This window comes from Girardinichthys multiradiatus, chromosome 1, assembly GCF_021462225.1.
Source record: "Girardinichthys multiradiatus isolate DD_20200921_A chromosome 1, DD_fGirMul_XY1, whole genome shotgun sequence".
Classification (NCBI taxonomy): Eukaryota; Metazoa; Chordata; class Actinopteri; order Cyprinodontiformes; family Goodeidae; genus Girardinichthys; species Girardinichthys multiradiatus.
In genome coordinates, this window is record NC_061794.1 from 30,295,942 (window position 1) to 30,527,974 (window position 232,033).

The following is a 232,033-nucleotide window of genomic DNA, read 5'->3' on the forward strand; positions in this document are numbered from 1 at the left end:
AAATTAGAAGAACTGCTCAGGCGAGGAGGAGAGTGAGAGGAGTTAGAGAGGAAGAGGAGGACTAGGACAAACAGAGCCAGTGACCTGAGGAGGGAGTGTCTGAGAACATAAGGAGTTTGCATCAACAAGGAGGCTGCTGAGAGGACAGAAATGCAAGGTACAACAGTGAAAGCAGCTCAGAGAGGGAAAAAAGAGTCGGTGAACAATGTCGAACATGTTTGTTCGTGTGTGGTGTCTTTTTCCAGCTGTTGCCCTTTGACCCTTGTGTTATCTGTGCAAGTGCCTATTCTTGAAGATGCTTTACCCCCACTACATGTGACCATCAGCCCCCTCAAACCTCAGTGACACAGTCAGGGTTTAATCTCCTGAAGGTAAGATTTTTTTAACTCAAGCAAAGCTTCCCGATCTCTTGACTGGTGCATCCCACGTCTTCCCAGTTAGCCTCTGCTTATGGAGGAGTGTATATTTCTTGTGGGCTGAATAAGCATACATACTTTTAATACAATGCTGATATAACTGCCTCTTCTCATTCGTCTTTGCCAGTTCTGGATCTGATTGTCACCTCTGCAAACGCACAAACTACGCTGGTGATCTCCTTGATTACTATCCCCCAGCAATACCCTTCAGCTGTAAAGAAAGACAGACTAGAATAACTTGAATACTTACACATTACAGCCTCCTACAACTGTGACCTCCGCCCTCATCTTCTTCTAACTTCCCCATTCTCCCTCTCTCCTGCTCATTGGAGTTTCTTCTCCCTGTTCTGCCTCCCTTTCTGTCTTTCATTGCCTCATCTCTTTTTCTCTTGCTGGTGTAAGTAAGCAGCTTAAACACCTACAGGGTGTGACATCGGGGGCCCGCGCGCCTCCAAAGGCAGTCAGTGCAGGCGGGAGGAAGAAAAAGGAGAGCATTTCATCCGTCTATTCTCTGTTCCCTGCTCTGCCTGGCATCAACGGTGCGAGCACGGTTAAGGCAAAGCCAAGGCTGTCCCCTCACATTAGCTGGGGCTGAGCCAGACAAGCCGTCACCCCCTCCACCACCACCAACCCCCTTGCAACACTGTCCTCCAATGCTCATCTTAACACCCCCCTCTTTTTTTCTCTCATTCTCTCTCCCTCATCCTCCTTCCACCTCCTCCCCTCGGCTCAGCTTAGCTCTGCCATGGGCACCGGTCCCCAATCTCCAAGGTGATTATGACAAAAACAAACGACCCCCAAGAGACAGGGCCAGCAGAGATAAGAAAGAAAGAGAGGATGGCAGAGGGAGCGAATGAGGAGGAGGAGGAGGAGGAGAGAAGGATTGGAGATGGATGATGTAACAAAGAATTTTGGCTTTGCGTTACGTTTTGGGTTGAGTGTTTTAGGAACAGCAGTTCTCACCAAAATGTGTTTCTATCCATCGACAGTATCAGCATGGTACAAAGTAAGTAAGTACATTCAAAACTGTACTGTAGGTTTGGTATATCCTTTGTATTTTTTTCTTTTTATGAAAGAACTTCACCATAATTCAGAGTGTACATTTAGGAATTGCTTTAAATTAACCTGGTTGATGATTCCTGCTTCACCTCAATTGAATTTAGTGAGATGACATAGATAGATAGATAGATAGATAGATAGATAGATAGATAGATAGATAGATAGATAGATAGATAGATAGATAGATAGATAGATAGATAGATAGATAGATAGATAGATAGATAGATAGATAGATAGATAGATAGATAGATAGATAGATAGATAGATAGATAGATAGATAGATAGATAGATAGATAGATAGATAGATAGATAGATAGATAGATAGATAGATAGATAGATAGATAGATAGATAGATAGATAGATAGATAGATAGATAGATAGATAGATAGATAGATAGATAGATAGATAGATAGATAGATAGATAGATAGATAGATAGATAGATAGATAGATAGATAGATAGATAGATAGATAGATAGGGTCACAGATATGTTGTGTAGAATGGGGATTGTTACTTTACGAGGTCAGCATGGTCAAATCAAGCAATTGGACAAAGCTGAAGAAGGCCATTAAAGAGACGCACGGTCCTGATGGAGGAGACACTGAAAGGGGGGATGCTGCTGTTAACCCCTTCCCCTGCTTCCCATCTAAAATGAGAGGAAGCAGCGCAAAAGGAAACATGGTGGAGGAGAAGAGAGGAGAGGTCACATTATTGTAGCAAAGCAACCCTGGTTTCAGTGTGGGTTGAGGCAAGCAACAATATTTATATATAATATTGAGAGGTTAGACAGCTTAGAAGGACCTTTCAAGATGGATGTGGAAAGAGAGGTGCACTTCCTGCACTGAAGAGGGGGAGGGAAGGTAGGAGAAGATGGGGAGGGTGGGGGTTAGCGGTGGAAAGAAATAGCCCAAACCTCTTGTCTTCATGCACTCCCCCTTCTTTTTTTTTCCTTTTTCTCTCCTTCTCTGATACTATGTTAGTTTGCCTATCTGGATCACTTCCTCCCTCTTTCTCCCTCCGCTCTGTGCATCATTAAAACAAGCAGAGTAGTGTTCAGAGCGTGGGGCTGAACTGAGACGGTGACCTCCACAATAAGAAGATGTTCTTGCTTCGGGGAAGAGAAGGTCGTTTTGTACTCCTCCTCCTCCTCTCTCTCTGTTTCTCTATCTGTCTCTGTCTCTCAGTTTATTTTTCTCCTCCTGCTACTTCCAGTGGAGTAAATGAGATTTGGAGGAGATAGAAGAGTGGAGGAAGGGATCAAGAGGGTAGACATACAGAGAGAGAGATGGCAAGATGCAGATGGAGAGAGGGCAGCTTAATGTAGAATTCATAAAACAGAGAAGAAGAATATGATAAACAGCAAAAAAGATCTGAATTCCCCTGAAGTAAAGCGAAACGGAGGGTTGGACTGAGGCAGACAGGAGGTAAAACTACCAAAATAACTCTACCTATTTTACTTTGTTTGCCCTGAACTGTCTTAAAGACACATTTCTTTTGTATCCACATGCACCAATGGATGCAAAGAGGTCAGCAAGGAGTAATTATTATCAAAGAACACCTCCACAGCCAAGTCCAGAGGCACCTTTTTATCATATATAAATATATGAAATACATGTGAAGGCCTGCAGCTTTGGGTAGGACACAAAGTCCTATGGGTGACACAAGGACAGGCAGCGGTGTGAACCTCTCTAGTTGCACCCCCACCCCCCAACCCACTGCCTTCCACCTTCCCTTTCTGCACATTGTCTTCACACAGGAACAGAATGTGTGGGCAGCAAGCACAAACATATTCTCTGTATCCTCCAGATGATTATACAGCCTTTAAATCCAATAACCTCCATTCATTCTGCCTTACCCAGAGTCATTCTTCACTGCAGCTTCATTCATTTACACTTTCTTGGTAAAATCATGTTATTTTCCTTCTTTCCGTCCTTTCCTCACACTCTTGAGACCCGCCTTCCTTTCCTCTCTCCTACTTCGAGCGAACTTTCAGGACCCTTTATTCGGTCTTCTTTTCCTCGAGGGAGGGCTCTTTATGAAAAACCTTGTCGTTCCTCAATACTGATTTGAGTATCACTGAGCTGCACCTTCACACATGTTGATGTCTCTCACCTTGTGCCAACTACTCCTTTGTGAAGCCTTCCTCCATCCTCTGCCTGCACCTGGTAGAGATAGTGTTCATCCAGCCGGAGGCTCCTTCGTCTATACAAGCAGGCCTGGGATGGCACAAGCAGCACACAGCTTTTCTCATTGCTAAATTGATAGCAGAGGGATGTGGATGGGGCTTTGAAAACACCCTGTTTTATGTTTCATGACACTTGTACATTTCTCATTTAATTCAGTGTTTAAAAAAGCTCTGTTTATGTGCAGCAGGACAAAGTTTTTTAAAAGTTTGCTACAGATCCTCCCACTATTGTGAAGTTTTCACTAAAACAGCTATTTTTCTTACTTTTTGTTTTCATTATACTTCTTTCAGCCTTGTTTCTATATTTAAAATTCAAAATTAAGCAAACACAGCGAATACAAGAGAAAATGACTAATTTTGAAAGAGAACAATTTAGTCTGACACCATCAACCCTACTCCCTCAAAGCAAACAAGATTCAACACCAGCTGCAACTGAAGTTTTAGTGAAAATTAAAACTAACTGTCCCAAAGTTTTGATATGCTGATGGTTTTCTGAAATGAGCATATGGTTGAATGTTTACATATTAGCTCCAAAAACACCCACTCAAATTATTCACTCAGCGAAATTTCCAAAATGTCTGTTAACTTACCAAGAGCCTTTTAACTTCCTGTCAGTGAACATGACTGACTGCAGCTGGTGGCTCTTCGGTGCCAACATACAAGAAGATTGTTTGACAGCGCTCACTGGATTGACCAATGCAATATGAAGTGAAAACATATTTTTGAGCCATTCCTTAACTACTTAGAATTTCAAGATTAGTAGTTAACCAAGTGCATGATAACCTAACAGCCGCTTTTTTTTTTTGGAAAAGAAATGAATTTGATTGTCAGAAAAAAATCAAGAGCCACTACTGCACATGACTAAAATGGATACATTTTTTTATAGCAGCCCATTAACAATACACATAGTTTGCTAACCTATGTTTAACAGCACTCAGCTTGAATAGTAATTCTGTCTATAAGATGTATTTATTTGATTAGATATCTATATTATTATTATTATATATGTCTGGATATAAATTGGACCTGTTTGTCTTGGAAAGTACCTTGAAGTGACATTTGATGTGAATTGGTGCCACAACTGAAATCAACTGAATTGCTGCGTACCCCACATGGATTGTGACAGAATTTAAAGAGGATATCATATGGCTTTCTTCCTGTCCCTCTTCGGTAAAGGTCTGATGTGTAGAGTGTACGACTAATAATTGTCCTGTCAACGGACTCCCCTACCTGAGCTGTAGATCTCTACAGCTCCTCCATAGCACCAGGGGCCTCTTGACTGCTTCTCTGAATAATGATCCCTTTGCCCAGACAGTCAGTTTAGGTGGACAGCCAAGTCTTGGTGAGTGTGCAGTTGTGCCATACTTAGTCCATTTTCAGATGATGGATTGTGGTCAGAGAGATGTTCAAAGCTTATGACACTAAGTTACCAGGGGCCGCCTATAGCTTCTTATCTGATTAATGCTCTCGGCATTATTGTACTATGATAATAACCATTTTTAGGCCCTAGTTTTTGTTAAGTGGTGTTACACCTTTTTGTGAGCTCGTCCTTAGACAATTCTTAATAAACATTTCTCTTAAAAAGGGTAAATGGATAGAACTTAAGGACAGAATAAAATACTTCTTGTGTCATACTCACCACTAAAAATACTTTACACTGGGTACACATTCACCCACACGCACTCACAATCACACACACATTTATACACTGAATGCAGAAGTGTGTAACTTGACGTTAAGTGCCTTACCCAAGGGCACATCATATGTGGCAGGGGAGGAAGCCAGAATCAAACCCACACCTTTCTAATTGCAAGACAACTACTCACTACCCACTGAGCCCCAAAATAGATACAGGATTATGCATTTCAAAAAGCAACAGAGAAACGTCTCTGGGATTACAAATGTAAATCATGTATTTGTTTCTGCCCCAGAAAAAGTGATGGTAAAATTCCAACTACAATTATACAGTATAGGTTCACAACATACCTGTTGCTTGTCCTGAGCTTAAACACCACACACACGCAGGACAAAAGCACTTTAATTCAAAAATCCTTTTTTTTCCTCACATTGGCACTCTGTGTGGATTTCCACAATGAGTGTTCCTGGGGGAAAATACATGTGTAAGTGGCCTAATGTTGCCTAAACCCATCCTTGAGCTGGCAGAGTGGGAGAGCGTGGCAGAGTCAGGGGGGAGTGGCGTGGAGGAGGAGGCACCAGGGTCGTGCTTTTTTCGTGTCAGGCGGATTGGAAAGCCCTGTTGGCACAAGGGACCACAGCTTTGAGTAAAGCAGCTTGTTTCAGAAAGGGATTGTGTTTGCAGACCCTGCTTGGAAGTGTACTTGTGTGTGTATGTGTGAGCGAGCCACGTTGGGGCATTGCAGCCCTGCAGCCGTAATCCACATGGCCTGACACTCTCTGTTATCTGCCCCTCGGCTGCCAACAACCAGGCCTAATAGAGGCAGAGCTCAACGCCCCTGCTGTGTCAAGCTACACATCACTGTCTCCCAACATACACACACATTACACACACAGACTCACATACACACCAGACACACACATAGTACATGTTTTACAGTGCCAGCCGCTTTCTTCCCCATAAATGTTTCCCACTTCCTCAAATCTCCAACGATTCCTGGTTACAGCCCATATATTCTTATTTCCCAAGAAACAAGCCTCTATGCAGTTCCTCATTACTGAACACATTAACACACAAAGTTCACCATATGCATTGACTCTGAAACACAAACCAGCTCCTACAACTAACACTGTTATAACTCAGCTTAAGCTATCAGACGTAAACTAAAGGTCTGTATAGTGTGAAACAACTACTAACTATGAGCTGTGATGAATTACTCTAAATGTGATCTTAACTCTGTGTGCTAAATTTGCCAATTTAAAAACTAACAACTTTTATATAGCCTATTTTAAATGATGTTTACTAATTTATATTGTAAATATAAGTATTTGAAGTCTCAGTAATTTCTCAATAAATATTTAGACTTGAAATGTGTCCAAATTTGTATTTTTATGCTAAGATTTCACTATTATTAAGGACTTAATTTTCTAGTCAGTTTTTTGTGTTTACATTTAAGATGTTATTTTATGTATTTGGGACGCTTTGTTAGAACAACATAGTATGGTCAAGCCTGTCTAGTGGGTGGTGGTGGGGGGATGGGGGTGCTGCAGCAATGGCCACATGAAAACCAATACATGAACATACTGTATGCGAGGAGAATGTCTGGGATTTCCTGTAAAACTTTAACACAAGCCACTGAAAAATGGCACAAAGAAAAAAAAAAAACACTTCTGAAATACAAATGGGACTTTACATGTCTTTCCTGATTTGGCTTCTCTGACGATCTTGTGATCCATCACATTTATGCCAAGACATATTAGAAATGCCTGACGTTTAAATTGAGATCTCCTGGATTTAAACCCTGGGTATAGTTAAATAGATAAACTGATAGACTTTATTCTCTACAAGGAACAAGCTACTGTATTATGGAACTGATGCATCAGTATTAATAATGTTAGAGTATATTTCTATACTTCTGCCATATTTACTTTGGATATATTTATAGTACATTTTAGTAAGCTTGAAATTAACCATGGCTCTCTATACTCTGGTTCAACTACCACTGTTATTACTTGGGGTAATTTGGTATGATTTATTTGCAAGATAAATCATACCAAATTACCCCAAGTAATAACAGTGGTAGTTGAACCACTGTTTGGTATGATTTATTTGCAAGATGGCTGCACGGTGGCACAGTTGGTAGCACTGTTGCCTTGCAGCAAGAAGGTCAGGGGTCTTTCTGCATCGAGTTTGCATGTTCTCCCCGTGCATGCGTGGGTTCTCACCGGGTACTCCGGCTTCCTCCCACAGTCCAAAGACATGCCTGTTAGGTTAATTGGTCACTCTAAATTGCCCTTAGGTGTATGAATGATTGTGTGCATGGTTGCTTGTGTGTTGCCCTGCGATGGACTGGCGACCTGTCCAGGGTGTACCCCGCCTCTCGCCCATAGTCTGCTGGAGATAGGCACCAGCTTCCCCGCGACCCACTATGGAATAAGTGGTAGAAAATGACTGACTGACTGATTTTCTGTCATCTAGAGCTAATATGTTACAACAGCCAAAAAGATTCATGTTCAGGCACATTGATACTCGCTTGATCAAAAACTTCTCAAAACAGAAGGGCAGAGGGATGTTTTTAAGAATTTCCAGTATGAACTAAAGTAGACAACAATGAACCAGGAACAAGTACTGGTGGCCACCAGTGCTTGTTTCTGGTTCACTTGTAGCCACCACTGCTTGTTCCTGGTTCAATGTTGTCCAGTTTAGTTCATACTGGGACACGGACTGGTGACTACTAATGGTAAGTTCCATTTACCTCTTAAGCTGGTTGTGGTTGGGTTGGGGAATAATATCGAGCCAAACTTAATTGTTACCCAGTTTCAGTTTCATCAGCCAGTAGAATTTGCTAATTGACCAGTGACCAGGCTTAGTGCTTTTAGTAAAAGAAGCTAACTAACATGTACATTTATGCTTTGAAACATTGGCAATATGTTCACTTTGGGAGACTGAGTACAATTGTATGTGAAAGACTTCACAGAAGATAGTCAGATGGGCTATTTTAAGATCCTGCTGGGATATTAGTCATTTAATCCTGGAAATGTTCTGCAGAGGAGCTATGTAGATATTGAATAGGAGGGGCCACAAGTCGCAACCTTGGGCAATCCCACATTTGAAGTTCCTAGTCTGTTTTCTCTTCTAACGATCTTCAGTTGTTATTTCAGTAAATGCTTAGATCGATCATTTCATCCTTGTGTTTAGATTACTCTCTTGGATTCCTCTGTTAGATATGTTAGTTTGTATGTCCTTGTAGATCTGGTTCCTCCCTGTTTATGGTCTTTGCTACTTATTTCTGTTCATTTAAATGTTTTGTTGGTCCCCTGTATTATCTGCTCACCTGTGTTAATTAGCCTCCCTCCTTCAGTTGGCATACTCTCTCTCTCTCTCAACAGCTTGTCCTGATTCCCCCCAAATAACTCTGTCCATTCTCCACCCTTCCTCAGCATTTATACTCCCTGGTTTTAATTGTTCTCCACTGGTTCCTCCTGGCTACTACCCACTCTTTGTCACTGTTGTCTACCTTCTCCTTGTCTAATACCCTGCCTGTGTTTCATCACCTCAGCTGTAAGTTTGCCAGATTCTATTATTAAATATTTAATTGATGATGCATATCCCGAAGTCTTGCCTGCAGTTTCGTCCAGCAAAACTCAACATTATATGACGTCTTTCAAGAAAGACTCAAAACAGTCAAGTATTGTACCAGAAGGTGTGACCCAGTTCTTCAATTGCTTCAGTAATATACTATGGCCAACAGTGTCAAAGGCTGCAAAGAGGTCCAATAATACCAGCTCTGTGGTTATTCCACAGTCTGCATTTATGCAGATGTCATTGAACACCTTGACAACATTAGTCTCAGTGCTGTGGTAAACACGGGAACCTGACTGGAAAACGTCAAAGTGGCTGGTCATTTTTAGAAAGGTATTTAACTGTTGAAACACAGCTTTTTCAATAATCTTACTGATGAATAGAAGATTTGGGGAAAATGCCGGAAAAAAAGGAATGAATTTTTTATTTGAATCAAATCAGATGGTATGAGGGGCAAAAACTTTCTCAAAGAAAGCTGTGTATAAAATATCAAGACAAAAGGAGGATAAGTTTAATTGATGTATAAGTTATTCTAAGCTTTTGTTGTTCAGTTTGTAGTTATTTCATACAAATTTGTTTTGTTTGGGCACAACATTGCTACCAGACTTGATTTTCGTGTATAGACTGCCTTTCAGTTTTGTTTTTCAGTAAAGAAGTGAATTAAGTAAATGTCCTGGTGGAGTGGAGTTCAAATGCTACAGACACAGGAGGGTTTGGTAACTTGTCAACCGTGGCAATCAAGGCAGGAGCGTTACTTATGTTTGTGTTGATCATTTAAGAAAAGAAGGATTCCCTTGCATTCTTCGGTTGTAAGTTATATCTGTGAAATATCTCTTTATAGATATCAGAGTTAGTCCAGTAAGTACAGTCTTTCGCCACTTCTGTTGAGCTTTTTTGGTAAGGTCTATTTAGTGGTGCTGGAGAAGAGAGTCCAGTCAGTTATCGAACCTCAGATTCTCTTCAAGATGAGGGTTGGACTTCGCCAGGGCTGCCCATTGTCACTGATCTTCTATATAACTTTATTGACAGAATATCTTGGTGCAGTCAGAGGGCAGAAGGGGTCAGTTTTAGTGATCTTGGCATTCTTTCTCTGCTATCTACAGATGATGTGGTCCTGTTAGCATCATTGTGCGGTGATCTCAGGCTCTCACTGGAGTGGTTCGCAGCTGAGTGTGAAGTGCCTGGGATGAAGATTAGCACCTCCAAATCTGAGGCCATGATCCTCAGTCAGAAAAGAGTTGACTGCCCTCTCCCGGTACGCGATGAGGTGCTGCCTCAAGTGGAGAAGTTTAGGTATCTTGAGGGCTTGTTAACGAGTGATAAACAAAGAGAGCATGAGATTGACCGAAGGATTGGTGCGGCTTCCACAGTACTGCGTACTCTGTACCGGTCCATTGTGGTGAAGAGAGAGCTGAGCTGTAAGGCAAAGCTCTTTGTTTACTGGTCTGTCAACATTCCTATCCTCACCTATGATCACAAACTTTGGATAACGACCAAAAGCTTAAGATCGTGGACACAGGTGGTTGAAACGAGTTTTCTCTACAGGGTAGCTGGGCTCTTCCTAAGAGATAGTGTGAGAAGTTCAGCTATCCTGGATAGCTGAACTTCTCACACTATCACATTATTTCACACTATCATAGTAGAACTGCTGCTCTTCCACATCGAGGGGAGCCAGTTGAGATTGTTTTGGCATTTGATAAGGATAGCCCCTAGACGCCTCCCTCAGGAAGTGTTTCGGGCATGTCCAACTGTGGGGAGACCTCGACAGGCACCCAGACCCAGGACATGTTGAGACTATGTCTCTCGGCTTACCTCAGAATGTCTTGGGGCTCTTACATTAGAGCTGGAAGAGGTGGCTGTGGAAAGAGATATCTGGACTTCCTTCATTCAGGCTGCTGCCCCCTCAAACCTGACCCGGCAGCAAACGGAAGATAATGGCTGAATGAACCAGATTTCTTCACGGAAATCTCTTCTTACCAGGGACAACTTTTACCTTAATGGGAGCAATGCAACTGAAATGTTTAGAATGGAAGTCATCTATTAGCTCATTTACTGAGTTATGGGACAAAGTGGAGGTGGAAGAGTAAAGTTGTTTAAAAGTTTCATTTGAACTTTCCTATAAAATGTGTTTTCTTATAATATCTCTTTGGCTAATTCAGCCAATGATGCTTTCAAAGATAACAGAAAAGTGGTCAGAAAGGTCCACATCAATTACAAAGACCTTGGAAATATGAGATTTTCATCAATGATGCTCAGCTGACATATCTGCAGCAACTGCGTGGTGCTATCATCTCAATATGGATCAAAATCTTTGAGAAATCTTTCTGTCACCTTGTTGAGTCTATTACACAAAGAAGTAAGGCAGTTCTGGACAGGCTTTACTGAATAGTAGCAAGGTGTACCTAATAAAGTGATTTGAGATTTTACATGAGAAAGGAATGTCGGAATCAAGTAAAAGAGTTGTGATTGAAATGATCTGTTTACTTTCGAGTATGTGATCATTTATATCCATGCTGATCCAAACCTTGTGAGAAGACCCTCATATTGAAAAATAACAACCGGAAGTGCAAATAATCACGTCTGTGTCGAACATCCAAACCTAAAAACATGCTTTGATGAAACTCCTTCCTTTGTTAAAAGGAAAAGGTCAGCCCAACATGGAATTACCCCAAAATTTCTGGCTAGGATAAAAAAAAATGCCCTGTGTGTTGCAAATCACATGGCCCTGAGGGGTGTTTTCCAGCCACTGTCATTATAAGAGTTAGGCTTTTTCTGTTGAAAGTTTTTTCCAGTTAAGGCCACTAGAGGGTGCAAGTTACAGTAAAGAAATAGTCATTAAGGAGTCCTATGGCAACAGATGCAGAAATTGGAAAATACTCTCAAGACTCGGTTATTATTATTATTGCTGTTGTTGTTATTATTTTTATTGTTGTTGTTGTTGTGTGATATGAGTGCTTCTTATCTGAGATGAAACGATATTTCCAAGGCTACGGACGGTGTGTGGGTTTACGTTGTCTCATTTCCTGACTATGAGAAAGTGTGTGTGTGTGTGTGTGTGTGTGTGTGTTGGGGTGGGGGGGGGGGTGGGGATGAGATCGAGAGAGACAGAGGGAGAGAGGAAGGGAGAGATAGACATGCACAGAGGGGGAGGGAGAGGAGGGGGAGGCTCCTGATACCAAGACACGGAAAAGCAGGGGAGGAAAAGAGAGAACGAACAAGGGGCTGGTGGAGGAAGAGGAGAGGGGAGTTGGAGAAATCGGGAAATAACACTTAACAAAAAGCGCACAGAGAAGAGGAGGGACGGCACCCGGCGCGTTGGACATCCCCAGTTTCTTTCCTCGGGCTGTCACTGCAGATTGGACTCCGAGGGACCGACACGGTGGCCACCCCAGACCCCATGGGGTAACAGGTATGTCTGACTTCCTACCTATAACCACCACCTGAAGCCACGCTGCCCACCTATCGGGGCATTATCAGGGTTGCATCCAGAAGCCGTGTTTTTTTTTTTCCCCCTGTCATGTCAACAATTAGTTTTCTGCCTCACGGAGCGGTCGCGTCTAGAGCTGATATAGTTGCTGCTGACGCTGCGCACAGGTTGGAGACATGACACAATACAATTCTTGGCTACTGTGGCTACTCTTACTGAAGGCCTGTCTGTTTTTATTCCACAATGCCATTAGCATCATGTTGATCAGGAGCTTGAGTGAATATTCCGACATGTAACGCAGACGAGCGATCGAGCAGGCGGGTGTGTAAAGTACGCCTACCTGTTCCATACGTGACAGCCAGCTGCCTCACTGCGCGTGTTGATATTTTGGAGACGCTGTGATGCTTTTTGCTGGATGTTTCAAATTACTGATCGCAGTCTACTTTATTCCACATGTGTAATCAACTGATTTTAAATGACAAATAACTGTTTAAATCTATTTTTAATTTAAGTTTACAAACGAATTTGCAAATATGCTTAAATGTGAGCTACATACCCGCTATAATCTCTTTAAGACATGTTAGTTATTGTCGCAGCAGCTGTATGTGTTTGACAGAACAAGAAGGTGATCTTTACAAACTTTTGATTTCCAGTAATACTGAGAGAGGGGTAGTGGGGGGGGGGCTTGTGCACCCATGATCGTGATCGTGCCACGGAACAAAACGGGTGATGCTCTTTAGAGACGTCTGGAGGGGATTCAGAATGAAAGCGCTTTGCGTCTGAAAGACAGAGGGGGGTTGAACCCAGCTCCCTTTTACCGCAATTAACCTCCAAAAGGGGAATTTCTCCAGCTGGACTTTTTAATTTTATTTTGCTGCGTCAACGCCAAGCCCCTTAGACTTATCAGAATATACAGATTTGAAGGGAGGGTTTTGCTTTGCAGATATAGTGCTGTCGTGCGATTTATTTTTTGCATCTTTAATATTATTCATTTGGAGAAGTGTTTGAGGAGGTGATCATCATCTGATCCTATGAGAGTCGTGTCAAATGTTTCTCCTGCCTGTGTCTGTCCTCTCTAACCGGTCAGTCCGTCTTCCTCCATTTTCTACCATGTGACAGCGGGGAAACAACCCCACTTCGTTTGAAAAGCTGTGCATGTGGACGTCAGAGTCCGCCTGGCTGTCAGGCATTAATCTAACCACAGCTAGGTGAATGCTCACCATAATGCATAGAGCTGACAGATTAAGTGTAGCTGGTGTGCCAAGTTTTGAGCGGAGCTTACAGTTACAATTAACAAAGTTTGGTTGTTACCAATATCTATTTATCTTTAAAACTAACAGCCAGACATTTGTATAAAGTCATTTGAAATCACTTTATATATAGTTTGTCCATTATATAACAACACGTCGTGGTCAATTTTTGTATTTTTTCACTCTTTTGTTGAAAATATGTTTTTTACTGTCATAAATCTCCCTTTCTAAGAGCGAGCTTCCACACAAGCATGCCTCTGGTTGATATCACAAAAGGCATAAGGCAACTGATCATAGCCATTATCAATTTGTATTTGTATTTTTTAATTATTACAAGTAAATAATGTTTATCTGTATTCGGTTGTATGTAGCAAAACATCTGAGCTGCATGAGAGAAGGCATGGATCAGGAATATTTACAACAAAACACATGGAAAGCAGTTTGTGTAGAGGACCGGGGCGGAATAAAATGGCCCAATTTCATTAACGAAGATCTTCATCAATCATTTTCAACCAAGTTGTGATTAACAGAGATGCATCAATCAATTGGACAAAGATCACAATTTGTAAATTTTTCCATGACCGGCTCTAATTGATGACAGGCAGGTTAAATACTGGAAAATCAGAAATTTTATTTTATTTTTCTTATTGATTAAATGCACCAAATAAAGATGATCTTGTAACTCCTTTATTTTCTATTTACTTCATAATATTATACCTATGAAAGATGTAGTAGTTCTGTTATTGGCAGACCACGTTTCATGTTGGAAATCAGTATTAGCCTAGAAAAGCCTGATTGGTGGATCTTTAGTTTTAATATATTACAGTCTAGCTCATAAGTTCTATTAAAATCATTCCCAAGATGTTTCCTGTAGAACAGCTGTATCACCCATTGCCTGTGTTAAAAATGATCACCAGCCATTCAACTTGTGCTGAGCCCAAGCTTACTAGTTAGGCCAACATGCATGTACAACCTTTACAATCATCATCATCCCATTCAACACCAGACAGCTAAAACAGCGCGAGTTCAGACAGCTTGCAGTGCCAATGTACTCACAAATCATGTAAATGTTTATTGTGGTGCAAACAGAGTACATCATGTACACACTTTATGAGTTGCAATTATACATGAAAACCAATCAGCTAGAAAAATTGAAACAGAAACATTTACAGATTTATAACAGTTTAATGTCTGGAAATTATCATTGTCCTTGTAATGTTTTAGTTTAGCTTCATTCAGTGGTTTTGGGGTCTTTGGAGTCAAGCTGTGGCTTAAGCATGTAAGGCGGAACCCCCTTGATACTGAAATGCAATTTGAATATATCAGAATATATACAGAAATCATTAAACAGGTGCTTGTTCACCAACATTTTTTATAAGGTCAGCTGATGAGTTTGTGTCTTGTGCCTCTTGTGATGTCATCAAGTCAAATGTGATACTTGTCATATCTAACACACAACTGGGCTTACTGGTTTGAACCTGATCAAAACAAACATAAAACTAAATTAAAAACCCATTGTACACACTGATAATCCACTGATTGGTATAATGCTGACAACATACTCTTTCTTTGATAAGGAGTCTTACAACCCGTTTACCAACTTTGTTCCTCTGTTTCCAGTTTACTCTTATAAAGGTTGCTTTCTCTGATTGGCCCTTTTTCTCTTGTTAAACGTTGCTAATGGTTGTGAGCCTGCATACCTAGTGATAATAAATCCTTCATAGATGTGGGTAGCTGTCTGTTGCAAAAAGATAGCTGCTGTGTTTAGAGTGAGCAATCAAAAAGAGGCACTGTGTGAGAAATAAAGGAAAAGCTTGAGTCTCACTCCAGAAGAATGAGAATTGGAAGTGTGGTGACATTTAAAAAAAAAAAATCCAAACTCGTTCATTTATACTTTTATTAAATTTAACATGAACCGATTTATTCTTAGATTTTGAACATAAACTACATACTTGAGCTTACAACATTGGGAAGTTTTTCCTTCCTTGTGCTGTAAATAGATTTCCAGTTATTCTGAAGCGTCTGTACAGTTCCACTAAGCTGTTTTTTCTTCCGCTGTTTAACGTGCACTCTTTTGGCAGCCGTAACTAGTGTACAGCTGTGAGATCTAGGCCTTTTCCTTTTGTTGGACAGTTGCTTACTAGATCTCTGGGATTAGGAGACCATCAAGCCATTTTTCCAAATTGTCTTAGCCTTCTGTGGATTTGTCTGGCTGTTTTGTCCTTTCAACTACTGAGTTAAGGGTTGGCACTTGATATGATAAACCCTGCAAAGTCCTTTATTCTGTTATTCAATTACCATTGGCTTGTTTCCCTGTGCATTCCCCTGTGTGAGTGTGTATGTACATGCGTATTGTCATGAGCAGGATAAAGCTCAATGATCTGCTTTTAATGCTTGGAATCCAAATAGCATTAGAACAACTAAACTCTCATGGCACGCTGTCACTTTAAAGACCTGACATCTTTCGGATTGCTTTGTTTCCTTGCCCCCCCCCCCCCCCCCCCCCCATACTGCTGCTCCTTGGAGGTTGCTCTCCCAGGTGGGGTCATGTAGTGCTGTCTTTTTAGAGGAGAACAGTGGTGCATGTGTGTGCATCTGTGTCTGCACCTCCATCTGTGTGTTCCACAGAGAAAAATGCAACACAGACCAAGACAACAGCTTCAAGGATGAGTGGAGGAGGAGTGTAGGCGAGATCGGCCAAAAGATGGGAAAAAAATATATTAGCTGCACGTGTGCTCGTGGGATTGCAGAACAGGAATGGAAGCGCTCTGCTCTTGTCTTTTCCATCATGAATGGAGTAAGGTTGAAAGTTGATTAAGCAATATTAGCTGGTTAAAATCGCTTTGTTCTCTTTTTGCATTGCTGAAGCCAAAGTTGCATGCGGTGCTTGTTGAAGGCAATAATAATAGGTAATAGTTACGCTGGACTTTATCTGCACACACAGTGTCAAGTTTGTGGGCAACAAAGGTGGCGTAGTGACGCTGAAGAAAAGACACAGGAATTTAGACGGAGCGGCTTGGTTTGAGTGCTAGACAAGTTTGAAGCTCGACACCTGCCTCTCACTGTGTGAGTGTGAGAGCTTGCTGTTGTGTAGGTGGCGCTTAGTGATCGCAAGCAAGTTGTAAACTGAACTGTGTGGTTGCAGGTTAGTCGGCTTTAGCCTTCAGCCACGCAAACCCGGGGGTTGCAGCGCCCTCACTGCACGCTTGTGTTTCAATCCATAAAGCAAATTCAGTGCCTTGCAAAAGCATTCACACCACTTCAGCATTATAACATTATGTCAGCCACAAACTTGAATGAATTTCATTGGGATTTTAAGTGATAGACGAACGCAAACTATCACATATTTGTGATGTGGAAAGAATATTATTCAGTTTTTAGCATTTTTTACAACTTAAAATCTAAAACGTGTGTCAAGCATTTGCATTCACTTTCCTTTATGCTGATACACCAATATAATATCCAGTTCTACCAATTAGTAAATAAGCTCCACCTTTGTTTATTTTAATCTCACTTCAAACACCAGGCCTTTTTTAATAAACAGAAGAAGAAAATCATTGTTGAAAGAAAGTCATAAAAAAGCAACTCACCATTTGTCACAAGCCATTTTAGGAAAACAAAGAAAAAGAAGGTTAAAAGAAGGTGCACTTTTCAGATGATACCAAAATGTAACTTTTTGTTATGAAAAAACTACTGCACATCACTTTGAATACATCTCCCTTATGGTGAAACACATTGTGGGCAGCATCATGCTGTGGGAAGGCTTGCCTTCAGCAGGGACAGGGAAGCTGGTCAGAGTTGGTGAGATGGATGTAGTAAACACAGAGCAATGCTGGAAGAAAACATGTTAAAGGACAGAGGCAAGAAACATAAAGCCAGAGCTTCAATGGAAAGTCCTAGATTAAAGCATATTCAGTCTCAGAATGGGCCAGTCAAAGTCCATACCAATAAACACCTTGCAACTGTAACTGCAGTAAAATATGATTCCTCACCGTATTGACTCAGTGGTTCTGAACACAAATGCAAGACAGTTTTTTTTTTTTTTATTTGTCCCAAAAGATGAAAACTCAGTATTATTTTCCTTCTTTGTGACAGTACTGCATCATGCAATTGTGTTGGTTCATCACACAGAGAATTCCAAGAAAATAAATTAAAGTTTGCATGAAGAATTGTATGAGTGTGAGGTGTATTAACTTTTTCAAGTCACTATACCTTATCCTCAAAATAAAAAAGGACAAAAGCTCTACAAACACCCTTTTGTTCCAATAAACAACCTGTATTCACCTGTGTGTCTGTCGGCTCTCTCATCTGGATCGCCCCTCAGGGCTCACTTGTTAATGAGAACACCTGTTTGGCTAACATCTGCAAATTGAACCATTTACCTTCATCTTAAGACATGCTGGTGCTTTCTAACAACGCCGTCGCTCCGTTGCGTTGCAGGTATTTGTTTCGCGACACATGTTAAGCCCCAGGTCTGAACCTTCTCTACCCCCCACACATCCAATAACTTCCAAGGTTTAACTGCCGCTGTAGCTCATTGTGCAGCTCTGAATACAGGTGTTTCTAATCGCCATGGGGTTACATGGGTGCTGTGGGGGATGTGTGTGTGTGTGTATTCACCTATCTGACATGCTCATCCCCCCCCCAGACCGCATCTATAGATACACTCTCATATGTATGAATAATTTATAGGTTTGTGTGTATTTGTGTGTTTTTATGCCTGCACTCATCTATACAAAATAATGCAAGTGACAATAATAATCCTCCTTTCTTCTTTTCCTTTACATTAAAAAGTAATTTACAGCTTCACTTTGTTTTTCAAATTCAGGAATCTAACATGTAATTTTGCTGCTGAAAAAAATGAAAGCTAAAAGGAATAGTTGAAAAATAATGTTTTTTTTAAACAATAGTTGCTCTTCTTCTCCTTTTTGAGTTGTTGATATTGTAAAACAACTTTTGGATTGCACATTCCTCAGAAAATAGATGTGGGATTTAACTTTTCCGCATATTTTCTGCATAGTGTGTATTCTTCCTTTTACTTTTGGAATGTGGAGTAGGGAGCTTTTTCTCCTAATGCCACTCCATCTTTATATCTTCATGCAAAGCTAAGTGACACCATGAGTCATCAGAAATACTTTACTTTTTTTTTTCAACAAAACTGCAACTTTGCAAGTGATCACAGGGGTTCATTTGCACATATTTTGTTATAATGTGACATATGGGGGCTGGTCATTTTAACCTTGCGCCATTTATTATTTTTTTTAGTTTGGTCCTATCATATCTGAATTTTTAGGGACGCTTTATAGTGAACTTGCTTCAATTCATGCCCGTGACATTTTGACATCTAATTTAAAGTATTTTTCTATTATCTATTAGTCTAAGGAAATGGAGTTAGTAAATACAATTTCCCATAAGGAGGTCATTCAGTTATTTTAGCTGGATCAGAAGTCAGAAGCTCTCATATGTTAAGGCCCAAGCAGCGATCAGAACCACAGTTGTCAATGATCCAGATAAGTCTGAAATAATAAACACATGGACATATGGGAATTGGGGTGAAGTATCCCAGAGTCTTAACATATATTTTCTCAGTTAGATTTTTTTGTTCATATTTAACCATGTTATTATACTTCCTGTGATTTTGTAAGGTCCAGTTTTGAATAATATGTATTTTCTAGGGCTCAAAACATTCAAGAGGTTGTTTTTCTTTAACAGAAAGAAAATGACCAAATATTTCTGTACTCAACAAAAAAGTAGGTGCACTAGAATCAGAATCAGAATCAGAAAAGCTTTATTGCCAAGTACGTTTTTGGACATACAAGGAATTTGTTTTGGCGTAGTCGGTGCAATACAGTACAAATTAAACAGTATAAACATATCTACAATATAATATAAATATATGTGCACAGTTTTAAGTGAGTGAGAGTAAATATAGAGCAGTATAAGATGCAAGAGCAATACAACAGTGCAGGTGATCATTGTGCAAGTAAAGCAGGAGTCCAAGCTGAGCGTTAATGTAACTCATAGAGTTACAAGTTACAAGTGTCCTGTCAGCAAAAAAAGGGGGGTGTGGGGGAAAGGGACAGTGTCAGGGTGGTTTCCGGGCTTTGTTAACCAGGCTGGTGGCAGATGGGAAAAAACTGTTCTTGTGGCGTGAGGTTTTGGTCCGGATGGACCGCAGCCTCCTGCCAGAGGGGAGAGTCTCAAAGAGTCTGTGACCGGGGTGGGAGGGATCAGCCAGAATCTTCCCTGCCCGCTTCAGGGTCCTGGAGGTGTACAGTTCCTGGAGCGACAGTAGACTGCAGCCAATCACCTTCTCAGCAGACCGAATGACACGCTGCAGCCTGCCCTTATCCTTGGCTGTAGCAGCGGCGTACCAGATGGTGATGGAGGAGGTGAGGATGGACTCAATGATGGCTGTGTAGAAGTGCACCATCATAGTCTTTGGCAGGTTGAATTTCTTCAGCTGCCGCAGGAAGAACATCCTCTGCTGGGCTTTCTTGATGAGGGAGCTGATGTTTGGCTCCCACTTGAGATCCTGGGAGATGATGGTTCCCAGGAAGCGGAAAGATTCCACAGTGTCAATTGTGGAGTCACAGAGGGTGATGGGGGCAGGTGGGACTGGGTTCTGCCTGAAGTCCACAACCATCTCCACTGTCTTTAGAGCGTTGAGCTCAAGGTTGTTCTGGCTGCACCAGTCCAACAGATGGTCCACCTCCCATCTGTACGCAGACTCGTCACCATCAGAGATGAGTCCGATCAGGGTGGTGTCGTCCGCAAACTTCAGAAGCTTGACAGACTGGTGACTGGAGGTGCAGCTGTTGGTGTACAGGGAGAAGAGCAGAGGAGAGAGAACACAGCCTTGGGGGGAACCGGTGCTGATGGTCAGGGAGTCAGAGACGTGCTTCCCCAGCCTCACGCGCTGCTTCCTGTCAGACAGGAAGTCAGTGATCCACCTGCAGGTGGAGTCGGGCACACTCAGCTGGGAGAGCTTCTCCTGTAGCAGAACTGGGACGATGGTGTTGAAGGCAGAGCTGAAATCCACAAACAGGATCCTGGCGTAGGTTCCTGTGGAGTCCAGGTGCCGGAGGATGAAGTGAAGGGCTAGGTTGACTGCATCATCTACAGACCTGTTGGCTCTGTAGGCAAACTGCAGGGGGTCAAGGAGGGGGTCGGTGATGTCTTTTAGGTGTGAGAGCACAAGGCGCTCAAAGGACTTCATCACCACAGAGGTCAGGGCGACGGGTCTGAAGTCATTAAGCCCTGTGGTCCTTGGCTTCTTGGGAACAGGGACGATGGTGGAGAACTTGAAGCAGGCTGGCACATGACATGTCTCCAGTGAGGTGTTAAAAATGTCTGTGAAGACTGGAGACAGCTGATCAGCGCAGTGCTTCAGGCTGGCTGGTGAGACAGAATCCGGACCAGCAGCTTTCCGGGGGTTCTGTCTCCTGAAGAGTTTGTTGACGTCCCTCTCCTGGATGGAAAGAGCCGTCCTCGGCGTGGGTAGGGGGCTGGTGGGGGGGAACTTCAGGGTGGGGGTTGGAGGTGCCAAGACCCCTCTTGAGGTTGGAGAGGTGGGGGTGGTGGATTGTGGCTGCAGCTGTTGGGGGGCGTCGTGGGAGATGGTTGCAGGACTGTCCCTTTGTCTTTCAAAGCGGCAGTAGAACTCGTTCAGGTCGTTGGCGAGGCGTCGGTCGTTGATGGAGTGGGGGGCTTTCGGCTTGTAGTTGGTGATTTGCTTGAGCCCTTTCCAGACAGACGCAGAGTCGTTGGCTGAGAACTGGTTTTGGAGCTTCTCAGAGTACAGTCGTTTGGCCTCTTTCACTGCCTTGCCAAACTTGTACTTTGCCTCTCTGTATATGTCTTTGTCCCCACTCTTGAAGGCCTTTTCCTTATCCAGTCTTAACCTTCTAAGTTTAGCTGTGAACCAGGGTTTGTCGTTGTTGTAACTCACCCTGGTGCATGATGGTACACAGCTGTCCTCACAGAAGCTGATGTAGGAAGGAGCCGTCCTCGGCGTGGGTAGGGGGCTGGTGGGGGGGAACTTCAGGGTGGGGGTTGGAGGTGCCAAGACCCCTCTTGAGGTTGGAGAGGTGGGGGTGGTGGATTGTGGCTGCAGCTGTTGGGGGGCGTCGTGGGAGATGGTTGCAGGACTGTCCCTTTGTCTTTCAAAGCGGCAGTAGAACTCGTTCAGGTCGTTGGCGAGGCGTCGGTCGTTGATGGAGTGGGGGGCTTTCGGCTTGTAGTTGGTGATTTGCTTGAGCCCTTTCCAGACAGACGCAGAGTCGTTGGCTGAGAACTGGTTTTGGAGCTTCTCAGAGTACAGTCGTTTGGCCTCTTTCACTGCCTTGCCAAACTTGTACTTTGCCTCTCTGTATATGTCTTTGTCCCCACTCTTGAAGGCCTTTTCCTTATCCAGTCTTAACCTTCTAAGTTTAGCTGTGAACCAGGGTTTGTCGTTGTTGTAACTCACCCTGGTGCATGATGGTACACAGCTGTCCTCACAGAAGCTGATGTAGGAAGTCACAGCCTCTGTGTACTCGTCCAGACTGTTGGTAGTAGTCCTGAACACATCCCAGTCTGTACAGCCTAAACACGCCTGGAGATTCTCCACAGCCTCACTGCTCCACTTCCTTGTCGTCCTCACAACAGGTTTGCAGAGCTTTAGTTTCTGCCTGTATGCAGGAATCAGGTGGACCATGATGTGGTCGGATTGGCCCAGTGCAGCACGTGGGACGGCGTGATAAGCGTCTCTGATGGTGGTGTAACAGTGATCCAGAATGTTGTCCTCTCTGGTCGGACATTTTATAAACTGTCTGTATTTGGGGAGTTCGTGGGTGAGATTACCTTTGTTAAAGTCGCCAACGACGATAACTAAGGAGTCCGGGTTGGTCCGCTCCACACTCAGTATCTGGTCGGCGAGCATGCGCTGTGCGACCTGCATGTTAGCTTGCGGCGGGATGTAAACACCGACCAGGATGAACGAAGCGAACTCACGGGGGGAATAGAAAGGCTTACAGTTTAAGATGAAGGCTTCCAGGTCTGGAGAACAGTGCTGCTGAATCACTGTCACGTCGTTGCACCAACCACTGTTGAGGTAAAAACAGATTCCTCCACCTTTCGCTTTGCCGGAGAGTTCCGTGTCTCTGTCCGCTCTGTAGAGCTGGAATCCTGCCAGCTGCAGCGCAGAGTCCGGTATTAATCCACACAGCCACGTCTCCGTAAAGCACAAAACTGCCGATGAATAAAAGTCCCTGTTTTTCCCCAACAACAGTTGTAGTTCCTCCATTTTGTTGGGAAGTGAGCGCACGTTAGAGAGAAATATTCCAGGTAACGGTGTTCGTAGTCCACGCTGGCGAAGACGTACCAGCACCCCAGCCCGTTTCCCTCTCTTCCGGCGTTTCACCGCGTGAACAAAGGTGAGCGGAACCTTTGACCAGAATGTCCAAAAATTCCAGAGCACTAATAAGAGAAACTGATAGGTTTGATAATTAAAGTCTCCAAAAGTCCAGGAGAAAACTTTGAGGTCCTTGCTGTCACCATACAGACCCATTCAAAAGTTCAGTTATTTTATTTACTCAATTTACTCAGTGCAGGATGATGTGTTCAAGCCTTTATTTCTCTTAATCATGATGATTTGCCTCTCACAGCTAATGAAAACACAACATTTAAGATCAAAATATTACATCAAATCAACAAAATAAAACATTTTTCATCCAGAAATGTGGGGTTAATGTAAACTATTTTTAAAACCTGCTCAAAGGTTGTTATTTTCAAAAGATAAATTTATATTTCAGTTCATTGAATATGACTAAATACTCCTCCGGATTTAATCATCATACATGTTTACTGAAAAAACTCACCAGCCTTCTGAAAAGTGGAGGATCTATTTATATGTGTAAGCAAAAAGGAGAAGGAAGTCTACCAAACATCAGCCCTTAGTTACTGTTTCCTCCTTTGGTGAAAAAAACCCCCAAAATATCATAAAGATCTGATGTGCAAACTATGATCCACACTATCTGACAGATAAACCACTAATATCATTGTTCTCCAGTACTGAGTTGATATGGGAGTGTTTACTGCTGTTCTAAAGATTTGACTTCTTGTACAGTTTAATTCTCTCATTTTCTTTCTCCTGTATATTTATCTCATTTCCACCTAATTTTAAAACACTTCCATGCCCTTAAACTGCTCCAAACGTCTCTCTATTTGGAGATGTGCTAGTTAATAGTCTTTTAATGCGGCGTAATTACCTGACAGGAAAGAGAAGCAAACCAGTAGGAAGGAACTTTCTGTAAAAACTTTATCAGTAATATGACGAGACTCCTTATGTTTCTACTTTGCACAAATGTCACCTGCCTTTAAGGCAAATTTAAAAGAGCTGCTAAGAAGTTGAACGTTTGGGCTTCTTGGTTGTAGTGTGTGGTTTGCACTGAATACCAGGTTGTTAGTTGTTATTTTCCCCGTGAACGAGTTTGTCTTTCATGCACACAGTGGGAGCATTTGAACGTCTTTGAACAAATACATCTTTAGATAGAGTCAACTGGCCTCGGGCTCTAGCTGTTGAGAGATTTCCATATCAAAGCTCAGGTGAGAGAACGAGACTGGGGCAGCAGAGGGAGGTGGATGAAGTGGGCAGCGGGGCGGGGGGTTGATGAAACAGACATCTACTCCAAAAAGATCTCCAACCCTTGTTATTCTGTCGCTCTTTTGTGCAGCACAGTTTAGTCTGTGTGTCGGCACTGTCTGTCTCAATCTAAACTCCCAGCTTTAAAAAAACACACACAGCGAAGGGAACACAATCTCAAACCTTTACCTGAATCAAATACGCCACAAATATCGCCTCTCGTCAGACCGCAGAGACTCCCAGTGGAACAGAGGAGGGCTTTCTCTCTTTAACAGTGCGTAACATCTGACCTGCCAGCCTCTGCCAATGTTTGGATCCCTGTTTAATATTGATACCGAAGCATAAAACCATCATTTTCCCCGGAACTAATTTCTCTTTAGCCATAAGTATCAGAGCTGACCCCATGGAAATAATGGTGGCACACTAATTAATGGATAGAGTTTTTAAAGATGCGTGTGCGATTGTGTGAGTGTGTGTGTGTGTGTGCGCCGAACATTTTTCCGCTTTGTAGAGTTTTGTAATCCAGCCGTGGACTCCGGCTAGAGTGCTAAAGTGCTGCTAACAAGGCCTGTTTAACATTCTCTCCCCTGCTCAACATACAATTATTCCACTTCGCTGCCATTAACATGTACAGTAGGACTGGGCTTTTAATTGGCCTGATATGACTAATGCCAGATCAACTTGGATTTGCTAATTAGTTTTTATGCTTTAAAAGTGCCATCAGGACATGAAATATTCATTGATGTGAGGTGGAGTGAGGACTGTGGGTGGTATTAGTGGGATATTAGTGGTACGGGCAGGCTGCTCAAGCGTGCCGGGAGAAGAGACTGAACTTACGTTGGCCTGTTGTGGTCGGTTATTCATACTTTGGGAGAGGTGTTAGTTTTTCGTCATAATTTGAGACACCCACATGCACAGAGAGACACACATTCATGCCACTCACTCACACACCACCTCCTTTCTCGGCACCACAAGGCCACCTTTTCTTTTCCAGCCCCCACCCCGTCTTTCTGTCTCTCCTCGTTTCCATTGTTTCATCTTTTATTTTTTGCCTTCTCCATTCACTTCCTTTTTCTCTCCTTACCTTTTGCTTTACCCTAACCTCTACATCCGATCTTCTGTTCACCTTCACTTGCTTTTCTTTTTATAATTTTTCTCCAGGCCTCCTCATCTTCTACCTCTGCTTGTTACATCTCCTCCGCCTCCTTTTCTTTTTTCCCTCCTACTCCTTAATCTTCCACCTCTTCTTCTTCACCACCCCCTCCTCCGCTCTAAGTGGGCCAGGTGCCTCCTGTGGCCTCCCCTACTCCATTTCTCATTTTACCCTTCCTCTACTCCTTTTTTTTTTCTAATTTTTACCTTCTCACTGCTCCCTTTCTCATTTTTATCCTTCCCCTTGACCCTAAGGCTCATATTTATACATCCTGTTAATCCAGCAGCTAACAACTGATGCAGTCATTCCCTTTCCCCCCAAAAAAGGAAGAAAATACATGTGGCTGATGCATTCCGAACTTCGAGGAAGTTTCCACGATGTTTCATTACAAGAAATTAAAATGAAAAAGTTTCCTTTTTTCAGGGATTAATTTTAGTAAAGTGAAATTCATATATTAGATTTATTACACACAATGATATATTTTAAGCCTTTATTTCTATTAATTTTGATTATTATGGCTTAATCATAAGGCAAGACAAGGCAAGGCAAGTTTATTTAAATAGCACATTTCAGTAGCAAGGCAATTCAAAGTGCTGTACGTGAAAAAAAGAAAAAGAAACCTAAAAGTACATTGCAGTGGCATAAAGGTTATTAAATAATTGAAGAGAATAAAAATGAATAATTAAAAAGATGATAATAAAAATAAACAAAATAAGAAAATTATGAAAAAAAGGTTTGATAAAATGAAAGGAAAGTTGGACTGAAAACATATTGTTCAGATCTAAAAATTTTAATATTATATAAGACCAATATAAAAGGAGTGGGATATATGGGCCTACTGAAAAGTATTTCCATATACTGTATAGTATAGAAGCAAATTACTTGGTTGGGGGTCCTTTTGCATGTGTTGCTGCTTCAATGCAGCATGACATGGCAGAAATCAGCTTTTCACTGCTAAGGTATTAATGAAGTCCATGTTGCTTTAATGTGACCTTCAGCTTGTCTCCATTGTTGTGTCTGTCTGTGATCTTCCTCTTGGCAAGACCCCAATACCTTTCTGTTTGGCAGCTTCCTATGATTCTTAAATGGGCTTTGCTTCACAACTCTCTTAAGTATGTAGTTATCTCTCTTGCTTCTGCATCTATTTCAAACACATTTTCCTTCCACTCAACTTTCCATTAATATAAATGGATACAGTACTCTGTGAACATCCAGCTTCTTTAGCAAGGCTCTTTTGTGCCTTACCCTCCTTGTAGAGGGTGTCAACGATTGTTGCTGGCTAACTGTCAAGTCAGCAGGCTTACCTATTATTTAGCAGACCATAACATGAGCATTTGTTTTTACTGGTCCTATGAGATATTTTGGGTTTTCATCGGCTTGAATTACTGAAATAAAATAACTTTTCAGTGATATTCTAGAATGTGTTACTGGTTGTTTGAAGAGCTTTTTTTTGTCAGTTTAGTTCCTTTTATGAAAACAGGAGATCCAAACGGGAACAGAAGTGACTAGGTTCGCATCTCCTTTTCGATGGTCAGGGGCAAATTTCCTCAAAGGTCCTCTGACACTTCTCTCCAACACTGTATGTGTACATACATACACATGCACATGCATTCATTCACACATGCATATGAATGGAAGTATCTATGTCACTGTCTTCTTGTTCTTCTCCTCCTTCATAAATGTGCACAGGGAGCAGAGAGCATGCTTTTCACCTCTTTTCCTGTCTTCTTTCTGTTTTTCTGCCACACTACTCTTCCTCTTTTCTCTCATTGTCAGCCTTTGTCTCTGTATGCCTCTTTCCTGTGCCCTCTACTTTTTATTTTCTCTTTTCACCTCCCGGTCCATCCTGTCTGTATCACAGGGTTGTGTTGATGTGCTCACCGGTTGGTAGAAGATGATTGGTGGTTTGGGCAGGGCAGCTGATACTGCCTCACATTGTGGGAACCGAAAATTGGGTTTGCATTGGGAATTGTCCTTAGCAATGGGAAGGAACAACTCTCCTCCTGTTAGTGTTACATTTTCTGTAAGTGCATTGGTGTTTTTTGTGACTGGCAGGGGGGTGGGCAAAGCAGTAATAGCTCAAAAAGCCTGCGAGCCATTGCAGTTGCTAATGCTAGTCAACAGGTGACAGTCAAACGTCAAAGCACATACAAATAAATGCTGTCAGAGTTATAGGCAGATAGACAGATATGGAAAAGAGGTGGATGGGCACTGAGGTGAAAAAAAGAATATCTTAATGGAAACCTGATGATCCAGGTGAGGCCTTTGTCTGATCAAAACTCGCTCTTTGTCAGTCACAGTCAACAAAGTGGCCTGGAGCCATCCGGCCAAGGCAGACAATGTCCTTAGTTTGTTTCAAGCAATTTCTTTTTACCACAAGATACTTTGCTATGTAATTTTTAAGCTGTTTTGTCATATACAGCATCTTTTAAAAGTATTTAAAACTCATGTTTTGTCATGCAGGAACCACAAACTTCTAAGATATTTTGTTGGAACTGTATGTTAAAGTGCAGAATTGAAAAGTGGAAGTAAAATTATAGATGGCTTAGTGGACAAAAAGTGTGGACTTGTATTTAGCTCCCCTGAGTCAAAACGTTGTACCCTATGTTTTAATTATTTTACAATTGTAAGTCTTTGAGGTATGTCTGCACATCTAGAGACAGAACATCTAGATACTAACATCTAGAGTTAAATGTTTTTGCTCATTCCTCTTTGCAAAGTGAGATTGCATGGAGAGTGTCTGTGAACAGTAATTTTCAAGTCTTGCCACAGATTCGAAATAGGATTTAGCTCTGTACTTTGACAAAGGTATTCTAACAAATGAAAATGTTTTGACCTAAAATGTTTCGTTTTAATCCTGCTGTATGTTTACAGTCCGTGTCCTGCTGGAAGGTGAACCTCTTCCTCTAACAGGTTTTCTTCCAGGATTGCATTTGTTTTAGCTGCATTTTTCTCTAACCAGCTTCCCTGTACCTGCTAAGGGAAGACATCCTCAGAGCATGATGCTGCCACCACCATGTTTCATCATTTTGATAGTGACATAGCATTTTGCATGTTGGTCTAAGTTCAGTTTTGAGCCCACATAGCCAGAGCAGCTTCTTCCACATATTTGCAGTCTGCCCAACATGGCTTGTGGCAAACAGCAGACAGCACTTCTTATAGCTATCTTCCAACAGTGGTTTTCATCATCTGGATTTGTGGACTGCACGGTTAACAGTTGTCCTGTCGACACATTGTCTCACCTGAGCTCTGGATCAGTGCAGCTCCTCCAGAATTACCATGGGCCTCTAGGCTGCTTGTCTGAATATTGTTTTCTTTAACCAACCAGTCCGCTCGAGTGTAAAAACATTTTTTGGTAGGTTTGGAGTTGTGCTTTACTCTTTCTGCTTTTGGACATTTGTAGGCAAATGATTGCACCGGATTTTTTTTAGGGGTATCAGATTAAAGGGAGGTGAACACAAATGCACTGCACACCTATTTGATTTTATGTGTTAAAAAAACATAAATCATGTGTCATGTTACTTGAATTCATAATTAAAATAAAATAATAAATATCATAATAAAACATATAGTAGTTTGTGTTTACAATAAGACAAAATGTGTGAAAGTCCAAGGGGGATGAATATTTTTGCAAGGGGCTTTAGCTTCGGAATATGTTAAGATTGCAGGAATGGTCCCATGCGAAAGAGCCAATCAGAACACAGCGCAGAATCAACAGAGACAAAGACCTTTAATGATTTTCCATCTTTGCTGATTGCTGTTAGATTTCAATCAGCATATTAAGGGTTGTAGATGGTTTGTTGAAACTGTTGAAGAGCTCATACAAAGGCCAGACCTTCAGTATTGACATTACGCATTGATGAGCACCTGGAGTGAAACACTGTGCAGCTTTTTGAACTTCATCATGCCTCCATGTCCTATTCTCCAGAACTCCATTGAACTAGTATTTCCATCTCTTCTTTTGCGGCGCTTGCTTCTCTTTTCTTCCACGTTCATCACAATCGTTTTAATCTCTCCTGTCTTCTTTCTCCTTCAACCTTCACTGTCTCTTTTCTGAGTCCAAAATGCGAGCCTCTCTATATTTAGATACTCTTCTTCTCTCCCCATGATTCCTTTCCCTTTATCTTACCTTTTTTTTTTTTTTGCTGTCATTGAAGAACAGATTCGCAGAAGCGCTCCAAGATTTATCAGTGTTGCATTGTAGCTGCTTTTTGATCAACTTGATGACTGACAACACAGCCTCAGGCTATTATATACAAGTGTGCTTTTATAAATGCTTTTCTATCTATATGTAAATCTCTGCTGCTCAGTTGTTGTTGCTTTATAGATGGTGAAAACAGGTACAAGTGAATGTTGTTTATTTATTAGGATAAACCAGTAGAATAAAGTTCGTCTCATGCTTTATGGATTCTCGAGTGTGTATGGATTAGATTAGCTGGGAGTAAAGCCTCTCTTAATATTTGCTCCAGGGAGGGGAGGAGTGGGGGGTGGCTGGTGGACACAGGGCGTGCCTGTTGAACTTGCGAGTGCACACTTAAACCGCTGCTTCTTTGCTCCCCTCTGTGCATGAGTTCATTGTAATCTGCTGCTCAGTGTGGATTTGAACGAGCTGCCTCTGTTTGCTGTCTGACAGAGTGACAGTCACACCAAGTTACCTCTGCACACACACACACACATACAAAGACACCCTACACACCCGCCTCGGCACCAGAGAGCGACTGGCCGCCAGCAGTGAGTCACCTTCGTTCAGTCATTCAGTAGCCACACATTTTAACAAACAACAGTTAGCTCTCAGTCATCAGACGCTTTAGACATTTATTCCCAGAGGAATGATATTTTTGTACCATAAGATCTTTTTATTTATTTATTTACACACTCGGTCACCTTTTTATTCTCTTTCTCTAACCTTTCTCTGTACTGTTTAGTCTTTCTGTGTGTGTTTCTTTGTCTGAGACCTTTGGAGCTAGTGACTGTTTTAACAGCTTGGGAACAGGCTGCTTGTGTTCTTTGTGGTACAGTCATGTACAGTCGTGTCTGGCTGAGTCGTGACAGGTTGCTTTTTTGCTGTGACAGGTTTTGTGATGAGACCTACGAGAGGCTCTGAACGTCCACACGCAATTGCTGACACACAAGACACGCAAGCACAGAGGCTCTGAGTGGCTCACTGGTAGAGGGGAGAAAAAATGGGGAAGAAGCTAAAGTTATGTGCCTGTTCACAGTCTTGTTATTGTTACATTTTAACGACAAAGCCACTTTTTGTGCTTTTAGAAAACACAGCTGAGATTTGTCAGATGACAAACAGAAACAGGAAAGAACATCTGTGAGGGAAAAAAAAAAACCTTTACCTGTTCACATTAATGATGCAGGTGGTATCCATTTGTAGGTTAGGGGATATAAAGCATGCATGTTTTTTTGTTTTTTTCTAAAAAAAAATACTTCATAGTTTTGTTTTCTTCCTAACTATTCTTTTCCTTATCACAATGTTCTCACCAATCATTGTGAATTTTTAGCATTTCAACTACAAAAAATATGCACCAAGAGGGAACACTAAGGGCAATGTAAGTCTAGACAGGCCAAATATATTATAGATATGCACATTGGCATGCATGGCACTTGAAATATAACATCCTACTACGTTTTGCATCCAAGCAGTCCTTTACAATAATGTGCACATTGATATTGCATTGGTTATTGCAACACTGTAAATTGTAAAGCTATAATTTTGCTTATTTCCGGAGATACATTACGGGTTCACAAGATATCAGTTTACAATTGTCATCTCAATATCACTACCAGTTTGTGCAATATCTTATTCTTATCTTATTTCAATGCCACATTCAATGTGTCATTTACACTGTGGATGCCGATAATATATTTCACCAATTGACTGAAGTAAGATTTAAAGTGACACAGAATTTAGTTACACAGACCCTAAGTTCCTGAATGTTATTTCGAACCAGTGTTGCATTTTTCCACCGAAAAAGTGCATTTTGTTGATAACACCTGCGTCGTCCTCAAAACTAGTGGAAATGCATTTGTTCTCAACAAAACACCAAAGTTTGAAGGGACCTGAACAGAACTGGATCAAGGACAAGAGTTCTTTTTATGGAAACACGTCTATTGTGATGGAAAAGAAAGTTGAAAATTGAGGAAAATTTGGGTTATTCCCTAACGATTTCATCAAAGTAATATTTAACAATAATATGTCATGTTTTCCTAATATTGTGGAGCCCAAAAAATGTTCAGTCCTCATGTGTATATTATTTTAATTGCATAAGAAATACTACAAAATACCCAGATATGCCATTATTCATTTAAGTTTGGACATTAACTTCCTTATCTTCCTGATAAAAAAGTAATAAAGTAAAATAAATATTTGACTTATTTACAATCAAGAACAAAACACAATACAGAGTTCACTGAAGTTATGAACTCATCTTTCTATGTCACAGCTTTATGCCTTAAAACTCCCCTTCCCGTAACTTCTTTGAAGTACCAGAGGCTAGGCCGTCAGTCAATTACTCTATTACAGTGATCCAAATGGGGGTTTTACAGATAAAGACCGCATGAGGTGATGTAGTTGCTATCACACGAGACTATCCACTTCAACGGCATCAGCCTCCTCTTATCAGAAATGCTAAAATGCAGACATTTCTTTTTGACATTTGTATGTGGGAGAAGTAGTCTGAAAGGTCTTAGGGGTATTAGAGATGCAAGGATGGTAATTTTGTGACAGATTTGTGGACATGTCACATTTTAAATAGCTTCTTACATCTCTATGCTTCCTCTAAGTTAGGTTTTAAACACCTCGCTGAGGCTAAAAATAATTAACTTAAAGTCTCCTTCACTCAGTAACAGCCTGCACACCAAAGAGTGTTAGGCACAATGTGGTAGTGCTTTGGAATGGTGTATTCACAAATCAGAAAAAAATATCAGATATTTTCATTTTGATCACTGATCAAGATGAAAATGATCAGATTCTGCTGACCAGCCATTTTTTTCTATGCATTTCTACAAATTATACTTACACTTGAGTATTAAGTGTAAGTATAATTAGCGATGCACTGTCTTTTTTTTCTGGAGCAGGCAAGGAGAAATTATGACGGAGCTACTAATAATCCATATATAGATACGCAAAAATGCATTGAATGGAAAGCCAATGGGTTATTTTAAAACTGAAGTAGGGAATAGAAAAACCCCACCAACGGTCATCCTCCATGAGGACTCCAGCCCTGTCTCTGCATTGGTGGTAACTCATGTAAACACTCAGTGTTAACGGCAACATGCATCAAACAAAAGGCCCACTGAGAGGCTACCTGCTCCCATCCTCACATCCTCCTTCCTTCTTCCTTTCTTTCCTCCTTTATTTCCTGCTTCAGCTCATTTGTTCTCATCCTCTCACCTACAGCCCGCTCTGGTTGTTTTATCGTCATTCCCATCTCTCTTTCGCTCCCTTTTACCCCCTCCTTTCATTTTGGGTTCTCCGACAGTGGTAATGAGATGTTTCATTATTTGTGTTTCACAGCTTTTAATAGAGAGAGAATTTAGGCTAAGCCCTGGGTCGTCAGGCAGGGAGTTACCACGGGAGACGTAGCAGGGGGCCTAGAGAGAAAGATAGCCCAGAAACCACACATTTATATGCACACGCGCACACTTCCATGAGGACCAAGGAGGAAAATACAGAATAAATGATATCTAAACGATAGCAAGATGCAATTTCTGTACTCTTTTTAAAAACTGTCTCTGGTAGTTTGCGGGTGTCTGCAAGAAATTAAAGGTGAAGGGAATATCAGGCCTGAACGACACCAACAGCAATGTCACACCTCCTTTCTGGTCTCTCTGGGATGATCCCTGTCCATCCTGGATTTCCATGAGAACACTATAGGTTTAACACCTGTGTGGCTGAAGGTGAGAAGACACGGCGTTACAGAAATGACACATTGGTGTCATAAGCTGGGGTGGACCTGTTTTTAGAGACAGAGCTTTCCGCAAGTCCAGTGAGCGTGTGCATGGTGAAAATCTAACCGTGCTGACACCCTCAGGTGTAAATGAGGAGGAGTGTGGGTATTGTTTCGGGGACAGGTGCAAGGTAAGACCCTAGAAGGGCGGAGCAGGGGATGAAGGGAATAGTGTTAAGTCTCTCAAAGCTTCTTAGATCCTCTTTGGTCCCTCTCCACATGACATGGCTATCCTTCTTTGAGTCAATCTCTTCTTCCAGCTTGCCTCCTTGGATGCTGTCCAATGAAACAGAGAGAGGACAGAGAAAAAGGGAGAGTGTTGTAGAGGTAGAGTTTCAAAATGTGGGAATGTTCAGAGATGTTCAGGAGGGTGGACAGATGGAGGGTGTGTGATAAAAGAAGCAAGAGAGACTGACAACACAAAAACGTGCAGGGAGGTATAAAATAAGTCAGAGACAGACGTGAACAATAGTTTATTTTCAACAGAAAAGAAGACGACAAAGCATCTAAAAAAACAAGCCATTTACATCTAATAGCTTTTTGGGTTGTTTTGCTCTAATTGCAGCTTGTATGCCTGTCTATGTCTGTCATGTGCATGTGCTTGAGTGTGTGTTATTTTTGTCCACGCCTGCCTTGTTGATGGACTGCCACCCTGGCTTGTCCCGGAAGGCTGCCAGCTCTGTCGGATTGGGGATTAACCCCAGGATAATGGCCTTGATGCCCAGTTGAGTGGAAGCAAAGCTGTTTAAAAAATATTGGCTTCCTGAGTCACTCTCTCCTCTCTTTCTGTTTCACTCTGTCTCTGCTGCATCTGATTGTGCTCTTGTGTTTTTCACTTTTTTTTATCTCTCTGAGGTTTTATTCTCTTCTCACTTGTGACTCCTCAGCTTGCCTCTTTTCTTTGAATTATCTTCCTGTGTTCATAGCAGCCATTCAAGGTCCATCACTGTGCATGAATTCAGCGAACATCAGTCTATTATCCATCACTTATTCAACTTTGGATTGAAAAAAATTGGAGAAAATGTTGAAGTCTAATAGAACTGTCTCATTATTGTTGAAGTAGAGTGAGGATTCGATTTTAATTTGGAAAGTGATGGTCGCCCTCAGCCAAACTCTCTTTTTTGTTCATCTCAGTATTTGTTTTCCTACTTGCTGCAATACAAACTCTAATTCATGACTTCAAAATATGCTGAAAATGGAAAATGTTGATTTTTTATCCCACCTTTAAGGTTTTGTAGCTGTAGCATGAAGCTGATGATATTTGACAACATAAACTCTAAGCTGTTCTATCTTACCCTGATCTCCCATTGTCCTCATTCTCATTAAACCAGACATTATGGCACTGTCCATGCTCATTTCACAAACATTTACAAAGATTTCACCAACATAAATAATTCCATTATAAACAAGGATTATGGAGAATTAAATCAAGTAATAATGGATTAGTACCTGAAAATGAGTGACTCAATGTAGGGCAATCCTATGTCCTAAGGAACTTTAGCGTTTAAGCGAAGTAAAATCAAGTAAAAACCCTGATAGACAATACATCAACTGTCCTTTCAAAATAAAGCTTTGTGATATTTTCAAAATAAGAACCTCAACATTCCTTAGTTACTATTGGTATTTAATGGGATATAGTGTCATTTTAGTACAGTTGTTACACTTAACACACAATCTTACAGTTAGCCCAATGCAATTGGTGAAACACCAGGTGGATATCTTTGCCCTCTACCCGAAATCCTGATGCACACTGGGACTACCTCAGCCACAGAACCATTGGCTCTGATCCGAGAAGCATGCACTAAGAGGCAGGCCCCGTCAAAAGTTCCCCAGGAATTTTCTAGTTAGTTTATTGCTCTTGGAAATGTACTAATTTGTAACACTTTGAGGATAATTGCTAATAAAAATACTCAAATTTTATATAATGTAGTTTTGCTATAAAAATGTCCCTAAGGTGGGTACAAATTGAAGCATGGTCAGTACGTAATACCCTTGAAAGAAGGCTCTTTTCCATAGCCAAAACAAATGTGACACGAAATGGTCCAAATTGCAAAGGGGCAAAATGATCAGCACCTTATGGGACTGCTTGGAAACGATTTGACCTGTTTACTACTTTGTAAACTGCAAACAAATGGCTTTTTTTTTAGGAACAACATTAGACAGAATTCAGTAGAATATCATAAATCGGTGTCTGTTATTTGAAATATATTTAATAACTTTAGATTTGACAGAATAAGGGTCAAAATTTAAACACAAGTGACTCTAAAAAATATTCTCTTTCAGAAAAGATAGTACAGCAAAAGGTATGCAGAAATGCTGGAAAGTACTGACCTTCCTATTGAAGCTCTGGAACATAGAAATTAAAGCTTGTATCTATTGATGAATAAAGACTCAATCAACACACTGTAGAATCAGTGTGGTTTAAATGATTTTTCTTTGCTAGATTTATTTAATACCTCGTGTAAAAGATGCTTGAATGCTGTGACATTAACAAACAGCAAAATGTGAGATTCCTCACTGCTCTCAAAGCCTTCCTATCAAACAAAGTACTGCTTCGTATTTGATCCAGAAGGACCTTGCGCTCCATCTCCCCTCAGTCCTGCACGGTCAAGGAGGCAGAGAAGTGGCTCGGAGGGACAGGCTGCATTAAAAGGAAACACAGGAAGGATGGAGCCCCATTCTCTCGCTCCATCACACGTCTCATCTCTTTAGCAGTCTTTCTGTCCGGGGCCTAAAGTGACTTTGCTGTGATGTGACCAGGACAAACACCGTGTGATGCCATGACGGCTCTGTTAAGCGTGCGAATGTAGATGTTTTTAGTTCTAGCTTGTGTTTGCTTGCTTGTAGGTGGGGACTAAATGTGTCAGTTATAGGGAATGGGATCTTGATTGTGTGTATTTGGTAACGGAGGGGTTATGGAGGACAGTCACTTTTGATTTGGTCACAGATGTGTGACAGGATCTGGGAACTCTGGTGGCATTCTTTACTGAAACAATCATTTTTTTTTTTACTACAAATAGGGAACACGGACTGTCAGCTCACCTCCTGATGACTTCCTCCTTACTTTTTTTGTTAACGCTAAGATTTCATAGAGGGATGAAAAGCTTTTTTGTGCTGTGTGACATGCTGAAAGAAGGCTTTAGTTTCTGTAACCTTGGTGAGACTGCTAATGCTTTAGACACAAATATCTCTGCCTCTCTCTCCCTCTCCATAGTTGATCGTTTCACAAATTCATTTTACCTTACTTTTCCATCTTGTGTCAAGTGTGCATGTTCACAAAAAAGTGTGCCTTGAATCAAGGCTGTACTAGTGAAAGGAACAGGCTTTGGTCATGTAGCTCAAATCTTTGAAAAGAAGAAAATACGGGAATGTTTTTTATGTATCATATATAATAGGGGTGGCTTGGGATTGGTCCCTCTGCAAAAGGGGTTTCTGACTGGAGGGAATTGGATATGCTGAAATTAAATGAGCCAATTAGGGATGCAAAGAGTTTAGAGGTCAAAGCATGCCCCATTAAAGCTCCTCTTCTCAACCTAACTTCTAATTCAGCATGTCTCTTAGTCTGCTGAAGCAATAAATTTGATTAGATCTCTTTGGCTTTCTCTCTCATGTCCCTGTTGTGTTGCCCTCTGCCGATCACTGCTTTTTTAAAATTTGAGGAACCATTGGACATGGGTACACACATTTACATAAACGTAAAGTTGGACCAGTGATTAAAGTATTCTTGTACTCCTTGAGAAAACAATATTACCATTTATTATAATGTATAACATTTAAATTAGAGGTCTTAAACTCCAGTGCTCCCGTTACGTTTAGATTCATCCCTGGTCCAGCACATCTGAATTAAATCGCTGAATGAGTTCCTCAGCATGCAGTCAGATTCCAGGAACCATTTTATTCAGGTGTGCTGAAGCAGGTACACATGTTAACGTTGCAGGACACCAGGCCATGATAACTGGAGTTTGACACTGGTTTAAAATGATGTACATGCCCTGGCCACTTTATTGGGTACTCATAGCAAGTGCTGGATTGGACACCCCTTTTACCATTACAACTTCCTTAACCCTCCATGGCATTGTGTCAATAGGGTATCTGAAACATTCCTCAGAGATTTTGGTCCTCATTTACAGGTCCTTCTCAAAATATTAGCATATTGTGATAAAGTTCATTATTTTCCATAATGTCATGATGAAAATTTAACATTCATATATTTTAGATTCATTGCACACTAACTGAAATATTTCAGGTCTTTTATTGTCTTAATACGGATGATTTTGGCATACAGCTCATGAAAACCCAAAATTCCTATCTCACAAAATTAGCATATCATTAAAAGGGTCTCTAAACGAGCTATGAACCTAATCATCTGAATCAACGAGTTAACTCTAAACACCTGCAAAAGATTCCTGAGGCCTTTAAAACTCCCAGCCTGGTTCCTCACTCAAAACCCCAATCATGGGTAAGACTGCCGACCTGACTGCTGTCCAGAAGGCCACTATTGACACCCTCAAGCAAGAGGGTAAGACACAGAAAGAAATTTCTGAATGAATAGGCTGTTCCCAGAGTGCTGTATCAAGGCACCTCAGTGGGAAGTCTGTGGGAAGGAAAAAGTGTGGCAGAAAACGCTGCACAACGAGAAGAGGTGACCGGACCCTGAGGAAGATTGTGGAGAAGGGCCGATTCCAGACCTTGGGGGACCCGCGGAAGCAGTGGACTGAGTCTGGAGTAGAAACATCCAGAGCCACCGTGCACAGGCGTGTGCAGGAAATGGGCTACAGGTGCCGCATTCCCCAGGTCAAGCCACTTTTGAACCAGAAACAGCGGCAGAAGCGCCTGACCTGGGCTACAGAGAAGCAGCACTGGACTGTTGCTCAATGGTCCAAAGTACTTTTTCAGATGAAAGCAAATTCTGCATGTCATTCGGAAATCAAGGTGCCAGAGTCTGGAGGAAGACTGGGGAGAAGGAAATGCCAGAAGTCCAGTGTCAAGTACCCACAGTCAGTGATGGTCTGGGGTGCCGTGTCAGCTGCTGGGGTTGGTCCACTGTGTTTTATCAAGGGCAGGGTCAATGCAGCTAGCTATCAGGAGATTTTGGAGCACTTCATGCTTCCATCTGCTAAAAAGCTTTATGGAGATGAAGATTTCATTTTTCAGCACGACCTGGCACCTGCTCACAGTGCCAAAACCACTGGTAAATGGTTTACTGACCATGGTATCACTGTGCACAATTGGCCTGCCAACTCTCCTGACCTGAACCCCATAGAGAATCTGTGGGATATTGTGAAGAGAACGTTGAGAGACTCAAGACCCAACACTCTGGATGAGCTAAAGGCCGCTATCGAAGCATCCTGGGCCTCCATAAGACCTCAGCAGTGCCACAGGCTGATTGCCTCCATGCCACGCCGCATTGAAGCAGTCATTTCTGCAAAAGGATTCCCGACCAAGTATTGAGTGCATAACTGTACATGATTATTTGAAGGTTGACGTTTTTTGTATTAAAAACACTTTTCTTTTATTGGTCGGATGAAATATGCTAATTTTGTGAGATAGGAATTTTGGGTTTTCATGAGCTGTATGCCAAAATCATCCGTATTAAGACAATAAAAGACCTGAAATATTTCAGTTAGTGTGCGATGAATCTAAAATATATGAATGCTAAATTTTCATCATGACATTATGGAAAATAATGAACTTTATCACAATATGCTAATATTTTGAGAAGGACCTGTATATAACAGCGTCACTCAGCTGCTGCAGATTAGCTCTGTTGCATTGTGACCTGGTAACTGTGGATGTTTTGGAGTAAAGCTAATTCGTTGTGTTCACAAAACCACTTTGAGATATTTTGGGCTTTCTGACTTAGTGCATTTTCCTGCTCGAAACAAAGGACGGGTACACTATAGTCACAAAGGCATGGACATGCGATTATGCCCAGGTAGGCTGCATGATCTTCCATATGTACTAAGGATCCCTTACTATCTGAGTGTTGCTGCTAAAATCAAGAATCAAGATCTTTCCAACCGTTATTGCCCATGTTTGGTGAGTCTGTGTAAACTGTTTCCTTAGTTTTCTCTTCTCAGCTGACAGGGTTAGTAGCTGCTGTGGTTCTCTGCTGCCCATCTGCTTCAAGATTTGATGTGTTGCCCATTGATAGATATTAGGTATGCCTTGGCTGATACTAGTGGTTATTTAAGCTACTGTTGGCTTTTTGTCATCTTAAACCGGTCTATCAATGATCAACTGGCCACCTTGGGCTGAATGTTTAAGATTCTAAACTTACTCTGAGTGCCCCCAAATGGTTAAATAATCATTTACTAAATTAATTAAATGACAGTGCCAATGCCAGCTACATTAGCCACCTCTTGTACTTTGCATGTAGTAACTAAATCGTATTCACTGCAGACTATGCATTTGTACAATGAATTATGACATTATAAAATGTTTTTATTGGGTCACATTACATATGCAAAGTGATGTAAATAGACAATGGTGAACAGTTATACAAAGGCATAATTTAAATTACTGTATCATCTTCTGTGATCGTGCAAGACCAGATATCAACTCAAACTAACAGATCCCAAAAAAGAAAAAAGTAGCTTTTTAGAAAAATAGCTATGTTATAATCAATTTTATATGAAGGGAACTACAGGGGTTGGACAATGAAACTGAAACACCTGTCATTTTAGTGTGGGAGGTTTCATGGCTAAATTGGACCAGCCTGGTAGCCAGTCTTCATTGATAGCACATTGCACCAGTAAGAGCAGAGTGGGAAGGTTCAATTAGCAGGGTAAGAGCACAGTTTTGCTCAAAATATTGAAATGCATACAACATTATGGGTGACATACCAGAGTTCAAAAGAGGACAAATTGTTGGTGCACGTCTTGCTGGCGCCTTTGTGACCAAGACAGCAAGTCTTTGTGATGTATCAAGAGCCACGGTATCCAGGGTAATGTCAGCATACCACCAAGAAGGAGGAACCACATCCAACAGGATGAACTGTGGACGCAAGAGGAAGCTGTCTGAAAGGGATGTTCGGGTGCTAACCCGGATTGTATCCAAAAAACATAAAAAAACGGCGGCCCAAATCACGGCAGAATTAAATGTGCACCTCAACTCTCCTGTTTCCACCAGAACATTTCGTCGGGAGCTCCACAGGGTCAATATACACGGCCGGGCTGCTATAGCCAAACCTTTGGTCACTCATGCCAATGCCAAACGTCGGTTTCAATGGTGCAAGGAGCGCAAATCTTGGGCTGTGGACAATGTGAAACATGTATTGTTCTCTGATGAGTCCACCTTTTCTGTTTTAACCACATCCGAGAGAGTTACGGTGTGGAGAAGCCCCAAAGAATTGTACCACCCAGACTGTTGCATGCCCAGAGTGAAGCATGGGGGTGGATCAGTGATGGTTTGGGCTGCCATATCATGGCATTCCCTTGGCCCAATACTTGTGCTAGATGGGCGCGTCACTGCCAAGGACTACCGAACTATTCTTGAGGACCATGGGCATCCAATGGTTCAAACATTGTATCCTGTAGCCAGTGCCGTGTATCAGGATGACAATGCACCAATACACACAGCAAGACTGGTGAAAGATTGGTTTGATGAACATGAAAGTGAAGTTGAACATCTCCCATGGCCTGCACAGTCACCAGATCTAAAAATTATTGAGCCACTTTGGGGTGTTTTGGAGGAGCGAGTCAGGAAACGTTTTCCTCCACCAGTATCACCAGGTGTTTCAGTTTCATTGTCCAACCCCGGTAGAGGCATACTGTAGACATGTCTTTTACATATACGTATGTCTTATCTGAAATCTTGTGGAAGGTGTTTCATTAATAGAAACTCAAAAGAGAAATTAAGTTTGAGAGTGACACAGTTTTTAACCAAAATTATGTTTTTATCAATAATAAAAAGCAATCTAAAAGTAATTCAAAACAGTTAATGGGCTAGTTAGAATTTTAATTCTCTTTCACCAAGGCTTAGAAATGTGGTACAAAGATTTTATCTATTTTTGGATAGTTATTGTTACTTTTAAATAAATGAATTCAGCAAAGTCAGTCTCTTAAAGAAAAGCATTTTGACAAACAGTACAAACTTAACTAACTAAACTCTAACTAAATTCTTTAAAACTAATCTTTTGGTGCTTTGGGACCTCAGATTAATTTCAGTTGACTTAAATGGCAGTGTTTATATGGAGAGAAAGATTTCATAGATTAATCTCTTACTTGATATTTCTTTTTCTAAAATGATTGAAAGGATGCTTCAGTTCCTTTACAGAGCATCATCAGTTAGCTATGATTAGCATATGGTGTCTTTATGTAAGAGTTTGTCATTATTGATTATAAGACTTTTTAGAGTAACACAGTGGATGGACCTAAAATGGACCAGTCTAATGATTAGTTTTGATGGATAAACATCCGCTGACCAGTCTACATTGCATACTGACCTTTCCATACACCATCCAGACTGATCAGAAAAAAACAAGGAATAGGAAAAAGGAGGAGTATGTCTCTGTGAATCAGTGACTTCTTTTGAATGAGTGATTTTCTTTTGTGTTTAATGTAGCTCACTATACAGCATCTTCTCTATACAACAGATTTTTCAGGTGAATGCACGAGTGGCCCTGAGAGAGGACGAGCACAACTGCGGTCTTGTCTCCAAAGGTGAGAGGTGAAGACTTTCAATACCTCTGTCAGAACAATACAGAAAGGAAAAATATCTCAAGGTTAGCTTTTTTTTTCAAAGAAATATGTGAGCTCTAGGATAAGAAAAACATTTGTGTCAAAACCTGGCTTTTTACTCTCTCAGGGACGCTGTTTTTCTGCACTCACATCCAACTTTCCTTTTTCTTTCAGTCTTTTTTCCTATAACTTGAATCACCAATTAAAATGAAAGGTTTCATGCATTGATAGAGAATGCTTCAGCTGCTGTCACAATTGCTCGGTCGGCATGTCCACTGCTGTTCATAGGAGGTGTGTTTGTCCAAGTGGACGTGGGAGACACTGTGGATTTATTTGATCTTACAAGCCATCAGGTTGAGCAGAGCTTTGCTAAACATGACCTGAAGTGTGCCGGCCCCCGAGCAAACGCTGCTGTCACCTTGGCCAGCCCAAGCTGTCATCTCTCGGAGTGGCCCATGAGAGCTGACAGCTGTGGCGTTCCCAAAACAAATCACTGCTGCGTTTGGTAACACTCTGCGTCCGCGCGATTTAGCCCTTGCCGAGACAAGCACGGGAGCGGCAACTGCTAATGCTCTGGCTAATGCACTGCCGGGGTGTGTGTGTGTGTGTGTGTGTGTTTGCATAGGTTTGCCTTTGCTGGGACTTACGTACTCTTCTACCACCTTCTGAATGGGTTGACATGGTGATGTTCATATCTTTCTTTGTCCCCTTCTGCAGTCTTCTATCAGTGACTTTTCCTTGCATCCTTTCTTCATTCTTGCTTCTCTGACCATTCAGCATCTTTGCATATTAGGGCCCAAATCATTAAGGGTCCATTTTCTCATTTTCAGAAAAAGGTGAAATTCAAGAGTGTATTTCAGTCTGGGCTGGACAGCTGGTTGTGTGTTAAAACGAGATAAAAAAAAACAAAAAAACAACTGAGGCCATTTTTATTGATCAGATTAATTGTAACAGTCTGTACAAAACGAGGTCTTTCTTTTTTTCAGAAATGTTTTGTGAGTATGCTTCACTTTTTAACTGGCATTTCTAATGAGTATACACTCAGTTTCACTCTCTCCCATGCACACACACACAAACCTGTCAGAAGCACTTCATAAACAGAGATATTTGATTATTAGATCTCCGGCTTTTTTTAGACATCAAGCTAAAGTGGTGGAGATGTGGTTTCTATTGATGTCTTTGTTTTCAAGTCACAGTCATTGCTCATGTATGCTCATCTTTAGAGACCGCCTCAGTTAAATTCTCTTTCTCTTCCTATTTTGCATGAAAATAAACCATTTAGTCTTTGCTGAAAACTATAAACCACATGAATGGATTGAAAATATGAATTTAACACTAAAACTCTAAACACCTAAAATAGAAATCAGGTATGGGCAATAAAGGTGGTGAGTCTGTCCAACAGGTCGAATATATTCCTAGCATGCCAAATATTCATGCATTCCAGCTGAAATATAATGCAGACAGTCATTGGCAGTTGCAATATTCCAAACATTGATATTGCAATGATTATTGCAATTCAATGTATTGTGAAGCTGTAATATCTACATTTTAATATCTGCTGATATTTTCTGAATCACAATTGTTATACTTTAACACTTGGTGTTGTTTTCCCCATGAAAAGAATAAAACATGAAAGAATGACCATTCCATGCCAGCATTCACCTTCTTGTCAGCTGCAGAAGTCCTTAATCTGAATACAGAATGCTGAAACAAGGGGTGTTGGTGGGCGGCCTCATGACCAAAGTTAGTATTATACTATATGTTTGAGTAAAATCTGTCAAAATATTACTTAATTATAGGGCAAATACTGATATTTTTTTGATTTGGGCCCATTTCTAGAAGAAATACATCATTATAGGAATCTTGTTTCCTTCTCTGTAGATGCACTAAGACTTAAAGGCTAAAATTCAATGACTTCCATGCTATGCATTTCTGCTGATGTCCATATTCATAAAACTTGCAATACTCAGTCCTGTAGAATCAGTGGTAAAGATAATATTTTCAGGCGCATTGCTTCCTTAGCTTATTGTTTGCATGTCTTCTTTTATTTGCTTGCAGATGTTTTGAGGAAAGGCTTTTGTTCAGCTACACAGATGAACAACAGGAAGGAGGACATGGAGATTTCATCTCACTACCGTCAGCTCCTTAGAGAGCTAAATGAGCAAAGGCAGCATGGCATCCTCTGTGACGCCTGTGTCATTGTGGACGGAAAGATCTTCAAGGCCCATAAGAACGTCCTTCTGGGTTCCTCGCGCTACTTCAAAACTCTTTACTGCCAGGTGAGGAACAACACTTGCTAAGACAATTCAGGAGACAGTACATAAATATTTTGGCCCCCTTTTTCATTATAGTGAAAACATAAAGGGTCTTTTGGTCATCCTGCAGGTTAAAAAAGGAGCCGAGCCTCCCCATCAGACTACTGTTACTCACCTCGACATTGTGACAGCGACTGGCTTCAAAGCCATCCTGGATTTCATGTACTCAGCGCACCTTGCCCTTACCAGTAAGAACGTCATCGAGGTCATGTCGGCTGCCAGCTACTTGCAGATGACAGACATCGTCCAGGCCTGCCACAGCTTCATCAAGGCTGCTCTGGACATCAGCATCCGCTCAGAGATGGCTGATGAGCTGGCTGACTTTGAAATCGGAGCTGTTGCTGCAGGTTTAGGAGGAGGTGGAGGAGTTGCGGGGAGTGGAGGAGGGGTCGGTTTAGGTGGAGGCGGGGGTGTTCCAGGAGCAAGTTTGGGAGGAGGAGGTGGGATAGTGGGCATAGCTTCTGAAGCCTTGGCCTCCATCATTTCTGGTCGGAGCACCTCTCCCTGGCTGGCACGCCGTACTAGTCCAGCCAACTCCTCCGGGGATTCAGCCATTGCCAGTTGCCATGAGGGAGGCAGCACGTATGGGAAGGAAGACCAAGAGCCACCTAAGAGCCATGAGAGCCAGGAGGAAGCCTGTCATGACTCTCAGCCCGCCTGGCCTCATGACTATAGGCCGGTCAACGTCAAAGAAGAACAGGTCTCCCCTGCCTCCTCTTCTCATCCAAGGGACACTCCCAAGGGATCAACCCAAAGCCAGGTAGAACAAGGGGCAGGGGGAGCTAGTGGTGGAGGCGCTGAAGGACCCTGGCAGCCACTATCAGGGTCAGGGCGGAGGAAGAACCGGAAGAACAAGGACACAGTCAGGCATATTACACAGCAGGCTGAGAGAACCTGGGATCGGCAGAGGGACAGAGACAGAGACAGTAGGCCTGGATCTCCACTTCCCCCCATGCTGGCTGTCAGTTGGAACTACCATGGACAGGACATCCCAGGTAAGACTGACTGGTCCTCCAACAGTGTTCAGAGTGCACCAGCTTTAATGTTGGAATTGAAAAAAATTAGAAAGTTCCAGGTTGGAAATTCAACCTAAAAGCCCCTGAAATCAGAGATTCAACATAGAAAGTCTGAGGTTTCTCAATGATGTTTCCCTCAAAATAGAACATTTCTTACAAGGATGTAGTCAAAACTGTAGTAAGGTTTTTGACTGTTTTCTAATCTGAGGTTTCTGTTAATCTCTGGCTTGCCTGATCGATTTTAGCTGAGTCCAGGTTCTCTATATATAAATATACAAAAAATATATACTTTTTGAACCTTTCAGCCATGACTATTCTTTAACCAATTATTTAAATATATAGTTATAGCAGTTTATTGAAAGGAAAGGTCCTTCTTTTATTTTGCTTGAGATAGGAGAGCTTTACTCACTGTAAAGTAGACTTTTACTAATTTAAAGCTAAAACAAAATAGCTGGGAGTTGACATTCTTTAACATTAACAATAGAAAGTAGGATGGTTAGTGCGATTATAATTATAGCATTTCCCAATCTAATGTGCTCCAAAGCAGATGGAGGTTGAAAGATTAAAAGAATAAAATAGAGCAACTGTAACATGTTTACATCTTCTATTAGCTACTGAAGAGATCGATTCACTCCTTCTCTTCGGCAAAATTAAAATGTCCTGTAAAAAAAACTTTCTTCAAAAATAGCAATAGTGTTTGCAATCCAGACGTCCTTACATAGAATTGTGCCTTCACTGACCAGAAAATAAGTTCTGGTGCATAAATTAAATCAGTTTGTACATATTACTTGAGATTTTCTTTAGGTAACCATTTTGCCAAAGTGTGTCAATGCACTCATTTTAATAGCTTGTTAGCCTGGTCAACATTTAGCTAATCCTACTGCTTCTCCAACCTGCCACTGAATCACAGTTCCGTTGGTGTTATATTATTACAAGATCCGACTTTCAGGGCTAACTGAGTGCAGCATCTTTCTATTCTAAGAAAGTGATTTAAGCAATAGGGAAAACAAACCAGGTGTTTTGTGGCTAATCGTGCACTCAGATTAACAGCTAAATGTCTCAACATTGACAGGAAAGGACTTGAAAGGATGAACGAAGGTCAAAAGAAAAGCTTTTTATCTCTGGATGCGGTGTTGATTTGATGACTTTGGGGAGGCGGTGCTACAGTTTTGTTTTGTTTTTTAAATCTTATAGGCTGTAAATTTGTTTTTTTATAGAATGTAATTACTGAATGACTGGTGAGATTACAAGATTAGCCTAGATAATTGGGTGAAACTGTCGTCTCAACACCTGACCGTGGCAAAATCTAATTTATTTTAAAGGCTGTTTAACCAATTGGTCAGTGGCTGGGAGTAATCAAACTGTTCTGCTGACTCCTGTTGAACTGATGTGCACGATCCTTTCTGTGCTGCAGCTGCAGCCTAAAATATTTCAGTAGAAACTCAGAACAAGTCAGCCATCTGCAAAGTTTAGTTGTCGAAATTGACCTCTTTTTTCCCCTCCTCCGGCATTGTGATTAGTGAGCTTATACACTAACGTGTCAGGCCTAAGATGATTATCTCAGATCTTGAAGGTGTAAGGTGATGCCTGGGTAAATGTAGATAGATAATACAATCATCTCTTTACTGCAGTTTATGTAAGCCACACTCCCACTTACACAGACAAGCAAATGTCAACACAAACATGATGGTGAATGCATATTTATTTTGAGATTTCTCCCTTGATCCTAGGCCTTGCAGAACTGTTTAGCGAGTTCTTCTTTTCCAAAACTTATACATGATAAAGTTACCTATGTGTGTTTGTGCGTCTGTGTGCATGTTGTGGGCCCAAGGCGTCAATAGGTAGATTATTAAAAGTAAGAGAGGCTAATCCTGGGCGCATTAAGGGAGTTGGCTGTGAAATGGGCACACACGTCGCGCAGTGAAAGAAAACAGGATAATTGAATTGACCTGGGTCACTGCACGGATTACCAGCGCGTCCTCGTCATCCTGGGCTCCTCCCCCTCTCTCTGGGGTTTAGGGAAGGACCTTCTGGAAAGGGCGAGAAGATGGAAGAGGAAGGCAGAGTGTTAGATTGGAGGGGTAATTAGTTAGAACAAAAATACAGAGGAGCAAAAAGGAAATGGGAATTGAATTGAAATTGGTGCATGCTTTTGAGCTTATGAAGTGTTTGTCTGCTCAACTTCACGTGTCTTCAGTCCTAGATTTTATGACCCGCAGTTAGACCTTATTACTTTGCCCTAGTACAAGTTGTTTTGAGTTTCTGAATAACACACACTTATGCATAATCACACAGAGCCACAGGTAAATGGTTCTATTAAGACTGTTGGCCAGGGCTATGTTTCTGGTAGAAGGTAGAGCTTACGCAGTGTTTAATGAGAGCTGTTTGCCCACCTAAAGGTTAGAGGAAGTATAGAGTTGCTGCTGTTGTGGACTCACTTGGTGTTTGCCAAAAGGTAACCAATCATTCTTGAGCTCTACTGACCAGGATCGACTTGGTAAAGACTCAGACAATCAAGTCTCCTTCTGAGAACTTGGACTTGATATGTAGGAGCAAAACATCTTGTTACAACTCAAGGTTTTATAGATTCACTCTATAGCTTTGAGGCTCTGGTTGGTGTCTGGGAGCATTGGCAAGCAATAGGGGTTTTTAATTTTTGTTTTACAGCTTAAAGTCCGGTAGGTCTATAACTCTAAATACCTAAGGGTCAAAAGTACATGCAGTAGCTCTGCTGGGCTTATGCGAGTTAGAATCCTTAAGTCTTAAGTCTCCTTAAGCCCAGGATTTTGTCACCTCCAGTCAACGATCTGAATTAGATGTACATGGATGTTAAAAGGCCAAGGAATTAGAAAGTGATCAGATTTTGTAGACTAATATATTTGCTTTGCTTTGCAAGACGCAGTTGGCAAGAGGACCAAAAAGATTTGCTCTGAAAGCAGTAGAAAGTAGTCGATGTTGATGAAGACAAATACTAGTTAAAAACATCACTATGACTTAAGTAAAATAATTATAATAAAAATCTATGATAAAAATGTGAAAATGAATTATGATTTTTCATTTTCAATTAGTCATTGGCTGGTATTAAAATCTTAGGTTATGACCATAACCATGGGCAAACATAATATAGTTTCTTGGTAGTAACATTTAGAACACAAAAACGGAAGGAAGTTTGAACTTCATCTAGAAGAATTTAGTTAAAACAAAAGCAGAATTTATTTTAATTCTTTTATTTTGTTACAACATATTAATTAGAATGTCATAATGATGGTATCTACAAAATATAGTTGGATACAAAGACCGAAGGGAAAATATTTTAAAGTTTAGCATTAGTTTTTAAGCAAACAAGCTTCTTGCACAGAATATTATATCTTTCATTCTAACATCATTTGAACAGGCTGAAATTAGCTGTTTGATTAGTCGGGCTATTGCCTCAGGTAGCGAGCTTACAGTCAGCTGCTAAAAAGATATTCTGCTTGTAGCTTTCCAACTGCGGTTTTAAAACATATTTTTGTTTTTATTTAAATGATGAGTGGTGCTGCTCTGATTTCAATACCATAACGGTCAGAGCTTTTCTTGATTAGACGCATTTGTAGTTTGTGTTTGTCTTCAGTGTTAGGATGGAAAAGTGTAGAAGACTTCTTTCACACAGCTGGCCAGCAGTGTGCCGCAATAGGTAGGGGAGGGGTGGGAATGCATTACTCTCCATACAGGCTGAGAAAACTCTGGTCACTCTAGCCAGTATGACAAAAAAATTGTGCGTTTAAAATTGTGCGTATTAAAATCATGGTACACTTGGATTCCTACTATGAGTTAAATAAGAGCAGAAATTCACTTTTAAAAATTGTTTTACCAATTTATTCACCTGCAAGTCACAGGAATGAGACCATTTTCACCCAACTTAAAACATTTCCACACCTGCAAATTTCCAATTTGTTTGTTATTTTGTTACATTGTTTCAGATTTTTAAACAAATTTTAATATCAGGCAAAGATAACCAGACAAAATACAAAATGCACTTTTAAAATTAGGATTTCTAATATCTAGTTTAGTCACTCTTACAAGTAGCAATTCCCATTAAGAGTTTGTTATCACTCAGACTGAGTAACTTATGTGTTCGGGTAGAAAGTTTGGCAAACTCTTCTTTGCAGAATTGGTTTAGTACATTTTTATATATTTAGGTCATACTGGAGGTTGTTGATAATAAATGGCCTATTTAAGGTCATACCACATCTAAGCCTCTACAAATACCCTACTTTCTTGTGCCATTCAGAGATCTGACACATTACCAGTTGCACTCTTGAAATAATTTTCACGTTTTTTATTTACTCTGGTCATCTTTGCCTGATATTAAAATTTGTTTCATGATGCAAAACTGTGACAAAAAAGCAAAAATAAAAGAAATCTGTACTTTTTTACAGAACTGTAAGTATCTGGTGATTATTTACATGGCAAATGAAGTAAGTGTCACAGCAGGATAAGAGTATACTAATAAATAAATCATTATTTTGTTGCCCAGTAAGCAACAACAGCAATTAAAATGACCTGATCTTAAATTAGGCGGCTCAAATACATTCGTAGTATTTCTAAAACGTTTTTAAAGCAACAACCTTGCCAATGTTTGTTTTATAAATAACCCCCCAAGCTAACATTAGAAGATGTATGAAAGGAGGTGGGGTATATTTTTTTCTCTTTGCTTGATCTAAATTTATTCAAAACATTTCTTTTCTTCTGTTTCACTCTGACTCACAGTTTGGCAGATTTTGTGCACCAAAGCACTGGGTTTGTTCTTTGACATTGCAGTGTTTCATGCCCAGATCATTGTCTTAGTTCTGTAGATCATAAACTAAAGTTGGTGCACTCAGAATATTTCTTTGCAACTGACACACAAAGTTGTTAAAGGGAACGTTTTCAAATGATCCATTAAAACACCTACTTTGTCACTCATTGTATGTCAAAAACTGCATCTACTTAACTGCAATGTGGACTACCTCTGCACTTGCCTGCTTTAAATCATGCCAAAATCTTAGACAGGCATCTAATTGGTATGTCAACTAATAATGTCAACTTTATGACTCTATTGTTATATAATTGCCCTGTTTTAATATGAGCTCTGTCGAATCACATTCAGAGTTTTTCAGTTTGAGGAGGAAAAGTTGTTTCATGTTTTCCAATTTGTTAGTTTCTGTGAAGGGCTCATCTTGGGGAGAAAGGGCACCTTCGGTCTGAGATTAGCTTAATTGCTTCATTCTTTATTGATGAAAAGTGCCTACACACTCTCTTTCTCCCTCCTTCTCATTCATCTGTAATCAGTGTCAATGCTCTGCTATTAGAAACGACCATGTGACACACAACACAGGGTTGCCTGGTCGAAGGTTTAACTGGTTTACTCTAATACACCAATAAAATATGCCTGTGTAAAGGCTCGGCGTATTAGCACACAGCCTTTAATACATCTGTATGAAAATGTGGCCATGTTGACACAAACAGCTGCAGGAAGTAGGATTAGTTTTCTTTTAGATCCTCACTAACATCTGCTGTGGTTTTTGGATGTCATTATTGAGGCCTCTAAGCGTCCAGCTACCTTTTCTCTGGCTTGCTAATGCTTGATATTCTTATTTCTTAGGCTCACCTTGTCTTCTGAGACACATGTTTGAAATCTCTCATGTGAGGAAATCATCGCTTCATACAAAATGCTCATGTGTATATTTTTCTCTCCAGTAAATTATTGGAGGTGACATGTTTTGACAAAGAGAGCTTTAAATAGTCTCTGCTCTGACTACTTTTTCTTCCTGATCCTTTAAATAATTACCTTAAATTATTTTTAGTTTGGCCCCTGCTGCTTTAGTTGCTTCTATAAGACCTTAATAAAGGTGTATTTCTGCACATAAAAGGGAAACGTTTTGAAGTTACTGGTGCCTCATTAAAACCTTTTATTTATAATAGATATTTTTGATTATTTATGTATTTTCAGTTTTAATTCAATTTTAGATTTCATTTTTATTTTAGAGTATATATTTGGAGCTAAAGTAATTCATCAGTAATTTATTATTTGAATTAACCATTGCATTATCAATTCATGTACTTTGGGAAATTTATTGATTCCTTTATGGCACCAGCTTCTTAAATTTAAATATGGATAGTTTTGCTCTCACAGGCAACATTGTAATTTAAAATAATTTTGCCATTAATCTACAAAAAACAGGGAAATTCACATTTTCCAGTCAAAGAGCCCTTCATTTATTTACAGTTATGTTCCTGATGAGTTCTACTGCTCATAAATGTACTATACTGCATGGCTACATGCAGCACAACAGGATTTCCAGAGATCTTGATGAAATATCTTCCTTGTCTATAAGACAACCAAAAAATGGTACCAAGCGTTTCATATCATGTTCACTGTGTGAGAAGTACTCTTTGCTTTTTTTTGAGGGTACAGACTTTTAAAAATGGCTGCATAGACAGATCACTCTAATCCTTGAAGCAAGCAGTCAATATTTAGGCTACGTCCTATACAACAAGTATGTCTTTGTCTCATAAAGTTAATTCTCTGTATATATTTTGCCTAAATCTAGCAATGGTTCCCCAACTTTTAACACCTAAATGACAAAAGCTTTTTTCTCACAGTTTTGCAGTCTTGTTAAGTACAGTAGTAATGATACATTAAACACAAGACAATACATGATGATGGTTTCATGAGAACAAGACAAGAACAAATGTGAACAATGTTTCTGGGAAAACTAAAAATCCCAATTCTTCTTTTTTTACAAATAGAAGAAATGTATTATAAAAGTCCAATTTTGTTTTAAGGATTCAAAAGTGAGTGTAAAATATTTAATTTCATGTTTCGTTTGTCTAAAATTGCAGTTTGTCTAATCCTATGATTGTCCTGATGCCAAAGGCATGTATTTTTACAAACAGAAAAAAAATGTATTCAAACTCACACTAAACTGAGTTCAATTAAATGCATGTTTAGTGTAGTAGATTTGCTTCATGTTTGATCAGTCTAAGTATTTCAGATCTTAACCTAGAGATAATTAAATGCAGTCCAAATTTAACAACAGCAAAGCAATTTGTGCGAGATTCTTACATGCGGGATTCCTACATGCTTTTGCAAGCAATATATTGTCGTTTGCAACAGGGCAAGAACTGCTTCCTTTTTACTTATAAAATAAATGTCTCAACCACATATATGGTGGCAAGCTTGAAGCATTTACTTTTTTTCTGGATCACATTATAATAGCTTACACTTTACTAAGCAAAGTCAAGCCAAGAACATCTAAATTCTTGATACAAGTTTCACTTTCACAAAACATTTTTTTAACGTGAGATTTTGTGACATGAGATGTTGTTACCTACCTGCTGTTTATGTCTTTATTTGCAACATCTCAAAGGTTAAGCAATAACAGGGTTTTGGTTTTTCCATTTAATGAGATAAAAAGCAGTTTAGTCATTTTGCACTCCTTACTGTAAGCTTTGCGATGTTTAGGCCACATTCTTCCTATGCTCTTTGACATGTGATCTGGAAATGAAAAAATAAGAAACTTTTCAGGTTATGAGATCAGTACCCTGTGCAATGAAGCAGGTTTAACAAGCCCAGGGCTTTCTGAGTAGACCTGGCTTAAAGACACAGAGTAGGTACAACGAAGCTGCCTATCAACTTAGAAAGCTAACCCAGGGTTTGTGACTTTATGCAAAACTGGCAGAGTTGGATTGCCAGAAGAAACCACAATGAATAAGCAGGAAGAAACGTTACAAAATAGAGCAGCTGAATAAGCAAATTAAGAAGTTTATCAAAATATCCTTGCCACTTTATTAAAGCAGGAACAAATTCAACACTTTATCACTTTATATTGCACATTTACTTAAATCATTGTGCAGCATGTGTTGCCAGTTATCCAGACTTAAGAGAAAATTTCAACCTGAACCTTTGCCCTGTTTTAAAAACTCTTTGCACTGAAAATTCAAAGAGATTTTAAAAAGTGTTAGGTCAATATCATCAGCCAGAATCTATAATGTCCTATTAAACATGCAATTCAGTTTATTTATATAGCACCAATTCACAACACGTGTCATCGCAGGGCAATTACATAAACAGTTAATTCAGTGTAATCATACAGACATATTCCAAGTCAAGTAAATACTTTCCAATTGATCCAAGTTATCTAAGAATGCAATGAAATACAGTTTATTATTCAAATTGGTTTAAAGTTTTTTTTAAATCTAAGGACACCTGGCAAACTGCATTGAATCAGTGAGTTGCAGCATTCACTCCTCCTGGATGAGCATGTAGCAATAGTGGGCAGTCACTTGCAATATGTCTTTGACTTTACAGCAATCCCTCATAATGAGCATGCATGTAGCTACAGTAGAAAGGAAAGTTTCACTTTAACAGGAAGAAACGACGAGCAGAACCATACACAGTTTGAGCGGCCATCTGCCTTGACCGACTGCGGGTTTGAGAAGATAGAGCATGCACAAAAAAGAACACAGAAGCACTGATTCAGGAGTACTTCGTAATGCAAGAAAGGTAAAGCGTTAAAGGCAGTAGTAGCTCCTTTAGTGGCTTCATCTAGGAGACAAAGACAGCTAACAGATAAGCTATGTGCCAGTTTGAGTATGCAAGAGAGCACATACATTTAGTCACAGAAAATGTTTAGCTAAAAACGTATCTATGTCTAGATAAGAAATAGGTTTAAACATTGAAAGACAGGGCCAAGTGCATCATTTGTAGAAGGAGAACATTACGCTTTTGGCAGCAGTAGCTTAGCCAATGCCCCCTCCAGAAAGATGTTACAGCTAATCGTGGAGGCAGGCCAGGTGTAGCTTCTAAGAAGAAAAAAACACAGAGAGAACATTAAAAGTTGAAACAACAGCAAGTAGCGTAAAATTGGAGAGCAGTAGGAGAATGTAGCAAAGTGAGGGTAAGTGGTTATTATGTCCTCCTGCAACAAAGCGTACAGCAGCATAACTACAGAGATAGTTTGGAAATCTTTTAGTTCAGAGATTCTTAATAAGTAAGTATATTCTCTTAAGGTTAGTTTCTAATCTTAAGCTCCTAGGTGAGATAAACGTTATAGTAATCAGTGTCTGTTTTAGTGTATATTATCCAAACAATATCAGTTCTGCTGAAATCTCTATCATCCAGATTTCTCCTATGAACTCAGACCTAACTTGGTAAGGATGAGGATAAAGAAGGCAACACTTTCATATACCACGGACTGCTTCTTTTAGAGCTTTGATTGAAGTCAGCGATTACAGTTCTGATAATCTTAAACTGCTCTGGAAAATCCTGAACTGAACCTTAAATTACAACAGGATGCCACTAATCCCACTAAAAGTACATGTGCAGGAAAACATGTACAATAGCAAAATACCCTCATTCTAAGAAAATTGTGGTATACTCTTAAAGTATGTATCATGTTCTCTGCTGACTTATCATCGCAAGGTTTTAATACCTAAGTGCCAGAAAAAAAATGACCATAGCCCCCAAAATCCTATTTGTTTCATTTGATTCATTTCATTTAAATGTTTTTCCTAATTTTATCAAGTTATGTCAATTCTCCAAACAGTAGGTTGTCTTCTTGGAGAAAGAACAATTTTTTCCTGTAAAACTGAGAAATCATGTGGACAAAAACAAGAGTTAAAAATTAATTTCTCTCTTCCAGCCTCTTTTCTTTGAGCAAACACCAAACTTGATCTGCATCCCGCATAATAACAGCACTTGAAATACCTTTGTTTGTGTTGTTTGCTGGTATTAAGGCATACACGGACACACACACATACATACCAATGACCTTTACCAGCAGCTTGGGGGATTTTGGCAATCCGGTACATGGCCAGTATGATACACATCCGCACATACACAAAGCTTAGAGCGTCTGATTATGTAGACGTGAACAGTTAATCACACGTGGGCTGTTCTTTCCATTTCCCTTTAGCTGTTGCACATTGATTACATCGAGAATCTTTTTTGAAATCCAACATCTTTATCTGACTCTCTTCCTCTCTGCTCTGTGGCCTCAGAATTCCCCTCCCCAACCACTGATATAAACAACATCTCACAAACTCACACCTACCCACAGACGCAGGTTGAAAAAAAAAAAAAAAAACATGAAATAATTCCTGTTCCTGCATGTGAGCTTAGGAGAGCTGCAGTAAAAAGCTGCATGTTCTGACTTGTTCAAGTTCAGATCTTTGTCTTCTTGAGATGCAGAGTCTTCTGGACTTGCCTGGGTCCTGCAGACAGGTTCTTGACATGCTGCCCTCTATTTTCTGCCTAAACTCTCTCTCCTTCACTCCCTGTGCTCCTCTCCCCAAGTCTCTGCTGTCTATAAAGGTGAACACTTGAAATAATGAATCGGATCCCCCTTTCACCCCCTTCCTTTCTGTATTCCAGTTAAGACTCTCCCTATAGTATTTTCTCTTCATTAAACTTGAAATAGGTTTAATATTTAAAACACCGTGAACAGATTTCAACCTCTTCATACCTCTTCACTTTTCTTCTCCTTTTCTCCTTGCTCTTTAATAATCTACTCCCTTATTTCCTCCTTAATGCACTTCTCCTTCATTAAAAGCCAAAATAGATTTAATATTTCAGAGTGTGGACTTAATTTTTAACCCTTGTCTTCGAGGCTTGGTGTCTGACACAGGATGAGTTGGATACAAACATCATGTTAAGGCTTCTTCTCTGTCTTTTTCACTCTGGATTTTTCAGTGTCTCATCTTTCTCACTTTCTCCACCATTCATCTATTATCAGTTCTGTCTCTTACCATCTTTGAACTGCAAGCCTCTCTCTGGCTCTCTTTGGCCCCCCACTCTTTGTTTGCCTTCCCTGCTTGTCCTCTGACTGACTAGATGGTTTCTGACCTTTCCTTCCTCCCTATTGACTTTTGTATCCTTCTAACTCCACCTCCTTCACCTCCTTCCACTTCTTGTCCCCTTCTGCCTGACGTACATTATTCACACCCACCTTTTCCACATTTTGTCACATTACGACCACAAACTTGGGATTGTATGTGATAGATAAAACAAAGTAGCGCACAAAAGTGACATGGAAGAAAAACGCTAAAAATGTTTTCAAAAAATCTTTTAACAGAAAACATCTACACAAATGATCCTAGAGGCTATGTTGTCTGGGGCCTAAATGCCCCTGGTAGGGTCTCCCATGGCAAACAGGTTCTAGGTGATGGGTCAGACAAAGAATGGTTCAAGAACCCCTCATGAAGAACACAATATCGAGGCACGTGACGTTGCCCGGTACGGCGGAGCCGGGGTCCCACCCTGGAGCCAGGCCTGGGGTCGGGACTCGTCGGAGAGCGCCTGGTGGCCGGGTTGCTCCTCGCGGGACCCGGCCGGGCCAAGCCCGAATGAGAGACGCGAGGCCATCCTCCAGTGGGCCCACCACCTGCAGGGGGAACCGTGAGGGACTGGTGCAAAGAGGATTGGGTGGCGGACGAAGGTGGAGACCTCAACGGCCCGATCCCCGGATTCTTAGGCTGGCTCTAGGGACGTGGAATGTCACCTCGCTGGGGGGGAAGGAGTCTGAGCTTGTGCGGGAGGTCGAGAGATATCGACTAGAAATAGTCGGGCTCGCCTCCACGCACAGCGTGGGCTCTGGAACCCATCTCCTTGAGAGGGGTTGGACTCTCTTCTACTCTGGAGTGGCCCACGGGGAGAGGCGGCGGGCTGGTGTGGGTTTGCTTGTTGCCCCCCAGCTCAGCCGTCTCGTGTTGGGGTTTACCCCAGTGGATGAGAGGGTTGTATCCCTGCACCTTCGAGTTGGGGAGAGGTCTCTGACTATCATTTCAGCCTACGGGCCGAGTGGTAGTGCAGAGTACCCTGCCTTCTTGGCGTCCCTGTCGGGGGTGCTGGATAGTGCCCCTCCCGGGGACTCCATTATTCTGCTGGGGGACTTCAACGCCCACGTGGGGAACGACAGTGACACCTGGAGAGGCGTGATCGGGAGGAATGGCCTCCCCGATCTGGATCCGAGTGGTGTTTTGTTATTGGACTTCTGTGCTAGTCACGGATTGTCCATAACGAACACCATGTTCAAACATAAGGGTGTCCATCAGTGCACTTGGCACCAGGACACCCTAGGCAGGAGGTCGATGATCGACTTTGTTGTCGTATCATCAGACCTTCGGCCGCATGTTTTGGACACTCGGGTGAAGAGAGGGGCTGAGCTGTCCACTGATCATCACCTGGTGGTGAGTTGGATCCGCTGGAGGAGGAGAAAGCCGGACAGACTCGGCAGGCCCAAGCGCATAGTGAGGGTCTGCTGGGAACGCCTGGCGGAGCCCTCGGCCAGGGATGTATTCAACTCCCACCTCCGGGAGAGCTTCGACCAGATCCTGGGGGATGTTGGAGACATAGAGTCCGAGTGGACCATGTTCTCTGCATCTATTGTCGATGCTGCTGCCCATAGCTGCGGCTGTAAGGTCTGCGGTGCCTGTCGTGGCGGCAATCCCAGAACCGGGTGGTGGACACCGGCAGTAAGGGATGCTGTTAAGCTGAAGAAGGAGTCCTATCGGCTGTGGTTGGCTTGTGGGACTCCCGAGGCGGCTGACGGGTACCGTGAGGCCAAGCGTGCTGCGGCCCGGGCTGTGGCAGAGGCAAAAACTCGGGCCTGGGAAGAGTTCGGTGAGGCCATGGAGAAGGACTACCGGTTGGCCTCAAAGCGATTCTGGCAAACCGTCCGACGCCTCAGGAGGGGGAAGCAGTGCTTTGCCAACACTGTTTATAGTGGGGGCGGGAGACTGCTGACCTCGACTGAGGACATTATCGGGCGGTGGAAGGAGTACTTCGAGGATCTCCTCAATCCTGCCATCACGCATTCCGTGGTGGAAACAGAGGCTGGGGACTCAGGGTTGGACTCTTTCATCACCCAGGCTGAAGTCACCGAGGTGGTTAAAAAGCTCCGCGGTGGCAAGGCTTCGGGGGTGGATGAGATCCGCCCTGAGTACCTCAAGTCTCTGGATGTTGTAGGGCTGTCATGGTTGACACGCCTCTTCAACATTGCGTGGCGGTCGGGGACAGTGCCTCTGGACTGGCAGACTGGGGAGGTGGTCCCCCTTTATAAGAAGGGGGACCGGAGGGTGTGTTCCAACTACAGGGGGATCACACTCCTCAGCCTCCCTGGTAAGGCCTACGCCAGGGTATTGGAGAGGAGAGTCCGACCGATAGTCGAACCTCGGCTTCAGGAGGAACAGTGTGGTTTTCGTCCCAGCCGTGGAACACTGGACCAGCTCTATACCCTCTACAGGGTGCTCGAGGGTTCATGGGAGTTTGCCCAACCGGTTCACATGTGTTTTGTGGACCTGGAGAAGGCATTCGACTGTGTCCCTCGTGATGCCCTGTGGGGGGCGCTCCAGCAGTATGGAATCGGGGGCCCTTTATTAGGGGCCATCCGGTCCCTGTACGAGCGGAGCAGGAGTTTGGTCCGCATTGCCGGCACTAAGTCGGACCTGTTCCCAGTGCATGTTGGACTCCGGCAGGGCTGCCCTTTGTCGCCGGTCCTGTTCATAACTTTTATGGACAGGATTTCTAGACGCAGCCAAGGGCCGGAGGGGGTCTGGTTTGGGGACCAGTGGATTTCGTCTCTTCTTTTTGCGGATGACGTGGTCCTGCTGGCCCCCTCTAGCCAAGACCTACAGCATGCGCTGTGGCGGTTCGCAGCCGAGTGTGAAGCGGCTGGGATGAGGATCAGCTCCTCCAAGTCCGAGGCCATGGTACTCGACCGGAAAAGGGTGGCTTGTCCTCTTCAGGTTGGAGGGGAGTTCCTGCCTCAAGTGGAGGAGTTTAAGTATCTCGGGGTCTTGTTCACGAGTGAGGGAAGAATGGAGCGGGATATCGACAGACGGATCGGTGCAGCTGCCACAGTAATGGGGGCGCTGTGCCGGTCCATTGTGGTGAAGAGAGAGCTGAGCCGAAAAGCAAAGCTCTCAATTTACTGGTCGGTCTACGTTCCTACCCTCACCTATGGCCATGAACTTTGGGTCATGACCGAAAGAACGAGATCCCGGATACAAGCGGCTGAAATGAGCTTCCTCCGTAGGGTGGCCGGGCACTCCCTTAGAGATAGGGTGAGGAGCTCGGCCATCCGGGAGGGGCTCGGAGTAGAGCCGCTGCTCCTCCACATCGAGAGGAGCCAGTTGAGGTGGCTCGGGCATCTATACCGGATGCCTCCTGGACGCCTTCCTCGGGAGGTGTTCCAGGCACGTCCCACCGGGAGGAGGCCCAGGGGACGGCCCAGGACACGCTGGAGGGACTATGTCTCTCGGCTGGCCTGGGAACGCCTTGAGCTCCCCCTGGAGGAACTGGAGGAGGTGTCTGGAGAGAGGGACGTCTGGGCGTCTCTGCTGAGTCTGCTGCCCCCGCGACCCGGTCCTGGATAAGCGGAAGACGACGAACGAACGAACATCTACACAAGTGTGCCTGGCACATGTATTCTGATACACCAAAATAAAATCCAGTTCCATCTATTTCTGCCTCCAGAAGTCAAATAGATAGGATCCAGGGTCTGCTTGCTGTTTACACTGACAACGTTTTTTAACATTTTCCTACATTACAAGCATTGTGTATTTTATGTGATAGACCAACACAGGGTTGCATATAATTCTAAAGTTTAAGAAAAAGGATAGCATTTGTGTTCAGTCCTTTTTACCCTGATACGTCTAAATAAAACCATGTGCAACCAATGTTTCTTCAGAGATCACCATATCAGTAAATACAGTTCACCTATATGTGGTTAGGATATAAAGCAGGTTATGAAAATGACAAGACAAGCATGGATAGCATCAATCAAAAGAGCAGCCAAAAGGCTCTTACTCTGTTGGAAAAGCAAAAATCCACAGCTTCAGTGGGGACAAAATTAATTGGTCACTCCACAAATCTGGCCACTTGAAGAGTGGCAATAATAGTCATTGTTGAAAGAAGTTCACTGGACATATACAGGGGTTGGACAATGAAACTGAAACACCTGTCATTTTAGTGTGGGAGGTTTCATGGTTAAATTGGACCAGCTTGGTAGCCAGTCTTCATTGATTGCACATTGCACCAGTAAGAGCAGAGTGTGAAGGTTCAATTAGCAGGGTAAGAGCACAGTTTTGCTCAAAATATTAAAATGCACACAACATTATGGGTGACATACCAGAGTTCAAAAGAGGACAAATTGTTGGTGCACGTCTTGCTGGCGCATCTGTGACCAAGACAGCAAGTCTTTGTGATGTATCAAGAGCTACGGTATCCAGGGTAATGTCAGCATACCACCAAGAAGGACAAACCACATCCAACAGGATTAACTGTGGACGCAAGAGGAAGCTGTCTGAAAGGGATGTTCGGGTGCTAACCCGGATTGTATCCAAAAAACAAATCACGGCAGAATTAAATGTGCACCTCAACTCTCCTGTTTCCACCAGAACTGTCCGTCGGGAGCTCCACAGGGTCAATATACACGGCCGGGCTGCTATAGCCAAACCTTTGGTCACTCATTCCAATGCCAAACGTCGGTTTCAATGGTGCAAGGAGCACAAATCTTGGGATGTGGACAATGTGAAACATGTATTGTTCTCTGATGAGTCCACCTTTACTGTTTTCCCCACATTTGAGAGAGTTACGGTGTGGAGAAGCCCCAAAGAAGCGTACCACCCAGACTGTTGCATGCCCAGAGTGAAGCATGGGGGTGGATCAGTGATGGTTTGGGCTGCCATATTATGGCATTCCCTTGGCCCAATACTTGTGCTAGATGGGCGCGTCACTGCCAAGGACTACCGAACTATTCTTGAGGACCATGTGCATCCAATGTTTCAAACATTGTATTCTGAAGGCGGTGCCGTGTATCAGGAAGACAATGCACCAATACACACAACAAGACTGGTGAAAGATTGGTTTGATGAACATGAAAGTGAAGTTGAACATCTCCCATGGCCTGCACAGTCACCAGATCTAAATATTATTGAACCACTTTTGGGGTGTTTTGGAGGAGCGAGTCAGGAAACGTTTTCCTCCACCAGTATCACGTAGTGACCTGGCCACTATCCTGCATGAAGAATGGCTTAAAATCTCTCTGACCACTGTGCAGGACTTGTATATTTCATTCCCAAGATGAATTGACACTGTATTGGCCGCAAAAGGAGACCCTACACCATACTAATAAATTATTGTGGTCTAAAACCAGGTGTTTCAGTTTCATTGTCCAACCCCTGTAGCTTAAAGGTTGCTATAGCTCATATAGGAGACACTGCATGTGTGGAAATAGGTTATCTTTGGTAAGATGAGAACAACATTAAACCTAAACCTTTGCCCTACATGCAAAATGATATGTGGGTGGTGGCAGCATCAGCCTGTACAGGATGCTTTTCTTTAGTAGGGACATGGAAGTGGTTGGAGCTGATTGAAAGATAGAGCTAAATACAAGACAATCAAAAGACTTATGAATGCATCAGAGGTTTACCATAATGTTGACATCCAATCTGATGGAGCTTGAGGTATTTTGCAAAGAGTGAACAAAACCATCAGTCTATTGGTGTGCAAAGTTGGTCTCTACCAGCGTTTACAGATCTCCAAAAGAACTGCAGCTGTAGCTGCAGCGAAAGGTGGTTAAAAGAATTACTGACTCAAGGGGAAAACAAGTGCACACCACAGTTTTAGGATTTTTACTTGCAAAAACTGTAAATAAATTGTAATTTTATTTCTCTCAATTTACAATTATGCACTGCATTAACATCTATGGGCATCACGTAAAGGTGCATGAATACTTTTGAAAAGCAAGTTACACAATTTAGTCTTTCTTTTACTCTCTCTCAAAACATTTTGCATTTTTTCTTTGGAAAGCAGTAATTTCTCACCACCCACCAGCCATCTTTGCATTATGACCTCACATCCTGCTGGACATTATGGGTAGCCCACCAGTTAAAAAAGTCTCTTCTCCCATTCCACCATGGCATCACAGCACATACCCATTCACACAATTTTTCACACTCTTGCTGTCAGTCCTTTTTGCCTCGCAGCAGTTCTCAATACTGACACCTGCTCTATTTATAAGTATTAGGCTTGAAAAGAACCATTTTTGGACAGGAAGCTGCACCCTCCCCATTCTTGACCGTGGCTTTTTTCCAAAACGTCAGAACCCCCTACCGCCCATACCTCCTGGCCTTGGAAGAGACAGGAGAAGGCTTTCTAAATGAACAGCAAAACAAGAAAGAACAGAAGAATGGGAGCTTGTGCATGGAGTTAAAGATTAGCCATCCCATCTTGGGTGGAGCTGGTTTGGGTTGGTTTGTGTGCCTACATCAGTAATGGCCCGCTGCACACTCTCAGAACCCAGCATCACTACAAATATCATGTGCATATAGCATATTCCCAACTTTCCATTTCAAAGTCTAAGTGGTTAAACCCTACTCACACACATTTAGGCCTCGAACACTCAGGTCTGAGGATTAAAATACCCACAATTCAATCTGACAGGATGTCCTGTTGGCACGACACATAGGTGGGTGGGTTGGGAGGTTTTTGTGGTTGAACACTCACAGCAGTACTGCCACAGCTAAGACCCGGCTCCCAAGCACATCACCACACAGTGTTTAAACTCAATTTCATGCACAACAAAAATCATAATTTTGTTACATTCCTATGCTTTGCTTGAAAAACAAAGCGGTATAAAACCTAAGCAGGACACCTACCTTTAGATCTCAGGCATCTTTTTTAAAACACCCTTTTCCTTTCACACAGAGGTTGTAGAGGACATGTTCTGGTTATTTTGGAACTTGAAATTTTTATCATGGCAGCATCAATGTCAAACAATATTTTTAACATTTAAAAAAACCCGCTCCCTTTGCAAAGAGACAAAAACTCTTACTATGTTCACTTAATTAATATGTTTCCCCCTTTTGCATCTTCACTCTGTTACTGGTGGGATTGTCTAAGCCAGGGGTTTTCAGAGTCTGACACTGGAAACTGGAAATCCCCACCCTGGATAAAACGAACGTAAATTAGTCCCCTGAAACTGCTCTTCTGTAATGTCAAGCTATTAAAATGATGATTGTAATGATTAAAATGACTGTATTTGAGCATGTGTCATAATTATATATAGTCTGAAAATATGTATGTTGTGTGTATGATAGTTTAATTTACACTATATGAGAAAGATTGCTACTAGGTCTGTGTCTCTAGTTATTAAAGCTCTGGTCTCTAGCAGTGAACTCCAGAAAACTCCGATCTACAAATAGGTTTTTTTCTACCATTGTTGTTAAAGTTCTAGAACTGGTAACTAAGTTATCCAATAAAGAAAAACCTGTTAACAATCAGCTTGCTTTTCCTAAGCCACAGAGTCACCTCAGAGTTATCGCTCAAGACATCTCTTCCAGTAAATGTTTGATCCTCCCACAGATGTATCTATTGTGTATCTTTATTGCCTTCTGTTGCAAAGTTATAATGGATTGTTTGTGTGAGTTCAAAAATTCAAAAATGACCATCACAGTCCTGAAATGCCATGTATGCTGGACATAGTACATGCCACTGCCATAAAACTGATGCAAGTGCTTGCCAAATGTCGCAGAAATATGGCCCAATAATATAATATATATATATTTTAGAGTTCAGGAAAACAAAACGACCCCTGGTGTCCAAATTTCTTCTAGAAAGTCTGTTCACTGAGCAGCCCCAGGTTTAGTATCTGATATGATTACGCACATACAGAATATACTAATAGTTGCTGGTACTGGAACTATTTATTAGCATTTTTGACAGCGTGTATCTCATTTATCCAGCAGCACACATGGTGCTATAAAATACCTACTTGTGAACATGTTATTTTGTCTCATTTGTTAAGGTCAAATTTTTCCAGTAATTGTTGGAAGCTCTCCATGTCAGTTTAAGATGAGATTGGCAAGATTTTGATGTTTAAAAAATGCACCCAAATTTTTAGATATACTAATATATACTGCAAAAAAGCAGACAGTGTGACAGATGTCTAATGGCAATTCTGATGGCTAATATCCAGTCTTGAAAAGTCTAGAAGCAGCACATATTGAGAAGGAAAATGTAGTATGGAAAAATATCTCAGGTTGCAGACTTTATTCCTTCCGTTTCTAAATATTCAACTGTTCTTTACATTTATTTATGTTTAAAACACACCAATTAAGTTTGATTTGCCATAAAAGTGCACATTCATTTAAAAATCAAAAAGGACAATTTAACAGCTTTTTTGGCTTCTGGGCATCCTCTGTGTAGGGTTTTAAACTGGACTTGTTCTTCATAAGAAGATTCTGGTTTAGATGCCACATAAAAATATTAAATTGCCACTTTGTTCTTAAAGACAAAATAAAGGTGTCCATATTCACAAACTGTGTTTTAAATGATCCAGCATTGATTTGACAAGTTTATGGATGTTGAAACATTGCTGATCTAAGTTGGCCCAGATGCTAGATAAAGTAGTACAATAGTGCTTTATCACACTGCCAAATTGTAAGCTAACTTCCACCTCATGTTAATTTACAATTGTTGAACAAACGGATAATACTATTTCATTACTATACAAGTGTTTTCAAGATTTTGTATTCAAATGACTATAATCTTTTTATAAAACAAGCAGGAAAAACTTAGGAATTAAAACTCAGTTTTGTTATAAACAAAAACAAAGGTATTTAAGAGCATGTGATTGTGGATGATCATAAAGCAGTGATTTCTTGCTAAAGCACATACTTCATGGGCATGAACATGAATGCCTGTTCCGCTGACATTTGTAAAAAGTTGTTCATAGACAGAAAAAAAAAATCATCAGGGTAACCGGTGCTTTGATCTTTTTTCTTCTGAGCAACTGTTCGAGTCAAAGGGTTATGTGACAAATCTGGAAAGTCCTCGGTAATTAGGAGTACACAAAATTATTAAGCCAAAAGTTTTAATTTGGAGCTACGGATCTCTGGTTTTTTGTCCTTCAGTGGTCAGTTTTCTCAAATAATTAGGAATCACAGCAAATCTTGATTGCTTGGTTATCTTAAAAATCTTTATGGTATAATAGATCCAGTTAGCTTCATTCTCTTTTCAGAGAGGGATTAATGATTTACTTTGTCTTCTAGACATAAGAGAAGTGCTGTGATGTGACCTAGGAAGCCTTTTTTTCTCTTCATCAGTGATCAGATAGGCTTTAACATCTATCAGATCACTGTAGACGTGAACAGCAGCACTGCTTACTGAAGCGTTCTGCCACACTTCAGCCAACATTCACAAAGTTTGCTGAAAACAAACTGCAAACCTACTGCACACATTGACAAGCCGCCTGGCAGTGAAAAGTTTAATCTTCGGGTGCTTTATAGGAAGCTCACTCAGTCTGTGCACTGTTTCTGTCTCAGTTTCAGTCAACCTGAAGTTCCTCTTCCCCCGATTTGTTTATTTTAGAAAGGTGGCTTTGTTCTATTTACTGTACCCATTCCCTCAGAGGCCTCTCCCCCTGTCGAACCAGTTCAAAAAAAAGGGTGAGGAAGAGGAGAAGAAAGGGTGGGGGTGGGGTGGGGGGTGGGGGGGGTACTGTTTGGACAAATGAACAGCCCGAACAGGATATAGAGGTCTACTGCCCGTGGGTGTGTCGGTTTGGCCCCTTACAAAGCTTACACACATATACTCACACATATGTGCACACAGTTGTGGGAGTGTTCCCGCTGGAGGGCAAAGTCTCCCTTCTACTTACGCATTCATCCCCTCTTCTCTCTTGTTTACCCCTTTACGCCAGCCATCACACCCCTCCACACCTCCTTCCCTTAGACCTTTCTCTATCCTTCATTCCTCATTCCCTTCTTTGTGACAGCCTTCACCGCTCTTACTCTCTGTCCAAAACAGAAGAAAAAAAAGAAAGTGTTAAAGATACAGAAGAGTTGGCCAACAGCAATGAGAATCTAAGAGGGAGAGGCCAAAATCACCACAGGGGACAATTATGGCTTGGGCTGTGTATGTGTGTGTGTTTATGTGCGGTTCTGTTCTGGGTTTATAGTTCCAGAGATCCTGGAAGCCGCTATCTGTCCTCAGCAGCAATTTATCCCCTCCCTCTCTCCTCTGTCCCTCCTTCCCTCAGTCTCTTTGGACCTTCCTTATCATCCTGTCAAATCACTCTGTCACTTCTGTTTCCACTCATTTCACACACTAAAGCAACGCTCACTTTGTGAATAAGGTGTCTGTGTCTGTTTATGGTTTAACATTGAGTACAGGGACTTTAAATAAAGGCAGGGCTGTAGGTGGGTTCAACACCCCCATCAGTAGTTTTCTGCATGTTTATTTGCTTGTGTAAAAGTGGAACTTCCGGTCATCGGTTTAGTCAAAACTTCATGAATACAGTTATAATCTAGTTCACAAGAACTAAATCGTTTGAAATTTGTCTGAAAACTCAGGACATCTTATCCCCAGCTCCAACCTTGTTTCTTATCTTATGCCCCAAAATTGGCTGTAAGATAAGAAAATAGGTTGAAGCTGGTGGTGTTTCAGTAGGTGAGGTGTATGGTAATTTCTTGGGATTTTATGTGATACACCAACACAAGGTAGCATTTAGTTGTGAAGTAAAGGAAAACCGATACATGGTTTGAAATTCTTTTTTAACTACAATTCTGACAATTGCGGAATACTAAGTCTCTACTGGCATTGCAAAACTAGAGGTTGATTCTTCTATGCAATATAGCTCAAGCACATTCAGATTGGGTGGAGAATATGTCTCTAAACATAAGTTTTCAAGTCTTGCTGCAGATCCTGAATTAAATTTATGTTCAGACTTTGACTGGGCCCTTTAAAGACATAAGTATGTTATGATCTAAACCATTCCATTGCTCTGGCTTTATGTTTAGGTTGCTGTCCCGCTGAAAGGTGAAGTTCTGCCCCTGTCTCATGTCTTCTGCAGCCCAGTTTTTCTTCCAGGATTGTCCTATGTGTATTTACATCCATCCTCCCATCATCTCCAACATGTTTCTATGTCCCTGCTGAAGAAGGGTGTCTCCGTATCATAATAGTGTCACCACCATGTTGCAATCTTAGGGGTTTGTTTAGGTGGATGTGCAGCGTATGTTTACCAGCATGTCATCCAACCAGAGTGCTTTCCTCCATGTTTATTGTGTCTCTACATGGCTTTTGGAAGCTCGAAACCGGATTTCTTGTGGCTTTCTTTCAACAATGTCCTTTGTCTTGCTATTACTTCATAAAGGTCAGAGTTCTGGATTGTACAAAGTTTTCCTTTCAGAGTCTCCTACCTGAGCTGTAAATCTCTGCAGCTCCCCCAGAGTAATCAGGGACCTCTTGGCTGTTTCTCTGATTAATACCCACCTCTCTCAACTTGTCAGATTAGGTGAAACCTCTAGGTCTGCAGTTGTGTCCTACTCTTTCCATTTTCACATGATGCATTAAATGGTCCTCTGTGAGATGTTTAAAACTTGAGATGTTGTTCCATAGCATTGCCTGCTTTAAACTTTATCTCTGGTCAGGTGTATTCCTTGATCTACATGAGGCAGTTTGTTCACAAATGTTCTGATTTACTAATTAGTTGACCATCAGTTGCCCTAGACTGTATTTAGGGCTATCTGAGAAGAGGGCGCTGGATCCACAATTTTCTTTTTTTTATGTTTATTCGTAAACTTTGAAAACTAGGTATTCATTTAACGTTGGTTCACAATTATACAATACTTTGTGTTGATCTATCAAATAAAATCCCTATAAATTAGATTTTAGCCTGTGGATGTAATGAGTATTTTTAAGAAATATTGTCCCAGTCACAGTTTACTAACATTTTTTCTGGACATAATTAAAGGAGTTTCCATCCATGACTACGTCAAGTAACACTGCATTTTGGGATTTTTTTATTTTTCAGCCTATATAACAGTTCAATGTGCGACATTTCCACTTTAAGTGTCAGACCCCAGCCCTTTCTCTTTCAGTGAATGTGATCATACCCTTCAAACAAATTTCAAAGAGGCATTTTAAGCTCTTTTTTTCAAATATTAATACAATTTTCTATGGGCTGCACGGTGGCGCAGTTGGTAGCACTGTTGCCTTGCAGCAAAAAGGTCCTAGGTTCGATTCCCGGCCAGGGGTCTTTCTGCATGGAGTTTGCATGTTCTCCCTGTGCATGTGTGGGTTCTCACTGGGTACTCTGGCTTCCTCCCAAAGACATGCCTGTTAGGTTAATTGGTAACTCTAAATTGCCCTTAGGTGTATGAGTGTGTGCATGGTTGTGTGTTGCCCTGCGATGGAATGGCGACCTGTCCAGGGTGTACCCTGCCTCTCGCCCATAGACTGCTGGAGATAGGCACCAGCACCCCCGTGACCCACTATGGAATAAGCGGCAGGAAATGACTGACTGACAAAAACCCTTTGGCAAATTGAACTATTAAACACAGAAACCAAGTTTTATATTAATAAAAAAATATATATATTAAAGCATTATTCACTCCTCAACTCTAAACAATATGTTTTAGGGTTTTTTATTATCTCGTGGTGGTAGTGGCCTTTATTGATAGTAATTAGGCAGGAATTGGCCAGAAGACATCCATCAAAGGCTGGGATTCGAATCCTGGACAGCTGTGTTGAGGACTAATAGCTTTTGTATTTGCGGGGCTTGGCCTAACACTCTACCTTGAACCAACCCTCAAACTGTTTTCAATTTGTGTTAACTTAATTCAAGTTTTTTTTTTAGCATTGAAAGTAGCGTTTTAATGTTTTCTACAGGACTCAAGAGAAATCTGTGATGAAATGAAATCTGTGATATAATCCTGTCAATGAAACTTTATGATATTTAATAGTAGAACTGCCATGGAGATATTTTCACTTTTAATAGTGTCATGAAATACAGCAGCACATCATATCTATCATATAGTTTTTTTTCTTTTTCCTTTCTTATTCCTTTTTATACAAAAAATAAGAAAGAAAAATATTTATTGTATTGATTTTTATTCTGCCAAACCAGTATATATGATATAGATTTATTGTCTGCAAGATGAACCAATCAATTCAACCCAGGAGGCCATTGCTCCTTTTTTTGGGTTTTAAACAATTAACTATTAATTTTCAATATACAAATGTATATTTTGTTTCTCCTATAATCTGGAAGGGAAACATTGTTTCTTAACAGAGTTAAAGTCAAAAGTGCATTTCTTTCTATCTCCCTCCTGTTCCTTGTTGCTGTTTTTATTCCCTTGTTTTTTGTTTTTTTCTGTCTCAGCCTCATTGTCTGAGATCACCTGTCTACCTGTAGCCTTTCACCACTGAACCTCTTTTTACTCTACGCTGCTTTTATTCTCTAGTAGAACACAAATGAAAACTTTATCTTTTGATTACATTGTGCATTATACGTTTTGGGATGATATAATACATGATCACATTCAAAACAATTGTTACCCAATCAAATTATGGTAAATCTGTTATCCCCTCTGTGATATACTTAAAAACTGAAAGGAAGGCTGTTTTGTTTTCTTTAATTAGAGACTCCTAGAGACAGAGTTCATCTTGTAGCAGAAGAAGATCAGATTCCCCAGAAGATTCAGAGTCCTGTTTGTGGAGGAACCTTGCTTCTGATAACTCCATGGCAGATATACAGTATATGTGATAAGTGTGTGTATGTTAGTGTTTGCTAGGGCAAGGTATAAAGACTTAGACAACATGGTTTCATGGTGACTGTAACTGTGGCCCTGGTAGGGTTTTTTTCTCATTTTTTTAATAGCTTCCCTAGTTCATCTGGCCTTGAAACATTCAGCCTCAGTGTGTAGTTTTTGTGTGTGTCTGTGTGTGTTCTTCATAGAGAGAGGAGTGAGACAGCAACAGGATGGTGTGAGGTGGGTTTGATAGCACCCCTCTTCCCTCTCTCCTCCTTCATACCCCTCTGTTTAGGCCCTGATAAGAGGAGCCACAGTCTGTGGGGGTTAGGGATTCCTGTCTGGCACAGTCGCACCAGCACACGTAGAAACACGCACGCACCCTCGCTGGGATCCGCCCGCTCCACATTCCTGTGTCCGGCTAAGGAAGCAGCCCAGCCGTCTTCCCCTCCACTCCCAAATTATCCCCTTCTCCTAAAGTCACTGCATACTTATCACACGCCCTTCTACCTCTCTCATCCAATCTTACACCCACTACTGTTTTTTCTTTGGGATCACTCCACCACAAACAGTGTCTCTACATTTCTGAAATGTTTCACTATAGCAAATGGAAAAGACCTGCCAGTACAATGATGTTTTTGGCAGCGTCAAAGTTTGAAAGATTTTTCTGCTGCTCATTTTGAAATCTTCCGCTTTATTTGATATTTCCCCTTTTAATGATTATACTACTTTTAAACATTTTCATCCATTCCATTTATCCCAGCCTCCCTCCCTACCTTGCTTTTGGGGATGTGTTACAGGGGTCAATAAGGGGTCATGTAGCTTCTCACTGTCCCTCTCTCTAATTCTTTCTTAATGATAGAGTTGGAGAGGGAGAGCAGGGAAGAGGAGCATTCTGGAGAAGCTGGGTAAGATATCAGCAATTCTGCTTACAACTCTGACTCTGTGTGTGCGTGCATTTGTGTGCTTTGTGCACATGCCTGTGCTGTTCGACTGACCCCTTGCTCCATTTCGAAGCCTTTCTGCACTCCACTCTCCACTCTGGGGAAAGAGGAAATGACACGTTTGTACCCTTGAATGAGCATTGCGGTTCATCACACACATGCACTACCCACGAGATCTGGCTCCGAGGAGAAGGGGCGATGTTGTAGAGGTGAGGGAGGAGACGGGGTGGTGGTCCACTCTTTAATTTGCATAGTTTCTGATGATTTGATCTTAAGCAATTAATCTCAGTAGCTCATCTCGGCTGCATGGGGGAGGTAAAGATGAGCCCAGACTTCCTCTGTGGACATGTTTTGTTTTCACTGTTCTTCTTCAAAATCTTATTATCAATCGGTTTTATTGGGTCATAAGGTCAGCAGAGATACACAGTTATGTTTTCAATTTGGCTGAAATACAAATTTCTGAATATATGAAACGCAGATTTACTTAATCAGTGCTTGTGACCAGCTTTTTGTTGAGTATAACAACACAGAGTTACAATAAATTCTGATTATGCAACAAGGGCTGCATGTGGAGAGACCTTCTGTGTTGTTGGCGTGAGGCTTCTGAGACCGTTGTCGAGTTGTTTGAGGGTTAAAGCTTAATTTTCCCTGCTTCATCTTAAGATCTGTTCAACTCAAGATTTGATAAAGGTCTCCTCTGATCTATGACCCGTTAGCATGTGCCAAGCACAGGTTTGGCAGCCTAATCTACATCTCATGTCTCTCACTTCCTTGTCCTGTTGAACTCTTCACTCCATCTTCGTGCCCCACACTTGTGTGCATGACTAACGGTGAGACCCGTCCCTTTGCTCTGCCAGTTTTCCATCTCCCTCATTCCTCAGTTTTTTCTCTCAATGGCACCGTACTCCTCCCATGCTGAGGCCAGAGCTCACTCCATTGTTGGAGGCAGGTTGCCAGGGATACAAGCACAGAGAGGCACAGTCTTAATGTTAAGAGATAGGAGAGATGTGTGAAGAGAAGGAAGGGAGGCAGTAGCCTCTCTGGCCACCAGGCAGGCCTGGCAGCAAGCTCAAGCTCCCCTGAGAACACGTAACACCCCCTGCATCCCGCTGTTTGTCCTTGAGTGCACAGAGCAGAGTGACACTGACTCTTTGTGGGGGAACCTTTTGTACTGGTTGCCTACTTTCCACTTGTGTGTTGTGACTTCAGTGTATGAGTGCAGTGAAAAGTCTTCATGTGTTGTGCTTCTGTACATTTGTCAGGCGGCCCTATTGGTGGAGGAACTGTTCTGCTCGGTGTTTGTTTCTCTCATAAAATTTCTGCTGAAATAAAAGGATAAAAAGAAAAAAGTAATGTCTATAATGAGTTCTATGCAGGGGTTTTACTAAATGGTTGTGTAAACTTAAGTACAGTAAACCCTGGGCAAGTGATATTTACATTTTTGTTAGGTGGATCTCAGCCTAGTGTATTGTTCTGCATGTTGGCCCAGTTGTTAGCACTGGTGATCGTCAACAAGAAGGTCCAGTGTTCATATCCAGGTCTGTTCTCTGTGGAGTCTTTCTTCTCACTTTAATCCAGTGGTTGCTTTTCTCTAGGTACCCCTCCATAACTAAAAAACAAACATGTTGGGTTATTTATTACTCAAAATTGCCCTTCGGTTTGGCCCTGCTGGGGTTCTGCGTCTCTATGTAGCTCATTGCTGGACTGGCGACTTGTCCAGGCTGTGCCCAATGAGTGCTGTAGGAAGGCCTTAGGAAACCTCCAAGATTTAAACATGTATTGAAGATGGATAACATGGTTATCATATGAGTTCTCATGCAGCATTATGTGAATTTAAATTAGATCACATGGTTTCTGTTTATTTCTGACCCAAATCTGAGTTTAAAAAAATAATCACCAGCAGAAAATATCTGAACAAAACGGCTGACATGGAAAAATAAAATAAAAATAATAAATATGATGAAAGGAAGACTTTGAATATTTATGTCTAGAGAAGCCATTATTATATTTTTGGATTTTAGTCTCTCATCTTAACAATGATACAATATTATAAATATATCAAGTAAACAACAGTGATCTGTGTCATATTAAAAGTATTTGTCAAATTGGAAAATGCTCTAAAGATGTGATGAATTAAGGTTTGGTTACAATATTTTGGAGCATTTCTTACACTTAAGGGCATTGCCAGAATGGATTCATGTCTAAAGCTCAATAGCTACATGCATATATTCATTGCCTTGCAAATATGTTCATATATCTTGAGCATTTGCATCTATCTTGTCTTGTTACAATCATAATGCACCTTCTACCTTTAATATATTTCATTGTGATTTGATGTGATAGACCAAAACAAAACAGAGCATCATTGTAATGGGGAGGGAAATTTTAGATGGTTTCCAAAATATAAACCAAAAAATCTGAAATGCATGACACACATTTGTATTCCACTCAGTTACATTGTTACCCCTAAATATAATACAGTTTGACCATTTGCCTTGATCAGTCACCTAGTCAACAGAGCCCACTTGTGTCTAATTTAATCTCAATATAAATACTGAGAAAATACATCACTGCCCACATTAGCCGACATGTTGGCAAAGGAGAAAATTAATCATGGAAGGAGCCAAGAGGTCCATGGGCCAAATAAACCCCACATTAAACTTTGTGGCCTACATGCAAAATACTGTGTGGTGGAACATTATCAAGTGAAGAGACCATCCCTGCAGTAATACTCGGTGGTGGCAGCATCATGCTGTGGGGGCACTTTTCATCCACAGGGTGTATCATATAAAATCCCTAGAAAATACATTGAAGTTAGGTGTTGTGACGAAATGTAACAACCTTTAAGGGGTGTTTATGCTTTTGTAAGGCAGAGTAGACACAGTGTCGGCTGTGCTCTTTACACGCTGTTTTTATCATTTCTACTTGTACAGCACAGCTGTACAATTAATGCTGTGTACTGCATCTAATAGTAGACAGGATTTTTTGTCACCCATTCACAAGAAAATGAACATTATCTCTACCAGATTTAAGGTAGACCACCCCAGAAAGAATAGGGCTTTTCTAGAGGTAATATTGACTGTAAACAGTCATGATAATTGTGGCTACCTCACTGAATAAGCACAAAGTAGCTGTGGTTGTTTGGGAAGAGAGTTATGGAGCAGGTCTATCTTCACTGCCTCTTCTTCTTCCTAAATCTTGTTGGTTAGCAGACAATTAATTTCACCTTTCCACTCAAAGTATGGAACAGGAGTGTAATTACACTCAATCATTACTTGCATGCATTTTTATTTATAAGAATAATTTAAAGTAGCAGTAACATTTGTCAAAATCTGTCTGATTTATAGTTCCATACTCATATCCAGAACAGGAAATATTTTTGACATATTCTCTTTTTTTGCTTGTTACATTGTTGAATAAATTCCCCTTGAGCAGTAATTCTAGCTACAGTTAAGCTGTTTAGATGGTCAGTTTGAGTCAAACAGTGTATCAAGACACACATTACAGGCTCATAGCAACATTCAGACCCAGAGTCTTTGTTGATTTCCTCATATACTTTCCATTATCCATCCTCTTTGTCTCTTTATGTCCAACCTCACCCTTAAAATGACCCTGGACCGAACCGGACAGAGCTTTCAGGCTCGTTCACTGCGTCCTCCACTGCGCAAGAAGCCAGAAAATAACTTTTCTTTTTCTCTCTCAATCTCTCAATCTGTCCCTCTTTGCTCTCAGCACAAAGCCCAGCGTGTCTGCCTTCCTTCCCCACCCAGCATTCTTTCCCCATGCAGACCTCTCCCCCGCTCTGTGTCATTTTCTCTCCTTTGACTTCCCTCCTACCCACCAACTCGCTGCTCAGCCTCACCCTACCTTTCATTAGCCTACTCTTTATCTCACACACTTACTCGGGTGCCTCTCTGCCCCCCCCCCACCACCACCACCACCACCACCACCACCTCTTGCCTCATGCTCCTATCTCTCTAGCTTTTTACGCTCCTCTCTCTCTTTTCTCCTCCCCCCCTTAGTTGCTTTGGCTTTTGTTTCTGATACATCTTCATTTATTCCTCGCTCCCGCTCTTTCCCTGCTGACCCTATTATTTTTATATTCGTTCTCTCTAACTGCCATCACTCCCCCTCTCTGCCTCTCTCTTCCTCCCTCCCACTCCTCTCAGTCCCTCTAAGCTGCATTAACTCCCCAGATTACCTTGAGCCCTGCAATCCTCCATCCCCCACGCACTCACTCACTCTTTTTCCCCTCCCTTCCTTCACTCATTCACTTGCTCACTTTAGCCCGCGTCCACACCAAGGTTGTTAATTTTGAAAAAGTGTACAGGTTTTTGTTTTTATGTTACCTCATTGAGACTTAAACACCTAAACTGTAAAAACGTGTTTACCTTATGGCCTCAACAGGGTTGTTATGTCACTGCAAGCATCTGTGAGGTGTCTCAGGTAGTCAAATTAATTTTGAGTCCTGTCACCTCTTTATTGACCTCGATAATGTTAATATCAGTTACATATTTTACTGTTTCAGTTAGTTTAGAAATAAATCTTTTTATATGCCATGGAAGCTAATGTTTTACTCTATGAACATGATGTTCTCCCTGCTTCACCCAGGCATGAAATAAATCAATATATAGAAATGTACTAAGAAATTTAATAATTGTGTGATTGGATGATTTCAGCTTGATGGCTTGTTCGGCTCTGGCTGGTGACTGATTGCCTTTCAGTGATAGCACCATAGTAAGCACTGTCAGGATGCGCTAACAACAACTCTCTTTGGTGTGGCTGTTGACACTGAGTGAAGAAGTAAGCTGTTCAAAGTGATGTCAGAGGAAGCACAGAGATGTGAGAAGCTATTTAAAAGAAAGTTGGTTTTTCTACTAAATACGTCTCTAGAGATATCTACAGTTCAATCAGGCTGCGAGAGTGTTGGAAAGCAGATAACAACTGAGTACACAAAAGTTGCCGTTTAATCCCTTTTAGCTCTTAACATTTGTCATGGAACATGCTAAATGTGGAAATGTGGGCAGTGTTTTTATGAAATGTTAAAGGTCTGCATCAAGGGTTTTAAACTCCAGTCCTCAAAGATCTACAACTTTTAGATGTGTCTCCAGAGAACTTTTTTTCTGAGGGGGCAAGTCAGCCTTTTACAGCCTTTTACTTGTACTGGTAACTTGGAACAAGAAGACATCTAAAAGTTGCAGGACTTTATGCTCAAGAGCTGGACTTTTGAGCACAAAGTTTTTGTAATCCTAACAACACCGAGCGAGCTAATAGTTAGCATGAGCTGCTTAAAACAGTTTAAATTGTTAACTGCAAATCATTTTGTTTGTTTACTGGTGTCTCACACAGTGGTGTAGCATAGCCTCTGATACTTGTATACATATTTATTACCTCACAACAGGAATCTTCAATGCTGTTCTTATATCTTCTTCTATCAATTCTAAAAGAAAGATCAGAATTGATTAAAATCAGTATTGGCATTCCAGAGCTTTGCAAAAACTGGAGATTGGAATGAAAAATTCTGATCCGGGCCTTTCTAATGTTTCATCAAAGCAAACTCTAAAGAAATGCTTAAATACGGAATGCATTTAACACTATAGCATAGGTTTAATTCGATATGCCAGACAACCTACATGTGCACCACAGCTACAGAATAGGTGCATTGCACCTTAGATATCACAACAATGATGAAATCACTCAATCTCATGCAAACACTGTGGAAACGATTTACTCAAGACCACCAAATTTCCATTTCTAATGGTGACTTGATGCTTTAATATGAAAAATTTTAAAAAATTGAAGAAGAGGACAACATCATGGACTGGAAGAGGACCCATCCATGGCGCAGCAGAACACTGTTAACTCCACCCCAATGATTGAAATGGACATTCCCTATTCAAAATGGAGAACACATCATAGGTGACATACTTCAAAGAAGAAAAAAGGCTTGATGTTCCACAAAATCCCCTTAATTTCCCCGTGTTAAGACTCCCCATGTTTTTCAATGCACCAGTATATATGGCAAAATAGAAAAAAAAAATGTGACTGCAGCTTTAGGGCAGCTGAGAACTTCCTGGTTATGGTTTTTGTCTTCGCAAGTCCATTGTTTCCTCAAAACATTAAAACAACCAACCCCAGGCTTTATATTCATGCTCATCCCTAGTGTTTATTAATTCTCATGTTGCATTTGCAGGCTCGATTGTACACATAGAAATTTTCAAAAAACATTCTGAAGCTTCTCTCAGTATAAAGATGGATTTTGTATCAAAGCACAGTTGTTTAAAACCATACGTTTAAAATCCTGGTGGGATGTTTGATCACAGTTAACCTAGTTGCCTTATTACAAGGAGTTTGCATGTTCTCCTCAAGCTTTCTTACACTGAGTACTCTCCTTGAGCTTAAAAGAGCTCACCTCATCAGTTGCGAAAGGGAAATTGATTAATTTAAACAAAAAAAAAACTCAAAAATTACAACAAAATAAAGAAATTCTAAAATAATTCAGTTCAGAAACATGTGATTAATCCCAAAGGAAAGCTAAATGGAATCTCAAAGAGAGGCATGCATATTGTTAATTGTTTCTTGCAGAGTATTCCTGACACAAATGAGCTCCTGTCCATAATACAAATTGAGATGGTGTACCACCAAAATAAAGATCCAAGAACATCTTAGCTGTATGACACTGGTATGCTAGCACGTTTTATTTAGACCAGAATAGTATGGCCTGCATTTTGCTCTACTCATAGTTGAAGCACTTTACAAGAGAGTTGGCAGACTGCATTATAGCACACAGAGGCCAGTGAACCAGCAAGATGTACATGACTCACAGAGGGGTTTTGACTAATTAGTAGAATCAGAGAAAAGCTTGTCGGCTAACAGGTTAATGATTAACTTGACACCTACAAAAGGCCTTTATTTGAGTTAGGAAATTCTGCATGCCTCTTTATGGTGGGCAGGTGTGAAATATGTAATCTGAATCTTAATCTCCTGGATGTTTTTTTCTTTGTGGCCATCATTGGTTATTTTGTCTTCAGGCAACTGATGACCCTCTGTTGCAGCTTAATTAGCAGAAACTTTCTTTTATACTTTTTCTTAGTTTGAATAACAAAATTACACCCTGGTTGAAAACACACATAAACTGTGTCCATGGTTCAGGGAAAGACCATAAGAGCTCAAAATAATAATCATCACAGTTTGTTTAACTGACCAACTTTCTAAAATCAGTTATAATTCAATGTTCTTTAAAAGAAAGACCTTTTATCATTTCCATCCCATATTGTAGAATTATTTACCATGTTTTGCACATTATCCGGCATGACAATATCAATAATTTTATTTGAAAGGGGATAATGAACAGCTCAAAAAATGTCACCAACCAGGTTAAAGGAGTAAGCTCATTCATGTCTGCAGTTCCTTATTGAGATTCTATGAGGTCAGACGTGGAAAATATCAACCAGTCATAGGAGAGTACTTGTCCACCCAATGTAACCAAGCACCAAACGTTACTGCTTGACCAGCTGTTTTAAAATCAGGAATGAAATCTAATTTTCATGACCGAAAATATCATATGTGTGAATAAAATCATGGTGGAACAAAATAAGATGTAGCCTGTTACTTTCTTTTCTTGGCACAGTGCCTAAGTATGAGTACCTCTTAAACTTTTTGTCATTTGTCATGTGAAAACCATCAACTTCACTGCATTTTATTGTAAAAGTATTGCATAATTGGGAAGCAGAAGAAAAATTATATGTGGCATTTGGATCTGAAAAGTGTGTCATGCATTTGCATTCAGCTGCTCTGAGTCAATACTTTGTAGAAACACCTTTCTCTGCTAAAAAAGCTACAAGTCCTTTTAGGTATGAAGAATTCCTACACCATGGTGCTGTCGCCATTATGTTTCACTTTGGGGATGGTGTGTTCAGGATAATGTGTAGTAATATTTGTTTTTTCCACACATGTTATTTTGCATGTAGGCTGTTTTATTTTGATCTCATCTGAGCAGACCGCCTTTTTACACGTTTGCTCGTTTGCAGTACCCCCTACCTGACTTGCAAACAGCAACAAAGATTTATTCTCAGGCTATTTATTTATCAGGTAACTTCTGAAGGTAAGAATTTATTGCCCTAGATTTTATTTGGAGTATCAGAGTAAAGAGGTCTGAAAACAACTGCAAGCCACACTAGTTAAATAAAAATGAAAACATTGAATAATTTTTTTTTCACATCATAATTTTATGCTACTTTGTGTTGGTCTGACTCATAAAATCACAGAAAAATGCATTCAAATTTGTGGTTCTAGCATAAACAAATCTGAAAAAGTTCAAAGTGTATGAATACTTGTTCAAGGCTCTGCCTTACATATTCATAACTTTTGTTACCACCTTAATGTAGACATGGACTCAAACACAGAGAAAACAAGGCTTTTTCAAATTCAGCAGTGTGGTGTACTGTAAAAGTCCTTTCACACACTGCCCTCCCTCCCACAGCTTCTGTAACCTCCCCCTCACCTCTCCTTGCCTCCCCTTCACTTACCCATCCACCCACACTCTATCACCCCACTGCTCACCTCTCACCCCACCACTTTTGCAATCGTTCTCTTCTCTTCTCTTCTCCTCTCCTCCCCTCCACCCACACTCTCTCTTTTTCCTCCGAGCCCCCAGCAGCAGTACCACCATCACTACCAGCACCATCGTATCCCTCTCCCCTGTCCTTTACCACTCTCTTCCCTCTGTCCCTCCCTCCCTCTAAAGCCTTCAGGCCGTGCATGATTTATTCTCGCCCTCCCCACCATCACCACCATCACCACCACCCACCCTTCCCTATCTCTCCTGGAGGTTGTGGCCCAACTAGTCCCTAAAAACAACAGAGGGAGAGGAGAATAACAGCCTTCTTTTTTACTTTCCATCCTCCCTCCTTTTTTACCCGGCATTTTTTTCATTCCCCTCTCCCACACTGCTTTTTAAATTGCCTCTGAATTCTTGAGCTGTTTTAGTGCCGCACTCCCCCTTCTCGGCTGAAATTACTTTTTTACCCTCTCAAACTCTGGCATGCTGAGGAAGCAAGTTTCACCTTCCCTCCCCTCTCTTTGTCCACTCGAGAACAAACGAGCCTCAGCCGCACGTTCATTGCGATAAAAGGTGAAGACGTCAGAAACATCACGTTGTGATGTTGCGCATTCTACTCAGAGGAGACTTGTAATGTCCTGTCCTCTTTCTAACCCCAGGCTGCCTGAGCCATTAACCCACACAACTTGGGGCAAGGCTTCTTTCACTGTCTTTCACCATAACACACACATTTAGGCTCAAATATACTCAGTGAAAGTCTTTCTCCTTTGTTTGCACTCACCCTACAAACATGCACACAGGCCCATGCTTTCTTTTCTGACAGCTCTCTTGTGGTCGACAAGCCTCAATAACTCATTGCCTAACCACCCTAGACTTTTTCTCTCTATTGTTTTTGGCTACTGTCTCTGTTGATTTGAAGGCGTGAAGGATTTTTTTATGTACACCAGGAAAATAAGTATTGAACAAGTTTTTTTTGTCAGTAAATATATTTTTAATGGGCTTACACACCTTAAGTCAGTAACAACCAAAGTAATCCACAAATTGCAAATATTTCAAACATAGTAGTGCATAATTGAATTGTGTGTAATAAAGTGGAATGACACAAGAAATAAGTATTGTAGACATAATAAAAAGTGTCTGCAAAAGCGTTAAAAAAGCCAAGAATCCAGCTGGAATCTGCCAGTATTTAGAAAGCAACCCTTCAGAATAGCAGTGCAAAATATTAGGAAAGTACATCTTTTTACCATAAACCACCCAATATAGTAAATGCTCCTCACAAGATTTTGGAAGGATCTCTTGAATAGACCTTTGAAAAATAACTGGAGTTAGCAGTGGCATTACTTATTGTTTTCCATGAAAACAATAAGTAATGCACTCAACCATTTCAATTCACCGCACAGGACTCCACTGCTGAAGAAAAAACATTCTGGAGCTTATTTAAAGTGCTTAAGCATGAAGCTGAACATCAGGACAGGCCAATGAAATAGTGATAAAACGTAGCTTTGTCAGATGAGACCAACATTCAGTTCTTTTGATGTCATTGCACACACCATGTATGCTGGAGGAATGGCAGTACAACACTCCAAAAACACCACGCCAACAGTGACATTTACAGGTGGGAACATCAAGGTTTTGGGCTGTTTTTCAGAATATGGTATGGGCAGATTTCAAATAATTCAGTGAGACATCCTTAATCACAATCTGAATGACCTGACTTAAATCCAATTAAAAATATATTGAAAGAACTTGAAGATCCAAGCACATAGAAGAGACTACTAAAATCTTAAGGTTTTCAACAGATTGTGTAAATGAATAGTTTAAAATCACACCTGAACAGGAGACATCTTAAAGCAATCATTGTCATCAAAAGCTTTTCTACTAAGTATTGAATGAATTTTAGTTGTATAATCTCACACTATTTCACTTATTTTAAACCATCAATTAAGTTATTTGATTTGATTTGATTTATTTGTATGGGTGCATTACTGTGATTGTTACCAATGCCCAATAGCTACATTATAAAAGCATTTACTGATAACAACATTGATTAGTTCAATAGTTATTTTCCCTGCTGTATGTGTGTCTTATGAGGTGTTATAAACACACGTCCATAAACAGCCAGGTCATGGTTGCCTGTTTGTGTGGGAAAGTAGTAGATGTGTGTATGTTCATGGGTCGATCTGTCAAAGGCTGTATTTTTGTTAAAATAGAAACTCCCTCGCGCAACAGCGTTCAGATCACACAATCAGAACAGAGGTTTAGAGGTCAAACTGGGCCAGATGACCCTTTCCTCCCCTTTCAGGCCTTTCCTCACCTCCTTTTTACTGCCTCAAAGTGCCTCACTGTAACAACACACCTCCCCTCACGCACACACACACACACACATCACTGAGATATACAGTGCAGCCTCCGACCACAGCATATAAAACTGCATCCATTAGCCATTACTCGCTCGGTATTCCTCGTAACACATATAAAGTACAGCCGAACACACACATCTTTTATTCCGGGTCTCATTCCATCTTTTTTCACACTCGGCTCTGACATAGCTTAGAGTGTCGCTTGCATTAACAAAGAGAACCACCATTTCTACATATTTGTCTTTCCTTTATAAAAAGGTTTTTTTTTATTTAGCATAAATGTTGAAGCCAAGGGTGCCCGGCTACCATGGCAACCAAATTAAACGGAGGATCTCTTCAGAAAGCAGAAATCTAAATTATTCGGACTCTTTTATGAAAGGGAAAATGAAAATTCTTTCCACTGTACAGAGACCGCTTCACTGTAAAAGCAGAAGAATGGAACTGAGAGAGGGGAAGAAAAGATGAAGAAAATGTCATTGTTTTTTGGGATCTGACCATGTAGTTCAAAGGCATATCATTTACTATTGAAATTCATAGGTTGTATCAAGACACTGAGCATATTGTGCATAAAGGAATGATGTAACTGCAGTGTCTCCACAACATGAAATAAACCTATTGCGTTTGAAAGATGCCACATTGTGTGTGTCTGCAAATCCTCAACGAAAACCAAACCCTGCGCAGGAATGATGAAATCCAAAGGATGGAAGCTTGGGATTAGGTGCGACCTGTTTCTGGTGCCGTGAATGATTTTATCTGTTTGAAGAGGATGTTTAGGGAGAACACCATCACTACGGGCCAGTCTAAGCTGACATATGTAAGTGGGGATATATGGGGTACATTCTGATTACGTGTTGCGAAAGCCTGTTTGCAGTTGGCTGAATGCTAATTTTTAAATTTTACCCTGAGTCTTGAGTATGTGTGTATCCATCTATAGGTGCACCTTAATACATTTGAATACTCTTGAAAAGCAATGTCCTTCAGTAATGTATTTCAAAAACTGATATTGTACAGATTCATTATACATTGACTGATATATTTCAAGTATTTATTTCCAATTACAATGATTGTGGCTTACAGCTAATAAATAACAAAATTATATTTTTCAGACATTTAGAATATTACACAAGGCCTTTTGAAATGCATACTGTACAGAATATGCATTCAGTACTTGGTTGGGACTCCTTTTGCATTAAATTATTGCATTAATACAACATGACATGCAGCCTGTGACTGCTGAGATTTTAAGGAATCCACATTGCTTTAATAGTGGCCTTCAGCTTGTCTGCATTGTTGACTGTGGTGTCTCTCATCCTCCTCTTGAAAATACTCCGCAGAGTTTCCTGTCCAGGCAAACGCAGTGATACCATGATTTCACCAGGTATTGGTACTTTTAGCAGTGTGGGCAGGCGCCAAGTCCTGCTAGTAAATTAATTTAGCATCTCCACCTCCTCATGAAGTACTCTATCTTAGTAGGTGTCTTTGCTGACTTTGGACATGATAAAACACAGTAACCAGGAAATGGCTCCCTAAATTATCACTGACTGTGGAGACTCCATACTGAACCTCAATCAGCTTGTATTCTGTACCTCTCCACTTTTTCTCCAGACTATTGAACCTTGATTTTCAAGTGAAATGCAACATTAAAAATAAACAAGTAAAAAAAATTTGGACTATTGAGCAACAGTTCAGTCCTTTTTCTCCTTAGGTAAGATGCTTCTGATGTTGTCTGTGGTTCAGGAGAACACAAGGTATGGAACCCATTTCCTGGATACTTTTCTGTGTACTCCTTTTCCTTCCACTCAACTTTCCATTATTATCTTTGGATACAGCACTCTGTGAATGGCCAGCTTGTTTATTGATGTCCTAAAATATATCACTCTGTGTGTGACAAGTGTGACTTTGTTAACTAAATTACTGAAATATTTAATGGAAAACACTTGAAGATCCCTTCCAGTTGTTCTTTAATGTGTAAAACACTTACATTTATACATTTTTTAACACAAGTTTAACTTAATGATGCAACCATTTTTCCTCAATAAGTCTACAGTGAGCATATCTTGTGACTGATCCATTGTTACTGTATGACTGTGAGGAGGGCTGACATGTTCCATCTGTGGATGTACTTCTCCAGAAGATGCTGGAAACAGTGGTCAGGGGTCATTCAGTCGTCCAATAAATAGATGAGTGGGGAGACACATGGGGGTCAGAGATGACGCTCTTTTCTTTGCCTCCTTCGCATCTTCTCCCTCCAATTGTCAGCCTCCCTTTGCTCTGTGTGTGTGTGTGTGTATTGTTGTTGGCCAACAGCAGATCTATGTTATTGATTGACTCCTGTGGCTGCTGGGCTGCCCACTGGAGGAGGGGGCAGAGCTCTAATGAATTCCTGCTCCTTGTGCCCCTTGCGCCAACCCCTACACCCCTTTCTTAATTAACTTTGTGCGTTTCTTGTGTGTTTGTGTGGGTGTGAGTGCAGGTGAGATGGGTGTGTATGTGTCTGTTTCTGCATGTGTGTGAGTGGGTGTATGTGGATGCATGCAAGTATGTTTGTGTCGTTCCTTCCCTGCTCCACTCCTCGCTCTCTGCTCTCCCCTACGTTTTTTTTTTTTTTTGTTTGGCTTTATCTGCCTCCTCTCTTTATTCTTCTTCTTCAGTGCTATATCTTTTTTTCCTATCACCTGATGCGTCTGATAGTTGCATGGGTAAAGACAAATTTATATGGATGTCTCTGAGCTGCACAGCACAGGCTCAGACAGCAGTTTCATTTTCTCTTCTGCTAATTTCTGTTTTGCATGCCCCCTTACCAGACTGGGGATTTTATTCACTTTGCTTATTCCCCTTTGCCGTGAAATTTCAGTGGTCTGTTATGTGACAACCACAGATGTCAGTTTGAGATAGACCAACAAAAAGTATTGCAAAGTATTGCATAATTGTGAAGGTAAAAGAAAATCATGCAGGATTTTTATTTTTTTCACAAACAAAAATCTAAAAAACAATAAATACATTTGTATTCAACATTTTAGTGTCTTTGAAGAACCACATTTTCTACAATTGCGGCCCAAAGTGTTTTGGTGGTATGTCTCTACCAGCTTTACATATCTAGAGCCCTAAATGTTTGTCCTTTTTCTTTGCAAAAAAGCTCAAGTTTGCCACAGATTTTGAGCTGGATTTAAGTCAGAATTCTGCATGGCCTATTCTAACACATTAATAAAACCCTTCCATTGGAGCGCTGGCTGTATGTTTACGATCACTGCCTCTCTGAAAAGTGAACCTCAGTCTGAACGGTTTTGCAGCTTAAAGCAGGTTTGCTTCCAGTATTGCCCAGAATTGCCCTGTCCATCTCCCTATCAACTCTGGGTTGCTTCTTGCCACTCTCCCATAAATGCTGGATTTGTGGAACATATGACTAATACGCTACATAGGTGACTGTGGCTCAGTGGGAAGAGTGGTCGTCTTGCAATATGAAAGTTGTGGGTTCCATTCCAACTTCCCCGTGCTATATGTTGATGTGCCTATTGGTCGGTGTATGGATGTGTCGGTGTTTGTGAGTGTAACTGGGTCAATATGGCTCTAGTGTAAAGCACTTGAGTGGTATGAGTGGAAAAGCGCTATAAGAATTCAGTCCATTTCATAGTTGTCCTTTAGACAGATTCTCCTGCCTCAGCTGTAGATTTAGGCATCTTTCCGAATAACCCAAGGCCTTTAGCTGCTTCTCTAGATAATGCTCTCCTTTCCCAGCCTGTAAGTTCAGGTAAACATCCATATCTTGGGATAATCACAGCTTTGCCATTGTCATTCTATGTGCTTTTATTAATTCTAGAAGCAATTGTTTGAACTGTAACAGAGAAATTGGGGCTGAATACAAATTCATGCCACACTTTTTATTACATTTGTTTTGTGGCTATAACATTATAAATAAAAGAAATATGGGGTATCAATAGGTTTTTAAAGCTGTATGTCTGAATGTCTTAAGCTTTCTGTTGAGAAAAGTCACACATCATCATGCACAGCCTCCCACCTCCTTTAAGGAAAATCTGCATTTGTCCTCAGATGTCTGTATTTGCTTTAGATGTAGACAATCTTTTTGTTCAAAACTGTCGAAATGTCTCTTTTGTAACAGAAAGCATCATTGCATCAGGTAAATATCAATTAGGAGACATTGAAAGTATGTTTTTGTGTGTGTTTACTCCTGTGTGTGTGTTTGGTTAGCTGTCGTCAACAATCTTGGTCTGACAGTCTTGCAGATCTACAGTGAAATATCTTCAGCTGACAGCATCTCCCTGCTTTCAGCGACTCTAATGGCTAAATGCACACATCCAGACACAACAAACACACTATGCCTGTGTCTGCCTTGTTTTCTGTCCCTCACCGTCTTTTTATGATCTCCTTGTTTTTAGTGTTGACTGGTAATGATGAGGTATGTTAGGGAGTCAAGCAGAGAGGGAGATGAATCAGAGCAGTGATGCTTTGGTACTCGCTTCTGAAACCTCTGCATGTAAATGCAGAATTTTTATTTTTATTTTATTTTGCACTTTCCATCATCAGGTCAAACCCTATAAATTGCTAGTGACAACTTTATGAGCACACTGTAAGAGTTTTTGTTGTTTTAACATGCCTTTTTTATCCGCTTTGTCAAGAGTGATGTGATTTTCAGTCTGTGGGGAACCATGTAATCCCTGAAATTAATTATCACCGTTCTCTGGGATGCATCAAACATTATTAAATTTCTTTTTCAGGTCTTTTAAAAACATTTTAAGTCACTGAGTCAGATCTGCATGTTCATCCTTTGTTGTCTATTTTTTTTCTGTTCAGGGGCAGACGTGACCGAACCCAACAGCTCAGACAGTCGAGGAGAACGCCTCGATTTCTTCCTCAAGCAGGAAGAGGCTCTCACCACAGAACCGGGCTTCCTGGGAGCAAACGAATCGGAGGAGGCTGGTGGAGGGGCAGGAGGCGGAGGCATCTCATCCGTAGCCAATCTGAAGGCAGCCCTTATGAGTAAGAACAGCCTGCTGTCGCTGCGGGCTGAGATGATGGGAGATGATAACCCCTTGCTGTATGAATACCTGCCCAAAGGAGGACACTCCCTGTCCTGTAAGTATCTGTTTACAAAAACTGCTCACACTGCTTGTTACACACATCTGAGCCACAGGATTTAACTTAGGGTATCTCGAGATGTCGTCCCCTCAGATGCAACATACAGTGCCTTGCAAAAGCATTCATACCCCTTGAATTTTATTTTACTTCTTATCATATTAACAACATTCAACCATTTTGTTATTGGAATCTTATGTGACACACTAACACAAAGTGGTGCATACTTGTGACATGGAAGGTAAAGGATACACAGTGTTTAAAATATTGTACAAATAAAAACTTGAGAAGGGTGGCATGCATATATATTGAGCCCTCTTTACTCTAATACTCCTTTATAGAATCCAGTGCAAACGATTGATTTCTGAAAACACAGCTGTACTCTGAAGGTTTGTTAGAAAACATTAGAGAACAAACAGCACCATGAAGAACAAGGGACACACCAGAGACAGTTGTAAAAAAGTTTAACCCTCCTGCAGTCCTGTAGGGGTTGCACAGACCCCGTGTGCGCTAGTTTTCCACTGTCTCTTTCGTGGTTTTCCCACACGGCGGGCTGCAGAGAGCCCTCCACATCACATTTCTGACCTCTGCCCTAGATTTTTGGTCCTGCAGGGGTCAGAGCAACCCTGCCTGCAGTTCTTTCTGGTGCTTCCCGTGACATCTGCCTCGCCCTGTAATAACGCTTAGCCAGGACTGGGCTAGTTTATAAAACAAGACTGCATATCAGTGTATAAACACACCACTCCCACAGTGAAACATAGTGGTGGCAGCATCATGCTATGGGGATGCTTTTCTTAGATGGAGACAGGTAAACAGGTCAGAGTCAATAGGAAGATAGACTGAGCCACATACAGGGCATTCATTCTTGCAAGGACGTGGGGCATTTGCACTTATTAGTACAGACCTTAAGATTGAGTGTTTTGTTCCTTTTTAAATGCTGCTTTTTATCTGTAATCTGTGTGTACATGCATGTTTGGGGAGACATACCAGCTTTGTCTGGAATTGTATTTATATTGGCTATATGGTTGGTGCATTTTAGGATTTATTTGTATGATCTTTTCTTGTTAGATGCTCTAGAGAAATTAGCGTTTTATGAGAATTTAATGGACAATAAAGTATCTTGTCTATCCTATCTTATTTTAAGCCTGTTGGAGGCAACTGTAGAGGAGGTTTACCTTCCAGCAGGGCAACAACCCTAAATATACAGTCAGAGCTACAATAAAAATGTTTAGATCAAAGGATATTTGTGGATTTTGTAATGTTCCTTTTTCTTTAATTGCTCCTGTGTAACATGACAAAATATGAAAACAAATTCAAGAGATATGAGACTTTTTCAAGGCATTGTATGTAGCTGTTAGTGTCTCAATAGCACTAAATGTCCATCAGCCAGTTTACTGGGTTAAATCTCAATACCCGCGTGTTTTTTATGTGTATGTGATGCCATGACTACTGAGTAGTGACTAAGTGAGAGAACATTTTGCAAGGCTCTCTCTTGCCGCCAGTTGGTGGGTCTGCCACTGAACTTCACAGAGGCAAAATAAACCCAACAAAAACAAAAATTAAAAAGATAAATTAATCAAGTTACAGTCACTCAGACAGTTATTAGTCCATATAGCTCTACTGATCCACAAAATAAACGTTTGCATTTTCCCAGAAAATCTTTCAAACACAAAATTTGGTCTTTTTTGTTATTTCTATCATTTCTTTTCAACAAATGTGTTTAAAACACATATCTCAACATTAAGAATGTCCATCACTTTTTATATACTTTATTTATTTTTAAGTATTTTAGATATAAAATTTGAACAAAATGTTAGAATCTCTGTATTTAGTGTTGTAACACTACTTCTTGGCAATACATTTCATGCCAATGGAAAGGTTGTTTATTTCCCTTTAAATTGTACATTATCAAGGAAAATGCATTTGTAGGTTGAGTGGCACAGTTCAGTATTTGGTGTGCTGTCATGACAAACCTCCTTGCCAATACCAATCAGCTTGTGGTGGAGGTGATATGATGATGTGGGTTTATCAAAGACTATCACCAGAATCCAGGAGTGGAGAGAATGGAACAGCTGTGGGTTCAGTTAGGGCGTGTGGTTTGTGTCAGAATGACCAACACATCCTTGTTGGCTAACTTGTGACAAATGCTGGTTGAAGAATGGCATAGCATTCCCCAGCATTGGTGACCAGAATGAGGAGGAGATGCCCGGCTGTTGAAGTTTTGTATGGTTCTCCCATGCACAACTCAACTGAGACCCATGTTGGTCAAGTGGATAAAGCTGTGAATTACCAGTATGTATGGTATGTCAAAATGACTACAATCAGAAAATAATGCAAATCACGTTCACAAAAGTGTTTGCAATCTCTACTCCATCTTGCAATAATGCTTCAATAACAGTGGCCAAATTTACTGCCTGTTTTGCCACAGGTATTGTCTGTCTTATTTAATTTTACCTTTTTTTGCTTTCCTATAAATTACTGAAATAGTTTTTTAAAAGTCAAAAGCTGAACAAGCTGCCATTGGTGGAGAGGATTTGGAAAGTTTTTCATGAATGTCGCCCCCATACTCAAATCTGCTGCAAGTCACTGACTGGATGCAATCTGCTGGGTTTCCTTAGATAGAAAAACTTTTTATCCAATTTGAATAAAAAGCTAACTCCGACTGCAGTGTTCAATGGTTAGGATTAATTGGAATGTATGTACCTGACTGTTGTGAAGTGCCTTGAGACAACATGTGTTGTGAATTGGCGCTATATAAATAAAACTGAATTGAATTGAATTGCAGCTCAACCCACAAATGCATCATCCTCACCAACATGGCACCATTTAAAGGGAAATAAACAGGCTTTCCAAAGATCTAAAATCTATTGCTGAAAAGCATTGATGTAAAAAAAAAAATCAACCAAATACAATTTAGCTTTTTTTTTGTGCTTAACTTGTGTTTACATTATATTTGCATTTTATTACCTTTTACACAACTTTCTTCTATTTAAATGTTTTACATTTTCATACTTCATCAGTAATAATGATCAACTTGGTTTCTTGAATTTTTGTTGACTAAACCTTTTCATATTTATTCATGTTAACAATACATTAATAACCTGCAGATATTGTTTGTAATTTCTCTATAAAAAAGGATTTTCTTTACTCCCCCATTTTCTTTGCTACTCACAAAGAATGTTAAACAGTGTGTGTGTGTGTGTGTGTGTGTGTGTGTGTGTGTGTGTGTGTGTGTGTGTGTGTGTGTGTGTGTGTGTGTGTGTGCACTTGTGTGTGGGCAGTGTGAGTGTATATTTACTTGAGTCCAGGTCCGCGTGGGCACCATTTGTGAGCTCAACTTCTGGATTTGTTTCTTTTGCTTTTACTGCCGTGTAATTGGATCTTTTGTCCAGAATTCTGCCTGTTTTCTGTGAGCGGAAGAAAAGCAGAGGAAGGGTACAACTCCGAGCCCAGTCGCATCTATTGAGCTGAGCCCCACTCACCTGCGGTATAAAAGACTGGGCCAAGCCTGAATAGACCTAAACACACACCCGTTGTCGCGCATGCTCGCACGCCTGTGTCACTTCGTATCACCTCTTTTGTGCGATGGTTAAGTGTGTGGGATTGAGATGTTTGGCTCAGAGAGAAGAATCAGACTGTCACAGCACAGACAACCTCAGAAAATACAAGTGGAAGCTTTTGGATATGCTTTAGGACTTTACAGATACAGTCAGCCTTGACTATCTGAATAAAAGATTTGGAGAATTCTGAGAATGTTAATCATTTGTTCCCTGCATGGGAAAGTGTCCTGAATGAGCCCTATATCTGTATTTCAGTTGTCACCAAAGAAACCTCAGGGAGGGTTTTTTGGTTAGCCAAACACTATTTTGTATTCGCTACACAATAGGGGTTGGGGAAATAGGCTTGCTGAGATGGCCAACAGCCTCCCCTCCCACCCCAGGTCTGTCCTTGTGTCTAAATGAGGACAGAGGATAAACAAACACTGTACCTCTGATTACTGGGCGGAGGAGAAGTCTGCCTGCTTTGACAGATCACTGTTCCCACCATCACTCCCTCCCTTTTTCTATCTATCCAGCTCCACTACACCCTCGTCCTGTCAGTGGTCCTATCTTCTCTTCCTTCACCCCCGCCTGTAACAGCCCTGATGTGTATCCCTCTCATACTGTTCCCCTTTTACCTTCCCTCCATACAGTTCTCTTTTTACCTCACCTTCACACTCATTCCTCACACTCTCCTTCCCGTCCTGCATTTCCTTTTTTTATTTGTCTCGCTTCTGGCCTTTTTCCCCTCTTTTTACTTCAGCTGGGGAGCATCAAAGCATGTTGCATTAAAATCCTGGGAAAGTATTGATCTGGGCAGGGTAGAGGTAGAGCAAGGTCACCTGGTCCAATTCAAGAGAGACCAAGGAATTTTAGCAAAAGGCCTTCATACAGAGCTTCTGTTGCTCTTATTTTTGTGTAAAATCACATTTTTCTGTGTTATTTATACATTCAATATGACAAAAACTGTTTGTGATGTTCAGTTTATCTCTTTCTAATCTGAACCAGCCGCCACCTTGTTGACATTACATGGGATTCTGACACAAAGCCCCTTTTGTTTACTATTCTTTGCATGGGACATTGACTAGATCCTCCTTGCATGGGAATGCCAAAAATACAGTAGAACCGGACTGCATGTCAATCAGTCTCTAAAATCCAATTAGGATCATTGGGATTTAGCCCCACTACCCGTCTGTGTGTCAGGCAGTCAATGTCTAACAATGGATTGTGTCGGACCATCCCACTGCACCTGTCCACTCTGCTACTGTGTACAGGCTGCAAAGAACATCCAATTAACTGCAGAGACCATACTGACAATATTGAACTTTTCTTTACAGTGTCAACTCTCATCATTTCACATCAACTTTTTAAAGATTGTCTCAGCATGTGCAATAGTAACCTGTAAAACTGGTACCTTCACAAAATCTTCTGAGTGCATTTTGGTGAATAAGATTTCACATTCTGAATCGCATGTTTCAATCCTCTTTAAATGTGAAAAGACAGGAAGAGCAGTAACTGTTAGTGTTTAGATATCAATAGGAAGAACTGGATTCAGAAAAGTCTTGGATGTTTTTTTAAATGACCTACTGTGTTTTCTTATTTAAACTTTTTAAAAGATCTGATACTTGTCTGTAGTTATTGGAAGTTGGAATTGGTACGAATAATTACTTGAAGCTGCCTCTGAAGTATGAACTCAGACCTGGGAAGGTTTCTCACCAACCCAAGCCTCGAACTCTATTATGGCTTTCCCGCATATAACAATTCTGAAACATTTCAAACACTTCTCACGGCTCATATCTCATTAAATCAATCCCAGTGCTCGGTGTGATGTCACTCCCGTTCTGGATTTCCACTTTCCAGACAAATTCAGCAAAAGCACTTAAAACAATAATAATAATCTAGTATTTCCCTTAAAACCAGTTCAATAGCAAAGGTGGAGAAAAAAGTTATGTCCTTCTTTTACAAAGAAGCCAAAATATGTCAATAAAAATTCCCTGGAGAGAACAAATTTTCATGTAGAGAAAATAGTACCTAACCTCTGGTTCAAGCATTGAAAGAGATTTGGTCCTTCTTTGTGTGATCTAAATTTAATTTAGACTATTAGGACAGCATGTAGATTATTAGCACAGCTTACACTAGCTTTAAGCAACTGGCACCTTATCAAAAATAGTTTGTTGACGTATTTCAACAATGCCTACTTAACACAAAATCAAACATATTACTTTATGTGGGTTGTCCTCATTCTGTTGTTTCAGACCCTAAAGCATTACCCTCCGCGGTCATGTGGAGCTCTTGGCGCTCTGTTGATTACCTGAAGCATTGTCTACTTGAAACATTGGCTACTCTGAATGTTCCTGATATGTCAATTGGTATGTTTAACCAATTCACAGAGTTTTTTCAATGCTGATTTAACCTTAAACTAAAAATCAAGCTGTCTGACCAAAACTCAACATTGAATTAAGTTTTGCCATTTGGGTTGTTTGCTAAGATGCTAGCAAGTAGCAAGACTGTGAATCTTCTGAACTTATCAATACCCCATAATGTGATTTATGTAGTTTCTGTTGTTTTCTACACAAAAATCTACATCTGTCAGGAAACAGTAAGAAATGTTTTTAGTGCTCAGGTAAAAGGAGTAGAAATGTGGTGAGCCAAAAGCACCAACATGACATCAGTTCTTGAGTATAGCACCAATATCTCCAAACTGCACAGTTTTAGTTACTTCACATTAATTTCCAAAACTCTGAAAGAAAATAAACTTTCAGGAGGTCATTGCTAACAAGATGTCATTAAGCCCTTTTTCTACTAACAAACTTATGAAGTTTTAGGTAATTAGCTACTAATAACAGGATATTCAACTTAAGGGAGCTGCTTTTCTAAAGCTTAGAACCGTAAGTCTTGACCCTATTTAAGTGGCAGATGGAGTAAAGGAAACAGGTTCTTTTTAAGGTCAGCTTGCTCCTACAGTCTATAGTCACATGAAATAGTGTATCAGTCATTTTACAGACTAGATGTGTTCTGTTTTTTCTGCGATCTGTTCTTTTTTCTGTTTAGTAAGTCAGTTTGCTGTTATCTCACCTTTTCAGACAGGATTTCTGAAAATTCTGAAATTTGTAAGAAATCTTACAAAATGTCAGTCTTTTTAAAAGAGCCCTCATACATGGTAAGGGTTCTTTGGCTGATTTCATTTTATTTTCTTATGATGTCACACAAGGAAAAAACATTTTTAAGGTGTTGCCTTAACATACATTCACAGCAGTGCCTTTGTTTTACTCAAATAATGGGAATGGACCTATCAACATCATCATCATCTGGGTTTTCCCAAATTGTTTTAAGGCATGCGGAGGAGTGTGTAGAAAGGTTTGGTTTTGAAGAAAGTTATACAGAATGCTCTAAAAAAAAATCATCTTATTATTCTGGCATTTGGCAAATGGAAGTAATTTCAATAATCCTAACTGACCTAAAACAATACGTTTAGTCTTTAATGTTACATGGTGAAATTAATTTTATACATTTGTATACATTATTACTGTCAATTTTATTTAAAAAAAAGGTAAATATTTTTAGTCCACCAGCAAAGGAACAACACAAAACTAAGTAGCTGAGGAAATGGGAAAAAAACCTGAGAAGCTAAGGAAATGGGAAAGAAATGGTAAAGTTTCTTCCCTCCCACCCCAGGTGGGAAAGAAAGATAAAAGGGTGACACAGTGCCTACTATTGTAGCAGACACACATCTGTCAATAAATTTATTCTCCTCCAATTCTTGTATATCTGATACCAGGACAGCAGTCCAATTAAATGGCCTAGTCACTCCATAACCCAAGTTTGACTTAACTCTGCAAAACGCAGAGCAAGCTAACTGAGTTATTCTATAATAACGGTTCTCTGACAGGTGTATGCTGCCAGAACACCATTAGTTAATGAGCTGCTTCGTCTCACCTGTAGCTCATTCTTTTACTCTCCGCCTCCACTTCCTCTTCCACACTCTCAAGGTTTTTCCCTCTGCCTCTGCTGGGGTGGGCGAGAAGGAGAACAGGGATTTTAGCTCTTGTGTGTGTTCTCAGTCAGTAGGAGTGGGGAGTGTCAGGCGTGGTAGGTTAACATTCCAGGAATCACACCTCATGGATGTGTGATTCTGTCCATTGTGCAGAGGAGGGCAATGAATGGTTAACCCACTGCATAAATCTGGAGACATTCCCCCAAACTCAAACAAGCTGTGAAACAACTTGCAACACACGATCTTAGAGTTTCACTTGTTCTGTGAGCTGATGGTGATATTAATGTAGCAGAAAAGTTTCTGTGTAAACTGAAATTTGAAATTCTTTAGCCAGCATGCCTTCACTTGTTGCTGGTAAACATCTTACACGCTCCATGTAGTCATCCTTTGCCCAGCTTGTACAAAAAGTGTTCAACTGAGCTGCAAGATGGCTGCTCTCCAAAACTATTTCCCTCCACGCTACAGAGGATCCTCAAGTCATCTCTCCTTATATGCATTTATCTGCAGCACACAAACACATGCACACGCTTTCCCAAAACACACACATGCTGCCGTCCTCTGTGCATACATGTGGGTGGAAGGAGAAGGAGAGCAGAGGAGCAAAGGAATAAAAAAGAGAGAGAAAGAGAGAAGTCCTAACCCTTTCCCCTTGGCTGGTGGAAAGTGAAACTTTTGAGTTTTTCTTCCTCCCCCTCTCCTTAGTGTTTGATAATGTAGCACTGCCAGCCTCTGTGTGCCCCCCTTCCCACTCTCTCCCGTTGTGTTCTGGTGGCCCAGCTGCTAGCAGGGTTGCAGTTGTACGTGAGTGGGTGGGTGAGACTCGTTTCCTGTGCTCCTCAGGGCTCCGCTCCAACAACTACTCCAGCGCGCTCCGGCCAGGGGCCACGGGGGCCGCTGTTCATAACAAACAGGGCGCTGGTTCCTCTCCTCCACTTCCTCTTCTTCCTCTTCATCTACCACCATCACCACCACCACCACCCCATCTGCCATCATCAACATCAGCATACTGCCCACCCTCTCCGCCCACACCACTGCACCCGTCCGAGCCTCGGCCCCTGGAGGCCCCCGGGTTGCGGGCTGGGGCGACACCGCTGCACTCAGACGGCCTGGACATGGAAGTAGAAGAGGCCCCCGAGGGCACAGAACCCTCCACCTTACCTGAGGTAAGAACACTGAGCCTGGCTCAGATCACTGTGAAGACTGCCCACTGGGTGACACTCCGCCTGATAGATAACTGTTTGCAAACAAGGAGTTTAGCACCCAGGGGGAACCTTCACCCTGCTTCTACACACTCAGGGTGGTTGAGACTAGGCATGGGCCGGTTACTGGTGAGAAGGTCTGTAAAGTATTTTAAAAAATATGCCTTCAAAACTACAACATTGTTTAGTTGTACCATTACTATGGGTAAAAATGAAATTAGATGCCACAGAAAGTGCCAGAGCAATTGGAATATTCTCTCAAATTGATGGAGCTCATAGTAATGTCATACTCCCCATCCCCCATCTGTTACTGCACACTGCCTGAAAGCTGGTGAAAAGAAGGATATTACACTTTTTCTTGGTTACAAGAAACACAAATTCAGCCTTTCAAAAATATTTCAGTTTGCTAAAAACACTCAGTTATTGTGTGGAAACTAAAGGAGCTCCAATTGTCAATTTATTTGAGGTAATTTGTTGCTTTAAAACTACAGTTGGCAAGCTATGCGCAGCCTGTCTGCAAAGTAGCTAACAGCTGGGTGGCTGCTCAAGCAGGGAGCCTGACTAATTAACCAGCTAATATCAGCTAGTTATAGTCACAGTGTTACTCTATAAATAGGATAATGGCAATATTCTCCACAATAAACACCTGAAAATTACTCTTACATTTGTGGGCTCAGACATAAAGATAGGTTGAGGTTTTCCGACATCCAGGGGGAGCTAGGTGTGGAGCTGCACACTGAAAGGAGTCACTTGAGGGAATTCAGGCATCTAATCAGAATGCTCCACTTCTGAGGTTTTCTGGAGATGTCCTACTGGGAGGAGACCTCATGACACACCCAGAACTTGCCGGAGACACCATACTTCTCTTTAGGTCTGGGAAACACTTTGGGATACCTCCAAATGAGTTGGAGAGGAATTTCTCTGTTAAACCTGTACCCCCTGCCATCCAGTCCTAACTTGAAGAAAACAATTATGTATGGATATAGATAAAATTATTACAACTCTCCGTTTGTAACATTGCAGCTTTTCTGTTTATAATAGTGACATAATACTGTGAAACAGTGGCACTTTAAGCTAAGGTTATCATACTTTGAGAATCTCATACCGGCCTATGCCTTCTTGAGAGGAGCCAAAAAATGAGTTGATATGGGATAATTTTTCATCCTGCAACCCCTCTGTATCTCATGCAGCCCTTCTCTGTGCCTCTTTTTTGTTTGAATCTGCTATATTTCCTGCTGCACTGAAGTTAACAAAGCTCTCAGTTTGTTTCAGATCGCTGTCACCCTTTCCTCTAGCCTCCTTTCTAAGGCAGTCTTTTAATATAGCTAGACCTGAGTTTGCCTTGAAGCAAGGAGTCTTTGCATGGTATTAGAGATAATGTAGTTTATAGTGGTTACATCAGAGATGACATCTTTAGTCACAATGGCAGCATGCACCCAGAGATAGCAGATAACGGGCAAAGGTAGTGTGATGAGACCGAGTAGAATCAATACTAGAAGACAAAGAGAGGTTTGGTCTTGTGGCTCAGGAAATTGTTTGTTCTGCTCTGTGTGTGTGTGTGTGTGTGTGCGCGCACACGCACACACGCACACACGCACACACATACACACATGCGTGAGAAGGAGAGTGGGTGAGTGTGTGTGTTTTGTGCCAGTGCGAGTGAGCATTTAGCATTTAGGAGCAGATTTCAGTGGACCTGCCTCCCAACAAGCCTCCCTATCTCTACGGACAAGCCATCTGTTTGCCCAGTGTATGGTGTTCTGTTCTTAGAGAGGAGGAGGAGGATGAGGAAGACTGAAGGAGCTGAGCAAATAGGCGGGGGTGAAGGAATGGCACTGGGATGGAGTGGATAGACGGGGGTAGAGTTTTACTCTGGTGCAGAAGGATGGGATGGGTTTTGGCTGCCCCTTACTGAGACCTCAAAAGGTTTCTCAGGATCAGATAGATGGTTTTAAAGTAGTAGTGTCCAAAGTCAGTCCTTAAGGGCTGTTATCCTGCATGTTTTAGAGCCCTTCTTGGTTCAACATACCTGATTCAAATGGTTCATTACCAGGCCACTGCAGAACTTGATGACATGCAAGGAGGTCATTCAACCCATTCATTCAGGGGCATTGAAGCAAGGATCAAAATCATGCAGGACACTAACTCTTTTCACCCTGATATTAAAGGGATAGTTTTGAATTTTTGATGTGAGATGTAGGTAACCTGCAGTAGTTACCTCTCTTGTTTACTGTAGCGTAAAATATAGATTAGTTGGTCCCGGGACCTAAAGCTAAGGGTTAGCACAAGAGAGCCAAAGACCAAAGTGGATTTTTACTATCTTAAGAGAACTCCAGTCTAAAACAAAAAAAATTTGCGGTTTATGCAAATGAAATATTATGAATATTTAAACTGTTGTCATATTTGCATTTGATCGTTATTTAAACTGAAACTGATTCTTATTTTTCAAAGGTAACGGAGGTAGTATGCCAAAAGTGATCTTCCTATGAGAAATACACCCAGAAACACAGGGTCCTTAAGGGCCCTTAATGATTCCTCAAATGCCTAAATTACTAAAACATTGAGTGTAATGGAGAAAAAATTATGAAAATGGGAGGATGACTGGCGAAAAAGACCCAGAACGTCTCACGTTGGGGCACTAACTGAATCAGCTTAGTAAAATAGCACAATAAAAACAGTAACTTTACAGATAGACATATTTCTGATTCCTAAAATAGTTTTACCCATGGAAGTCCTTACTGTTAGAGAATCAAGCAGATGCAGTGTCCTGTATCATCAAGCACAAACTGCAGTATAACTGTAAGTTTGTTCTCCAATGTCAACTGGGGACCTTCAGTAATGCACACTACAGATGGAACAGTCCAGTGGTTCTGAGTGCCTTTACAACCTCTGAGAGGAAATTATATCCCATTTTAATGAAGCTGACAGATTAAGGAATCTCAAGTTTCAAATTTAGAATCTATGATTAGCACACCTAATCACAAATTTATTGCCAAATAAATATTTCTCAAAAAGAACAGACAAAAAGGTTGGGAACAAACAGTTTTTGGTTAGTCTTTCTCTAAATACCTGTTAGATTCTGGGATCTTATGAGAAAGAACAAAATCCTTCAAGTTGATGCTGAAGACACCCTGACAGCTCATATGCGGTGGCTTCAGTATGAAAAAAAAGTCCCACGAGAGTTTCAGATATATAAATGATGAATGAATTTTAAATCGACTGAAGATGTTGGGCTTGGAAATGCGTGTGCATGCGAATGTGAAAAGTTTTACAGAATTATCCAGTTTATTTATACAGGGCCAGTTCACAACTACTTTAATTTCAAGCCACTTCACAAGACAAATAGATCTAGTTTAGAAGTGGATAATTAAATCCATCCAATCTTAAAGATAGATTCAGTTCTGATGGGGAAAAAGGAGGCATAGCTGTTCTTATTGATTTTTTTTGTTGTTGTTGTAATAAATTTAAATAGACAAACTCCATAAAAAAAGCTACAAGAAGCCTGGTGTATTACATTTATATTTGATTCTTCAATTAATTTTACATAGAGTGCTTGATTATTAAAATGTTTGGTAGCTACAGGGCTACAAAGAACAGAACATGTGAAGACAGAGTAACTGTTTTTAATATAAAAGCAACATAGTCTTGTTGGTGAACACTGTTTTATTGATTTTTACACTGTTCTGCAGGGTAGTTGCTTTGACCAAAAAGGCTTTACCTTTTTTGTTCTCAGTATGTGCTTCACCCAGGAAGGTCATTGGTGGTGCACAACCACCTTCCTGTGTTTTAACTGTAAATAATCCTCTGCTTATACGTAAACAACCACACAATACAAATTTGTCAACCGTTTTAAGGTTTCTAAAACAGCATTTGCATAAACTGATAAGATGTTCCAGGATTTATTCCTCATGTAAAATTTCATGTAAAATATAGGGGCTTTGACATATATCTTTTATCTTTGATATGACTTGTCAAAACTCAGGTTTTGTCAAAGTCCTTCACTGTTTTAGGCAATTTGAAACCAAAACTTTAAAAAAAGGTGTTTTCACTACTTTTTTGGCTGTAGACCTTCTTCAATCAGGGTTTTAAACTTGACCTGAGGATGGCAAGCAAAGCATTGACACTGAAATAGTCTTTTAGCACACTGTCAAAATAAAAGTCAACTTCAGCATCATGTTGTTTCACAATCTGTGAAACATACAGATAATAATAACTGAACTACATGTTTGGCAAGGAAATGTTCAGAATGTTGTAAAAACTGCCAGAAAAATCAAACATTTTTCTAATGATGATTTTTGTAATTGAAAATTTTTTGGAAGCCTGGCTTTTTTCTTTGTCCCTCTCTGACTAGCTGTCAGCTTTAACCTCTAGGACCAACTAATCCAGCTTTATACCATAGAGAGTAATCAACTGCAGGTGACCTTTCATCAAAACTTAATTTTAAAAATCCTGAGCTATACCTTTAATAATATCAATATTTTTCAGCATGAGCACCATTAGACAGGTGCAGTAAGACTGCTGTTTTTGCTGTGTTTGCTTTCTAATTATTATTAACTTGTGTTTGCAATATTATGCATTGTTTTCCTTTTTTTGAGCTTTTCATGTCTTTATATCTGTGTTTTCTGCATGTTAAAAAAAGGTTTGCTTTCACAGCTTGTACTACCTTCCTGTTATCTGCATGCCGATACAACATTCCTTACAGATTGCATAAATGTGTCACATAACGGTATACTTTGTGTTTACAGGAGGGTATAAAGGACAAAGAAGACATGAAAGAATTCAGCACAGGTATAGTTAAAAAGTTAATATATGGACTGTCTCAAAAATATTGGATTTTCATTTTTGTATGTTTTTCTTTTCCTCCTTGTTATTTCAACTCTGGAAGGTGACCAGTCCCATGTCGAGAGGGATCAGATGGGCGAAGGAAGCTGTGCCGGTGGCTCATCAGTGCAGGCATCAGTGTCTGAAGCTGGCACAGGATCTAAAGGGCTGCTCGCGCTGGGTGAGGAGGCTGGATCAGGGGAAAAAGTCCTGCCAGAGCATGGTGGCTTCTCCTCTCAGGGGCTCTCTTGCTCCCTGTGCAAACGGCTGTTCAGCAGCCTGGAGCATCTCAGGGAACACGAGTACCACCACACCCTGTCTCTGATGGCCCTGTCCCTGGACTGGCCAGGCATGCCCAGTCCTCTCCACCAGCCTATCCAGCCTCGCCACCAGTCACAGCCCCAGCCTCCCCTCTTCAGCCAGTCTCTCTACCATCCTGTGGTGGGTGAGCCCGTTCCAGCTCGCTACTTCTGCTCCCACTGCCCCGCCAGCTTCACCCTCAAATCCAATGCGGACCGTCACGAGAAAACCATTCATTACAAGAAGAAGCTGATGCAGTGCGTGTACTGCCTGAAGCACTTTCGGGATCGCACAGATCTGCACCGGCACCTGTCCTCGGTGCACTCCAAAGAGAGAGGGCACACCTGCCCAGCCTGTGCCAAGGCTTTTAGCACCCAAAAGAACTTGGCAACGCACGTTAAAGTGTGCTGCCAGGTGACCTTGGTGCCCGGAGCCATTCTGGGAGGCAGCCCTGGAATGGAAATGTCTCAGGGTGGGCTTACAGACCCGCTGTGGCGGCTAAACCAACACCTGAAAGTTGACAATTACAATGGCAGTATCGACGTGGAAGGCCTGTAGAGCCACTCATACATTGTAGTTAGAATTGTACCTTCACTTGAATTTAAAATTCATGCCAAAAATGCTTTGTGGCATTATGCATTCAAACTGGTAGAATTTCTTACAATCAGAAGTGTGGAGCACTTTTTTACGTCTTATTAATTATTTTGCCATTACTGTTGTGTGACAATAACCCATTTAAACTGACGTCAGTTTGTCAGAAATGCACAATTGCTATGCAAAATGAGTTGAACTAAATACTCATAAACTTTTGACCCATAATTTATGCAATGTTTGACTAGTTTTAGTAAGAACTAATTGAACCCATAACCAGGTGAATAACATTTCACTGCATTGCCGAGCGGAGAGACAGGGGGTGTATTTTCACTTCCTCAACCTTAACCACTCGCCTGGCTCTCTGTCACTAGTCACCACTGTAACTATGCTTTCATCTCCTTTTTAGGCAGAGAGATCTTAATCTTTGTGTCCACCCATGCATTACACGCACAAGACGTTTGAACAGAGCTCATACCTGTCAGGCATTGTGAGTTACACCCCAAACAACTGCACCACCTACAGGAACTTTGCAGCATTGCAGAAACTGAAGAAAATCTGACTTTTGCACCTCAACTAATATTATATAGAATAGAAAAATAGCTTATAAAAATACCAGAATTCTGTGCTAGGTCCAGATGAGATGGACTTACAGACGTTAATCTTTAGCAGTCACTCTGAAGTAATTATATTGAGTCAGAAGCTGTCAGATGAGCACAGATGTGCTGAAGAAGACAAAGCCTGCTAAAACAATAGGCCAGCAGCAGCTCAGATGGGCATTGGTTGGTGTCATTTTCACTCTTTATTCTGGCCACCTTCTTAGACCCAGATCTGTGAGTGCCATAGTGACTGAGCGGGGCAGGACCTGGGCAGTTATCGGTTCTCCATGGTTCCGGCCCCCTCTTAACCTCTTGACCCCCACATCTGAAATGGAAGTGGGGGCCGAGGGGCAGAGGCCTGTTAAACCAAGGGACCTCAGTGATGACACGGCTGCAGAGCGATAATGGCACTGTGGTGTGCTCAGGGCAGAAAATGGGGAATCAAGTGAGACAAGTGGAAAAACGCATATGAATAATAATAAGGGAGGGGGTGAGGGCTGTGTTGTGAGCAGCAGTTGGGCTGAACATAAGCTTGACAATCATTGCTAATGTGAATTCACACCAGTGTCTCCCAAAACATCCTTGTTTTGAGTTTACACCAGGTGTGGAACAAGATATAGCAAAAATCGGTATTAAAAACCTCTGTTTTTCTCAGTAAATGTATTATTATTAGGCTATTGACATGAAATTCCTCTCAGATGTTAACAACCCAGGTAATTCACACAGACAGAGAAGCACAATTAGGTCAAAAGCTTGAGTTAGGTGTCATAAAATTGATGGACAAAATAATTAAGTATGAAAACATGCTAACTGAAAAGTAATGATAACTTAGTATAAAAGTATCTGGAACACATATACTGAGAAAAAGTTGGTGTGTTCAATACATTTTTTCCTGCTGTATTGTCTTGATACAACTCACCCATAAAAGTTTCTTATATACAGTCATACACTGAATAACATACCCATTAAACAGGCATGTACCTGCTTTTATCTTTGCTCCTTATTAAAGCAAAACTTGAGCCCATGGGAGAATTTGTCCCTTTGCTGTTGTAAATGCACAAGGAACTCCCAACTGCCAAATGCTTTATGAAATCCCATCTTCAGGTAGCACATTTTGCAGCTGAAACAGAGTCACAGGTTGATGGAACTCAGGAACTAAATGGGAATTCTGTAGACGTAGTGGTTGTGGTGTTGTATTTCTGAGTTTGCATAGGTGTTGTAAGTACAGAAAGATATGTCCAGATATAGACTCAACAATGTATCTTTGAAACCCATGTACTGTTCAGACCTCTGTACTTTTTTAAAAACTGTAGATTTCATGCTGTGATTAAATTATGGTTGGAAATTGAGATTTTGTTGCAGCTCCTTTTTTTCCATCTGTGTTTTGCCCACATACACAGCCATTCATGAGAGCTAATCTATTTCAGAACCTGAAAACTGTAATCTGTTGTGCAGTTTACTTGTCCTTGCATGCTTTTTCTTCTGCTTTTTTATTTGCCATCAAATGTTTAACGAGAGCTGAAGCCAATGGAGGTAATTACATGCGATGACCCTTCTTTTGTTTGTACAGTGAATATGTACTGTGTGTTGTGCCTTTAAAACCTGTCACTGTACAATACAGTTTCCTCTCTGTGTTGCTGATCTTCTTGTCATTGTCTGTGTTTGCCTTCTTGTCTGTGTTCCCGTTGTCCACACTAGAGACCTTCTAGAGCACCTTAGGCAGACTCAATGTAGTGTCATCTGTTTATAGTATCGCTATGCCTTTATTGCTTTAGTATGGAGGAAGAGCTTGTTTCCAGGGCAACTGTAGCTTTGCCTGAGATTGGGATGACCATGGGAATTGATGTTATATTTCTAACACATGATGCTAATTAAAAGCAATAACTGAAAAGAGAAGTAATGTTTGTTTTTCTTTCTAATCTAATCTTTTTCTCCTTCCTTTTCTTTCTCGCCCTCCTCCTTTCTGTCCTTGCAGTGAATGACTTCACGGTGATCCGTAAAAAGTTCAAGTGCCCCTACTGCAGTTTCTCTGCTATGCACCAGTGCATCCTTAAGAGGCACATGCGCTCCCATACCGGTGAGAGGCCCTACCCATGTGAAATCTGCGGCAAGAAGTTCACCAGACGGGAACACATGAAGAGGCACACGCTGGTGAGTGCCATCTTCCAGCCATTGCCCCCTAGGGGGTGTCCTGTTACGGGTGTACATGAGTTATCGAAAAATGTATTGATTTCAGTTATTCAATTTAAAAACTGAAATTGATATACAGTACTTCAGTGGGTTATTTCTGTTCATTTTGATTATTATGGCTTACATTTATTGAAAATAATACTCACTCAATACTTGGTGGCGGCTATTCTTTCATGAATTACTGTGTCAATGCAACATTGCATGGAGGTGATTAGACTGTGGCTGTACTAAGGTGTTAAGGAAGCCCAGGTTGCTTCACTAGCACCCCTCAGCTTGTCTACATTGATGGCTCTGGTGTCTCTTATCTTTCTCCTGACAATACTCTGTAGATTATTATTAGGTCAAGTCAGTGTGCTGGCTATTAAAGGAATTAGAGTTAGTCATACCATGGTCATTAAATTGGGGTTTGATTCTTTTAGTGGTATGTACAATTGTCAAGTCCTGTTGGGAAATAAAATCAAAATCTCCATTAAGATTGCCAACAGAGGGAACTATGGAGGTCTTTAAAATGTTCTGGTTGATGACTATGCTGACTTTGGACTTGATAAAACACAGTGGACCAACACCAACATGGTCCCCTGATAACTCCCCAATCATCATCACAGACTGTGGACAAATTCACACTGGGCCCAAGAATCTTAGATTCTATGCATCTCCACTCATCCCCCAGACTCTGAAAACCCTTTCTCTTTAGTCCAGAAAAGATGCTTTGGATGTTGTCTCTGATTCAGGAGTTGTTTTACATAAGGAATGTGAAAGTTATAGCCCATGTCATGATTATGTCTCTGCACGGTTGCTCTTCAAGCACTGACTCCAGGTGCAGTCCATGCCTTGTGAATTTCCCCCAAACTTTTTTCTGACACGTTTTTTTACTCTTTTCATTAGGGTGCATCAATGCAAAGTTGAGTGGATGGAAAATGTGTGTCAGTAAAAGGCACATAAGCTACAAGGATAACTGCAGCCTCAAGAGGACTGTGACTCTCACCCTTTCTCTTAAATGGGTTTTTCTTCCCAATTCTCTGAAAACATTTTGCTACCCCAGTTTTTCCTTCCACTTAATGTTCTATGAATGATTGGGTACAGCATTCTGGAAACAGGCAGCTTCTTTAGCAATGACCTTTTGTGGCTTACCCTTCGTGTGGACTTCTTAGACAACTGTCAAGCCATCCACATGATTGTATAGATCATGAAATTGGTTATATGTAATATTCAATTTTTTTTAGCTGTAAGCCATAATAATCAATATTAGCAGAAATACATGCTTTTATATCAATGTGTCATGAATCTATATGATATATATATGACTTTCATTGTTTTGAAATAAAGTACTGAAATTAATAACTTTTTAATAAAATTTTAATTTGTTGGGATGTACTAGTACCCATCATCCAGAGTGTAATATGGAATGGTGTGTCTCCGTCCCACAGGTCCACAGCAAGGACAAGAAGTATGTGTGCAAAGTGTGCAGCCGGGTCTTCATGTCTGCAGCAAGCGTTGGCATCAAACACGGCTCCCGGCGGCATGGGGTTTGCGCTGACTGCTCAGGCCGGGGCATGGCCGCATTGCTTGACCACAACGGGGAGACGGGCGGGGATATCTCCCCCGAGGAGGAGCTGTATCCGGGGGATCGTTTTCACGACGACCAGGCGGAGTGTGATGGTGATGGGGAAGGGGAGGAGGAAATGATGGTGGAAGGGGACGGTGAGATTTTAGGAGAGGGGGAGGAAGAGGCAGGGAAGTGGAAGGACTCAGGGATGGCCGCCGAGGCACATGGAGCATTGGACAATGAGAAGGAGGAGAGTAACTCCTCGGCTCAGGAGGGGGAACAGCACAATGGGAGTGAGAAGGACTTTGCCTGGATCTCGTAGAATAAGTCAGGCCTCCTGTTTGTGGCTTGTCAACCAATCTCTGGAGATCTTCTCTGATCTCTCAGGCAGATTCCTCTGCTCACTTTACCCACTCGCCCCACCCAATGTGGGCAGGCCTTCCTTTGTACGGAGATGCTGTAGGGTGATGCACGACAATGATCGAAACACTCAAATGCACACATACACACACACGTACGCAAACACGCTCACACATACACACACACAAACACACACACACTTTCTCAAGCTTGACCGCCATAGAAGAAGAGTAATCAAGAGATGGCTTGAGTGCAAGGCTTTTTTCCGCTTACCTCCTCCACTTCAGATGCAGTGTTTTTGTGTTTCTTTTTCTTCTTGCGGGTTCAGGCTGGAGTCCAGCTGTTTTCTGCTCTGTCACAACAGGAATCAGGCTGCCAAGGACATGGCCAGTGCTAGACTGCAACTTTGTATGTTTGCCATCACAATCATCGCAGAAACCAAGGATCACAGACAGAGCAAGGGTGAAACAGCCAGGAAGGAGGGCGTCTCAAAGCCAGAGTCCAAATCTACTGCAAAGATCGAGTGTCAGGGTGGGGGACTGCGAAGCCCCAAATGACACATTTTCTTTTTTGAGTCCTACTGCCACAGACTTGCACTTTAATGATTACTGACTCCTATCAAAGTCCTGAACCCGTGGTTTACATTTTTTGATCTGATCTTTACTTACCTGAACAACTCGGTGACCGCACCTACCTTTAAGGATGTACCTTATGTCCTCTCTGACTGTTAGCGCCAGATAGAAACCACTGAATCCTTGTGCAGATTGCTGTTTATAGAGCCTATGCCTTTTCAGTGGGGTCCTTAATCTTTTCTTCTCTTAAGTTCACCACCTGGTTTATATGGATCCATTCCTACAGAAACTGGAGATTTGTATATAAAGATGTAAAAGAAAGGTGAAATGAAGGCTGTGTGAGACAGAGAGAGACAGAGAATGAGCTTTGCTCTTACAAAGTTTAGAGTTTAAATAAAAAGTTTCTTTTCTCAAAGTCAATGTGAGCACAAAGTGGAACTACCTTACACTAACAAACACTCTTTGTCTCTCTCACTTGTCTCTCACACTGAAGTTTTTGATGCTAGGACCTGGGAGCCAAGTCTCTCACACCTTTTTCGTTGCTGTTTTTATTCTATTTTATTTTATGTCCTCCTTATTTAGAGGTGTAAATTCCAGTTTCTCTACACAGAATATGCAGACACTTTTCACGGTTACTCTTTTTTGAGTGCTCCAGTTTCTCCTGCTTCATAAGGTGTAAAGAAAAAGAATCAACGTTGTGCTTGAAATTCAGAGATTTCAGTATTTGTAGAGAGTGTGATATTGATTTGTTATTTATTGAGAACCATTTTTTCCTTTCTGTGTGGGTGGATGTGTGATGGCTGTGCGTTTGAATGAGGGTCTGGCGTCTAGAAAGAGTCTACACTGATTTTTAAGATTATTTCTGAGTTTTTTGGCAAAAGTTGTTGACAATTCAAGTGAAGCCTATGCCTTGTCTTAATATTATGAATATCAGAACTATGATTATTGTTGTGATGTTACTATTATTAATTATTCTTATTAAGTGCTGGATGCTAAGCTTTACCGTGTGTGTTTCTTTTATTTGATATTTTATAACTTGTATAAAAAGAAAGCTTTTATACTTTGCCTTGTTGTGGACAGCAAGCCATGGGGCTTTTTATCAACTTTTTATTGTGCCGGTTTACGATTTTTTTTTTGTCATATTTGCTTTTTTTTAACTACTGAAGGGGAAAAAACACATTCACTGTCCTGCTCCTCTGTTAGGTATTGATTGAAACATTTATTCAGCTTATGCTTTTTGCATCACTAATGTACACTAAATGATTAAAATGGAACCAAAAAAAAGAAAAAAAAAACAACAATCTAGTACTTTTGTATACATGAAGTGCTTTTGTTTTGCAGTCCGTGTTTTAACGTGTGCTTTTTGCCTTTATTGTCGTGGTAAACAGTTTCGTTGTTGGGTTGTTTTTATTTTATTTTTTTATTTTTTTCCACGAGCTTGTCACTATTCATTGCAATTGCATTAAAGAATTGCACATGTTTTTTATTTTAATTCTTAAAAATGAAGGGCTGTGTGAGAGGACCAGCTAGGTTTAGAAGACTGCATCCTTAAAAGCAAGCAGATTAGAGTTTTATTTCTATTTTTTCACAGTTAAAATGACACACAGTAAGGCAGTTTGCAGACTAAACACACATCTCTGATGTGAGTGTGTTGAGTCTGCAGTCTGGATTTGATTCTTCAAAAAAATGGACAGAAAGTACAGCTGTAACATGTTGTGGGAAACATGTTGCCTGTGATGGCTGCACACATTAGGCTCCCTGGTGCAGGTGCCATTGACTGTACTTCTCATCAAACCTCCGAACAACTTGTGATGCTTTCTTCATTTCTAGCAGCTTTGTTTTTCATTGTGTTTTTGACCCATTTATCAAACTGTTCTTTTTTTCTGGGTTTAAAAAAGACAATGGGGTAGAAATTTTGATGAATGTTAGTAATGGGTGTGGAAGGAGCCCATGATCAGTGACAAATCCCGGTCCTGTGGTGCTGTTATGGCCAATGAGAGACATCTGGATGTATGTTTGATCCCTCCCCGGATCCCACCCCACACTTTACTCTCTTCTTACGACCTGTGCTGTATGTTCTCTTCCTCATTCCGGGTTGTACTTCAGGAAAATGTCCGCCATCGACCCCTCAATATGTGCCTCAATGACATTTTTTTTCACCTGCGTGCTTGCGAGATGAGATGAATATTCGTATCTCTGGATAGATGTTTTTTTTTTTTTCTCCTAACAAGACAAATCATAACTGGGCATATATATCCTTCCTCTTTTCCATGACCTTTTGTGCCCTGATTCTGTGGTCTTAATGTGCATGCCTGTTTTTATTTTTGTTATACCAAAGCGACATCTTCGGCATCTGCGCACGGCGGTCTCATTCCACTCAATGCAAAACTGGAACTGTTTGCTCTTTTTGCAAATGAATATGGGTATTCTTTGACATGTACAAACTGCAATCCTCATTCAGCCTGTATAGCTTGACTCACACATGAAAATCATGAAGCCATAGATATGGGTATATCTATATACTATATTTCAAAAAAATTGCCGCTTTTTACTTTAGATTTTGTTCTTCTACCAAGAGTGATGTGTGTATACCTTCATATATATGAATTTATATTACTATTATATATTATTTATTTACTCTTTCAAGTTTCAAAGGTTCTTTCATTTGTAAAGGGTTGCACTTGAAGCTTGAGGTTTGTTTATTTTTGTTGGGAATATTTGTTCAATATGATACTGACTTTATAATGATTATTATCATAACCCTGTGTTTGTAACAAAATGTGGTAAATAATCCGAAAAAAAAAAAAGAAAAACTGTTCTGCTTTTACACCTGTTTAGTTTTTTGGGCAGATTTAAGTGCTCTTGTGCTGATATTTTTTTGATTGATAGTACTGGTCACAGAACATTTTTACGGTCAACCATAAGCCTTCTGTTTTGATGTTGGGTCGAGCCTGCGAGTCGTCCAAGCCTCTTTCTAACTTCATGTTTAGTGGAAGAATTAGCTTAATTATTATTATTTGCAAAATCCAATCAGTCTCAATAAATTTTGAAATTGCTGCTGTAGAGATGTGATCAGTGTGTACTGTCTTTTTTTTTTGTTTTTTGAAACTGGGGTTGCCTTGCCTTCTATTGTCCACTAAGGGGCGCAATAGACAAGTCAAAGAACGCAGAGAGAAAGAAAAAATCCACCGAAAAAAATCCTTTGACGAATGTCTTTGTTTAGTTTGTAAATGTGTACAGATGCAGAAATGTTGCAACCCAGGTGAAGATTTAAAAAAAAAGCCTTAAAACAGATTCTACTTTTAATTTTGACTAAATCCCCGGTGACTCAGTTATTGGCACCCCAGCTGTTACATTTTTAAATAACTCCCTTTATACCAGTTGGACAGTATTTAGCCTTCTGTTTTCACACGGTTTTAGCACCAAACAGATGGATCTTTAACCATTCCTCTCCAATATCTCAGCATCATCCAAAGTTCTTGGCCCATTCATATTCACTCTCCTCCGCAGCTCACCTCACCACACCAGTTTTCTATAGGGTTTAGGTCCGAGGACTGAGATGGCCAAGGAAGAATGTTGATTTTTATTTTCTCACATATGTTTGGGATCATTATCCTGCTTAAACGAAGGAAGACAAACCCTCATAGTTTTCCTGTAGAGTCTACCACATTTTTCAAAAATATCCTGGTATTTTAGAGAGTTTGTGATGCCATGCGCTCTAACAAGGTTCCATGACCTTTGAGTAAAGATCAGGGGGAGCATCTGTGATGCCCTCCATCGTATTTAACAGTGGGCATGAGGTTCTTTTCCACATATTCTTCCTTTGTTTCACGCCAAAACCATATAGCTCGATCGTAAGTACAGAAATGGAAAGTTGGAATTAAAGCAAAACATTAAATAGAAAAGCAAGGGTAGTATTATGAAAAACATTAAATGTTAAATATATTGTGCAAGCAATATCTATGTTAGAATTTTCATGATCTTACAATATATTTCTCACATCTATACAGTATTTTGCATTATGCATATTGGTCATGTTATAAAAAAATAATTTGTTTATTATAAGTCTTATGTTGTAATAAATTACAATTTATTTTTATACTGTGATAAATATGTATAAACACAAGGCTGTTTAGATGCCAAACACATGGATCTCGAAATCATTGTAGATCAGAAACACATTTGCACGTCTGCATACGATACCCTTCATTTTGGGGTGGATCGTTTTCTTTTTTGTTGGTATAGAAAGATTTTTACATTTATTTTTAGCAACAAGAACAGGATATGTTTCACTCTTTGAGACCACTTTCTGTGTTTAGTTAAGTTTAATGAATGGTTTTTGAGTAAAAAATGCTGAATGTTTGTAGTATTATTTTAAAAAAAATACGAGACAAAAAAAGCGTTAATAAAGACAAATATTTGGTGTTGTACCTGATATTTTCCATTTTAAGAGTTTCTAAAAGGCCTTGAATCATTGAAAACCTCATTCCAATTAATTTTTTTAATTGTGCATCAACCTCTTGTGCTGGTTAGGGCTATTTATACCATCCTTGAATTGTGGCTGAACTTTAGAATCCCCTGATCCAGAGGCTTAAAAAAAAACAGTAAATAGCCTTCATTGGTTCAGAGTAAAAAAAAAAAATCAAATGATTAAAAATTAAGCTTATGTTGTGAATCAAACATAAAGATTATCATCTGAATAATAAGATATGTAAAAAGCCTGTCATTCTCTATATTTCAACTTAAGACTTGAAAAATAATAAAATGAAATTCAGTCCTTTTCTTGACAGCACAGGAACCCTGTATATTGTTTTAATGTGGAGAATATAAAGCTCAGAGAACAACAAACTTCCTGTTTTAATGTAATACAGTTCTATTTGTTCAAACTGTTTAACAAACTGCCTATTATATTTGTGATGGAAGGACAGTTGCATTTAGTTGCATTTATTTTTTTGCAACATGTTAAGTATTATTAACAATAAAAAATGAAAAAATAAATAAATAAATAAAAACACTTTTTACAGATCTTTGCCATGGGTCCCAAACAAATCTGATACCATGCAGATGTCTTCCATTCAGGTTTATTTTTCTTTACTGTCACATTACATCACACAGATCCCATTATAAGCATCATACATGTTCATCCATCTTTTCAAGCACTAGTCAAATGCTTGACATTCACACAAGTACTCCTTGAGTGCACCACTGCTCAGAAAGTGCTTTCTCCAAGTGTGTGTGGGACCGCTGACGAACACCAGAAGCAGAGCCCACCCAAAAACAGGAGAAATCTTGGCCTCCAGCGAAGACCCGAAGGCTGACGTCACGTTTCCACCAAAAACTCTCCTAGCACTGATCGTAGTCAGGCCGCTCTTAGTATGTTTTGCTTCCTCATCAGCCTTGGGTTCCTGGATACTGAGAGGGGAAATCTTAACACAAAAAAACCCTTCAGTGTTGTATCTCCTAACATACACACAAAAATAAAAATTGAGAATATGAAAAGAATGAGCAATGCTAGACATGCACAACAAAGTCAAACTCAATCAGACAATCAATCGATGGGAGAAAATAAAAGCGTAAGGCTCAGTAAAAACACAACAGCACTGAAAAAAATGGTCATTATGGGATGGGGTTTGACAAACGCCTGGACAGACAATACAAGCACAAGAGGACGAGGTGTGGAGCTGCCATTGCAATGCAATACATTTAATTTTGAAGAGAAATAAATTGTTTTTGCTGCTGCTGTTTAGTGAACAAAATGAAAACTGACATTCAAGAAAGCAGCACACCAATTTTGACGTATTTGGAAAGAAAACAAAAAGGGTTTCTGATGCACATTTCAAGGGTTTAGTTTAGCTTAATGTACTGGCTAAAGGCTTGGGTGGAACCACAGTGAAGCTGGATAGCACACAAATAGAGAAAGTGACAGGAGACGTATCGCTACAATGAGAGGAGTAGTGAGTGAAAGATGCTAACGGCATGCTGTCTGTTGGAATGTGCAGGGCTGGATAAAGATGCCCCAAAAGCTAACAATTTCCATTGTGACCAAAAGGTTTAAAAGCTATCCTGACTGAGAACAACTTCATGTCACAACCACAAACAACATCCATGACAACGAAAAGTACACAAACTCAAACGAAACGCCCCAGTTGGCCGAATGATGGCAAGCTGGTAAGACTGGGAGCACAAATGTCAACAAAAGGCATGAAAATGTTTTGTTCCGCTGTAAATTGTCATTGCACAAAGATAGTAAAGCAATACTGCATGGTTGTGTTATTCCATATGATTCATCAGTGTGGCGACAGATGTTTGTAGGCGTTAAGAAATAAGACAACAAAAAAGAACGCACAACAATCTCTCACAATGGCTAAACTAGCCAGCAACTACAAGAAAACAACAAAATGATTTTTATACGTTGTACATTCAACAGGTTGTCTTTTTTTTCTCCCCTTTACCACTAAGCAACAATATAGATTGAATCAGTTCACTATAGTTTCGCAAGTGCCTTTAAAAATGAAAAAAAAAAAAAAAACATGCTGAGCAACAGTAATGTAAAAAAATTAAAGTTTCCTTTTCATATAACAGAGACACAACAAAACTACATGTGACAAAGATCTCTATTTTGCTTTATGTACAAGGCCCTGAAACTGCAAATCTTATATCGTCACTGCATGATGTTTGTGCACTTTGCTGTTTCCTGCACACCCATCAGAAGTTAGCGCCAATCTCCATCCATCGGATCAAAGGGAAAATGTGTTGTTCAAAGAAAACCTCAGTTTAAACTAGATGCACCAATCAGACATTTTCTGGACAACACCGGTGTCCCATTTTCTTTCAGGACATGAACAGCTGAATGCAATTTTGACCAATTCTGTCTTTTACTACGTGCGGTGACACATTAAAATGTGCTGCATGTTCTTTGATAGTAGTTGTAGCTTCAAATTCAATAGAAAATCAAGAGATTGCAAGGTTATCTCTATTCATGCATCATGCATTAGACTAAAAAAAGAATCTGGTGCTGGTTGAGGCATTTACAGACTGAAAATAGTGGGAGTTCTTAGTTTTGATGCATTTTAAAAACAGGGTACAAAATATATTTTAGTATTTGATTGATTGCAGCCAATCAAGGGAAAATTGGAGCGTTCTTATCCTTGGCTGTTAGATTGATGCATCTCTAGTTTAAAAGCCGATGGTTTTTTGAAAAAAAAAATTTCCACCCAAGCTGTGCTGTAAAAGGCAGGGCGGATCACCACAGACCAGTCTGACCATGGGGTGATCGAGTGGCGGTTTTTGAATAAATGGCACCCAACAACAACCTAAGGTGGTCCTAAAGCCAAATAATATTATTTTGTGTGTTTTAGCAAATAGAATAGAGGTTTCATAAATCTCAACATATAGTTTTAAACATCTCTGTGTAGTACAGCATAATTCAGTCCAGGTTTGACCAGTCTAAGAATTTCTGATATCAAACAAGGGATAATCAAATGCAGTCCCAGTTCCTTTAAAAACTGTGAAATAGCCCTTTACTAAAGCACCACATTAGAAGCTGTAAATCAGATAGCAACTTCAGCCTGCAGCAGTATACTTATTTACAGCTCTGAAAGCAACTTAAAGCTTGTTTGGAGCGCAACTGGAAAAAAAATCTTAAAGTCTTAAGACCGGCCCCAAGCTGTGGCGCCCTGGGCGTGAGCCATATTGCCCATAACAAAAACCGGCACTAAGTGGAACAGTGGGGAGCAAAGGCCCTGTTTTCGTCTGGGTCCCATTCTTCGCCAGCTGAAGATCTCAACTCATAAACCTGCTGGTGTTTACATATGTGATGGAGAGACCTAATGGTTGGCTTTTGATACTCCTATCAGCCACCAAACCAAATGTACTGAAGTAAAAAGTGGTATCCAGCACTAATAATAGTATGTACATACATGTAATACCTACATTTCAAGAAGCGGGAGCCTTTTTTTTAATGAAAGGAAGAGCAAGTATGCAGCAGTGTGTGTTTAAAAAGCCTGTGAACATTGTGAAAAAAAAACAGGCAATGCACACTTTAAAGCATCTTCTGTTATCGGGATGATAACGTGTAGCTACCTACTGAAACTGGTGTGTCCCCATCACTGTGATAAAGCTGGAACTGCATCCAGTCCTTGGCGCTCCTCCAAGGAAAGGCAAAGTGAGCGATGACTGCCGAGTACCACACTGTACTTCCAGTACCACACACCTCCAACTGTCATCACCACAGTGTTTAGCACAACATACACCGAACGCAAGACTTTAGCTGTTAAGATCACTTGCTAATAATTGGGAAACCCCCATGGTGGAGTTCTCGACACCTTTTTTATCACATCAACCTTTGACAGGATCCCTCCCGACTCCTCGAAACAAAAAGACCCTTTCACTTAAAAATCTGTAAATACAAAACGTCCATGTATAAAAACATGTCTATGCGCAGTACAGCGTAGTGCAATTTCTTAAAAGGTCAGAATACCTTTTCTTTTACATTTTTACTTTTATTGGCACTTGGTGAATTTGGTGACTGGAAGAGGCCTGCTGACCTAGCTTATCTGGAACACCACTGATACATAAAAGTTTAACACGGAGCATCATGAAAGCTTGAACTGTGACGGTGTCTATGTCTGCTTAATGTTTACTTCAGCTCTCAACGAGAAACGATTACAGGTCTTTTTTTGTCTTGCACTTCTCTGTTAGTCAATACGCCGACTCAAAGACGCGCCAAAGAACGCATTCTCTGTGATACTGTGCTACTGAGATCTGGTCAGGTGACTGTCTGGAGCACTTGCTGTATCTGTGATAGGAAAGCTGCTAATGTACAGCACAAATGTATCCATAAATTTGCATCTACTGTCACGAGTGCGTCTCTGCATACAACTTGAAAAATCACATAAAGAAAGGGTTTGCTTTCATCTTTTCATGTCTAATTCAAAGCTTTAAAGATGGGTAGTTAATAACTTCAACAGGCTTTATAGCCATTTGGGGCTACTTTGGGATGTAGGGCTATAGGAATAAATAGTTCACTTAGCTATCTTTTTTTTTCCTCAGAATTAGAGTATCATTTAGAAGAAAAGGAAAAAGTATCGATTTTTTTTTACACAAGTTGAAAACTGATTGAGTAGGCTCTGAGAAACCTTACAAAATTTACAAAGAATGGACATAAACCGATAAAACTATTCAACAGAAATTTAAATTGCAGCTAACTTATATGCTTGATTTCTTCTGTTATTAAAAGATCATTATCTATGCCAATCATAAGTGCTCTTTTTCTTTTGACATGTATAATTTGAAGAAAAAAATAACGCTAAGTTTTATAGAGGTAGACAGCATTTTATTTTATTTTAAATTTCTATTGTTATTTCTATTTAATAAAAGTATCAGGTCATGAAATGGGCTCTAAAGTCAACTATTTTTAAAGGTACATATTACAAGTACTTCCACCATCTGTAGTTTATCTACAGCTTGTAAACCCTGCCCTCATTTCTGTGGCCTCCATCTGACTTGAAAACCTTTATTTTAAATAAGTAAGACTCCATTTGGTTAAATCAAAAATCTAAATTCTTGCTAAACTCATTTCCACATAAATCATGATTTAGTTTACATTCTTAGTACTTGTTTTCTTCAAGGATTAAATATATTTTTAAAACAGGGGGCAGCCTTGGCCCCCTGTTTACAACTTATCTAATGCTGGTTAACAGTTACTAGTAGAGATGCACCGAGAAATTGGTTGGTGACGGGAACTGGACAATTTTTAGCTTGTTGATTTAAATCCTGACTTAAAAAATCTGATCTGCATCTGATCAGTGAATGCACTGTAAGTGTAAACAAGTTGCGCTGATGACAACATACTTCAGTGTGGAAGTTGTAACTGTGTGAAGAAGACTCAATGTTACTTATTTCTAACATCAGAGAGGTGTTTATAAATGAAGTCAGAGGAAGCTCAGAAGCAACAGAGTTGCTCTTTGGCAGGAGCTGGTCAGGTTAGAGTTGGTCATTATACCCACTTTCTTCAGGTATGAAAATAAGATGTCTGCTTTATGACGCCAATTTGTACATGCCTTGTCAAATTGGCAAACAAGGTATCACAGCAAAGTTGCAATGTTTTTATACTTTTGACTTTCAACCTCTGCCATGGAACCTGATGTATTTGGAAATTTTGGAAATCACAGAGTTATGGCAACGGCCTCCATTCTCTAGGGAATACACAATAGACTCATTAATACTAATATAAGACACTAAAAACTGTATAAAATGCTGACTTTGAATTAAATGATTTTGACTTTGTTTCAAATTAGTAAAACTCTGCTTCAAAGATAAAAATGAAAGACAGCTTAAATCAGTAAGTTTAGAAAAGATTTCTTAATTAAAATACTTAAAAGATGGCTAAAATCTAAAGTCAGTATTGGCAGGTCAAAGCTTTACAAAAACTGGAGTTTGGAAAACTCGGTAGCAAAATATTATATCGGTGCATCTCTAGTTAATATTCTAAAACTTACAAAGCAACCTATTGTAAAAAACGGTAAGGGATAGATGTATTTAAATCAAGATTTCTAGAATACAATCTCTGTGTCCTTTCTGCATCCACAAATATCATCAGTCAGACTGGTAGGGTAAAAATGTTAAAGGGCGGTTACAGTTCACATACCGTGGTAAACAATCTCTTTAAGAACATCAGCTGATACAAAAATTTAGCCTTTCCCCTTCAGCTCATGACTGATAACCACAAAGCAAGAAAAGTTAATAAATGCTGTCATTCCTCTGATTGCACAATGCAAATGCAAGTTGACTTAGCAACTTACTGTTAAAAATAAACTATACAGGAAATAGATATCAACTCTCTCAAGCAAACTCAAGTTACAGTGATAATTTAAAGACAATTTATATCTAAGAGGCATTTAACTTTATAAACTGTGTGCATTGTTCTAAAATATTGTGGGACGTCGAACGAGAACTCTTTGTACCACTTGTGAACAGTTTAGTGCAGTTTTGCTGATCTAAAAAAACTGTAGCAGGCCGTTATAAATTAGCCTAATGAAGACAATGTTAGATACTAAACTATATGTATTCAGATTTGCAGTGTATATTTCCAGTAAAAAGGCAGAAAACAGTGTTTTTACATCTTATTCTAAAACTGATGACTGTAAGTTGAGAATTTGCCAGATTTGATGAAGACCTCCGAAAAATTACAATGAGAAGCAGATCTGCAACAGTGATTTCACTGAGAACATCTGATATTAACCGTTAAACCTCGGAAAAGAGCCAAGACCCACCAAACCAAAAGTAGCTTACATAATGCTCTATGAACAACAGAGTATAACAAAAAGCTTATCTGTACTCTTCAAACATTGCTTTTAATTGAAGCAATTGGGAAATAAAAAATCTGATGAGCATCTAATTAGTTTTGTTTTCCTTATTTAACTGTGAGTGAAAATGTCTCAGTCTTAGAAAAGTTATTATTTTTTCTTTGTGTTTTGTTTTTATACTCTCATTGTATTTGGAAACAGAAAAGAGATAAGGTAACCCTTTCCCCCTGCTGGCCCAGAGGAAGCAGAACTGAGAACTCTGCCATCATCTTCTCCAAGTCAACCTCGCTGTCACTCCGAGCGAGGAGGAGCTCGTCTCCCAGAACCAGGGGAAGGCAGTTGGATTAGTCGGTGAATCTCTGGCAAGCTTTTTTCCAGCGGCAGGCTGTGCACCACATGTCTCTCTTCTCCATGCCGTACACCTTTCGGCACTTCTTAGCTTCCCCACGGGGTTTCCTTGGAAACAGCAGATGTGACAGTGTAAGGACATGCACAAAAGACATTATCCAGGTTCCTGCCCAGACAAAAAAAAACATGGGTATTCAGTTTTCTAGGCACACTGCTTAGGGTTTTTAGAACTGACAATGCCAGTGCTAAACTTCAGAAAACAGGGCAACCAATCTGTGATTTATGAACCCATTTCAACTTTGTTTTCCTTCTTATAATTGTCTCATCGTGGGTCATTAACATTATTTTTTGTTAATTTTACAAATCTGTGGTTGTTCTCCTTTTAAAGACCAATCATAACATTTTAAGTCGCTCAATGGAAAGGTCTAAGTTTGAGAACAACATTTACTTTAAGTTTTGTGCACACACGAGTAAGTGGAACTGTACTGAAATATGTTGGGAGCAGAATTATCAACAAGCAACATTGAAACAGTGAATTAACAAGAAAGTGGCAGTTCTGCAGTTGTGTTGAGTCAGTCATCTTAAATATAAGGCTGTCTGTCCTGCAGAAACTCCTGTTGGGTCAAATATCTGTTGCTGGCTGTCAGGAAAAAATACCTACCGCTGCGCCCAGAAAGCAAAGGAACAATCGCAATATGTTTGACCAGGTAATATTGATCAAATAAACTAGTTGTCCACTAATGGTTCTATTAGAGACTCAATAAATGCTCCATTTACAAACTTAAAAATACACTGCCTGGCCAGAAAAAAAGTCGCCATGTGGATTTAACTAAGCAAATAGGTACGAGCCTCCCGTTGGATAATTACTGCATGGACAATTACGTTTCAGCTGGCAACAACTTATTTAACCCCAACTGGTGCAATGAGTTGCTTCTCATTTCTTAAACAACCATGTCGAAAGACACATCAACGTCGTGGAAAAGATCTCAGTCTGTTTCAGAAGGGTCAAATCACTGGCATGCATGAAGCAGAGAAAACATCCAGGGAGATTGCAGAAACGACCAAAATTGGGTTAAAAACTGTCCAACACATTATTAAAAACTGGATGGATAGTGGGGACCCATCTTCTTCGAGGAAGAAATCCTGAATGATCGTGATCGGCGATCACTTAAACATTTGGTGAAATCAAATTGAAGAAAAACAACAGTAGAACTCCGGGCTATGAGCATTTCCACGCGCACAATGCAAAGGGAACTCAAGGGATTGGGACTGAACAGCTGTGTAGCCTTAAGAAAACGACTAATCAGTGAGGCTAACTGGAAAAAAAGGCTTCAATTTGCTAGGGAGCATAAAGATTGGACTCTAGAGCAATGGAAGAAGGTCATATGGTCTGATGAATCCAGATTTACTCTGTTCCAGAGTGATGGGCGCATCAGGGTAAGAAGAGAGGCAGGTGAAGTGATGCACCCATCATGCCTAGTGCCTACTGTACAAACCTGTGGGGACAGTGCTATGATCTGGGGTTGCTGCAGTTGGTCAGGTCTGGGTTCAGCAACAGTATGTGTTCAAAGAATAAGGTCAGCTGACTACCTGAATATACTGAACGACCAGGTTATTCCATCAATAGATTTGTTCTCCCTTGATGGCACGGGCATATTCCAAGATGACAATGCCAGGATTCATCAGGCTTGAATTGTGAAAGAGTGGTTCAGGGAGCATGAGACATCATTCTCACACATGGATTGGCCACCACAGAGTGCAGACCTTAACCCCATTGAGAATCTTTAGGATGTGCTGGTTAAGGATTTGTGCAGCAGTCAGACTCTACCATCATCATTTCAAGATCTTGATGAAAAATAAATGCAACACTGGGAGGAAGTAAATCTTGTGACATTGCAGCAGCTTATCGAAACAATGCCACAGCGAACGCGTGCCGTAATCAAAGCTAAAGGCGGTCCAACGAAATATTAGAGTGTGTGACCTTTTTCTTTTTTGGTGACTACTTTTTTTTTTGGCCAGGCAGTTTATGATGGAATGCATTATTATTTTGAACTGTTAAGCACAGTTGCATTACCGAATTGGACTAGTAAGGTCCTTTTAATAATGGATAAGTTTTATCTGTTGGAGGAGTTTTTAACGTCAAAAAGACTTGATGGATTTTATAGCTCCTTTTGGAAGCATATACAGGGCAATGATTTAAAATAAAAGCACTAGGCTGGGACACAGTATCAGTTTATACAGTAACGATACTGCAACTAGAGACAGAGCATGTGTGGTGATCGGCAAGTACATACCTGGTTCCTGGTGCTGATTTAGTTTGTGGTGTTATTAAAGCGTGGTTCTTGTTAACAGCGGCGTGCGTGCTGGTTGCCGGTTGCCGCTTTTCACCGATGCTAACAGTGCGAACATGTGTCACTGGGCCCTGCACAAATGATAAAACATTACACTCAGTCATGCACTGACACAAAGAGGTCTCACAGAGTCGGGTTTACTGGGAAACAAAGCTGGAAAAAAATATTTATTATGCTGCACATCCCTTCAGAACTGAAGCCTACACCGGACAAATGTACTAAAATAACCTAATGCTGCTTCTCTCAGAGTTGTTACTAATATGAGGCAACTGTGACTCAGTAGGGAGAGAAGTTGTCTTGCAATCTGAAAAGTTGTGGGTTTGATTCCAGCTTCTTCCTGCTAAATGTCAATGTGCCCCTGGGCAAGGCACTTAACCTCAAGTTGCCTACTGATCTGCATAACTGTGTATGAATGTGCGCGTGTTTGTGAGTTCTACTGGGTGAATGTGGCTCTAGTCTAAAGCGCTTTGAGTGGTGGGTACGACTGGAAAAATGCTATATAAGTTCAGTCCATGTACCATAATATTTTAACAATAATTTAACTAATATTTTGTAAAATCTGTGAAACAAAATTGGAATTTTTAAGTTTCTCAGTTGTCACTTGATGAAAAGATATCTCGAATCAAGTTCTTGTATAAAAGTCTGAGCACCTTGAATAAAACATGAATTTCATTTATTTATGAGGTTAATAGTAGTAAACGAAATTCATGGAGCAAAAAGGAAAGCCTTTTTACAAGGGGACAAACCTTTTTGCTACTTTACCAATATTAACACTTTTTTTCTGCTGGTCTGATTTCTTCTAGCCACTATGTGACCTTGTGGAGCTCTGAACTGTGCAACGTCTAGAAGCCACCCGACAAGTTAACACAATTACACACATGCCACCCAACTTTGCACTGCTGCAGTTCTGACTTCAGCTCATTGATTGCCCTGCAGCTCCTGGCAAAACAACCGTGGTTACCTTAAGTGAAATGTTAACTAAAATCAAAGATCTATGTGTTTTATAAATGCTCCTTTGTATTTTTGTAGCTCAGGTTTGTGCCTGAGGATGTTTAAGATGTAATATTTGGTTATACATCTCATTTTCCTGACTGTCCCATGAGCACAGACTTCGATTCAGTGTAAACCTGCCTTCAGCTGAATTTAACTAAATAAATGTTTTAAATCATGTTCCACATATAAATTTAAATTCCTAATAACGGATTCTTATAAAATGTTTACATTTCTAAATAACTACAAAGCCTTGCAAACATGAAGGGAACAAAAGCAACCTTGTACATGTAGGCAAATATAGCTACTTTAGGAAAGAAAGAACCGATAAAAAAATTCATGTAGCAAAAAAAAAAAAATCTCAAATGGCTGAGTGGAAACTGCAGGGAAGGAGTGAAGATTGAGATAAAAAGGTGTGAGACAAAGCCTCACTCACCGGGGCGCCTTTAAAAATGACAGGAGGGGGCTGCCAAGACACACTGATGCCATTCCCAGTCCCAGTTCCAGTTCCAGGCCCGATCCCATTACCACTGCCTATCCCAGCCAGCTCAGGACCCACTGGGATACTCACTGGAGCGGTGGCCTGGAACATGGACAACCACCCCACGCAGCCAGGACGGGAACACAAAGGAAACAAGGAGGGACAGGAAATTCGCAGGGGAAAAACAGATGAGAGGAGAACAGAGTGGAAACAGATTGTTCAGTTAGTCGGAAGGCATTTATTCCAGTTTCACTCTTTACTTGTGCTTTTAAAGATGACTCGAAGAATATCATAAATACATTAGAAGGTATCAGAAGACTATACACACATTCTGGAATGTAGGAAAAAAAAGTGGTGAAGCAGTTACATAACTAGAGAGTAGCTATTTGTATGTGTATTTTCTGTTCTCATGGAAACTGAAAATACATTACTAATTGAAACTTCAACAAATTCAACAAATGTAGCTAAAATATTTAATTTGACCTCTGTAAAGGAGTGTTGCAGTAAAATGAAAAGGAAGAAAAAGCAGAGGGATATGGAGGAGAAGAGGAAGGAGGTACAAAAACTCAGAAGTAGGAATTTTATCATTATCAGATATTTCTGACTTAAAAAACATGACATGAAACTACAAAAATACATTCTGAGTTCACTTTTATTTCTGTCACTGCTAAACTCCTACATCTATGCTAAAGAAGATACTATTTCCTGGTCTTACCCACTAATCTGTAAAACGGTCTCTATTTTGAAAGAAAGCTGAATCTGATGACTGGAACTGCAGCAGCATTCACATTGTGAATTTCAACGTTTCAACTCATATTGTACAGTGTGTGGGAACTACCTGGTAGGCATGGTCAGTGCGGATGTGGCAGAGCGTGGAGGGAGCCGACTGACTGAGCAGCGACGGAAGGTGGCTCTGTGAACCGTTCACGGCGATGTACTCAGAGTGGGACACGTCACTCAGCGGCGGGGGAAAGATGGGCGGAGGGCCGGCCGTGGTGGGGGAGGTAGGTGTGAGGCTGGACAAGCCCTCCGTCAGGCTGTCCATGTTGACTTCAATCTCTGAGTAGTAAAAATCCTCCTCTCCATCGCTGTAATCCGAGTCACTGTTTCGCCTGAAGATAAAAGAAGTAAGAACTTCTGAAAAACGTAACACTCAAATATGTTATATGGTTGTTTTTATTTCTATCCCGAACCTGCCACTTACAAATTTAGGTGTTGGCAAATAATATGGTGCCCTTACCTAAATACTTGCTTCAACAAGCTGTGTGTAATAAAAAATACACTGTCTTCACAGCAGGTGGCAGTAAAACTCCACAATCCTGTTAGTATCTTTAATAAGACAGCCTGGGATTGAAGGAAAAAACTTTCAACCATGACCCCGATGTAATCCTAAAATGTGTCCTGGAAAAGCTTTCAGCACGAGATTAATGTCGCACAAATATTGTTACGCAACTAACACATTCGCTGGGTGTCTTTTACCGTTATTACAGTCATAGTTGGGCAATATTTAGCACAATCTGAATTTTCTGACTTACTGTGTCACAGTTTGAAAGCAATAGAGATGAACCAATTATTCAGTGATTGTAATCATCCAAATTTCCCTTGATTGGTCTGATCGTAAATGAAAAAAAATCATACAAAAATGGCAATATTAACTGTGAAAACAACACATGATGCAATAGGATCCAGTTTCCACCAACGCTCTCTGTCAGCTGTAGCATCTTCGGGCCTGTGATCCGTGTCAGGCAACATCCGACAGGCTAAAACTTTTACTGATATGCAAAATGCAAACTTGTTATAGTCGGAATACACTAGAAATATTTTCAATATTAATATCTTTTGCGATATTAAGATTATGTACACTAATATTGTGATAACAATGTATCTGTTATATATTGTGCAGCCTTAGATAGGCACCTACACTTTGATAAACAGATGTCAAAGATCTTGTAATTCCTTAGTTGTCTGATAGATTTAAACTAATGCCTCTACAAAAGAACCTGCAGTAAATTTTATTTTTTTATCCTCCTTAGATTAAAAAATGTGAATTGGTGGGCCGTGCCTCAGATAAAACCAGAAATCTGTATTATCCAGAAGTAGCCAGCTCTGTATGTCTCAAGAAAACATAATTTTTAAGGATTTCCTGAAGAATCACTGTTTCCACAAGGATAAGGAGTTAAACCGGGGACACACTGCACAGGTTTTACAGTCTTTATAGATTTTAAAAAGAGTTGGAGCACAAACAGACTGGTTTCAGCAGGTTTTCTTATAGCCCAGGTAACACACACTTAACAACTCCATATGATGCAGGATCACAAGCTACATGATTTGTCAAACCAACTAAAGCCAGCTGAACACATCACAGTCTTGTAAGGATGACAGTTAAAAGGATAAACATTGCTGTTGATGGCAGTAATAGCAACAGTTTGTTGTTCCCCGACCATTAATAAAACCATAAGGGAGTACAAGATAAGAAATAAGTCAACAGAGATAGATGGAAACTGTCTCACAGCCGTACCTTCTTTTTAATTAATTGTTGGAAACACATGTTTGTAGTAGGGTCAGTAATCTGTTCACACTACACAACTGCATGAAGATTTGGCTCCAAAAATTCAAACTGTGACTGAGACCAATTTGGATCCATTCCCACTGTACACTTCCAGATTTGCATTTTTAACCCTTATATACAAACAGATATTTGTGTCAACTAGTCATACTGATTAGAGGCTTTTACAGATGAAACTCCCTTGGACTGCAAAGGTTACCCTAGCCCTACTAAGCTAAATGCTAGATTTAATAATAATTTGCAGTAAATGTCTCAAAAGCACCTTTTTATATGAGGTAGTTTGATCATGTGCCAAACCTCAAGATCCATACTGATCTATCTATCTATCTATCTATCTATCTATCTATCTATCTATCTATCTATCTATCTATCTATCTATCTATCTATCTATCTATCTATCTATCTATCTATCTATCTATCTATCTATCTATCTATCTATCTATCTATCTATCTATCTATCTATCTATCTATCTATCCATCTATCTATCTATCTATCTATCTATCTATCTATCCATCCATCCATCCATCCATCCATCCATCCATCTAAATCTCAGCAGTAAGCCTTTACACACACAGCTAATCTACGTAACTAGAACAGTTAACTGGATGTTTGTGGCATGCAGGTCAACAGCATCCACAGTGTTGGCCTATTTTATTAAGACTTCAGACAAGAGTGTGATCTCCACGATGCAGGGAAAATAGAAATACAATAGAACCTTGTGAATTAAAGGTCTTTTAAAGGAAAACAACAGAGCTTGAACTCCTGTCAAATATAGGAATAACCATGTTTACATTAGGAAATCTGTTTCAGTGAAAACAAAGGCACAACAAATCTTATTTGTGTGAATCATAGAGGTTAAAATGCTGCCTGGTGGTGGTACATGTGTGTGCAAGAATGCAGAGATGATGAAAACTGCAGTAAAGGATATGCTTATCATAAGGTAAGGGGAAGAAAATCTAAACAAAGCTATTATCTAATGTATAGAAAACATCTTTAATTGTGCATGTAAAATAAATTTGGTTTTACTGGTTTAATTAAATTAAGAGCTAAAGGAGACAGTCACTCTCAACGTGCCTGTAATGACTATAAAAACTCACCCCAGGTGGACGGTGCGGATATGTCGCTGGATCCCTGAGGAGGTGCTGAGGACCTTTTCACAGTTCTTCCACAAGCACTTAAACATCACCTTCATGGAGTTCTGAAGATAAGAATTTAGCACAAAAATACGTGTTCTTAGATGAACGATGCCAATAGATTAATATATAAATAAAAATAACTTTTGCAATGTTAAAAAATGCCCTCTGGCATTTGCACATTATTGATTGGATAAGAGCAAAAATGTGTAGACAGAAAAACGCAAAAACATCTCATAATCGAACTAAACTCAGTACTTTAGGGAAACTGGTCTTAATGCAGTTTAAACTGTTAAAGTCCAGTTGGAGGATCCGCTTCATATCAAAAATCAGTTCAGTTTCTTAGAGGAGTAAATGCAATCCTCAAACATTTTAGATAAAGATGCACCAGTCAACTGGCAAGAAAATTTCCAATTTTCCCATGATTAAGTCTTATGGGCTATTATTATTATTCAATACATCAAAACTAATAATCCCCAATCAGTTTCACGCACTAAACCCATCAACCAACAGTATGTACTTTTTTAAATTTCATAAAAATCTGATGAAGATGAGAGGCATAATGCTTAGGTGCATTAATAGGGATAATCTTTTCTTTCATTTTCTATTGGATGTAAAACTACTAACTCTATCAAACAACCTTTTTATTGTTCTTAAAAAAAACAAAAAACAATTTGAGACCCAGACCATAAAGAAGTCTGGATATTGGTACTGGCCAAGAAAAGCCTGATTGGTGTATCTCTGCCTTTAGAGTAATAAGATTATGTAAACAGAAGTTGGACATGTAACGTGTGATAAGTTAAAACACATAAAATAAAAAGGTACAAATAAACAGCAGAGAGATTACAAAACATAAATATCTGCACATACTTTGAGACTGACTTTACTGGAAAATATTTGCTAATAGATTAAATGCAGAGGATAATAGCTGCATTGTTTAACACATCATTAAAGACCTTCAGCAATGAATCAGGTTTAGTCCTCCTCACATCAAATTTATCCCAAAACACACAAAACTCCTACTTGACTCATAAGCAAACTGTTAAGGAGAGACAGAATACATGTGGTTTAATTTCATTTCATTTTCTTATCCACATGCCAGCGCTGGCAGCAGTCCCTTGAGCAAGCAGAGACCTGCACCTCTGTTAATGAAAGATGGTGGGTGTGTGCACTTCTATTGCCCTCAAACAGCCAATGAAGAAGAAAAAAATGACAAGGAAAAAAAGGAGCAAAGGAACATGTTTTTAACACTTATGTTAAATTTCTCCTAAAATGTTTTCTTCTTACTGTTTAACAGCAACAAACTCTTTACGTTGAGTAGTATTTTCTGTTACCCAACCCTGCTGTTTAAAAAAATTTAATGGCAAAGCTAGTGTTTAATCCCACTAACAAATCACAAATTACTTAATTCCACCAGAGATTTTCCTTTTCATACAGTATTTTAACACATTTGCAGTAGGACTTGTGATTGCTGTGTTAATTTATCCTCTTAAGTCACTGCCAGAATCAGACAACCTACAATCCAGCGTACAGCTGTTCTCCATGCAAATGGTTTAAACCTTTTGAGTCAAAATGCTGGTTCAATAAACCCCTGAAAGAGCAGCACCGGCACCCCCCAGGGGTGTGTTCTCTCCCCACTCCTCTTCTCTCTGTACAAAAAGGACTGCATCTCAGTGGACCCGTCTATGAAACTCCTGAAGTTTGCAGGTAACACCACTGTTATTGGTCTGATCCAGGAGAATGACGAGTCTGCATAGTGTCAGGAGTGGGGTCGATTGCACCACTGGTGCGGTTAGAACCACCTGGAGCTTAACCCGCTCGAGACAGTGGAGCTGATAGTGGACATCTGGAGAACACCACTCACACTGCCTCCCCTCACCATCCTGAACAACACTTTGTCTACTGTGAATCACTTCCAGTTCCTAGGAACCACTCTTTCTCTGGAACTGAGATGGCCCTCACATACAGACAATGTTCGGAAGACTGCAGAGACCTAATGCAGCAACTCAAGACGTACCACCTTTTACAGGAATTGCTGGTCATCCTCTACACTGCCATTATTTAGTCTGTCCTGTGTTCATCTATCACTGTATGTTTTGGCTCAAAACAGGATGGGTCTAAACTACAATGAACAATTAGGTCTGCAGAGAGAATCATCAGGGTTGACCTGCCCCACATCCAGGAGTTGTACTGGTCTAGAGTCTTTACTTTAATTTCCCTTCTTGTATGTTTGTATTTAAAATGTCTTTATTGAGAGCAAAGTGGAACCAAAGTTTAATTGTTTGTGTGCCCAAACTTGGTGAATAAGGCGGATTCTAATTCTTCTTAAAAACATTTTAGAGTTGTGCTTGAGAACATCTTCACTTGGCGGAATCGAAAAAAGAGAACAATGCAAACAAGAGAAAGTGACGAACAGAACATGCATCACTTAAGACATTGCAGTGGACTGGAATGGTCAGGCTGCTGTTAATGACCTTGACTCTGAACACCAGTGTTGTCAGGGCGCTGTAAGCATGCGAGCAAGGAATGCTTCTGCTTTCAGGAGATAGTTTTGAATGACACTACGCATTACAACAAAGAAAATGAAGAGACGAAAGGTAAGTCTTTAGTCTGAATTTGTTTGGACATGTGGTTGTTTCTCTACAAAATCTGTTTTGGGCTATAATCCCATGGAGAGATCGAGGTAAGATTCAGCATGCAGCACTGGAAAATCTGAGATTCCATACTGGTACAGAATTGTGCACCCATATGCATCACTCTGAAGAGCCAGCTCAATGTCTGTTGTAAGAAGAGATGCATCATGAAATCAGCTGTTGACAGGAATCAGCAGATTTCAGCTTGATCGACCACGACTGGTAATCGCCCAGAACTCACTATATGTGAGCGACAAAACTTTCAGGCATTAAAGTTGTTACTGAGTGAACAAGGCTCAAAGTGTCGAGACATGTCTGTGGTTCATTCGGGCTGCGGAAGAGCAAGAGAAAGCAATACTTTCTGTAGATAAATGGAAGGCTGTAAGTATTACAGCAAAGTTACTCTGCATTTGGGCGGCAGGTGGTGTATTGTAGAGCAGGCACCCCATATACGACAGGCTGTCAGGTTAGACTTCCATCCTTGCTAAATGTCTTCCACCTATTTCTCTTTGCCTCCTGTCTGCCATAGCACTAGTGCCATTAAACATGTAAAAAGGTTACGCTGTTTTAACCTTTTGAGCATTCAAACTTCGTGTCTGATGGAACATGATTTGGAAATGTCCCAAAATAAACCGGTTCACCTTTCATTACTTGTCATGAGTAAGACTGGTAGGATCAACTTAAAATAGCTACTGGGTGCCATATAGTGTCATGCACTAAGGACCTATTTCATGAAAACCTTATTTTACATTTGAACCCTCCCTTTTGCTTTACATCTGCTGTTTAGAATCAAATAGATCATTGTTGAATGTTGAAAGAGGGAGAGCAGCTCTCTTTATGTTTGACAACACCAACCTTGTTTAAATCAACATTTTAAATCAACATATTAAAACTGCCCATGCACAGCAATGGAGACATCCCTCCATCATGTGCTGATGGGTGTAATGGCATCTGCTTTGCAGAGAGCTGATCTCGGGTAAGCTGAAGGGAGGCGATCTGTAATGAGGGACTGTGATTTTTAGATACCATGGTTTTTCTCTTACTTAGATTTTTCATGATTTTTAAAAAATATTCTATTTTAGTGTGGATGTTATTTAAGAAATTGTTTTTAAGGAGCAAATAAAATAATTAGATAAATAAATACTTTTTAACAGCAGATGATAATGTGCATGAAACTGTAATTTTGACCATCACAAAATCCTCACAAGAAGCTGAATATAATGTGGATGTCCTGCTTTCTTTTCTTTAAACTGGTCTACAGGACTGCACTACCCCCATTTCTCCAACCATTTACTTTCCAATTTCAAAATTGATTTTCTCTTTAATTATTTAGATGTTTTGTAGGTCAAAGAGGCTACAATAACATTACTCGTTCTGTAAATTATCTCTGTGTTAAGTAATGATAAGCAGCACCTTTTTTTAAATCAAGAGGCATGCTTGCTTTTATCCCTCCTAGCACCACCCTACATTATACCATGACTACTTATCTGAAGAAAAAATTGTTTTGGCAGCATGATCTCACTGTATCATAAAGATATATATACATTTAGCAGCTAAATAATCTCCACTGCTGCATTACTCCCTGGAGACTGAAAAGAGAAACTCCTACACAGACTGTATATGAACCCTCCTCTGCTACTGCAAGTCTGGAGGAAATATAGAGATTAGTTTCTCCTGCTGCAGCTGCCCTGAGCATCAATTCTCCTTTTCTTCATAACACACTGCAACTGTCCTTTTTGTATCTTCCCTACACATACTGGATCTTTCCACAAAATCTTAACCTTCTTCTTCGTTCTTGCTGAAGCTTCCCATCTTTTTCCTTGATAGGCCCAGAAACAGTTGAAGAGTTTATTTATAGGGAAATCACTTCCACATTCTGGACTGTCTCAATAGTACAAAAACAAGATGAAGGGAAGTGAAAGAGTGAAGTTAATCTATTATTCACACATGCGGAATGTGACATTTCTTCAGTTTTTCTACTGTTTCAAAAATAAAAACAGTCTTTAAAAGAAAAAAAAAATCCCTTAAAAGTCATACCTTAGTTTGAACTAAATAAATCTTTATCATGTGAGATGCTGACACTGATCATTTTTACCTTTCGTTTTCGGGGGATGGGGTCATCAAACATAAAATGTGTGCTCTCTGAGACATCCTCGCTGGCACCATCTCCCTGAGATGAGTGCAGAAAGCCCAGGTTGGCATCTTTGGAAAGTGGTGGGGACGGTGTGGAGGGCACTGATTGGTCACTGGCATCCCAGCTCCAGTTGCCGCTCGTTGAGCTGCTGTAACTCGCAGAAAGCACCTCTTTCCATGTTTTGCTGGCTGGCTCTGGGTGTACAAAATAAAGAAAACAGTTAAAGATCTCCAAAAACCCAATCCACAACTGCATGTTTTTATCTTAAATTCATTCTGGAATAAATGCAGATTTTTCTTAGTAATTTAGTATCTAAGCTTAAAAACATAAAATGAGATTTACAGATATAGACTTACTACATCCAAGAACAACGTGAAGCTGAATCGCAGATCATAAGTTTTTGTACCATATTGCATTGAGAGTTTTATACAATTTGAAAGAATTACTAAAATACTGGAGGATTGTTTGTTTGCCCCTCCTGACACAGAAAACAGCAAATATTAATAAAATGTTAAACTATGCACTTCACAACAGGTACACATTCATTAACCATTTAAAACTCTAGTAAACTGTGATTAACTATCATACCCCTTCTTCTGTAATGTTGTATATTATGTAAGCAATTCACAAAACATAGCTCCTCCCAACTTAACTGTCATCCGATGGGATGATAGCTGAATCCATAACAAAACCTTAAAGGGTTAGTTCAGGCTTTTTCAAAAGAGGCATTGTGGAGAGGTTACAAGTTTATATGTATAGCACCATTCATACCCCAAAGTGCTTCACAGGACATCAAAGTAAAGACAAAAGGTGAATAACAAAGCGCAAGCATAAAAGCAGTGCATAAAAGAAAACAATGTTAAATACGCATATTAAAGGGATTAAATAAAAGACATTTTTCAAACAATTCATAAGACAGATTGTTTTATTAAAAGCTGCATTAAACAAAACTGTTTTTAGTCCTGATTTAAAGGAACCAACAGTTTCTGAACATTTCAGGTTTTTAGGGAGTTTGTTCCAGACCTCAGGAGCATACAAACTAAACGCTGCTTCACCTTGTTTAGTTCTTATCCAGGGAACACTGAGTAGGCAGGTCTATGAAGACTTGAGTGGGTCTACGTGGTTCATGCTTGAGAAGCAACTCAGAAATGTATTTTGGTCCAAGACCATTTAGTGCATCCTGTGTAGTCTTTAGCCACATTGACTTTAGATTAGCATTGATCTCAACCCTCGCATTTTTGGGACCAAAAACAATAGTTTCTGCCTCATCTATTAAGCTGGAGGAAGCACTGACCCATAGACTAATTTATATTATGGACACACTGACTCAGTGACTATAGTGGACTAGGGTCATGTGGTGACGCAGAGATATAAAGGTGTGTCATCAGCTTACATGTGGAAGGAGATGTTGTAGTACTGGATTGGATATAAGCCTGTAATTACTTGTTATTGATGCATCTAGATCATGTTTCTTCAAAAGAGATTTGATCACAATGGTTTTCAGGGCCTGTGGAAATTGACTTGATTGAAAGAAAGTATTTACTATCGGCAATATTTCAGGGGCAACATTGCTAGTAATGCTTTTAAAAACCTGACTGGCAACAAATTAATCGTATTAGCCTGAACTATCCACTCTGCTGACCAGAAAAAGATTGAAGCTGATCTATGGTCATGGTGTTCAGAGTGATAATCTGTTGTTTCTGCCTATCAAATTTTATTGTATCCCTACTTTTTTATTTATTTGTACATGACCATAACATATTTGGCCAGTTGGATGGACTTTTCACTGTCTTTTGTGTGCCTGCACCAGATCCAAATCTTAGTGACCAAGATGCTTGATCTCAAGAAGAGAGAACAAAATGACAGTTAATCGTAACAGATATATACAACAATTTTATATTTTTCTAATATTGTGCAACTCTGATTTTTATTTCCATTCTATTGTATTTCCATAGTTTAAAAAAAAAAATTTAATTAATTTAAGTTTTTATATTATTTAGTTTATATACTTATGCTTAACATCTGTTTTAGTCGGTTACACTGCAGGGTAAGCTCAACAGGTTCTGTTTTGACATGTTTTTCACTTAAACTGCTATGAAATTTTTGAGATGGTTGCTGCTTTGACTGGCTTTGACTAGCTTGCTTCTCGAGGTAAAACTAATGTTTCTTTAGCTAAACAGAAGTTGATCAATGAGTTATATACTAGAGGTAAGATAATGACTGGTCAGAACCTCTACAACACCTCAAAATATCTATTCCTAAAAGTTGCTTGGTATTTTTCTGTTTTGTTCACATTAACAAAGACACCCTCTCTTATTGAGCTGGAAAAAAACACAGCCTCCAGCCTAAAAGAAATACTCCCGGGACTTTGAACGTCTGGTGAAGCTGGTATGATAAGGGCAACAACAGCAGTGCTAGACACAGTGACAGGAGCTGTGTTTATGAGGTCAAGACTCAATAGCTGGCAATAGGTGAACATAAAAACATCAGAAGATAACAAAAAAGCACAGATAACATTACAAGGTTCTCTCTTCCCTTGGATAAATCCATGTTAACATTCAGCAGCTCAACTTGATTCAGGGTAAAGTAACATCAAGATTTGGATTGTGCATTTCCCCCAGCCTCCCACAGCTTAGAGTTAGCACCCCTTGGCAGGTTTTAAAGTAAATGTCCTTGATTTATTTAACACGGAAGATGAGTCACTGTTTGATCACGCAGCTCCCACTGAGGGAGCTATAGCTGCAGGGTTGACAGAAAACTTAAAGGGCTATGGTGTTACCTGTGGGTACAGAGGAAGGGCAGAGCACCAAGGGGGATGTGGACAGTGAGGTCAAGACGGTGGCAGCCATCACCTCCTTATCAGCGTGACCTGAAGGATTCCTGGAAAACGTGCAAACATTAACAACGTGTGAAAAACTATGCCTTCATTTCATGTTTGAAGAAATATGTTTTCAGCAGTGTCATCCCCCACAGCTATTTATATAGGTGTGAATTTGAAAACACAGAAGCCTGACCTTGAACCCTGTAAAAACTGGAAATACCGGATGATTCACAAAATATCAACTGATAACTTTTGGAATGATGAAGCAAAAGATAAAATCAAATAAATAAATCAAACAAGAAGCAGGATCATTAACAGAGATGTGTTCATGGAGCCTTGAACAACTTGCTGCTTGTGTGTATAAATTAGCTTCTAATGGAAAGCCTCTAGGGTGAAAGTGCCTTGTGGTGTGTTGTTTGCACTGCCTGTAAAACATTACTCACTGAACTAAAGAGTGATGCCTCCTTCTCCTCCCCTCTAAGCTCCATGCTGAGAGGTCCAGCCTCATTCTAAACCTTTAATGCTGCACAGTTGAACCAAGACAAACGCACATGCACCGTGGCTCCAACATAGTGGAGGTTTAACATGCACAGTTTCAGAAAAATGTCGCAGAACAGTCACCGAAAGTGTCCTGCAAACGCGAACACACTTATCTGCCTCACACACACTATTTCTCTCTATTGCTTCTATTTGGCAACCACCACCGTGGTTCCTGCCGTCCTTGAAATGTGGGGAAAATTGTTTACGGCCGGGCCAACAACACACCCACACACTTATGCACATTTGCGCACACATGCACATACACGCATACACAGAGACGCATACATACACACAAACAGAATTTATTATTTTTTTCTGTTTAAGTTAGGTAAAATAGCAAGCTAATGCAGTCAAGTGGGTACATTTTAGAATTGTATATATATTTAATATAAACTGACAAAAATGGGCAAAAATCTCCAACTCTTGCAAAGAGAAAGGAAGCCTGGAGCTTTAAGAGGTCCTTGTCCCGCCCCCGGACTTCTCCACTACACAACCAGAGTAAACTGGTTTGAGGCATTCTCTCAGCCAAGCCCTAAGCCCTGGCTGAGCTCCACAGTGAGTTTAATGCAAATGCGAGCACACACATACACACAAACAATGAAAAACATCTACAAACATGTCCAGAAGCACCCTTTAGGTGATCAAACCTGCATCTACCTGCACAAACAGCCCTTTGTGCGCAAAAGTTTACATAATTTTTACTTTAGTTTTACAGAAGCACAAAAAAAAAGGTTTGGCAAGTGGCTGAGCTCCCACGCTGAACAGAATTTGCTGGATGGGGAGCAAACAGATCCCAACGGAATGTACCAGATATCTCTCAGAGAGAAAGCCTGTGTTCTTCACAATGCTCTGCAGGGCAAAAAAAAGGGGTTAAAGGATGTTAGTTTTACTGCCTTACATCTTCAAACAGAGCATTAGTGTTTAGAGCCAGCAAAAGAAAAGCGGGGCATTATTGCATGTAAGGTAATACATATAAACAGCACAAACACATGAAGGGACACACACAGTCTGGATAAGAGATAAAGAGATAACAAGATTAGCTGTGTCCTGTTTCAGTCATTAGCAGTGTTTTCAGTACTAAACAGGGCCAGCCAGGGACACGCTTATGATTTATGGAGTTCATTTCTTAGCTGTTTGTTTCCATTTTATCATTAACACAGGCAACATGTTATCACTGAATAATATGGAAGTAAAGAAACTGTTTCCAGTCTGTCAGTTAAGTCCTGCTTGAGTCTGTTTTTCTAGCTACACTTGTCTATTAGTGGGGGGATAACTATAGTTGATCCAAACTATAATATTCCCCCCTCTCATACACAGATACCAACACACAGCAGACCCCATTACCAGTCACCCTTTCATACCCAGCCTCATTTCCTGACATTGAGCATTTTCCTTCCTCTGCTTCCCAGAACAACCATGATCCTTCAGAATCACCGCAGCTTTTACCACATCTGGTGAACGTTTCTCTGCATGGATGTGACGAGCAAAACAACACATGGACATGTTTTCAACATCTTTTTACACAGAGCCAACTGCTAATTGACTTTGTTTTAGAAACAGATGAGCTAATTTACAGTTGCTCTTATACTGATTTTGGTATCAGTGTTTACAGCAGATGGCTGCCACATTCGGCCATCGTATAAAATAGCTCAACCATTGCAGCTTATTGCTCACTTCAATGAACCTGCGACCCTAAATGACACAGTCCCTCTCCTCATCTGTCTGAGGAATAATTAAGAAACATTTAAAGCTTGAGGGATTGAAGAACAGGAGCAACAATGTCTAAAAATATTCTGTTTACATCTTCTAATAGAAGGATTTATTTTAAAGCGAGCTAAACTAGGCATAGTTTTATTTTCGGCTTCCTGAAGGACTCGTAGGGAAAGCAGAGATTGCTTTCAACAAAGGCAGTATGTGTGTGCTACTCATACGTGTGTTCAGGAGGGTGATGAGGTTAAGTTTTTGGCTTTTTTAACTTCCCAAATTTGGATGTTTGCAAGCACAGTCGACTCAAAGATAATATGAAAAACACGACAGTTACTTTAATGAATGTACATAAGTACCATGTGGTTACTATGTTATTTTGCCGGGTGTGGTGAAACTATTCCTGGTGGAAGCTGCTAAATTTAACTCCATTAATGACACGACTGTTTTATGAGGTATCAGGTACTTCAAGTGAAAAGCCTTAATCCTATTTTACTATGTGTGCATGTGTGTGTTTATGGCAAATGCAGTCCCTTGCAGATGTATTCATGCCCCTTTAGCTTTTTTTAATTTGTCAAATTTTGAGACTGATAACAATTGTATTTTATGTGCTAGGCCAAAACAAAAAGTGCATAATTGTAAAGTGGAGAGAAAATGATGCATGCTTTTGAATTTTTTTTAACTAATTAAAAAACCTGAAAACTGCGACGTGCATTTGTAATCACTCCTCTTTACTGTGATATTTCTAAATGAACCTCCAACTATTTGCCTTTAGAACCCTAACTATTAAGAGTTAATTCAAAAAAATCAGCTCTACAAAGTAAGTATTAATCACACCATTCATGCATCTATTTTCTGTACCCGCTTCTTCCGTACAGGGTCAAGGGGGAGCTGGTGTCTATCTCCAGGGGTCTACAAGCAAAAGGCGGGGTACTCCCTGGACAGGTACCAGTCCCTCGCAGGGCAACACAGGACAAACAACCATGCACACACCTATTCCAATTAACCTAACAGTCATGTTTTTGAACTGTGGGAGGAAGTCAGAGTACCTGGAAAGAACCTATGCATGCACGGGGAGAACATGCAAACTCCATGAAGAAAGACCCCCGGCCAGGAGTCGAACCCAGGACCTTCGAACCCAGGACCTTCTAACTGCAAGGCAACAGTGCTACCAACTGCGCCACTGTGCAGCCCATTTTGAAAACCATGTACCCTTATCATTCAGTGTCAGAATTCAGTACTATTTTGTGTTGGTCTATCAGATAAAATCCCAATAAAATACATTGAAGTATGTGGCTGTACTGTGGCAAAATGTGAAAAGGTTCAGGTAGTACAGTTGCATTTGCAAGGCACTGTACTGTATGAGTGACACCTGGCCCATTTAGGTGCTTGCACAAACAGAACCATACAGTCAGTCTCTCACACCCACACACTCAACACACAGACACTCTTACTCTTCTTCCTCCTTCAATTTGGATTGGCCTTAGCTGAGCCAAGAACACACCTCTCTGGCAGCAGCACAACACATGGGCCAACTTAAGTCAAACTGCCAGGTCCAGGCACATACGGAGACTTCTGCTCTGAGCCAAGCCAAAAAATGAGAAGCAAGCAGCAACAACAACAAGCTCGGAGTTCAAAAGGGAAGAAACCACTGTATATATGTACTGTATATATGTATATACTTGTATACATGTACTGTATGCAATGAAAACATAAGATTTGCAGATGACATCATTTCATCAGATCGCAAAACGTTTTTGCTTTGTGCAAGATCCATATGACATAATTTTTTGATATCAATTTTTTCTTCAACATCCTTTGCAGTGCTCAGTACAGCAAGTAGTCCAGCTGCATACAGGGGCCCCATAAATGAAATGTTGGAATTGAATACTGCAAATAACAATGATTACAATGCTATCCAATAACTGTTTGTCTCCCCCTTAAATTGAAAGATCACAAAAATGGTTAAAGATTTAAAACGTTTTTTCTCAGAATCACCTTTTGCAGAAAAAAATTTGGGAATATGAAGTTGGGGACATATCACCAACATTATATTGACATTTTTTAAAATCCTAAACAGGCCACCTTTAAACCCTAAACGTAACATAAAACCATATACTTTTTCAAAAAAAATTTTATTATATGTTTTAATGATGAGGACAAAGTCCTGGAATAGTTAGATGATGTTTGTCTGAATGGAACATCTCACAGCAGATTAGATTACACTTCGCTATTTGGCCAACATTTATGAGAATTTAAAAATAACACCCAAAGCTACTGAGTTTTTCCACTGTACATGCTGCAGTTTACTGAACAGTTTTATACTCCTGAGGATGTAATTGCACTACAACAACACTACAGATGTTATCAAGCAGCCGGTGAAGATATTGTTACACTATCAGACAGAAAGCAGAAGTTCTACCAGAAGCTCTAACGCTTTTAAGTGGTTTCTCCTCTTCATTAGGCTTAGATGCTGTTAAAAAAACAAAGCTAATCATTGTTAGGATGTTTGGATTGTAATGAACTCATATCCTGAAAGACCATATTTCTGGGCACTGTGAACTTCCTCTAGCTGCTCCACTCTCAGAACTCTGCACATTCTTTTAACCTATACAGCTGGTATTACTAAGGTTTTTGCTTTACTCTTACCGTATATAACAGTTCATCTCATAAAGACACTAATAAAAGGAAAACGTTTGTTTCTGTTTGTAGATACTTGTATAAACAATACTCAGAGTATTCTGCTGTTGCACTTAAAAACTTGTAATACTTTTTTGTGTGTCACAGCTTTTTGGCAAAGCCTCCACCCGGCTTTCCATAGCAATACTTCCAGCGGCTTCCCCTAACAGCTTTTTCTTTTTATAGTGCAATAACATTTAAAGCCAAAGACAAGACTTAGATGTGTATCTTGTTTTCCAAGAAAGATAGTTGTCTCACAAAGGTTGCTTGCATGACGGTTAGTTTAAACGTCAACAGAAAAGAAGAAACAGATGGAAGGCTGATGGCCAGCTCTATTATACTTTATTGTCTGGAATATCTGCTGAACATGGCGGGTCTAGATTTCACTGTTGCGATAAACTGTCAACAATAATCCCTCATCTTCTTACAAGCTTAGCTGTAGTTGCTTTAAATATCACATTCATCCAGTGTGATCATGTGATCATCGCGACCCCCACCAAAATCAACATCATAATGTAGTGTTTGTATGCCTCTCACTGTGGGTGTGTGTGTGTATAAGCTTCCTAATATCCAAAGCAGCTGCATGTGCCTAACAGTGACAAGTCAGCTGGTGTTTGACCTTGATAGTTAAAGTTTAAAAACACTGTCACACAAACTCAAATAACTTAAATCAACTATCAAACACCTCTCTGTTGGAGTCATGATGGAATTTACATCCACCGCGCTCCCTCTTTATCTCTAATGAACACAAACAAATGCAAATGCGCACCAAGCCAGAGCTATGCAGAATAGAAATACAGGCATGTTTCCAGTTTTTCATTGTCTTTTAGAGACCGCTTTCATCGCTCATCGCTATGCACTCTTAAGAGTTAAAGAGGCTGATGGAAATGCTGCTCCCAAAGACACAGAATATTGCCAATCAAGTATTTTGTTGTCTTATAGGTCAGAATAGGCTTCTCTCTCTCCTGTCCACCTTCAGCCCGCTCAAAGCTCTGAGGATCTTGGCTGCCTGTGGCTTGTTTATAAAGATGAGTCACCGTGTGTTTTCTCAAATCATTACGAGCCACAGATGAAGATGTAGATGAAAAACTTTTGTCAAACTGCAATATCCCGCACAATACGGAAATGTTGGGATGCTACCAGATCTGATAAGGCCTGTGTTGGTGATCATCTGCGTGCTTCAAGGGCCACCTCATTCAAATCCACTGCTTATAGAACACCCACTGCTCTCAATCCTGCAATCCCCTCTGTCCCCCATGATTCTGCCTTGACTCCAATAGCATTATGTAATGTCATGTATGTATTGCCAATCCCCCCACCCCACCCCCCACTACCCAAAACAACCATGTCTGCAGCCTACAGCTGTGATCTACCGTATTTCTACAAAACCTTAGTTACAACATATTAGAAAAACTCATTTAAACGGATGCAAAAGAACCCATTATGGTGCAGTCTACATACACGTTAGGCCTTATGTAAGCTCATGGGCACTGAGAACATCAGAGAGGGAAGGGCTCCTGGGTGGGGGCTGTGTCTCTTTAATGTGGGATCTCATTGTAAAGGCTATTCAATCTTAAAACAAAAAGCCTTCTCTTTCTCATTCTTGATCCTAGACTGCAGTCCTTCAGGACATGCACACAAACAACTTTGTTTTGGCAAAATAATACAGGACACACATGGAGCAAAAAGCGTGATTATTTTGATGGCTTCTTATTTAATGTATCATAAACTACACATACAGTAGGTACACACTAATTTATGTGGAAGCCAATTTACAGGTCATCCTTTAAAAATAAAAATTTATTAAAAATAAATAAATCTGTTATAACTCAGACACCGCACCTTGAAATAATGTTGATTTTAATCAATGTTTTGTTCCACAGGAAAAATGTATACATTAAAAGCAGTATAGAGGTAGATGCTACCCTGACTGACTTCAATAACTACGGATATTTCCTAACCAGAGATCTGTCCAATTTTTATCAGATCAGTTGATTCATCAAACTAAACGCTAGCAGGTCATGCTAACAACTTAGGTTCGGAAGATGTTACCGAGTAAAGAAGAGTCACAGTTAGCAAATTTTGGTATCAGTAGAGTGCTTAAAATAAAGTCAGAAGAGCCTCAGAGATTTTAAGTTATTTAAAAGACAAATGTAGTTTCTATGATAGTCTTAAAATGTTTGTGGGTAACAGGATAAAAAGGAAGACTGACTGTGGTAGGTGAAGGTGCACTTACCCGGCGATCACACCGACTGCGTCCCGTGTCTGCCCCGTCATCCGTCACAAATTGTGCCGTGCGGCAATTCACACTGAATGCATTTTTGCGTTTAGGATCCGTTCCAAGCATCTGACAACAGCTCCGTCATCTGCAAATTTTAGCCCCATTGAAATTCATGCGTTTGTGTTCTTCCTTATGCCACAGCGACACGGAGCCAGTGTGAATTACCGCATTGACAAGAATGGCTTCTATTTGTGATGGAGCGCAAAACACACAGATGATGGAGTCAGTATAAACTGAGGGTAAGAGCTTTCAGTATCTGTTATTAAACTTGATGGATTGTGAATTTTTTAAGATCCTTTTGGAAATCTCAGACTCTGGGCAAGGATCTACATTCTCTAGAAAAAACACAGAGAAATTGTGGTTTAAGTAATGTTAGACAAACTAACCACTAAAAAAACTGCTAAAGCGAGTTAAAAATGTCAACTTTATAATAATTTTGCCTTAGTTTTAAAACAACTGTAAATTTCCATTTTACAGCACATGCTCTCTCATGGTCACCTCTGCTCCTAAAATAAATAATTAATTACCGCTTATAGTAGAAAGTCTAGAAAACAATTCTTTTCAGTGGTGTTCTGATCATCCTTAGAAAAATTTTAATCAGCTAATCAGTGGTGGCATTACTAGGTTAAAGCTAAAAAAAAACTAGAGGTCAGAAAATGCCCACAAAATGTCAGGTTTGTACATCTCTAGCTAATAAATTTGCTGATTGTGACCCACGAATTGCATAAGCCGCTGGTTAATACTATTTTAAAAGTGATCTCAGCTTTTCTCCCACTGGTAATATCCTTGGATTAAGTTAGACCTTCACAAACATCTAATTTTAACTAAGTCAGACCAAGCAAGTGGTCTGAAAATAATCAGTTCAGAAAACATCTTTATTGATTTACGCTAGAATATCAAAAAGTAGCAATCTCCTCTGAACCTTTGCCATTCCTTTCTACCAGCATACCCATCATTAAGGGAATGCAGGGAATTAGTTTTTCCGTCCTGATTTTCCAATTTACATCTGAGGCCTGCAAAAAAGATAGGTGTTTTTATCTAAAAAAAAAACCACAGCTTCCTTATCTAACAGCATGTCTTCTTTAATTTCTGTTAAGGCAAGCCGCTTTTTCATTTTTGCATTCCATATTTTAACATCCATTCAATTTAACTGTTCCTTAAGCTAAACAAACCATCCTTGGTTGCACCAGCAGCAGAAAAACTGGTTTCATTCATGGACATTCTCAGATTTATAAAGTAAATCATACAAAAAATGCAATTTTTTGTCTTAGAATTCAGAAAGTTGGAAGAAAATGACAAATAGTTGACTTAAAAATACAACCTATAAATAACACAGGGAGGAAAAAATTGAAACAGAAAGGAATGTAAACTCTAGAAGCCTTGAACTGTGGTCAGTTGTATTTCTGCAGCGCTCCAATTTTGCTGCTCATTCCTCACTTCCTACTCCCACTCTGGCCTGCTCCTGAGATTTGCCCTTCTGCCGCCACAAGTCAGAGCAGGTTCTTGCCTGGTTTCCTGTGTTTTGTGAAAGCAAACCATTGCTGTTTAGAAATCCACTCTGCTCTACTCCCTCCCACAAAGCCAAATATCCACAGGCGAGTGTCAGATAAAGAAAGTTTCTAGTCATTAAAACACTGATTGCAATCCTTTTTGAAGACAGTGAAAGTTAGGAAAGTTGAGGCCCAGAAACAGTAAGTGCAAAAGCCCCTGGCTAAATAGTTAAGAAGTTGTATTTTGTTCGATGGCACAGCTTATGATGAAATATCTGCATACAGTGTAAGGAAAACAGCAGAACCGAGCCTGACAAATTGAACACGTACTGAGTGTAAAGTGGATGTTATAGGAAAAGCTGACGATGTTTAAAAGAAAATTCTATACCAATAAGATAAAAACCAATATTGTCAAGCTGTCTTATAATCTAAATGATAAATATACTAATTAAAAAAGTCAAGTAAAAGTACCTGAAAGTTTAACACGAGTAGGAACAGACTGTTGAAACTTTGAAAAATCATTATGAATGTGCAAATTTGAATAATTAAAATCTGATTTTTGCTTTTGAAGGCAACTGCCAGTGACGTGCTGCAGCTAACCCTAAGGGTCGTTATTGTATGATGTTGTTTCCAAGAAGAAGAAGACTTTTTAATTAGCACCTGACTGTAATGTGTTGCTTCGACCACAGGGTGGCTATAGTGTGCAAAGTGAACATTTATAAGACAATTTTTATAGTATTTCTTTTTGAAATGGTACAGTTAATTATGGTTAGTACATAATGAGCCTTTTTATGGGTATAATATTAGTCTTATCCTTTTTCCTCATGTTTGATAATTTGGTAATGTGCCTTTGTTGGCCAAGTAAGAAAATGGTTGACTGTCTGATAACATACAAACCAAAGCATTCTGCCAACATTTTTGTGGTGACAGAAGTCTTACCCTTGGGAAATTTCTGTGTAAGCAAGAGTCACTGCATCAGAGGAAATCTGTGCAGCTGTTTCCATCAGTTAAAGGTATATTAACCACAGTTAGTGAAGAAATAACTGTACTTCCACAACAATATAGTGAGACTGAAATCAGTTTTTCAGTATTTAAGGTGAACCTGTGCAGGTGTGGATAATTCTCTATGGTGGTTTGGGTTTTAAATTGTAAAGTTTTGCTATTCTGTTTTTGTATCAGGTAAGCTTATATTTATCAAATCTTTTTTACAAGTTGCTGATTTAGTCAAGTCAATGTTGCAGTAAAATCTAGTACAAGAAAATTTAAAGAATTAATCAGGTTAAGATTTTTAACACAAGTTTTATTTATTTTTTTACCAATTTGACACAGGATTTGCACTAAGTAGCAACTTAGACAGACCTTGTGTCCCAAAAACCATTTTACTCTTATGAAATTATCAGTGTTGCACAGAACATATAAACCAATATGTTGTGTATATCCACCCTCTGAAAGGGACGGTTATTAAAATAAATGGAAGCAATAAGAGCATATTATGGAAACACTAAAGAGACAGTGATCATAAAAATAAAAATGTCCCTGCAGACAGCAGCTGAGAGGCAGAAATGTGCCTCTGCATGACTGAGAGGATATTATACCCTCACTCTTCATGAACTTTATTCTTTATTCTTAATTACAGAGGAGCTGAAACATGACTATTTACTTTCACCAAAATTGGAAGAGAAAAATGGATGCAACTGTTGAGTCCCCTTGTTAGAATTGTCCATTTTCTTGCAAATCCAAACTGGCAGGCAGATGGGAGAGCTTGCCAGACACAACTCTGGCCCAGAGAAAAAGTCGTGTCTTGTAAATGGCCGAAGTGTCCTGTCTGTCGAACAGTCAGGTCTTTCCCTGCCAAGTCTCTTCTCTCTCAGACTTGAACACATGAGCTAGATGCACTTTGAGCCAGATAAAAAAAAGCAAAATCCATTCATTTATCAATGCAAAAACCACTCATTTATTTTTAAGATTTGATTAGCAATTAGTACTCTTAAAAAATTCATCATTGAATTTCTTTAAACACAGTTTGACATTCATGACATCTTTAATCTACTAGTGAAAACACAAAAGGGAGAAGAAGGAAAGCATTCCATATATAAACAACAATAAATATGGACTACTCAAACCTGGACTGAAGTATACTGCCATGATTTAAGACTATTTCAAACAGTTTGTGATCTGTAAAACCCTTACTTTGTTTGTGAAAAGAAAATAATTGTGATTCCTTGGTTTCCCATAAATATAACAAAAATTCCATCTTATCTCATCTTTGTGAACTCAACATTATGTATCATCTTTTCTTGTGACTGAGATGTTACACCTAGGGGTGGTTAATCTAATTTTTAACCTCTAATTTGGTTTTCTTGTCCTTGAGATTTGAGGGCTAGTCAGTCACATCTTAAAGTGGACTGCTATTGGGTTTGGGCTTGTTTAGCACAAGCTGATAGCCTCCCATTGTAGTTGAGAGGGCAAGGTCATAGGTGAGTAGCGGTGAGTAGCAGAGAGGAGTTGTGAAAATGGAGCAGCATGTCAAAGTTCTAGGTCCAGTGAATGGTAAATTTACATTTCAAAAACACCCCAACGGGACATTTGATAAAGGTAGAGTGATATATCTTCTCTGCAAGGAGTTTGCTTACCACCGAAGCAGCACAAGTTTAGCCAACCATATCAACGCGAAGCACCCAGTTGCGAGTGCCCCCACAGCTAACGTTAGCAGCGAAGACGTTAGCAATTTAGCGAGCCATAGCAAAGCTCTTCGCCAAACTAAACTCAAGGGCAACGACCCGCGTATGAGCAAGCCTACGGCTGACAAGTTGATGAATGTTGAATAGCCATGAACTGCAGGCCAGTAAAGCTAGTGGAAGATGAGATGCTGCAACTGTGCCCAGCGATCCATCATACAAGCCACCGTGCAGGACAACTGTAACGTGCAAAATCGGCAAGATGTACGACAGCGAAAAAATAATAAACTCGAGATTTTGATGGAGGATTCGCCTATTTATGTTGCTATAAATGGAGATCACTGGACCTCAGCTGGCAACCACAGCTATTTGGGGGTGACAGAATACTTCATTGATGGTGAGTGTTTCCACAATAAATTGGAAACCAATTACACTTTACTTTAAATATTCAGCTAAATTTATTTGGCAAACCTATCCACCTGTGCAGGTATGTGGATGAGCTGCTGGGTGGTGCGGCCTACGTCTCTTGCTCTGTAGTGCTGCCTGCTTTTCGACATCTGGAGCATGTCATGGATGTCACTAATGATGATTCAGCCTACGTGGTAAAGTTCAAGAATCCCTTCCAGAGTGACCAGGCAGCACGGTGAGCTGATACCAATGAGTCATGGTTCAAGGTGGCCACAGCACTGGATCCATATATACAGGGGTTGGACAATGAAACTGAAACACCTGGTTTTAGACCACAATAATTTATTAGTATGGTGTAGGGCCTCCTTTTGCGGCCAATGCAGCGTCAATTCGTCTTGGGAATGACATATACAAGTCCTGCACAGTGGTCAGAGGGATTTTAAGCCATTCTTCTTGCAGGATAGTGGCCAGGTCACTACGTGATACTGGTGGAGGAAAACGTTTCCTGACTCGCTCCTCCAAAACACCCCAAAGTGGCTCAATAATATTTAGATGTGGTGACTGTGCAGGCCATGGGAGATGTTCAACTTAACTTTTATGTTCATCAAACCAATCTTTCACCAGTCTTGCTGTGTGTATTGGTGCATTGTCATCCTGATACATGGCACCGCCTTCAAGATACAATGTTTGAACCATTGGATGCACATGGTCCTCAAGAATGGTTCGGTAGTCCTTGGCAGTGACGCGCCCATCTAGCATTGGGCCATGGGAATGCCATGATATGGCAGCCCCCATGCTTCACTCTGGGCATGCAACAGTCTGGGTGGTACGCTTCTTTGGGGCTTCTCCACACCGTAACTCTCCCGGATGTGGGGAAAACAGTAAAGGTGGACTCATCAGAGAACAATACATGTTTCACATTGTCCACAGCCCAAGATTTGCGCTCCTTGCACCATTGAAACCGACGTTTGGCATTGGAATGAGTGACCAAAGGTTTGGCTATAGCAGCCCGGCCATGTATATTGACCCTGTGGAGCTCCCGACGGACAGTTCTGGTGGAAACTGGAGAGTTGAGGTGCACATTTAATTCTGCCGTGATTTGGGCAGCCGTGGTTTTATGTTTTTTGGATACAATCCGGGTTAGCACCCGAACATCCCTTTCAGACAGCTTCCTCTTGCGTCCACAGTTAATCCTGTTGGATGTGGTTCGTCCTTCTTGGTGGTATGCTGACATTACCCTGGATACCGTAGCTCTTGATACATCACAAAGACTTGCTGTCTTGGTCACAGATGCGCCAGCAAGACGTGCACCAACAATCTGTCCTCTTTTGAACTGTGGTATGTCACCCATAATGTTGTGTGCATTTCAATATTTTGAGCAAAACTGTGCTCTTATCCTGCTAATTGAACCTTCACACTCTGCTCTTACTGGTGCAATGTGCAATCAATGAAGACTGGCTACCAGGCTGGTCCAATTTAGCCATGAAACCTCCCACACTAAAATGACAGGTGTTTCAGTTTCATTGTCCAACCCCTGTGTATATATATATATATATATATATATATATATATATATATATATATATATATATATATATATATATATATATATATATATATATATATATATATATATAAATATTGTAGCTTCACACTGAAGGCATCAAGACTATGAATTAACACATGTGGAATTATATACTGAACAAAAAAGTATGAAACAACTGAAAATATGTCTTATATTCTAGGTTCTTCAAAGTAGCCACCTTTTGCTTTGATTACTGCTCCGCACACTCTTGGCATTCTGTTGATGAGCTTCAACCGGTAGTCACCTAAAATGGTTTTCCAACAGTCTTGAAGGAGTTCCCAGAGATGCTTAGCACTTGTTGGCCTTTTTGCCTTCACTCTGCGGTCCAGCTCACCCCAAACCATCTCGACTGGGTTCAGGTCTGGCACAGCACCCCATCACTCTCCTTCTTGGTCAAATAGCCCTTACACAGCCTGGAGGTGTGTTTGGGGTCAATGTCCTGTTGAAAAATAAATGATGGTCCAACTAAACGCAAACCAGATAGAATAGCATGCTGCTGCAAGATGCTGTGGTAGCCATGCTGATTCAGTATGCCTTCAATTTTGAATAAATCCCCAACAGTGTCACCAGCAAAGCACCCCCACACAATCACACCTCCTCCTACATGCTTCACGGTGGGAACCAGGCATGTAGAGTCCATCCGTTCACCTCTTCTGCGCCGCACAAAGACATGGTGGTTGGAACCAAAGATCTCAAACTTGGACTCATCAGACCAAAGCACAGATTTCCACTGGTCTAATGTCCATTCCTTGTGTTCTTTAGCCCAAACAAGTCTCTTCTGCTTGTTGCCCCTCCTCAGCAGTGGTTTCCTAGCAGCTATTTTACCCTGAAGGCCTGATTCACACGGTCTCCTCTTAACAGTTGTTCTAGAGATGTGTCTGCTGCTAGAACTCTGTGTGGCATTGACCCGATCTCTAATCTGAGCTGCTGTTAACCTGCGATTTCTGAGGCTGGTGACTCGGATTAACTTATCGTCCGCAGCAGAGGTGACTCTTGGTCTTCCTTTCCTGGGGCAGTCCTCATGTGAGCCAGTTTCCTTGTAGCGCTTGATGGTTTTTGCGACTGCACTTGGAGACACTTTCAAAGTTTTCCCAATTGTTCGGACTGACTGACCTTCATTTCTTAAAGTAATGATGGCCACTCGTTTTTCTTTACTTAGCTGTTTTTTTCTTGCCATAATACAAATTCTAACAGTCTATTCAAGAGGACTATTAGCTGTGTACTGTATCCACCTCCTGCACAACACAACTGATGGTCCCAACCCCATTTATAAGGCTTGAAATCCCACTTATTAAGCCTTACAGGGCACACCTGGGAAGTGAAAACCATTTCAGGTGACTACCTCTTGAAGCTCATCAACAGAATGCCAAGAGTGTGTAGAGCAGTAATCAAAGCAAAAGGTGGCTACTTTGAAGAACCTGGATTATAAGACATATTTTCAGTTGTTTCACACTTTTTTGTTCAGTATATAATTCCACATGTATTAATTAATCTCTTGACAGCACTAGTTACACCCCTAATCTTTATTAGACATTAACCGAAAAAATAAAGTTATTCAAAGTGATGCAAGTTATGTGCACCTTGGATAGGTTGCCAGTTCTTTATAGAGAAATGGAGACAGACAGAACAAGCATCCATGCACACGCACTCACTACCTTAAAATAATTCACAGAGGCCATTTAATCTAACATTGATGTCTTTGAACTATGGGAAGAAGTCGCTGTACGCGGTGAGAACACATCTCATCTCTTGGGATTAAAATATGTCCCTTTACAGAGATCTATCATTTTTTAAAGTAGCTTTTACCAACAGAAAATGTGATTCTTCAAAGAAATGCAAAATAAAACCATGATTAAATAGATCAGACTCAGGGATGAAGGATTTATTTATTTTTGTAGATTAAACAAAACTGACATCGAGCTTTTAAGTTTTGTTGCTTTCCTTATTTCTGTCTCTTCCAGACTCATTTTTTCCATCGTTTCTCTATGGTGCAATTATGGTGAGCAAAACACAGTGTAAATGCAACCAAGTGAGACCGTGGTGTTGATTGTTGGTTCAAACCGGATCAGAGCAGATTGGGCAGGAGCGAAGAAAAGCTGAAGCAGTTAAACATCAAACTGGAACATCATTCTTCCTCTCTGATCGCAAGTTACCGACAAGGGAATTTTCATTTAAAAATTCCAGGCTTGGAATGACTACAACACTATCTTTTAATGTATTGAAGGAAAATAACAGACTTTGGATTTTTGTATTAAAGCCGAGTGTGGGTGGAAGTGCAGCTAATGGGGGGGGGGACAGTTTCAGCTCTGAGTATTCATATGCCCCAGAATGAAACTTCTAGGGTTTTTTTGACTGACTGATACTTTACTCTCAAAGCTTTATGTAGTGGCATGTTGGTGCTATAACCCAGAATCACTTAAGATTAGGGCAAGATATATTTGAACTCTCTAAGTGAATTACCTCTCTACCTTATCAAAGCAGCAATCAGAGTCCAGGTTGTTTACCCTTATTTCTCATCTAAAAATAAACCACATGTAAATACAAGAGAATCCAGAATTATCTGGACTGTTGTGCCGTTTTTGTATTATTGTTTTTAAATTGGGTGGCCTACTTGAAATGAAGTAAATAAAAATGAATTACTACACGTAGATTTTCATTAAATGGGTTTAACAAAGCCATTTCTAAGGCAGTAAAAGCAGTAAATTATCCTAATGCGTTTCACAGAACTGACATTTAGTCCTTCTGTCTGAACAGCTACAAAATTCAGATTCAACAAATGCAACCAGATCTCAAAAGGTTTTCATCTTGGTTTTGGGATTAATAATGAAGAAACTAGAATTGCATCTAAAAACAGCTTAGAGGTCAACCATTTAATAAGTTTTTGAACCAAAGTATGCTTTCAGTATTATAGAAAAAATGGCAACCAAGACCTGACTTAGTTTGTTGCTGATATAATGCATGTTTAAGTTTTAGCCTGTAGGTTAGGTGAGACTGAACCATAAAGTAAGGGGTTGAAAAAACTAAATTGCATAATAGGCTTCTTTATTAAAGACGGGGTGCGAGTGGTTTTTATCTTGGTTGGGTGTCTAATTTGTTGTCTATATTTTGATATTTTGTCTTTTGGCTCAGGTTTTCACCACAAATACCCCAGAACCAATAAACAGATTCCTACAGAGACTTAAAAAAAAAGAAATTTTTTATAACTCTCTGATCGATGCATGTCAATGTTCCCTTATATACTAAAATAAATGTCCCCTCTTTGAGGTCAAAAGCCTGGGTAGAAATAACATAAATTCTAGGCAGTTCACACAGGCCCAAACACAAAGAATGTGTATTATTACTAAGTTAGGCAGCAACATTTGATCAAATTAACATCCAAAGAGAGGACATTCATCTGACTAACACTGGTGCATTCCCACAACCACATTGTTCACCAGAACCAAGATGTTCTTATTCAGTTTCCTCTAGTAATAAAAATAAAGATTTTCAATTAATGAATGAAACAGTTTTAAGGCATTTTATTTTTAAATGTGTGTTAAAAGCATTTGAAGACTTTTTTTGAACTTCCAGACTCTTTTTGGACAATAAGAGTTGTTTTCCTATTGAACCTACCACGTCAAATGTTTTGTAGTACCATACAAACGCTACAAGCTAAGAGTTGTGTCAGGCTGCATATGACACACCAAGTGAGCTGCTGGCTGGTTCTGCAGTACATAGCAAGCACACCCCAATGATGCAAGGGTCAGAAATGAAGAAAACAACAGCAATACCAGCAGATCTGTGATAATGAAGCGTAACTTTGTCACTCTGAAAACACACACACGTTTTCATTTGTAGAGCTGTCTGATTGCTTGTCTTGTCTGTCAGCACTATTTGTTGGAGGGCACAGGGATAATGACCTATCCCAACCAACAAAGCCCTATTGTATCTAAACACACACTTAAAGAAACACCCACAAAGCATAGGGGGCTTCTAAGCTTACAAGGATCTGGCCTCTCTGTTTTCTTACAGCTCGGGCGTGGCGTGTTTTTATAATTTTAAATGTTGATTTAAGCTTTAATCTTCAAAGGAAAGGTTTGGTAAAATTATTTCAAGCACAACAAAAGATATTTAATCTATGCACTCCCTTTGGGTTATTTCTTTTTTTTTTTTTTTGAGTTACTTATTCCCTGACATTTTGACAAATCACTGCGTCCAAAATGTTTAACTTTACAACACAGAATTGATCGAAATGGCAAAAGTTCACTACTGTTCTCTTCCGCAGCTAAAGCGAAAGACAGCCATGTCAATGATGCTTCAGGGGGAAACCAAGGTCACAGACAGCTGAAGTTTCTCTGCATGCAGAAAGAAACCTCCACAATGTATCTTCCTTGTCCGAAAATGCTGCCCTAGTGAGATGCAGGTAGCTGAGATGTTTGAGGGGTTACTTGCAATCAATAAAAATGAGAGGATAGATAGCTCAGAGTTTTAAGAAAATGTCATGACACAAGTAAAACAAAATAACCACTCAAATCTACAAAGTAGGGTACGGTACAGGCCAGCGTGTGGGCTAACTTGCAAGCTATCTCACAAGTTGCACGCAATACCAGTCATCTTAAGTACAAAGGAAAAATGGGATATTTAGAAAATCTTTTTTTAATGATTTTTTTGTCTTTTATTTTTTATGTATGCGTGGTATGCAGATCTGCAGTTACAGTTCCCTAACATGTAAGTGAGGACGGTTCATGTATGTGGAAGTTTATTCTCTGAGGATTATTTAGGTGAAAACTCTAAATCTTCTTTTTTTTGTCAACAGACAGAAAATAGTTCGGATTTATGGTGTTTTGTATGAATGTGTTCAAATGACTGAGTTCAAAGTTCATGAGCGGTGTTAACTTTTTGAAGATCTTTGAACTTGCCAATGTTCTTTTACATGAGAGACTTGAACAGATGGCAGAGCTGCCTGGTGTCATTAAAACGGCCCCAGATTTGTGGTAAAGCTGTAAACTGACAAATACTTAAAACTAATTTTAGCTTTTTATGCAGGTGAACGTCGCAACATTCTTCACAAAGGCGTGTGTGCCGGCGTGGTTCAGACTGCTACACGCACATTGCTAGTAGGCCCCTGCCCTTTCTTTAAACGGATGGCTCCTACCCTCACCATCATAAGTGATGATTAATCTGCATAAAACTATGCTACTTGGTTTGCATGCTTTTAAATTAGATCCTATGGTACTGGTTAGTACAGTGGACATAACAACATGTTTGTCGTCTTTAATTTACAACAGAAGTTCAATTGAGGGTTAGATCCAGTATAACAATATAGTAATATAGAGGAGCACCGGTCTCAAAAAGAGCCAACAAATAAAAGCATTATCTTAACAGCAACTCATTTTATGTTCTGACAGCTGAAGAAGGAAGATGAAGTCCAATGCTTCATCTTTGAGGATTTAGTTTACCTTTTAGAAAAGAAGAAGAGGGTAAAAATCCTAGAGAAACTAAGTAGGGTGTATAGTGATGAAAGTCATATGAAAAGGGTGCAACCAATTTTGTCTGTTTTTATGAACAACATTCAATGGTGAGGAGGGAAGAAAAAATACAAGTTAACAAAATATGATTAAATCCATTTTTATGATATGTTTACATCCATGTCAATGAATCAAAGAAAGCAAGAACTGTCAAAGGAGTGACAACGGTCATATGTAGGATACTGTAAATTTGAGAAAAGGTGAAAAAATGAGATGCAGCTGGTGGAAAATGGGATGGGGAAGAGGAGTGGTGCACAACAGTTGCTGGTTGGTATGAAGACTTTGTTGGCTAGAGGGACAGAAAGATCTACTGAAGTGAAGGAATGACAGTTGACTGTGTTGTTTCTAAATGCCGCCATGGAAGAACAGGAGGCCTTATGTGAGCGACAATCAGTGTGGGTGAATAAGACATGAAGCATTTAACTGCAGCGATGCCAAAACTGCTTGAAACGAGCTTCCTCCCCTTGATAACCCCCTCGTTCTGTTCTTAAGAGACAACCCACTGAGGAAAAGATGTACAGTCTAAAGCATTTATTTACATCTGTGCACAGTTTAATAGGTAATATGGTGGTATCAAATACTTTGTCTACTTGAAAGTAATTTTGCAACAAATCAGGCTGAATTGGATCTACTGCCCTCCGTATTAACAGTAATTTATTTCCTGCAAAACAGCATTTGATTAATTTCACCACTAGACTCACACAAACATGTTACTGAAACGTACTGAAAAACTGATTCTTACGTGCAATTTGTCACTTCTTTCCAGTGTTGCCACATGCTTGCTCAGGATGAGCAACAAACTTATGTTAAAAACTGAACATGACCGCACTAAATTAAAACTAAGATTGACATTGAACATATTTCAATGATTTAATCTGTCTGGACTGATTTGATTATATATTTCTGTCTTGAAATGACATTTGTTGTGAATTGGCGCTAATGAAATACACTGAACTGAACTGAGCTTCTATTAGTTGAATTATTTAGAGTCACTTGGTTTATTCAGCCACAAACTTGATACTACATATTCAAAAAATGTACTAGAGACAAGCTCCTCACTTGTCCACCCGCCTTTCAATCTGGAGATAATAAAGCTGCAGTGGTAAATGATGAGCTGTCACTTATCATCTGCGGTTTGCCTGCACAGCTCTGCGACCCAGATCCTGAGGTTGACCTACCAGACTTCCCCTCCTGCGTAACTCCATTCATTGGGGGTGACCTTTCACTCTTGCCTGTCAGTGCAAAAGCTTTTACCTCTTGTAGTTGGAAGAGTAAAAAATATGGGGGCTAACGTGCCACTTGGAAACTGATAATCAAGCTCAGAAGGAGTTTTGTTAACTAGAGATAACACTAACAAGATCAAACTACTGAAATGTAAGTAAAGCAACCAGAAGAAAAGCAGTGAGTTGCTTTTCTCAGGCGGCAATGTCGGTGGTTTGAATGTGGGTTAGTCATCCCAGACTAGAATGGGGATGGGTAGCTGTTTCATTGACTCTGACCTTCAACAACCAGCTGTAATGGCTCCTCTGGGGGCACAGGACTGGTAGTGTAGTGTCATGGGGAGGTGAATTTGAGAGGTAGTGAACTTCACTCCCTCCTGCCCAAGCAATCCCACTGACTTTTACACAATCAGAATGTCTGTAAACATAGAAGAACTACACCACAAATCCTTCCCCCCTCCTTACTGCTGGTTGCTTTGGTGTCCTGTTTATGCGGACTCTGTGTTATCCATTCATGTTAGCCGACTGTGTACCTGATCAAGGACAGATAAGAGACAAGCTCTTCCCATCAAAATAAAGTAACCCCTCCCTTTTTCATCTCAGCAAGCCATATTGTTTTTTTTTCCTTTCTCATTTCAACTAGTCTCTATTCTCTTATCAGGGCACTGGATCCCTTGCTGATGAGTACTGACAGGTCGAGCATGCTTTGCTCTAGGGTGCGAGTGCAAGAGAGACTTAATCAGACACAGGACTCCCGTGGAGGGTGTGCAGTTGGCAAAACGGGTGGGGGTTTTGTAAGATGTTCATGAGGTTTTAGTTGTCCTAATCGAATATGCACACACGTGAGTAGGTGCATTGGCTCTTCCTCTCCCATCCTGCAAGGGCTTTGCCCAGACTTGTCAAAGGGATAGTGACCTACTTTGCAGCTTTTGCAAACCAACAAAATAAGCTATGGAAGTGCAGAGTTTTGCACAAGAAACAAAATGCAGCAAAGTAAACCAAGATAAAGCACACTGTACTACTTCTTCAAATAAAAAGTCTCCTTAAGCACACTTAATCCTGTGACACCGAAACAGTATTACCTAATCTGTTGGGAAACAAATGAATGTTTTTTTTTTTTTACATTATCTGAAGATGGGTACAGAGTGCAGCAAAGACAGCGCTGGTCACACCCACAAAACACAAAAGCATATAAACTTAGTGAGATTTCAAGCACCGCCTGCACAATGTAACAATGTAACAACGGAATAAAGAATAGAATACCCCACACTGAACTGCAACTCTTTCACTGAGTAAACTCCTTGAGGTCACGTTTTTTCAAAACCAAATTTCTGTAAAGTGCCTTTTTAAAAACTACTCATAATAATTTTAGAGTTGTAACAATCAATCAGGCAGGAATCAGAATTGGAGAGTTCTTCCTTAATCGGCAAACCAGTAAAAACCTCCATAAACACATCAACCAACAGCATGTACCTTTATCCCCTTCTTAAATTACTAAGAAAGCTTAAGAGTGCTGCCAAAAAATACTAATTATATCCAATTATGATGATCAAAGCAAATCACTGAGTTTATGAAGCAGGATAACTTCTTTTGTAGGTTCAGTCATACTGGAACCAAATTAAAATATGTTTGGAGCCAAGTTATTGACAAGTCATATCAAAACAGATAGCAAACATGCTAGCATTAGCTTGGCACCAAACTTCTCCCCATGAAAACACTGCCAACAGGAGAAAAACACAAATAAGTTGCAGACTGTAGCTGTGCTTAGTCGGGTACATAAATAGAAACAAAAGGCTGTCCTGCTAAAAACTCTTGTTGGGACAAAGTCTCCTTCACTATCAAGACAAACAGTTTCTGCAGAACGTCATAGGTGAATGAGTTAAGAGAAACACAGTAGACCATGTAATACAAATGAACTAGAATGTGTAAACTTACTGAACTTTAAAGCTACTGAATTTACAACCATTGACTGGGCATTTATTTTATTGAAGTATCAGGCTAGGACTCAAATGTTTTTTTTCCTCAGTATCTCTGAAAGGTATCAAGGACAAACACTCATTTTAAGTAAATACTAAATGAAACAAAAATGCCAAATATATGCATTGTTCGGCTGCCACAAAGAGCTGCCACAGGCTTTAGTGGCAGTTAGATCCATTTATCAGGAATGCCGCAGCGCTTTTATTAATCGAAGGGAAACTTTTTACAGACAAACTAATTGATTTCATGAATAACAAACAATCAATTTATAACAAACCAGGTTTAACAGGTTCTGATTACAAGCAGCAGAGGGGTAAAGATGAATCATCACTATGACAGTTTAACTGTAAAACAAAAAACAAAATTAGTCACTTGTCGCTGAGACCAAAACAAACACAAATTTTAGCCAGGTAAAGACACCGCAGTATTATAAAAGTTCAACAGTGCCACAAAAAGGCTTCAGTATTATGACCACACAGTTATATAATATTATGCAAGCTCTCTTACTGTCTGCATAGTGTCAGCGCTGAATTTGTTAATGTGGCAGCAGTGTGCTGAGATTGCTATGACTCTGCAGAAGGAAGAAAAACAGCTTTACACCTGGTCAGCACGTGGACTTGTGACACAAAAATAGATGCTCTCCTGGCCGTCGCAGGCACTTTGTTGACTTCAAGAAGAATGCTCTGATTTAAGACTAGACTCAGTCTTGCAGGCTCCCGGGAGATTTTCACTCACAACATAGTATACATGATCAGTGACACGTAAAAGTCATGTGTAAAGAAGGAAGTAAAAGAGTGTAGTCTTTAAACCCCCCTTAACCATACACGCCTTTTACAACTATCAAGTGCGTTCAGTGCAGCAATGATCAGTTTTAGGTGATTTTCGAATATCTACTACACCGCAGTCACAGACAATCAGGGGAAAAAAAAGTTTTGTAACTGTACAGCCTCCAGGAACTTAATAACCTGTAAGCATCATCTGACAAACAGGTAATGATTTGACATACAAAGCAACCAATAGCCGAGAAAAAAGGTTAACAGTATTAAGGCTAAACCAGCACCAGTCCTCTTTCATGTTACATATTCTCCTCAGTGCATTAGGCTTATCGCTAGATGCTTGGTCTGTTTACTCTTGGTCTGCATGTGCACGAAGACTGTGCATACAACTGTATTCGAAAATTAAGTCAAACGACCAAAAATGAATGCACAGCTCAATGCCAACAAGTTCAAAGCTGAAACAATTAGGTTCATCTTGCTGTCTGATATAAAGAGAGCAGATAACACATCAGCTGGACGCTGAATAATAGAAAAAGGACAGAATAATATCAGTTAAAATAGTCAATATTTTGACTTCTCGCTGATAAAAACTTTCCTAAAAGCAGTCAACTGACTTATCAGTAGCCTACCTCCTCCTTTTGTTTTCCTTCAGTCAAGCGATTGAGCAATTCTGGCCCTGGCTGCAAACTCTGGCTCTCTGAAGGCATACCGTTTCGAAACTATTCTAGATGGAGCACTAAACATGCGGTCAGTTAACCAGTACACCCCCGCACCATTCAGACCAAAACCACTGGATGGTTATGGGCAGATGGTGTATTTCACTTCTCTTCAGACCTTATGAGCACTGGTCAGAGCTGATAGCAAAAACTGCCAGACCCAAATGCTTTTATAACAACAAAGTGACAGCCAAATTAGCCTTGGGCACAAGAGCTATACACAACAAAATACCTCTGTCCATCTTTAAGTTAAACCATGCAGTCCATAAACAAAACCAAAAATAAATGAGTTAACGACTGTTGCTGGCCTCAGTTTTCATACCTGTTTCTGGGGACTGGGATGTGGGAGGAGGGGAGGGGTTGCCTCTGCGCCTGTGGGACATTCTGCCCCTGTGCTGCCCTGAAGCTGTTGGCCAGCTCTGCCTGTTTTCCTGGGTTTCTGATGTCCAAACTTATGGAGCTGCCTGGTAACTGCCTGACCGTGCCAAGACAGAGGGTAGGACTGGCCCTCTTCAGGATCCCGGTGGAACCAATGTCTTTTTGGTCTCTGAGGCCTGTCTGGAAAATGAAGCAGAAACACATTGAACTCACTTTTATCATTTCAAGTCAAAGTGCAAATAATTTGTAAAGTAGAAATTTTAATTGGCAACTAATATTTGATGTAATAAAAACTATTTTTAGGTTGTTTTATTTGCTAATATTGCCGTGGCAAGTTCTTTTCACTGTTTCTCATTTAGTAACATTAATAGGATCGCCCAAGATTTTTAAGCGAGGCTAAAATGTTAAAAACAGTTAATAGAGTATCTTACCTGCAGAAGATAAGAGTTTTAACTTACAACCCCAATTACAAGTGAAGTTGGGACGTGGTGTAAAACGAAATAAAAACAGAATACAAGGATTTGCAAATCCTGTTTCACTTATATGCAATTAAATGCACTACAAAGACAATATATTTAAGGTTCAACTCCTTTTTTTTTTTTTTTATATTCACTCATTTTGGATTTGATGCTTGCAACACGTTCCAACAAAGCTCGGACAGGGGCAACAAAGACTGGGAAAGTTGGGGAATGCTCAAAAAACACCTGTTTGGAACATTTCACAGGTGAACAGGTTAACTGGAAACAGGTGAGACTCATGATTGGTATAATGATTGGACATCCCCGAAAGGCTCAGTTGTTCACCGGCAAGGATGGAGTGAGGTTTATCACTGAACAACTGCATGAGCAAATAGTCCAACAGTTTAAGAAAAACCGTTTCTCAACATACAATTGCAAAGGAATTTAGGGATTTCATCATCTACAGTCCATAATATCATCAAAAGATCCAGAGAATCTGGAGCAAACTCTGCATGTAAGTGGCAAGGCTGAGAACCAACACTGAATGCCCATGACCTTTCATCCTTTAGGAGGCACTGCATTAAAAACAGACATCATTCTGTAACGGGTATTACCACATGGGCTCAAGAACACTTCAGAAAACTACTGGCCCCTTTTCCATTGCCAGTCTTGGTCTTTTCAACTTTCCCCGGGATGTTTAAAATTGGCCGAGCTGTGTGCAACGAGGCTTGTCACCAACAGCTTCAGTAATGGCAGAGGTTACTAAACAAATTAATCATTTTTATACCATTAATTTGTCACAAAAAAGTTGTTTTAAGATATTTTTAAGCAAGAAAGTAGACCTCAAAATGAGGTTAAACACATCGTTAACTACTTAATTGAAAAGTAACGCATATCATGGATTAATTTCATCTGTCAACCTCACCCATCAGAGACGAACAGCGCTGCAGACAATGAAATTGGTCTGTATTTGAAATGCTGTGCAGGTAATCAATCAGGCCCTCAACTGCTAAAAATATTTTAGCTTTCTATAAAGTTGAACCTTTATATAAGAAACTTACTCTTACCAGAACTGCTTTACATGCTCTGTACTTAGTATATGTTTCACATTGAAATATCATTGCCAGCAACCCTCGTCCTGCCTTTATTTCTGGTGTAAATAATAATAAGTAATAATCAGTTTTTGTCAAGGTGCATATGACGCAAAGACAACCCATTGTTTTAATGTAAAACACAAATAGGGGGGTAAAAATGGCATTTGCACATGGAAACAGTAATTCACAAAACCTTCTATGATGTTTCCACTGATATAAACATTTTCAGTTTCAGTTGTTATAAAATGTTAAAAACAGCTAAAAAGTGGGTCTGCCTCAGTGGCTGATGGCATTTCCCAACTCTGAAGACTTTCTTCACCTGTCACCGAACTCACTGCAAAAACATATTTCTACTGCTAGTGGGATTATTACTGATTATTTTTTTTACAGAACCTCTTCAGAAAATATAAACTATAAGGTATTTGTCAAAAAAGCATGTAAATATAAACAAACGTTTTCAAATCTTTTGCTGACTGCCCCTCCTCTCTCCTCCAGAAGCCATAAAAAGTTCACTACACCCCAAACAGCACGTACTATTTTTTTCCCTCCTCATCAATCATTAACAACTGTTAGGGAACCAACTCTTAAAGAAAGGACCCACGTTTATTTTAGCACAGAAAACAAAGCTCAGCGTATAGCATCTGCAGATGGTCACACTATAAAATAAATCATATTGATTTAACCTAGTTTTCTTCAATACCCCCACCCTTCCCCTCCAATCATCCGTCTGTGGCTCTTCCCCACCCCCTCCCTACAGTAACCATATACCTCAAGGGGGCCCGCCCCCAGTAAGAACCACAGACCTAAGCAACTGTCGTACTTCAATGAAAATCTGACTGACGCATTTAAAATGTGTTGATTCTATATCTTTATCTATGTTGCTGCTAAAAGGACTTGACTTTATTACTTTTTTTATTTTCCAGAATGCCACTAAGGGCTGAACATGAAACGTGTGATTTAAATCAAAGCAGCAAAAAATAAAAATAAAATGTTTTAATCATATTTGTATTTAAAAGCGTGGTTGTGTGAAGGAGCCGGGCCTGCGCAGCCAGGAAGCCCACACTGTAGCTCCACCCTGAAGTCATGGGGGAGGAGGTAAACCTTGTAGTTTGGAGTCCCTGCCCCCTTAATGCTGTAAACTTCGCTTGCAGAATGAGCCGCCATTTAAAGCGGTTAAAACGCAACATAAACACTTTAATTGACGCCTCAGTGAAACTGGCCATTTAAAAAGCCGCTTTAACCAATAAAAACGTGATAACAAGCTAACAGCTGTAGCTTTCTCGTGTGAGCATCTACCGTTACAAGCCATTAGCGGCATATGACAAACTATATCCTCATGTTAACCCTCTCTTGCTCTGTGATATGTGTGCAGTTACGTGGGCATACATGTGATTTTGACAGCTTAGAGAAGTCACTCACTTTTTCCACGTTCTGTAACACTCCAACACCCGGTGAGTGACCGCTCCCGGCGAACGAAGTTCGCTCATTTTTAACCGCCGCCGTCGAGCCTCCGTCCGTTACGTATTTGTAAAAGATGGGCCCCGGTGTGTAGCTGTTTTTTTCCATCGCTGTGACCCGGCTTTTGTAGCGGCCCAACCGGTAGTCCACGACACCGCCGACACTTGTCACGACCGACGACTTTTCCAAAATGCATTTGGACTCCATATTCAGCCAGGAAGAGTGGAGTCTAAAGGAAGAACGTCGGCTTTCTGTTCGGTTTAGTGCAAATTGCGGGAGTTACATACATTTATCGGGATTGTCGCAGTTTGATAGGAGCTGTTTGAGTCCTAACTTCTATTCTAGTCTACATCTGAAGTTTTTTTCCACCGTCACCACCGCAGCCCAGGATATCCAAAAAGCCGCCCGATTAGGAGGATAAAAAGATTGTTTTGCCTCTTTCCTCCAAACCAATGCCACGCCCCCTGAGCTGCGCTCCTATTGGTCCGTAGGGTACATAAACATTTCACTTTGGCACGCGTCCACGTCGAGACGGCTTCTGATTCGTTGTTTCAGTCGTGTCAATCACTTTTTTTTTTTCAATCCAAGTAATGTGGGAGGAAGACAGGAGGGGGCGTGACCAGCAGTTTACCGGCCGGTGTCTGTCGACGAAGAGCCGGCGTAGAGCAGGAGAAAAACAGCCTTCAGTCCTCAGAAGCAAACTGCGCAACAACACAACTGCGAATGAAACAGCGACATGGTGGATCTCAAATGATAATGAATTAAGTTTATTTTAACTGTTGAGCAAAACTGTTCAAATAATCATGTTTTGTCCCTGCAAGTAAAGTTGTTGTGAAATAATGGTTGACTGTGGACACAACAACAAAAAAAAAAATGTGTGCGAAACATTAAAATGAATTAGCTCTGCAGAAAATTACAAGTTTATCTTGTTGCATGAGAAAGTTTTTAATATTTATAGACAGAAATCTTGAATTGATTACATAATGAGTTTGGTAGGGGTACCTCTAAAATGTTTCATCAACCTTACAGTATGCTTTATATGTGCTGTCTTCTACAGTACAGTAAATAGTGGGATCAGAAAATATTTCATAAAATAGACCAAACTTTTTTTCAAACAACCATCCTAAGGTTTGGAAATTCATTATTTTAAAGTTATTACTGAGACATTTTCTATAAAACTCACTCAGTTTGGAACCTAAAGAACAACGTGCCATTGTCAGTTTTTCTATTGGTTTTGAAAGTTGTTATTCATTGACGATAATTTACATGCTTCCAAAAAGCATCCATGTGTGTATGCATGTAGTGACATCACACTGTGCATAAGCCAATTCTTTTTCTTTTTATTAGCATCTTCTTTGAAAAAATTCCCATTTAAATGTGCTATTTTTATTCTGCCCAACTGTAGCAAAACATTTTTGTTGTCTATGACAACACTTTATAAATTTTAGGAAAGTATTAGGAAAAACTGGCAATAAAACACATCTAAACAGTTTCCGATGATGACCAGGGCCGACTGGAATGGACAGATTTAATTGTGGAAGATCTTTAGGAATTACTGAGCCAAGTAGTTATACAAACTGTAGGAGTTGACCAAATCATTCAGGTAAGGTGATTTTTAAGTTCCATGTTTCCTGCAGAACTGCTGCATCACCCTGTGAATCACTAAGTATGGAGTCCTGAGGTAATCTTCAAATATTAAACCATAATACTAAACTTTACATAGTAAAGCATATTTATACTATGTTAAAAGAGCTAAAAGTACTTATAAATTGATCACTGCAATATAATGGCTGTTAATGCTGTTTAAATATCACTTGCCTCAACATTATTGCAGTCAACACAAGAGGGAAGAATAAATAAATAAGTCTCATCAGTCTGCATCAGTGAGAAAAAACTTTTATGTTAAGGTAAAAGGAGTTCAATCCACATCCACACTCCTACTCCATTATTTGTTACTGGCAATTCACCCAACAACCTAAGGATAAGACAAACAGAATATGCTGTTTACTCATTTTCGGAGTTGCAAATATGCAAAGAAACCAATCAGATTGTAAAATTCAAACAAGATTTTTTATAGACTTGCACCAGTTAATGTTCTTTAAAAATTCTCATTGTCACTGCTTCAGTTTGGCCTTCCATGGCAATATGCATCATGCCTTAGGTGTCAGTCAAATTCTGCCTCACAAACATAAGCTTAATCGCCTTGATATTGAATGTTTCAGACGCTATGTCAAACTCAAATGTCAAATGTCTCTCATCCGCCGTATGTTTACTGAGAGGCCTCATTGTCTCTTGTGATGTCATCAATTCACAAGCAGAATTAGCCAGGTTTTTGTTTCTTTAGTGTGGTTTAAAAAACCTTTGTATTTTGTGAAGTCCAGCAGTGGAAATCCCTACTTCATTGCCCAGGTGTGCTTATACTGTCAGTGAATATATGTTAGTTACAATAAAATCACATCTGTTGCTCAATGATCCAGAATGCACACACCAGTGGTTTCTGCTTTATTGCCTAATGCCACACAAACACATTTTATTGCATTTTGCATCATTGCACAATTGAGTTATTAATGACAATGAAAGAGAGAAAAATCCTGCAGAGCTGCTGCTTAGCTGAATTCCCTTTGCAAAACAATAAGAATCCAGGTAACACAAGCATGTTATAATGTGCCACTTTATTAGAAAAGTAAAAACTCACTTTAATATTTTATGAAGGATAATATAAAACATTACAATCTTTTGCATATCTGCACTGTCACACTATATTATATTTATTTATTTTTTTTAAACTAAACCCTGTGCTTTAGGAACATACAACATTGGCTACGGCTGTCACAGCAGTACTGGCCCATATTTATATTTTAAGACAATTAACAAACAGCATCTGTATCTGCATGGAAAGCATGAAATGTTTTGTCTTTTTTCATAGACAAAGTACTACGTGTCTGTGATAGTCATCTTTTTTTTCGTCAACAAATATACTGTATACTGCATGTTACATTGGAACAACATCAGAACAGCAACAGAGTATTTTACACATTTACATCATCGTACTGTTTGTGCATCGAACATTTGTCTCTGTCAGCGAATAACATCGTTCAACAATGCATCTCAGATCAGAGCATTCTTTCAGAGTAAGATGCAACACATAAGGTGATAGCCACACAGGAAAAACATGGAGCATGACGGCAATTTCCGATTTTGTTTGAGAGATTGCATCTCAGCTGTTGGCCATTTCTCATGTACCAGACAGATGAGCCATTGGTGCATTGCTAATATGAGACTGGGGGTCTGCCTGCCCCCCTCCACGACCCACATATTACTTGGAGACCCTTAGAACAGGACATCAAAGGGCCCTCCTCTGTACAGCAGTAGAAAGGGGGAGTGGCGGTACACACTAATGTGCCTCCCCATCTAAACTGGAGGCTGGATTTCTGTGTGCTTGTCTTGTAAGTGAAACAAAAACACAAATCAGGAGGGGGGGCTCTTAGTCCATGTCCATTTGCACTGACCTTCATCCGGCTATACACTAGCCGTGCACACCCCCAACCCGACTCGATCCTGCTTTCCTGCTCCATCTGGGGATAACAATAAACAACCCTTCCATTTTCTCCCAGTGGCTCCTTTCTATCCTTTCCTCCTTTCGTTTTGTGCTCCTTAAAGTTGTAGCTTTGGCTAAACAAAATGCTGCTTTACATTACATGGCAAAAACTACAACGAAAATTAGAAACAAGAGATAAGTACCACAATATTTTGTTTTCATCTCCATATATCAAGGCATGCACTTACTTGCTCAAGCAGAAAAGAAAAGTTGCATCAACAACATAAATGTACTCTTTTCATGGCAGTGGTAAGAGCTATTTAACCAAATGTATCATCTTTAGTTAGAATAAAAATTAAACAGTGCTTTAAAATACAGTGTTTTTACATACTTTCTGACACAATAGCATTCATATATTTATTTTAATAACCTTTTTAAACCCTTCTTTCATTTGCATGCTTGTCACACCACAAGTGTGTAGACTACATCCTTCAGAAGTTATCCCTTTATAGTACTGTGAAAAAGTATTTACCCACTAACAACTTTCTTCTGTTTTAATTTCTTTGTCACACAAATATCAGACAAGGATAACCTAGGTAAATACAAACAACAGTTTTCAAGTGATGATTTCAAATTTTAAAGGAAAAAAAGCTATCCAAACCTACCGGGCCCTATGTGAAGAGAAAATTACCCTCTTGTTATATCATAAAATTTGTGTCATTAACCACATTCTTTTGGTTTAATTTTACTCTACACACCCTGACCTGATTACTGTGAGACTAATAGAGTTAAGACATCTCCCAAAGAGAACCTGTCTGACATCATGAAGTAGGCCAAAAGCTGTAAAAATGTGTAAAGAAATTGAAGAACAGATGAGAATCAAAGTAACCTACATCTACCAGCCTGGAAAGTTTTAAAAAGCCATTTCTGAGACTTTGGGACTCCAGAGAACCTCACAGGGAGTTAATAGCCACAAATTTAGAAAGCAGAACAGTGGTGAACATGGTGGTGATAATGTTGTGATATGGGGAAACCTTGATGCTTCAAGACCTGGACAACTTGCCTTAATTGATGGAACCATTATTTCTCTCTAACAGAAAATCCTAAGGGAAAATGCTTGTTTTCATACAGGGCCATGATGGTTTAGATGGCTTTTTCTAAACGAAATAATCATTTGAAAACTGCATTTGGTATTTACTCTAGTTACCTTTGTCTCATATTAACAATTGCTTCATAATCTGAAATATTTAAGTTTGACAAAACACCAAAAAGATAAAAAGACTGAAAAGGGGCAAATACTTTTCCCAACACTGTATCAAGCCCTAAATGTCTTGTTTCTTTCTGCCTTCTTTTTTTTAATGGTTCCCAAAGCTACATGGGAAAGATGCTAGTTGTGATGGAAGAGAACCCAGCACAGAAGCTGGATACAAGACCAGGGAGAAGGAGAGGAACAACTTTCCAAAAGACACTAAATGGTAATATTTGTGTCCAGCTCTTGATTTCTTTGGAGTCGAGAGCCCTCTGTTACGATTTCAACCACAAAACTCGAGTCTGGTGAGCTACATGGAGCTCTGGTTTTGACTCGGGTGCACAGAGCAAATCAAAACTGTGCTATAATATATCCTTTACAGGCACAGCTAAGCTCAGCAGCCAGGCAGTTATCCTGTGCAAAATTACAGTGGCTATAAAATAAGATGTTTACAATCTGCATAAGAAATTACATTAACTCAACAGGATCACGCATCCTGCATTGGTACTGAAATACTTTTACTTCTCTAATTTGTTTTGAAAAATATACTTCTCTCATTTATCCCTGCAGTACAGATTAGCTCTCTCATTGGGAAATGATCACACTGGGGAAATTCTTGCACAAGCCGTGTGCTGCCCTCGACCTGATCACATCACCTCGCATGACTCTGGCAAATATGTGTGCATCTGTGTGGAGGGTGGTCTCGGCATGCCTACAGCAACAGTTTGTCAAATGCGAGGGTACATTTTTAATTTTCGCCTCATTTAAGCAATATTGAGCAAAAGCTCTAATTCTAACTTCATCACGAGGACTCTTACCAACAACTGACACTGATGACAATTTGTGGAATGAAGACAATAACCTTAAATTACTTCTGTGCGTTTGAGCAGGCCTGCAAATTACAGGCATGTGTTTGAACAAAGCACAGCAAACACTTTCCAGACAGCAGGTCAGTGAGCATCAGAACCTGTTTCATGTTTGCGTAGGCAGAGCTGAGCACCACAAATAACTGTGCCTTTAATGTGCTTGTTCTCCACCCTAAGATGAGGAATGTATCCGTGCACCAGTGACCCGATTGCATACCTTTTACTCTGTAAACATCCACTTTCATTGCTACCAATGTCTATTTTCATGTCTATTATTGTGTGAGTTTGTACAATGCATGCACATTTTTCTCTTTTTTGTTTATATATTTTAAGAATGTTCTTCTCAGGTTGTGAGTTGAAACACATACTCTTTCAAGAGTACAGTGTTCATATAAAAATAAAGATATAATGAAAAATGATGCACGAGTGGGTGAGCATGGCCAGTGACACAGTTATATATATATATATATATATATATATATATATATATATATATATATATATATATATATATATATATATATATATATGGGTTTTTGTTCAAATGTATTTGGTCCATTTTTGGGCTGGACTAGGCTTAGGCTGGTTCTGAAGTGCAGACCAATCGAAGTAAGTCTGAACTTGGATTAAGACCCTGTTTGTACCTGATGCCAACACAAAATGGATCTTCATGTTGATTGACTGTAGAGGGCCTATGTCTATGTACAGCAACCTGCTGGAAGATCCCTGGAATCTGCACCAGTGGATTCTACCAGCTTGCTACAGGCCCGTGACATACATCTCCATCCCGTCGTTGAAGGTGAAGATGGTGGTGGTGCCAGAGGTGTTGCCTCCCTGTTTTACATCGCTGATGGTCTCATAGAAGTTTTCCCCACCAGGGAGGCCTCTAACCGGAGGAGCACTGGGCCCTGAGCCTTGTGGTGCTGCTGATACTGCCTGATGTTGTTGCTGCTGAGGGGTTTGCTTCTTTCTCTTCAGAGTGGCGCTACCCCCACCTGTACTGTTGTTGGTTGCCCCCTGCTCACGCTGCCTGTGGGCATCAATAGTAGCGTATGCAGGGTCTGACTCGGCCACAGAGGAGGACCAGGACCGGTCCCCAACTGGCTCATAGCAGGGCTCCTCCTGAGATCGGGCCTGCCCCTGGACTCCTCTGCCTCGGCCACGGTTTCCCCTGTCCCCTCCGAAGGACCGCGGGAGGGTCTTTGCTCCATTGTGCTCCATGGGGGGTTTCTTTTTCTGGGGTTTACAAACGATGGAGTAAGTGTCTGCAATCTGTCGACGAACACACACACACACACACACACACACACACACACACACACACACACACACACACACACACACACACACACACACACACGGTGAGAACATGGCATGGTCTCAGTTAATGCAGTTAATGAGTTAATAACACAGAACTACAGTCAAAACCTGTCCTGCCGTTTATCGGTGACGTGTCCTGTTATAAAATTTGATGGTTCGAACAGTTTCTAAAAGTAGAATGGGAGGCACATCTTTTAGTTGTCAAGCTCCTCTCCTGTGGAACCAGCTCCTAGTTTTAGTATGTGAGGCAGACACCCTGTCTACTTTTAGGGCTAGGCTTAAAACCTTTCTTGCCAAAGCTGGTTGGAGTGGCTTAGGTTATCAATAACTATCTTTTTACCTATAGCAGCTATCATTGTAGCTGCTATAGGTTTAGGCTGCTGTAAGACTTAATAACCACTTTCCCATACTCTGCTACCTTCTTCTACTACTCTCCAATTTTGCATTATTTGCTGTTATTTTAACTTTTAACTTTATGGTCCCTCTGTTTTCTTGTACACCTGGCCTGGCTCTGTGTTTAGCTGTGACCCCTTCATGGAGGGGGGCATCATCTGGCCAACAACTTAATGTTTTCCTTCTATAGATGATACACCTGGCCCTGTCTTTAAGTGTTTAAACTCATCTCTCTCCATGGCTATTGGCTGAGCCTTTGCTGTGACTAACTGTATGTGTTCTCTTTCATCCTATAGACTTGAAAACTGGCTCAGAGCCCATCTGCTTAACCATGTTTCTCTACTAGACGAAGCCACTAAAAGAGCTACTACTGCCTTTAACATTTTACTTTTTTTAACATAGAAAGTACTCCTGGATCCGTGCTCCTGGATCCTGTGTTTTTTGGGTGTATGCTCTGTCGCCTCAAACCCACAGTTGGCTGTGGCAGAAGGCTGCTCACACTGAGCCTGGTTCAGCTGGAGGTTTCTTCCTGTTAAAGGGGAGTTTTCCTTTTTGCTGTACTGCAAAGTCAACAACACAATTCCAGGTGGGGTGAATGGTGCAAGTTAGCGACTTGATGCAATCTGTTGGGTTTCCTTAGATAGAAAACCTTTTAACCAATTTGTATAAAAAACTGAATTTGACTGCATTAGTTAATAACTAGGATCAATTGGAATGTATGTGTCAGGATCTGGGTTGTGTTTGTGTTTTTGTGCTTGCTACATGTGCTCATTTTCAGATGGTGCTGGAGTTCTCAGGTGTGCTGGGTGACAGGTGCAACTTATTTCCACTGATTACTCTGAGGAGTACTTAAGCAGGAGGCTGCCAGCACTTCGATGCCACCGGTGGTAAAAGCTTGAGCCAAACACTAAGTTTATGCTTTGTTCTTCAACCTCGTGTAACTTTGTCTTTGCTCCTTTTTTTGAAAGCCTAAACTTTGGATGTAGATCACTGTGTACTGACTACTTCTCCGCAAGTTACTCTGAATGATCAAGCTTATCTACGCCCTGTGGATTTCATATCCTATCTCTTGTCTTCATTTGGATTCGCATCAAGCTGGCAGTTTCGTTTACTTTCTGATCACTGTATTCACTCAACCTCTTCCCCTCTCTCCATACCGTGAAAGTTTCGACCATTACGTTCCTGATTATCATCTTCCAAATAAACAATCTTTTACTCATTCTATTCTCTGGAGTGTTCTCTGTATGTGGGTCAGATCTATTGCAAAGATAATGACAGTATGTACTATGTATGGACTTGGAATCTGTCTATATGATTACATTGAATTGAGTCTTTTCTTAATTTTCTTTGTAAAGTGTCTTGAGACAATATATGTTGTGAGTTGGCACAATGTTCATACTTACTAATAACAAATATAGTGCCTCGAACCCCTTGATTGTCTGCATTTTGTCACATTACTGCCACAAACTTTAAAGTATATTATTCAGATTTTATGCAAAAGACCAACACAAAATAGCCCATTACTGAGAAGTGCAAGAAAAATTGCACATGTTTTTGCTTTTAAAGGTATTTTAAATCTAAAAAGTGTTGCATGCATTTATAATCAGTCCCCCTGAGCCATTATGTATTTAATTACAGTTACAGCTGGAAGTATTTTAGGGTATGTCTCGAACAGCAAGACTTGTATATTCTTAGTTGGATTTAGCTCTGAAACTGAACTGGGTATTTCTGACTCATGAATGCAAATATATGCCACACACATTTTTATTTATAAAAAAATAAACCATGTATTGTTCTTCCACTTCATAGCTATGCATTAGTTTGTGTTGATCTATCACATAAAAACGCACTGAAAAAACATTTTAATTTGCAGTTGTAACAAGGCAAAATGTTAAAAAGTTCAAGGGGTATGAATACTTTTCCAAGGTACTGCAGAATGAATATGTAGCACTGCAGTCAACTTTAAATGAGCATTATTACTATAAGTCACAAGTCTTATGTTTCTGAGTTAGCTATTACATATTAGTATATTAATATCTTTAACATGCAACATGTGATTACGTAAGTAAAAGTATACTGTTGCTAGAATGAAGAATGTAAATAATTCAGTTTCAATTCAATTCAGTTTATTTATATAGCACCAATTCACAACACGTCGTCTCAAGGCACTTCACAAAAGTCAGGTACATACATTCCAATTAATCGTAATCATTGAACAGTGTAGTCAGATTCAGTTATTTATTCAAATTGGATAAAAAGTTTTTCTGTCTAAGGAAACCCAGCAGATTGCATCAAGTCAGAGACTTGCAGCATTCACTCCTCCCGGATGAACATGTAGAGACAGTGGACAGTCACTGGCGTTGACTTTACAGCAATCCCTCATACTGAGCATGCATGTGGCGACATTGGAGAGGAAAAACTCCCTTTTAACAGGAAGAAACCTCCATCAGAACCAGGCTCAGTGTGAGCAGCCATCCGCCACGACCGACTGGGGGTTTGAGAGAACAGAGCAGAGACACAAAGAGAACAAAGAAGCACTGATCCAGGAGTCCTTTCTATGGGAAGGAAAAGTAAATGCTAGAGGATGTAGCTCCTTTAGTCGTTTCACCTAGAAAGAAAGAACAGATAAACTCTGAGCCAGTTTTCAAGGTTAGAGTCTGAAAGAGAGCACATAGAGTTTGTTACAGTTAAGCTCAGTCAATCGCCATGTCTAGGAGAGAGAAAGGGTTAAACACTGAAAGACAGGGCCAAGTGGATCATCGGTAGAGTGTGAGCATTAAGTTGTTGCCAGCAGAAGCTTGGACGATTCCCCTCTCCAGAAAGGTGTCACAGGTAGACACAGAGTCAGGCCAGGTGTAACTTCTAGGGAGATAAAAGAGGGAGAACATAAAGTTAAAATCTGAAATAACAGCAAATAATGCAGAATTAGAGAGTGAGAATGTAGTGAAGAAGGTGAAATAACTGCCTGAGCATGGATTATGTGTGTTTATGCACAGCAGTTTGCACATGCATTAACAGCCCTCGCTCTTTGCTGTAACCTGACCTAATTTAACAAAGCTGGATAGGACAGTGTAAACTGTGTTATCAATCCCTTGGATTTCTATTCAGTGACAGTCAGTTCTGCAGTGGATGAACCTGTAAACATTTCACCACAACTGCTTTGGCAACAGGACAGTAAAGCATGGAGTGCATAATCTGTATGAGAGCTAAGTTAATAATAAGGCTGGAACAAACAGTTTCTCAGTCTTTTTTGAATAAAACTTTGTACGTATAAAATTTGCTGTACATGCATTACAGCTGGTATGAATTCGTCTCTCATTCATAAGCATGGGTCTCTGCACAGTGTGTATGCAGATGTGCATTCTGTGCAGCGATATCTAGTGCTCACAACGGAAAAGCATGTGTGAGGAATTCTGATAAACCAGCTCTGCAATCTCGGGAATTTTTGTGCCAAAATTCCACAAGTGCAGCACAAGAGCAAAGGATTGTGGGGCATTGTGATGTTTACCCTCAGCGTTCACACCCACACCAGCAGCTCTGCTCTACAAGGCCCGAGAAACGCTGCCTATGTGTACTCTTTTTCCACCACACATACATCTTAACCTTGTTTTTGTCCTGCCTCCAAAATGATGACAGGACTCGTTTTTTTTCTATCTGCTCACCTTGCATTATGTGTCAAATCGATTGGTTGTGCTGGGAAAAAAGTTAATAAAGCACAAGTGATTAAGACTTCCTCTGAGCTGAAGCGGAGCTGAAGCGGAGCACGCACACACCCTGCCCCCACAATATTCTGGTGTGACCTTTTTGGATAAACAAAGACCCCTGCATAAGCTGTGAGTGTGTGCAAACAATGTGCGGTGTGTGCGTGTGTGTGTGTGCAAGTGTATATATTTGTGTGGACACAGACTGTGCAACTCCGTGCAGCAGAGGAAGGAAGGAAGTCACAAGATGATGGGGATTTCAAAACTGAGCTACAGCTGGTGAGGAAGCCTGCCATTGTATGTTTTTATTTTCTTCTCCCAGCACACTGTATTTCTTTCTGTTATGTTTTCAGCTTCTACTTTTGACCGAGGCTTTCAAAAGCAACATTTTCTGCACACACTGACTGTTTGCACCAATCATGCATCTGGTCGTGATTGTCTCTTTGGGTTGCAAGAACTACAGAGTTTTTGCAAGGGTCTTGCAGCAGCAGATATTCATCTGGTGAGACACACTTGATGCAACGTGACTGGTTGGGGAGGGCAGGGCCTCCTAATAACCACAAAGGGAGTGGAGCAGAAGGAGAGAGCGCCAGAGGAGAGGAGGAGACTTAGTTGGGAGTGGAAACTCAACACCTTTTGAAGGCTGCAACTGACAAACTCCAGAATATAGAGGCATGTCAGGGCAGCAAAGAGGTTCCAAATGGAAAAACAAAACAACAAGCGGAGAAAATGTTAGTAATAAAGAAGAAAACAATAAGACAGAAGTTAAAAAGAAACTGTGAGAAACTACAGAAAGTAGTCAAGGCCAGTTGCTCTGTGGTACATTCTCACATGGAAAGGAGGGGTGCTCCTGGCAGTGAACAACAAAGACTTAACCATTACATTTCTACATAAATCATCTTTTTTTTTTGCTATATACTGGCATATATGACGAATTCACCAACCCAGTAAAGCTCTTCAGAACCACTGCTTTGCATATTAATTTTAACAATAATAACTGCAAGATGCTTTTTTTTTGTCAATATTTAAACTGAGACTGGGATACATGAAGAAATGTGATGATGTCTATAAAGCATAATGAGTTAGATAGATAAATAGATAGATAGATAGATAGATAGATAGATAGATAGATAGATAGATAGATAGATAGATAGATAGATAGATAGATAGATAGATAGATAGATAGATAGATAGATAGATAGATAGATAGATAGATAGATAGATAGATAGATAGATAGATAGATAGATAGATAGATAGATAGATAGATAGATAGATAGATAGATAGATAGATAGATAGATAGATAGATAGATAGATAGATAGATAGATAGATAGATAGATAGAAAGATAATAGAATTGTGTAGTAAACAAGTAAACCAAAAGTGTAAAATACCTCTAAACATTTTTATATTTAAGATTGTTCAAAATAGTCACCCTTTGCTGTTTACTGCTTTGCTTTCTTGGGATTCTCTCCATGAGCTTCATGAGGTCACCTGACATGGTTTTCCAAAGAACTTCCCAGAGCTATATATATATATATATATATATATATATAAAATAACATAAATTATATATGTATAAACAGAAGCCCTTTTTACACATAGGTTTATCTATTCTAAGCGATGACTAATACTGGACAGCAGGTGACAGCCAGGACTGTGCGGATATGTGCTGAAGGCCATCGGATGAGTGGGGGCTGGTGGATTGAGGTCAAGGTTCAGGCGGGCAGTGGGGGTTGTGGATCCATGTAACATAACCTATTTCTGTAAGTAGACACCACATATGACAGAAAGGTCATTAAGCTGCCATGTTACGATGACCTGTCCAATCTAAAGGGGGCTGGCATCAGTAAACATAGCCGAATTCAGAGACTGACTCATCTGCCTGCTTGGAGCATTTCTGACAAGCGTTGTATTGATTTGCATTGTTGCCCTGTATCATTTCTTCTCTTAGCTGCTACCAAGCTAACATATATCCACTCACAAACACACGCAAACACTACGTAAACTACCTCCTTTGCAGTTGGAGGCGATGGGTGTCCCGGCTGTCCATTCTCTCCACGGAGTGGAGGTGGGTGCAAAGTGATGATGTCATCATCCTCTGGAGGCTTCCAGATATACTGCTCCCCGTTGCCTATGAACACTGCTTCCTGAAAACAAAGGCAAATGATGAGCTCAGACAGGTGTTGCTGTGAGGTTAGAATCTGTGAGCCGTTGACCAAAAGCACTCTGGCAAATCAAAGCATGAGTGCTTTTGCTAAACATCAAAGTTTTAACATTTATCCTGTTTGAGTTACTAAAGACAGGCTGAGTTTGGTTATACTTTGGACCGCCTCTGGTTACTAGAAGGAAGGTAAACCAAGGTTTAAGAAAGGCTGTGCTTTCAAAATTGCAAAAATATTCTGTATAACATTCATATGGAGTATTTCGGGGATACAAATGATGCCAAAACACCTCTCCTACACCTGGTGCTGTGCAATGCCATTTAGCTGGCATAAAGAACACTACACTATTTCTTTCTTACGAGAGAAATTTGGAAATATGGACAGTTATAGTGTAGATACTACAGGATCACCGGCCAATCACACTTCCTAAGGTAATGCCGGTTTACAACTGCTAAGTAACAATGTAATATAAGTCTATTATAATTGTATTATTCCATAAAAAGCAGAACACCAAAAAGATTCTGTGCAATAGGAACCATTGCTTGAAAATTTCTACAAAATTTAATGGGTGTTTATTCTATTTTCTATTCTATTTTTGCTTAACCCTATGTATCAAAATTCAAACAACCAATGTTATATGTAAGAATATTACTTAAACTATTTATATATCACACCAATAGCATGAATATGTTTTGCTTATCATTTTTGTATAAAAATAATACATTTGTACGATTTTGCTTTAGAACCATTATACTCTGAAAGGGACCCTTTAGAAACTCAGTTTTACAATTCACCGTTTTATCGTTTTAGCCAAATACACACTATGCCATTAAATAATGACCTTTATACAAAAATTAGGTTGTTTAAGTGAAGATCACACAAACGTCAAAAAGAGCTCTTAGGAGGTCTTATTAATAACCAGTTGCTCTGGGATCAGTTAGGACATATTAGCTGTGTAGTACTTTCTGGCTCTTTAACCCTTCAGATGTAGATTTCAAAAATTCAAAAAGTTCTGCATATTCTTAAAAAAACAATATTAAACCACTGGATGACGTTTCTATCATTGAGTAAAAAATGGCAGCTTCATGTTCAAATGTTTTCTTTTCAGTTCCTCCTTGCTCTGTAACCAACTGTTCCACAGACATTTTATGCAAATCTGCAAAATTAAAAATATCCTGCTGACAGAGAGGCAGACCTACTGACACACAGACAGTGGTGCCAAAACATAACCTCCGTTAAACTCTGCTGATGGGGGGGGGGGATTTCTGAAAGACTTGAGGAAAGAGAGTGGTCAGATAGGAATCTGTTTTCAACAGAAACAACTGGACTTCATAGAGTTCAACTGCTGCATTTAGCAATTCCTAAATGACAGGTAACAGTTGACGTAATTCTTTCATTACCTATATGAAAGACATTACTGGTGCCTGTGCTGTGCAAGGGTGGCTTCAGAGAAACCTGGACGTCATAAAAGAATGACCCAACATGACACTGCTCTTGCAAAACTTTTTTATAACTACAGGTCTTTAGAGGAATTAGTAACTAATTATGAAATACAAATTGGTGAACACACATGTGACTGAGAATGATTAAACTTTTATGTGTCCCCCACCCCAAGCAGCCTGAGTAAGTAATAATAGCCGTGGCAGAGCAAATGGCTTCAATACGTGCAAGATTTATCCTCACTCAGGCTGCTGGCTACCTGTTAGCTGTTTCTAGATAGACTTGCTTATGCATTCAACAGGAGCACCCAAACACACACGTGCGCACACACACACATACACACACACAGAGCACAGCTGGGCAGCCTGCCAAACCCTTATATAATCCATGCTTCGACTCTTTGCTCTAAAAGTGTGCTGCACTGCATGGTGCAAAGGGGGCAGAAGGCAAACAAACACAAATACACAAAGACACACACACGCACCATTACACACAAACAATATTTTAGCACACTCATATTAGAAGTGCAGGTCAGTAACAAGTCACATCAGCAGTGAAGGCAAAACTACTTAAATAATTTTTGTCCCTTATCTTAAAAGGATTTTTTGGCTTTGCTTAACATATTAACACAGATTCATCTAAATAAAATTGGCTTACAGCTCATGAAAACAGCTCATGAAAACAGCTCATGAAAACACTACATCCAGTTTCTCAAATAATGTGACAAAAAAGGAAGCACAGAAAAAAAGATTTTTTACCTTACAAATGTTGGCCAACTTAAAATTATGTCTGTGTGCTGTAAAGTATATGCATTCAATATTTGATCCGGCTTCCTTTTGTATTACGTACTGCATCACTGCAGCATGGCCTTCAGCTGCACTGCTCAGGTGGCTAGGGGTGCGTCTTGTTATGGTGGTTGCCAGTTCGATCGTGCCTTGCTTGCTGATGGTGGTCAGAGGTGGTGCTGCTGCCGATTGTATGGCATGTACCACCGTAGTGGGGCTGCCATACAATGTATGGCAGCCCCACTACTGTCTGTCTGCCAATGTAGCCTACCACTGTCAGTGTATGAATTTGTATATGCATGGGTGGATGACTGATTGTAGTGTAAATCTCCCCAAACTCTGTAATGGGCTTTGCTTTACACCCCTTTAAGACTGCAGTTATCTCTGTTGCTTGAGCACAATTTTTTTCTTCCACTCATCTTTAAATTAACATGCTTAGATACAGTAGACCATGAACAGCAAGCTTTTTTCAGTGATGACCTAAGTGGCTTGTGGAATGTTTGAGTGACTGCTGAATCAGCTCAGCAGTCTTCCTTACAATTGTGTAGGCCATAAAGTAAAATTTCTGTATTAAAAAAACTTTTTTTAAATGATCAGAAAACAATTTTCATTAGCTGTAAGCCACAATCAATAGAAATTCCAAAATAAAAATGCTTAAAATATATCATCTTGCATGTAACAAATTCAAAACATGAGTTTCATTTTTTTTTATTAAATTGCTGAAACAGATTAAGTTTTCAGTGATAATCTAGTTTATTAATATGTATTTGTATATATGACGTTTGACAGCAAAGCAACAGAATAGCCGCAATACAATCAACCACTGACTCTTGGTTTTAAAAGCGTTTGTGGCTCGATCTCATATGGATCATTAAAGTCTTCTTAAAGCAAAAAACACTTAAAGGGAAAACCTTAAAACATAAAATTGTAGTTGAGTTAGCAAACTATATTAATTGCATCTTTTTCTAAAAGCTGTAAAAAAAAGTCAATAAAATCAAATTAATCTCCAAAGCCGAGTATGCTTGTGTGTGAACACTGCCCTCTTGTGGTCATGAGGCTCTCTTACAGATGGCGGGAGGTGTGTGGTTGAGGAACACAACAGACTATGTATTTGCAGAAGATATGATTTATTTTTGTACCTTTGGAAAAGAGTGCAGGTGGAACGATTCCAGGGGCTTGCGTGGAAACTCCTGGCTACGATGTTGAGCAAGAGGAGCAGCGGAGGGGGAATCGCTCACACTCGACTGGCTGTCTGACATGCTGTCGGCTCCGTTATTCTCCTTCCGGCTTAACTTGTCCACCTGGAAATTGGAAATTGTAATTGATAAGATTTTAATTAACGGTTTTAATAAAAACATAACAACTAATTTCATCTTTATTGTATGGCCATTGACTATTAGCTGATGTTGGTTGAACAACATAGGTTGATTTCAAATATTGTACCTAAAAGCAAGCTGGAGTTTGTAGTTTTTACAACTTTTCAAATTATGTAAAGATAATAAAACAACTTCGACACCTTGCTATAAGCCTGACTTTAATATTTATTTCTCAGAAGTAAAATATAAAACTAGCTTACAGTTACATAAGATGTATTAGGACAGCCTTTAATTCTCCTGCTAGGTTCAAGGATGAAAAACTGATGATATCCAAATAAATTCCCCTTTTGTTTCTTTTCATACAAGTGGCTTAATTTTTTCCCCTTTTAGATGAGAAATAATTTTATGTCTACCTTTTTAAACTTCCGTATGGAAGCATATTCAGCTGCAGATGGATCTTGATTGACCATGGAGTTCGCAGAGGACAAAGAGGGTTTGCTGACCCCACTTGCTCCGTTACCTCTCCCCATCATAGTTCCATTAATGGTGTCGTTTCCTCTGCTGTTCCCTCTACCAACCTAAAACGAAAAGAAAACACACTTGACAATATGTCACTATTTACTAAACAGGTTAGTATATCACTGATAAATTGCTGTCTCAAACAAGAAAAAAGAAAGACAACTATTGCAATGCATCCTCAACGAGCACCAGTCCTGCAGTCCATTGATGCAGTTTGTCTCCAAATAAACCTCAAATCTTACAGCTGCAACTCCAGTATGCATTAAAGCAATTTTTATTATTATTGTTTTTTATAAGCAGCAGTTAGAGCACCCTCTACACTTATTAGTAGCTCTATATAGTATAATCTGACGCAGAAAATTTTAGTTTAGTTTTTTTTAGTTTTTCCAGTGGGTAAAAATCCCATGAAATATTTATTTTTACAAAATCACTGGAACCCAACTCATTGGCACCCCTGCTATCTTTATAATTTCCTTCTGCCAACAGGCCAGCATTTAATCTTCTCTTACAACATTTCACCAGGTTGGCGTATAGAAATTGAGAGATCTTAGACAATTCCTCTTTAGGTTATTCTCTCTAAATTGTCCACAGTTCAGGATCCTCACTTTTCTATAGAATTATGGTCTGGGTGTTGATATGGCCATTGAAGAAGTTTGATTCTGTTACTGATTAACATTTTGTGTCTTGATTTGGTGCCATGTTTAGATCATTATTCAGCTAAATAAATTTTTAAAATGTCTCCACCGGATTTTTATAAAAAATATTCAACTAGTTCAAAGAGTTTATCATGTCGTGCACAATAGGCATGAGGTGCTTTTCCACATAGTCATCCTATGTTTTATGCCAGACCCACCGGGACTATTTGTTTGCTCAGTATGCGGCTAATGGCAGGACAGATAGGGCATGGCGCTGGCATCACTTCCAAAATGCCCATTGGCATGTAGACAGTGTCTAATGGTTACTATGGAGACCTGGTGACCCCTGAGATGCCACATTTTGCAGCAGTTCTTCAACAGTGAACTTTGCAGATTTTCTTTTACATCCCTCATCATCTTGCTTACTGTGTGTGGTGGCAATATGAATATGACTCCTTGTCCTGCCTAGTGGCTGGTGGTGAAGAGAAATGTTTTATACACCAGGGAACAACAAAGTCATGAACTGGTTGTTAAAAGTGGCAATAAACTTGATAAAGTAAAGTATAAATTAAACAAAACTTCTGTTACATTTATTTTAAAGAGATGGTTAAGGGTACCAGGAATTCTGGCAGTGACTTTCTTAAAAACAATTATTTCTTACATTGGACAGAATAAATGGACTTGAGTTAAAGGCTGGATTTTTCAGCTTTTTTTCAGTTTTATATATTATGCCACTACAATCAGACTAATTGTATTTAATTTGAATTTGCACATTTTTATCAGGCATAGAAAGCAGCATACCATAAGTGCTTAATATCAGTTTGTACATACGTTTCCATGCCCGTTCCCATTACGAGGTCCCCCTGCATGAGTTGGGGGGCTCTGAGCTGCTCTGACCGTCGATGGGGTGCTGCTTGATGAAGTTAGTGGAGCAGAAGGGACTTTGGAGGATGCATCGCATTCCCGGACCCCGACGCTTTCGTACAGGCCATCATCCAGGTAATGGGTGGGTGTTGGGTTATTGCGCAAACCCACCTCGGTGTAGGTGTGGTCTCTAGCCTCCACTCCGCTGCCTCCACCTCCTCCCTCACCTCCCGTGTCCCCTCCTCCACTTCCCCCTTCTGGGCCAGAAGCCTGGGGACTAGTGGGGATCTGGGGCAGCTGGCGGCCGTAGGAGGGCCTCAGGTCCGTCTGGGAGTGCCGACTGTGGAGGAGCAGGAGGTCCATACTGGCTGGGCGGCTCTTGCTAACAGCTGCACAGAGTCAGGGACGGAAGAGAAGGAAGAGAAAACATTGGAAGGTGCATTTCTGATAACAAGTAACAGCTCGGATGAGTGTATTATTTATGATCACATAAAACCCTTTAGTTAGCACTTACAGTTTCCATTGCAAGGAAAGCGATTGATCTCATGCAGCCTGGTGTCAGATTTACTCATGGAATTCAGTTTTGGATGCCGAAGCGTACCCTGCTGTCGCACATACACACACAGACTTGTTAATGGAGGCATAAAACATGCAAACACATGCATGTACATCTGTTAGGAGGGAAGTTAGAAGGAAAACAGTTAAAGTAGATGGTGACAGGCGTAGTGACGTTGGTTGGTGTTGGGTGGGGTGGGGGGTTGACAGTAAAATGAAAGCACGTCTCACCATATTTACAGATGTCCCTTTGTCTCCGGCTGGGGGGTGCTTGCTCTTGCTTTTTCTGACACGGCATCAAAGTGAGGAAGGTCAGCGGAGGCCCGTGGGCAGAAAGAGAAAGCACACACACTCAGAGAAGATAGATACCATCAGCATCCAACTGTGGTTAGGGCATAAAAGTCCTTGGTTGATAACAAGAGCCAAGTCGAACAGTGAATGGAGGGTGACTCAGGCTTTTTTATTGAAGCAAAGATGACCTTCATTGGATTTTTGTTTCGACTCCAAGGTAAAATCAGATAAAATTAACAAATGTTCCTCTGTGCTTTATTCTGCCTTCAGGTTGAAGACTTGTAAAACAAATATATTCAGATAAGTGTTACACGTGTGTGCAGATCCCTGGAGGTGGCTGTAACTACAGAAAACAGTTGATATGGAGCCAAAGCAACAAGACAAAGTCAAAGAAGAAGAAAAAAACTATGCCGTGCAGGTGTGACTGTGAACAGCGCTCCTCCCTCTGACTCTTTTTCTCTCGCTTCGGAGGATGAGGCGCCCCTGCATCACTTAACACCAGAGATTCTACTGCTGTGCTGCAAAAACATAGTGAAGTAATAAATAGAATTTCAGGTTTGCAAACAGGTGCAGAGTCCCTGCTGCGTCATCCTATTATGCAAGTCGCTGCGAAGACTGTGTCAGATCCATGTTACTGGAGCAAGATATTGTCTCATCCAGCGAACTGCAACCGTTTTGTACAAACATATGGTCATCATGTCCCTAAGGGGATCCTGGGAAGGTGAAGAAAGCTTCCCTGGAGATTTTCATAATAATCCAAAGAAGGGGGGTTAAGGCAAATGATGACAATAAAGCACAAAGTCAGAGAATGGGTAAAATATTTGGATCAAAACAAATGTCTACCAGCTTTGCGCATTTACAGGCAGAAATGTTTGCCCATTTTTCTTTGCAAAATAGGTCATACTCAGTCAGAATAGATGGGGATAGTCTGGGAACATCAAATTTTAAGTCTTGCCACAGATTCTAAATCGGATTTAGGTCTGGACTGTCAATTGTAAAACATACAGTGCCTTGTGAAAGTATTCGACCCCCTTGAACTTTTCAACCTCTTTAAACATTTCAGGCTTCAAACATAAAGATATAAAGTTCTACTTTTTGTGAAGAATCAACAACAAGTGGGACACAATCATGAAGTGGAATTAAATTTATTGGATGTGTCAAACGTTTTTAACAAATAAAAAACTGAAAAGTGGGGCGTGGAATATTATTCGGCCCCCTTGCGTCAATACTTTGTAGCGCCATCCTTTGCTGCAATTACAGCTGCAAGTCGCTTGGGGTATGTCTCTATCAGTTTTGCACATCCTGAGACTGAAATTCTTGCCCATTCTTCCTTGCAAAACAGCTGGAGCTCAGTGAGGTTGGATGGAGAGCATTCGTGAACAGCAGTCTTCAGCTCTTTCCACAGATTCTCGATTGGATTCAGGTCTGGACTTTGACTTGGCCATTCCAACACCTGGATATGTTTATTTGTGAACCATTCCATTGTAGATTTGGCTTTATGTTTTGGATCATTGTCTTGTTGGAAGATAAATCTCCGTCTCAGTCTCAGGTCTCTTGCAGACTCCAACAGGTTTTCTTCCAGAGTGGTTCTGTATTTGGCCCCATCCATCTTCCCATCAATTTTGACCATCTTCCCTGTCCCTCCTGACAAAAAGCAGGCCCAAACCATGATGCTGCCACCACCATGTTTGACAGAGGGGATGGTGTGTTCAGGGTGATGAGTTGTGTTGCTTTTATGCCAAACATATCATTTTGCATTGTGGCCAAACAGTTGGATTTTGGTTTCATCTGACCAGAGCAGCTTCTTCCACATGTTTGGTGTGTCTCCCAGGTGGTTTGTGGCAAACTTTAAACGAGACGTTTTATGGATATCTTTGAGAAATGGCTTTCTTCTTGCCACTCTTCCATAAAGGCCAGATTTGTGCAGTGTACGACTGATTGTTGTCCTATGGACAGACTCTCCCACCTCAGCTGTAGATCTCTGCAGTTCATCCAGAGTGATCATGGGCCTCTTGGCTGCATCTCAGATCAGTCTTTTCCTTTTTCGAGATGAAAGTTTAGAGGGACGGCCGGATCTTGGTAGATTTGCAGTGGTCTGATACTTCTTCCATTTCAATATGATTGCTTGCAAAGTGCTCCTTGGGATGTTTAAAGCTTGGGAAATCTTTTTGTATCCAAATCCGGCTTTAAACTTCTCCACAACAGTATCTTGGACCTGCCTGGTGTGTTCCTTGGTCTTCATGATGCTCTGCGCTTTGAACAGAACCCTGAGACTATCACAGAGCAGGTGCATTTATACAGAGACTTGATTACACACAGGTGGATTCTATTTATCATCATCAGTCATTTGGGACAACATTGGATCATTCAGAGATCCTCACTGAACGTCTGGAGTGAGTTTGCTGCACTGAAAGTAAAGAGGCTGAATAATATTGCAAAACTTTTCAGTTTTTTATTTGTTAAACAAGTTTGACACATCCAATAAATTTCATTCCACTTCACGATTGTGTCCCACTTGTTGTTGATTCTTCACAAAAAATTAGAACTTTATATCTTTATGTTTGAAGCCTGAAATGTTTAAAAAGGTTGAAAAGTTCAAGGGGGCCGAATACTTTCGCAAGGCACTGTAAATATGCTTTAATCTAATTGTAGTTTTGACTGTATGTTTATGGTGGTTATTTGCTGGAAGGTTTTCTTTGAGTATCTCTAAAGTTAGATTCGCCCAACCTCTGTCCCTGCTAAAAATATATCCCCAAAGCATGATCCTGCCATCACCATGTTTTAGCATGTGGATTGTGCACTTAGGGTGATATATGGCGTTAGTCTTCCAAAAGGTTTTGCTTGTAGGTCAAAAAGTAACCTTTTGGTTTTATGCTACCAGAGCACTTTCTTCCACATGTTTGCTGTGTTTCCCAGATAGCTGGTCACAAATTGCAAACAAGGCTTCTAATTGCTTTCTTTAAACAACAGTTTTGTTTTTGCAACTCTTCCACAAATCCCACATTTGTGAAATGGACAACTAATGGCTGGCCTATAAAAAAACCCTCACACTGGAGTCATGGATCCAGTATGAGGGCAGCTCCTTTAGAGTTACCATGGGCCTCTTGGCTCCTTCTCTGATTAATGTTGCCCTACCTCAGTCATTTTAGGTGGACAACCATGTCTTGGTAGCTTTGCATTTGTGCCATACTCTTTCTACTTTCAAATGATGTATTAAACAGTACTCTGTGGAGTTAATTTTATAACTTGACCCTGTTTTAAACTTCTCCACAATGTTATCCCTGACATGTCTGGTGTGTTCCTTAGTCATCATGATGCTGTTTGTTTACTAATGATGTTTGACAAACTCCTGAGGCCTTCACAGAACTGTGAATAACACAAAGGTGGACTGTATTTAAAAGTAAAGAACTTTGGTTTTGGTAAGTATCAGAGTAAAGGGCGTTTACTACAACTTTACTTTCATATTTATTATTTGTAAAATAATAGTTGAAAGCAATGTATCATTTTCCTTCCCGCTTACAATTATGCTATTCTTGGTGTATCAGATAATATCCCGAAAAAACTCATTGAAGTTTGTGGCTGCAATTAGAGGAAATGTAAAAAGTGAGGATAGTGTTTGCAGGGCACCATAAACTCCCTGGAATTTAGAAGGATTCACTGTGGTTTTAAAATCAGTAGAATAACATTAGTATTGGTGGGAATCAGTATTTGTCTATAACAAACTGATTATGCACAAGCAAACTACTGAACATCCAGCAACATCCAGCAAGGAGCGTATGTTCTATATTATTCTTTAGATTGGAACAGCAGCGTGGTTTTGTTTCATGACATAAACTGGTTTGACATTTTTCTACATCCATATCTGCATATCCCATGGCAACAAAGCCACAATGCAGCTGTTGATTGGTCGCTGAGGATTTTGAAAAAAAAAAGCTCTTCCCTAGAGTCTGATCCTCTTTAATCATGGGGTGTCCCAGTGAGTGTGCATGTTGTGGAGTTTGCTGGAAAGTGGTTACTTCAGGCTGCTCTAAGTCTAGCTTGCCTTCCCCTAAAGGTCTTGTAAGCATCGGTCTATCTCATCTGACACTCACAACCATTAACATTCATTACTCACACTTTGTTCAGAGTTGGGGATAAAAGAACCAGAGACAGGACAGACAGAGGGAAGGATGGTAGTTCAGAAGAAGCAGGGAAACAGAGAGAAAGGAGTGGATGATCAGAGGGATCTGAGGGGGCAAGGAAAGATTTTAACACAGATAAGTATTTAGCTGGTATCTCTTTGTCTTTCTTTTTCAGTGCAGTGAAAAAGTTTCCATACCCTAAAACATTTTCTATTTTTTTCTATTTTAACATTTAGGAAATACAAATATTTTTGGTGATCATATGCATTTTTTACCCAAATTAGGACACCCTACAGCCAAATAGCTAGGCCTACACCCTTTGACTGAAGCAATTTCAGTGAGACGCTTTATGTAACTGTCTACTACTCTCTGACATCAGTTTGAGTTAATACACTCCTCACGTTTAGCTGTGAGATATTCAAGGGCTTTCCTGAATGTACGGCTCATTTCAAGTCACCCCACAGCATCTTAATGAGATCCAAATCTGGGCTTTGACTAGGCCGATGTCTTTTCATTTCCTAAATTTCAACCAGTTCTTGTTGGATTCATTGGTAAGTGTTGGGTCATTGTCCTGTTGCAGGGTCCAGTCTGCTCCAGCTTTATAGATTATCTCACAAATTTCCTAAAGCATAGTAGCAATCATTTTGGATTTTATGATGGCGAGCCAGTCATGTTCTACTGCAGCAAAGGATCTCCAAACCATGACACTTTCACTTACATGTTTCACAAAAGCATGAGGTTCTTTTACAGTCTTGTATTTGGTTTATTTCAAACATGTCCTCTTATGTCTAAAAAAAATGAGCTTTAAACTAATTTTCCAGAGATCGTTATTCCTCAAGTTCAGGACGTTATCTAGTTTCTCTCTGGCTTACTCTGCCCAACTTGTTTTTCTTAGAGAAAGAAGGTTCCTTCCTTGCATACCTCTCATGACAAACGTCTGCACTCTGTGATTGCACAGGCATGCAATTTCATATCAACAGCAGCAATCACCTGCTGTAGGTTCTGTAACGACAGCTTAGGAATTTTGGAGACTTCTTTTATCATGTTACGGTGTGCTTTTAGTTTGCTTGTGTGGACAGACAGACCTGGTAATGTTGGCAGTTGTTTTGAATGTCCTCCAGTTTCAGACTATTTTCCCTACAGTGGAACGCCTGATTTAAAATTCATTTGAGACTTCTCTAAATCCCTTACCAGACTCATAAGCTGCTTCAATCTTCTTTCTGAATGCCTCAGACAGCTCTTTTCAAATTAACATGTTTTTCACTCTCATTTTCACCGCCAGGAACACACCAAACTAAATGTCATAGGTTTAAACAAGGCAAACCTTCTTAAAATGCAGAGTAAAGATGTTCTAATCTGTTATAATAAGCCTTTTTGTGATTTTAGCCATTTTAAGTGGGAATAAATGTGGTGGTGTCCTAACTTACTCCTTGCCAGAAATTGCCTATTTATTATTATTATTTCTTTTTTACAAAGGTCCTTTCTTTACTCCTTATTGTTAAATTATAATCTTAGTCTTGATATTTTTCAGTATTGTTAAAACTGATATTTCTAACATGCACTATTTAGTGCATGTTAGAAATATGTTAACATAGGGATATGTTGTTATACATATATAAAGATAAGTTAATATAATAATAATTAATATGCACAATGTTATGTGTCCCTACACTTTTGCAAGGCTCTGTACACAAGAGGCTCTGTCCTTACCACAAGCAACATCCTTACCTTTGGCAACCTACGCAGACGAGTACGATAAGGATGGTGACCACAAAGGCAGAAGCTGCTGCAATCGCTCCCAGAACCAGCAGATTTTGGTAGGTGAGATCTGCATTTGAGTTTTCCATGTCAGCCATGACACTCTGTCTTGCTTACGTTCAGTCAAGCACCAGCACTGCAAATTGAAGCTTGTGATCAGGAAAACCTGCAAGGATAGAGGGAAAAAAGGCAACACATGAGTGACATGGGAGATAAAAGGAAGCTAAAAAAAAAAATGCACAAACTACAGAGAAATATGGTGTCTTTGTGTGTGCGTGCGTGGACACACTAGCCTCTGGCTTTTTATCACTGTCTCTTTCTAACATATCAGTTTCTATTTTTGACTCTCGAAAAATGCCGAGAAAATAGAACACCTTACAAGGAAGCAGCTACGAGCATGCCAACGACACTTTCATCACACTCTTTCTAAGCCTGAGAGAACCTTGTTTTAGTTTAACATAAAAAATAAGCAAGTGAGCTTATAGACTCTCTGCTGTTTTACTTTAGCTCTGGGTGTGAATCCAGTCACAGCAGCTTTGAACATGGAAGACAACATCATGCATCATTGTAATTTCTCTGCTCAAGAAGACAGGATAGCATGTTCACTCAAAGTCTGTTTAGCTTTTGGACACAATAACCTATTCCACGAACATGCATAATTCTCATTCATTTCAAACAAGATTAACTCTGGGCAGATTTACATGCTGTTACAACAGTACGTGATTAGTGTAGATAGATTTGATAATGAAAACCATCTAAATTACATATATATGCATGGTTTTACTCAAGCACATTCATAGTATATTTTCTTAAACAAGTCTTGCAAATAAATAGCAGCCATGAAGAAAAAAAAAAAAAAAACTTCACTTAAACCAGGTTATATCTGCAGTGGCTTTTTTTCCCCTTTTTTCCTTAAACTTTCTCTAAAAGCAGCTCAACCGTTTTACCCAGCTGTGCTAACAAGCCGTCATTATTCCAGGGACCCACTGCGCACATACAGTCAGAGCTTCCATAATCACACATTAAGAGATATAAAACAAAGCAGAGCGTTTTAAGTAGCACACGTCGAATTGCAAACATAGACAAGAAAGGAGAGAGACCAGTAACACTGTTTTAGCATCAACAGCTTCTAAAGCACAAACGAAGCAGCAGAGTTACTGAAGATGAATAGATAGTTGGCTGTTGGTTCGTTACATTATTTCTGCGCTAAGTAGGTTCATTTAATAGGGATATAAAACATTATTTATACCAATAAATTAAAACTACATATTCTTATTAGTAGACTGGCTGCAGTAACTCTAACTTCCAAGAATGAAGTGTGTTTCAGTTAAAAACAAACTTCTAGAGATACACCGATCAATCGGCCAGAGGCTCTATAAATATATCAACCAATATCATGCACTTTGACATACATTTTTGAGTTTAATAAAAATCTAAAGGTTGAGAACATGTCTTAAATGTATACACATGGATAATCTTGTATTCCCCTTATTCACAATTCGACCCAAAACTTTATTTTCTACAAAAAAACAAATAAAGAAACGACTGCACATTGTTTTCCTTTCATGTGTGCCTTTAGAATTTGGTCAAAATAGGAATTGTGAGGCCTTTAAAGAGAGACCAAAAATTGATATTGGCCAGGGAAAGCCCAATTGGTGCATCTCAAAATTATTTACAGGGTTTCTGCCCAGTCATGAACAGTCTGGAGTTTGCTTTTATCATTTACCAGGTCTGTTTGAGTGTGCACAGACTCATATTACGGCCCCGGGCAAGCAACTTCCATGTACTGGGGTTGATGTCCAGGGCTTTGAGGGACACTTTGAGGCAGTCCTAGAAGTAGTTCTTCTGCTCCCCGACTTTGTGCTTGCCCTGGGACAGTTAACAATACAGCAGCTGTTTTGGTAGTCGACTGTCAAACATTCTTTCAACTTTACCTGCCCATCTCCTGAGCTCCTTGGAGGGGTGACAAACACTGAGAATGCCAGCTTGTTTTAGGACATCCATGTCTGTGATTTTGTCCAGCCACCTGATAAAGAAAAGTCTGCAGAGACAGCTCAAGTAAATGTGGTTGAGCTGTTTGGCGTGTCTTGCTGTAGACAGTCCAGATCTTGCACGTGTAGGGAGAGTGGTTAGTACTATTGCATGGTAGACCTTTAGCTTTGGAGTACAGCTGAGTATACAGCAAATATCACGTCGGCAGTTCCATGCTCTGCACGAAAGCCACACTGGCTCTCAGGGAGATGACCCTGCTCAAGATGTTGGAGGAGCCGGTTAAGTAAGATACGGGCCAGAAGCTTCCAGCAATCGGCAGGAGCGAGAGGCCTCGGTAATTGTCGCAAACCTGGTAGTTGCCTTTCCTCTTATAGATGTGGACCATGCTAGCATCTTTCAACTGCTGTGGGACATTCATGCCATGGGTCATGCATTTCTCAGAGTTTATTGGGTTTGGAGTTTGCAGTTGATGTGATAAGAGCACAATTTACCATTTCTAAGGTGTGGTCATACTATTAATTGAATAAAAAATTTAGGTACTTTAATGTAAAGCAAATTTTTTATCTCTTAGATCTTTTCTACTCAGCAATAGAAATATGCCATTAGTATATTAAGCAATCCTCACTTTTACCATATTAGTCACCTTATTTAATGACATTCTTTTCTAAATATATCAGCCCAAGTGAGTACAGGACTCATTTCACTGTGCATTTAATCTGATTTTCTAATCATCTGATTTATCTTGATTTTGTTATTAAGTCACACAAAGAAGGAATATGTTTGAGGAGTGCTAAAAAATATCTACAGGTGTATCTCCAACTAACATTCATATTTATAATTAACAGAGGCATCCAAAAGTCCATCATCATCTGGACCTTCTTAAATGTTTAAAAGCATAGTTTTGTGTATGGCTTTTAGCAAATTGAAATAATTTTAGCAATCCTATATGACCTAAAAGAGGGAGAATCCTATTTAATGTCAAACACTGTGAAAAAAAGGTTATGTCTATTTTCATGTAAATATCTGGATTACTCCAGTATTATTATAAGCCTAGTAGCTACAGTGGTGTCAAAAAGTGTTTTGTCACACTTAAGTGTTTCAGATCATCAAAAACATTTAAATATTAGTCAAAGACAACACAGGTTAACACAAAATACAGTTTTTAAATAAAGGGAAAAAATATCCAGACCTACATGGCCATGGGTGAAAAAGTGATTGTCCCCTAAACGTAATAACTGGTTGGGCCACCCTTAGCAGCAACCACTGCAATCAAGCGCTTGCAAAACTTGCAATGAGACTTTTACAGCTCTGTGGAGGAATGTGGAGCCCACTCATCTTTGGAGAATTGTTGTAACTGAGCCACATTGGAGCGTTTTCGAGCATGAACAGCCATTTAAAGGTCATGACCTTGACTAGGCCACTCCCAAGTCCTCATTTTGGTGTGTTTTGGATCACTGTCCTGCTGCAGAACCCAAGTTCGTTTCAGCTTGAGGTCACGATCAGATGGACGAACATTCTCCTTCAGGATTTTTGGCAGACAGCATAATTCATGGTGCTATTTATTACAGCAAGTCTTCCAGGTCCTGAAGCAGCAGAACACCCCCAGACCATCACACTACCACCACCATACTTTACTCTTGGTATGATGTTCTTTTCCTGAAATGCGGTAAATTTTTATGCCAAACATAATGGGACACCCCTTCCAAAAAGTGAAAATTTTGTCTGGTCACTCCACAAAGTATTTCCCCAAATTCTTGATGATCATCATGATGTCCTCGGGAAAAATTGAGATGAGCCTTAATGTTTTTTGTGCTCAGTAGTGGTTTTCGTCTCACAACTCTGCCATGTAGGCCGTTTTCGCCCAGTCTTTTTCTTATGGTGGATACATGAACACTGACCTTAATAGAGCCAAGTGAGACCTGTAGTTATTTGGATATTGTTTGGGGGGTCTTCTGTGACCTCTTGGATGAGTCATCACTGCGCTCTTGGGATAATTTTGGTCGGCCAGCCACTCCTGGGAAGGTTCACCACCATTTCATGTTTTTGCCATTTGTGAATTCTGGCTCTCACTGTAGTTCACTAGAGTCTCCAAGCTTTTTAAATGGTCTTAGAACCTTTTCTAGGCTGATAGATCTCAATTACTTTCATTCCCATTTGTTCGTGAATGTCTGGATCTCGGTATGATGTCCAGGTTTTGAGGATCTTTTGGTCCACTTCACTTTGTCAGGCAAGTCCTATATAAGTGATTTCTAGATTGCGAACAGGTGTGTCAGTAATCAGGCCTGGCTGTGGCTGGAGAAAGTACATTTTGGTGTGTTTTAAAGGGGGCCGCGGTCACTTTTACACAGGGCCATGTAGGTTTGGATTTGTTTCTCCCTTAAAAGTAAAAACCTTCATTTAAAAACTGCATTTTGTGGTTACTTACTGTTACCTACTTATTTACTGTCTTTGACTAATATTTAAATTAGCTTGATGATCTGAAACTCTGAAGTGTGACAAACATGCAAAGCAAAAAATAAATCACAAAGGGGGCAAACACTTTTTCACACCACCGTATTTGTTGTAGCAATTTACTGATTTATGAAGACCAACTGCCTTCGTTGAATGCCGTGAACTCTTGTTTTTGCCATTTTGAAGCATGTCAGGCTTCATTCAGGTCATATTCAGAACCCAGAGAACAGAAAATCATTGATTACTCACCGAAGGATCACAGACACTTGAATTTGAAAAAATGTTTTTATCAAAGTAAGATTATGCTGATGTAATTAATGCAGGTACATCTATTTTATGTCTGATATAGCGTCTTCTTACACAGAGTTACTGAATGCCAACCAGTGGGTTATAGTCTTCCTAAAGTTGCTTCAACAAATGAGAATATATTTACTTTAAATTTTGAAACTTGCCTATATTTTCTGACATATAAGGAGAAAACTGAACTGACAGAGAAAGCAATGTGCATAAACAGGTCATGGCACAACTCATATGTATATGTTTGTATGGGGGGTGTTTGTGGGGGAGAGATTATGGGATACACCACTACAGTATCTGACTCTAGCTTTCTGTTTTTGCAGATAAAATGACATCTTTTTTATAATTGTTTCTTCTCCTTTTGATCCCTTTACTTTTTCTCTCTTTTTTCAGACTGCCTTTCCTTCCCTTCTGCTCTGTCTGCCTGCCTGACCCTGCAGATATGTGAGGCGATGCACAGCGAATGAATTAACAGAGCAGAGGCCTTGGACAGCCCTCTATGGCACAGACAGACAGGCAGGCAGGCAGAGGGAGTACATCACAGAGGACAGATGGGGTAAACGAGATGGTGAATGAAAAGGGGAGAGAAAGGGAGAGGTAATCAGACAGGAGCAAGTGTGTGGGATGAAAGTTGGTGGAGGATGCAAGGAGGACAGGGAAAGAGGGGAGCTCACTTAAAACATGAAAGAGGGGAGAGGAGGAGAGGGGATCATAAACAGTGGGGGAGGGAAGACAGAGAGGAGACTCCAAAGACAGTACGAGAAAAAAAAGCAGGCAAGCCATGGGAGAATGTGAGAAGAAAAAAAGAGGAGGAAATGAGAAGGAGGTCCTCAGTGGTCTGTTTCTGTCTATGATTTATCAGCCTCATCCTGAAAAATTCAGAAGAGAAACACATATGAGGGTTGCCATTCTGACGTGATGCGAGATGGAAGCAGGTCTTTACAGCATGCAAACCTCACAAGTGGCGAAAAGGACTGAGGACGATGGGAGACGGGTTCTGCATGAAGCCCCTGCAGCTGCATGCTCAACGGTGCGACACGGTCAGGGTGCAAGAGTGTTTATTCCAGCATCTGTCTTTATTTCACAGTGATACCAGCAAAAATTATGACGGTAACGTCAGCATATTGAGAGTGATGGCAGGGGCGGTGATAGCACTGGTAATGTCTGCTAGGGATGATTATGATAAAGATGTCAATGATGGTGACGATGATGATGACGAAGAGGGGTGCAGCTGCTAATACTGATGGCAATGAGGGTGATAATGAGGTCAAAGTGAGCGCTCTGTAGACACACCGCGGGACGGATGCAAGCAGCACAAGAAAGGAGGATGCAGCAGTGCAGCTCAACCACAGGGTGGAAGGTTTCCTCTGAGATCACACACCCAGCACAAACTAGAACAAACGCGCACAAAAAGCACGTGGGATATAATGATAGCTTTTTGCTGCTGCAAATCTAACAGAAATGTTTTTGTTTCGCAACCACTATTACTGACTAACTTTGAATGTGAAGGAGGAGTGACTGCATGGGGCAGATTATTGTTATTTTCCAATATCTGTCTAACTTAAGTTAACTAAAGCCTCTAATCTGGGTTGCTTCTAATAAGTGTTGGTTATTAAATCCAGTTTCTTATGTCTTTAAAAAAAAACTTTGAGAGAAGAAATTGTTGGGTCTGATGGCTCTCGTCTTCTTCTCAACAATTTACTGTACATTCTCTGAAGAGTTTAGATCAAGCAAGTTTGCTGACGGATCAAGGGCAGTGATACCACAGTCATTAAACCAGGGTGGGTAGTTGCAAAGTCCAATTGGAAAATGAAATCAGCTTCTCCATACAGCTTTTCAGCATAGAGAAGTAAGAAGTGGTCTACAATTCTCTGGTACATGACTGCAATGACTCTGGACTTGCTAAAACAAAGTGGACCAACACCTGCAGATGGCATGGACGCCAAATCTCCACTGACAACAGAAGCTTCACATTGGACCCAAAACAACTTCCTGCAGGCTCTACAACTATGATTTTCAAATGATATGCAAAATTTACTGTCATCTAAAAAGAATGCATTGGACCCCTGAACAATTGACCAGTCACTTTAGCACAGGTTGCATGTCTCTGAAATTGTAACACTGAAGAATGCAACGCTTCTAGTCAATATTCCTTATAAATATACTCTATATGTGGAGACTCTTGAGTCATTGGCTCCAGTCACATCTATGCACATTTTGTCATACTTTTTCCTTCCACCTAACTTTCCATTTTCTTGTTTGCATACAGTACTCTGAACAGCCAGGTTCTTTAGCAGTGACCTTTCATGCCCTACCTTCCATTAGGAGGGTGTCAATGATTGCCTGCCAGACAACGGTGAAGTCGTTTGTCTTCCCAATGATTTTGTAGCCTGTAAAATAACATTTCTCTGTTAAAAAGCATTTTTATTGGTATTAAGTAAAGTTATAGGTTTCTAAGAAACTGAATTTCTGGTTTTCATTAGGTGTAAACAATAACCTTGAATTGAGATGTTTAAAATATGTCACCCCCTATGTAACATTTAAAAAAAAAAGAAAAGTTACAGATTTAAACTGAATTATGTCAGGATCTGGGTTGTGTTTGTGTTTTTGTGCTTGCTACATGTGCTCATTTTCAGATGTTGCTGGAGCTCTCAGGTGTGCTGGGTGACAGGTGCGACTTATTTCCACTGATTACTCTGAGGAGTACTTAAGCAGGAGGCTGCCAGCACTTTGATGCCAGAGTGTTTTGCCACCAGTGGTACAAGCTCGAGCCAAACACTAAGTTCATGCTTTGTTCTTTGACCTCGTGTAACTTTGTCTTTGCTCCTTTTGCAGATTTAGAAAGGCAAAGCTTTGGTTCTATGTCACTGTGTACTGACTACTTCTCCAGAAGCTACTCTGGATGATCAAGCCTATCTATGCTCTGTGGATTTAATTTCTTCTGTCTTCGTTTGGATTCGCATCAAGCTGGTAGTTTCCTGCTCCCGTCATCTCCTGGACAAAGTCATAAGCGTAACCTGTCCACCCTCCAACGTAAACATCTGCACACCGAACTCATTCCTGTCCGCTCCGAGCTCACACAGAACAGCACCCAAGAAACCTTCTACGGACTCACCTTCATTAAACCTGGATCCTGAATCTCTCTACCCCTGGCGTCCTGACCACAGCTACCTAGAAAACCGAACTCACAATCATTTTAGTTGTTCTTAGTTTCGTTTATTTTCCGTTTCCCTGTTTTCACTCAACCTCTTCTCCTCTCTCCATACAGTGAGATTTTCGACCATTATGTTCCTGATTATCATCTTCCAAATAACCTTTTACTCATTCTGTTCTCCGGAGTGTTCTCTGTATGTGGGTCAGATCTATTGCAAATATAATCACAAATTATTGAAAAAAACTACTTTTTAATCAGGTTTTTTTTTTTTTTTTTTTTTAAGAGGCACCTATATCACCTCACTCTTCCTACCTTTTCCTACGCTTTTTAAGTATACATATCTCATATTCTGGCAAACATAACAGTCTTACATTAAATGGATTAAACGATTTACTATAATACATGAAGATTATTCAAAAAACATTAAATTTGATGTGCCAAAATAAAAGAACAGTATGCTGATTAACAAGCTATTCCATACAGTTTTTTTGATTATGAAATACCTCACTGGCAACAGGCAGGACTTCTAACAAAGTGGGACATTCTTTTTAAAGGTTTAAAAATAGCCCTAACCTGATTAAGCTGCGTTTCTAGAATGACAATTATGTTTGTACTTACAATGTGTTTCCATGAGTGCTTCCAATTGTCAGAAAAATGTTGGCTCAGCTTCCTGTGTCAGAAAGGCTTTTACTAGAAAGGCAAAGCACCCGAACAGAAGTGACTTCAGCTCCAGCCAAAAGCAGCAGAAAGCACAAAGCGGGCAACTCTGCACAGTGCTGAGTACAAAGCATATTAAGGTTAAGTTCAGCTTTTACAGGTGTTTCCCTAAGGTCGTGCATTATTTATGAAATCTTAGAGCTGATATGTACGCTAGAATGCTCTCTTCTATAATGTACAGCTCCCCTTTCTGATTTCTGAATGATACAAAATGGAATTCTGGGAATATCAAGCAGGTTTTCTCAAGCGCTGAAACAAATGTAAAGTAAACACATTTTGTGCTAACTAACGAGGCTAACCGGGCTTATCTGGTGCATGCACACATATCTACTTGGTAATGTTGGGTGAAGAAAAAGGCTTTTAAATGCTGAAATCCACATCAGACAGTCTGTCCTGGTACCCATCATGGTTTTACACAAGATATGCCATCTGCTTTGCGTTAAAACATGTTTGATGTTAGGATGCCACCAACTGATCCAAAATATTGCTCCTTTTAAGCTGGCAATGTGCTAGGCTAACGTAAGCATGTATGCTTACATTAGCCTAGCACATCAGCAAACTGGTTGTTGGAACATTAGAGCAGCTTTCTTAACCTTGTTACCATTTATTGGAGCAACTTATTATGGCCAACAAAAGAGACTGCAGCATCCTGAATTTCAACAACTGACAAAAAGTTGTATGTTATTCTATAATTATTTTTTTTTTAAGCCTTTTTCTACATTTTCCCCTTGAATTTTGATCTGTTTGTCCTTTCTTACAATGCCATTGCATCTACTGCTTGCCTACTGAGGACCTGAAGACCTGAATAAACTGCAACAGTATTCAGGAAGCCTACCCTAAGACTGGAAAAGCAACAACAGTGACAGTATAATATTCAGATGTGATCCTTTCATTATTGGGCAATATGTTTGTCCAGCAACAATAACTCTGTGATAACAGAGAAAACATTAAGATTTTAATATAGTCTATGACGAAAGATTTGAAAATTAAAACATATTGAAAAATATTCAGCAATTTTATTTATTCTCGAACAAATTGTTAAACGAAGAAAGGTTGATCTCACACACAAGTCCATCATACTGCCATTATTCACTGTGTTTTGAAGACATTACTCTTCAGACGTTTATATATTGTCTTTCCTTTTAACTTAAATCAACCCCTGGAGGCTTTTCCAAAGCTAACTTAAACACAAAATGCTGATCTTTTAAGTATTTTCCATTTCTGACACATGATGAACGTGTCCTTAGTATCAGTTCCAGGAAAGAAGGAAGCAAAAAAAAAAAAACTGCAAAGATCATTCTGTAGTGATTATCTATGAAGGACTGAGAAGGTTAAGTTGATTGAAGGCCTCCAGTCACACAACCAACAATTTGGGTTTGTTGTAACCTTTGAACAGTTCTTATTGTCTTTTCTTTGTCCTCTTTCCTTTGGTGTTTATGTGTCCCTTGCTCTCTAAAACTCTGTACACAGGTTTGACAGTTTGGTTTCACTTAAGCACCACAAACTCATAGTTAGGTTCAGGAAGTGTAACTACTTGTTTGGAGTTAAAAGAACACTATTCTCATGTTAAAATCCTTAATGCTACTGTCTCCACTGACTGTTGAAGCCAGATGATCCTGACAAAAGAATAGCATCATTCTGGCAATAATTTGAAAAATGTTTTTATCATAGTTTTATTTCAACAGTTTTTTACAATTACTTATACATTTCTACTTGTGTTTTGCTTTAATCTTGCTGGTATTTGTCTGAGATACCATTGTGAAACCAGCGATATAATGATGACGAAAGGAATATTAAATATTAAAACAACTTCTTAAAACCAACAGAACATTTCTATATTTACTTTCATCCCAAAACTTTCAAAGATGATGTCTTAAAACAACATGAAACGGAAATTCTCCAGTGAGTTAAGATAACTCTGCAGGTTAGTGAAATTTGCATTTAAACAGGCATACAGTTTGGTTATACTGGGTTATGTCTAGGTAGAGTACTGGTACATTCACAGCGCACGAATCTGCTTCTCAGAAATCTATTTATAGCTTTTACTAACATTCATGTGTCTCTTTGAATTACCGGAAATGTTTCTTTTATCTTACTTCCCAATGTTGTCATGTTATATGACATCCTTGGCTGTCTCGTCTGAATTAAAGAACATTTACAGGTGCACCTCAGAATATTAGAAAATCATTATTTATCAGCGATACTCATAATATAGATTTATCACACATAGAGTGTTTGTTTCAAACATTTATTTCTGTTAATTTTGATTATTATGGCTTACTTTCTTACAATCAAAATTTGAATATATAATAACACCAATGCAAAAAGAGTTTTTGATACAGAAATGTCTGGCTACTAAAAAGGTATGTCTATGTATTGTACAGTATGTGCACTCCGTACTTGTGTGTGGGTTCTTGTGCAGGTATTGCTGCATCAGTGCAGTGCTGTATTGAGGTGATCAGCCTGTGGCTCCGCTGTGGTGTTGAGGATGCCCAGGTTGTCTTAAAAGTGACCTTGCTTCTCATCTCCCAATTTACAATACTTCATAGATTCTCTGTGTAATCGTACCAGTTTTGGCATTTCTGGTTCAGAAGTGGCTTAAAACAAGGAACAAAGCAATTGTAGCCCTTGTCCTATATACATCTATGTGTGGTTGCTCTTGAAGCATTGCCTCCAGCTGCAGTAAATGCCTTGTGAATCTCTCATGATCTCTTGCTTCACAAGCCTCTCAAGGCTAATATTATGCCTGTTGCTTTTGCAACTATTTTTCCTAACACAATTTTTCCTTCCACTCAACTTTCTGTTTTATATTTTTGGACACAGTAATCTGTGAGCTATGAGCAGCTTTAGCTATGAAATTTTGTGGTTTACAGTCAGCTGTGTGTGTGCGTGCGTGTGTGTGTGTGTACTGTGCATATGGGCTTCACTTTTAAGTTTAACCTCTAAAATAAATTTTCAATAAAATAGCATTAAGCTTCACCATTTTCTTCTTTTGTTAGTTCTGCCAGTTACGCATCTATGTTAACTGGTCACTGTTTCCTGAATCTCCCACCTGCCTGCATTCATCATTTAGAAGCTACCCCAAAACATTGTTCCTCTGGGCTCACACTGGATCAACAAAGCCTGCATCTCTGCAATTTTCATAATTGTTACAAGATTTTGACCAGGTTTAAATCATCCTGAGCTCAATCTCTGTCATCACATTAACAGTCCATCTAAGTAAATTTCGATACCGCTACAGATGAGTTTGTGTCCTGTCTGCACCCATCGTGCCAAGAAACCATTAAAAGGCCAACAGCTCTGACCTGCCTGTGTGAAAGATTTTTACTCACATCACCTCCCCACCACTAATCTGTGAATAACATCACCCTATAAAACAGTTGCGCCTTCTTTACGCTCCACGTCAAACAATCACGCTAACTGCGGATCGGACACTGATGTGCAAATAATCTGTGATGGGCAAAAAAAAAAGGTCAACAGAGGGTGAATGTAGGGGAAAATATTTCCTCTAAAAAAAGTTCATCAGCACAAAAGACAAAACAAGAAATCCTATCGTTTCCTCAGCTACTGTGCAGTGGGATGTCGCTGCACTGTGAATAACTTCATTAAGCGAAGGAGATAGGGAGGTAGAAAGGGGGAAAGCGTGAAGTAAGGTGGCTGCAGCTTAACCCTTAGACATTTCTGCTCTCAGCTGCTCGTCCTATGTCTAAACCTCAGATGCCTACACATGGGAGAGAAAGACTTTGTGCAGGCATTTGGAAATTCTGTTGGCAATCTATTGCCTTCCCCTAAGAGACCTGCTACAAGCGGTCACATCCAATGAACATAACCTGCGGATCTATTTGTCCAGCACTAACGCTCTAATCTCATAACAGAACAAATATGATTTGGAATCTGCTAAAAGCCTTCAGCAGCATCCGTCTCTTAATGAGTAGGTATTGATGTGGCAAGTAAAGGGGGTATCTCTTAATAACAAGCACATATTCAAATGTCATGTGATTTAAATTTTTACTCTTTGTTTCATTTCTTCGCTTCTTCAGAGATTGGTTCTTAAAGAAAACTGATCAAGGTTATTGGTTAGGCATTGGTCACTTTCCAATATCAAGCCATGAGGTTTAGAAATAAACCTTGACATGGCTGCGGTTTTAATACCACCAAATTCATCATAGTGTTTTTACAGTTTAAAGTCCTTTCAAAGAGATGCCAGATAAAGCGACACATTGAATTTCTCCATCTATCAAAGCCTTGCCCCTCCCCCACCATTTGCTGCACACTGCCAATCAGCCAGCTGAAAGAATGCTTTTTCACTTTTCCCTAACTTGCGAAAACAAAGACAAATTTAGCTGCTTCTAAATATTGACAATCTCAAAGAATACTGTACATGTATTGATGCCATGGAAACAAATAATTGTTTCATGCAAATCCCTGGTTCCACAGCTATATTACAAAATAAATACAACTCAAATAGTTATTTATATTCATAACAGTTTCTTCGCTTTGTATTTTTTCTAATGCATAGGTAATATTTTTATTTTCGATTAGTATTTTGTGTGTGGATCTGTATAATATAAACTACTGTACAACAACATTTAATTTCCCTTGGGATTAATAAAGTATTTTTAAATTGAATTTTGAATTGAATTCTATTCTACTCTACTCTATTCTATTCTATTCTATTCTATTCTATTCTATTCTATTCTATTCTATTCTATTCTACTCTACTCTATTCTATTCTATTCTATTCTATTCTATTCTATTCTATTCTATTCTATCATACATCCATGATACCATGTTCTTTAAGGTAAATGGTTGTCACATAAACATTTCTACTTCATTGTAAGCCTTCATTTCATAAATTCATAACTAGCTGAATAAAAGAACATGTTGAAAACAGCAAATCCAGACTCTATATTACATAGTCTAAATGTGACTAAATATGACAGCAGATGAGCATGATAGGTTGCCTGTTCTCTGAAAACCCTTCTTGTTTTTTACATTTATATGTCATGATGACATACTGGATATATATATATATATTCTTAAGGTCACTAAATGTTAACCAGATAAACATTTACAAAATCCACTTTCTTCTATTCTTAGGAGAAAACTGTTGGCAGCTCTGCTTCAGCTGCTGCTGTTGCTGGGTGCAGAAAAAATGTTGTTTCCTCTGTTCCATGCGCTACAGCACGGCTAAGATGTCCTCAAACAGCAGCCCTTAGTTCTTTTATTTTTAGAGTTACACAGGATCTTGACATTTCAGTTGTTTGCCTCATCCTTTTGTCACATGGCGAAATCTTTCCACCATAATACAACAAAAGAAAAATCCCATTGGTTGCTCAACAGATTTCTTTGTTTTCTCTGAGTTTGAGGTTGGGAGTGTGTGCACGTGTTTGTCTGGCTGTGCGTATGTGTGTGTGTGTGTGTGTGTGTGTTCCTGTCTTGGCATCAGAGTGAGAACCATTTTCCCGATTTCACCATCAAATTGAGGACCGTTTGTACCAAAGTGAGGACATTTTGCTGGTCCTCACGACTTATTTTGCTAACGGTTAGGTTTAGGACTAAGGTGTGAATTGACTTTAGGTTAAGGTTAGGGTTAGGTATGCACTGGTAATGGTTAGGTTTAGGGTTATTGTCAGGGTTAGGGCATAGAAAGGGTTGAAAATGACTGAAAATCAATGGAAGTCAATGGGAGTCAACACATGGTCCTCACTACATATAGCAAAACAAGAGTGTGTGTGTGTGGTGTGTGCGCATGTTTTAACTGCTGAGTGCCGGATGTGCAAAGCAATAACATCTACCATAAATGGGGGCTAAATGATAAAATGTGATAAATGAAACTGTTAGCGTACACAGCATGCAACCCAACACTGAATGAGGGCATGAACTGGCAAAGTCTATGTAAATCTGAGACTGAGTGTGAAATTTCCAGTGAGTATAAAAAAAGGGTTGCACAGGGGTGAGTTTATGAAAACAGTTAGTCTGGATACAATTTGTTCCATTACTACTTTTGGAGAGCACAGAGGACACCTCCAACGAGATATTTCATACGCTGCAAATACACTATTGTGCTGATCCTACAGACTTAGAGAAGGCAAGACCCCATTTTCCTCTCACTTGACTCGACTTAATTAACCAGAATGAGTCAGAAGCAACATTCAGGATTAAGATTTATCCTTATGGGATTAGGAATTCGTTTCTTTCTCTGTTTCTCTCCCTCGTTGCGCTCTTCCTCTCTTTTTATGGTTGACTTCAATGCTAACTTCCTGCTCATTACTTTAATGATGCTTCTACTGTGAGTTTATGCTCGCAAGTACAGTTAGCTTTTTAACTCGCAGGCAAAATACAAGCTCTAGCATGCAGTCACAGAATCAAACTAAAGCATGCATTATGCATTTGTGTTGTTGAGAAAAACCGGGGGCCTTGCCGAGAACATACCAAAAATCACCTCAAATTCTTCACAGCATGTGTCGAGTCTTCTTACTGCATAATAGACACAATTAAACATTCAGTTACAGAATTAAAAGTGAATGGAGAGTAATGTGAAGAACGACAGTTTTTTCTCTACTGAAGTATCAGATGAACTCCCTACCTAACTGTAATACACTGAAAAAGAGTCTGACAAGATAGCTGCATCCAAACCCAGCTCTCTGCGTTTGCCTCAGATGCATTATTCATCTGTGTGCCAATTTGGAGGAGCCCTCCCAATCCCCCATTTGGCACCAAAAAGATGAGAAACGAGAGGGAGACAGGCAGACAGCAGAACCAGAAGTCATGGCACAAACGTCAGGGGGGAAAAATTGGAGGGGGGGGAATGTGAGAGAAAGAAAGAGGGAGAAAGAGAAGACCAAAACAGAAGGATGAGTGAGAGTGAAAAGCAGAAGCAGGGATGACTGAGTCTATAGTTGCAATGTAGCGAAACATTTAAACAGGATTTCAAATGATCCAGGGATGCTTTTCCATGCAATGATATTCCCGGGTTGGTCTAAATGTGTCTCCATAGAGCAGAATAATGAATATTTTCCAAAGTAAAGACACAGGAAGAGCACAGTCCAGTATTACAGAGCTCAAGTATTTATCCTGACACTTTATTTCACGTTTTGCAAGACAAACACTATCAAACACAGTTGCAGAGAGCTCCATCCTAACACCAAGTTTTTGATGTTAGGATGGAGCTGTGAAGTTTCTCTTCACAGTCATCTCGAGAGTCGGCATTACGTCACCATCATCCCTGCATCTTTTCCAGTCAACCCCCACTATGCCAGCAGCTGCTGAGGCCTTCCACACTGGGACGACCTGTCCAAGATTTAACCCCACAAACGTCCAGCGGCTGTCCCCTTCAGCCCATCCAGGCCTGTTACCTATTATGGCAGCGGTGTTTCACACACTTGGACCTGATCTCTAAAAAACATTACAGCCGAGCTAAAAATAATTTGAGCACTACCAGCAGCACCTCCTCTTTGGGATGGATGTGTGTGTGTGAGGGGGAGTGTATATGTGTGGGCTGGATCAGCAGGATTAATCTGCCACCGTCTCCCCACAACGAAGCTTGGAGCTTTTAGACCTAACAGCTGGTTGGTTATACCCCCACCCCCAGCCTCTTGTTGCTGCTGCACCTGACTAAGTACCATTTTTCATTATTTTTGCTGTTGTCTCCAATCATCACCACTAAACCCCACCTGCACATCAACATTAAACTACTTTATCTCAGATCTGTGACATAATCATCACTATTTTGCACCTTTCCCATTAACACGATCATTTCTACAATAGTGTTATGAAACAGTGGTAATGAATGCCTCTGCTGCTGCTGCTGCAAGGGGCGTTGGCTCCTCTGCTGAAGGATCTGTCAGACTCCGGAGCTGCTCTGAGGATTTGCCTGTCAGATCTGGCTTTATTTGTCAGTTTCTTGTGATTTTGCTCCCTCAGCTTTGTTGTGTCACCAGTCGGATCGCTTCAGAGGGCTCCTGGGAGTCGCTAACATGGAGAGTATATGGCAGGCCTCAGAGCTAATGTACATCAGGTCAGTTCTCTCCAAGACAGATGGAATGCCTAGACTCTATCTAATCTAAATGATGGCGATGAGGATTTAAACAGCTGAAATCAGAGATGCAGGGATGCTTTCACGACAATTAAACTCTATGTTTTACTGACACTATAGCTCATTTAGCTTTAAAGGTGACTATTTTCAGAGAATTTGTAAAAAATGCATTAATTATGTCCTTTAATACCTCAGTATGCAAACAACATACAATACAATAAGGTTTAATTTTACATAAAAATAAACAATATAAATTTATATAAACCTTAAAGTAAAGCCAATCCCAGTAAAGTCTGTGTCCCAGTTCAGAGGCTGAATCCTTAGGAGGGCTGACCCTGGTGACATTGAAGGCCTAGGGATGGTAAATTGAAGGGCTGGTGATAAGACGGTATGGCACTACATTTCAAGCAGAGAGAAGCGTGTCACAAAAATGTAAAACAGCAAGTTAAGTTGGGGGTCTCTGGCAATGGCATGGGTGGGGTGTGGGTTGGGGTTGGATTGGCCCTCATTGGTGTGGTTTTCTTTTTGTGGGTGCTCAGGCCATGTCCTGGAGTAGTGGGCTGTTGGTCCTGGGGATGAGTCGGGATGGCTGTGGGCCGTGGAGGTCTAAGCTGGGCTGCGGTGGGTATCCCTCCTGCTTAAATTTCCTGGGGCTAGCTCACCAGGTGGGGCGGTAATGTACCCCTCCTAGGTCCTTCTGAGTTCCGGCTACCGTGGCAGGGTGGTACCTGCTCGGCATGTTGGGGGCTCTGGGGGGGCCTGTCCTATTTTGTGCTGAGTGGTCTTGGTGCCAGGGGTTTGTGTGGGCTTGGCATCCATGGCAGGAGATGGGTGCTGGCTGGGTCTGGGGGGTTCGGTGCCTTACGTCTCACCCTGTGCTTATATGGCCTGGGGGCTGCTGCTGCTGCTGCTGTGCTTCACTGACGACCTACTTCTGCATGGGGCGTATTGCTGCTCTACGGTGGTAACTTTTGTTTGTCTGCCTGGCACAGCTGCCACCCTCCAGAGTAGTGCTTACCTGTCCTTTGCTACTCCTGGGAGCAGAGCGTTGCAGGCTTTCTGCTTTTCTCACTACTCTAACAACTGTGCACCTCCAGGTGAGAAACTCGTGCTTATACGCTCACTCAACACAAACACACACATATCCACACACCTACGTACCAACCAACAAATAATCCAAAGGTTGAAGGTTATACAAACACAGGTTACTATTACAGCAATATGGTTGTCTACATTGATACTGGATCTAGTCTTGATTTAATAAAGTCAATCATGCAATTAGGATTCCGTCTTTGCTGTGGAGCAAAACTGTCCAGGTACATGTAGGCAACAAGCTTCTCTATATAGTATCTCTGAAATGCCAAGAAAGGAAAAGTAAAAACAAAACAAAAAAAAACTCACACAGCAAGTTAAAAATTGCAATTCAAGTTATACACTAACTCATTTTTAGTTCCATGACTTGACTGTAAAACTGTTGTTTTTGAAAGTGAATTTAAAATAAAATTGACACAAACAAAAACAATTTTGTATTTCAAATAAACAGAAACAAATTCTGTGAAAAAATAATGTGTGCAGCAAAGGTACCATGCAATCGAATAATATATATAATAATTATGGAGTGCTAAAGCAAATGTTAGCAAAAAACATGAACTGAATAAAGGTTGTAATTATTGCACATATTGTGCTCTATTTAAATATCTTACAAATAGAAAGTACTCCTGGCTCAGTGCTTGCTCAGTGTGAGCTGTTGATACCATTAATTCTGCGCTGTTTTTGTTTTTCTTCCCAGTACTGTTGGCCCAGTAGCATCCATCCTGTCCTCTCAGTCCCTAGGTGGTTGCTGCACATGGTCACGTATACTGAACTGGAGGTTCTGTTGGAGTTTTTTCTACAGTCATTCCTTTCCACTGTTGCACCATACTTGCTCAGGGTGAATGACTGCTGTAACATCAATGACTCAATTCAATCAAATTTGCTTTCTTAGGTAGATAACGTTTTACCAATGGGAATAATTTATTATGTAGTTTTGAATTATATTGAAATATAATTTAGATTGAATTGGCTGATATGCACCCTGTTCTGTATAAATAAATTGAATTGAACTGATTCCATTAAATAACTATAATGAATAAATGAACTCATGCTCAGTATGGATCAGAACCTTAGTCACAGCTTTCCTAGAGCAGGGATAACAGCTCAGACTTATGACAGGTGGACGATTACATCTGTAAATGTCATGAACCTGATGACCTCAGAATCCCCCCTTTCAAAATGTTCACATTCATAGAAAAAAAAACCCTTACAAATGTCACGCAAGCATGGCTGCAAACAGGAGCACACACAAAGTACACGTGTAGACCCACATGGCAGCACCAGTTCCCAGGTCTCTGGTGGCAAGTAATGTTTTCACACTTATGCGAGAGATTGCTATTTCTGCACAGAGCCAGATAACTCAATTATTCATCATGGATGCTGGCGCACTCACTTTACCTCTGTAAGGATGGAGGAGGGGTGTGTCTTGCTCTGAGTGTGCGGGGCTGAGTATGTGTTTGTGCGTTTGAGAGAGTAGATCACTTCGAACTGCTGACGCGCCATGCCACACGGTGAGAACACAAGGAGGGAAGAGGAGAAAAGGAAGATCCTGTCATAAACATGGCAATCAAAGTGATATAAAGCGGGAGGTGAGGATCAAAGAGCCCGGGGAGAGAAGACAAGGAATTAGTTCCCTCATCTTCTCTCATAGCCAACTGTGCACCTTCCAATCCTCATGAGCTCAGTCAACAGTTACAAAGAAAAATACTTTTTACATTACAAGAGAAAAACTGCAAGTCGGTGAAGTTAAACCTTTATGCATAGGAGGATTTAATAGGGACCTTGTGGAGTCTTAACATGAAGCATTTTTTTTCTGATACTGATACTTACATCACATGTGCACTCTGTCCTAAGCAGTTATATAAAGGTTGGCATCATCTTTAACATCATATATGTTGTGAATAACCTCAGCATTTCACACATTTATATCATGAGTGTACCTGGTACATGCCTTCTCAATTATTGTTTGGTAAAGTTTAATAACCAAACCTTGGAATGGAATCAAAGTCAGAAGCTGTGAATTACTAAAACCATCTTAATTAAGTGAGCTGCTAATATCACATGGTGCAACTAATATACTGTATATGTCCAGGAACATCTGTGCTTTCCAATCATAGTTTTAATGTAATTCCTGTAGATTTAGCAGATTCTTTTTTACAAACAAACTTTATGTTTGTAACTGGTAATCAGCATTTATCCACAATGAAGTGTTTTCAAGCATTAACTGCACACTTAAGGTCATGCCACAGCATCTTAATTGGATTTAGGTCCAGACTTTGACTGGGCCACTTCAAACCTCCATTAAGTTTTAATTTTGTTTTTCTTAACCATTCAGAGGTGGACTTGGCTGTGTGCTTTATGATCATTGCTCTGCTGCATAACCCAAACACTTAAGCAGTTTCCTACAGGATTTTGTGGTAGTGAGCAGAATTGATGGTTCCTTCATTTTTGGCAAGTCATCCAGCAGTAAAGCAGCCCTAGATCACAATACCACCACCATGTTGGACTTAAGGTATGATGCTCTTTTTCTGAAATGTGGTGTTTTATCCCAGATATAACAAGATATACACTTTCCACAATATTCCAATTTGTCTACTCAGTCCACAGAATATTTCCCCAAAGTATCTGGGATCACCAAGATGTTTTTTGGCAAATGTGATGCAGGCCTTTGTATTTTCTTGGCCAGGAGTTTTTGTCTTGGAACTCTCCCATGGATGCAATTGCCTAGTTTCTTTCTTATTGTTGAATCCAGGTCTATTGTTCAGTGGGCTTTTATGGACTAAATTGATCATGTCCCTGTTCATGGTGTTCAAAGTAAATAATTGAAAGGAATAAATCATAAAGTCTACACTCATTCAACATGGGTCATTTTCAAAGTAAACCTCAGAAACACTGACCTCTGCGGGACACAGCAACTGGGCTCAGCCTAGAGTTTGAGTCAAGTTTAAATCGTTTCAATACAGGTTCAACCAATCCTACATCTTAAAGCTACCGAAACAGCAACAGCACTATCAATCAATTTATTGTCTTTGCCTGCTGGGTCTTACCAGGGTTGCACAGGGGAACACAGTAACAAACAGAATAGAATATTTTTGAATGGCGGGATGTGGAGACAACACCCAGGGTAAAACCCACACATGCACAGGGAAAACATGCAAACTCCATGTATCCCATGGGTGAGCTTTATACCAGAAAAGAAACTGCACCACCATGCAACCCAAACCAACTCTATAGCTTCAATAAGAAAGTGAAAATACATAAAAGACAATGGCTGAGGCAGAACAGTGTGTGGATTTATTCCCATACCATAATGATTACACAGCACACCAAATGCTGGGTTTATTGGCAGACATTCACTTAGCCACAGACGGTTAGACAGTAGAGTGTAAAGGCCAAGGTTCAGAGTTAAGTTCGCAGCTGCTGAGTGCTGCCCCTGGAGCCAATTTAGCACCCCTGACACCATATGGAGCTCAAGAAAAGTCTTGAGCAAACAGACTGCATAAACATTGCCTTTAGACAGAGACATTATGTCAACATATGCACATACACATTGTACATGCAAACCCAAACAAACAGTAGAGACAGGGAAGATGGTTTTATGTGTGAATAAATACACACACAACAGCGTTTACATAAATTAAGCATTCTCTGCATTTTCTTACTGACAAAGCCCCCCCAAAAAATCATGCATATACTAGACCAACAGAAAACTCTTTAATATAGGTGCTCTTACACATGTCAACACTTCCATGCAACCATTTACGGCAGCACACCCACCCTATATGCAATGCTCACAAACATATAAACATCTCAGGTTAAGGCATTTACGTAAAAAACAGGTAATACCGCTCATATGCAGACGGACTTAATACACAGAGATCCGACACACTTATGCGCTTTAATCTTTGGGGCAAACGGTATTGAATGATTTATTCTGAACCATTCCCTGCGGGGTCTTAGAGGATCGAGCCGTGCTCAACGTGATCATACCACTCACTTTCTGTGTCAGCAAATTACAATCCACCCCCCTAGCTGAAATTTGGCTGGCCGCACACATGTGATTGCAAGCAGCCTAATGAAGGACAGAGTGAGAGATGTATGTTGACTTATGAGGAGAGAAGGCGTGACATAGGAAGAACAAACTTGCACTGTGATGAGTGTATACTGTAAGTCAGCACCCTGTCTGCTGAACACCCCCCCCGTGGTTTAGGGTGAGTCACTCTCTGCACTTGCAAGCATGCATCCATTCTGAAATGGCTCGACACGAACAATGTAGTTTGTGCTACACTGACTTGTATTCATAAACTTTTTCATATTTGGTCACACTGCAACAATAAACCTAAATATCTTTTGATGGGATTATACTTTACTGCATTTGGATTCAGCCCCCTTGAGACAATATTGGGTTAGAACCACCTTTAGCTGCAATTACAGCAGCAAGTCTTCTGGGGTGTGTCTTTACCAGCTTTGAACATCTACAGACTAGAACTATAGCATATTCTTTTTTGCAAAATAGCTCAAACTCATGCAGATTGGAATTTTGTCTCTGTGAAGAGCATTTTTTAAATCTTGCCACAGATTATTGGCTGGATTTACGTCAGGACTTTGACTGGGTCATTCTAACATGTGCACAAGCCTTGATCTAATCCTTTCTATTGTAGCACTGGTTGAATGTTCAGGATCAATCTTCAATCTTCATCTCAGGCTCAGGTATTTTGGAGCCTCTAACAGGTTTTCTGCAATGATTGTCCAGTATTTAGCTACATCCATCTTCCCTTCAACTCTGACTAGCTTCCCTGTTTCTGCTGAAGAAAAGCACTCCCAGAGCATGATGCTGCCACCACCAAGTTTTAATATGGTGATGGTGTGTTCAGGGTTATGTGCAGTGATAGTTTTCTGCCATATGTGGCTTTTTGCCATATGTGGCTTTTAGCCCAAAAAGATTTATTTTGGTCTCATCTGATCAGAGTACCTTCTTCCACATGTTTACCATGTGCCCTACATGGCTTGTGGCAAACTTTAAATAGGTATAAGAGTAAAAGGGGCTGAATACAAATGCCTGCCACATTTTTCAGATTTTTATTTGAAATAAATATTGATAATATATTCTTATCCTCCCGCATGTACAATAAGGCAGTGGTTAATGTTGATTTATCACATAACATATAACTTAAATACTTTTTTTGACGTTTGTGGTTGGCACTGTAAGTTTGTTTTCGGGTGCTGCACATTTTATCAAAACCTAGTGAAAGCAAAACAGACATCAAATGTTTAGCAAAAATGGAGCTCTGACACAACACAGTCAAAGCGCGACACACCCTCAACCGTCACACTACCATCTCCCATTCACTTCCTTGTTCTTAGTATTATCCAGATAGCTGTGTCTAATTTCACAGGATGCTCCATTTCCATTTGAAAGGTGGTTAGTGCCCATTGAGCAACGTTATCGTGGCTGTGCAGACACAGAGAGCCTCCGCTGCTCCTCCCCAGCTGAAGACGGAGAAGCCATCGATTTGATTCAGTCTTAAAAGCCAGGTCAGCCTCGACAATGGCGGCTTATGGAAAAACCATTACCCCTGGTGAATTCTGAATCGTTAACCTACATACATGTTTCCCCATCACTCTCCTGCCTTCTCTGACTATCCTACATAACGACACAGATGGAGAAAGCTCTGTGGGCTGCTTGTCAATGGACTCTGAAGGCTCCTCTTGGTGAGTCACGCTGCCTTTCTTTACACTCCTTGTCCAAGGCCACCTATCATACACCTCCACTCCTGCACAGCTGCTGACAAGTTACTACACTTTCTCATCCACTCACAACCTCAACATCTGCAGCAAAGTCACAGATAACAAATCTCATCCAGCTGAAGCACTTGTTGCTACAGTAAAAATGACATTACCTGCAGCTTCTTAGAACTGTAACCCATTAGTTGGGATATCATTATGTCTTGTCAGATGTCTTTGTCAGTAAAGTTAAGAATGAAATATTTCAGTTAGGGCAACTTATGTTTGCTCATTATATCTCTACATATTTGATCAAACAGAGTCACCAAGAAAGATGAGATAATCCTTACGTTTACTCCATATGAACCCAAAGGCAAGAACACAGACAAACCACAGCTCCAGTATCATTAATGTCTGCTTTTTGTTAATATTAATGTTTCTCAGTTAACTAAAGTGATAGCACAGAAAAAAGGTGGAACATCATGTTTCAATTGTTCAACGCCCACAAGGTATGTAGCTTAATTAATCAATTATTAATTATTTGCTTGAAATGACATCACCTAAATGTAAACATAACTAGTAGGAAGAACAAAACAAGCGATGCAAACCTAGCTGCCTTTATTCAAACAACTCCTTATAAACAATTCAGATCAAATCAAAGCCATAACAAATGCCACAAGTCTTTACTCCTAAAATTTTAAATACATAGGAAGGCAATGTGGAAGCATTATTTTCCTAGTGTCGTCTAATGACAATGAAACTGCTACCAACTGCACTATTGCCTTGCAGTAAGAAGGTTCTGGGTTCGACTCCCAGCCGGGCGTCTTTCTGCATGGAGTTTGCATGTTCAATGTCCAGTGCATGTGTGTGTTCTCTCCGGGTACTCCGGTTTCCCCCAACAGTCCAAAGACATGCCTGTTAGGTTAATTGGTCTCTCTAAATTGCCCTTAGGTGTGTGAATGAGTGTGTGCATGGCTGTTTGTGTGTTTTCCTGAATGGACTGGTGACCTGTCCAGGGTATACCCCACGTCTTGCACATAGAATGCTGGAGATAGGCACCAGCTTCCCCACGACCCACTATGGAAGAAGCGGTATAGAAAATGACTGACTGACTGACTGACTGAATAAAAAAACAACTGAAAATAACTTCAAATTCAGTGTGAAATGAATGTGATTGTTGCGCACCATTGAACTCCGGCTGGTCTATCAGCCAATTGAGCAACTTTTTGGTTTGTGTCGGTGTACTAATTAATGGTATATGAACTTATAAACACTTAGGGCCTGATCTTCAAAGATCCCAAATAACGGGTGCTAATTTGTGTGTACTATAAAAAAATTACACGTGCAATAAGTGGGCGTGTTGCGTGCGATTTTCAAAGATTTTGCGTGCAAAGGATAACAGGTGTAGACCCCCCAATTTAAATGAGGAAATTGCGTGTGCCACTGGCTGGAACAAGAGGAAAAGCAAACAGATACTCTGCTGTGTTGCTAGAAATATGCAGGGATTGATTCAGTTGCATAAATGATCCAGTTGCTGATTTTTTTCCTTCTGTTCCGTTCAGCCTGTGCTTTTCTGGACTGTTGCAGTTAGTTAACTTTTGTTGTGCTACTCACAGCAGGTTTGTCATCTGCCATGATTAAATAATTTCTCCTATCTTGCTCGATGTAACTCACAACAAATTGGCCAATCGATATTAACAATATAAAAGACAAGTATGTCTGTTAATTAATTTGTCTCCCTTGATCTTTTAATTCTTTTTCGGAGACTCACTGGGTTCTGTTGTTTTTTGGAAGTATATTTTTGAATAGTTTGGAGATTATCATAAACAGCCACAATATTTAAGTCTGAACCTAATATTGGCAACATAAAAATAGGATTCTTGTAGGAGTTGGCAATCTGTATGTTCTAGCTTAGCTAATTTTAAAACATAGCATCACATAACTGTCCTGCAAAAAAAGTTAAATCGAACATTTATTTATGTAAAAATAAATTAATCATCCAATGATTTTACTAAATTTGCTTTGTTTGTTTAGCCAACATTTTAACGATATGCAACATATTTGATTGTTTAAATTATTTTTTGGTGACACAAAATAATTTTTAACTGCATAAACAAAACCCTCCCCCTGGCATATGTTTCCATTTAAACAACGTAATCAAACTGATTCAGCTCCGATTGCCCTGCAATGACATAACGTTACTGTCAATAATGCAATGTGTTTAGTTTAGTGACAAGGTTAAAGCATACACTGTCTTTGTCACCACATGGAAAAGCTGCCTTAAAATGGTGATTTTTCACCTGTTAAGAAGTGGTTTTAGCATCCAGTTTGCAAATGAAGGATTTAATCTGCCTTATAATGTCTTTAGTTCTTTCCTATTAATTATATTATTAACATCAAAGCACAGTGGGTCTTTTGCATGATGTGTGATTACAAGCTGTGCTCGCTTGATCAGCTATGTGCGCATTTTGCCATGATCAGGTTTGTGCTCGTTCAGCAGATGATCACTGACAGCGATGTTACGCTCGAATGATGTTGAATGAAGTGTTGCAAGGAGTTTTATCATAGGAGAAATGTTGTCGCTTCTGTTTGTGATTGGCTTTAAATCAGACCTTAGATAATCCTACATAGAATCCTCTATGCTCATCTATTTTTAATATTTTTTGCATTTCAAACGTGCAAAATCCACTCGCAAAATTGCACTCGCAAACCATTTCAGGCTTTGAAAATCACATGGTAAGGGTGGTAAGGGATGACATTTTCATATCCTCCTGCATGGAATTTGCACGTTTGGGTCATTATTTACCATTCAATATACAGATACATCTCAAAACATGAGAATATATCATAAAAAAGTTCAAAGTATTTTTTTGTCACTTGTGATTATAGCTTACAGATAATAAAAACACAAAATTCACAAGCTCATAAAATTTGAATATTACATAATAAGAATAAAAATAGGATATTTTAAACAGAAATGTCAGACTTAGACTTACTTGTTTGGGCTTCCTTTTGCATGAGTTACTGCATCAATTCAGTGTGGCATGGAGACGATCAGCCTGTGGTTTTGCTGAGGTGTAATGGAAGCCCAGGTTGCTTTGATAGCGGCTTTTGTGTCATCTACATTGTTGGGTCTGGTATTTCTCATTTTACCTTTGGCAGTGTGGGCAGGTACGAAGTCCTGGTGTAAAATGAAATCCCAAAAGCTTGTCAGCAGAAGGAAGACTGAAGTCCTCGAAACCTTCCTAGTAGATGGCTGTGTGACTGTGGACTTCAGAAAACACAGTGGACCATCACCAGCAGATGACATGACATCCCAATTCATCCCTGACTGTGGAGGCTTCACACTTGACTTCAAGCAACGAGGATTCTCTGCCCATCAACTCTTCATCCAGATTCTGGGACCTTGATTTCCAAATGAAATGCAAACCATAATTGCATCTGAAAGAAGGACTTTAGACCACTGAGCAATAGCCCAGTTCTTTTTCTCCTTAGCCCAGGTATGACACTTGTGACACTGTCTCTGTTTCAGGATTGGCTTCACATGAGGAATGCAACATTTGTAGCCCATATGTGGGATTTATCTGTGTGTAGTGGCTCTTTATGCGCTGACTCCAGCCTCAGTCCACTCCTTGTACAGCACTCGGTGAACAACCAGCTTTTCAAGAAATTATCTTCTGGGTCATCTGTCAAGTTAGCAGTCTTCCCCATGATTGTGTAGGCCATAAAGTGGTCATTACATAACATTTCATACAGTACAAATGCTGTTTTAAATTGGTGCTATGTAATATTCACATTCTTGGAGACACTGGGTTTTGGGTTTTCATTATCAGTAAGCCAGAGTCATCACAATTACAAGAAATAAAGGCTTGAAATATTTCACTCTATGTGTGATGAATCAGTATAATATTTGAATTTCCCTTTCTGAAATAAGTGACAAGAAATACAGAACTTTTCTTACATGTTTTTGAGATGTACCCATATCTGTTATTGTCAGTCAGTCAGTCATTTTCTACCGCTTATTCCATAGTGGGTCGCGGGGAAGCTGGTGCCTATCTCCAACAAGTCTATGGGCGACAGGCGGGGTACACAGGCTGTTATTGTCAAAAAGGGATCTTATTAAAAGAAAAGGAATTCTGTTTCCTAACTCAAGAAGTTATATTGTTTTGTTTGTCACATGAGCCACCTGTGCTGGCGGGCCAACAAATTGTTTCAAGAGCCACAAGTGGCCACTAGACCATATTTTGGACATCTCTGTTCTGCAGAGTAGTGAAAATATAAGTTAGTAAATGCTAATGCATTTTCTGTAAACACTCTACTAAAAGTGCACCACATACAGGCAGATGCCTTTTAAAAAGTTGATCCTTTATTGGCTTATTATAGAAGCCATTGATCACAGTCACACACAAAAAAAAAAAAATAAGCAGGAGTTTGCATGCTCTCCCTGTGCCTTCATAGACTCTTTCCAACATGACTGTCAGGATTATTGGTCCAAATTGCCCTTAGGTATGAATGTGTGTGCATGGCTGCCCTGTGATTGACTGGGAACCTGACCAATGACTGCTAGAGATGGCCCCTCCCCCACGACCACGAACAAGCAGGTATAGACGATGGAAGGATTGATGTTGGTCTTGAGATTGACTTGTGACATGTCCATGGTGTACTTCACCTCAGTAAAAGCTATGATAGGCTAAAACCTAAGACGAAAGGTAGCTATGAGGTATTAAGAATACACAAAAAATTGATAATTGATAGATAGTAGTAACTCTGTCAAAATGATTTGTGTATCTTTGACGTCTGACTTGGCAATTTTGACCGATTATCAATTATTTATTCTTTTAACACATAAAAAAGAAAAAAAATATTACAGGTTCTTTGTTAGAAGTAGCTTTATACCTAAAAAAAGGAAGGGATTAAAAGATCAAAGTACATGTTTGGGACGTCTTAGTTTTGATGTATTTAATGAATTGAAAAAGTCAGATTCTTCAGTATGATAAGCAAGTTCCAGTTAAAAAAATAATCAAAGGTAAATTGTCTAACTGGATAAATGGCTGCATTTCTATAAATTCAATTTGATGTTATAGAGATTGACCCTCTCTGATTATGTTTTCAGGTGACTACAAAAATGTTTTTTTTTAATCTGTTTTAAAACCTAAGTTACTTTCTAAATAACATGCCATTGCTCCATCAAAACAAAATCCTGCAAATTCCTCTTCTGATAGCATAAATTGTACTTCTCAAAGGCTTATTTCTGTAGTGTCTACAATTCTTGCCACTGAGGGCAAAAATGTCAAACTGAAAGTACTCAAGGGGTAACAAAAACTGAATTGCTATTTTTATTGAAATTGCAAAAAACTACTTTATGTAATTTTGTTTTCATGTTTACCTGTTTAACAATAAACTAAACCTACAACATTTAAATGAAACAAGCAAATTGATCTAATTTCTGTAGAAAAAGGGATATGTAAATCACTGCAGATCTGAAACATTTATCAGTAAAAGCAACTGGATGTCTGTAGTCCTATATATTATCAATGTAATTATTCTTGAATTGTGTTTGAGCACCACACAAAATCGTTCCAAGGGTTGCAAAAGGCCCCTGGGCTACACTTTGTACAACTCTGGCTTACACAACATTAGTCTCATTTAAAAAGGAATCCTTTATGTAATTAGGTTGATCAAACACAAAATCATAAATCATATTTTAAAGACATTGGTTTTTAGCATGGAGGGAGTTAATGAAAGAAATATTGATTTCAGACTGTCTGATCCGCTGGCCTTGCAGGTTTCATGATTTGCATGTTTTCCAGTGTCAGTTGAGTTTTTAAAGTTCGGGGGGTGGGGGGCTGCTAATTTAGTTATAGCACAGTTTGGTTAATTGGGTTTGCAAAGATTTCACAACAGTGACCAAGCTGACAGACTCAGCTCGCTATTGATCAGAGTAGGCCGAGTATGTGTTTTGTGAGGGTGTTTTCATTAAACAAGTGAAAGCAAATAGTGTAAAAAAAAAAAAAACAAGCTGTGCCTATATGCACATATATGTTGGCCTACACAGGGACTCTGAATCAGCTCAGCGAAGACAGAGGTGTGCAGATTGCCCATCAAATCAAGGGCAAAAAGTGATTGTGGCTTTTACAAAAACACCAATCTGCTTTCATGAGTGCACATGAAAAGAAGGAAAGGGTGCAAGAAGAAAAGTAGACAGAAGTCTCTTGGGACTGCAGCTCTCTTTCATGTAGAGGTGAATACATAAAGAACAAAAAATCAAAAATAGCCTAAAAATAGCCCCTCGCTCACTAGTATTCTTGTACAAAAGTAGAGGATGCTGCAAGTTTTTCTTACACAGTATCTGTCCTCATATGTATAGTATGAATATGTGACAGCATATATATGCTAATGTTTGCATGAGATGCACAAAAATATAAATGAACTACATACTGTGTTCAACAACGCAATGTGGAAAAGCAGTTGTCAGTAAAATGGTTGTTATCTTCAGCCATCTGATGTGCAGCTTGCTTCAGCAGCTATACCCCATTATCAGATGGTGGCTTTGAACAACCTGAAAGGTGTTGGGTGGGGGCTTACACAGCTCCAAAGCTAGACATTTTCAAGGTTTTCAGAGACCGAGCACTCTCAACTCCGGTTGTGTCACCTCACTTCCTTGCTCAACACATTCTGCTGTCTCTTAAAATAGCTCGGGGTTTCTCTGACACCAGGCTCTTGACTTGACACAAAGATACATGGAGAGGATGGGTGCAGAAGGAGAGAGATCGAAAAATAAGAACTATATGTCAGTGCACACAAACCACAACATGCACACAAATCAGCTGCAAGATGTGCAGAAGATTGGTGATGAGTATTCAAACCTTTCTCACATTTTGTCACATTGTAACCACACACTTAATGTATGTTATTGGGATTTTATGTGATAGACCAACACAAAGTGGCAGATTATAAAGCAGAAGAAAAATAATTAACTGTTTTCAATATTTTTTACAAATAAAATACTGAAGTGTAGAATGTGTTTGTATTCAACCCATTTTACTCTGGTACCGCAATATAAAATCCAGCCAACTGCTAATTAGTGAATTAAGTCCACCTGAGTGTAATTTAACCTCAGGACAAATAGAACTCTTCTCCAAAGGCTTCAGAGGTTTGTTAGAGAACATTAGTAAACAAACAGGATCATAAAGACCAAGGAACACAAAAGACAGGTGGTGGTGAAGTTTAAAGCAGGGTTAGGTTATAAAATGACATACATCATGTGAAAATGAAAAGAGTATGGCACAACAAACGTGTGGATGAAGGCGCTCTGTGCTCTGAGACAAAAATTAAACCTTTCGGCCTCAATGCAAAACCCTATGTGTGGCGCACTGCACTGAACACACCATTCCCAGAGTTAAACATGGTGGTGGCAGCATCATGCTGTGGGGATGTCCTTCTTTCGCAGAATAGGGAAGCTGGTCAGAGTTGATAGCAGGATAGATGGAGCTAAACACCGAGCAATCCGGGTATAAAATCTGCTAGAAGCTGCAAAAGACTGCAAAAGAGGAGGAATGTTCACCTTCCAACAGGACAATGAGTCTAAACATACAGTCAGACCTAAAATTTATTTGTTAGAATTGACCAGTCAAAATCTAGACCTAACTCCAATTGAGAATTTGTGGCAAGACTTAATAATTCCTGTTCAAAGATTTCAATTATTCTTTAAAGCTGAATGCAGCCTCTGGAGTGGAGTTCAGATGATGTGATCACTCTTTCCATGAACTCCTCTTATTAAGGAGCACCACTAAAAGCCAGAGGATTCACTTACTAAACCAATCAATATGGGATCTGCCTTGCTGTCATCCCCTGAGGCCTCAGCTCCACCCTTCATTATTTATCTTACTTTCTCTGTCCCCACAACCTCTCTCATACATGGCAAGCGGAGGTGGATACTTTTTTGCGAGTATTCTTTGATTATACAAGGCCAAGACGGATCTTATACCAAACGTCTCACACTCTAAGGGACCTCAGGTGGTGAAACAGGTGAGATGAGTCCTCTGAGAGTGCAGAGTAGAGGAGTGAACTACGTGATAATGAATAAATAAAGGGAGCATTCAGCATGACTGCCCCACTGTCATCTTTGAGTGCAGAAGCTGATCCTGCATCAGCAACATCTATGTGACTCTCAGAGGAATCAATAAACAGTTACAGTTGCAAAGGTGAACTCGACAACCAGCTTCTGCACCTTTCAGAGGAAGATAATCTTATGCATGCATAATTTCTTAGACAAAAAGCTCCAAAATGTGTAGAAACCCAACAATATGATATCATGTGATATTAATTTATTTTCAGAACGTGTCCCAAATTAATCTTGCATCATAGCACTTTTGTTTACAAACATACATACGTTAAACATACACAAACATAACCAAATGGATTCATTCCATGGTTAGGTTATCGATTTTCAACTTGTTGACCTATGATCCCAGAGCACTATATGTTAATATATATGTTTGCAATTATTTCACAAAAATACCCACCAGCCATCTTGGAGAACAAATAATGGGCGTAATCACTTTGATTGCTGTCATCACTGAAGCACACAACCTGTTTAGGTCTAGTTGGATAAGAAATGCATCTTTTTTTAGTGAACCTTTAGTTAACTAGTATAAGGTCCCATTGAGAATAAAAACCTTCTTTTCAAGGTCCTGAAAACGTTCTTTGTGCAGACATCAGTGGCCTACACAAAGGAAACCCTATTAATCGCAGGGTAAGACTTTCACTTCACTTTTACTAGCCTTTATTTGACTACTGGCAATGCTACTGGTCACTAGCTTTTAATTTGAAAACCTACACGGCAGTAGGCCTAAATTCAACATATTTCCAGCCTACCTAAAATGATAAAATTGACACTGTCCATTGTTACAGTCTAGAAATGTGTGTGGGCTACGACAATACTTTCAAAAATAGAAGATAACTCCCATTTGAGATTTATTGTTAGGCTTAGACCTAGATCCAACCTAAGCACCAGCTTGGTGATCTCCACAAATAAATTACCCAATCTTCTTTTAGAAAACATATGACAGTAACAGTAACAAAGAATGACCCAATATGAAATAATATGGGGAAGACGTGGACATGGTGTACAGTTGAGTTACGTAAATGCACCCATGCTATTTTTGAACAATCACAACATCTCAGGAGCTGTTGTGGTGCTGAACAAACATTCCTACTTGGAGCTATGAACAGTTACAGTGCAATTTGAACAAGATGAATAACATGTATTTATTGTTCTAATGACCTACTGTCATCAGTGTCAGTGTTTGATAATTGTGTTTTCCTTTTTTAACTGAATTATTAGATTGCTATATTTTTATGCTATTTTCCTTGATTTTGTCTGAAACCTCTTTCTTGTCTGATATGGAGGACTGTCTGAAATTGTTTTGTTCCAATTGTATAATGACAATAAATTTGAATCTTGATTACTCCTGTTTAATTTCTCATTAAGACCAACAAATTATAACATTTTTCATCTCGTCTCTTTGCCTCTGATTTTTCTTTAAATAAAACTCGTAGTGGCATCATTCCAAGAGCAGTGTCTGGTTATTATTCCATTACCAAGGTACTTCAGAGAGGAAGTTAGCGGACATACTGTTGCAAAAACCTATTAGAAGATCTTTACTATTTTATACTCCTACTCGTCGTCTTCCGCTTATCCAGGGCCGGGTTACGGGGGCAGCAATCTCATCAGGGACACCCAGAGTTCCCTCTCCACAGACACCTCCTCCAGCTCTTCTGCGGGGAGCCCAGGCGTTCCCAGGCCTTCCAGGAGACACAGTTCCTCCAGCGTGTCCTGTGCCATCCCCTGAGCCTCCTCCTGGTGGGATGTGTCACCTCCCAAGGGAGACATCCAGAGGACATTTGAATCCCCAAGCCACCTCAGCTGACTCCTCTCAATCTGGAGGAGCAGGGGCTCTACTCCAAGCCCTCCTGGATGGCCGAGCTCTTCAACCTTTGGGCCACCCTTTGGAGGAAGCTCATTTTAGCCGCTTGTATCCAGGATCTTGTTCTTTCGGTCATGACCCAGAGTTCATGACCATAAGTAAGGATAGGAACATAGACTGTATGGTAAATTGAGAGCTTCGCCTTTCAGCTGAGCTCCTTCTTCACCACAACAGATCGGCACAGTGCGCCCATTACTGCGGCAGCCCCACTGATCTCTCGCTCCATTCTACCCTCACTCTTGAACAAGACCCAGAGATACTCAAACTGATGCAGGAACTTCCCTCCAGCTTGGAGGACAGGCGTCCCTTTTCCGGTCGAGAACCATGGCCTCTGACTTGGATAAGCTGATTCTCTATGGTCTACTATTTTATAAAATTGACCAATGTAAGGGAATGACTGAGCAAATTAAAAAGGTGCAATAACCCGGTTGCATAAGTTTGCAAACCCTTAATCATAATACTTTCCTTAGGAACCTTCTGAGTTATTTTCATCATTAAGCAGTCTTGAGTTCACACCTGCCAATTAAAGTGAATCTGAATAAACTGGAATAAAGATCCACTGTCTAAGTAGGACTTTCCAGACACTCCACATTTCACCCTTTAACTTAAAGCCACAGTTTGCAGAGAGGTGAGAAAGGATCACAAGAATATCATTGTGGAAAGGTATGAGTCATGGCAAGGGTACAAAAAAAATCTACAGCATTATACTATATACCATGGCATGCTGAAACAGTCATCAATAATTGGAAAATATGTAGGGCAGTAGGGACAGTACAAATGATGGATGTTAGACTTCAGATTATATTGGAAAAAGATTTGAAGAAATGTATTTATTTTTACAGGGTCAAATACACTTTTTAGAGACACTTTTGGTATTTACTAAGGCTCTGTATTGGTTTCTGTGTTAATGTTTTATAGTATAAGGCAACACTGAAACACACCTGCAGCCAGCAAGCTATTTTTTTGACTCTTAAATGAGTGCATTAGACTTGTTTTGTGACATGCTTCCTTGTCTTGAAGCAAGAACATACTGCATTTTTTTTCCTTTTTTAGGAGAAGGCGAATGTGACATAAAGGATAAAAACGAAGCAGCAATTGGGAGGAGCATCCCATCCCTGCTAATGAGATCCCGGAGGTTTGCTCTGATTGTGCAGATTAGACTGGTTTGAGGAGAAACACTTCTCCACCCACAGTGAGTGACAAACTTTGAGTTTAAGTTAGAAAAAGCTGAAAACAAACATTGGCTGAGCTGTGGCTGTGAGGATTTTTCAAGCATGCCCTGAACACTGAGCAAAGCAAATTTAGCCACATAACCATGAGTGACGTGAACAGATTGTCATGGATTCACAGTGCTGAGGTCAAGGCAGGTCAAATATCCTAAGGCTAAAATATACAACATAGATTCTCTTTAAATAAAGACTTTGCACACTATGTCCTGCAGAAGAAAGCAAATGTCAGAAATGATCATCAAGATCTAGCCCAGTAAGAGGAGAAAATGCCCTCAGCTGCGCAGTAAAGTAAAACTTTAAACTAAGAATAAAGCTGATAAAAATGGAGGGTTTTGAGTTTAAGCCTAAACCTGCACAATTTTGGGGAAAACCAGAGGACATACGGGAAATGCCTTCGGAATACCGGCTGACCTTAACCTCACTTTCTGAAAAGTTTAGCTGCAGGAAGGAAATGAAAAGGTAATATATAGCTTCCTCTCCTCTACCAAATGTTCCACACTGCTGGTCAGCTGGCTAATAGAAGGCCCTTACATTTTTCTCTTGTTCACATTAAAGACATATTAGACTATTTGGAAGTATTTCTGGCCATGAGAAACATGGGCCACCCATCAGTTCTTAAGGTACTGAGTTGTATGGACGCTAAGCAGCTGTGCTCCGAACGGCTATATGAGCAGATAGTCCGACTAATTAACCATCTGACATCAGTATGTCATACTCCCAGAATCACTCTATAAAAAGCAGAAAAAGGTCTTAAATTCAGCGTAGCAAGTAAATATAGTGGATTTTTAAACCAATTATGTTTGCTTAAATATATGTATAAAAACCAAATAAACATTCAAAAAAGTAGTATAGATATCATTTTTAAAAGTGCAATAATTCATATGTAGAATTATTACAGCAGCAGAATAATTGTTTCATTTCCTGTTTTTTAATAAGCAGAATTACATCATAGTATACGTTTTTTAAAATTGTTGTGTTACTATGAAACTGTGGCATGTGTTTTCAAGGTTGTCATAGAGTTAGACTCTCATACTCATCCCTATACAAAAAGGAAGCCTATGTGAGAAAGTCTGTTTCATGACGAGACATGTCTAGACACTCACTCATTCTAAAACACTTTTCAAACATCAGTTCCAACAGGCTAATAAATCCAAATGAACTCGTGACACTAGTTTAGTTATGGTTATGAAACATGGCAACAGCATTCTGCCTAAACGCAAACAATCCCCCAATATACAATAGCTGCATATGTTTTAAGAGCTAAAACAACCTGAAGAGCACCAGTAGGGTTTATATACCAGCTGCTGGTTCAAGCTTCAATAGAGGGGAATCTAACCTCTCAGGCCCCACGACAGGCAGCTAAATGGAAGCAGAACATGTGCAGCATCATCTGTGCTACCGCTACAGCAACACGGTTCTGAGGTAGCATTATTTAATCTCTCTGCTTTACGAATGCATTGCAAATTAAGAAAAAAAAAAGGGGAGGGGGGGTGGAGATAACAGCATAACTATGTAAATTATTGCTTCCTCTGTGCTTTATTTACTCAACTTGTCACCTCGCTTCTGTATGGAGTTGTGTTTAGTGTTGCTTGTTGAAATGCAGCTCAGACACCAATCAATAGTTATAAATTACAGTGCTTCTGCTTTTATGGCAACGGATTGCCAATCTGAGCCTGAAATATATTTAGCTCAGATTGAGGCAGATACTGAACTGCCAAAGAGCTCGACAATTAGAAAGAAGAATACAAAACTCAACAGCTGTTACAGTGAAAAGCTTGAGTTTTTACATGTTTAACAAACAAGAACAATCCTTTTTTTATGTTTCCTCCTTGTTGCTTAGTACACAGAAATAAATAACGCGGAGTATTTTAAGAAAACTGAGAATTGCAGTCTTCCGCCCTTTGGTTACAGATCCATGGCACTAATCTTGGGTGGCAGGCCAGTTTGAAGCTCTGTACTCCCAAGTCCGGGCCAGGGCACATCTGTCCGGCTGACTGGCCAATCTACATCGCCCTGTGGTCTCTGAGCTATCACACACACACAAACAGAAAGCTGACACATACACAAGAATGTGCACGTACATACTGTGAGGATTCACGGACCATTGACTCTGTGATCTGTGAAGCTCACATCACAATTTTGTACCTTTTACAAAGAACCAAAGGCCACGGAATTTTGCTGACATTTTCAGAATCCTCAATGTGCTCAATGTGTACTCTTCTCTATGTTTGGCAGCAGGAAGACAGTTTGGAGGTTATATTTTATTTAAAGACAGAATGACGTGAGAGTAAATGAAACTGGCAATCTGTATGCAGCAGAAGTGTGAGCAGAAGGCTTCAATGGCGTTTTGGCTACATTAGATCTGAGTATGAAGTGAGGACAGGATGATTGTGCGCAGGGTGGGTATTATCAAAGTGTAGGAGAGAGCTTCTTTGAAAGAAAAGGTGCCTCCAAAGGCAGAAATGGCTGTTTCATTCTCAGTTTCTGATTGGCTCACAGCCATTTTGTGAAGCCATGTTTCAAGAAACATAATATTTTTGAAGTTTTTTTAAATCCAAAGATGAAAGAGTTTGAAAAGGTCTTGTTGGGCAACATGGAGTAGTGGAAAGGTGCAGACGCAAATTACATTTGAACAACCAAAGTAGCAACTGAAACCCCTATGAGACATAGATTCTTCTTTGTGCTTTTTTTCTTCTTGATCTGCGCAATACTGTCTCCAACCAATCCATTGCAACTGCATGACTTTGTTTGGTCTGGTCTGAAACAATTTCAGTTTGAAAGCAAACCAGGCCAACTGAAGGTTTGGATTTTCTCACTTTTACCGATGCCTGGACGGATCCCTGGACCCGACCAGCAGAGTGAAAGCTAGGTAGAGAGGTGCCCCTTCTTTACATTATGTTGGCTATTTAAAACAATTCAAACTGCAAATGTTTATATGCACATACAACACTATATTAGCAAATAGCAACTGTTTGTTACTCAACAAATGGTTGCAAGGTTTGTCACTATTTTCTGATCTGAGCAACTTAAGTGTTACGACACAAAGTTACAGTGGTTAAGGTCGCCCAGCTGTCAGCATAAACCTTCAATAACACAAACTTAACTGTTTCCAGCGCATGTGTAGACAGTATTATGTCTGCAAATATAATATTGTTTCCAACACATAAATATTTTAGTTTCAGTCGCTTTAAATTGCTATTATCAGCAAAAACTGGTTTTGATTAGCTAGTTGTTATGTGGCTTTTAGAGCTGAAGCAACATGTGCAGAGTTTGCCGTGGGACTCAGAAGTGAACCTTGTTATCTGCAGTACAGTTTCATGGAGCACAGCAAAAACAGTTTAAAATAACAAGTGGATAATGGTTATGATTTATTTGCAAAGCTACAGGGCTGTTAGTCAGGATGATGCATGTGTCTGGTTTTAAAGCATCATCATGCATCATCATAACAGTTTGGAGCCTGCTTAGATTTGCTAAGCAGCTCCAAACTGTTGTTGCGTGGCACACGCAACTCAAATGAACAGGTTTAGTTGGTTCCAGCGGCTGCCGGCTGGAGCCTATCTGTGTGGCGTTTGCATGTTGTCCCTGTGCCTGCAGGGCTTTTCTCCAGCTGCTCCCACAGTTTTAAACAAACATGTAAGGTTAATTGGTGGTTCTAAATTAAAGTTTGGTGTGAGCGACTCTCTATGTTGGCTACGCAATGCATTGTCTACTGACATAAGCTCCATCTGCCCACAAACCTGAACATCTTTAGGCCGATACAGAAAGAGTGAATGAATTACCTATTTACTTTTGCAATAATTTTACCTTAACTTAGTTTTTTAGATCTAAGTCTCACATGTGCCCAGAGGGTTGCTGTTGGCTTTGCAAGTCAGTCCATTTCTAACAGAGACTCATCAGATCTGGAGTTGGTCAGTGCTTAGAAGGTTTACGCTTGGAGATGAATAGTTGAAGCCATTAAACCCCAGCATGGGAAGTGACGGTAAACAGGGAAGGAGACAGGGACGGAAAACACTTTTGTTAGTTTAAACCTAATGTTTTATACAAGTGAATGGAAACAATCCTAGCAAATAAAAAAACAATTCTGGTCAACACAATCTGAATAATAAACTGAATCTGACCGCACTGTTTGATAGTTAAGATTAATTGGAATGTATGTACTCGACTTGAATTCTGTATTCGATTGAACTGACTTTGTAAAGTGCCTTGAGACGACATGTGTTGTGAAATGGTGCTATATAAATATAACTGGATTGAATTGAATTAATCGTGATAAATCGATTATTAAAAATAAACATCAACTAATTTAGTAGTAATTGAATAATTGTTAACTGGTGTATACAGACTCTAAAAAATGCAATTTGCTGATATAACAACCCACTCAGAGTAATATTTAAGCCAAAACTGTACAAAAAATATATATATTTTCCATTTAATATGAAAAACCTTTTTCATCTGTAAATGTACTCTTCAACTGGGATAATGTTAGCATCACTTTGTTTAAATTCTGTAAAAAATCTCCTAATAAGCACTTTTTGCTGTCCGATTATTAATTGGTTAATCAAAAAAATAGTCAGCAGGTTAATCGATCAGCAAAAAAACTTTGAGTTGCAGCCCTGGTCTTTTGCAAGGTACTGTATGTGTTATATGTCACATGACACATCACAGTGAAGGTGCGCAAATTGATTACAGAGCATTTCTGTTAGATGAAGGTTTAAAAAACATAATAGGATGGAAGCTGGATAAGACGTGGAGGAAGAAGAACTCGAGTCCTGTCGCCTTGAGTGCATCAGTAGGAGTTGGTCTGATGAGAACTAACTGCCTGTTTTATCACCCTCAACTGAAGACCTGACTCCATCTTAAAAAGTGGTTCATTGTCCTCGGGTTTTGTGGAGAAAAACCCAGGGTATCCTTCAAGCATGCTTGGCATGCCTGATGTTTACCTACAAAAGGGGAAATATTGTAAAACCCTCTGGAAATATGCAACTGTATAAAGCAGACGGTTTAGTTTTGTCAGTTTGTGGAGAAACTGAGTGCAATGCGTGGGTGGGCAGGCTGCAAACATAATTTCTAAGGACTCAAACAGGACAATCCAAAAGATCCAAATGTTAAGCATCTCTAATCAAAACACAAACATTTATGCCACATCAGATTAATACATTAAGCTTCAGTCTGTAGTACCGGTGCTGAACTTCATCATGTCAGCTGAAAAGCCTCTCCCACCTCGGAGTGTGGTGTAATTCTGAGCATCGCTCCTCAATAAGGCAGGTGAATAGGCCTCAGGGGTGACCCTACTGCTTAAGTCAACACAATGAGTGTAATGAGGTGAGCTACACACACATCTACACAGCAGACGGAGACCCTTGCAGAATAGTAAGTGGATTTTTATTCATCTGCATGCACTGGGCCTTATATTGAAGTTCTTCTCATACCCACATATTTAGCAGAACAGTGTGGATTGCATTTGGACCCTGCATGCATTTCACCAAAAACAGGAAAATATCACCCAGATCCACACTGTAAAAGAATTTAAACCAAATGTTGGTAAAATGGGCGGATTTTTTGGGATAATCCAAAATGTCACACATAAATGTTTAACATAAATTGCAATTTAAAGCTACTATTACTTCTTGAGATGTATGCATCCCTTCTGTGGACATCACAGCCAGAGTTCATAATGAATCTGCCAGGGTGTGAGCAGGACTGGTACCTTCCTCTTATCAGCGCGGACACCAACCCACGCCCTCCGGGCCATCATTGGATTAATGATGAGCGTCTGTGATTGGAGAAGCATCTTACAAAGGCTTTAATAATTAGCCGCTGAGACTGCTGTGTGCAACACATGCTCACTCTAATCAAAACTTTAAAGAGACATGATCGACCCCGCAATCCCCCTGCTGAAGCACACTGCATGGCGTGCAAGCCCGATGATGTGTGCGCGCATCACTGTGGGTTACCGGTGTGCGCACGGGCTGAGCGCACTATATCTTCTAGTGAGCGGCCGCTTTAAACTCGCGGTTAATCTACCGGTGGTGGGCACTTTAAAAAGGCATACTGTCGATTGATCAGACAGGTGGAATCGATGTAATTGGTATTACTGACACGCGATTTAAGCGGACAAGAACCCTTAAACTCTCGTGTTAGAGACTCTGATATTAAGGGATGCTACTCACCCGCACCCGTAGGTGTTAGAGGAGCATCCCGGTCTCTCACGACCAGCTCTTCAGATGAGTTCTCCTGGGACAGCGCGCCTTGATCCTCACTATCATTCTCCGTAACGCTGCTCACAGCCTCCCTTTCCTCTCCTCCTCTGGCATCACGTTAAAAAAAAAAAAAATGAACATAAAATAATGAAACGCTGCATGCCCAGATCGAGATCCGCCTTTAACTGTCGTTTGCAGCCATCCGTCTCTTTACGAGCAGGGCTGAAGTGACAGCGGCGGAGTTCTATTTGAGGGGATGCTGACGCGCAAACGGAGGGGCTCGCCTCCTGCCTCTTTCATCTGGCTCCATCAGCTCTCGGTTAGCCAGCACCATGTGACTTACAGCGCTGTCAAGGTACATCCAGGAGCTCCTTTGATTTCCTGTTGAGACTTTCAAAATAAATACATGGTACGACAGACAATAGTAACGGTTAAGAGAGTTTGTAATCCTACCTGCATCTGCATGTTTTATTTTACTTTTAGGTGTTTTCTTTCATGTATTATTTATTTACAGCAGACGTTTTTTCGAATCCAGTTTATTTTTAATTGCCACATTTAGCTGCTGTGGTTGTTTTATATGCAAACTATCTGAACTCCCAAGAAGTATCAATAAACATTTATAAACAGAAGATAGCTATTTTTTCCAATTAACCTATCAGGAAATAACAACTCTGTAGTTTGGAAATTCTTTATCGTGGGAATTTTAAACTTTTATATCAAAAAAGAGAGAACTGTGTTCAGGGCAAATGAATCCTTATATTAGGCCTTGAACTGCTATTCGATTCAAAATGATTAGATGTGACATGTTATTTATTTTTATTTGTTATATTGTATTTAAATTTGGTAATTAAGGTTCAGCCCACGTCCATTCATGTTTACACTCTCAAATGATTCTGTCACTTTCTCAGGGAAGTGATCTTTATTACTGATTCACCTTGGACATTCTGACTTTTAAAGGAAGTAAAGTGTAGAAGTGAAATAAAAAAATAAGCCATACATCAGAAGTCTTCTCAGAAGACAGTGAAACTGGATGCTTGGCAGGGATGCAGCTACATAGCTGCATACAAGCATATTTGTTAATGTCTTTGGAGGAAAAAGCAAGTAACACAGGCATACACAGTTGTACTCTTAAAAAAGGTGAGTTTATTTACCCACACATTAAACAAACATGCAAAAATCAAATAATGTCACAAGGCCCATAAAAGAGGTCAGATGAACCAAACAAAGTTTAGCTGTGACATCAATGTAACTGCAGACTTACTGGTTCGGAGAACAAAACTGACCTCATGCATGAAGTTTACTGGCTTTATTCACTGTGTGGTTGCAGGGGAGGCCATCACAATGAGCTTTCACAATAAATAACAACATGATGGTCTGAAATAACCTTAAAATAGCAGTTTAATAGTATATGTTGTTTGTTTAACATTTACCACAAATTAGACTTTCCCAATTAGACTATCAAACTACCCAGTAGTGTTATCTCCATTTAAATAAACTGAATGGCTCATAAAAACTTTTTATACTAAGGTTCAACATTAGGTTTGAAACATAAATGTAAAAACTATTAATCTCTTTATGGTGCCAACAAATCTGTTCATGCTATATATTACTGTACAATACCGGCTAAAAGTTTCAAACGCACGTTCTCTTTTAATGTTTATTTTTATTTTTATGACTATTTACATTGTATGTAGATTCTCACTAAAGGCCTGAAAACTGTGAATGAACACATAAGGAATTAGGAAAAATTTTAAAATAACTTTAAATATGTTTCATATTTTAGATTCTATAAAGAAGCCGCCTTTTGCTGTGATGATTTTTTGTAAAAATCTAAAATCTAAAAATTTTCAGAGTTATTTCACACTTTTTGTTTACTATATAATTGCATGTGTGTTCATTAACAATGTTGTTGCCTTTGGTGAGAATCTACAATGTAAATAGTGAGGGAAATAAAGACACTCATTAAGTGAGAAAGTGTATCTAAAATTTTTGACCGGTAGTGTATCTTTTAAAAAACAACTAATTGTTTTAATATGTTATTGTTTACTCACATAAAATCCCACACTACAGGATTGCCAGCGTGCATTCAAAAACAATTCAAACAAACAATGTTTAATGGAAATTGAATAGATTGGCATCTAATAAGAGCGCTTTAAATACTTGCACCATTGTGTTTCATCTGCATTTTTGCTGTAAACCCATTTTAGGTCACCACAGCTCATGGTGGATATTTTATTTTGAAGTTAAGCCTCCAAACGTCCCGTTTTCTCCAGCTTGTGTTTCAATTGACGGGCCACAGTTCAATCAGGCGACCCCAGAAACAAGGCCCCCAAGCGGCTAGCATTAGAATAACACCAGATGTTAAAAGGATTCCACCAATATTTCCTCACCAAAGTGTAATCCAGTCATAAATTATTGACATCATCTACATATCATCCTTTGTATTTATTCTTCATCAAGCCTGGGATGTGCTGAAACAAAAAGGAAAACGAGAACAGAATAGACCTCCCAGTGGCACATGTATGATATCAAAGTTTTATGAGATGGACCTAAATAAAGAACATATTTGTGTGCCTGTTCAACAACCAGTGAAGGCGACAATTCAGCAAGTTTTTGTTATGACTGATGTCCAAAATGCTGAAGAGACCAGTTTGTTTTGGTTCTGATTTAGGTATAAAGCAGACTTCAGCCAATAACAAAATGACCTGTTTCTGTCACCCAAAGCAGGCCCTCATGAGGCTTTGAGTATTTCAGCCTGAATTATACAATCATTTCACTGTAAGACAAATTCTAGGTCACCACAATCATTTTTGAAAATCGATTTATTCAAACTCCTACGTGTGAGAGCGGATATAATCAGCCCTGCTCTCATATTTCTGCCTCAGAAAGGATGAACTGGATGTCTGATCATCAGCAAACAGACTTGTCTGCATGAGGAATCATGAATGGTCTGCCTAATCTCCAAAACGTGTGAAAGAAAGTGAAAGAAAAAAAGAGACGGACAGCCAGAGTGGAAACAAGAAGCGACAGCCTAAGATGCTTTCAGAAAGAGGAAAAAAAAAACCTGTCCTTCGAAGGTCTTTTTTTCTATTGTTGTCCACTATTAGACAGACTCTCAGGTCCCCTCCAAGCAGAACGCCACTGGCTGTCCTGTCACTTCACATTAGCATCTTTGTGGAGAACAGCAGCCCCAGAGGGCCGGGCTTGTCATGAAAGAAGTGGTCAACACACACACACACACACACACACACACACACACACACACACACACACACACACACACACACACACACACACACACACACACACACACACACTCTTGTTTTGCTATATGTAGTGAGGACCATGTGTTGACTCCCATTGACTTCCATTGATTTTCAGTCATTTTCAACCCTTTCTATGCCCTAACCCTGACAAAAACCCTAAACCTAACCATTACCAGTGGATGCCTAACCCTAACCTTAACCTAAAGTCAATTCACACCTTAGTCCTAAACCTAACCGTTAGCAAAATAGGTCGTGAGGACCAGCAAAATGTCCTACCTTTGGTACAAACGGTCCTCAATTAGATGGTGAAATCAGGAAAATGGTTCTCACTGTGATGCCAAGACAGGAACACACACACACACACACACACAAACAAAACATTCACATGAACAAAGAGTAAGAAGAAAAGGAGGTGTCAGGGAAAATGGGAACACACTTTAGAACCTCCATCAAGCATTCAAATAGAACTATAACAGTGACCTTATTTCAGCTATCACATCACTCAACACACACACACACACACACACATATGCATAGTCTTCTGGTACACACTGAGGTGTTCTCATAGGAAATGCAGCTGTGCCAGAGTGAACATCATGCATGCAAGGAACGGTTTGAGATGTGTTCTGCTTATAAGCCTACTTCCTGCTCCTACTTGTTTAAAGTAACATGAAATAAAATCTTAGGTCTTCTAAAGACTTAAATTGCCAAACCTTATTTAAACCCACCTTAGGCAATAAGACTGTAAATGCATTTTAGCAAGATATCTAACTTCTGAGTTACTGAAATCAATATTTACAGTTAATGATATGTTGCCACAGGTACAGTGCCACAAACTCTAGCAAAGAAGTACAAAAAGCTTGAAACAAAATCATCTTTTATTGTGGTAGCATAAACTCACAATGAAAAATTTAGAAAGATCCAACCTTTAGTTTGATTATGTTTATTTAGAGAAGAAATAAAACCCGTCTGGAAATGTGTTTTTTTTAAATAAAATCACCAGAGGGACAATCGTTTTAAAATGAATTTAAATAAAGATAACTTAACCACATCATTTTCTAAAAGTCAATCAGAGGTTCTGTGAAATAATAATTAGTAACCCATGACTTTCTATAAATATAATTTGACACAGAAGTCTATTTCTCTTGGCCACCATATCCAACCAAGCGACAAAGACAAATTATATTGTAAACCATTCTGTAGCAGAAGAAGGCTCACTGTTGGAGAAACAAAGCTGAGACTGGCATTTTGGGGGTCACCAAGTCCACAACAACCTTTAAACTCTAAACCCCAAACTGTTTGGAAGTGATGGCAGAGAAAAATTATTTCTGTAATACCATCACAAATGTCTGCTTAAACTCAACTGAGGCTTTAAGTGCAACTGTGCTTTGGTCATTAGAGGTTAAGACTGAGCTTTTCAGCACACTCTAGGTGGATAGGATGTAAAACAAAGAAAGGATATGTGGATAATAACATGGGGTATGGTGCATAATATGTGATACTATGGGCCTGTTTTTCTTACAAAATCCCTGGGAACCTTTTTACAATGCATGATTTGACAAACTCTAATATAGGATGTGTTAAATTACAAGATCTGAAGGACTCTGCTAGGAAACTGAAAGGAATCAAATGACACCAACAGCCAAAGAGATGAGTTGTTCATGCAGGTTGATCTTTGCTTCATCAGAACCTTCCCAACAAGGCAGTCCGATGGAGAATATTATCAGAATTCTCTGTAAAAATGGACGAGGATGATAGTAAACAAGGAGGACTGGGAATCTGCATCTGGGAATGGCATCAAACCCAACTTAACCATGTCCCTGTTCCAAATATGCAAGCCAGTGGGAATGCTAACTGATAAGTTCTCTGATCAGGGTACTTTCCATTAGCAATACAAGTTAATAACAAGTTAATAGCAATTTATTTCTCTGCATTCTGTATTTTCAAATATTAGGAAAACATTTTCATAAAGGCAGATGTATATTACTGTGTGTTTGGACAATTAAATGAGATTCAAAAGCTCATTGAAATTATTTTTTTTTTTACTCCAGCTGCCATAGTGGATTTGGAGATCAGGATTGGTAAGAAACCTCAGACTTTCCAGGAATGTTTATTTTCGGGGTCAGATTATG

General features: G+C 40.0%; 3 protein-coding genes across 10 annotated transcripts; 1 reads left to right on the forward strand and 2 right to left on the reverse strand.

Annotated features, from left to right (window-relative positions):
- The first annotated feature begins 12,041 nt into the window (after positions 1-12,041).
- Positions 12,042-109,597, forward strand: zbtb46 (zinc finger and BTB domain containing 46). 4 transcript variants are annotated; one of them, XM_047345768.1, is made up of 9 exons: positions 12,042-12,286; positions 44,029-44,249; positions 44,356-45,280; positions 86,533-86,814; positions 95,188-95,510; positions 100,292-100,334; positions 100,423-100,548; positions 103,833-104,008; positions 105,475-109,597. In XM_047345768.1, the coding sequence occupies exons 2-9, from the start codon at positions 44,064-44,066 to the stop codon at positions 105,913-105,915; spliced, it is 2,502 nt and encodes an 833-aa protein (XP_047201724.1). In that variant the 5' UTR covers positions 12,042-12,286; positions 44,029-44,063; the 3' UTR covers positions 105,916-109,597. The 4 variants fall into 4 exon arrangements, with proteins under 4 accessions (XP_047201724.1, XP_047201578.1, XP_047201503.1 ...); XM_047345622.1 differs by lacking the exons at positions 103,833-104,008; positions 105,475-109,597 and adding an exon at positions 41,886-41,952 and having other exon boundaries at positions 100,423-103,206; XM_047345547.1 differs by lacking the exons at positions 103,833-104,008; positions 105,475-109,597 and having other exon boundaries at positions 100,423-103,206.
- A 1,993-nt stretch (positions 109,598-111,590) lies between these two features.
- Positions 111,591-161,074, reverse strand: slc2a4rg (SLC2A4 regulator). 2 transcript variants are annotated; one of them, XM_047346215.1, is made up of 9 exons: positions 160,200-161,074; positions 157,173-157,408; positions 133,248-133,348; positions 130,430-130,662; positions 125,666-125,766; positions 122,840-123,113; positions 121,957-122,103; positions 120,474-120,601; positions 111,591-118,287 (listed from the first exon to the last, which is right to left on the reverse strand). In XM_047346215.1, the coding sequence occupies exons 1-9, from the start codon at positions 160,443-160,445 to the stop codon at positions 118,176-118,178; spliced, it is 1,578 nt and encodes a 525-aa protein (XP_047202171.1). In that variant the 5' UTR covers positions 160,446-161,074; the 3' UTR covers positions 111,591-118,175. The 2 variants fall into 2 exon arrangements, with proteins under 2 accessions (XP_047202171.1, XP_047202233.1); XM_047346277.1 differs by lacking the exon at positions 121,957-122,103 and having other exon boundaries at positions 160,200-161,059.
- A 1,817-nt stretch (positions 161,075-162,891) lies between these two features.
- Positions 162,892-226,934, reverse strand: LOC124855775. Of its 4 annotated transcripts, none has more exons than XM_047346032.1 (10): positions 226,606-226,934; positions 192,808-192,882; positions 185,723-185,918; positions 179,814-179,868; positions 179,542-179,632; positions 178,995-179,416; positions 177,423-177,587; positions 176,833-176,994; positions 173,316-173,453; positions 162,892-167,163 (listed from the first exon to the last, which is right to left on the reverse strand). In XM_047346032.1, exons 3-10 carry the CDS (start codon positions 185,848-185,850, stop codon positions 166,651-166,653), a joined length of 1,674 nt encoding a protein of 557 aa, XP_047201988.1. In that variant the 5' UTR covers positions 185,851-185,918; positions 192,808-192,882; positions 226,606-226,934; the 3' UTR covers positions 162,892-166,650. The 4 variants fall into 4 exon arrangements, with proteins under 4 accessions (XP_047201988.1, XP_047201918.1, XP_047202059.1 ...); XM_047345962.1 differs by lacking the exon at positions 226,606-226,934 and adding an exon at positions 193,608-195,234; XM_047346103.1 differs by lacking the exon at positions 192,808-192,882 and having other exon boundaries at positions 179,542-179,629.
- Between the last annotated feature and the right edge of the window lie 5,099 nt (positions 226,935-232,033).

Coding starts and splice junctions, on each gene's coding strand:
- zbtb46 (XM_047345622.1), top strand. CDS start 44,064: ATGAACAACAGGAAGGAGGACATGGAGATTTCATCTCACTACCGTCAG. Junction 44,250..44,355: donor TCAAAACTCTTTACTGCCAG/GTGAGGAACAAC, acceptor GTCATCCTGCAG/GTTAAAAAAGGAGCCGAGCC. Junction 95,511..100,291: donor AACCCTCCACCTTACCTGAG/GTAAGAACACTG, acceptor TTGTGTTTACAG/GAGGGTATAAAGGACAAAGA.
- LOC124855775 (XM_047345884.1), bottom strand. CDS start 185,850: ATGGCTGACATGGAAAACTCAAATGCAGATCTCACCTACCAAAATCTG. Junction 179,633..179,813: donor AAGGGACATCTGTAAATATG/GTGAGACGTGCT, acceptor TATGTGCGACAG/CAGGGTACGCTTCGGCATCC. Junction 176,995..177,422: donor CCATACGGAAGTTTAAAAAG/GTAGACATAAAA, acceptor TCCAATTTCCAG/GTGGACAAGTTAAGCCGGAA.
- slc2a4rg (XM_047346215.1), bottom strand. CDS start 160,445: ATGGAGTCCAAATGCATTTTGGAAAAGTCGTCGGTCGTGACAAGTGTC. Junction 133,349..157,172: donor ATCCCAGTCCCCAGAAACAG/GTATGAAAACTG, acceptor CACGTTTTCCAG/GAATCCTTCAGGTCACGCTG. Junction 122,104..122,839: donor GCACTGACCATGCCTACCAG/GTAGTTCCCACA, acceptor TCCATGTTCCAG/GCCACCGCTCCAGTGAGTAT.